Source organism: Watersipora subatra, chromosome 1, assembly GCF_963576615.1.
Source record: "Watersipora subatra chromosome 1, tzWatSuba1.1, whole genome shotgun sequence".
Classification (NCBI taxonomy): domain Eukaryota; kingdom Metazoa; phylum Bryozoa; class Gymnolaemata; order Cheilostomatida; family Watersiporidae; genus Watersipora; species Watersipora subatra.
In genome coordinates, this window is record NC_088708.1 from 54,163,999 (window position 1) to 54,452,356 (window position 288,358).

Genomic DNA, 288,358 nt, shown 5'->3' on the forward strand with positions numbered 1-288,358 from the left:
AGATAACTGGCTACGTGTACATCTTCACACATCTAAGTTCAATTGTGATTTGCTAGCTATTTTACTTGTACATTGTAACAACTTGTACATAGTCAGTAAGTGAACAACCAGATCAGGCGCACATACATGCACATATGGGTTTTTCATCACATAAGATACATGTATGTAAGCACCAAAAAATTGTGACAGGTTTAAAAAACTATAAATAAACAATAATTTATTGAAATCATAAGAAACTGAGATATACTTATATTGCCGGGCGACAACAACGACAGTGTAGATTTGACTGTTTTAATGTATGATTTATTGGCTAATTCTACTGTTATACGGTCATGTTGCTAAGTTTTTGTCGTTAGTATTGTGAAATAAAATTTCTTCAAACAGACAAAAGCCTTTTTTTTTCGTAAGTGAAATTTTTATAGACTGAGTACACAGCCCTGACCTGATAGTACATTTGTAATAAACAGGTTCAGAACTTCTTAACCTAGGCAAAGCAGGCTAAATATTAACAATAACGCTTCATACATCCATTAAATTATAAATTGTTTTCATTCAACATTTTATGTAGCAAGTGCAGAAGCCAAAAAAATATTATAGGTTATTTTTTCAATCACATCACATTTGTCAATAAACTTGTTATTCATCAAAAAGTTGAAAAATATGCTCTGTATGTTGCAAAACATCTCAAGTGAACATTTAACTATTGTCTTGAATATGGCTAATGATAGCTGAATAGCTGACGATACTTTTTTCTACAACAAAATATAGTGCTTCATATTGCTTACCATTATTCCAACTACAGTATTAGCATTTACTTCTATTTCATATAATGTGGTGTATCTATTATATATTACAATGGGTTGTACTGTAATTTTTATTGCGATATTAGGCTCCTTATTTGCTGCATCGAGTATATTTTGGTCAATGTAACAGAGGTTCTGAAGTTGTAGTATGGCATAAGTAAAGACAATTTCAGTTTACTTGAATTCTTTTGAAGTCGCTGCATGGTTATGTCTATTTTAGCATTTCCCTTTATGTTCTTTTATCTAATGTCATAAGCGAGGCCTGCAATGTACCGCCAACATCTTCTAGCAGCAGTAAAAGAGAAACCAGCAATAATAGAGTTGTAGAATGTCTGCGAAATCAGAAATAATTTATTTGCATAAAGTTTGGAGGCACTGTGCTTATCGAGTGCGTTATAAAGCAAGTTGATATAGTTCCTGGTTTTTAGGTTAGTAGGTCAGTTCGAACATACTTAACTTTCTTGTTGCACGTTTACAAGATATCAATACTTGCTCTTATATGATGTACGCTATTCTTGACCTGTACAATTAAGGACACTCTGCTACAATTTATTGACGTAGGCATACATGCAGCTTTTAAACAGCAAACAATGCGTTTTTGCTACAAAAGGGTATATTTTTTCTTCCTTTCTCTTTTATGTGTCAGCTAAAAGTAATTGAACTGTGAACAGTAAGTTCAACTTTTAGGTTCTCTCTCACTCTCACTCTCTCACTCACTCACTCTCTCTCTCACTCTCTCTCTCTCTCTCTCTCTCACTCTCACTCTCTCACTCACTCACTCTCTCTCTCACTCTCTCTCTCTCTCACTCTCACTCTCTCTCTCACTCTCTCTCACTTAAGTCAACAGTGTGAGTCAGCTTGCACTCTTGCACGCTTGACTAGTGAGAAAACAGTAATATCATTAGTAATATTATTGATATAACTGCTAAATAATCCTTGAGAAATTATTGTTGCTTTGAAGTTATTCTCAATATTATAGGTCTACTTACAAAATAGAAAAAATGCAAATTCGGTTTTTACCTAAGTATTCTGAACTTTTTGCTTGCAATAACTTACATACTTTAAAAGACATATATATATATATATATATATACATATATATATATATATGTCTTATATGATATATATATATATATATATATATATATATATATATATATATATATATATATATACATATATATATACATGTATATGAAAAGTTTATGCAAAAAAAGTACTGTGGAGATATACCAATAAAAGTTCATATTTAGAAGGTTCTGGATCAAAGATAAAATTTAGCGTAAGGTACAATATACGGTCTTATTAACTCTGACAGTAAGATTTCCTTCATCAACTTTTATTCAGAGAATGAATATTTAGATAGTGCTAGGTGAAAGATAAAATCTTATGTGCCGTACAAACTCTGACACTAGCCGGTTCACTGTTAATTTTATCCAACAAAGTTTGATAAGAACATTTATATTTAGACAGTGCTGAGTTGAAGATGGATTTTAGTATGAGAGACAGTACACGAACATACTAATTTTGGCTTTAGTAGATTCATTGTTTAGTTCATTCATTAGTTTGATAAGAACAATATATAAATACATGTCTATATTTAGAACTGTGACAGGTAAGTACCAAATTATGATCCTTGTCATTATTGTGATTGTGCGCTGCGTGTCAGCTATAGTTCATATCAACTACGGAGGTCAAACATTGGCTATCAGCAGATAGCGTAGGCATAAGGCATTTGAATAGAGCCATATACATAGGCTTAAATTGTATTGTTTAGTCGTATCCAACGCTTACAGTAAATGTTTTTACTTTAGCAATCTTGTTTGATTACCTTTGTGAAATGAATTACGTAGGCTATTAGGGTTAAGAGCAGTGCTTTACACGCACGTATGTGGACTATAGAGTGCAGCTAAGACTGAACTAGTTTGGCTGGAAGTCACTGGGTGACACTGAGCAATGGCTACTCTATATTATGCTCCATTTCAGGTATGGATTATGATCCGTAGTATTTAGATGATTAAAATAATAACCATGATATCTAAATAAGAAAGTAGGAAATATCTCAAGGGTATATGTACTAAAGAATAACTCAAGGGTATATGTACTAGAGAATATCTCAAAGGGTATATGTACTAGAAAATATCTCAAGGGTATACATACTAGAGAATATCTCAAGGGTATATATACTAGAGAACATCTCAAGGGTATATGTACTACTAGAGAATGCCTCAAGGGTACCTATATGTAATAGAACATATCTCAAAGGGTATATGTACTAGAGAATATCTCAAGGTTATATGTACTAGAGAATATCTCAAGGGTATATGTACTAGAGAATGTCTCAAGGGTATATGTACTAGAGAATATCTCAAGGGTATATGTACTAGAGAATATCTCAAGGTTATATGTACTAGATAATGTCTCAAGAGTATATGCACTAGAGAATGTCTCAAGGGTATATGTACTAGAGAATATCTCAAGGGTATATGTACTAGAGAATGTCTCAAGGTTATATGTACTAGGGAATGTCTCAAGGTTATATGTACTAGAGAACGTCTCAAGGGTATATGTACTAGAGAATATCTCAAAGGGTATATGTACTAGAAAATATCTCAAGGGTATACATACTAGAGAATATCTCAAGGGTACATGTACTAGAGAATGTCTCAAAGGTATATGTACTAGAGAATGTCTCAAGAAACGAAAGCCTGATACGTTTTTTCCAAGAGTTTTCTACAAATGTGATCAGTTGAGTTCGCGAACTTTGTTCTCTTGGATATTGTGCAATTGCTAGTAGTCAATCAGTCCTAAGATTTACGGCTTGGTGGTAGTTTGGTTTAGAGGTTAGCGGTAGATAGTTTTACGATTGTCAGATAATATTTTCTGAGATCAATCAAAGGGTTAGTAAAACTGGAACAATGACTGAATACTGAAAAGGCTGTGTGGTTCTACTCACTATAGAAAAAAATAAATATGTGAAAGGTGAAGTGTAGAAGTAACTAGAGTAAGTAATAGATAAATAGGATGAGAAGTAGAAGTTTTAAACACGTTTTGTCTTGCATGCCAAACTGTTAGCCAATAAGTGAGACTTATTGTAAAAGCTATTGACAATGTCAGAACCAATGCAACAGAATAGGAACGATGCTTTGGCACCAACAAATCAGTAAAACAAATTTACCCTGATTATGAAAGCAAAATGCTGATAATGTGTCATACTCCTAAATATGTTTGAAGACCAACTGCCATATTTAACATTCAAGTTCAGTTATCAATTACTGCAAAACCTCTATTTGAATGCCATACCACTGCATTTTTTCATGCCTTCCCTTATAGTGGCATTGTATTAAAGGTGACATTCAAATAAAGGGTGAGGCCATATTTTTTAACTAACTAATCAGAACTTTGGGAAAATAAATGTAACCCTTTACGAGCAAAGCGATATCAATGTTGCCTATATGTTGCCCTCTCTTTTGAGTGGAGCAGCATTAATGCTGTCGGCTTCAACATGTTTGCTAAACTGTTTTTCATATATGACAAAGTATCAGACCGAGTTAAACAAGAAACTACATTACTTTGAGTAAAACATATTATTAGACAGATACAGTTATTAATTATTTTCATTGTACTGATTTCAATGTTTTAAAAAAAAACTGTAAAGCATTGGAGTTAAAAAACTGACTTTAATACACCATAACAATGGCTTATGTAATAATGGCAATAATTAATTAATTACATCGATCGTATGGTACTCTTGAAGAGTATTTGTTCTCTTTGCTCATCAAAACGCTTTATCTCTTAGGCTCACTTTGTAAACCGCATTATGGCTAAAGCTAAAAACAATAGATAGGATTTAGATCTCAGTTACTTTGAATCAGAGTGTAGTTCTGATGATTGTGAAGATTGGTTTTCTCAGGTACACCGTCACTAAAACCACGACACGGTAACCACAACAGCTACAACGAAAGAATTAAATGTTACTGCTGTAAGCGAGTCATTATTAGTATTACTTTGTCGATAGTTTTCTACTGATCACTTTTTATTATGGGTTTGTAAAGATCAAACATACCGAATGTGAAAGGGTGGTCTAAAAGAAGTGGTGTTCAATTAAAGGGTAGCGCTGTATTTTTCAATCCTTATCCTATGGTGGTGTTCTATTAGAAGTGGTGTTCAAAAGAAGGTGGCATTTGATGGAGGTTTTACGGTGTGTAACACTTGCTTAGGTTGTCACAATATAACTTCACTGCAAGATGTATGGGAGCATTTTGAATAAACCTCGCTCTTGTCTATGTTTAGATAATGAGCCTTCCAAGATATTGAGTGCCTTGTGTATTATTATTGTGTTTACATTATTATTATATAAAAGTATTACATGCTTATCTATTAATCCTGTCAAATATATTCTTTCTGAGGTAACATACATGTATACTAAATATGGGCATTTCCCTCTGTAGCAGAAACAAACCATAAAGAGACTGTTGAGTTTATTAATAATGAAAAAGACATACAATACCTATGGTATACTACACCTCAGACTATATCTGCCCCAACATTTCAACAACTGTACTAATATTTTAATCTACACTGATACCTGTATTTAACCATTGCCTATATGACCACCACTATTTATACCTATACATACTTTTTTACTATAATTTTTTAGCAAGGTTGATGATTGAAATATACGTATAAACATTCGAATGACAAAAGTTGAGTGTCCTTTTGTAATTAAATCTTATGCAGCAGTTAAGGTTTATGAAAGAAAATATCCACCATTGATGAAACTTGTTCTAACTACCTTGCTGATGTTATTGTTCACCCTGCTTCAGAGAGATGAATCTGGAGAGTTGCCCGCTCCAGATGCTATTGAAAATGTCCTTCCAGACTACAAGTACATATTTTATGATCCAAATCGAAAAACCAAAGCAAAGGCAAAGGAACAGAAAACACTAGAAGAGGAAGAAAATCAGCAACCAACGAGTGCTACAGCAGTAAAACCAGATGCCCACAAAAAAGCAGCTAATCAAAGTTTAGAGCAGACACAAATGAATCTCTTAGACCATCAAGTAAGGGGTACCTGGTGATCAAAAAATGACTAACCATTGCAAGCTAGTCATTTAACATTGTGAAGCTTACATGATCTGTGATATGAATATCAACTAGTAAACATAGGAACTAATATATGTAGTGACTAGTTGAATGCTTGGCATTGCACGGGTAATAAAAAAACTACTTATAAACAGTAGAAGGTAATGTGGTTACCATTGGCTAAATTGACAAATTAGCCAAAGGCCAAATTAGAAAATTTTCTAATCTGAGTAACTTAAGCTAGTAACTTAAGCTTGCTTATATTGCTAAACTTACTATAATAAGAATAATGAAACTAGCTCATGTGACACTACGTGTCACACAGCATTGTTATGCATATTTTAACAGTTGGAATAATCATGTGTACAACTATTCCATTGCATTGCAAGTTGGCTGTGTGGCTTAGTAGATTAGCTCAACTATTTCCAAAACAGGAGATGCCAAGTTCAAGTCTAGTGCAAAGTGGATTTTTCCTTTTTAAAACTTTATTGGCACACAAATGACAACCGATGGACCAACAAACACTGAAATTTATACATATAGCTTATTATTATTATTATCTATCTCATGACTTAAACAGACTTTAATATGATTATCAATAGATCCGCATAAGAAGAACTAGTAATTATTATATGTAATCTTTAGACAACCACCATAGATAGAGGATATGACATTTAAAGATTAGATTAGATTAAATTGTGTTTATCTTAAAAAATATAGCAATTAGCTGTTGGTTAGTTCGATGGGTTTGCAAATAAGCAAGTTCTGCGTTTATTTCTCATAAATAGCCTACTCTCTGATTTCCATGTTTATGTCAGCCAACCTGTACATGTGTTAGTTTCTTTTATTATTCAGACAGTTTTATTAGTGTAACATTCCTCATTGATGCATTTTTCAATAAGTGATGAAAAAACACAATGTCTGTTATCAACACTGTTAAGTAGTGCATATTTTACAAAAATCTTCTCATCTCTCTCAATGAATTGAAAAAAATGTATACCTTTGCTCTTCGAGTATCTGAAACAAAAACAGTAAGATTATGTTCCCATGTAACGCCTCACTTTTTATATTTTAGATGAAAGAGTTAGACAATTACCGTCAAGCTGTTCATAAAATGGGCAAAGATATTTTAACCCTGCGAGACCACATACACGAGCTAGAAGATGAAAATTCTTCTCTTCGTCGTCAACTTAACAGGTAGAATTATAATGAATTTCACAAAGAAGTGATTCTTTTAGCATGAAGAATCACTTGATAATTGACTTACCGCTTGTTACTGAGAGTGGTTTATTGGTAGATAGCCGGAAGGTCATTAGAGCAATGCTTCCTGTAATTTCAGAGCTGTCTGGTTACTAGCCAATCAGCAAGTCTGTTGTTGCTCCAGCATATGACACTGCATTGATATTTAAAGTAATATCCAAAATTTCCCAAAACTTTAAAATTAAAAGTAAAATTAAACTGTAAAGTCAACCTTAAATAATAGTAAAACTCACGTATTAATGATTATCACTTTATTAATATGTTGTTACACATGTTTAAAGTTTTCACATTTTGGTAGAGTTCTATACAAAAAGCTTCTTTTAATGTTACATGTAATGACTTAAAAGGCTTATTATTTTCTTTTTCACTATGGAATGAATTAAAAAAATTACTATATATTCTGTGGGTAATATTTGCTCCAACATATGGCTGTTTCTATGGCTGACAGATTTTGAAATGAATTAGCTTTCATATGCCTAAACTTACAATGTTTAAACTGTGACTTCAACAATTATGTGACTTTACCAGCCTACTGCTATATAACCGATTATCTCTGTAGGTAAACTACCTGTGACTAACAACTGGTCACAGGTATTACCTGCTAATACTAAATGAACAGGTAGAAAATCAACCACAAAAAATGTCTCTATATTACAAATCAATTCTACCAATACATAGCCTGAGAGGAGATAACTGGATGGGGGCATATGTGTGGTCCGACCTAATAATTACAAATCAATTCCACCAATAACTAGCCTTAGAGAGGATAGCTGGGTTTGGGTACATGTGTGGTCCGACCTAATAATTACAAATCAATTCTACCAATACACAGCCCGAGAGGAGAAAATTGGGTGGTGGCATATGTGTGGTCCGACCTAATAATTACAAATCAATTTTACCAATACATAGTCTGAGAGTAGATAGCTGGGTGGTGGCATATGTGTGGTCCGACCTAATAATTACAAATCAATTCTACCAATACACAGCCCGAGAGGAGAAAATTGGGTGGTGGCATATGTGTGGTCCGACCTAATAATTACAAATCAATTTTACCAATACATAGTCTGAGAGTAGATAGCTGGGTGGTGGCATATGTGTGGTCCGACCTAATAATTACAAATCAATTCTACCAATACACAGCCAGAGAGAAGATAGCTGGGTGGGGTATATGTTTGGTCTGACCTATTAACTACAAATAAATTCTACCAATACATAGTCGGAGAGGAGATAACTGGGTGGGGGCATATGTGTGGCTTGACCTATTAATGACAGCGACTGCTGTTATCACAATTAGTTTTGCCTGCAGGTGCAATTTTGCTAAATGTAGTTAACAGTTTATGTTTTTACACTTTTAACTGACGAAGGAGAATATACTTGCACAGGCTACACAGAGTCTTGCAATGAGGCGCACTATCAGATGAGTTATCACCCATATTAGTCAATTATGGTGAATAAATATAAAGACAAAATGGGAAAGAAAACAACAATGAAGATCCCACCTCACTTATGAGAACCATAGGGTGTTTATTTAAACATTCACTGCGTTCTCATGCTTTTAATAGATTCGGAGTTGCTTTCACTTTGAATCATAAACACGGTAAAATCCAAACGCATTCAACACCATTTCACTTTGCTAAACATGTACGAAGGCATCTGCTGTGAGAAAGTGAGTCTACTTTAACCAACTTTGTTTTAAGGGTCGCATGGGGAACCTTGCAATGATCTATAGAGTGCAACTCCGAATCATTGAAACTTCGAATTTGTTCTGTAGTGCAACTTCCATGCTACAGCATGGAAACACAGTGGTTTATAGTCGGACAACTGATGAGTTGTCATACCTCCACTCAGATGTTAGTTACCACCTGCAATATTTTGGGATCTGCATGTGAGTGACTTGTATTGATAGCATCTGAATGAGACATTATCATACATTGAACAAAGTAACCAAAGGTTACCAGTTGCTCACGTCAATAATCCTTTTGCACTAGTTTTATTTTAAAAGCACTGTAATACACACCATGTTTTTAAATTGCAAATCGTATTACCATACTTGCACCCTGATTGGTTTGAGAAACACAAACGAGTAATTAATTATAAACTGATTGGCTGATTTGATACACGCCTGTATCACCACCCGCATTTGGTGATTAAACATTGAACACATTACATTGGTGTTTTGGCTGAAGTCATGTGGTCTGCTGTATCAATTTTTAAGAAGTTCTCAGCTGCAGTGACCAGCCTCATTGAAGACAGAGAATATACTTTACTAGATAACATTGGTAATTTGATGGTTTGATTACATAGTTAGGTAGATTTATCGAACTCCATTTCGTTAGTTCGTAGTTGTGTTCCCCTGCTTTGATGGCTAGAATTGCAGTGTGCAATAAAGCTCTTAACAGCAAAAATTATTTATCACCTATATTAGTCAATTATGTTGAATAAATATAAAGACAAAATGGAAAGAAAACCACAATAAAGATCTCACAACACTTACGGAAAACATTTATAAATGAAATAAATAAATAAATAAAAATAAAATAATGCTAAATAAAATAATGCTATAGGGTGTTTATTAAAACTCGCAAACATTCACTGGGCTCTTCAGCTTCGAAGGGAGCAGAAAAGAACCTCCACTTAGATTAAGTTAAAAATTACAAGCGGTAATACAACTATAACAGACATACGGAAAACACTCGCTCGCTTCAAAAGTGGCAAGCATCAGTTTTATACAGAGAAGATCATAAATAAATGATATTAAATCACTTACAGGTATGATGAGACAAGGAAGGAACTCACAGCAACGACAGCAGCTGACTTTGATGCGATCGACAAGAATGAGCTGATAGTCAGGTATATGACTTTGAAACAGAGAGTGCAGTCTCAATCTACGGAAAACACTGAACTCAAAGAGCGAATTAAAAAGTTGCAGAATGAGCTAAAAAAGAGAAATGAGAAAGAAAAAGGAATGAATGACATGAAAAAGGCGCACACATCCCAATCCCAAGAACTTCATAAGCTTCAGGTATGTACTGTACATATTATGTGGTATTGCATTGCAATCATAGAGAAGTTAGATGGTAATCTTTGTTTACAAGAGCATCCCACAACACTCTAAATCTACATTTTGTTGCATCGCTTTATGATTTTAACTTTTGGTTCTGTTTACAAACTCTACAATATTATGTTTTACTTATATTACATAATAACTCTAAAGTGTCTTACATTATATTTTATTTTTATATTGCTACCTTTTGTGTTTATGCATTATTCCTTACATCGTTTGAAAGTAGGCTGCAAGCTTGCTATAGACGTTCCACACCTTAAATACATCCAAATTTATAAATATCTTTCTGTTGGCCTTCGTAATCTTTTGCAAGTATCAAAATTGATATATTTATGAGCCAGAATAAGTTTTCTGGTATCAAACTAGGAAACATTTTTTGAGTCGATGTGAAGTAAACATAAACCAAGACTGATTTATTAAGCTACACATGTTGCTATACATTATATATATTAATATATTACACTACATATGTATATACACTATATACACACTATATACACTACATATGTATTGATGACAGGAAAGAGCAAGGAAGGTTACGCAGTTAGAGAAAGCCTGCCTTCAACAAGAGAAGGTGATAGAGAACATGGAGAAAGTTCTGAATAGTAAGAAGTTTAGCGGGGATGATGCTACCAAGGCTATAAATGAAGAAAACCAGAGGCTAAGAAATGAATTAGAGCAGAACAAGGTAATATAGAGCAGAACGAGGTAATGTGTTGGGTCAATCTTGTACTTCCGGCCTAGTAGATGGGTTGGAAAACATCTTTACAAATTTTTCCACTATCATTCACTTCCTCACTCATTTACCCCTCTCAAACATTTCCTTATCTATTTCTTCACTTTCACTCCCCTGCAAATTTGCCTACTCTTACTTGCTTCATCCTTCTCATGCATTGTTCCACATTTTCCTCTTCCACTCACCAACTCACTCCAAGACTCATATTTCACTCATGCTCTGACTTACACACTGGTTCACAAGCTGACTCACCCACTCCTTTCATTTAAATTCACAAGGTCATCTAGATCAGTAGCAAGTATGGCAATGATGGTCATATGGATACAATGGGTAGTTGACATACGCATCTACTACAGACCAGAATAAGGTTTGGGAAATTTCTTGTGTCATGGAATGCGACAAGACCTGTCAGAATGTCGTCTTGTCAGCCATTCAACAGACTTTTCTCAACTTCCATACATTCAAAAACTTTCTAAAACATTCTTAGAACTATCTATATGCTTAAAAAGCAACCATCTTATCAACCATCCACAGGTAGATCACCATCCCTCATACCTAATAGTCATCTTTTACCTAAGATTTGTGCCGACACCTGAACAGTTCATACCTATGTAGGTGAGTGGAACCAGTGAGGCCGAGAGGTTACAACTATATGAACAGTTGGAGAGGGCAGAGAACAGGGTTGGTACCTTAGAAAAAACCCTGGCAGACAATGCACGAAGCTGGGCAAAGGAAAGACAAGATTTACAGACAAGACTAAATGAAGCTGAGCATGGTTTCGCCAGGACCAGCACCATGGTTCTTCATGACTATCCATCTGGTCCTTACCAAAGACCTTATGAGCCCAAACAAGGCAGAACTTTCGGAAATGGTTCACCTATTCTAGAGCCTATTAAAAGGTTTTAAAAACAAGCGTTTGCATTGTTGGCTAAGACTTCATTGATGCATTCAGAATATTTTTTTTCCCGAGAAATTTATGCCAAATAAAAACTTCATTCAATGGTCTATAAACAAGGCTATGGGAAATCCAGTAATGTCCAAGTCCCAGTATCATATCAGCAACATAAAGAACCATTTTATTTTTTTATATCACATTAAAATTATTAGCTTTATTATAGCTTTGTATTCATTTTTTCATGTACAAAATACATTTAGCTTCGCAGAGCAACAACTTTGAAAACTGGGATAGACTATTTACATCTGTGAATACTCACTGTAACACCTTGTAACATACATGTAGTTATAAAAACAAGTGGTAAATTTTGCATAGATTTCACTTTAATGTTTAAAAAAACAGCCTCCACAGATTTCCGGCTTGGATACCGCTACCAAACAAAGAGCAAAGGAAAGTGAATAATGAGACAATGGTCAACAAAAAGATAAAAACAGATAGTAGTTTTATTAATGAGATCTACCAACAAAATAATCTAAGTTGTTGGCACTCAGAATATAGTAAAAACTTAACATTTGGCATCGAGCTAGTCTCGTGAATCAACCTACAGTCAGTAAATACTAACGTAGATTATATTCAAAATGTCCAAAAAAAGTGAAGATTAAGGTGGCTGTGAACTTTCCCCACGCAATGAACGCAACACTTCCATAGAATGGGCAGCACCCTTTACCAAGCAATCACGCCCTAGTGTCATAGGATAAAGCTGTTCACAATGACCTAAAAGATCACATATACTGTTCTTGCTGCCGCACTCTTCCGCTGAGTTGATTGTTAAGAATTTGAGAGGGTCAGACGTGTCTTGTACTGTGCTCTCTCTGGTGCGTATCTCGTGCCATTCATTCAGCTCCTTGCTGTAATGCAAAACCTTGCTCAACTGCGACGTCGCTTCATACAAACTAATGAGACCTCGATAGTCGTACTGCAGCCCGCTGTAACCTTTGCCAAAGAGTTTGATTGCTGAAGAAAAACAGAAGAGTCATAAAGCTAGAATTACAGATGACAAAATTTGGTAGTTGAAAGTTCTCTATTTAGATCATGCAGCAATTGGTTTGCGGCTCTGAGCACGGAGAATATTTGTTATTATGTTATTATGTTATTATTATTATTGTATTAAGGATGAACTTACTCGAACTTTTAGTAGATTTTATCCGAAATTATCAATATTTTTCTATCATTAGTGATTGTTTTTGACGTTTGCGGTGATTTGACTGCCAGGATGTTTAAAGATTAAAGTCTCAGAAAACACTCAAAAAACAATACGTGATGTCACTAGTTGCTACCGTTGCTATAGTTGATATCGGCTATTGCGTTCAAGTTGCAGCGTTACGTGTCTCTATTGTGCCGTCTCTTTGTAATTATAGACATCATAATGACGATTTCACTTGTTCTGAGCGTTTTAAACCGCGATCACGTTTTATCAATTTTATTCTTGAAACATCCTGACTATCAGACCAGCCAGACAAAAAACAATCGTAAATGATCGAAAAATACCATAACTCTTTTAAATAAACTCTTTCACCTATGATTTAGACTCACAGTAATCTTTCACTTATCGTGGTTAATCGAGAAAAAAATGCAAAATCGTGTTATTTCTTTCAATTTTCCCATACATTAGATCAACTATAGCGAATGGGTTGAAAACCAGTTTGTGTGACAAATTACAACCTTGTATTCAAATACTAGCAGAAAGGCCAGCGATGCTCCGGATTTTCTTTATTTTCAATCAGATAGCCGCAGATGGTTGTTTAAGAGGCTGGTTTTCAGGAACCAGATTTAGTTTTGAAACCAAATATTTAAGCGACCTGATGGAAGAGACGAGGCATATGCGCGTGAGGTTTGGATAAAATCGGACCAATAGAATGACAACACATAGCATTTATATAGAGTAGCACGCATGTGCAATGACAGAGTGGGTTTTATTTATATACTAGATGAATTCCCGGTGTTGCCTGGGTAATAAAAGACCTTTTCACAGAAAATTTATTTTTATTTAGCAAATATAGTATTACATACATAACGACAAGAGTGTTTTGTGCAGTTGAAATACATTGAGAGAAAAAATAAAACAACAGTAAAGGTGTTTAAATGTGAAATAATTAGCAACTAATGGCTAGATAGTCTGTTTTGCTACAATGATTACAATGAAAAATGATTTGATACAATTAATACGAACTGAGAAACCAAATAAAAATAATGAACACGTTGAATTAATGATAACAATGAGTACATAAAAGTGTGCATATAAAAAAGGTTACTGTTGCAGCCGAAGCACGCTGTATTCAAAGTCAACTGGTACAAACGTATAGCAGTGAAGCACACAAGGGTACTTTGTTCGACCGAATGGAAAGAGAATGTGGAGGCAATTCTTACTCGAAATAACACAACACAAAACTGTCCACGTGAAAAGTTTTTAGCTATTACAGAACACCATTAGAAAGAACGGGAAATTAAAGGCGCCACGTAACGGCTCATTAAAAGACTACAAAAAATGGGAAATGATTTTAAAATTAGTATTAAAAAACTTTCAAAAGAAAAAACCGCAAAAGGTAATATTAATTAACAATAAAAAGTAGATATTTGGCTTGTACCCTGCAATCACGATAAGGATAAATAACATAATAAAAGAATGATAAGGATAGTTTAGACTAGTGGTTAAAGGTGCCTGTTTATAGACATGTGAGTTGAGCATTGCGAGTTCAAATCCAGTTCGCTGCGGATTTTTCATTGTTACATTTTAATCGCTTTAACTCGACACAGAAGCCAGAGATAAGCAAACACTGAGATTTATATACAGTGTACATAGATATTTAGTTCACCGTACTACTCAAACAAAAATCAGTGGTACCAACTGCCTTACTAGTTCATCTCTTTGGCGGTAAGGAAAATTCTACAGTAATATCATATTCCCAAAATAACTCCAAGTAGCCTCTGAGAGACAAGTTAGCCGAGCAATGTTTGTTTGTGAATCTGTTTTTAATCTAAGACTGTTAGATCATCTTTTAAATTGCTTGAATCATCAAAGTTATGTCGACAAAGCGCCAACTCCATCCTATAAATACATCCTATAAATACGCAGCTAGTAAACAAGTTGCGATTCTCTGATGGAGCAAAAGGCAAGGCATGAAGTAATAAAATAAAAATAATATTGCTATTTTATACTAGCATTAAGCCCGGCATAGCCTGAGATTGTTTGTATTCAACCAGATAGCCTGCAACCCATGCAGATGCCCCGCAGCATGCGTGTAGATATTCAAGACAACTTGCTACACTGTTTTCCCAATAACAATCCATGAACGTGACCATTGGAGGCAATTGGCCTTAATGCATGCAAAGGCACGCATGCTTGAGTTTCTAATCAAATAGGTATTTCAGAGGCTGGTTCAATACTCAATATTCAATACTCTGTCTGGTTCTCATGAACCAGACAGAGTATTGAAATTAAATATTTTTAATTTCAATACGCATACCTTTCTCTTTCAAGATTCATGCTTGAGTTTCTAATCAAATAAGTATTTTAGAGGCTGGTTCAATACTCAATATTCAATTTCAATACTCTGTCTGGTTCTCATGAACCAGACAGAGTATTGAAATTAAATATTTTTAGTGACCTGACGGAAGGCATGAAGCATAAGGATGCACATCGGTTAAAAAGTGTAGAAACGCGTATTATTTATGCAGACAGACAATGACAAAATGGGATTGATTAACAGAGATAACCACTAAATCTATATACACTTCTCCCTCCATAATAATGTTAATAGACTTTTGGTGAAGACATCAATATATGTATGCTTTGCATATAACAATTGATTTCTAGTGAAGACATCAATGCACTTTTACGTACATATGTCAATAGAATTCTAAAGTAAACAGTGAGGAACGCATACTCATGTCAAAAGATGTCTTGCAAAGATATTAAGGCATGCATATTTATGTCAATCGTGAAGACGTATGTCAATAGATTTCTGGTGAAGATATCAAGGCATGTATATATGTCAACAGATTTCTAGTGAGGACATCAAGGCATGTATATATGCCATTAGATTTTTTAGTGAGGACGTCAAGACAGGCATGCTTATGCCATTAGATTTTTAGTGAAGTCATCAAGGCATGCTTGCCTATGCCAATTGATTTTTAGTGAAGACATCAAGGCATGATTGCCTATGCCAATAGATTTTTAGTGAAGTCATCAAGGCATGCTAGCCTATGCCAATTGATTTTTAGTGAAGGCATCAAGGCTCGTATATATATGTAAATAGATTTCTAGTGAAAACATCAAGTAAGCATACTTATGTCAATTGATCTCTTATAGAGCTCTTCAGCCTCAGGCAGTTTCTTCATGTCATAGTTGTAAAGGGAGGCTAAGTGTCCAATACTCAGGGCAACTTCATAATCTTCTGCCCCCAAGATGGCCTCTTTAGTCTCGATTGCTTTTTTGTGCATCTCCTCTGCTTGCTGTAACGCAAAACAACAACAACGGATGATAACAGCTGCTGGCATCTGTTGGCCCGCGCAACCATAAATGTTCTCTATATAGTCTAAAACGAATATATCAAAGAAAATTACAAATTTAACATCGGATCATCACTGGCCAGCAGTTGGAGTGTTTGAGGAAAAATGTAACAATGATTTATATCGTTGATCATGTTTAACATTGTCAGTAATTCATCTGTAGACAGAATATCTTCAACAGCCCAGTAACTTCAAACTGAATTCTAAGGCTTGCCTCCCTCTATCTACAACTCCCCTCTTTCTATCTATCTATTATCTATCTATTGCCTTTCTCTATCTACAGCTCACCTCTCTATCTATGGCTTGCCTTTCTCTATCTACAGCTCACCTCTTTCTATCTACAGCTCACCTCCGTCTATTTATGGCTCACCTTTCTCTATCTACAGCTCACCTCTCTCTATCTATGGCTCACCTTTCTCTATCTACAGCTCACCTCCGTCTATTTATGGCTCACCTTGCTCTATCTACAGCTCACCTCTCTCTATCTATGGCTCACCTTTCTCTATCTACAGCTCACCTCTCTATCTATGGCTTGCCTTTCTCTATCTACAGCTCACCTCTCTATCTATGGCTTGCCTTTCTCTATCTACAGCTCACCTCTTTATCTATGGCTTGCCTTTATTTATCTACAGCTCACCTCCCTCTATTTATGGCTCACCTCCCTCTATCTACGGCTCACCTCTTTTTAGTTACGGCTCACTTCTCTTTATCTACAACTTACCTTTTTCTGTCTACAACTCGCCTCTCTCTATTTACAGCTAGCCATTATCTATGGCTCATCTCCCTCTCTCTATTTACAGCTAGCCATTATCTATGGCTCATCTCCCTCTCTCTATTTACAGCTAGCCATTATCTATGGCTAATCTCCCTCTATCTATGGCTCACATCCTTTTTTCTACATCTCATATTTCCCTATTTATGTGAAGCTACCCTAGCCTCTATTAACTGTTCACCTCTGCCTACAACTCACCTCCCAGTGTCGTAGAGTCTGGTAAAGTCTTCCCAAGTTGCCGTAGTGCTTGGCCGTCTGCACATTGTGGTCCCCAAAGACCAACTTAGCAAGAGCTAATGATTCCTTGTGTAGGTTGAGGGCTTCAGTGAGCAACTTTTTGGCCTCGTTCATGTTAGTTGTGTCTATAGCCATCTCTTCCAGTATCAACGCTACAAATCGCATTACATATGTTAATAGGTGAAAGCTCAAAGTTAAAATTATTTAAGCTCAAGTTCTCCTGACTGACGACAGCAGGTTAGAAACATAATATGAAACTGCCAAACGTGAAGCTATATTTCTAAAGCAGTGCTATATGACTGCCACATTGTAAAATACATCATTACATAAGAGCAGACATTAACATTGTTAGATCCTTTTTAGTTTTTCAACCTAAAATCAGCAAGTCGAGCCTATATAAAGACAGTCTTATGCCACCTGGTGGGTGTGTGTGCGCGTGTGTGTGCATGCGTGTGTTTCATTTCATCAATTAGTAAAAATATAACATAAAGCAAAAAATAAATATAGTTACAATATTGATTGAATAAAAAAAATGAAAGCTTAATTTTTACATAAGTAAGGTGTGACGTATGACGTAGTGCAATATGACGCATACAGATGTAGCTGCAGTAGTACAGCAGCTAGGCGCTGGACACACAGAAGTTGGCACAACTTGGCAATAAAAATAGCATTCACCATCTCATTATAATAAGAGTAGGTTGGCCTTGGTTAATTTATGTTTAACAACTGCTATTGACAACTCTTCTAAAGTTACTAAAAGGGATGTTAAGAGGTAATAACAATATTTAACTAACTGGTTTTTAAAGCAACGAAGAATTTCACAAATAGAACTATTATAACATAACCGTAAACAAATCTTTACATTTTAACACTATCTTTATCACATCAGTGTTTGTAGAATGAACCATTAACCCACCTCGGACTCTTTTAGATGATGCCAGAAGTAGATGATCGGAGGGTAAAATAGATACAAAAATCTTCATAGCTTGGTATGAGTGCCTTCTACAAGACATAATAGAACACAATTGGATGACACTGCAACAAAAGGAATCAATAGGCAATGGGGCGTTACATTGTACTGATATAAACAAAAAAATGCTTTACTTTAAATAAACAGATGTTCAAAAGAAAGCATTACCATTATAAATATACAGACTCATTAAGCAGCAAAGGAACAAAGGGATGATATTCTAAGCCTTTATGTAGCAGATTGATGAAATTATATCAATAAAAAAGAATACCCTGAAAACCCAGAGCAATTACTGGCCATTATGAAGCGACGTCAAACAGACTCTGCCTTGCAAACGAGTTGGTAAAATGAGAAGTCACACTAATAGCTAAAAATTAGTTTCGAATCAGATCCAACTGTAAACAATCTTAGCATACCATCATCTTGAGTCAATGAGAATGCTTTAGCTGCTGTATTAGTCAAGGAGGTAGAAAAGTAGACATCATTTGCTTACAACTGTTTTTCTTACTAAAATGCCCAATTGTTCCACAACTTTAATTCTTTTATGTTAAAAATGTTTTTCTGAAAAGCTTTTATAAAACTTATTTGAGACCAAATTGTATGTAGGTCTAAGAACCAATTGAAATTCAGGAAAGGTTTAGTTTAACTTCAGAAGGTAGTAGTTGTTTTTCAACTCAATAAATAGTTATTGACTGCATAAGTGACTGGAATATTCCTTTGTGCTGAGTACAGTCCTTTGTGCTGAGTACAGTACTGTGTGATGAGTACAGTACTTTGTGACGAGTACAGTACTTTGTGATGAGTACAGTACTTTGTGACGAGTACAGTACTTTGTGCTGAGTACAGTACTTTGTGACGAGTACAGTACTTTGTGACGAGTACAGTACTTTGTGACGAGTACAGTACTTTGTGCTGAGTACAGTACTTTGTGATGAGTACAGTACTTTGTGACGAGTACAGTACTTTGTGACGAGTACAGTACTCTGTGACGAGTACAGTGCTTTGTGATGAGTACAGTACTTTGTGACGAGTACAGTACTTTGTGCTGAGTACAGTACTTTGTGACGAGTACAGTACTCTGTGACGAGTACAGTGCTTTGTGATGAGTACAGTACTTTGTGAGGAGTACAGTCCTTTGTGATGAGTATCAACATATTTTTATAGACTGTGTGGGTCAAAAGTTATGACGATTGTTAGTAGGCTTGTTAGTGGACTTGCGATTTGAATATCGCGAGTTCAAAGCCAGAACGAAGGTGATTTTTCGCTGCTAAAACTTTATCGCTATAACCAGACCGACGAATGACAGACGACAAACAGACAAACATTGAGATTTATAGATGTACTAGCTGTGCTACCCGGCGTTGAATGGGTAATAAAAAGTCTTTGGTCAATAAATTGATTTGTATTTAACGTGTAACAACATTTGCTATTCTTAACTTTCAAACTACATATCATGAGAAAAGTGTTTTGTGTAATTGAAATAAATTTAGAGAGAAAATAAAAACAACTGCAAAGGTTTTCAAACCTTGTCAAACATCTTTTAAACTCATATTTCCTCATATCATGAGAAAAGTTTTTCGTACAGGTCAGATAAATTAAAAAAAATAAAACGACTATAAAAAGATTTAGATGTAAATATAAAATAATTAGCAAGTAATAGCTATATTAAGTCGGTTTTGCTACGATTACAATAAAAGGTGATTCAGTAATGATACAATTAATACGAACTGAAAAAACAAAACAAAAATCCTGAATATGTTGAATTAATAATAACAATTCTTGCATAGAAGTGTGTGTGTATAAGAAAGGTTACTGTTCCACCAGAAGCTATCCATCAAAACTTCGAATACGGGAAACTCCTACTCTATGGAGACTCTTCCCATGGAGACAATGTAATTGTCCGCACGAGATAAATTGGTCTTGACCCAAGATGTAGTGATTGAACCATATGAAAAAAATTTCTTAACAGGGACATCGTAACGCGTGGCCGCATCAGTAAAATAATCAGCGTGCGCTATAGCTTGAATGACAGGCAGACATACTTTGAGAAATATATATATATATATAGATGCAATTTTTTGTCTTTGCAGCATAGGCCTTGCTGTATAGAAAGAAGAGAGAAAAATCAATTTAAATTGATATTGAGGGTGTGTGCTCCCCTAAACTTAATGCAAAGTTCTGTAATTATGGACCGTAAACCCAGTGAAAGTGTTGATACAAACTAATAATACTACAGTTAATGTACAGTCATGAAATTAAAAGGTTAGGTTTAGTTTTTCCCTTTTGAAAAGCCAAAGGAGTGAAATTGGGAAGATCTTGGAACGGACTAAACAATTTACATGTATTTTACAGTATAATGTACAAACCGCGTAACTTACACGATCTCAGAATGATTTATCTACGTTGTAGAAGCGTCTACTGTAACTTTAATGCTTTACAACTTCAGTGAGACAACTCCAAGAATTAACTTGTTAACTGAGCAAAGCATTAAATTTTTAGAGCTGATATACAATCAGCTGATATATAATCAGAGGACAGAGTTAGCCTCAGCGCCCAAATTAAACAAGTTGATGGTAAAAGGAGGGTGACCTATACCATACCTGGCAGTGTCAAAATCACCATTATTATACTCCTCTACATAGTGTGCATAGGCAAGGTCCTCGTGAGAGAGAGCCACATGAAGGTTTGCCCCTCCGAATATATGCTGCCGAATCTGCAATGCTTTCTGCAAACGGGATACTGCATTGTTAAAAATCTTTTAAAATTCTAATAACAACAAAGACCTCTGACATATAAAAGCATCACTAGCTTATAGAGCAAATCACCCAGATTCTAGGCCAAAATTCAAGTAAAAAAGCCCCTGATTTTTTATTAGCAGTCTTTACTATAATAAGAGGCGTGCCCGTCTATTCAAAGCATCAGCTGGCAAAAAAAGATAACAGTGCACCGGATTAGAACTCACAACTTTCAACATAACTACTAGCCACACTACTATCTGCACCACTCCAACCACCTTGCTACACTTCCCAATAATTGTGCCCATACTTAATAAACATGACAATCTCTCATAGCACATCAGACTGCCAGGGTATTAGTAATTATAATTGAAACCAGCAAGCTATGAGTTTGTACATATTAGCTTATTATCAAGCAAAGATAACTCCCTAAAAACAGTCTGTTCTGTCATTGATGTATTATATTTACAGCCTATTAGCATCTTGAAAAAGAACATCCACATGTAAGACATTTGACAAACATGCAAATAAACACAGACAAGCAAGAGCTAATTTTATCTTTTTCTTGAACTGATTCGTATGTCGCCACCACACAACCCTACTATATATGGTATTTCAGATAAGAAGTAATAATAAGGAAAAGCCTGACCTTATAGACGGAAACAGCTGATGAGACATGGTCCAGGTTTAGCAGGTAAAAGCCATAGTCCATCATGGCATCTGCATACTTGGGATGATTACATCTGTAGTGCACGCTACGCAAGGTACAAACGTTAGTGAAAGTGATACAATCTTCAATGGTGGAGATCATTCAGCGTTGATGAACTCTATGCATTTATAACTGTGACATATATTAGCCACTCAGTAGAGTACACCATGACTGTATTGGTCACGGATAATTTAAATACATAATAATATCATAGAGAATATAAATACACATATATACTGTATATATACCAAATCTGCAATTGATTGCTGTTACCATGCTCTGAAAAATTGAGCCAGTCTTGGATAGGCAAACCAAGAAGAAAATATCAGAGAAAAGGTTATGATGACATCAATGCCAGTTTAATTATTTTGTACTACAACTTAAAATTAATTAGTAATAATAATCATTTTGTGTTTATTACTATATCATGTATGTAAATGAAAAACTTATAAACAAAAATGTAAACAAAGAGGTCAATATCGAAGGAGTTGTGTGTAGTGGATTGAACTTGTTCTTAATTTTATCAGAAGTATCGGTATTTTTCTATCATTTGCGATTGTTTTTTATATTTGAGGTGATCAGAACTGCCAAGATGGTTCAAGATTGAAATTGACAAAACTTGATCGAGTTAAAACGCTCGGCAACAACACTAACCTACAACATAAATGAATGATTTACTCAGTAAGTGCTACTTACTGAGCAAGCTTCATTGCTTTTTTAATAATTCTTCCAGCTAGCTTGAGATTTCGTTTAACGACAAAACCTTTGGAGCAAAGTCTGAGCACATCAATGGCCGTGTCAATAGGTACGTTTGGCTGGTCCAACTCCTTCAGAGCAAGCAGACTATATTGGAAGGCCTGCTCAACAAAACGCATCAACGATGTAGCCCTCTGAGTATAATACGCAACTCTATCCAGCTTTAACAATTACTCAACAAAAGTAAACAAAACACCAAGTCTTTTCAAAGATACCGACATGATTGCCAGTTTAACTTACCCGGAAGCACCATTTTATTTTACCGTAAAAGAAAAATCTTTATGCAAACTTATATCAGAATATTTCCCATCCCAGAATATTTGATATAATATTCTGGACGCATATATTTTATAAATATATACCAGGTGAATGAATACCCAGCGATGCTCAGTAATAAAAAAGTTGTTGAATATGTCATGTGAATTTGATAACTAGACTTGCCTGGTTTATTACTGAAACTGAATTGGCTGTAGCCAACAGGAGAGCAATATAACAGTTATGCAACAGTTGAAAGAGAAAAGCTCACAATTATGTAAGGTCGAAAGATACAGCTAAACATACATAGTATAAAAGCACACAGAAACTAGTATGTAACCAACACACAATTGTTATATTTACGAATATTAGAAAGTGGTAGGAATCTACGCTATTTGCAAGCAACAAACTTTTCAATGGTTCAGATGGCCCAGCAACTGCTGGAGTTTCGTCTTTCCACTTGATTGCTTGACAATAGTGACAAATTTTATCTATTTTTCCTAACAAACAAAAATAATCACTCTCATAGCTAACAGAGCAGTCATAAAAATGTTGCAATTAAACTGTTCTTGCCAAGCAGTAGATTTTCTTGCTGTAATCCTCTCTCGATCACACGTTTGTCTTCATGCACGTTGTTCATCAAGCTCTAGGGATCTCTAGGCAATCCTCTCGGCTGTTTGCTTATTTTTGTTGATGTTCCTGATCAGTCTGAGATGCTGAAGTTGTGCTCTCCTTTCATCTGTCATTTGCTAAGTGTCTATTTCTTTGCTGTTCAGTTTCCAAAGCTCTAGCAGCGGCTTTCCTCATCCTGACTTTTCTAAGTCTGTCTTCTCTTTCCTCTGATGAACCATTGCGGGTTCTTTGTTTTTTGAGGCATTAGATCATGTATAACTTTTCAGAATTCATATATTTAACATTTTAATTTGAAATAAAAACTATAACTGAATATGGAACTATAACTGAATATGGAACTATAACTGAATATGGAATATAAAAACTATAACGCATCTGTAATTGAAATTAAGCAAATGAATGTCTGAAAAAAATGATTAAATTATAATTATAAATTAAATGATAAATTAATATTAATAAATCAGTTTGAACTAAAGGACTTTCAAGAAATATAACTATTTACTTAACAGTAACAAATCAAAGACTTTAACAATGTTATCTATTTAACAATAAAGGAAGATTGGAAATTAACTAAGTGATAATAACAATGAAAGAAAAATTAGCAATGTTTAAACTTAAAATACTATATTCAAATTATGTTTTTACAAAAACCCAACTCAAAAATAATAATAATGAAATGAACTTCATAAACTTATAAATTTATATGAACTTTATAAATGTAATAATTACTTCAAAAATATAAGAGAGCGAAGAATAACTGATAATTATAACCTTACACAACAATACAGTAAAATATTACAGTAATTATGTTTGTTATGCAATCTGAGATTGATTCAATCACAAATTAAGAATTCGTGGAAGTCGAAGAAAAAAATTTGTAAGCTAATACCGTTATATTGCCAATACACAAAGCAAGTACTGTAAGGAACTTTAGTGATAAACTGTGTAGCGAACTCAATATTTGTGTTGGGGAAAGGTAATTACACATGTTAGTGTACTATGTCCATATTAAATAAACAATATTCATACAAACAATGATGTTTTAATTGAAATCGATTAAAGACAGTTGGTTATAAAAAAAATTGTTTTAATTAAAATAAAAGAATAACGTAAAAACTGTAAATAAAGAAAAGAGGTAAAGTTTTGATCGTATTTAATGATTGTGGCACGGAAGCTAAAAGCCAAGCGTGCTACTATTTTCGCAAGCGCTGCAAATGTATTTGCTCAAATACTTTGCAGCGTGGCAAGGTCAATGTAGTGTAGGGGTTAACTCTCGTGACCGCAGACCCGGAGAATCCGGTATCGAATCTCCTGCAGAGTGGACTTTTCATGTCTTAAGGTACGGCCACACATGCCGATTTTTTTGTTGGTTTTGACCGAAATCATGAAATGAATGGAAAACACAGAATTTTTCGGCCGTAATTCACAGAATTGTCCGAGCTGTGCATGCTCACCGAAGTCGTCAACGAAACGCTTTTAATTGGTTAAACAAATTATTAGCGAGCACGATTCTAGCAGCTTTCGCAATTTGTATAGTCCAAGACACATAACGCGACACGCAAGAAAAATATTAACGCAATTCGCCATCGTAAATATGATGCAATTAACTTGATTGCGCTAAAGATGGCAACTCTTTCTATAACAGAACTTTCGCTGCTAAAAAAGAAATTCTTATTATTAAAAAGAAACGATTCGTAGCCATAGTGTCCAAACGATAAAAAACCAATGATAGCACAATCTAGGCAGTTGCATCGTATGTACTAGGTTGAATTGCATTGGTACTTTTATTGTGTGTCATAATACATGTCTTGGACTATACCAATTGCGAAAGCTGCTAAAATCGCGCTCGCTAATAACCTGTTTAGCCAATTAAAAGCGTTTCGTCGATGATTTCGGTGTACATGCAAAGCTCTGACGATTCTGTGAATTTCGGCCGAATAATTCTATGTTTTTGTTAATTTCGGTCAGAACTAACGAAAAAAATTGGCACGTGTGGCCATACCTTAAAACTGTATCACTATAACTGGACAGACACTCACATTTATATATATATATATATAGATATATACTGTACATGTATACAAATAAATATATTTTATATATAAATATATATTTTATATATATACAAATGTATATATATTTTATATATCTAAAAATATGTATATTTTTATACATGTATATATACAAATTATATTTTTATATATATACATATATGCAAACGTACATATATTTCATACATGTGAAAATATATATTTCACATATATATACAAACTACCTGTGCTTTCCAGCGTTGCCCGGGTAATAAAAATCAGCTTATAAACAATGATAGGTGATGAGAGTTGCCTACCACTTGCCATTAGCCTGACACAATGCCAATGGAAAATGGTATTAAAAATCAGCTTATAAACAATGAGAAGTAATGAGAGTTACCCGCCACTTGCTATTAGCCTAGCACATTGCCAATGGAAAATTCCAGTAAGCTAATTAATAAGCTCTAGGTTTCTAATGACGGTATGCCACGACCTTGCGTCAGCGTTGTCCAGCTACAGCTATTCTAATAATAGCTATAGCTGGAGGGACACACATACATACTTTGAGAAATATATATATAGAAGTATAGAAGTACAGTCAAACATGGATAACTCGCGTTCGGATAGCTCGAACACATGGTTAACTCGAACGGTTTCTTTGGTCCGTTCCCACGTAATGATAAATTGCTTTAGATAACTCGACCTCAACTCTGTTAACTCAAACAGTTTTTTGCCAACGGCTACCGAGACGGTTGTTATCGCTTTAGACAATCACTTTATTCCAAGCCATAGAGGTAAACCTCAACTTTTCGTAATTCATAGGTCTCGTTATTACCACCGTCGGAAAAATATTTTTGTCAACGACTTTTCTAAAGGTTTGGTGAATTTTGATTTTTACCAAACATCCGCTTAGCGATCGCCTTTCGGAAGCATGGAAAAGTGAGGTGACCTTCGCATAAACTTCAAGAAAAATCGGCAAAATTGATCTTGGTTAAAACGCTCAAAAGAATAAGATGTATTTTCTTTTGAACATTTCAACAACGATCAAGTTTTGCCAATTTTAATCTAAAAAACGTCCTGGCAATAACATCACCTCAAACAACAAACCAATCTCAAGTGATAGAAAAATCTCCTATACTTTTTGATAAAAAAACTTTACATTAGAAGCATTTAATTTGAAACAAGCCATTTACGCTTTTGATTTATATATAGTTTGTATATGTACATGTATCTACTGATAAATACATGCACTTGTGACAGTGCTCTGATAACTTGAACGCTCTGATAACTCAGAACACTTTCACTCGGTCTCGTGAAGTTCGAGTTATCCATGTTTGACTATATATATATATATATCGCTTTTGTGATTTGAGCACTCAAGTGCCACACATTGACTTTCTTAAAGTCTGTGAGATAACTTAGTGCTGTTTCATGGCAGGAAGTCAACTCTCGTTGGCAATGGGAGTTACCTCCCTTGCCAAATCTGAGCTGCACTGATGAGGTTACAATACATGAAACAGTACTGTCTGTAGTGTGACAATACAAAAGTATATAGCCTATATTTTATATATGTACAAATATGTATGTTTCATATATATATACAATGTACAGTCAAACATGGATAACTCGCCCACGGATAGCTCGAACACATGGTTAATTCGAACGGTTTGTTTGGTTCATTCCCACGTTATGATAAATTTCTATAGATAACTCGAACTCAACACTGTTAAATCGAACTGTTTTTAGCCCAACGGCTACCGAAATGGTTGTTATCGCTTTAGAAAATCACTTTATTCCAAGCCATAGAGGTAAACCTCAACTTTTCGTAATTCATAAGTGTCGTTATTACCACCATCGGCAAAATATTTTTGTCAACGACTTTTCTAAAGGTTTGGTGAAATTTGATTTATACCAAACATCCGCTTAACGATCGCCCTTCGGAAGCGAGGTAAAGTGAGGTAATCTTAGCATAGACTTCAAGAAAAATCGGCAAAATTGATCGTGGGTAAAACGCTCAAAAGAAAAAGATGTCTTTTCTTTTGAGCATTTCAACAACGATCAAGTTTTGCCAATGTCAATCTAAAAATTGTCCTGGCAATAACATCACCTCAAACAACGAACCAATCTCAAGTGATAGAAAAATCTATACTTTTTGATAAAAACGTTTTAAACTTTACATTAGAAGCATTTAATTTGAAACAAGCCATTTGTGCTTTTGATTTATATTTTAGTTTGTATATGTACTGATGTCTTTTTTTTTAGCATTTCAACAACGATCAAGTTTTGCCAATGTCAATCTAAAAATCGTCCTGGCAATAACATTACCTCAAACAACGAACCAATCTCAAGTGATAGAAAAATCTCTATACTTTTTGATAAAAACGTTTTAAACTTCACATTAGAAGCATTTAATTTGAAACAAGCCAGTTGTGCTTTTGATTTATATTATAGTTTGTATATGTACATGCATCTACTAAAAAATAAGTAAATACATGAACTTGTGACAGTGCTCTGATAACTTGAATGCTCTGATAATTCGATCACTTTTGCTCGGTCCCGTGAAGTTCGAGTTATCCATGTTTGACTGTATGTATATTTTATATATTTACGAACATGTATATTTTTACATGAATATACATGTGTATACAAAATATACATGTATATTATATATACAAATATATATTTCATATATATACATATGTAGGCCTACATATATTTTATATTTGTACAAATTTATATATTTGATAGATAAACAAAAGTATATATATTTTATATACTTGTATGTATCAATATATATATTTTATATATATATATATATATATAAAATATACATATATGAACATATGAACATATATATTTCATATATACATATGTTTTATATGTGTACAAATATATAATACAAAAAACCAAATTGTAAAATATGGTGCTAAACTGCTAATAGACTATAACATTGTACTCTGATAACATACTAAATTGTATAAGTTACTAAATATTAATGTGAAAGTGAGTGCAAGACAGTCTGTTACTGAAAAAGTAAGAGTTTGAAAACATACTCCATAACCCTTAACTTTGTTAACTCATAAAGTCATAACACATACATGTTATAGAGCATCTGATATAAGCAGGTCAACTTTATTAGCACATGTTACGAACCCATGTGTAGTGACTTTTAGCAAAATGAAGCATGGCCATTTCTACATATATGGACGCCATATTGTACTCATCTCTCGCCTTCTCACTCAACTCAGTCACCATATCCATCGTACATTCGACCATGGCAGTAGCTTCAGAGTAACAACAATAGCCATTTTGTACGTGCAAAATTCTACAAAGCAAAACAAGATTTAATGATATGCGATTGAAACGGGGAGCACAGTCTGTGCTAAAGATCAACGGCCCAAAAACTTTAAATCTTTCAAATAATAGTGAAACAATTATGAAATCTCTATTTAGAGAAAAAATAATAATAAGTTGTTAGTAAATTTCTTTATGCATCTACTTTGTGTATTTGCTTCATTATGAAAATACAGTGGAACCTTAGTGCTTGATCATAATTCGTTCAAATTTGGCGGTCAATCACGAGTTTGTTCGAAAACTGAAACTCATTTTCCCATAAGAAATAATGAAAAGTATTCTAATTTGTTTTCATCCCTAAAAAGCATGCATAAACATTAAAATAGTAATAAGAACAAAGGCAACACAAAAAAGTAGAAAACTGGCGAACAATGCTCGATTGAACTTACTCCGCTAATCGTCTGTTTCGAACAGACGCTCACCAAATGGGGAGAAGTGCTGAGGGGTGCGTTTTGTTCAGCATTTTTTGTTTTCCCTCGGCATTCTCCAGCTCGACTCAGCTAATTCAAGGACCAAAAATTGGTTCGAATTCAAATGCATTTTCTACTCGAATTTTTTGGTTGAGCACCAAATTGTTGGAGAAAAGAGGGCGAGCACCAAGGTTCTACTGTACTACATATTATTTAAACTATCATTAGAATGAATATCATTTCTACATCGACATATTAAATTGATGAACATACCATACCATAACTATAGAATCATATAGCAACTACAAATGCTTATTTCCTTTTAGCATTATCACACAGGACTATTAGCTTTGACAAAAAGTAATTATAGGTTTATAGCAGTGTTTGACTGCTATCACTATACTAACAGGCTCATGGCTAGTTTACTGGATGTCACAAAAGTAATTTTGGTGAACAAAATCACCTATAAGTAGGACAGAATGTTTTAAAAATGATGAATAACTATAATGCTCATAGTAGAGCAAAACTGCATGAATTGCATGAGATTTATATTGCTGACAGACTTGACTTAAATGGGACCAACAACATGATAGACTAAGGCTACCTCCATAAATTCGGCCAATTTTAATCTTACCGTGGACAGCTTAAAAAACAATCAAAAGTTTGTACCATCAGGATTCAATGATAAAATGAAACAAACGCTAAAATTGACAGCAGATATGAAGGAAACCGGCAGCTCGCTGCACTTGCAAAACAAAATAATATACCTGAAAAAAACCCATGGACTCATTGATAATCAGTTATACAGGCCAAATCTTGAGTAGCAGATTCAGAGCCAACATTGTTTTATAACGCGCGTTGCTACATGAATGGCAAACCACATTTTACTCTATAGATATCTCTTCATACACATGTAGATGCTGGCTTCACATGTTTGTGAAATGCCATTTACACGCATTTCACATGTTTGTGAAATGAATACTAAATTAGACATTACAACTGCTAGGTTGAACTTTCTGATAATATCTTTCTATACTATAATTTTTGATATCATTCTGGTAATTTGGGGGTTTTAATAAGAATTGTCTTCCTTTGGTAGACTACTGTAACTTTTATTGTGAAACCAAGTACCTTATGACACAAGCAATACCTCTGTATGCTGGATACTTCCCATGAAAATGTTTTGAGTAGACTTTACTTTGTTTAAAGAATCACCTGTTGCTATAGTTACTAGTATACATGTGCAACTGGTAATCATGTAGTTTGATAGACATACGATGGATAACTTAACCAGTAGAGAGCTAATCAGCTGATAATGGTGGTCAATAAAGGAGCAATCAAAGCCAATAAAATCACAAAATATGACCTCGCAACGTAGCACTATATGTACATTAATGAACGCTGTAAAACTTTCCATAAGCTCCAGGTCAGCGCTGCCTAGCAAGTGTTCGATTGAGTCTCAGATGTTCGGCGAGGCCTTTTCAGAGGTTCCACACAAGTCGTACATTTACAAGTACCAAAAGGTTGATGAATGTACATACGATGCTTATAGGGTTCAGTAACCCAAAACGGTTAGGAGTCCTTTACAACCAAGCAGTGAAGATTTTCTTGATACAAAGAACCTAGCTCCTTGACAAGCAAGGAAAAAACCATAACAGCTTCTCTTCTTGCATGATGAAAACTGTACAAACATAATTTAAGCGGCATTGTGAACGGAGAGCCAAAGCTGGATGACAAAAAGGAATGAAGACAGGGCCACTTCTTAAACACTCACTTAGTGCAGCAATTCAGGGCAGCAATTATTGACTCTTCATCAGAATTACGCTGAATTATTCTCAGAGCTAAAGTGTAGACTCTCTCGGCATCCATATACCATCCCGCCTCCGCTAGGAAGTCACCTGAATAACAAAAAATCAACCATAACAAGCTAGCTGTTAAGCAACTTTCTATCTTAACTATAAGTGTCCATGTTTCTACAACCATTTTTATTTCTCACCTTATCCAGTTCACACGAGGAAAACGATGTTTGCGTCTGTACAAACAATCAAACAAATGCGTAAATATAATAATGATTTGAGTAGGTAAGTTTATAACAAGCGCTTGTTTCTAATTGGTCAATTGCATCAATAGGAAATATGTTACAAAAGATTCATCAATAAAAAATAAGATTCGATGTGAGCCAGTCATGCTATAAAAGACACAGAAGACAATTTCACGCTAGCAATTTGTATGCAAGTTTGATATCTCAAATTAATTACTACAAACATGACATATATATACATTAAATTGAAAGGCATACCGATTGTACTGGTGAAAATCATCCACCATCAAACTGTGCTAGGTTAAGAGTATTTTTAGCAGTAAAAATTGGACATAAGAAATGTGTAATCGTCTGCTATTGACCATCAAATGACCAATAGCAAGCAATTACACATTCCTCATTAATTTGAACGAAGCATAACCATGTCCACTAACAAGTATTTAAACCTCTTTAAACAGAAACTAACATTTAGGCATTAATGCAATGTTATAATTGGCAGCTGGCATCAATTCACTGTTATGATTGGTTGGTGACATCGTTTTACTGCTATGATTGGCTGCTTCACATTGAATGTGGTTGGCAACCACCTGAAGCAAGCCTATAGCTTTTCTATGCAAATTAGTCAAATATAATAATATATATATTTCGGACAATATTGACCTACAAGAGTTGCATCTTAGTTTAAACCTCTTCAACACACATAAGATGAGAATACATGTACATGTACATGTATACATGTACATGTATTCATTAGATGAGAATACAACACTAAAATTACATGTAAATACATGTACTGCAAGTGACTCTACTTGAATAATTTTTACTTATATTATTTCATCAAAAAATTAAATTTCGTTTAAAACTGGCCAATGGAGAAGTTTCTGGGTATTTTATAACTTTTTAACTCTGCATCAGTCAAAAGGGTAATTATTATGATAATGTAATGCAGCTGTTCAAGTGGTTTACACAACAGCCAAAACAATAGGCCCAACAGTAATTTATAGGGTAATAAAAAACAACAGTTTTAATTTAGAAAATAGTATAACAGATTCTGGAAAATAAATACTCAAATTTGCTTCAAAATTTCAGGCACTGTAAGCATTCTTCATAAAAAACTGGTTAAACCCTGACACTAGCCAAATTCCAGATCTATTTGCAGTCATTTCCCTGAACCATTAAAAAGTGAGATAGAACAGATGCGAATATCAGTCATTTTAAAACTGTTATAACTAAAGAGTAGTGTACTTTGACTGGCCCTAGATCCTAACTAGATGTAATATAAGCTAGGAGAGTGACTCTCTGGTCACCAACTTACCATGGATCTCAAGCAGTTGTTTGTTAATCTATATGGGCATAAGTCTCTTATGATAACTTCGAATCATATGAAGTCATACAAGAGTTTCTTTAGCGATAGTAATACAAAAGATCAGATGATGAGCTAGTCACAATGTGATTGCTGAGACTTGATACGGTAGAACTTCCTTTAGCAAAAGAGTCCGAATACAAAATTTCCAAGTTATGAAATGTCTTTTTTGAGAAATATTGCTTCGAACAACAAAAGATGTTTCTAAATACAAGAGACTGAATACCGAACCTTTAAAACCACGCTGCTGACAATTTAAGCAGATGGGCAGCTCAGTTCGAAAGTGACCTGACTGAGCTGCTCTGCAATAGGCTGCCGCCCAGTAAACTCCTTCCTAGTCAGCCAATGCAAAAAGCAAACAAACACACCGCTCATATTCGTTTTCACTTGCTATTTCGCTATTACTTTTTTACTATTTATTAGGCGATAATCTAATTCTAATACGCATTTGTTACAGATTTTAACCGTTACTTAACACAAGTATTATGCCTGAGTTTTGTGGGAGCTTGCAACAGATTAAGGCAGTTATAGGGTAACATGAGTTCCTACTTACAAATTTTCTGCTTACGAAACATTTTCCGGCACAAATTAACTTCTTAAGTAGAGTTTCCACTGTCAGTAGAAAGGCACACCAGTGTAGTTTCAGCAAACTACATTAGAAATGACTAAGTATGCTTACCAAACTCTATGGCAAATTGTAGAGTTCCTTTTACAGCATTGCAGGACTTGCCCAGCACCTGAGCTGTCATTGTCGCTATTCCTTGCGTATAGAAAACCGCTATACTACAGTCGGCTTGGTCCATTAGACATTGAAATATGCCGTGAAGTTTTAACCTATAACAAAATTATAAATCAAGAAGAGCTACAGTAACCAAACCTTAGCTGCCTATTTTTGCCTTATTAACTAAAGATTTGTGCCAAAGTGAACATCATGAAACAAACTGGAGCTAGTAGAGCACTATCAGTGGAACATCACTGGTTGCACAATACCAAATACACAAAGCATCTTTGGCACAATGTCAATTGCTTAATCCCGGCTGCACGTCAGCTGATATATGCAAACTGCTAGCTCCGAACTGCTGGCTTCTCATTGTCAGTTGCACATTGCCAGTTGCGTATTGCCAGTTGCGTATCGTCAGTTGCGTATCGTCAGTTGCTTATCGTCAGTTGCTTATCATCAGTTGCTTATCGTCAGTTGCGTATCGTCAGTTACGTATCGTCAGTTGCGTATCGTCAGTTGCGTATCGTCAGTTGCGTATCGTCAGTTGCGTATCATCAGTTGCGTATCGTCAGTTGCTTTTCGTCAGTTGCGTATTGTCAGTTGCGTATTGTCAGTTGCTTTTTGTCAGTTACATATTGTCTGTTACGTATTGTCAGTTGCATATTGTCAGTTGCGTATCGTCAGTTGCGCATTTTCAGTTGCGTATTGTCAGTTGCTTATTGCCAGTTGTGTATTGTCAGTTGCGTATTGTCAGTTGCTTATTGCCAGTCTCTTATTGCCAGTTGTGCATTGCCCATTGCCAGTTGCTCTCGTACATTGTCAGTTTTTTGTTACCAGTTGCACATTGTCAGCTGTAAAGAATTATTTGTGCAGTGTTAGTATCCCATTATTGGTTGTACAATGCCAGTGTATTGCCAGTTGCAAAAAGTTAGTTGTGCATTATCAGTTGCCCATTATCGATCGTTATAGCTGAATGAATATAGATTCAAATGAAAGAAGTGTTTTATATGCTTACCTGCTATTTTTGAGAAACAGTTCCATTACTCTAATTTTTTGAAATTCTACAGATAATGATGTGATGTAGCCAATTTCCTTAACCTGTTCAAGCAAAAAGAAAGGCAATAAATTTACAAAAGATTTTGTTCGATACTGATCACAATATTATACAAGGATACAACCTACCTTCATCAGCACATCAACCTGCTGGTGAGCAGGAAGAATTTTATAATCTTGGCAAACTGATTGAAGATGCCTGGCAGCAATATCAACAGCTAAATCATACAAAGACTGCATGATGTCGCAATTGTGTCTGTTTCCTGTAACTGCACTCGTATTCTTCTCTTAGGTTTGCTTGATTGATAGCTGTCAAAACATGACAGTGAAAGGAACTACAGAAACATTTAGGGAGATTAAGGAAAATATGTACTGGTGGAGATATGTGGATGCTAAGTAGTACACACAACCAACAACAAACTTAAGAGTTCAACAAGAAAACAATGTGGAAAATAGACTACCTCACTTAAAGGTTGTCTTGCAACAAAATTCACATTACAGTTATTTAATATCAAAAGGTTCACCATGTCTTACTCTGCTGTGTTGTAGGAGCAAAATATGTGGAAATGTGATTAGAAGATCTTAAAAGCTCAAAAATGAACAGTTAATCGCAGCCATCACGAAAACGCCGTAGGTTGGAATCCCTTTATTTTGATGACATATTCAACTCGACGTGGTTATTGTTTTGACACGATCAGAATTGAATATACAATTATTTTCACACAATCGTAGAAATCACCCTGTGGAATGATTACTGTTCATGGAAGAATGACCCAGATCCAAAATGTCACCAAAAGTAATCATATTATCACAAAGCAACAGCAATGGCAATTATAAATTTGAGGTAAGAGTATACTTCTTTTAATGATAGAACGACAAAAAACTAGGAAAGGTAAATAAAAGCACGCATTCAGACATTCTGTAATGCATGCTAGTGACCTTAATACATTCTTACATTCTAACAAGATTGATCTTTGAGATAATCAAACCTTTGTGTCAATATAATGAGTCAATTTAGTGCGATAAAACCCCTTGTCCTTCACACAAAAAACTTACACATTCCCAAAACGTCAAGGAATCTTGCTATGTTTACTTCTACAAAATGGACATCTTAGACCTTAAATCTATCTTCTCTTGTAACATTGTGCTGGTTTTACCACTAGATTTAAAATTATGTCGGATTTCCAAAAAAATTATCAAATAGTTTTCAAAACGAAATGAATTTAGTCTTCAACTTTTCAAATACCTAACATCATATGCTTACCAGATTGAAAGATTGTTTACTTAAAACCACAAATCCAAGGATTAGTCAAGAGTCCATAGACTAATTCTACTATTATCCTACTTTTTTAAGCTCCCAGCAATCACGAACCTTTCCCCTTCACTTCTGCCAAATATACAAATGCGTTACAAAATTCACCTTTCTTAACCTCTGTGAGAACACATATTGTGAGAAATGACTGTCAAACAGGTACCCAAGCGCTCGATTCAACCTACTTGTGTCTGTGGTAACTTTATCTCACATATTAGAAGTTTTGTGTTTTGTTTGTGGTGTGTTTTATTTGCACTGCCAGAATAGTTATGAATCAGTGTGAATTATTTGTGACTAGGATCTGGAAATGATTGCATTCTCCACACTCAAAACATGTGTTTGACTTGGACTCACCTTGCCAGGAGGCGTATTAGTTTACTTTTCCCAGCACATTGTGATCCCAAATTATTGGCAGTTACTTCTGCATCTCAGCATACTTTAGAACTTTATTTAAGCTGACAAAATCTGTGTATGAATCCAGCGTTCTGATTTCTATGCCTAACAACAACAGCATCCTCCAAAACATTATTTATTATAAATCTCATCTACCTTGTGTATAGGTGGGTTAAGTTTAATAACAGAAAATTGTGACTATTGTGATTACCACTTTTCAAAAGATATAATTTTAATTCCAATTTTGAGAATGGGATTTAAGTAAGAGTCCAATTTGCTACAAACCATTACTTTTTACAACTGTGCCAAAAGAGTGTGTAGTAAAATTAATGCTGTATCTAAAATGATGGTACACAATTGCTGAAGATGAGATGTGACATGAACCCACATGGTCAAAAGAGTTTCATCAATATTGTGGAGCAAAAATACATTTTCATACTAGCTTATTATTATCTCTCGGTAGAAACGCAAAGAGCTTAGATATCACACATGCTGCCATAGCGGTATAATTAAAACTGCTGTTTTATTTAATTAAACAAAAAATGGTCATTGCAAATAAATCAATAAAATTAGCAAATTAGTAGTCCTTCTAGAGCAGGAATGACTAGCCTACGACTACTTTTGCTCTGGTCAGTAAGTTAGATAACAAAAAGTTGTCCCTCAGTTTATTTACTACTATTGTTTGTGTCGCTAACCAAATTACACATTAATACATCCAGATGTTTTCAATCACAAACGTTTACAACAAAAGACTTCACATGAAAATACCAGAAGACTAGTATTTCTACATGCTTTAAAAAATACCTTTTTAATACAGAAAATAGTACTATCATTAGAAATTAGCTGCAGTTATGAACCAAAATGAGAATTATACAAATGCGTTTTATAATACCTTCGTTTTCAAATTTACAAGATTATTATATAATACATAGGCTACCTGAGCGCATCTAAAATGTTGTTAGTTTAAGCGCTCAGCGGCCAAGCTGCCTAAAAACAGTTCGTCCAATTCAATAACTTTCTCTAAAAGACTTATATGACAAGAATAACAAAAAAGATGCTAAAGTAAAATAAAACCTCATTAGATTTGGTGTCGCTTTTAAAATCTACAGATGGCTAACGCAGTTAGAACTAAATTTTACGCTATAGTTTTCAACTACCTTTTCTTTTGCCCGAGTTTATCATACGACGATCTTTCGATGATGCTACTAAGTCAACTTAAACGGCCGTGACATAATTTAACTCCTTCGATGAGATAGTGTCCACGTTCGTCTAGCCATAACGTACACACTTTATATGTGTGTTATGCGCACCTGGAACCTGGGCTATAATTATCTAGATAAAGGTTTCACAAATCTCACATTGTCACTAGGAAGGACTTTCCAGCTATCTGCACAGTTGATCTCGTAGATGCATCTGCAGCATTTGTTTTCTTAAAACAGAATAATGACGACCTCACGAGAAGTTCTTGTATTTGTTCCTAATCTTATAGGTAAAGCACTGTGTGGCATTCATGACAACCACTACGCAATTACACCGACAAAATGTTTTACGTTCATATGGTTATACCTAGGATTTAAACAGTGTTTCTTGGTGGTTCTAGTGCTTAACTATATATTTTTTTATATAGTTACCAAAAGAATTGCAGCACTTGTGGATTTTCTCCATAAAATCAACAAATTACTTCCGTTATTCCTTCATTCCAACATTCGTTATTTCTATAAGCCTGAATTTACTTATTTTATTCTCATTCTGTTTTTCATGGTCTGCCTGCAGAGGCCCTTTTGTGGTTTTGTTGATTTTTTGCAAATAAATTCGAGTATCGCCTTATATATGCATTGGCTATGAATGTTTAGCGGTAGCTTCTGTGCATAGTGCAGATTAAAAATGAGCATTTTACATTTGTGTGATTTTATTAAGAGGAGGAGGAGGCTGAAAAACAATTTTTATTAAATATGGCCAGTTTCTGTGATGTTAAATCTATATATAAATCTCAAAATTTGTGTGCGATTTTGTGTGTCCAGCTATAGCTATTAAAATTTAGGTACGAAATATCAGTTTCACGCTGGATTTGAGCTAGGAACCTCCCGCTCACCAGGACAATATCTTACCAAATAAGCTACGCATGATTAATGGATTAAGTGAGCGATATATGTCACTATCTGGGTAAAAATACGCATACCGTGCTGCGTTAACGCAAGTCATTAAAGCTTGCTCTCACGGCTCTATTAGTGAGTTCAATAATAAGTTTTCTAACTAGCTTACTCAAATTAGCCATTGGTAATGTGTCAGGCTAATAGCAAGTGGCAGGCAACTGCATTAGCTGTCACTGTTTATAAGCTGGTTTTTATTACCCGTGCAATGCCGGGCATTCCGCTAGTCTTACTATAAAATTACCTTGGGAGCTAATTTGCCTCACATTTGTTGGACATCGCCAAAAAAAAGAAAACTACCTTTTGCTGATATCTCATGGCCATCATTTGTTATACATATTTCAATAGTTATCATCCTCGTTATTTTCTTTCATTTTTATACAGCTTTTGTTTCTATACGACAAAATTTACAAAACATTGCGCATATTTATAACTCATCACTTTCATATTACTGTATTCAACATTATTATGTAAAAGGTACAACTAAGCACTTAGACGTATTATGCGTCATCTGATTTATCTTTTGCACCAGTATAACATTTTTATAATATACTGCTACAAGTTAATTAATTGTTTATTCATCAATGATGCTCAGTTAATACACGGGTATGCTTACTGTCATATAAGGGTCATTGAAAAATAAAAGCTTCTATAGAGCGTACAGCTCAAGAATGAAGTATAAAAAGCAGTGATTTGCTAGAAAAGTGATGCCTTACATATATAATTTGCTTAGCCTGAGCACTCATTAAATTTTAATCATTGTCATACTCTTTTAAATGTGGCTGGTCTTGTGGTCCTGCTGCTATCGGATGATACCGGTAGTATTTTCAAGATGATAATTATGCATTGTGTCAGGATGTATGAATAGGCATGAGAATGCTGATTAGCTATCCTATATCCCTTTCATCTTAGCCACTGGTAGTCTCTATTACCTTTCCTGATATTTCCGAATTTTATCGAGTATCATAATAGCAAATTAATTCTTATAATTCGGGCTTCTTCTAGGTAATAATTTTGAAATACTCTCATTTCTATTATATTACTAATATTGTTGCAAGTTTCTATATATCATATACAAAAATATTCATAGAGATATTTGGTTGTAGGATATGCAAGAATAATTCTAGCTATTCTCTCCTGCTACTACATGCCGATCGACTATGTGACAGCAGGGACATGCTATGTAATCAGTGGTCTGCTGGATGCATTAGATGGTCATGCTGCAAGATACCTCAATCAAAGTATGTCAGGAAGATAATCATTTGTGCCATTACAAAATGGAGCATTTGTGTAAGCATTCAAGGGAAGGTTCTTCATGTCAAGCTAGTGTATCTATAGCAACCTTTGATATGCAATTTTGAACAATACACTCTTGTTTGCGGTGCTTTCAGTTTTACCTTTTAAATATCAATTTTATGTACATCAATTTGTTAGGAATAATTTATAAGATAAAAACTTCTTTTATTCGCATGAACTACACATTAGCAACTTAAATAAAATTTGTTATTCTTCTAGTGACCATTCTTACAGCTTGCAATGCATGTAAGCACGGCAAATTTTTTATATTATGACTCTTTTTGTAAAAAAAGAGCATTTAATACACACGGACTGCAGTGATTGCGAACAGACGCTTCACCTGACACAATCTTGCCTGATGTTTTTCTCTTGGAGCTTTGTGTGAAAAATTGATTCATTAAGTAATTTGCCTGGACATAGACAAAAATTGCTGCAAAGTCGTTTCTTCCAATGTGCTCTGAGCTGATAGAACTAAAGGTTTTTTTAATTGACCTGCTTGCCTAATTTTGCATATCAATACTTTGCATTCATCAACTCTCCAGCAATGCTGAACTTAGTCGCTAGCAACTAGGGATTTAAATAGGCATCCATGTCTTGTTGCAAACATGATCTGCTAGCCGCTGGTGTAAATTTTATTTTTTCGAATGTTTATAATCTAGGTCATTCACGTAGAGCATGGCGTGACAGTCACGAATTAATTAAAATTACAACATTAATGATAGGTTGTTGTCGCAGCTCGTCTCACTGCTTCAGGTACGGCTGTAATTCATACTGAAGCAATGATACCACTTCATCTAATTGACGTTGACAAAATAGTAGAGTTTGGAATTACACAGTTTGGTAATTTCATTCTTAACTAGTGTGATTTACTGGCAGCGCTTGGACAGATAATCATCAACATTTTCGCATCAATATTTTAAAGCTTTTTGTATCCTCTTCCCTTCTAAGATGTCTATTCACTGTGACCAGGAAATCTCAAACTTAAGTAACCTTAATTTGGGCATAAACCTTTGCTACTTTAATATTGTTTGCTGCATCAAAATGATTTGAGGCAGCAAACAATGCATCAAAAATGATGCATTTTTGATGCATCAAATATATTTGATATATATATATACTGTATGCTTCTACAACTGAAGAGTAAATATCTGCTTTTGCCATGTAGCTCATCATTGTAATACAGGTACAAAATCATTAGACATATTTTAATGTTAGCTTAAAATTTCAATACCTGAATAAAATGTTTTTGTTTTAAATGCACTTTTATTCTTGCACAAACATATTCAATTCAAAATACATAGTAGTACCCAGTTACAATCTATCAAGTTGACCTTAACCTTTAGTCCTGCTATGTGTCGCTGCAGCATCACTGTTTGGAGCCATGTTAGATCAACTGACTGATCGGTGTGCTACGGCTTGTCTTCTCATCACCCTTGCCATGTTTTACCCTGATTACGCGATGCTTTTTCAAATGAGCACAGCTCTTGATATAGCGAGTCACTGGCTTCATTTGCATAGGTGAGTCATTCATCCTCTCTCTTGGAATCATTAATGACTCTGCAATCTCTGCATTGCTCAGCAAATAAATTAAACAACTCGAACAAGCAGAATTGGCAGCTCTATTAGAGTCTACTACAGTAGAACCTCTACTTATAATATTGGTGAAGGTTCTACTGTATTCGTGTTTAACTGCTCACACCTTTGTGTAGCGGTTCTCGTGCACAAGCATCAAAATATTTTACCGTGGAGTCGGATGAGCCATCTTTCAGCGTCAGTGGGTGTGACAATGACCTGAGCCTGTGATCTGCTGCTTGGACCATAATATATCCATACGTGTTTCTTGATAATCGGCATTACTCACTATCGCTTTTTCACAAATCATCCACCATGTTATACGGACTATGATTGTTAGCTGATGCTTTTGATGTTTGTTCTTAAAGGTTTAAATGAGCCAATAATCATGAAAGAAGGCCGTGTAATATAAAAAAAATGTATATTCATATGTTATGCATTTAATAGAACTGTATAGAATTCATTTTATTCTGGTAGTAATGTTCTTGAAGCTAAAAGACAACACGATGTTGGATAGAGTCTAGCTACTAGCTGCTAGTAAAACATTACCTGAAATCAATAAATGGCTGGTCTTTCACCTTCATATATGCACCTCCTAACACATTCAAAACATCTTGTATTATATTCTTACATATACCGTATTACCATACATTAGTGTTTTCTTATGCTGCACTATCACATAGCCTACTACCAGGCATTGGAAACTTTACATATACTACATTACACGACATCTGAACTTAATTTTTCATTTCAATTTATGTAATTCCACGGCTTTCTTGCAAATGCTTGACTCATTGCAATATAGGTATATTGGTTAGGCATAAACTCGTGTAAAATATATTAGCATGCGAAGGACTTGTAAGAATTTATCAGCATGAAAGATGTTAGGACACGTTACCTTTAAACATATAATAAACAGCATAGGAATGTTACTACTGACTACTTTCTGTGATGACACGTTATTTTCTTACTAAATAAGTTATTTAGGCTCATTGTTACTTATATCAACGTGTATAACTATCCGGTTGTCACTCACTATATTAGAAATTCCCCCGTCATACAGCCCACGACCAAGGTGATATTGGAAAAGAGAACGGGTACTGATGGTTGAGAAATGCAATATTAGCAGTCAAATGGCACTGCAGTGCAATAGGATAACTGCAATGGTAGCTGTAATGTACTGGGTGTTATTATGTACAACAAACGGCAATAATGAAAGGAAAAGATTATATGTTTATATCTTTCCCCGCAATAGGAGAAATGCAATATTAGAAGTAAAATGCACTGATATTATTAGAATAACCAATATTATTAATATAGTAATACAGTAATAATAGAAAACCAATGCACAATTTTGTTTACATTTCAAAATGTCATAGTTAACAATATCAAGAAGTTGTGATATTTATATAGATTTTTAGAAAATCTATTTTGACAAAACTATTTAGAAAAAATAATAACAGTAACATATTGCCCAACATCGGTCACTATATACTTCGATCTTGTAAATTCGAATGCTTATTTTTATAATTAAATCTTATAAAATCGAATAATTATTCTTATAATTAAATCCTATAAAATTGAATAATTATTCTTATAATTAAATATTGTAATAATCTCATAAGAATCGTTAAAAAAATATCGTCATTTCCTTTACTTTCACTGCTTTGGACATCAGTTGGAATACCAAAGTATTCATAAGTGTCCAAAATGTCAGTTACTTTGAAATCGGCAAAAAAAGACGATTGCTTTTCAGTACTTCTACGTTAATTACAGAAACCTTCGGCAATTGGCCAACGCTATAGACTGGTGAAATGTGCACGTGTTTTTTTTTCGTGAAATGCGCACGACCTAATGGTTCTATTCTCTGTCGCTCGGCATTTCGTTTGCCAGTCTTAATTTTGATAAAAATAAGGCTTGTCAAGTTTTAATAACGATTCCAGGCCGAATTAATCTGTCTATTTATGTATAATCCGATCAGATGGGTAAGGTTTAGGAAATTTTCTACAAATAATAAAGACTTGGTAACATATTTAAACAGGTTTATATGTGTTTTGCATCGTTATTATACTTAAACGACTCCATTGAAAAATGGTTAAATTCGTTGATGAGATTTCGGTACAAGAGTTTGCGACGGCCGTTGATGAATAATTTTCGTGAGTTGTGTGCACATAAGTATTTATCATAAATCTCCCAAACAATCGCTTCGCTCGTGTTTGGTCGTGGGATTATCATAAATCTCCCAAACAATCGCTTCGCTCGTGTTTGGTCGTGGGATTATCATAAATCTCCCAAACAATCGCTTCGCTCGTGTTTGGTCGTGGGACTATATTATCAATGTGTATAGTTTATCCAGTTGTCACTTACTATGCTATATTATCGAAAAAAACTTAGACTTATCTATACAAATCCCACTTTGTCATTGTGTCTGTCTGTCGATTTTATCGAAACCTCACACGCATGTGCTCCGTGGCTTCTGCCAGGTTGGTAAAAGTTTGTGAGTTTAGAAACCAAATAACTCAGTCCAGTTTCTGAGAACCAGCCTTTTAAACCTGCGGGTTATCTGATGAAAAATAAAAGATATCCTTGGCATCACTTGTCTTACTACTAGCTATTAATATTGTCTACTGCAGACAAGTAGGAAACCTTTGTTTCTAAGCACAAGTCAGGTTTTGTAGTATTTGAAATTGCTCTCAGTTTCTAATGTTTGTAAATCTTTGGTTGTATTTGAGACACTTTTCATGTTTAGTCCTTCATGTGCACTTATTGCTACACATACTGGCTTGCTTACAAGCTAGCCACACTAGTATCAGCCTATGTACATCTACACACACCACACGGACACACACACGTAGTTGTATATGAGCTTCTGTGTAGAAATGTATAAGAAGTACATATAATTCTCTGTAGAGTTCGTAATTGATTTCATCTGCATGAGTTCATACAACTGCATACACATAAAGGTTGCCTTATGGCGCTTCCGCAAATTAAAGCTTAGATGAAGATAACATGGCTGGCTTATCACATTATCGTATCACTTGCTAGTGTTAAAACAGGGTCATCTGACTCTATACATAGAATTTAAAGTTTTTTGCCTGCTAGTTGTGATTATAAACCTCTCACAGTATCAGTGTCATACACATCTACTTTCCCAAGCTGAAGATATATTCTAGGGTCCTTTTTCAAACCAGCCAATAGTTTCACAAGTCTGTCTACTTGCCAGATATGTCATAAATTTGGGGATCTACATGGGAAACATAAAATATGTTTTAGATCAAGTAGTCCATGACAATAAATCTCATCGTATGCAGAAATTACAAGGTTCACAAATATTTTTAACAATCTGTTTTATGTTCTGTTGTTTAGTTACCTACAATAGTGATATGCTGTGAGACACAATGTCCAACCAAATAAAGGATAGAAGTGGCTCTAGTTACTTGGTATTGCACTTACAAATGTGAGACAACAGTGTTCCTAGCACTGGTTATTATCATTACTATTATTATTAGCACATGTATTATCATGTGTTATTTAGCACAATCCTCTCAGGCCGGACTAGTCACAAAGCTATTGATTTGGATGAGAATCCAATTCTCCATTTCTACTACACAAACAGGGTAAGTTTCATCAGCTAGTATCAATCTATAGCTTTTAAGATTTTATCTTAGAAATGTTGTTCCTATCTCTGGTCTTAGCGCGTTTGTAAGTTAATCTTTGTACTTGCACTTGTTTAAGGATGGCCAAGAAGCCAAACTGCGTTTTTGGTGCTTTCATATAACCTTCAGTTATGAATTTAGAGGTCATGTGCGTGTTAGAGTGCTTTTCTCAATTGGTATAAACTAGCCAAAGAAACAAGGTCTGACAAATCATGTGATGGATTCATGTGGTTATGAATTTTTAACTGGTCAGTTGGAAGCAATTTAAAGTAACTGTTCATGGAATTATGACATTTAGAAGGAAGCTCGGAAGAGAATGGGTGGACTGTTCGGCCTTGCAGGTTGGGTGGTAATCCAAACCTGCCAGTCTTTGCTCTCAAGAGTTGTGGTGACTCAAACTATACCCTCATGATGTTCAAAGAAATTTCAAGGCTTTAGTTACCACATAGTGACTTTAAGCCAATGTGTCCTTGATCTAGCTTTACCTATCGGTCTCATCATCGTTAGTTGGGAGGTTTTGGCACAGCCCATCCATCCTAAAACTGCTAGCCTCATTTCTTGTGCACTTCATTGTGACTGCTTCCAAGTGCATTAACCCTCATAAAATTACCAATAGATAGGAAATATGTAACATGAGGATTCGTCTTACCATTTGAGGAGGTAAATCTAGAACAATCCAGCAGAGTCGTTTATATAGGATGTGCTGTGTCTGCCACCTGGCCTGAAAGTTTGGAAACAAAAAAATTATGAATGATGAAATTAGACAAATATAATTAAAACTGCTGATGGAGAAAGTGAGTGCACATAAAAGGAGGCGCAAGCAGGAGATCACTAGCGTGCAGGAATAGAAGTTCAGGAGTTGTTGGTTGAACAAATGAGAGCTCAAAACATTATATATATATATATATATATATATATATATATATATATATATATAGCACTATATAAAAATAATCCGGGATTGAAAATGAAAATAATATTCATGTTACTATTTGAAAGAGTGATACTTCACAGTATAATTAAATTTGGTATTGAGTAGAATTTAGTGTTATATTTAGTTGGAACTAGTTAACCAGCTAATGATGGAAATGGTATGGTTTCTGTTAACGACTCACTAAGGTGCTGCTCTGCAATGTTTGTAATAGAGTACATCTGATTGTTCGTGGCTTGCCAACCAATGAGTCAAACATGCTTGATAATTTGGGATAGTCAGTATATCAGTGTTTAGTTCATTTTTGTTTTGGCTCTCCTATAATATGGGGCAGTCTTCTGAAATTTGCAGATACATCAAGTCGTTTCAAACAATTAAAAGTATGCAAATATACTCTAAGAATGACTTTCTTTTTGTGCCACAATGTAATGCTGCTGAAACTGGCAATTTTTTTCATTTTGTATAGTTGAAATATGTTTACTTATGTTTACATGCGTATTGCTTTCTCTCCTCAATGTTATTTTTGTGTAGATTTATTATTTAGTGTTGCTTTTTTTGTAATCTTATGAAATAATAATCAGGGATTTGCTTAATTAAATGCCTCAGTTAATTTATTTCAAGTGAATGTAGATAGAAATTTTAAAGATTTTAAAAAGGTTAAGACAACTCCAATAAGCTTCTAGCTTATACTGACAGGCACCAACAATATCTTCCTTACAAAATCTACTTCTTGGTTATGTCATATAAACTGCTAAAGTATCTTCTGTTTGTTGCCAAATGTGCGACTAGCCCCTAATTTTGTAGCCAAAGTTTCTTCCTTCTTGCGTAAAAAGGCAATTAATCCCTAGTTTTGTAGCCAAAGTTCATGTCTTATTGTGTAAAAGCGCAGCTAGTTTCCGATTCTGTAGCCAAGGTTTTATTTATTTGCGTAAGACCGGAATGGGTTTCTTAAAGATTTGGTTTGGCATAGTGAAATATTTTAGGCATTGGGTTTGTGATCTTATTACTGAATTTTAAATGTTGGGCAGCTGTAGTAATTCGGCCTAGTAGTATCCCATAGTATTCCCCATAGTAATTCGGCCTACCCTATAGTATCAGAGTGAGAGCGGAACCTGTCAGACAAAACCCGAGTTCAACTGAGGAGGATTTAAGACCTGCTATTAGTGTTATGATTTGGTTGTCTAAATTATTGCTTAATAACTGCTCAGCTAGCTCATTATTTAGTTGAGTTTCTTTGCAAATGTATAGATTGCTTATTTTGTACTCAATGTATATGTATAAAAATACTAGCCAAATACCTGGCATTGCACAGGTATTAAAAACAGCTTATAAACAGAGACGGGTGATGTAGTTGCCTGCCATTAGCCTGGCCCATGTTCAATGACTAATTTGAGTAAGCTACTATCCGTATTGCTAAACTCACTAACAAGAGCCGTGAGAGCAAGCTTTAGTGATGTTGCATATTGCAGAGTGCTATGCATATTTTAACTGACATGGCGACTCGATTGGTTAGGTTATCTCTTGGTGAATGAGAGGTTCCGAGATCAAATCCAGCACAAAGTGCATCTTTCATTTCCATATTGTAATTGCTATAACTGGACCAACCGAACAATGGACTTTGAGATTTATATATATAAAAATATTCCTTATCATTACATTATGTGTTTGTTAAAATGTTGTTTTGAATTATGGTTGGCTTCTCTTATGTTTCAATATACCACAAGTAGAATTCTATTTTGTTGGTAACAAGGAATGTTGTGCCTTGGTTGCAGAAATTTCTCTTCTTCATGTGCGCTGGTAATGAAATGTTCTACACAGGACTCTACCTGCTGTTCTTCACGCCAGGGCCAACAGGTGGGTGGCATGTTGGATAATTCAATTGTTCTTTATGTACTTGCTGGTCGAAGTAGTTGTTCATGCTTCAACTGTTCATGCAAACATCTAGGCATTTTCTGTGCTTCCAGTGAAATTCATCGTCTGCCTGACGTACTGTGGAAGGTGAAGATGAGATATTTTTCCATTTTACTCATAGACAAATGATTAGGAAGTTTTGGAACAGTTCAAACCATATGGTTAGAGCAGAGGATATTATACTGTTTATGTAAGCCATATATGTACTTATGTAGACCATGTAAATTTCTACATAAAACTCTATGTAGGTCATATATTAGTCTTTCATGTAGCTGCGTAAACTATGATTATGTAAAACATATGTATGTCTATTTCGGCTTGTATGCTTGTATGGAAGTATATGTATAAGTAGAACGTGTGTACATTTAGTAAAAGCATATAATAATTTTATATGTATATAGATAATACATGCAGTCGTATTATAGATCTGAGGACAGTCTTCATATGCGAGGTGTCAACATAAACAGTGTGTGCAATTCGTAGACCATATTTAGTACAACAATCACTTCAACATAATAAATGGTAGAAAAACCAAAAACAAATCATGTGGAAGAAGTTGGCATGCGCTCAGGCCATGGTAAAGTAATTCAGCGTAATTGTGGTGCTGGTAATGGCTGTTAGTTGTAATCATTTTAGCTAGTGCAATACATCTACATAGTCAATGGGGTGTACTGGTCTAGCACGCTTATCTTCTCATGGACAACTGGCCTCAAAATATTAACTTGCCATAATTTTATCATGATATCTTGTAATATTAGCAAAGTCTATCATTTATTCGATCAGTTCTTTTTATTTATGTTTTTCTATTTTCAATTAATTGATTGCCTTGGCAACCTACTAGTACAGAATTATGTATTTTATTATCATTTTAACAATACTGTAATTAATGTAGTAATTAATGCATTTGTATTGAACTGCACACACCTTTATGTTACTATTCTCATGTGCGAGTGACAAAATATTTTACCGAGAAGTCAGATGAACTGTCTCTTGCCTTGATAATAATTATCAATAGTTTTATTTACCAGTTGAAGCTGGCATACAGTATATTATCATGCTACGTACCATCTTCTATATGAGAATATCCTTGATAAAGAGGATGTCAAGAATTTCTTTTTGTTGTTAATTAAAACGATGTGTATAGTCTCAACAGGCATTCTCAATAATTGATAATATCTTTTTAATTATATTTATTGGTTTAATTAGCAGAGAAAAACAGCAGTTGTGGCGCTTCAATGACTACTAACATTAACTCTTGGAACTTAAACTAACCAAGTTGTTATATTATAGCTTCGTATTCATTTAGCTCAGCAGAACGGCAACTTTGAAAACTGATAGTGGACTATTTATATCTGTGAATACTCACTGTAACGCCTTGTAACATAGTTATAAACGCAAGTAGTAAGTTTTGCATAGATTTCCCTTTAATGTTTTTAAGGAAAGCTTCAATAGATTTTCAGCTTGGATACCTCTATCAAACAAAAAGCCCAGGAAAATGAATAAGAAACAATGGCCAAAAAGGATAGTAGTACGAACAGCTAGTTAGCAACTACTCACCCCGCTCATTGTTTGGTGTTGCAGTGGCTGGCATCGGCCTTTTCAAACTGCTGACAGTGCTGGCTGCTCCTGTTGCTGTCGTGAAGAGCCTCATTAGCTTCATACACCTCATAGCTGCTGCCTTGAATATTGCTTCTTTGGATGCTGCCCAGCGAGACAAACCTAAGTCCGGATAGTCATCACAATGGTTCAGCAAGAGTCGTCTTCTTTTTATTGGACAGATAATTGCTGTTGTAGCAAACGTTTCTTGGCTGCAATTTCATATTTTTGTATCCATACTCATTCAACATTAATTATACAGGCAGTTTTCTTTCAAAGAATATTACTAGTTTTTAATTTACTTCTGAAAAAAAGCATACAAAATTCTTTAAACGAAACACTTTTGAAAAACTAGATCGTGTCCACTTTCATAAAGGTGCTAAATGACTGCTAAGCGTAGAATAGCCAAGCATGGAAATTCAATCTGCAACACATGGTAAAAAATCAAGCTGAGTATTGAGATTATTACATCACAACGTAGTAACAATGTTAGTAGTTGCTAGGCATTCCTATTTTCCTAGAAATGAAGTTTTAGATTTAGAATGTCTAGTTTTTGACAAACCATTAGCCACAGCATACTGTGGATGAATATTAGTAATTGGTTTCGATGTTGTAATCAAAGAAGTAATTTTTTTCTAGCCAATTTATAATAGCTTCCTAGTGACTTCTTTTGCTGATGTCTTCTTACATTAGTTGGTTGCTGTTAGAATTTCAGTTCTATGGTTGTGGACGCTGCAAGCATTATGACTCATATATTAATATTACCATAACTAAAGTAACATTGTCTATCAATTATTATGTCTAAAAAAATTAATCTCTTTATATATAACTTTTAGCTGACTTATTAAGTTTCATCTTTCTGCGCATACATCGCTCTCTGCCTGTAATTGTTATAGTTTTAATTGTACATGAAATTATAGCTACTTATTAGCATTTATATTGTATGTCATTGTTTGATTATACGACAAATAATAAAATCGTTTCTGTTGTGTGCTAATGTTGCCGGTTGTTTAGGATTGGTGTGGATAGTGTCATAGACCTATTAGCTGTCGTTAACCAGCTAATTGATTGTTTTCTGGATTAGTATTTCTATATTCAGCTTCTACATTTCGCAAATATTCAATTGTGATATTATGATGTCAAATTACATTAATATCATGCTTCATCGCAGGTATGTTAGCAGCATTTTAACTGTGAGTTCCTAAGGGTGGCAGTTAGAAGGTATCTCTATTATAGAGTGGCCTGTTATAAGAATAAAAAAATAGCAGGTATTATGTCTTAAATCATTTGCAATATTCATCAGTTAATGGATGGCTGACATGTTGAGTGCAAGTGCTTTTATCCTTTGTTTTAAGGCTTATAAAATTTTCTTTTTAGTAATACATACCTGTTCACTTGTGCTCATTCCTCTAGGCAATTTTAGCAAAAGCTTTTTGACATTTGTCAGATTGAACTTCCTATGACGTGTTAGCTAAAGTGGCCTTACTATGTTTTGGGTCGTTTTATTTCATTGTCCTTGTAGTATACATACATCGGTCGTATATTGTTTCTATCGCATTGACTATCAACATTCTGTTAAAAGGTTTTTGTTAGCAGTCAATGCATAAAACTCGAATGCCCAAGCTGGCATTTGACATCGACTACATTGCTCATGTGGAAATCGTCAGACACACAATTTACTGCTACAACCTTCAACCAGACCACACAAGGTGAGCCAACCATTCTCATTTTTTGTGTTTTTATTGGCTGTTGTGTACTCTGTGTGTACATTTCTTTCAATTATTCAAATGGAAATTCTACACAGATACGTACATTTGGGTGCAATGCAAATTGATCTATGTAATTTATATGCAAAGACAATTATGCATTCATATTCTCACACGACTGACAGCGTATACCCAATTAAGTGTTACAACTGCATTGAACGCCATTGTCCCAAATCAATATTCACATTCGGCTTTGATTGATTTGCTCTGTAGTTACCTTTTTACCAGGCAATCGGTTTGTTCATAATTTTACTTACATAGTCGGACTTATTGGAGCTACGGTTTCCGATGCGGTGTTGCTAGGTGTATTCTCACGACACCTCGTAATTGTTGTAGAGCCTAGCATTCTGTGTCCTTTCAGCAGTTTTTCCTTTCACAACAGTTTCGTGTATCAGGTAGGCTGTTTATAGTCTGTTTGCTTAACATGACTTTGTGTCATCACTTGATGCTGCCTTGTTGATGTGAAACCATATTAGCCCTTATCGCTGTTATCCACATGTGTCATACCACCTTCGCTGTAGGTATGATATGATATCCAAAGTACGATTTGTATGAAAGATCGATAGCTATCAGCTTGTGCGGTCTCTGGAGGATATGAGTACCAAGCACAAAGCCTCTGACATTTTGAAAGTTCCAGAAAAAGGAACACCGAAACAGCAAAAACCTACAGAAAATGGCGGAACAACTGAAGAATCAAAAAAGCCTGACCTTATAAGAAAATTTTCTCTAGGGGGCGATGCATGGAACAAAAAAGCAGCTGCTAAGCGAAAAGTTAGCTCTGGATTAAAGCAAATTATTGATATTATTGATGATGAGGAAGATGAAGGAAGGTAGGTATTGCTTAATAAAATTAAAAAGCATGGGATATGTGAATGACATCGCTTGTGTAAATGCAATATATTAGAACATTAAAAGTACAGCGATTATCGTTTTGATGAAAGCCTATACTCACCTTGAAAGAGGTCATTTGGCTCATATTGTCATACTCCTAACCCTAGCTATAAGTTGCAATGTTGAACCTACCATCTGATATTTAATGCTACAAATTGCATCACAATCACCCATTACAGCACTAATTAGTGCTGTAGGTAGAGTCAACTAAAATACTGCACATGCACTTTCTGTTTTGCAATATTTTCCCTGCTATGCTGCACTGCTCATCAATGTTGGTTATTTATGTTCAAAAACCTTGGAATATGACCTCACTCTGGAAAGTAATTTTAGAGTTGAACCTAAAGATTTCTTCATTAAGGAAAATTTTAGATAAATATTTTATATTTATCCACCTTGGCATAAAGACATTCAAGATTTTAACATTTTGTGTCTATCTAATTCAACAAAATGCATACTTATTCGTATATGAGTGTCATAAGTAAAGATATTATTTTTCACTTATGTTATTTTTCAAATAAGTTATTCGCATAAAGCATTGAGCAGACGATAAAATGGATTTTGTAAATCAACAGTCTCTAAAACATCGGCCTTTGAATTCTACTATTTCTTTTCGCGTAAAGATGTAAAGGGAGGCGATTTGCATCGAACAGAAGTCATCGGATATCTTTAAAGGAACATATTTTTAAAGACATTATTTTTGAAGTTGCATCATAATACCATGTGAAACAATTAACTCGCATGAACGCACCCACTACTTGTTAAGCTATGCTCGACACAATACAGCACCTTTCATTAAAATTATTCACTTGTTTATATTACTAAAACATCAAAAGTGGGCTCATTGTGCTGTTAAACAAAGTCACCTCCTTCGCCAAGATCTTGACGTAAGCTAAAGTCGCTGGCCTATTCACATGGCTCACACATTAGCATAGCTAAAGACATTAACATCGTCAAACAGAGCTTATGTTAATACAGGTGAATCTAGTGTTGCCAATGTGAGCCATCCGTCTACAGCATATCATGCTCTCTTATTTACCTCCAATCGTAACGTACCCCATGAAAAGTGTCCAATTGCGTCTAACAATATCAACAGTGTTTATACATTAGCATAGTCTCGTTAATCAATCATTCAATGTCCCACGTTCATGCTAGCAATACAAACTGCGACGTCTCGTTACATAACCTTTTATCACGCGACAGCGTCATTTCTAAAATAATCTTTGGGCTCTCAAAGAGGATGCTTGCACCTGTGTAGTTCTCATGTCGAAAAAGCCTTCCTTTTCTGGACGATCAACTATCCGTTCCGTTGGGTATGTAGTTTAAATATTGCAGCTGACTGTCTCTTAATAAATGTGATATGTTACCAACTGCCAATTCATATCTACATGTAAATCATGTTTATACTATAAAATAACTTTAATACCTAAAGATAAACTTATGGGTCTGAATGACCCTTTGTATTTAACAATGGATTAATCTGTTTTGTTCAGCGATATCAAATAGACTTTGTGTATCTTTAGACTATGTTGTGTCTATTATTAGATGTCTATTACTCTAGTTACCAAAATGTATTTTTTCTGTTCAAGAATAATTTTTGTGTATACCTGATCTAGTTTACCTTGATCTTGATAATACTCCTCTGCATGTAATCTATCTATTATGCTGGTTCATTATAGTAAGAGTCATGCTATCAATTTATTTGTCAAAAGTTTATTTTCATAAAATCTAGATAAAACGATGTAACAGCAGACTCTTTTTTTCGCTATAAAATATTATATTTTAACATTAAGTTTGTTAGAGCTCTCGCCTAGGTTGTCAAAAATATTACCTATGTAAAATATTTAATAATAAGTCTCTCTCTCTCTTAACTGTATGTTATAACGGTTTTAATTCTAAAATTATTGCCTTGTTTGAAGAAGCTGACATCGCTGAATCATTTATCACCACCTATTACTAAATCCTCTCGGATGTGTGCATAAGTTGGGGCTTACTCATTTATAATAGACACATTCATCTTATTTTTGGAAGCTTCACTTGATGTTCTATGTCCACGCGAGTGTACATAGAACAAAGAAACATGTATAATTAATAGAGCAGCGTGACTGCGCCAATCAATTTCTTTCACTAAATTCTCATATGTTAAACATATCAGTCATGACAAGCAATCAAAACCTTATTTGATTAAACGAAATCCTATTTGATGTCTTACACGTCATCTCCATTGTATAGATGGTTGCGTTGTTATGTGCATTCGCATTGCCATGTGAACACTCACTAATATAAATGGAACAGTATACTATGAGAATATAACGGCTGAGATTTTTCTAGAATGCATGAATCCTGGGTGACAATGAGATGGGCTACAAACACATACACAGGCATATACAACCTTTGTATTTAAATCTAGTATAAATGTCAATAGAAAGGGAATCCTGATTTGCTTTTTGCAATACACAAAAGACAATAAAGTCTGCTTTTTCTTGCTAGTAAATAGTTTCTCATATAAATTTACCAAAAAATAGTTTTACCTGGTGTATTTTAGGAATATGTACTATTTTAAAATTAGTTTAAAAGTTTGGAAAAGTTTTATTGTGTTGTTTAGGGGGAGTTCGACAGAAAGCCCAACCGATAAGGATGTTGAAGGATCTCAAGCTGACCCGACAGAGGTTGCAGGAGATGATAGCATCAATGTGGTTGTCAGGTGAGCTCAGTGTTCTTTTCATACATTTCAAGCTGTTGACATCCTCGAGCAGAAATACAACTTAATGTGCACTCGCGGTCTTGTTTGTCATATTATATTACCAAAGGCTACGCGTATTACCATATGCTGCACTTATTACCACAGGCTACACTTATTACCACAGTCTACACTTATTACCACAGGCTACACTTATTACCACAGGCTAAACTTATTACCACAGGCTACAGTTATTACCCCAGTCTAGAATCATGTGGAATTACTACCGCATATAGCAATTAACAATTAGCTTGATTTAAATTTTTCCTGCATGACACGTTTTCATGCTACGTATCGCACTTTATAAGCATCAGCAAAAACTTAGGAAGAGTAATGGGCCAATCAGAGAGCATTTTGCAGTTACAATATTAGTTTAGGCCGCTAGCATATACATTGCTGCCACATTGACACATATCTGTAAAACATGATTCATTCTTTCCGCTATTTATTGTTCAATGCTAATCTTGAGCTTGTCGAAGTACCTGCTTCAGTTGTCAAATGTATGTTGTATAGATTCCTCGTTTAAGAGATTTTTAGGAATTTTTAATACTCCATTGTCTGATGCTTTACCAATTAGCACCTGCTGAGCAGCTTCTACAAGGATACCAAATCCTGTCAAATATTTTAATAATTATCTGAGTTATTTGTGTTGAATAAAACAGTTCATTGCTGTTCTATATAAACTGCAGGGTGAGGCCTCTGAACAGTAGCGAAACAGAAAAGAGAGACCCATCCACAGTGCAGTTTCCTGGAGATGGTGTCCTCTTGGTGAGTCTAGTCATATGGTTTCTATATATCTGGGGTCAGTCAGCTTTTGATTTCTATGCATGTTGCACGTAAACACTGAATAGCGGGAGTTCTATTGCGCTGTGGAAAACAATAAACTTGGTGACGCATCTCTCAGTCTGAACTTGGTGACGCATCCCTCAGTCTGATGTCAAGGAATTCTTGTGGTATCAAATTCTGTTGAAAGTCATAAAATGCTTTTCCTGCTTGAACTGTCAACTTCCCTCCTTTTCTGAAAACTGATTGTTTATATCACCATCTAAACCTTAACACATTCACACTACAAGGAACTTCACCGTTATTTGACCTCTAAAAAGGAATTGACTAGATTTCATAGGCTGCAACTGTTTACACCTAGAGTATATGTACACACTTTTCCTCTTGTTGAAAGTAACTATTAGCTCTCACATAGACTGTGAGGTGTGGGTGGCATCTTATCAGGGCTGACTGCAGCATGCAGGTGAACTACCTCTTTATTAGCCTGTTTATCCATTACACTGATTTATAGTTCATTTTTATGTTCAACCTACAATGCAACATTTATGATCGTTTTCACCCTCAACTTTACACTGAGAAAGAAAAATGTTTGAGATCTAACTCTTCGTTATTCCATCATATGACGGGCCGCATATTTCGTGTAACGCTATTAAGTCCTGAATGGACATCATAATAGGCTTTGTCATTTGACGTTGACATGTTTGAGGGACGTGACAAGATCGCTTGTCAACGCGGCGTGGGCCTGTAAGGCACGCTCAGGATTGTATGACCATGTATTGTTTTGTTGCATGATTTAGCGAAATTCATTTAACGTCACAAGGACAGTAGAATGGATGATATTAAAAGAAATCTGGTCGTACGAATATATTCTGCTGTATTTTATACCACATTTATACTGTTAGAGTATACGAAGCAACAGACATTCCACTGCTTATGAAGGTAACACTGGTCAATTCTATGGTCAAGTCAATGGTCAATTCAATTTAATGGTCAAGTCAACTCAATTCATTAGTCAATTCAATGGTCGATTCAACAATGGCATTATTGAATTGACCGAGAAAGAGAAAAATGCCTTTCAATTTCTGTGCAGAGGCTGCACTTTGTGGCAGCTGACCAAGAACAGCGATGTTGTAACATCCTGGTTTAACCTCAAAGAGAACAAAGCTAACTCAGATTTAATAAGAAAATAGTGCCACGGGAGCGTCTGTGATTGCTCTCTAGAGAAATCCTAAATAATGGTAATCACCTCGAACAGGAAATGAGTTACAGAGAACATGTCAAACACAATTTATTAAAAAACAATAGAAGTCTGCTATGAAATCTACTCTTCCTCAATTAAGCTCTCTTGATGATGAGGTGGTTATGCGCCTTGCAGACAGGTGTTGGCATGTTTGATGTGCTTATCAAATGGTATTCTATATTTACCTTGCTTTCCAAAGCTGTCAGATTATCATGAATGTCACTTACATGTTTATTCTACGAGCTTATACCGGCTGGCTATGATAAAATTATCTCAAACAAAGATTTTTAGTTTTGTTACGTGTCATGTTGATGTCGAGTTCTGTTCATTTTATGATTTTAAACAAAAAAGAATGGCATCAGCTGCAACTGTACTATTTATAGCTATTATGGCCTTGGAATGCTGATTACTGAAGTAATATTACAAGTACCCACAGGATAGCACTATTAATTATCTGTTATGATAACCATTTGATACAGGTTCTCATGGTGTTGGTTCATGTCTTAATAACCATTCGCTCATAAACTGCTCTAGTTGTTGAGTAACTCGATGCTGTTTCTTCTCTCTTATGAATTTGATATGAATCATTCGGTCGTTAAAAAACTATAGTACGGTAATTCTGTTCTATCGACATTAGACAGTGAGTCTATTGGTTCAATTCACCTCTTATTGGTCTATTTTGTCAGTTGAATTCATGTGAGCCTTTGACAAACTTGCCACATTCAGTGAAGAAATACAAACGAGATCTGGAATAAATCAGACTTATTTTATACTGTTGTTTAATTTGTCTTTTGCTCTACATTTGATGACTATGATAGCATCTCTGGCCTGCGTCTTTTGCACTACATTTGATGGCTATGATAGCATCTCTGGCCTGTGTCTTTTGCATTACATTTGATGACTATGATAGCATCTCTGGCCTGCGTCTTTTGCACTACATTTGATGGCTATGATAGCATCTCTGGCCTGTGTCTTTTGCACTACATTTGATGACTATGATAGCATCTCTGGCCTGTGTCTTTTGCACTACATTTGATTATTATGATAGCATCTCTGGCCTGTGTCTTTTGCATTACATTTGATGGCTATGATAGCATCTCTGGCCTGCGTTTTTTGCACTTCATTTGATGACTATGATAGCATCTCTGGCCTGCGTCTTTTGCATTACATTTGATGGCTATGATAGCATCTCTGGCCTGCGTCTTTTGCATTACATTTGATGGCTATGATAGCATCTCTGGCCTGCGTTTTTTGCACTTCATTTGATGACTATGATAGCATCTCTGGCCTGTGTCTTTTGCACTACATTTGATGACTATGATAGCATCTCTGGCCTGTGTCTTTTGCACTTCATTTGATGACTATGATAGCATCTCTGGCCTGTGTCTTTTGCACTACATTTGATTACTATGATAGCATCTCTGGCCTGCGTCTTTTGCACTACATTTGATGGCTATGATAGCATCTTTGGCCTGCGTCTTTTGCACTACATTTGATGACTATGATAGCATCTCTGGCCTGTGTCTTTTGCACTACATTTGATTATTATGATAGCATCTCTGGCCTGCGTCTTTTGCACTACATTTGATGACTATGATAGCATCTCTGGCCTATGTCTTTTGCACTACATTTGATGGCTATGATAGCATCTCTGGCCTGCGTTTTTTGCACTTCATTTGATGACTATGATAGCATCTCTGGCCTGTGTCTTTTGCACTACATTTGATGACTATGATAGCATCTCTGGCCTGTGTCTTTTGCACTTCATTTGATGACTATGATAGCATCTCTGGCCTGTGTCTTTTGCACTACATTTGATGACTATGATAGCATCTCTGGCCTGTGTCTTTTGCACTACATTTGATGACTATGATAGCATCTCTGGCCTGTGTCTTTTGCACTACATTTGATTACTATGATAACATCTCTGGCCCGCATCTTTTGCACCACATTTGATTACTATGATAGCATCTCTGGCCCGCATCTTTTGCACTACATTTGGTTACTATGATAGCAGTTTTGCCCTGTAGTCAAGATTTTCTTTGTCAAAGGTATATATCTCAGTTATGTTGGCTTTTTAAACAACCTCAGAAGCAGTGGTATATAATAGCATCGTGCCTAATTCTTTCTGGTTCTTATCTAATTGCTGGTAAATTGATATTTTAGATTTAGACAGTGTCATCTAGTCTTAAAGTTTACTAAATTGACTGTTGTGCTCTAATGTCTATAATCCGCATTTCATGATAAGCTGTTGATAACAAATTTAAATAAATGTCATTGTTAAGCTGTCTGTCCGTGACTCCTGTTTGTTCTCATGTCCAACATTTTTGGAAAATTGTGGCCCTATAGTAGCAGTGATAGCACACAGCCACATTCTTAGATAATTTGGTTTGATGGCTGCAATGTAATTCACATCTAAAGTTTTCCAGTTCTGTATAAGAGGCCGTTTTTATAGGGTTATAATGTCAACCTATTCGTCGTCTTTCCGATAAACTTTTTGTTCTGTCAAAAGCTACATTAAATAGTAATTCATGGTACATGTATTTATGCCTGTTTTAAATAAATACTGTATTTTTCTATATACAGTTACTAGTTAAATTTTTAAAAGGGGTCATGTTGTTTCTTTAGACAGTTGGTGTGCCGCATTCAACTTCGTATCGCATGCTCTAGCGGAGCAGGTGAAATGTGTCATCCGTCAGCCTACTCTTGTCATTCTTCAGTGTTGTATTTAAACTGTATGAAAAATAAGTATGTATTCTCATTCCATGCCGGCTGTTTATTTGTACTCCTTATTATTCAATACATCACGACAGCACTCGGACAGCAGATAGGGTCTGATAGCGGAGAACATGAAATCAATCATAGGTTTGTACAAGCAATAGGCTTATGATGATTAGCTAGATTACTGCTGTTAAGCCGGAGAGTTTTCCTATATCAACAAAAGGATGTTTGATAGTTAGGTGAATGCGCTTAGCTATGTCCGTGAGGAACAGTGGCACCAGGGAGGCATTACAATAGCTGTCATGCTGTTAATTCTAGAAACAAAGGCCAACTGAATTGCGAGCAATTTGGCATTACATTTAGCCATTTTGATGCAATTGCAAATTGCATCAAAATATGATGCAATTGCATCATATTTTGTGTATATAATGTGAAAAATATATAATGTGAAAAATGGGTATGGATGTAGAAAGTTCTGATGGAATCTTATTCCCTAGTTACAATTATGTCTTCAGGTGGTTAGCTGCTCTTCATTAGCTTAATATATACATGTAAGAGAACACACGGAGATATTGTAAATTAGTGTCAGTTTTTGAGTTGGTCACATGATATCTTTTTTATCACGGTAGTAGGTAAGCTGATAAAACAACACTTCACATTTTCTGCAAACTTTTCTTGTACACTGATACAAATATATGTATCAGCTTGTGACAAATGTGTCTTATGCTATTAATTCTAGAAGCAAAATACAACTGACTTTTCAGCAATGGCTCTAAATTTAGCTAGTCTAATGATGCCTCTTGCATTACATGTTGTAAGAAGAACTTTGGGGTTGTTGATTTGGGCATCAATTTAAAGGTTTTGCCATGAAACGCCATATAGATTCTATAATGTCTGATATCATGTTCAGAGTTGATAGAGGTCATGGCAAGTTTATTTTTGAAAGAAATCACTTTACAAGTTCCGGTATTATTTATCGGTTCTTTTAGCCAGTCTGCCAACATTTACCATCGTAGTGTAATCAGTCTTGAATTTGAAGAATGAACAAATGTGTCTAGCCAACTTATAGATAAAACACATGATACCATATTTGTATGGATAAAACTACACCAATAATTGTATGCGTAGAGTCATTGCAAAATAACTATTTTCCGGTTCCATTTGTACAGTAACGATATTACTCTTACAAGGTTTCTTGGTTTCAGGTGAACAGCAATGGGTCTCTCAAACCGTTCACATTCAATGTTCTGTTTGAGCCAGAAGCTTCACAGAAAGATGTATTTGAACACTCTGGAGTTAAAAAGCTTGTGGCCATGGCTGTTGATGGGTATGTTAGTACTAGCTAAATTATCGCCTGACAAATCTGACTTTTTAGTAATTTGTTAGATTTTGAGTCTGTGAGCAAGGTTATGGTTTACTTCTCACAAGTGTAGCTGCTCAAGAAGTAAGCAGAGTTGCTAAAGAAAGTGTAGACCTTGATCAATACAACAAGAGACTTACATTAGACCTATCCTTTTCTGTATGTTGAACTACTCACAACCATCATTTGTTTGGACTGATACAACCTTGTTTGTGTAGGGACATTAAAAAGCCTAGACATTGAACATTGAATAGCGTACAGTAACACACAGTAATGTAGAGTGGCATACAGTAATGTACAGAAACGTACAGTAACATACAGTAATGTACATTAACGTACAGTAATGTACAGTAACGTACAATAATGTACAGTAATGTACAGTAACGTACAGTAATGTACAGTAATGTACAGAAATGTACAGTAATGTACAGTAACATGCGGTAATGTACAGTAATGTACAGTAATGTACAGTAATGTACAGCAACATACAGTAATGTACAGTAACATACAGAAACGTACAGTAATGTACAGTAACGTACAGTAGCGTACAGTAATGTACATTAACGTACAGTAATGGACATAAATGTACAGTAACATACAGTAATGTACATTAACGTACAGTAATGTACAGTAATGTACAGTAACATACAGTAATGTACAGTAACGTACAGTAATGTACAGAAATGTACAGTAATGTACAGTAACATGCGGTAATGTACAGTAATGTACAGTAACGTACAGTAATGTACAGCAACATACAGTAATGTACAGTAACATACAGAAACGTACAGTAATGTACAGTAACGTACAGTAGCGTACAGTAATGTACATAAATGTACAGTAATGTAGAGTAACATGCAGTGATGTACAGTAATGTACAGTAATGTACAGTAACATACAGTAATGTACAGTAACGTACAGAAACGTATAGTAATGTACAGTAACGTACAGTAACTTGCAGTAATGTAAAGTAACGTACAGTAATGTACATTAAACAGCCTATATTGTCTCACACCTATTTCCAGGATGCAGTACTGTACAATATGCATATACAGTATACACGAAAGAGTCAAATATAGTTGTACCTTCAACAGGATGCAGTATAATATTAATAACAGTAATAATAACAAACAAAAATTACAGTACAACACTCTGGTGAGACACTCGCTCGCACACCTTCGTTTGCGCCATCTGTCGCCAGAATCACCGATCAGTCACCGTTGTCATTCTTTGTAACAGACACAGTCACATCGGACAATCGTCCGAAACTCAGATGTTGTCTGGGCAATTAAAAGTCCGGGGAAATAGAGTTCGAAGTGCAGCGTGTGTCGACTGTATCAAGTAATGACACGGGGTCGACTGTATATGTAAAGCCTTCAAATTGTAAAAACCAGTTTACCGACTACAGCCTCAGATTCTATGATTGCGTGTTTGTTTCTATGCTTATAATTTTCTGAATGATGTGCATGTGGTAAGCGCTTGCATTCAAACATTAACTATTGATCTAATATAAAAACACACTTTAAATCTTGAATATTTTTCATTAATACAATTTTTATTGCTGGTTGTTGCTGTGACTTGCGGGTTGTTGCCATGCAAGCCAGGCAATTGCAATTAGAATAATACATAACAAGCTACTGTATATTGAGAGATGGAGCGAGGATTGGCTATCTGCCAAGGGCGACGACTCAACAGCAAATTTAATCAAGTAATACCTGCAATTGTCCGACTCCAATTGAATAATGGAAAATAACTGCTGAACATGGCTGCTGATTGAAGACGGACTGACTTCTAATTAAAATCTACTCTAGTAGTTGTACTGCTGACCCCTATAGTTATTGGCAGCACACATGATTTTTGTGCATTGGCTACCTTTAGGTAGCCAATGCACAAAAACCATTAGGCAGTCATTGCAACAAATATCTTGAGGATATTTGTTGCAATGTAGTTGCATGTTTCTCTTACCTTGGATAGTCAAATAGATGATAGCTTACAATCCTTGTAAGCCCTCCGCTGTTGGGCTCTAATGCTAAGGGGCTTGTGTATAGATTACCAAAGACAGTAAACGCTCCTATAGCGTAAACCTTCTTACACGTAAACCTTCTACCTAACGTGAACAATTTATGGTAAAGTTTTGCTTCGTATTATGAAAGAAATTTCATATATTATGCAAGAAAATCCATATAAATGTCAGTAACGTACAGTAAGGTACTATAAGTGTCAAATCGACGCAAGTTCTCAAATGCAATTTGAATATCGAGAGTCTCATAGTTGGCCTTGAAAACATCTTTTTTTCTTGCTGTACATGGGAGAGAAAAGTTATATATTACATGTATATGTATTTATATCATGCATTCTATATTATGCCTATATATACATGTATTATATATACTAGTACTCTTGCTGGGTAACGGTGCTTCTTAAGTCGGTAAAACGCACATACAAGGCACTAGCAGCGCACATACATTGTGGATACAACGCCGACTCAAGTAATTAACAACGATTTAACAACAAAATCTTTATATTTATAGTCTATTAATAAAACAGGTCTAAGACATTACACAAATTATTCTATTTATTATCTGTTTTAAAACAGGTCTAAAACATGTTTGTTATCTGTTTTAAAACAGGTCTAAAACATTACAACTCCTTTGTTTAAGGCAACCCTGAGCTCTTAAGTGCATTTTTTTTCCGTTGTGATGCTAGTGTATGCGCGTTGTATCCGCATTGTTTGTGCGTTGCTAGTGCCTTGTATGCGCGTTGCGCATGCGTTGTATGCGCGTTTTACCGACCTAAGATGCACCGTTATCCCCCTGCTGTCTAGCATACCATGCCCATCGTCAAGGGTGCCGATAAAGTGCACAGATTAAGTAGCTGCACTATTATGTAAAAGTACCTAAAGGTGGTTTATTGGTGCAGGTGTTACAGTGTTACATTGGTGTCAATGAAGTACCTAAAGGCGGTTTATTGGTGCAGGTGTTACAGTGTTACATTGATGTCAGTGAAGTATTTAACGACGGTTTATTGGTGCTGGTGTTAGAGTGTTACATTGGTGTCAGTGAAGAACCTAAAGGTGGTTTATTGGTGCAGGTGTTACAGCATTACATTGGTGTCAGTGAAGTACATAAAGACGGTTTATTGGTGCTGGTGTTAGAGTGTTACATTGGTGTCAGTGAAGTACCTAAAGGCGGTTTATTGGTGCTGGTGTTACAGTGTTACATTGGTGTCAGTGAAGTACCAAGTACCAAGCTGAATGTCACGAGTTGGAGTCTCGTTAAAAGCAATCTTGTATCCTAACCTCTAAAACCTTGACTTTGAACAAACGAACACAGAGACAGACAACGCTTTTAATATAGTAAACATGTATTTTTGTTTTGCTTTATTTTAAATATATATGCCACATTTTTTGCAGCGTAGACCTTGCTGTCTAGAGAAAGGTTAAAAAAAATCAATTCAAATTGACATTGAAGGTGTGCGCATCCCTTATCATAAAATTACTGTAATCATCAACTCTAAACCAAATGAAAGTGATAAGAAAAAGTGAAAAGTTGTCTATACAAATCCATAATACCCCAGTTACTGTACAAAAATTAAATTGAAAAGTTAAGTTTTTTATTTTGTTTGAAAAGCTAAATGAATGAGTTTGAGGAAATCTTAGAACGGATTGGGCCATGTACATGTATTCAACAGCTCATATAACATAGTCAATCGGTTCCTAGGTCTCCTTCATTACTTAAAATGATTATGTGCTGGAGCAATTAGTCTCAGTAGGCTACTCCTTAATTCATTTCACAGTTGACCTACTTATGGTAGCTCCAATATAAATACCGTAGGTAGTATTTTACACATAGCATTAAAACACATACATGGTTTAAAATTTGCTTAAAAATAAATGTATAAACTAAATGCATAAAACTAAAATATATATGTAAAAAGAACTCAATGCGATGATAACCAAGAAAAGAAGTTTTGACTATTACTTTATCTTTGGGACACGCAAATAAACATAAAGGCTTGGAGATGTGTAGGTTTAGAGGTGGAGATGGTGAGAGATATATGCAGAGCTCTTAATTATACCTTAGACTAGCTCAAGTTTTAATTAACTCAGTCTATAAGTCTAATAATATTTCTACACTTTTTATTTTAATTCCTTCATTTTCAGTTACAAAACTGGAATGCTTTGAGAAATTTCAATTGTTGCATTTGCTGAAATTTTACATGGTATTGTAAATAACTCATATGTATAAGTGGTTGTAAGTACAGTTTTGACTGTGTTGTCAAGTTCAGTAGCACAATATATCACTTTAAGCTCATCAGATCAAATGCCGCATTTAGCATACTTTATAATATGTTGATAGCAGGAACTTTAGATAGTTGGATAAAAAAAATCTTTACCTACCTTCTATGATTAAAAGAATGAATCTAAAACCGCTGTTCTACTTCAAATATATGGCACATTGAAGATATATTTCTTTAAGTAATGTGATTAAAAAAATTTATTTTTTGAAACAATAATTTGTTATTTGCAACTACATGTATAAAAAAAATGTGTCGGTGCATTTTCAAAACATAAAATGTCAATTAGAAATTTTTTTGCTGCGAGACCGCTGTAACCGGCTCTGAGGGTAATCAGCACGATATTTCTAATGATCACACGCTGATGTACTATATTATTTGTCTGGCTTTATTAATATTTAGTTATTAATATCTATTTATATATATATATATTTATATATATATATATATATCTATTTAATATGTTTTATATCAAGTTGGTTCAAGGTTATCTCAACATTTTAACTGAATATCCTGGACATGTTTGGACATGTTTAAATGTCACATGAGGAGATCTAGTGGTGTATTTTTACTTAGTTATGGTAAGTCGATTCACGATTCATTAGAGCGAATGCAGCATTTTATATGTTCAATTTTTAAAATGAATGCGTGCAAGTAAAAGTTTTTATAAAAAAAACTAGCACTCCGTCAGTCCAGTTTGTCATGAGAGATCGTCAGGCGCGTCAATAAAGCACAGAGAATCGCTATATTCACAATAACTCTAAAACAATTGAGAGTGAAAAACTAGCGCAGTTGGTAGTGTCAGGCAGCCAACCGGACAAAGCACCCTGGACTGACAAACGGCAGGTCAGTGGTTCAAACTACAGGATGTCAAAAATGGCATCCAGCCTTTAGGTACATGTACAATGCCTTTAATGATGCCTTGATAAGGCGAAAGGTGAGGGAAGCCCTTGGTCAGTGCTGAGAGCTTCCGAGCCAGCTCAATCAGTCCTGATGGCATGTTTCAAAGACGTGAAATGATCCAATCATTGCCAATTATGACAAAAGCATGCCATCCTACTACTGCACATATCATGTTGAGGAGGTTTATGCCTCTTATTATAATATGTTTTTTACATTTGTAGATATGCGTGTACATGCTTTGCATTTGGACAAACTGGATCTGGCAAAACCCACTCTATCACTGGTCCACCTCAGAAGGTAGCATATACACATATATAATTGTCATGTCTGTCTGCCTGTTTAGCCTAGCATTTTGTAACAGCCCTTTCAACTTCTTGTAGATACCTACAGCCACAGGGGGTTTTATGGTAAATAACTAAGTCAGCGCTTTTAGCATAGTCTAATGGGGTGACCCATGTGCTGCCAATGAGATTTGAGCAACTTTAGGCATTGGACACCGTAACACCCAGATGTACACTAGTGTACATCTGATGTACAGTAAATGTACACTAGTGTACCTTTGATGTAGATGTACACTAGTACACTAGTGTAACACACGTAACATTAGTAATAACATTAGTAATGAAATTAATATTGAAAATAATACTAATATTGGCTGCCAGATTTTAAAAGCTACATGCAAGTCTTGAAATAATCAGGAAATTCAACTTGTACCTGGTTGATTATATAACATAGACTGGGTACTAGTTGTGTAACATTTTGCTGCGGCTAGCAATCAATGGCCCTACATGGGAAAGGCTACACTCATGTTATGACTACCCTAGTTCACCATGTAGCCCTGTGCGAAAAATAAGCCCAACAAAGCTAACATTATTTAACAGAAATTGAGGCTCTTTGATTATTGGATTGGTTGAGGGAGGGCAGCCAAGCTAGACTATTTATGTAATCTGATTTTGATATATTTTTAAAAATTATTTCTGTCTGTGAACCAGTCATGTCCTGTTCTGCTTACATGTATATATAACTGAAGTAATATCACTCAGTAGTACATGTTACATGTATATATAACTGAAGTAATATCACTCAGTAGTAGTTGTTACATGTATATATAACTGAAGTAATATCACTCAGTAGTAGATGTTACATGTATATATAACTGAAGTAATATCACTCAGTAGTAGATGTTACATGTATACATAACTGAAGTAATATCACTCAATAGTAGATGTTACATGTATATATAACTGAAGTAATATCACTCAGTAGTAGATGTTACATGTATATATAACTGAAGTAATATTACTCAGTAGTAGATGTTACATGTATATATAACTGAAGTAATATCACTCAGTAGTAGATGTTACATGTATATATAACTGAAGTAATATCACTCAGTAGTATGAAGTCAGCACACTGATATAACTGTATTCATGCTTTTTGTTGCTTATTTAGATTGCTGAACTAGGAAAGTATGAGGTGAAAACTTTCATTAATTTGACACTTTCTCCACGTTGTCCATTTTCTCCTTCATCAAGATGTTATTTACTTCTTCAGATATATCCTAGCAACTAATCGTAGCCATTCCATTGAACTCTATTTTTATTTAGACCTAGTTTCATTCTTTCTATGTCTTCTGCTTTCAGTAGATCATTGACAGGCTATGTTTTTTAACATTTACGCATAGTTGTTGAACAGTAATGGCATCTGTCGCAGTTCTAGATGCTACTAGTTTTTGGTTATGAGCTAAAATTGTGTGCCACCTAATACTTCCAAGTTTACAAAATGTATATGAGCAAACACACAAGTGTGATTATCAAAGATAACTAATCTAATTTGGGAAGAGTGTCTCACTAATTGGTTTGAGAATATGTATTAACATATTATATGTAGAGTTATCCTCTCTCTTCGTAAATCTGTTTCAGCCAGTTGACTCATCTTTTTGCCATAGAATATATTTAGCCGTTGTTCTATTTCGCTATTCAATATTTTCTTATTTACTGATGTCTTGTGTCACTATGATCATTTCTACTGTTTCTGTGCAGACTGGCATGAAACTGGAAGAGTCAGACTATGGACTGATTCCTCGCTCCTTTCATAATCTACTATCTTTGATATCAGAGGGAGAAAGCAAAGGACACTCCTACACACTGAAAGCATCTTATTTTGAACTTTACAATGAACAGGTACATTGACTTTGCTCTGTTCTTTGGACCAGCATGACAACTTAGAAGATGATGGTCAATGTTTTGCCGATTAATCTTCACCAATAGCAAATGCTTACGCAAAATCTTCCACGCTTAAAATGGTATTAAATAATAGCGAAAACTTAAAAATTCATTTTTTCATGCCAATGCTTTTCATGTATGTGTACATATATATATAATATTTGTATTTGTTACAGCGTTAGTCCAACTGTAGCCAGCTGTCCTTCAAGTTACCATATAGCTACCTCCTGTAAATAGCTATAATTATGCTGAACACAACTATTTGCTGTACTTACATGTACTTACATGCTGTATATGCTACATGATGTTTATTGCAACGTTTATGCATGTTCAATTATAATTTCAATGAAGCCATTGCACCATTTTCACATTTTTGTATCGGAATTTTAAAAGCCTGACCTATTCTGACTGACAAAACTATTTTTGATTTTTTTCATTTTTAAAACAGGTTTCACCCAGTCTCTACATGCTTAAAAACTTATCCCTTAAAATTTTTTTAAATAATTGGCATATATAGAAAACATTTATTCTTAATATTTTTCAGAAAGTATATTTCTTTGATTATATCAGTGAACAGCAGATAATAGAAATATCAACTATAGCTATGTTAACTATTAACTTTTTGACTGCAACTTTTGGTTTTTATCTAAGAATCTTTTGGTGAATAATATATACAATAGTGACGCATTTATGACAAGTTACTACCATTTATTTGGCATTACTTAACTCTGTTCTATTTGCAGATTCTAGATTTACTAAACCCACAGGGTGGGAGGAAGCTGAACATGAGATGGTCAGCTAACAAAGGCTTCTATATAGAGAATCTATTTACTATTCAATGTGAAACATTTGACGATTTAATGGCTGTCTTGGAAGAGGGTAAGCTTGACTTCATCAGTGTTAAGTGGGAGTTGTCTATACCAGAAGGAACAACTTCTAATGCACACAGTTATTACATGTGAATAGTTAACTAAAGCGAATTGATTGCAACACCAAGAAATCCTTACTATAATAACAGCCATGTCCATTTGTATGAATCCACATTTGACAGTTGAGAAAATAGATTGCGCCCAAACGTTTGACAGTTGAGAAAATAGATTGCGTCCAAAGCATTTGGCAGTTGAGAAAATGGATTCTGTGCAAAGCATTTAACAGTTGAGAAAATGGATTGCGTGCAAAGGGATTCGAACTCACGACTTTCAGCACAGTAACCCAGTACTCCAACAACTGCATCATTCACATCATTCAACTTCTCAATGCATCTTTGAATAATTGCACGTAGAGTTATTTTACCTGGTGAGCTCTCAAGGCACACTAGACTACCAGGGTAGTTGTTAAAAATAATAATAATATAGTATACTTTATTACAATTAAAGCTGTGTCCATCCATCTATCTGTTCAAAGCCACAGTAATAGTGAGAAAGAGATTGTTTTCCACAAGAATCAAACTTGGTGTGTCAGATGGAAAGGCAAGCTCACTACCACTACACCACTAAGTCACCTTGCTATGCCTCAAAATAATTATGGATATAGTGATTATGCATGATGATCTCTCACGGCACACGGGACTGCCAGCCTGCCAGTAATATTAATTGGCTGCCAGATTTTTTAGCGCTGTACAAAGTTTGTATTTCTGTCCTAGCTAAATGTACCATTGTTTTTGAGTAATACTAACAACAAGCTCTAGTAACCACATTGAATATTATGATCAAAGGAAAAATATGCCACATCGACATTTCTAAAATAGTGAACAGTATTTACTCCATGCTGCACAACGATTCGGTATTTTATAATTTCTTTTCTGTAATTGTTGCAGGTCTTAACAACAAGTCAACAAGTGCTCACAATATGAATGACTTCTCCAGTCGCAGTCACAGTATGCTTACCATAAACATAGAGAGTGAACAGAAGGATGCAGTCGATGAGAACCTTTACATCACCAAACATGGAAAACTCACGTTCGTCGATTTGGCTGGTTTGTATCTTAGTTGAATACTTGCAATGGTTAGATCAAATGTTTCTAGTTCGTCGTATCGTTTGTGTTGACTACGGTTGTCAGTTTTTTTAACCACAAGTAAAATCGGTGTCACAGATACAAAATGTTAAAAAAATGCATAAATATTTAACTAGAAGTCACAAATTGCTATTTTATGTTATTTGTACTTCAGTTTACAATTCATTCTTTGTCACAATTGTTAGTAACAGATCCTAGTTCACATAGCAGATGAACTATATTGACTTAGTTTACAGAATGAATAAGCAGTTGGTTAATATGGTGTTAATCAACTTAAATACAATTTCTTATATTCTGTAGGAAGTGAAAAGGTAAAGGACACAAACACTTCTGGTGACCAGCTGTTGGAGACCAACAACATTAACAAAAGTCTTCTTGTTTTGGGTAATAAAAGTTAAATCTTCTCTCAACTCTAGTATCATACTTGATTGCTGAAGAGTACATCAGGGTCAGTCACGACTGTGGTCATAAATAAGAGAATGGCACTTATTTATAAAATGAATTTTTTTCGTAAAATTAATAATTATAAAATTTTATATCGAAATTGATTTATATTTTGCTAAATTATTGTTATTCCATTATGATAATTATTGTAATGAAAAACTTATTCTTGTTAATGATTAGCAATGCTAACAAAATGTTATACATACATACATGATGATGTAATAGACTTATAAGTCAATTTACATTGCTAGCTGCACATAAGCAGATCCTTCAGTTTGATTTATTAAGCTTCAATAATGCCAAAGTACCCACTTTAACATATGTAACATATGTAACATATGTTACATAGGTGACACGGGTATGTTAGATATGTGACATACCGTACTTTTCGGACTAATAGCCGCTACTATTTTTTGACGGTTTGAGCCATGCGGCTTATATAAGGGTGCGGCTATTCTGTAGCTTTTTCTTTCATCGCTAGGGCGCATTAACCAGAATCTCCGGTTAGTGCGCCTCTAGTGGTGAAAGAAAATATGAAACAATGCCTAACAGTACTGTTCCGTTAGGTACTAGGTTAAAAAGTGTCGGTTAATACGAAACAGTGCCGTTAGACACTGTTTCGTTTTAAACAGCAATGTTGCTGCCGCGTTAAAAAGCACCGTCCTGAGTTCTGCGGCCTATACAAAGGTGTGGCCTATGTATTGTTTTATTATGGTTTTTTGAAAAATAAAGCAAATGCGGCTTATATAGGGATGCAGTTTATAGTCCGAAAAGTACGGTATGTGATATATGTTACATATGTAACGTATGTGACACGGGTATGTTAGATGTGTGATATACCTTACATATGTAACATATATCACATAGTGGAAAAACTTTCACTTATTCTAGAAAGAGTAATCTTTTCGCTACACAATGATTCTAAAGTTGATTGGTTTACAAAGTGCCATTTAGAGGTCATATTTATTTAGTTTTCTCTGAATTTGAACTAACTTGTTAAGTACACCAGAACTATCAAGCTGGAAACATCGTAATCTGTCAATATTTGTCACATAATAAAGATGCTAGTGTAATATAAAACTTCAACTTTTGTTTCTGTTATGAAATATAGGTACAAATTGATGTACAGTGTAAAGTGAAGTAACACTGAATATCCTACAGCAATCTGGGTACTTCGGGGTTAATGATGGAAGGCAATGTAACAATTTTTTTATCTTGTTCATTGCATCAAAAAAAGGTATTTTCTGTACACTTAAAAAAAATAAATGAAATAACAAATATTGCCTTGATATGATTCAAAGAACAAAAGAGACCAGTTGAACTCTGTCTTTAAAATATATAACGATCAATCTCTTACATATACATAATGTTTGTTGTCATTGAAATCTCTTCCGTATTCTTTCTATGTTTGTATGCTCTCATTGTTAGGTAAATGCATATCTGCATTGGGAGATGCAAAAAAACGTAATGGGCACATTCCGTACCGCGACAGCAAACTAACTAAACTGCTTTCTGACAGCATTGGAGGCAGCAGCGTGACCCTTATGGTGAGTAGTGGGAGTTGTCTGCTTAGTAAAAAATTTCAGTTTAGTTATGGTAGTTGAAAGTGATGTCACACTGTATACAAATACTTCAGTTAATGTGAAATATTTTTGCAAATTGATTTCAAGAGCCTGCACAAGGTGCATTGGTTTTGTCCGTCATCACTATTTAACGAGTAGATGGTCATCAATCTGTTAATATTGCTGAGAAGTCAGCAAAATAGGCTTTTGCCTGGCAGGGTAAACTTTATTGCTTGAAATTGCTGACATCAGGAATGAACTCTTGTAAGGGTCAAACTGTCGTTTGCCGGCTAAACAATCTGAGCTCTAAGTCATGATGCAAAACAAAGCCTGTTAATCTCAACTTTAGTTTATCTCATTCAGTAGTTAATAACTGAATTGTGTAGCAGTTCTTTATTTACCTAAGTTGTCTTTTATAGCGGTGACAATATTAAAAGGACAAAATAAACACAAGCTTTCCATTTTTATTTAGTTGTCACACTTTATACGATGTTTATGAGTCAGTCATGACTTGTCAGTTATGAGTGTTTGTACTGACTAGTAGTTTGCGAGTCACAGTATTGGCTAGTAAGTTGTGAGTCACAGTATCAACTATTAATTTGTGTGTCACAGTATCAACTAGTAGTTTGTGAGTCACTGTATCAACTAGTTTGTGAGTCACTGTATCAACTATTAATTTGTGAGTCAGGGAATTGCCTGATAACTTAGTGAGCAGCTACAGCCTAGTAGTGTAGAGCACCTAATTGTGGACAGCAGGCTAGATAAGGCTTCTGCTAATGACAGGAAAGGCATTCGACTTCAAATCACTCTTAAGAATTTACTGCCAATTGCCAAATCAACTATGCATAGCCACCAGGTATCAGGACTAAGGTCTTCCAAATGAAAATGTGGAAAAGTATGACTAGTCGTTTACGAATCTTAATATCGACTTGTAGTAACTTAATTAATTGTCGATTTAGTTGTCTTAACATATGCTGGAAGTTGATGCTTACAAGTAGCTATGTTTATGGAAGGGATTATAGAGTTGACTGGCCTCATAAACATTGATTAGAGTGAGTGGTGTCCAATTGGTTACCGTGTCAAGTAGAATGCATGGATTGTCAGTTCTGTCAATAACTCTCGCTTTAAAAACAGATTATATATGTTTACAATATTGATCGCTGGTGAAAGCGCACTGGCAGTGAGGAAACAGCAAGTAATGGTTGTTAGACAGCGTGACTGAAAGGAGGCAAAATGTATTATTGCAGATTGCGTGCGTCAGCCCGTCAAAGTCTAATCAGGGGGAAACTATGAATACCCTACGTTACGCCACGAGAACAAAGAAAATTAAAAACAAGCCTGTCGTCAAAATGGTAAGAATCACGTTAGAATAATTTAGCAAAACTTGCGTAGTATAATATATAAACTACATAGCATATATTTTGTAATATATTAGTCACATTAAGAAAATTTAAAATATATTTGTAATAACTTGTGATGTAATAGATTTGAGGAAATACATTTTTATCAAGCAGTGCTAGTTAAGTAAAAATGGTTTAAAATATGTGTGTCATGTTTAACGTTGCTATTGCCTGTGCACATTATTCTTATGGTCTGTGACTACATCAGCTCATCAAATGCGGACATGTTAGCATTGCAGTACTAAAAAGTGATAGTTATGTACAATTAATAGAGCTAAACAACATGTATCTTATGCTTTGACTTCTGATAACATTTTGTCTTCTAAATTTATTAAAATCTTTAATTTATTGTGTGTACTCAACCATCCATTTTTGATTATTGAATTGTTATTACTTTAAGTCAAATTCCTTTATCCAAAAGCTATATGATTAGTATCCTAGTCAACTTGCCCAAACTGTAATGATGAAGAGGAGACTTTATAATCGTCTATGGATAGCATGATTTCCTCACATAAGGTTTAGCTCGAGAGTTGATTTTGATGTTTTTGTTGGTGAGAAATAGCTTCATGTTTTTGTTATGATGTAGACTATAGGTCACAGACAGTAAGTAAAAATGTTACTTTATTTTTATCAACAAAAACTCAAAAATAGGAAAAAGAGGTTTTTATAATTGCAAAAACTGCAGCTGCAAAACTTCTGCCCCTTTACTGTCTGCAAAGGGTATTTTATAAAAACATTTGCTTTGCTGAGGCTCATTGGGGGATAATTGCTACAGTTTTACATTTCAACCAATAAAAATGTTCAATAATATGACTGCATGTATGTACTATGATTAGCCAAATTTTTTTCTCAACTGTGAGCGTTCTAGTTATTGATCAATTGTTTGTAGGCAAATCACTCAATATTTGCTAGCTTAAGTTCTTAAAAACTTAATAAGACCAAATATGTCGAGATCTTTGATTTAACGTAAGAACATGACGCTATCAATAGAGTCTTCAAGTTTGGTAGATAAGCCAGTTCTCAGCTCAAAGCTGCAGATACTCAAATATTTGCTCAGCCTTGTCAACATGAATAGGCTTCATAAATATACAGACCCTATGTTAATATCATACGAAATAGTCACAAATCTTGATGTTTTTTAGGACCCGAGAGAGAGTTTCATTATGACACTAAAAAAGGAGATTAAAGTGCTTAAAGCAGAGAACCAGCTGCTGAGAGACCACTCCCACACCGGTGATGGCAAGTCTCCAACTGGTGCCAAAAAACAAGGACAAGGTATTTAGCTCCTCACACTTTTCTGGGGCTCAAGCTAAACACCAGAACGCTTTCATGTTACTGTTTTACTCATCTATGAAAATGATTGAGTCATGTATTTTTAATGGTCAAAATTATTTAACTAAAAAAGTTACACAGTCGCCAGATGGCAGCAGCACTGTTGCATCATGAACTATCCCAGTTAGTTAGTATACATACCTTCAAGGATTTGTTATTTACTATGAGCTTTTGATATTTGTCTCAATCAAACGCTCGCTGCGAGCCGCCTGCACATCAGCGACCACTATTTCACTCTTACAAGTGATTCACATCTACTCTCTTTTTGTATTTCCTAAACTTTAGCTCACGATTGTTCCTTACATAACAGAATACAATCATGTACTTATTCTTATAATTTAATTATTTAATACTGTCATGTCTGCTACTATTTTTAAATTGATGCCACACCTGCAGCATTTTGTTAGCCAGTAGTAATCAGAATATTTACATCATCATTGTTTTTAATTTAATTTAAATTTTATTTCGCCAGTCAATGCCAACAAAAGCAAATCAGGTCGTGTAAAAAATAAGCATGGGAATTCAATAGAATTTAAAAAAGACATTCTTATTTCATAAGGCTGTTCTAGATACAGGACTGGCAAGATGTTGATGTCTGGTGTGTTCAGTAGTTTTTGTTTGTGAGGTGTAGCTATGAAGTGCTTGGTTGGGTGTACAGGGTGTAGCTATGAAGTGGGTGGTTGGATATACAGGGTGTAGCTATGAAGTTGGTGGTTGGGTATACAGGGTGTAGCTATGAAGTGGGTGGTTGGGTATACAGGGTGTAGCTATGAAGTGGGTGGTTGGGTATACAGGGTGTAGCTATGAAGTGGGTGGTTGGGTATACAGGGTGTAGCTATGAAGTGGGTGGTTGGGTATACAGGGTGTAGCTATGAAGTGGGTGGTTGGGTATACAGGGTGTAGCTATGAAGTGGGTGGTTGGTATACAGGGTGTAGCTATGAAGTTGGTGGTTGGGTATACAGGGTGTAGCTATGAAGTGGATGGTTGGGTATACAGGTGTGTAGCTATGAAGTGGGTGGTTGGGTATACAGGGTGTAGCTATGAAGTGGGTGGTTGGGTATACAGGGTGTAGCTATGAAGTGGGTGGTTGGTATACAGGGTGTAGCTATGAAGTTGGTGGTTGGGTATACAGGGTGTAGCTATGAAGTGGATGGTTGGGTATACAGGTGTGTAGCTATGAAGTGGGTGGTTGGGTATACAGGGTGTAGCTATGAAGTGGATGGTTGGGTATACAGGGTGTAGCTATGAAGTGGATGGTTGGGTATACAGGTGTGTAGCTATGAAGTGGGTGGTTGGGTATACAGGGTGTAGCTATGAAGTGGATGGTTGGGTATACAGGTGTGTAGCTATGAAGTGGGTGGTTGGGTATACAGGGTGTAGCTATGAAGTGGGTGGTTGGGTATACAAGATAGCCTGTAAAAGTACTTTAGACAGAAGAGATTCAAAAAGACATAAAGTTCCTGAAGCCAAAAGACCTCCGATAGTTGGTCATAATTCTCCTATGAGGCATCATCACTCTAGCACAAATTCTTTTTAGTCTCTCTTGTTTCTCTATATCTTGCTTTTCTATATCTCCATCTGATCAACATGGTCACCAGCAAGGGTTTTCATGTCTTATAAATGCCGCACAATGCTAGCCACGCTTCTCAATAGCTGGGTTTAATATTTTTATACAGCCTTTGGATGCGAATGCAAATATGTGAGTGTTATTGTTTTCTACCAGGGGCGAAACCTGATGGTGCAAGCAATGCAAAGGCAGTTGACACTAAAACGTCTATAAATTCCTTTGCACATGAGAACACAGATCTGTATGAGATGTTACAGGTAGGTAACACTTATAGGGCAGTATTCAGCTACTCTATGCTATCATATCTCATTGACAAATTACGTTAGTCAATTTTATTAAAGAATAAACAAATATTTATCATTAGTGTATGGCAGTGGTATGCAAGCATAATGAGCTGTCAGAACAGCACACAGCAGCAGATGGGGTTAAAAAAGGATTCTTTTAGATCAAAAAAGTATTGTGATAAGTTCCACCTCTTAATTACAACTGTTAACTAATCTGTCAGCACTATGAACGTCTGCAATGCTTCCTACATCTCACTGTTGCCACTATTAACACTATTTTTATAAGATGTATGTCACCTCTTTACTAATTCTTTATATTTGTCGGAAAATTTTTATGACAAAGATGGCCGACAGATATAATGACATTTGCATCTGAATTAATGAAACAAAGAAAACTGCTGCATTGATGACAATCAATATTTAAAAGTTCAACACTGGCTAAAGTTGATTTAAGAAAAATCCTGAGTTTTTGGTGCTTTATTTTAGCCAATAATGACCAAGTCACATCCTTTCATTAATATTTTTTTTGTAGAAACTTTAGCTAGTGAGGAGGGCTGCTGACATTATATTTTATTAATATATTAAAATATATCGGTATATATTACTTATATTATACTACATGTATATTGCTATATTGCTGCATTACTATATTACTACCTACACTGTGTATATATATATATTTCTTAAAGTATGTCGAATGTCTGCATTCCGGCTATAGATATAGCTATAACGCATGCTGATTATTTTACCGATGCGGCCACGCATTACGACGCCCCTGCTAAGAAATATTTTTTGTTAGGTTCAATTACTATGTCTGGCGTTAAAGCCAATCTTTCCCACGCGGACAGCTACGTTGTCCCTGTGGGAAGAGTCTCCATAGAGTAGGAGTGTCTTCATATTCAAAGTTTTGATAGATAGCTTCTGGTGGCACAGTAACCTTTATTATACACGCGCACTTCTACGCAAAAATTGTTAATATTAAATCTACATATTCAGGTTTTTATTTCGTTTTCTCGGTTCGTATTAATTGTATCATTACCGTAGCGAAACCGACTTAATTTAGCTATTACTTGCTAATTATTTCACATTTACATCTAAACCTTTTTATAGTCTTTTTTTTAATTTGTTTGACCTTCACGAAACATTTTCCTCATGATATGAGGAAATATGAGTTTAAAGTTGTTTGACAAAGTTTGAAAACCTTTACAGTTGTTTTTATTTTCTATTAAATTATTTCAACTAACACTTTTCTCATGATATGTAGTTTGAAAGTTGTAATGGCAAATTTTATTATATGTTTAATACAAATCAATTTTCTGACCAAAGACTTTTATTACCCGGGCAACGCCGGGTAGCACATCTAGTTGTATAATAAATTTCAATGTTTGTCTGTCTGTCATTCAGTCTGTCCAGCTATAGCTAAATATGAAAAATCCGTAACGCAGTAAATTTGATCTCGGAACCTCCCATTTACTAGGCTATAAGCTAACTACCCGTTGAGCTTCACGAGATGCAATGGATTCATTTGGCGATATGAGTCGCTACCTAGGTTAAAATATGCACAGCGACTCTGCGTTACGGCGCAATGTCACTAAAACTTGCTCTCATGGCCCTTATTAGTAAGTTTAGCAGTATGGATAGTAACTTACTCAAATTGGCCATTAGCATTGTGCCAAGCTAACGGCAAGTGGCAGGCAACACTATCTGTCACTGTTTATAAGTTGTTTTTTAATACTCGGGCAAAGCCAAGCATCCGACTAGTATTGTATAATACACACTGTCAAGTTATGACTGTCAGATAAACTGCCCTTTAAAATTAATCATCAGGCTAACTGCAAAGAGAATAATACGTAAAATAGCATTGATTTTCAATCATAAAGTGCTTTTATACTGAATAACTGTAGATACAATCCAGATGAAGCTTTGCTAAGATGGCATCCGTAGATAGAGCTTTAAATGTATACAGCTATTAGCTAACCACTTGTTTACTGTCACTGATCAATTTTTAAAATAGTGGGTCAAAGGATGGACTAACATATCACGCACTTTTATTCTCTGACTGGCACTAAACACACAATACACTTATCTTTATTGAAAGGCGACCAACATGCCATACGTTTCATTTGTTAGGCAAACAATTGAAGCACACTACAGTTACTGGTAAAAAATAACAATTACATAATGCATCATATATTTTTCTTTATTGACAGTTAACCAACATGTCATGTGTTCAACTTTCTGGATAAGTAGTCATAACAATCCATATTTCATACTATAGACAATTTCTTGAGCACCGAATTTCATGGTTATAAGCAAGCATCCAAAGTACCGTTTCTGGACAAACAATCTACACAATGCATCTATTTCTGAAAACAATTAAGTAACATGCTTAGAAATCAGAAGGTTATATAGGCTTTTCGTTTTAGAAATTTCGTACACTTATAAAGATGTAGTACAACATCAGTAAAAACAAGTGAATAAACAGACATTCAAAACTCTGTGCATAATTTCGTTTTGGAGACCGGTTAAGAGTAAATTATACTGGAGAGATGGATATGTTACACATGTATTTATAAAGCTGATAAGTCTCTTCAATTCTGAAATTACTAGCTGTAAAAAAGAGTTTTTTGAATAAAATATCCAACGCCTTAGATGGTGCAAAGATTAAAGCTAACTTGTCAATTACAAAACAACTTTATATGTAGAAATTAATTCATTACTACATTATTATATAATATTTTAAATTCAACTATATTTACCATTCATACACTGTTTGTATCATTCTCAAAGAAATATGCACAAAATATTGAACTAGTATTACCAGTCAAAATTTGGAGCATATAGGTATTGCATCTAAGTTGATTAACAGATAACTTCTTTACTTGTTCCTTCTGCTATATTATTGTAGATATTGAGTATTACACTCAATTTAAAGTTTGTTATTTTATCATTAGGATTGTAATGTACTTTCACAACTTTAAATGGATTAAAGCACAGAGCATTTTTACCAAATAATTGATTTGAAGGCAGTTAATGTTTTTTGTACTCACACAGTCTGTCATATGTGTTGAGATGTACCATAAGTTCATATTAGCAATAAACAAGCATTTTGATCATTTACAATGTGATTCAAAGGAGTACATGGTAGAGAATGAAACGTTGAGAAGTGAGAATGAAGAGCACCTCCTCGGTAGAGACAGATTAAAAAAGGATCAGCAGTACATCGTCAGAGAAAATGATCGACTGCAAAAGAAAGTGGAAGAATTACAAAGGTTAGAATAAGTTGTATTATCATGTCATTGTTTTATGGAAGTTTGAATCACTATTTGTATTTGTCACTGGAAATACTTTTAAAAAATGTGTGAATTTAATTTTTGTGCTAAAACATATTAGGCTAGCCTGTGGTGTTTCTATCAACTCATATTAAGACTAACAGAATTTACATTAAACCATAACTGTCACGTACAACTTTTATTGTATTTATTAGGTAAATCAGACACACTGATTCCAATTTTGCATTTAAAATAAAGATTATCCTACTAACTCTCAGAGTAATTAAGGCTTTTTTACAGCATTTCAATATCGGTCTTGAAAACAACACGATCGGCACAACAAGCTCCGCTCATAAATATGGGACGTAGCCTAGCATTTTAGGAACGGAAGTTAGGGATGTTTAGTCCGATTTAGAATGATAGAGATGGGTGTCTTAAAACCCATCATCTAAACTCAGCTTTCAAAATAAATTCTGTTATTTTTGAAAGGTAGATAGGTATTTAACAATGCATATTTAAAAATGAGCTCAAAAAAGGGCGATAACAATGCTAGCTTGTGATGAAATTGCGCTTTTTTGAGCTCCTCTTTCTCAGAGTTCAGTCTATTAAGCATCATTTAACAAGCTACAAGCAATGTTAAATAGCTTATCTACCTTTTAGAAAAGACTGACATTATTTTGAAGGCTGAGTTTAGAGAATAATGGGTTTTAAGACACCCATCTCTATTATTTTTAATCGGACTAAACATCCCTAACTTCGGTTCCTAAAAAGCTAGGCTACGACACATATTTATGGAGCTTGTTATGTCAATTGTGTTTTTTTCGAGACCAATATTGAAGTGCTATAAAAAAGCCTTAATTACTCTGAAAGTTAGTGGACTAATCTTTATTTTGAGTGCGAAATTGAAATCGGTGTGTCTGATTTACCTAGACAATATGATAAAAGTTGTACGTGACAGTTGTGGTTTAAGATAGCATCATGCTCATCAGGCATTAGGTACATAAATATGGAGATCATATGATATAGAGCAAGGAGCGTGTCAACCTGCTCGTCTTAGCTGCATGATTAGCTACTTTTGTGATGGGCTTCCTTAATCTGTTCCTATTCTATATTTTCATTCAGTAATCAGTCCCATTAAAGCTTGTAACTGCCAGGAAGTGATAACTCTGAGCTTTGTTGTAGTTAAATACCTGATGTAGACCTGATTGATCATCTTCAGTGCATTATTGATTTCTATTTCTCTTGACGACCAGTTCTGTCTCCGCTCACTGTAAAGTTTTGATTTATGCTAGTAACATATGGTCAACCTCAAAGTGTGAAACATCTGGCTGGTTTTCTGACTGGTGTCAGGTTTTAAAAAGCAAGTTGAGACATTCTTTGCCCATTTGATTTTTTTAAATCAACCTTTATCAGTCACAAACCTTACTAGGATTAAAATCCACATTGACAGAGCTTTTCTAAAACAAGTCTTTTCTACTTATGGCACCATATTTACAGAGTTTATTTAGCAGAGTACGTTAATTTTTAATATTCTCCTTCTATAGTAGCGGTCTGTGCTTTACAACAAGAAGCCTGCTTATTACCAATAGGCCCAATTATTAAACTAGACAAAGTGATACTAAAAACATGGAGATATCACTCAGATATATACACAACATTAAGTACTGTATGATGTCATTGGAAACCTTCTCTATTATATGATATAAGCGGATAGCTGCTTGGACACAGGCTAGCCTATGATAGACCAGGTTACGGTATGCTGCTATAATACTGTCTGGGTTGTAGGCGACTTCTGCAAGGGGTATAGGTTGGAGTTGTGGGTAACTGCTACAAAGGCTTTAAGTTGGAGTTGTGCGTAATCGCTGTAAGGGCTATAAGATGGAGTTACTGAGTAACTGCTGTATAGGCTGTAGGTCTGAGTTGTGGGTAATGGCTGTAAGGGCTATAGGTTGGAGTTGTGGGTAACTGCTGCAAGGGCTATAGATTGGAGTTGTGGGTAACTGCTGCAAGAGCTATAAGTTGGAGTTGTGGTTAACTGCTCTAAAACTGTTCTATAAGCAACTGTAACCTCTTTAAAAAACCTGAACTGAATTATCTCAGCTTTTCTGCTTTGCAAAACATAGTTTGAGAAAAGGAAAGGCTTTAAAATGATTATTCTCATCCTTCATGGTAGATACATTTTGTCCGGGGAGCACGTGCCTGTACAGAGTATTCAGAGAGAGCACGTGCCTGTACAGAGTATTCAGAGTACAAGACAGAACTCGTGGCATGATACCCACAGTGGCATCAACAGTGCTTCTAGCCAAAACACACTGCGTAGTTACCATTCTGTACCAGATGTGAACCAGTTCTCTTATAACAATCCTTCACAGCTGCTCTACTCCCCCCAGCCTCCGGTTCCCTATCACCAGGTACCTCTTTTTATGGACTATTTATACTATGCAGCATCAAAATTGTTTTAACCTTCCATGGAATAGATACAAACAATGATTCTAGTCACCAATGGCAGAGATACTAACAGTTGCTCTAGACACTATGTTTGTTCTATCTGTGATTATCCTGTTAGTCCAAAATTTGTACTACTAGAAACGTCTTGCACTGCACTTTTGTTAGGAACAAGCACTGAATCTCAATTTTTTGTATTTCTAAGTTGGTTCTGTTACATGTAGCTTTAATAGCAAGAAAAAGGTTCAGTAGGAAAATTCAGCATACATTATGCTATAATGATCAACAGCTAATTTTAATATTCTTAATATATTTTACTCAAGTGGAAATTGTTTTCTTTGCGGTTATAAGACTAAATACTAACAGAATGCTTCCTTTTTCTAGAGATGTGCTGTTGTTTTGCTTATGCCAATAGATTTATGGAGTTGTGCTAAATTTGGTACGCTTTTACCGGTAATTGATGATATGAGAAATAGAGCGAACTAGTTTATACATTAACATATATACTCATTGGATATGTTGGTTTATTGTAGAATCTGATGCCCCGTCTTCCTCCCGTAAAACAGAAAACTGCTCCGCCTGTCATTGGACAATATTCACTCTCACCCTCACAAGTAGCCTATCAGAATGCTTATAACAAAGCCTACACCAATCCCTCGCCAATGATGAAAATGAATCCCACTCCACCACCCAAGATCCCCCAGAATGCCTCATTTGCTCCGTATGTTATAATTACATTTACTAGTACCCTGATAGTCTAGTGGGCTGTGAGAGATAGTCAGGTACAATAACTATATGTACTGTACAATTATAACTGGTACCCTGGTAGTTTAATGTGCTGTGCGAGATAGTCAGGTATAATAACTATATGTACTGTACAATTATAACTAGTACCCTGGTAGTTTAGTGTACTGTGAGAGATAGTCAGGTATAATAACTACATGTACTGTACAATTATAACTAGTACCCTGGTAGTTTAGTGTACCGTGAGAGATAGTCAGGTATAATAACTATATGTACTGTACAATTATAACTAGTACCCTGGCAATCTCATGCACTGTGAGAGATCATCATGTGTGTTGATAAAGCACAGATAATAACTATGTGCACAATTATTCATCAATCTACGCAGGTGTTAGAGTGCCTGTCTACCAAACTGAATGTCGTGAGTTTGATTTCCAGTTATAGCAATTTTTTATCTCAAAGTATAACCGTGGCTTCAGACAGATGGACAGAAGGATAGGACAGACAAACATGGCTCTTATAATAGTAAAGAACACATGCAGCAGATAGACATTTCCTTTTGATTAATAGCGCAATGAAATATGCAACAATCGAAAGAACACAACTCCGACTTTTTGTAGCTGTAACAGAGTTCTGCGACACACGTGTTTATAGCTCAGTAAAATTAATCTAAAAATATTTGCTGTAGACGTGTAAAAACGAGCTGTGTAGAGATTAAATTGTTTTAGAAATAGCTACTCCCAGAAGTTTGAGGTTTCCAAATCGCTCGGTGCTCGAAATGCCTTCCAAAACCCTCCCCACATTCCCGGAAAGTTACCTGGCGGCCAGCTTGTCTATAGCTCATCTCCTCAGTTACCACTAAAGGCTCTACCTGCTCCTTACAGTACTTTGCCACCACACGGTTCCTATGGCAACCCTTCCTTGCAACCTAAACCACCTTATCAAGCTCCAAGCAAGCATGGTGAGTTGGTCAATTTTATTTCAACCCTGAATTTTGTGTCTTGTAGGATATATATTAGATAATTGTGTATTTATATCCAGTAAACTGAATTATCACCGGTAATATATTGTGCCAGCACTACATGAAGTACTTATTGTTAAAATAATTAAATGATTGCACGCAAGAGTTAAGCGCAAGGACCCCTAGGGCAGCTGGGGATGCTTCTACTGGTAGCTTGGAAACTGAACAGGCTGACTAGATGTTTATCAACCATAGACACAGTGTCTAGTTTATTTTACTATAGCCTGATTATATATTAGTTTCCATGCATAATGAACCATGGTTTGCTGATAGTATTTTAACCTACATTGTATGTCTCTTAGAAATATTGAGCTTCAGCTTCATGCTTTGAGTTGTCTTCTCTTGTCTTCTCCTGTCTTTGGTTTGACTTTTGTGTCCTCTGTTACTACGCTGTTAGCTGTGTTCACAAGCAATGCTAGCTACAATTAGTAAGTTTATGTACATGTATATATAGTTTGTACATACATATACATGTATATAAACTTTATATATAATATGATTGCTTGGACTTGTGCTTGCTTGTCAAGAGGAACTCGGGTGTCATCTAATATTTAACGATATTGTGTTGTACTTTTATAGATGGATATTCACAGCCAGGTAAAAATACTCAATATAACGTGAATGATCAACTGAAGCAAGAACTAATGATGTTGGAGGGTGAGATACGACACACGCAAGAGGCTTTAACTACAACTCGATGACAACGATGAACAGGTGCTTCTTTTTCGTAAACCTGTCAAGCCATGATCACTTCACGCATAATTCTTCCGGTCATTTAGATATTTGCATGGTGATGCCATGCATGTACCTGCTCAAGAAAGAAAAAAGAACTCCGTTAATTTGTATTCTATTTTATATAATGTATTGTATTTAGTTTTTGATTCACGTGTATGTATTTGCTGTTTTGGTTAAGTCATCCATATAAATGCTTATATATATTTTTTTAACTTTTCTTTGAGGTATATTAATAGTTATGTTATAGTTATAATCTATACTTCCGGTTGGTAATTTTTGATAATCGTCTCTTTTTGACATACGTGATAGACCAGGGCTACTAGCGCAAGAACTTCAGATGTGATGATTGGAGCCTTTTGAAGTTGGCTGAATAAAACCAAGTGATGAAATTTGATTAGTTACTATACTCTTAGTTGAGTCATGAGAATAATATTTATATTCTAGTCCAATTCTATTTAGTCCAATCTGTATAACTTCTAATTTATGTAGGGTTTAGCCGTCTTCAGGTGAAATATTATAAATACTTGAATAATACATGAGTAAAGATTTGAGCTGACTATCAGAGCGGTATAGAGAGACGCCTAGATAAACAATCACAATACACTAGTAATCTGACCGTCTCGAGTGCCATAAGAAATTGTCAGGTGTACCAAAGAAGCACAGAGAATAAGTATGCGCACAGTAATTCTAAAACTCCGAAAGCTGAATTATTGGTGCAGCTGATAGCTTGCTGGCTAAGTCAAGTGTAGTAAGTTTGAATCTCATACGATGCAGTCTTTTTTCTCCAATCTCCTTCGGACAAACGAATGAACAAACACAACTGTTATTATAGTAGACTAGGTGAATGGCGCTGCTCGAGCTATAAAAGCCTTGGCAGAGAAAATTTATTTTTATTTAACAAAACAACAATAACATAACAACACATAATAACATGTGTGCGTGTGTGTAAAAAAGGTTACTGTTCCGGTAAATGCTATCCATCAAAACTTTGAATACGACAATGCTTGTACCTTTTGATACTGGTACAGATGTAAGAATGAAATATCGGTCTGTCTTTGTCGAACCAAATAGAACAAATGTAGAGGCTATTCCTACTCTAGATAATCGGCCGCCTGAAAACTCATAGAACTAGAATTATAGTGTGTATTTTTAAAAGCTACCTTATTCAAAGTTATTTCCTACACCAGAGCCTTGACCAAAAGCAAGCAGAGTTATCCTCTCATTGAGTTACGGTGTTCAATGGTGCTGTGAGTAGGCATCTCAGGTTTGATCTATAGATTTGTATTCATCGAAAGGTAACATTCGCAATTGACTGTCAGTTATTAGAGACTATCGTGAGTAGCCCATAGCTAAAAAACACAAGTATCTCTCAGGAATAAGACTTATGACCTAAGGTTAGGATCTAGCAATCAAGTGTGCCTAGGTTTAGAGCATTGCATAGGCAAAGTGCTGACTGGACTGGAAAAAACTCTGAAACCTTTGTGAAGCAAAATGAGCTAGTTCAACATCTTTGCTAATGGATTGTCAGTTAATGTTAATTGAGGTGATTAAGCTCATGGTAGAAAAGACCAACTTAAGTTTTTAAATACAATAGTTTACATACGCTGAAGATAGCAATCATCACAGGTTGGCCAACTACCAAAGAAAGTTGACAAAAATTGTTCAAGCTCGGAAGAATAGTTGATGGCTTACAACGGGATTGTGTATTAGTAAAAGGAATGCCCTCTCAAAGATGTGTCTGCCTGTGTGTGTGCGTGCGTGCGTGCGTGCGTGTGTGTGTGTGTGTGTGTGCTTGTGTGTGTGTGTTTGTTTGTGTGCTTGCGTGTGCGTGTGTGTACATGCGTGTGTGTGTTAGTCTGCGTAAAAACTATTTCATATTTTGTGAAAAAAGACAAACTGAAAACAGGTGAAACTTACTTATAGAGGCCAAAGGATACAATGATCTAAATACTCTAAAAATAACAATCATCACAAGCTGGCCAACTACCAAAGAAAAGTTCTCTAAGTACTTACAATATTTGCCAAAGCTTTGAAGATGAGTTGATGACATACAATGGGATTGTGTACAGGTAAAAGGATTGCTCTCTCAAAGGCTATGAGTGCCCAAGGTTGATTATGTTGAACTCTGGACATTATGTTACTAAGAAGCGATGAAACAGGCCACAGATACAATATATAAAGGGAAAGAGTAAAGCTTTTGGTACCTGCCAAGCAACTTCTTCCAGAAGGTTCACAATAGCAGTAGACACATTTTGAATTGATGCTTAAGATCACTATCTGATTATTATATATTCCTACTCTGATTATTTTGAGCTAAGCAGAAAGTAGATATAATTGGAATCATAGAAAGAGCAGCCGGCTGACAATGACATTCTGGAAGTGGTTCAAGTAAATGGTCAATCACATTTCAAAGGTAAAACATTTTTTTTAAAGTTAGTAAATAACCCATTATCCTATCCTTTTCATTTAGCATTTGATCAGATGAGAGTAATATCTGTAAACCTGTATATATATCCGTATATAATATATACATGTATATAATTTTTACGTGTATATATATATACACGTATAAATATACAAGTAAATAAATATGCATGTACATAAAAAGTTCCTCTCTCAGTTAACCCTTAGCTGGTGGTGATGTCTACTCAAATTCGGGTCTTCTACCAGAGACCTGGAAGTTTAAGCACTCACCTCAAGAGATTAGCTATTCTCAATAGCGAACTTTTTTGCAACTCACTTTTGTTGATTGTTGCCGGCATTTGGCCAAACCGCATTTGATGTTCATATGTTATTGCACTCAATGCTCCAATGACTACCCGAAGAACAGTTGTTCTTACACACCAACACTTTTCAATCTCTTTTTTGAGTAGGAGATATTTTACCACTTTTTTGGGTGCTGCTATATCTATTTTAGTAGCCCTTTTCCTCTCCTTGTCCACCAATACAATATTTGGCTGGTTTGCTGAAAAATTTTTGTCAGTCTGGATGTAGAAGCCCAAGAGGAGCCCAAGAGGAGCCCAAAGCAGCTTAACATGGTTGTTCTCACTGATCTTCTATGGTGCCTCCCGCTAGTGTTATGGTTTCTTGAGGCCATACTCTTTGCATAGACTTCTGTACACTACATCGGCAACATGGTTAAGCTACTCAGTGTATGCATGTTCGGCTGGCTGCTTGCACCACTGATGATGTGTCGGTTGGTTTCTGGTACATATTTGCGCAGTCTGCACATGAGATCATTTTTGGTGTGATAGATCTGTCTTTGGAATTGCTTAGTTGGCAGCACCTTCTCCAGTGCTGTCATAGTTAGTAACTCTGTATTAGATTACCTTTGCTCAGCCATATATATGTCTGGTGAAGTAAGTCGCCAACCTCAGGTATTTGTCAGTGGCTTGCACCATAAAGAGGTTTGGTGTGCTAGTCAGGTTCCTCGTCAGTGTGTGGTTCCATTGTCACAATAATCAAGTGAAATTCATCTAGTAATTTACTTATGGTGCCCATTGAGGCTGCATAGACTTTCTTACCCTGCTTTTCCTTCACTGTCCACTTTACGCTTTTGTTTCAAGCTAGAAGTTTGTGGGTTATTTTTAGAGGTAGAAATAAACGTCCGTGTGTAGAAGTGTCAAGCTTAGCACTACCAAAAACTCCAGCGTGTGTGATTTAATTTGTAAGTAGTAATTTACAGGTAAACAATAAAAAACAATAGTATGAGTGACATTATTGTTGAGCAGTTACACAGACAATATAGTGAGTATTGCATATGAGTAATATACTAGCGAGTATGATTAAGTATGGTTGTAACTAGATGCACTCAACATCCCCTCCGCAATTAAGAGCTCATGTTAGTTCGTTACATAGTCTTGCAACCCCTGCAGGGGCTTTCTGATACGCTGAGAATGTCTGGTCGCTGTGTGGTTATAATCGGTATGCGAGTCCGGCGTGTCATCGGTATTGTTAGCAACTGTCTCGCTGTTGAGGAGTGTCTGGTTCTCTGCGGGGGCTGATGGTGCCGACACTAGCGGGCGAATATCTTTCCTATTCTTACATATGATGTCATAATTTGAACATGGAGAGTATGATTGGTCACTGAGTTGTCTTTCAATGACACTTTCCCTCTATTGGCGACGGTGCTCCGCCAGTCCCTAACTAGTACTGGCTGTCCTTGGTAAAGTAGCGGTAGACCATGAGCTGATCTGTCATACTGCTGCTGATCTTTCTGCTTCTTTAATCGTTTCTCTTCCCATGCTAAATTTTGGGATGGCTCTTTAGTTGGTTCTGGCAGCACTGATCTCGTCGATCGTTCCATGAGTTGCTGTATCGGACTCATATGTGCTGCCTCTTTAGGGGTGTTCCTGTATTCGAGCAGTGCAAACTCCGGTTCAGAGCATCTGTGTAGGATTCACTTTGCTATCTTCACCGCAGACTCAGCCTTGCCACTACACTGTACGTAGTGCGGCAAGCTGGTGATGTGGTTGAAATCCCAATTCTGGCTGAACGTCGCAAACTGGTGCGATGTAAACTGCAGTCCATTGTCAGTCATGACTAGCTTGAGTATTCCCAGACAGCCAAAGCATTCTTTAGTGTGTTTTTGACCAGTAGTGTTGACTGATTGACAAATCGCTTGTACTCAAGGTAGTCGGTGCTTGAGTCAACGATGACTAGATAGTGGTTTTCCTGAGCTCCAAACAAATCCACTCCTACTTTCGTTCAGGGCTCTTTGGGTACATCATGACTCTGAAGTGTTTCTTTTTGTTGGGCAGGTTTGTCTCGCTGACATTCAGGCTGGCTGGTAATATGTTCAGAGATGTCAGTTGTCATTTTGTTCCAAAACACTGTGCAACAAGCTCAATGGAGAGTTGAGTTAATACCGTTATGAGCCATGTGCAATAGCCTCAGAAGTTTTCTTTGCATACACTTGGAAATAATGACTCTCAAGCCTTGTAAATCACGCTTTTCTCAATAGTAAGCTTGCCTCTAAAGTGTTTGGACTCTCTGTAACCTTGAGAAGGTGCTCCACTCCAACGAGTGCGGGCGAGGCAAGCCAAATTTTGCAGTTCGGGATCTTTGACTGTGGCAGTTCGAATCTCTTCCATCTTCGCTTTGCTCCGCTTTGTCCTGCATGTCTTCGCTGCATGAAAACAGGTGCTCTGGCGCCTGTTCGTACCTAGGCAAGCCAGAGTAGGAGTCACGGGAAAGTAAATCCGGAGTGTGCTGTTCTGAGCCCTTCTACAAGATAACGTTTATGTTTGGGTACCTCTGTAGGTGCAATAGCATTGCTTGTAGCCTTCGAGCGACCTTATAGATTGACTTCTTGAAGAGAGCTACAAGCGGTTCGTGGTCGGTGTAAATCGTCACATGTCGGTGTTTGAATATGAACTGGTCAAAGCGCTAGGCTGCGAACACAATAGCTAAACACTCTAGTTCCAAAGGCACATAGTTCTTTTCACAGGATGTGAGGCTCCTAAACGGGTAGGCTACTGGCTTGCCTTCTTGCATCAAGGCTGCAAAGAGGCAAGCCTGTAGCCTACGCGTTCAGGAGGCTGCACCAATGCCTGCCATCAAGGCATCGGTTTGGACCACCACATGCTGTGTTAGGTCAAAGTACTGTAAGGTGTCCGGCTGAGTGAGTAGAGTTTTAAATTTGTCAAATCTTTTGGCTTGGTCTGGCCCCCACTCAAATGTCTGTTCCCATTTGAGTATTTGCCTCAAGGGCTCTGACTCAGCGGATAGGTTGTTAATGAACTTCGACGTGTATGTGACATGTTCAAGAAACCGTTTGACTCCTTGCTGGCACCAAAGAGGCTCGATATGTAGGATAGATCGTATTTTGCCAAGGTCAGGTTTTATGCCTTCTGAGGTCAATTATAGTTGTCCAATGTATAGTAGTCGGTCTTGCAGAAATTTGCATTTATCCTTGTTGAGTCTCAGTCCAATTTCCTTTGCTCGTTTGAACAGTGTGGTGAAATTTGCATCATGATGTTGGCGTGTCGCATTATAGACTAGTAAGTTGTCAGTGACTACCGTCACTCCAATTAGGCCTGTGAGCCCTTTGGTCAGTCTTCTCTGAAACTCTTCGGACGCTGACGCAATGCCAGAGGGCATGTGGAGATACTTGTATTTGCCTATCGGTGTCCAGAATGTGATTAGTTCAGTTGAGGCTGGGGACAGTGTTACTTGGTATAACCATTTTTTGGCGTCACATAGCAAGAAGTATTTAGCTTTGTGCAGTTCAGGCAGCACGTCATCCAGTGTAGGCAACACTGGGTGGTTGCGTCGAATTGCCTTGTTGAGGTTCTGTTGGTCAATACAGACCCTGATTCTTTCAATTGGTTTTCAGACAGGCTGTAAATGGCTGAGCCAGTCTGTTGGTCCATTCACCCTCGCGACGATACCTCGGTCTTCAAGTGTTTTGATTTCCTTGATCAAATCTAAAATCTTTCATAGAAAGGGGGACTTTACACAGCCGCATTTGTATGGGACGGCTGCTCTCTTCCAGGTCAATTCTATATTCTCCTGGAAGTTCTCCCAGTTCAGTAAAGATGTCACTAAAGTCAGTTAGTAGCTTATCGATGCTCTTGTCAGCTGCTGATATTGCGTGTATCTGTTCACCCAGCTGCAAAAAGTTCATTTCTTGGCAGGTACTCCACGAGAGCAGACTGTGTTGTGGGGTGTCTACGACCAGAAACCTACGAACAGTGTAGGTTTTGTCGTTTCCCAGTACCGCTAACTGTGTCCAGCCTCGGGGAGTGCATCTGCTTTGGTTATACAAGGTGAGGGTCGTCTCAGTAGATGTCAGTTCTGGGCGTACTTTCCTGTCATAGTCTAGTGTGTTGAAAGTGTTGCAAGTTGCAGGCGTGTCTAGCTGAAACTCTATCTCTCACTCCTGGTCACCTTTAGCTAGCACTGTTGTGGTAGCAAGCAATTTTTGGTCTCTTACTTCCGTGTTTATGTAGTTGACATGCTCAGTGTTTGCCTCGTCATCATTTGATGAGTAGTTCCAAGAGACTTGATTTGCGGTTTCCATGGCTTTTGGTCTGCGTTTGACCTTGCACACAAAAGCAAAGGGGTTGAACTTGTTGCAATTGTTACATTGGCGCCCATATGCTGGGTATGATCGAGAGGGTGGTGTTTTCCACAGTTCCTGCAAGTCAGGACTGAGTTAGTTTCGATTTTAGGACCAGTTGATTTCACATACTTTTTGTAAGGAGCTTTGTGGTTGATGGCACTGGCTTCCTCATCTCTGGTCTGTCCAGTCATAGTTTGGTAGTCTTTGGTGGTAGTCTCTTCTTGTCTACATAATTTGATTGCTCTGGCTAGGTCGACGTCAGATTGCTCAAACAGTTTCTTGCGAGTTCTATCTTCATCTTTTCCAAGAGTTAGGACCTGTAGTACCATTCTGTCATACATGGTGTTAAATTCACACAAACTAGCAATGCTGTCTAGGTCTGTGATGAATTCATTGATGGTTCTGTTCCTCTGTTTACACGTAAGTAGTGCGTGTGTTTTGGCTATCACATTGTCACGGGGTTTGCAGTATCTGCTAAACTGTTCAATTATTTTGTCATAGTCAACCTTTTCCGTGTCAGCAGTCCAGGTAAAGTTGTCATATATTTGTATTCCCTGTCTGCCTATTGTTCTCAGTAGTTCTCAGTAGAAGGGCAGCTTTACCTTTAGCCTCTGTGTCATCTCTGGATGTGGCTACTGAAAATAATTTAAAGTCTCTTTTAAATGTTTTCCATTGATCGGGTAAATCAAGGCCATCGGCGATTAGTTTGAGTGCTAAGAACTGTTCCATATTTGTTTGATTTATTTCTATTAGTTCTTCACTCGAGGCACCATGTTTTTTACTAAAAGTGTGTGGATTATTTTGAGAGATGGAAATAAACGTCTTTGTATAGAAGCGTCAAGCTTAGCACTACCAGAAAATCCAGCGTTCATGATTTAATTCGTAATTAGTAGTTTACAGGTAAATGATAAAAAACAATAGTATGAGTGACATTATTGTCGAGCAGTTACACAGACAATATAGTGAGTATTGCTTATGAGTAATATATTAGCGAGTAAGCTTGTAACCAGATGCACTCAAGAGCTTTTAAGCCCTCACTTGCATCTTTCCTACTAAGTTATAACCTAGCAGTATCTGACTTTGGGTGAAGTCCTCCATGTCTGGTCAGTAGCTTGAGAGCTGCTGTGCTTGCTTCTTTGATGACTTCCGCAGTCTACCACATCATGCAAACAAAATCAAAAACTGTTTTCTTTCAAAGGTACTTCTTTGCTAAACCTAAGAAATTACTAAAATTAAAAACATTTCAGTCCAAAGTAAATATATGCCCAAAAATGCTCTTTAAATCAACAAGTGGCCTTTCTAAGAAGACCGTATGCACTTAGCGATAAATTATGCAAATATTCATGTTGTACTTGATTTTTTACAAATTCTCTTCACTTCACCAACTTTATTTGGTAGATACATAAGGCTAATATTATTAATTGCTACTATTTTATATTTTAAAAAGGAGAATGGCCGAGAGTTTTACCGAAGTATTAATTAAGTTAATGTAATGGTCACTATTAGCTAACACAGACTTGTAAGTGCAAACTATATCCTTCTTAAACCTGTCGTGTTTTGTCCATTTATGCTTAAATATAACACGAGTCATAAATACACACACTAATCTCATTTACCAAAACACATGCTGACAGCAAAAAAATTTAAAGAAGTGTCATTTCAGTATAGGCTTGAATGGTTTTTCAAAAAGCAGATAAAATTTTGTCCACTTGTTTGTGTGTGTCTAAACCAGTGGTTCCCAACTACTTTGGAGTCATGGGCCCTCTGAGCGCCTTATCTAAAAGCCACGGACCCCTTTATAAACATCATAATATATGGTGTTTATAACAATGCATTGTAAATTGAATTGTTTTATTTCCCAAGGATCTTAGTATATCGATGAAATTGAAGAGGGAGAGGGAATTATGTGTTTGCTGGTTAGAGGTTTTGTTTTTTATACTACTAACGGGAAATCAGGTACTATCCAGCGGATTGATACATATAGGTGATAAAAGTCTAGACCCAAAAACCTAACAAGACAACGCGACCACCCCGCGGGAATCGCATAGCCCCAAAACTCAGGCTAGCACAATCTCAACAAAGCTCGATCATTAAACCTTGCCCATATAATAGCCGTCACCTATCCTTTTAGGGTTTTATATCATTGATGCAATCACTACAAGATAGAAATAGCTGTAAATAACTAGCTAAAAAAACCAATACTGGCACCAGCCTGTGGACCCTTTCAAAACCTCCTATGGACCCCTAGGGGTCCATGGACTACCAGTTGGGAACCACTGGTCTAAACTAAAACTGAGTTGTTTTGAATTTGAGCATAAAAGCTCACTGTACGTGTTCTTACTCATAATTAGTTGACCTGTTTTGGTAATGTAAATTGTTAGCACTCGTCAATGAAAGTCGAAATTAAATGCTAGGTAATCATTGTATTTTTACTACTCTGTCAATTTGGTTAATTCAAGCAATGATATACAGCTTGGGGCTGTATATGATATATACAGCTGGGGGCTGTATATCATTGATTCAAGTGAATAGGATTTATAGTTGTCTTACAAAGAAAAGACAACCGCTAATATAGTCCGCGTTTTTCCTAGAACCTTAGCCTTCGAGTGTTAGAAAAATTGAATCAAACTACTAGCCCCAATAAAAACCGCTCTGCGCATGATTCAAAGTTGAAAACGCGTGCTATCATATTTACTGCGTTTTACGGGCTTGTATTGGTGGACAGCGAGATACTATAGTTTGTTTTCGTGGTCATCTACTATGGCCAATCAGAGCTCCAAGCAAACACAACCTCCCGTTCTCTAAATGCTAGTACGGAACTTCCGACTCAGATAAGTTAAGAGATAACCGCCGCTCATTAAGGATTTGGTCGAAAACACTGCAAAGAGGGATATAGTGTTTGTAACAGAGCAAATTACTGCCAAGACCGTGTTGGGGCTAAATAAAAAGTCACAAATCTTTTCAAAGCTAGTAGTGTAAAACGGACGACAGGTAATGCAGAACGGTAGTGTTGTTAGTTATGCCAACATCTTAGTATAGGAAATGATTATCGAGGTGTTTGAAAGCTATCAAAAGCTTAAACACAATATATTGTACGGGAGTAATGTGACAAAACACTTTACAATGTAACATATAGCTCTACAATAACTTATTGTTGTTGTGGATAACTTGGGATAGCCATTATGGATTACTTCACTTTCAAACCTTAGAACAGTTTTATATATACCAAATGTTAATCGAACTTCCTATTAATGTTTTGGATATTTACCGAAATTGGCTCCATCAAACCCCTGATTTGGTTTATCGTAAACAGGTACGTTTTCGCTGAAATGTTTTGTTTTGCACTTTTAACACCACATTCGGGTATATAGCTTTTTATTCCAAGCAGAATGAAAAAATGTTTTACGATGATACCCTACTTTGACATGTAACTACGCATATGCGATTGTATAATTTTTACTCGGCTAAACTGGTCCGATCAAAAGTAATGTATTTCACCAAAGATAACCACAGACCAAATGAATTTGAATCTTCTGTAAGGATCTTTATCCAAAAGTGTTTCGGTCTATCAATATTAACAGACTAGAATTTTTTTAACTTAATTAACTGCATAAAACTTTCTTGTATGGGTAGCTCAACTTCCACTCCCACTTGAAAGCGTCTAGGAGGAAACCCATCCAGGAAGTAACCTTGCTACTTTGTAGGCCATAAATGTTATCAGGTTTCACGTCAACTAGTCTCAAACCTGTGTGAGTAAAGTAAGCAGCCTACTGCCAATCAAACGAATCAAGTAGAAAAAAGCATAACTTGTGCTTATGCATTTAGAGAATAGTTACTTTTATAATGGACACTAAACAGATACACATAATAGACAAATTAATATGGCTGGTCTTTTAATCTACTGACATGTGTCACTTTTAAAAACTTAGACGGTGAAGTTTTTATTTTTCATAGGGTTTAAAGAACACTAATATAACTTTAAATCTTTATTTCAGGTCTCTTGTTTATAGCACTGTTGACCTTCCTTATTAATATTTTGAATGATATGACAGAATACAACCATAGACATGCTAACATAGAGTTCTCATGATGTATAAAGCTCCCAACTATTTCGTGATGACTACTGCTGTTTTACTCTTGTTATTACAGAGATTGATGGATTAGATAATTGTCATCCTTGTTCAGCCAATGCAAGAGGAAGTTTTCCACCATTGTAAGTGGATTGTACTAACCACAGGATTAAAACGGAACCAACATTTTAATTAGATTTGCTTCTTTCAGTCTTTGTATAACTTGTCATGCAGGTTTTTTACATGTTCTCTAAGTTATTCAAATCCATGCTATGCCGTAACACTGTATTACCTTTTTGTTTATATGGCCATTATTTATTATCTGAATGAAAGTGTGAACGTTAGCAATATGCAAATTATGCATATAAGCAATTACTGGTTAAAGACAAAGGTTTTGGACCTTGCAACTCTGTTGAAATATAACTAAAGTTAGACTACCAAAAGAGTTAGTTGTTGAAGTCTGACACTTTGGTAATTTAGATATTAATGAGAGTGTAAAATTATACAGACTTAACTCACCGCTTGAATTATTAAATTATTAGATATGACAGGCATCTATCTATTGTAATAAATTGTTAAGGTGTATGTTAAGCCTACTGTACCATGCTCATGAGCTTCATATTGCGGTTAGCTTTCTCGCTGACTGCTCTATTGTCGCGCTCAAGCTTTTCTGTTTCTTTAGTTGTCTTATTTTCCATCTTGGGGTGGTCGGAGTTACCTGCAGCCGAGCAATTACTTATAGACCGCTAGTCTGCAATCATGCTGCAACAGATAATTAGGGACATGTACATAGAGCCTGACCTCCTTGCTGAGCTCTCCGAGGAACAGAAGCAGCTTATCTTTATAAAGATAAGAGAGGTTAGTGCACTTCCTTACTTATAGCTGGCTGAGCAGCGTATTCTTTGTGGTGCTAATAACTAGCTATGGCTTGGAAACTGATGTTAACATTGTTAGTTAGCAGTGTGTGTGTGGGTCAATAGAGGTGATAGAGGTGACTGATTCAATGTTGCTGTGAAAATCTGCCTCTCTCTCTTTTATGGTTTCATAAAAATTAAGCTTGGTTACAAATAGTTCTGAAATATTAATGTATTTGCTCTTATCTACAATTTTGACGCCTCATTTCATGCTTTTCATATCAAGTTAGTCTGACAGTGTATATATAATATCATAGTCATATAGAACTATTGTATTCTAGAGCTCTGACAGTGTATATATAATATCATAGCCATATAGAACTATTGTATTCTAAAGCTATGACAGTGTATCATAGTCATATAGAACTATTGTATTCTAAAGCTATGACAGTGTATCATAGTCATATAGAACTATTGTATTCTAAAGCTATGACAGTGTATCATAGTCATATAGAACTATTGTATTCTAAAGCTATGACAGTGTATCATAGTCATATAGAACTATTGTATTCTAAAGCTATGACAGTGTATCATAGTCATATAGAACTATTGTATTCTAAAGCTATGACAGTGTATCATAGTCATATAGAACTATTGTATTCTAAAGCTATGACAGTGTATCATAGTCATATAGAACTATTGTATTCTAAAGCTATGACAGTGTATCATAGTCATATAGAACTATTGTATTCTAAAGCTATGACAGTGTATCATAGTCATATAGAACTATTGTATTCTAAAGCTATGACAGTGTATCATAGTCATATAGAACTATTGTATTCTAAAGCTATGACAGTGTATCATAGTCATATAGAACTATTGTATTCTAAAGCTATGACAGTGTATCATAGTCATATAGAACTATTGTATTCTAAAGCTATGACAGTGTATCATAGTCATATAGAACTATTGTATTCTAAAGCTATGACAGTGTATCATAGTCATATAGAACTATTGTATTCTAAAGCTATGACAGTGTATCATAGTCATATAGAACTATTGTATTCTAAAGCTATGACAGTGTATCATAGTCATATAGAACTATTGTATTCTAAAGCTATGACAGTGTTTCATAGTCATATAGAACTATTGTATTCTAAAGCTATGACAGTGTATCATAGTCATATAGAACTATTGTATTCTAAAGCTATGACAGTGTATCATAGTCATATAGAACTATTGTATTCTAAAGCTATGACAGTGTATCATAGTCATATAGAACTATTGTATTCTAAAGCTCTGACAGTGTTTCATAGTCATATAGAACTATTGTATTCTAAAGCTATGACAGTGTTTCATAGTCATATAGAACTATTGTATTCTAAAGCTCTGACAGTGTTTCATAGTCATATAGAACTATTGTATTCTAAAGCTATGACAGTGTTTCATAGTCATATAGAACTATTGTATTCTAAAGCTATGACAGTGTTTCATAGTCATATAGAACTATTGTATTCTAAAGCTATGACAGTGTTTCATAGTCATATAGAACTATTGTATTCTAAAGCTCTGACAGTGTTTCATAGTCATATAGAACTATTGTATTCTAAAGCTATGACAGTGTTTCATAGTCATATAGAACTATTGTATTCTAAAGCTATGACAGTGTTTCATAGTCATATAGAACTATTGTATTCTAAAGCTATGACAGTGTTTCATAGTCATATAGAACTATCGCATGTTTTGGAGGATAAGTTGAAAGAATTGTTACAAAACCTATCAGTACATTGCTATCAGTACATAGATTTTGCACACATCTATTATAGTGTATGCGAATTGTGGTGCTACAAGGAATATTATGGTTAATCATCTCACAGGTATTCACTCAGCCAGTTCATTCTCACCCTGAGCAGGATTAGTGAGAGGGAGTTATTGCACTTCACTTGTTCTCTGTTTCACAGGAACAGGTCAGACGATGGAAAGAGTTTGAGGCAAATGAGGGCAAGGAAACATCAAATGTTGCCCTGACTAAGAAAAATGGTACAGTAATAGTTTTGTTGTATATACACATTTTAATTGGAGTCTTGTTTGGTTTTGTGTAGTATTTAGTTTAAGTTCTCTGTGATGACTTTTGTGTACCCGGTCTCCCAAATAACCTCTGCTTTTTGACATCCATCATATGTTGTTGTGGCACATCCGCTCAACTAATTGACAAACAACCAATTAGTTACTGCGAATGACTGGTTCCAGGAAATGTGAATTATGGAAAATGACTGAGTGCTGACATTCAAAATGCATGTCTTCACTATCTATTCTAGCACATTTCTCAACATACGTAGATTCTGGGGAAAATATCATGAGGCTTAAGTCAATTGGCCTTCATTTTTAGCTGGAGTATTCTTCTCTCGCTATTACTGTTGTTATACAGACCGCTCCTGAACGATCCAGATTAGTGGTGCCATATGAATACCAAACTTTTCCATGAGCAATTTGAAAAATGGGTCATACATGGGTCACTCTTTGTGAGAAATGGGTCACAAAAAGGTCACTTCATGTGAGAAATGGGTCACCCATGGTCACTCCTTGTAAAAAAATAGGACACTTTATGTGAGAAATGGGTCACACACTGTCACTCGATATGCACTACTACTCTTTAGTTTATAGGATAGGTTCTTTGCTGCTAACATTCAACTAAATATCTCGTTACAAAAGACTATTTCGTTTAGCTACAAATGCAACATGTTTTAAGGTATTGGTAATGCCATACACCTGGCTGCTTTGAATACACACTACGAGTAGCTATAGCATTAGCAATAGTTCTATGGAAGAAATTTAGTAACTCGTACAACCTAAAAAAATGTATTCCTTATTAAGGTACTAACACAGCAGACAAAATAATTTATTATAAGGCTTGTTTTAAGCATTAGAATTTTGTATCAGCTTGGCGGTCAAGTAAGAAATTGGCATGTAACACCACAAATAAGGTAAATCTTTTACTCATATTCATCTATATATGTAAATCTAAGTGTTTGTTTGTCGTTTGTTGGTCTGTCATCTATATGTCCAGTCATAGCGATAAAGTTATAGGAAGGAAAAATACCACTTCGCACTGGAGTTAAACTCGGAAACGATTGTTCTGCAGACAGGCGTGCTATCCACTACACCACATGACCTGCTTGCCATACTCTGGAATAATTAGCAAACTTGAATAATTCTAGCATGCTTGAAGATCATGATTGGGTGAGAGATCATCATGCATAACGGTTAAAAATACAATTATTTCAAGATGTGGCAAGCTGGATATTTGGCTCAGTGGTAGTGCATTTTGAAACACATTCGTGCATCCGTAGAATATACGAATGGATTCCTGTGAGGTATAATGTTCTTTTTCTTAACACCCAGACAGAAGGTTCTACACAGCTCTTATTTATTTTACTCAAATTCATTAGGTAATGAAACTTAGCCAATGGCAACTGCGTTACCTGCCATTGTTTATAAGTTATTTTAAATCTTGAGCGAATGTCTAGCATAAGCAGTAAGAAACGTTTTTTAACAATCTGTTTTAGCAATGTCTCGCGTTTTCGAATATTTAAATTATGCATTGGCTGGACACATAAAGAAGTAAATGAGCACCTTCATTTCTAAGTTTTTTATTACCTGTGAAATGCCGGGCATTTCACCTAGTTTACCTATAAATGCAACATTCCATCTTTAGAATACTTGATTGCTACTCTGCATAATTTTCATTATCAAATTTAGGAATAAATGTTGAAAATCCTACTACAGTGGAGTACTACTACATTGGAGTACTACTACAGTGGAGTACTACTACAGTGGAGTACTACTACAGTGGAGTACTACTACAGTGGAGTACTACTACAGTGGAGTACTACTACAGTGGAGTACTACTACAGTGGAGTACTACTACAGTGGAGTACTACTACAGTGGAGTACTACTACAGTGGAGTACTACTACAGTGGAGTACTACTACAGTGGAGTACTACTACAGTGGAGTACTACTACAGTGGAGTACTACTACAGTGGAGTACTACTACAGTGGAGTACTACTACAGTGGAGTACTACTACAGTGGAGTACTACTACAGTGAAGTACCGATGGATGGGTACTGAGTAAAGTAGTGCGAACCTAATTTTGCAATTAAAAACTTGTTTTTTATCTTTGAATACTTAAGAAGCACTTGGACATACATTTTTCCTTCATAAGCAGCACAAGACGTCAACCATTGCAATCAATTTCAAAGCGTTTATAATTGTTTCGTGTGCAACAAACTGTGAAAAGGGAAGTGCTACTTGACCTTTTATTTACATACAAAATCAATCTAAAAGCGTATCTATATGTAACTTACAGCGTTTGTGCTAGGAATAGATGAATCAGTCGTATGAACAGCTCTTGCTATTCATGTAGAGCGACCCATACAAAATTTTACTTTTTTGTGGATTGCTCAACATTTTGGGCACCCTTGAGCGGTCCATGTGACAATGGTACATCGCTGCCAGAAGAGACTGAAAAAGTCTTGAAATACATTAATTCTTTAGCATCAGCGAATTGACCAACTTGTCTTTTGTTGTCAAAACAAACTTGGCATTTGCTTTGTTCGCTAGGTTATCATATATGATTAGTTACTGTGTCTACTAGCTGTAAAACCAGTGCTTACATGGCTTGTAGCCACCTCGCAGCATGTCAACTTCCTGTTGGGTGTCGACAAAAATCCTTGGGTGTGGGTAATGGGAGAGCACCCTGACGATAAGTCGATTGAACAGATAGTGGAGGAAGAGGCTAAAAAGGAGGCAAATGAGAAAGCAGAGAAGGAAGCAGCTATTATTCGGTTAGTTCTTAAGAAATGAAAATCCTCAATGTTGAAATGCAGAGACACTAGGTAGAAAAGCCCCTGCTGGGCAGATGGAAACTGAAAAGCTTCAATTGTGTTCAATTTGATTCGGTCAAATATGATATTATTTAAAGAGGTGTGTCTTGAAAATTAAAAAATATTTATACAAATACTTTTTTCATATTTTGATTTATTGCAGTATCAAATTTATATTTGTTTCCTTCAGTTTGTTGTTCATGTGATGATGGGTTCAAATGCATGCTTTTTCCTGCCCTGATGTATAACTTCATATAATCGCATGTAGTGAAAGTTAAAAATTATATCATTTCTCACATTTCTAGTAGAGCTAAAAGTTGTAATCTCTGCATGCATCGTACTTTCAATATTTAAAAATCTAATCAAAACTAAATCAAACATTTCGTAAGTATTAAGTTGACTTCTGTGGATTGCAATAGCTGATTAACCTAAAATATTCAACATTGCGTAAATAATTCAAGTGTGATAGCCCATGTTTATAAATAATTCAAGTGTGATAGCCCATGTTTATAAATAATTCAAGTGTGATAGCCCATGTTTATAAATAATTCAAGTGTGATAGCCCATGTTTATAAATAATTCAAGTGTGATAGCCCATGATTATAAATAATTCAAGTGTGATAGCCCATGTTTATAAATAATTCAAGTGTGATAGCCCATGTTTATAAATAATTCAAGTGTGATAGCCCATGTTTATAAATAATTCAAGTGTGATAGCCCATGTTTATAAATAATTCAAGTGTGATAGCCCATGTTTATAAATAATTCAAGTGTGATAGCCCATGTTTATAAATAATTCAAGTGTGATAGCCCATGTTTATAAATAATTCAAGTGTGATAGCCCATGATTATAATGTTAGTAGGATTTGGTTTTGTTACAAATATTAGCTTATTCGTTACAAAAGTTTTACAGAATCCCTGAAAGTTCTTTGGTTAGCTGAGTGGATAGTCTACTACATGTACATAACTATTTTGACAGTAACCTATGAATTTCATTAAACATTTGAAATAGTTGTATCTTATTTCATGAGAAAATGACTCCTGATAGAAACAAAGTTTTCCGTTCGGAATCATTTAAAAAAAATGTATAGACTTTGCTCCTGTCACACCTCCTTTAGTCACTAAATGTTTTACATATTTTTGCTGCTCTTCTACTCACACTGTTTATTTACTAAAATTGAATCGTATAAAAATATAGTAGGGAATAGCAAGAGCAACATTTTTTTATCTACAATGCATTTGTGACAAGTCTGATTGGGAAATTTATTGTTAATAAAGGTGAGTTTCACTCCATTCCTTCATTATTAATTTTGGTCATTGTTTGTATTTGGATTTGCTGTACGATGTGTTTTAAGTATCAGTTTGTCAAACTAGGGACCTTTCCATAAGACTGTTGAGTACATGTGTGGTCAGCCCCTAAGCTATCTCTTATTTAAGGATATGGATTTGGTTATTAATAAAGCAGCAAACTTTTTGGCTCTTACAATTGCATAATAAAATAGAGTAAATTATTTGGTTGCGTGGTGATAGTGAGAAGGGAGAGCGGGAGGCTGAACAGAAGCTAAGGGAAGAGGAGAAGCGTCTTGAGTTGGAGAGGCAGGAGCAGGAAAAGAGGCTAGCAGCTTTAGCCGCTGCCGCCAAACAGTATGTTAAGCAATTTATTTTTCTAAGCGTATGCAGTCAAACCTCTGCCTAGGAAAGACTGTACATACAACATTTTTAAGATATGAATTATCTTTTGGTAGATATTTCGCTTCGACTTGCGAAGGGTATTTTTAGATACAAAAGACTTTGTATGGATGGTTTCGTATTTTAGGCCATTGGATGGTTTGGTATTTTGGCCCATTTGTTTGCTTCCTATCTTAAAGGTTGACTTGCAACAAAATTCACATTACAGTTATTTGGAATCAAAAGATTCACCATGTCTTACTCTGTTGTGTTGTAGGTGCAAAATATGTGGAAATGTGATTACAAGCTCTTAGAAGCTAAAAACAAACAGTTAATCGCCACCATCACGAAACCACCGTAGATTGGAATCAATCTATTTCTCTGGCGTAGTCAATCCATTTGGTTATTGTTTTGACATGTGATGTTCTCATGTGAATTGAGAGGCCTATAGAAAGCTCAATATGAAACTTCTTGTAGCACTAGTTTATGACAAACACTTCGGGTTTTACCGAAGAGCCCGTATCAATTATAGATGCTCGCTACTTTACAGTTTTGTTTTGGCTTGGTCTAATCGTCTAGTCGTAATCTGATCATGTGACCCATACTTCCTGCCAAACAGCGCGAATAATTTCTGCAGCATTTTTTGATTATCACAGGTGACCAACAGGCTTGTCTTGTTTATCAGAGAATGATATGCACTCCTTCGAGCTAAGGTTAAAAAATTAAACGAATTTTCACGGTAGGTCATAAGATATCAGTGCTGAAAGTGACAGCATTACAATGGTGATGAAATAGATGCATAAAGACAATAGACATGGTTTTATGGAATGCGTGAAGTATATTTGTGAAAATATTTTTACGAATGAGGTTGCATGAAAGTGTAGACAGAAGCCATCTCGATCATCTACGTCCCAATTGAGCCGTTTCGAAAAGAGATTCTAATCTACGACAGTTTCGTGATGGCGGTGATTATCTGTTCGTTTTTTAGCTTTTAAGAGCTTGTAATCACATTTCCACATATTTTGCACCTACAACACAGCAGAATAAAACATGGTGAATCTTTTGATACCAAATAACTGTAATGTGAATATTGTTGCAAGTCAACCTTTAACTTATTTGCTTTCCATAGAGAGGACCTACAACTCAGTTTCATTTGCTAGTCAAGTCAGTAAATGACAAGTGTTTCATTTTTGTTTGTTGTATAATTTGGAGTTAACGTATATCATATATACATGTAGAGTAGTACAACTTGTGTTTCTAGCAATTCAAGTTCTGTGTTTTCTGTATGATGCTCGTCCCGATCCCTTTAAATCTTTTTACTTATACTCTTAAAAAACATTTATTGCGAACAAAACCAAAACAACAATACGACACCTACCTTTTTTTGACTGCCATCCTCCCACTCCCTGTGGTCTCCGCTTTGCCTCGTTAAATCCTGCGGATTTCGCATCGTCAAGGCAGTGGATGCTAAGGGTGACTGAACAAACATGCCATTCATAGTTTTTATTCGTTATTTTTCTGTTCTTTTTTCTATGGCTACTTTTAATTTATTATTTAGTCATATGATTCAAACATGTATTTGTTACAAGTTTAAACCTTAACATGTGTTTATAATTTACACAAGCGTTATGTTCGAGTTTTTAGGTGCTTGCAATAGATTTGGGCATTTATGGAAAATCAGTCTTTACTTACTAAATATTTGACTTACGAAACATACTTTCTTTTTCAGACATTGTGCAACCGTATATGACAAGTTTAGCGACTAAAATAATGTTTTTAGGAAGGAAGCAGAAAATGCGCGACAAAAAGAGACACTCAAGACTAAACAGGAAGTGGCGAAATTAAAGGTACTTATAGTTATCGGTATTTCGTCCTGGGTGTGTCCTAGGGCACTGCTGTGTCTCTAGAGTGCTTCTGTGTTCGTTATAGGGCTGATGTTTTCATTGAGTGTGGGTGCTCTTTATGGGAGACAAGTGTCTCTAGAAAACACCAGGGCTTCTGATGCATAAGCACCTCTATGGAACACAAGTACTTTCATGGGCACAGGTATCATCTCTACAGACTGCAGGTGTCTGTGTAGAGTGCAGGTGTCTGTGTGGGGTGCAGGTGTGTGTATGGAGTGCAGATGTCTGTGGGGAGTGCAGGTATCTGTGTGGAGTGCAGGTGTCTGAGTTGAGTGCAGGTGTCTGTGTGGAGTGCAGGTGTGTGTATGGAGTGCAGATGTCTGTGTCGAGTGCAGGTGTCTGTGTGGAGTACAGGTTTCTGTGTGGATTGCAGATGTCTGTGTGGAGTGCACGTGTCCATGTAGAGTACAGTTGTTTGTGTAGAGTGCAGGTGTCCCTTTAGAACACATGTGCTTTTATGGAGCAAGATTGTCTCTATGCAGTACAGGTGTCTCTATGGGGTACACATGTCTTTATGGAGTACAAGTTGCTCTTTGAACTACAGATGCCTCCCTGTAGTCCTTTTGTTGTCTGCCATTGTTTTACGCAAGTCTTTCTTAGGGCCTATAAATATTCGTTTGTGTGTTTGGAATGCATGTTTTTAGTTGAAGAGATGTCACCTTTTTATATAACTATTATATTATTGATTTATTGTGACAATTATATCCTTACAGCAGTCCAATTCATGCATGTAGGGAATCTCTTCACAAGACAATTCAATCCCCGTGTGGACAGCCCCCGAGTCAGCTTCACGCATTTAGGTTTATTTACAATCTGGTTCTAGTCCATGTTTAGTCTCATACAGGTTACTACTGTTTAGGCCCATACAGGTAACTACTGTTTAGTCCCATGCAGGTAACTACTGTTTAGTCCCATACAGGTAACTACTGTTTAGGCCCATGCAGGTAACTACTGTTTAGCTACATAGTACATACCGGTATACTGCTGTTTAGTCTCATACCGGTATACTACTGTTTAGGCCCATGCAGGTAACTACTGTCTAGGCCCATGCAGATTACCACTACTTATGTTTTTAATACACACATTAATAATTAAACGTATCACCCTGTCTGTGTGCTATTAGCCTTTGTGAATGATGAAATCAGTTGTCCACATTTGGCGACATGTCAACTAATGCTATGTTTTGCCATTGTACAGTTGGTTGAACAGGAAGCTCCAGTTCAGGTATGGGTCTTGTAGACTATCCCTGTCTTGCCTCCTTCTTTTGTTAGGCTCCTATCACTAACTCACCATGTTGTCCAGCTAGCATTAGAGGTCTGAGGTTATCTTCGGCGTATACAGTTACCACGAACATTTTTTAAGCCCTATTATCTCTTCCAAAATATAAGCAAAATATGCAATTTGTGTTGTTGAATTTTATTTGACATCTACATGAGTAGAAAATCAGTTTTGTACAGAAAATAACTTAAATGAGTCTTTGTTCACTTCCTTATGTCGAGAAATTTTGAGTTTTTCTTCACATCCCTTTGCTTGGATTTGTCTTCTTCTGTCTCATCCTTGCCATTGGAGGTCGCAAACACTTAGCTTTGCATGTACGGGATCTTCAGTGAAAAAACTTTGTGTCGCACGGCGTCGCTATACAATCTTATGCTGTCTCACTCTTATCATCTCTTAACACATTCTTCTTTTTCACAAGTATCTTTGTTGAATGGTTCTGTGTCCTGTTCATTTGTTTTTTTAAGTCATGATAACTGCTATTGGTTGCACGCACGTAAATTAGTTCTAGTGTTTAAAAATACAAGACAAAATTTTTAAACTGGTTCACTGAGTTTTTAAGTTTATTATATCGTTTAACGATCATTTCATACATCGAAATTATGTTTTCTCATATGTTGCAGTCCTCACTGTCCATGACTTGTGTTTTTATATACCATTATTTCTTTATTTATAGGAACGATTAGCGCTTGAATTAAATCTCTACATGTTTTTCTAGTTTCGTCGGCCTCCATTGTGCCCTCGTCACTCTTCAGATAGTCTCCACGCTGGTAACAGTACGAGGCCGGCTCCTCCGGCACACTTGGGGTTGGTGGCAGACACTGCTGATAATCAAACCGTTGAATTTGATGGTGAAATATTTGAGCTCACGTCTCCTAAGGAGCGCTGCGATCCTAAAAGCTGCAAGTTTTGTTTCGAGGTTTGCTCATCGTTTGTCTGCTTGGCCACGGAAGCGCTTTTGCTGGTTGTTCGTTGTTGTAGGTTTAGCTCCTTTTGTTGCTGCATGTTTCCTGAGCTTTGGGGTGTTTGTCAGATCTAACATCGCTAGAAACTTACACCCTCCACTGGCGCCAATTGCGAATATCTCCTCTCACACCATATCGCTGCAACATTCCTGATCCTCATAATTCCAGCGTCCTGTTTAGTTTAGTGTTTTGTGTTTTCATCCTTTTGGTTTTTGGTAGAATTTCCAAATTTCTTGGCTGTTTGTACATCTGTTTGTTCTCTGTGTTTATGAGTGTTGGTAGGGGGTTAACTCGGTGACACTTAATGAAAAAGTTAACACCATTTTCTGCTCATCAGCACAGGTCAAAGGTCACATGTTACTTAAACAAATAAGGGTAGCTAATGCATGACATGGGCTATAGAGTGTGGTCAAGGTGATAAAATAGTTCAAAGCTGCCATATATGTTAAGGTCAAGGTGATGGGCAGGCTAAGGCTTAAGATTAATGTTGCAAGAGGCTGCCTTTGCATGAGCTCCATCCCGCTTACCACATACTGATTAATAGATTGCATGGTTATTATATTGTAGTAGTTTTAGAAATAGGCTTGGTTATGTCGTTGGTGTTTCATTTGGTAACTGCAACTGTGTTTATTGTACTTTTACTTATCAAAATGTCAATAATACATCTAAACAATTCAAAGCTGGCTATATTACAGTTTTTCTTTATTTTTAATACACCGCCTTTGTTTTCAAGATCACAGTTGTTTTATTTCTAATATTCGATTTTAAAGTACAGTATAGTTATTGAGGAGATAACTCCTGGTTTGTTATTCAAGGCTGTATATATTAATTTTGCTACAAATCTTTGTTTTCTTTATTTCTTATTCACCGCCTTTGTTTTCAAAATCACGATTATGTTGTATTATTTTTAATATTCAATATTAAACTATAGCTATTGAGGAGATAATTCCTCATTTGTTTTTAGCTGAACAAACTTGCTAAGGATATACCATTTCTAGTTCACATAGAAACATTACAATCACTTTTATTGAAAATGATATTGTTGTGCCAACAATTTTCTTTGCTGCAGTTATAAAAAGTTTGTCTACATTTTTAGATGTAAACGATTTTCTAGCATACAATAATTCATTCACAAATCAGTTATTGAATATACCTGGTAAATTTTTGTTTCATAGCTTATCATCAACAATGTGTATGTCAACACACTCATCTGTAATAAAAAATCTCTAATCATTGGAATAGTTGCGTAATTTATTAAACTGTTTTCTAAATGTATTATCAAGTTTATCATGCATCGTTGTAATATCCTTGGCCACAGGAGAAAAGTGAGAAAGCTAGACTTATACGTGAAGAATCCTATCGAGTTCTCAAAGAGAAAAGAACTTCAGAAATACTTACAGCTTTCCAAAAGACTAAATTATTGTGGGAAAAGAAGGCCACAGAAGACAGCCAGAAATTGGACAAAGTGTGGCAACAGCGAGGTGCGGTTCAATTGCTTTATTTTTGCTTTTCGGGTGCTGTGCTTGAAAGCCAAATTATTTTCAATCGGATAGCTTTTCTTGTCTGATTTTTTTAGTAGAACATCTTCAGCAATGCTAGCGTAACGTTAGGCATTCTATTTTAATACTCACACTTTTGTAATATTTCGTTTTAAGATTTTGCCGTTTCAGTGGAAAAGAATCGGCTCAGACATATTTGTTGTGTTGACACTTGCAGAAAATATTACTTTTTACTCGTGTAACCAGCATGAGTGCCAATACTAACCTACAACTGATAAGAGTACCAGTTTGCGGAATTATTTAATTTTTATAATATCGTTCAACAATCATTTCATTGATTGAAATTACGTTTCTTCAAGTAAAAATGTATTTTTGATAAAAATTGGAATGTTGAGGTGGTCTAGCAGTTCAAAGTGACCTCGTGACCTGTGGACAGCAGGTTGGAGTTTTACTCCCATAAAAAGTGACCAGTGGTGGTAGGATATTAGTGGTTATTAGACGGTATAGAAATTTACATTACTGTCCGACGATTATCGCCGTGCAGAGAGTTGGTCAATGTCAAAATACGACAATATGGAATGATGGTTGGAACAATCTAATATCTGTGCCTTTTGTACATCCAGAAAAGCAGGCAAAGGAAGCAGATACTCAACGTCGTCAATTGGCCAGATATGCTCGAGAAGATTACCGACGCAACAGCAAGCTAAAGCCAGGTGAAGAGGTCAATCATAGAGCTTCACGACAGCCAAAAACAGCGTTTAGGGAAAGTGCGATACTAATTAAGAATGCAAGTGTAGCTGTTCGACAAAGGTAGGCTGTATTGTAGGTATCCCTAGTTTGGCTAATAATAAATCTGCATTTCTTTCACTGATAGTATTAATTTCAGCAGGTTTTTGTCATTTAGACGTAAATCTATGAGTAAAGATTGACATTTGCTTTTACATATTTTTATTTATACCCTGACTGACTTCATAAATGAGCACATTATTCTCTAAAAAAAAGCAATGCGAGGGTGCATTTCTTCAAAGCTAAAATCTTTCTAGATAAGGGAAATTAGAGTTTTAATCCTTGTTTTGTGTAAACTCTGATCCTACAGTGATTGACACCAAAATTAGTATAATTTGCTCGGTTATTTTCATTGTTTATATAAACAGTTTTCTGTCGTTCAGTGGTTTGGTTTACACGGCAGAGAAGACAACTTCCTGATATAGCAGCAACTATAAAGATAATCGTAATACAGTTGAGGTTTTAGTAACTGATGTCGGTGTTAAATCACAGGCTGTTGGTAGTTACTTGGGAAATTTTTAGAACAGCGCATGGCTAATTAATTGTAATGCTGTTGATCAAAAGGTACATGAAGATGAGTGTGGATGTCAGGTGATTATTTTCTCAATCATTGCACATATCTGATAGTAATATGACAAAAAAGAATTGCAAGAAAATGAAGAGGAATCTTTGTTGTATTAATATTACAGATTGGGCGGAACTCCTAGCTACTAACTAATACCCATCATATAGAAAACCTATTGCTGTCTACAAAATGTTTGCCGCTGCTCTGAGCAAATACATTATTATCAACATTGCTCAGAGATATAGCGCTAGATGCGTAGTGTAATTATGGTTTAGCTATGCTAGCCTAACAAAAATGGTTTAGTTGAAAGTTTTTATGCTTACTACAAACTTGACACAATAAAGATTCTTCAAGTTTGTATATTTTGCATTTTTATAGCTCCTTTCTGATGTATTGAAGTGTACAGACGATTACTTCACATGCTTAGAGATCTATTGGTGAATCCTTTGTTTGCGCAGAGCTTTATATGCGATATAAAATTCAGTAAATAATTGACTGACTGAGTCGTAGTAAGGCCTACAAGCTTGTCAAGAGTTATCATATCTTGTATTTTATCATGCGTAGGCCACCAACTCCTCTGTTTTAATCCGTCAATTAGCATCAACAAATTCTTACGCAGTGAGCAGTTTCATGTTGTAATTATGGCTTACAATATTGTTCCTTATTTAGTGATGGATAGCTATCGTTGTTGCTTATTTGTGAGGAATCGGCCAACGCTGTTGTATTTCTTTTCTAGCATGTCACAAACGAAACCGCGACCATCTGGTAAAGGTGACATAGTAAAGTGGTTTCTTGAAGAGGAAAAGCCCAAAAATACAGGTTTAACTGAATCTGGTGAAGTTGAGCCCTGGTTCCACGGTGAGTTCAAACTGTTTGTTAGATTTTCTTCAACGTAGTTGCTAGGAACTAAGTCTTCGGTACCAAATAGACTTAGTAATAAATACATATATTTATATATACATGTACATATATACATATAAAAACGACAGTTTTTATGACTAAAATTTCTTGTTGCAGCTACTATATACATGTATTTCACGTTTGGCTAGCGGTTTCATGCTTGGCCAAGCGTGAAACAGGGTTGTAACTTCCTCAGAAAGATGTTAGTCATAACAACCTCCGAGTTTTAATATAATCAACTCTTTTTTTAGCTTATCTGTTTCGAAACACTATACATTTATGAATATTGTTGTCGCGCTTTTTACAAGGTATGATCTCACGAGAAGAGGCGGAAGGGTTGCTGTCCGATGCCAGGGAGTGCTCATTTCTTGTTCGTGTAAGTGAAAAGATATGGGGCTTTGCAATATCATACAAGGCTGAAGACAGATGCAAGCACTACTTGATTGATACTAGTGAGACTGAAGGCTACCAGTTTTTTGGAACTAATCAATTGGAGCACGCAACACTCACCGCTTTACTTCTTTACCACAAAGTAAGATTTGCCAATATTGTATATCCTTGCTAGGGGGTGCATGTTAACATAGAATCGCAGTTTGAAATCATGCAAATCTTGTTCTTCACATTTATAGCTTTTATTTTATATTTGAAACTTTTACATGGCGCAATGTTACTTATGACAAAGTTTCAACTTTTACCTGTAGGCAAAGATGTTTGTATTTGGTATGGCGTGTATCACTACCAGGATTGAGCTGTGGCAAATTTTGTTTTTATCCGTTTTTATTCTAGGAGTGATATTTCTTGCACTAAATCTTGAAATATGGATGTATTCAGATATGAAAAATTTTCACTCCCAATTTGAACAGCTGCAGTTTTGTGCCATAGACAAAGCTATTTGTGACAGTAAAATGGAGCAGAATTATAGAATATTAATTCTAGCCATATAACGGATGAAATGCTTCTGTTAAGCCTGAACACTTAGAAGGCTCAACAAACTAGGCAATCAAGCTCTAATGTCAGCTATCTACTAGCAGACCAAGATTAGTTATATACTGCTAGTTTTTTATTTACAGAATCACGCTATTTCCACAGCAGGCCAAGAGCTACTCCAGTTTCCCATTGGACAGACCAAAACTCCACCAGACTATGCCATCTTCTTTCCAGAGCTTATAGAAAGCACAAGTTTATAATTACTAAAACCTCTACTACAATCGAACAGATATGCTTGCAATATTATTTCATCGAGATTAGCCTAGGTCTCCATATATTTAGAGTTCAATTTTTTGTTTGAAAGCCGACTTTTAAAATTTTTTACGTTATTAATCCAGCTAAGTTTTGCTGTATATTTTTGTATTCACCGAAGATTTATTGGTCCTGCTGAAAACTAGGAATATGTACTCTTGCATGCATTAGAATATCTATAATAGAAATTTTATTATGTTTCCAAAATGCAGAGCATGATAATGATACGGAAATCAATAATCATATATTCAAGACACATAAATTAAGCATAAAGACATGAGGCAAAGAGATATTCTAAAATATCAAACCTTATTAAAACTGTACGACTATTATAGAACTATGACCTAGACAACGAATTGCTTCTGAAAATGCAGTCAGCAATGATACGAGAGATTCGAAGATACACTACAGGTGACTATGAGGGTATAGGACTAGAGTTCAGGCAATCTACAATAGAAAACAAAATGACATGTGAGATGGACAAAAGGGTAGAAGGATGCAATAAATGTTATTATTACAAAGATATATTAGCTTGTATGAAGCGGGGTTTGGGGAATACCTTCAGCTTAACCAAATGAACAAGAAGAAGCTGTGGCGTGAATGTCTAGATGACAAAAATATGAATATGCACAGGCTACCATTTGTCTATCAGCCTTAATAAAGCATAGTATAAATTATAAGAAACCTGAAACGAACCATAATACATACCATTAACCATCGCTAGATAATCAAACATCCCTTCTGGTCCTTGAATGGGTTGTCAGCTTGAGAAATTCCAGCAATGAATGGATCCAATGCTTCATTTTTTTTAATATAGTCAATCAAGCTAAAATGGAGAGCGAAATCCCTGCTACACAACACAAAACAACCATCTGCACTACATACGATACATAGCTTAAGCACTATCTGCAGTCAAATGACCAATAGCAGATCGCAACAACTGTAGCAATTGCAGTTCTCCTAAGCTAGTATTATGGAATCAACTGACTGCTTGTCTGATGCTGCCAGTGAGGCTCTGCTATTTCAATTTCATGTTAGTCTGGCATTTTTATTGACTTTTTATTCCCAGGCTAGTTCTATGAAGTAGGCTACAGACAGTAAGTTTATTCACATCTATATTTATTTCACTAATAGTTATAGAAAGTGTATTCAACTTCTGTGCAACACTAGTTCTAAATTCATCACACATACCACAGGTTATGTGTTAAAATCCAAGCCGCCTTGCGCGAGCACGTTTAAAAGAAATATTCCTCTGTCCCGCTATAAGGTATCCTGTGTGGAATAGCTTTAGAAACTTATTCTAGGTCAGCCTTAGCTAATACAGAGTACATCATAATAAACTTAAGAGCAGCTCTTTACTGCCGTTACACTTGCATAGTTTCGTGGGTACCACAACCTGAGACAAAATCCCATCGGGCTTGTCAGAATTATTTTCACAAAAAACAGTTTTACTTGGATAAGAACGTAGTAGAACAAAGAAATAAATATTCATAAATGGTTTACTGGCATGGTAGATGTTGACAACAAAGAGCCCCGACACAAAAGCTAAAAAACTTATGTAATACTTAACGGAAATTCAATTAATTTAGCCTTAGACCACTTTATGCAACTAAAAGTTGTCATAAAATTTAAAACAGAAATAAAAATCAGATCTATAATGCAAGTAGAACATAATCGATATGACGAAAGAATAGTTTCTGTCTACACACGATCAACATGGCAGTGGATGGGTACTAACAGACCTGCCAACCCAAGAGTGGGGCAATGCGTGAGATTTGGATTTGGGGCAATTGATGTATCAATGATGGTCTATATAAAATTGTGGAAATTTGGGCAAAAATCTCGCGCATTTTCATTTTTTCTTTTGGGGTGATTGCGTGAGTCTCACGCCCAATGCGTGAGAGTTGGCAGGTATGGGTACTAAATATTGCGAGCAGAATCAATAGCGTTATGGTATAACAAGTCTTATGCTTGCCAAGTAGTTTAGCAAAGGAGCTTGCTTATACCTGGCTGAGCATAAGATTAATATTGATTTTATAGTTTGAGTTGAAAACGGACAACTCAAGTTTAACAGCAGAAGTGATCCAGTAAATGAGTTAGTAGATAGTAGGCCCATGACTAAAAAGGCAATTGTGTAAAAAGATGCCTTGACTAAAAAGAACTAAATAAGAACTATTACTGTAATTTATACACCCATCTTTGGCTGTAGAGTTTGAGTATTGTACTACAAAAATTTTTCTCAACTCTGACACGAAACATGTACTAGTACTACATCTTACTAGGTAAATGCTCCACTGCTTAAGAAGTTTATTTGTGATGCCCATTTAAAATTAACTTTGCGACTTGGACATCAATTTTACTGACCTAATAATACACACACATGATAACGATAAAAATAGCTTGGTCACAATAAAATAGTTACATGAATATGTGTTGTATTATGGGATTTGCTAGGCTCAGGTCATATTGGCGCCTGGGCTCAAAGCAGTACAGGTGGTCTTGGCAATTACGGTGAGTGAATAAAGCTAGTAAATAAAGCTAGTAGGTAAAGCTAGCAAACAAAGCTAGTGGGTAAAGCTCGTAGATTGAGGCAGCATAAGACAGTATTGGGAGTATATAAGGAAGTGCAACAAATGACAAATTCTCGTCTACTCCTTCTTTGCTTCAGTCCAAGAACAAGTTCACTAAAGAAAAGATACAGCAACACAGACGAGATATAATATCTGTGCTAAAATGTGTTTGCTAATACTCTTCTCTAAAAAGATACAAACGTCAGTAACGTCAAACGGATAGTACTTTTATTCATTTTTGATCATTTCAATTTTAACCGATGACAGTACCTTAGAGCTCTTGCACGTGTAGATAGGATTGAGGCAATAAAATAATTTTGCGAGTTTAATATAAGACACATTTATAAACAATCGACATAAACAGTATTTTATGGCCCAAAAACTACCTTGTAAAGAAATGCGCCCAAATATCGTTAGTTTTGCTAATGCGACACATTAACATCACAATTTACGTCTTTTGAGCATTCATCGAGACAGAAAAGCATTGACCAAAACTTGCATATGATTACAGTGAATGGTCGAGTTCTTATATACATGTACTTAACAACAAACCACGATTACTCGGTCTAAAAGAACTACACGAGGTAGAAAAACCAATTTTGGACTAACGACTTCAGCCAACAAATCTGTAATAAAATAAAAACAAGTTTTCTAATTCGTTAGAACTTAGTACTGCTGCCACGTCCAATTCTACTTTCAACAATCTGGTTGCTACAGTATCTAGGTCGCAGCAAATGTGTGTACTTATCACAATTGTACAAAGGACAAGCACTAACTCTTTCAGTGATTCCGATAACTTGATTCGGTTTAGCGAAGCCTCTTGGCGCAGTTGCTCAACTTGAGTCTGTAGTTGCGCTGCAGCAGACATTGTAAGTATAGGTGAGAGAAACACAAATAAAACAACTCGAAACCAACAAAACAAAAATCAATAGCTTACGAGATCTTAAGGTGCTGTTTCCGGTAGCTCAAAGTGGTCGATCCATGATCTCGCCGTGTTATCCATAACAGTTTACTTTGGTTCGGTCTAGGAAAAAGCTCTCGTTCGTCGCTCAATAACCTCAGCTAAAGTTGTCTGCTCTAGTCAACGACCTGCTTGTTGTGAGTAAGCAACTCCTTTGTGAAAGTACACGGGTCATATACTTATGCCGCCCAATCAACAACAACACATTGTCCCAGAGAGCTCACCATTTAAATGCTTGCTTAGTGTGCTCTATACTCCTTTGACCGTAATTAAACAGGTAAAGTTTTTATTAAATCGTCATTTTTATTAAGCAGCTTATTTGGAAACGATGATAGTCTTTTGATCTAAAGTGCCTCATCGTAACACTATCTAATCTATACATATTGTCTGACGATGGGTATCACTGTGAACCTGAAAAATTACTGCAGCTAGCATAAATGGTTTTTGATAATCTCAGTATTAAATTTTACAAATTGTTTCACTTTGTCGCTATAAAGAGTAGTCATTGTTGATGCTACTGTTAATTTGCGTTCTCACTGCGTTTAGGACTTTCTACTGGGAATGGTTGCTCGCTAAGTTCAGTCTGGTGCTCTTGCAGAATTAATATAGCATGCTGTTCAGTGTAATTTGTATTAGCATTGTGCAATGAATTAACTGAACATAATTATGATAGTCTACATTTACCATCAATTTTTCATTTATTCAATTTTTTTGTGTAACAATAAACAGTATAGATCTAGTAAACAGTTGGGGATGTAGCTCAGTGGTAGAGCGCACGCTTTGCATGTGTGAGGCCCCGGGTTCAATCCCCGGCATCTCCAATTACCTTTTTAATTGAAACCGAGGCTGAAAAATTAGTTTTTTGTGAAAATATTAACTAACTTGCCAGAATTGGTTAAAACTTTGACAAATTTTTACAAAATTGGTTGAATCATAAATTGTCTGAAACTAGTTAAAAAAATTGACCAATTTGACAAAAATACTAAGGATTATGATAAGTTCACCTTGAAACTGTTTGCTGAAAACTGAGAGACCAAACTGTTTAGCTAAACTGGCTAGGCGAGTGGATGATAGAAAACCACATATCAAAACAGTTATATTGTAGAATGTTCGATTATGTAAATGTAATTACTTGTAACGCTATATGTTTCGAAGAATCTCGGTAGTTACGTGATTTCAGTTTTGTCATGGCAGGTGCTTTGAAGAATAAAAAAATATTCGATATAGACTGCTTCTTATTGATGCAAATAAACAACAACAACAACAACAACAAAGATGAATCTGCTGATGAAAATGACGATGTTCCTGTTCCGTGCGGTGTCTTAAAGCTTATTGAGCGTGAGGGAACTGTTGGCAATAAGAAGCACATGATTATCAAAACAAAGGTGATATCATGTGCCAGTTGTAACTGCTGGTATCATGGCTTCTGTGAATGTCTAGAAAATGCTGACATCAAAAATTAGAATAATGAGGAGGGAGATAGTATTGTGGCAAATATGTTTAATAGGTGTCCAGTGACTCTACTACTGCAGGTTCCAAAGACAGTAGTACATGCAATAGCAAAGCTGAACAATTCAAACAGAAGATTGGTTAACTAAACCTATGCTGAGACAGCAAAAGCACCCTCAGAAAGAATTAAAAAACTGGAAAAATAAGGCTTATGTAAAACAGCGCTTGAAGAAACAACACAAAACCTTAAAAACGCAACTGTAAGTCAGTAAGTCAACAAAACCCATGACTGTGAATAAAAAAATGAGGCTGAAGCAAAAGAAATCAGTGCTATCTTATATGGAATAAAAAAAACAGAAAACGAAACCGCGATGCAGCAAATAAAAAGCCAACTGAGAAGTGAATTATTTATGCACTGTCACAAACCATCCAAAGCTTTAAGGCTAAGTCGGAGGCCCGTAAACAAACCCAGACCAGCCAAACTCACGATTTCTGATGAAGCAGCAAAATGGACATTCATCAAACGAGCTAATTGCAAAATAACCCAAAAACCTGGCTTATTCTGCCAAAATAGATATGTGTAAGGCGATGAGAGATACGAGTAAAGGGATGAGAGATACGAGTAAGGCGATGAGAGATACGAGTAAGGCGATGAGAGATACGAGTAAGGCGATGAGAGATACGAGTAAGGCGATGAGAGATACGAGTAAGGTGATAAGAGATACCAGTATGGCGATAAGAGATACGAGTAAGGCGATGAGAGATACGAGTAAGGTGATGAGAGATATGAGTAAGGCGATGAGAGATACGAGTAAGGTGATGAGAGATATGAGTAAGGTGATGAGAGATACGAGTAAGGCGATGAATGATACGAGTAAGGTGATGAGAGATATGAGTAAGGTGATGAGAGATACGAGTAAGGCGATGAGAGATATGAGTAAGGTGATGAGAGATATGAGTAAGGTGATGAGAGATACGAGTAAGGCGATGAGAGATACGAGTAAGGTGATGAGAGATATGAGTAAGGTGATGAGAGATACGAGTAAGGCGATGAGAGATACGAGTAAGGCGATGAGAGATACGAGTAAGGCGGTGAGAGATACGAGTAAGGCGGTGAGAGATATGAGTAAGGTGATGAGAGATATGAGTAAGGTGATGAGAGATACGAGTAAGGCAATAAGAGATCAGGAATTCAAGCGTCGTTCAAAATTCAAAAACCTGAAAGAAGAAAACAGTGGCACTCGGTACACAATCTGACATCTAAAAATTGAACAAAAAAAACAGTTGAGGGGAAATGGTTCATAGTGAACGCAGGCAAAGTTTTAATTCTAATTTGTACCAATGCGTCCGAGCCAGCTTTCAGTCCAGAATCGACCGTGTAGAAATCACAAGAAGGCTTGGTTATGCCTTTTAGTTTCATCCTCTTTACTTTATCTACTGAAACTTGCATTGACTAAAAGCTTACGTTTGTTGGTTGATTCACGCAGTGGGTATTTGATCTAACTTTGAAACATTGTTGGTCAAGTTTAGGGTTTGACTGCTTGTCATTGTCCAGCCATCTGGTCTTAGAGACACATTGCAGAGAACTGCTACCAAGTGAGTATTTGGAAAGGACCAGGAAATTCTCCTGAAGGCTATCACTTCCCTTTTATTTAATTAATTAATGTCGAAGGACGTGTTTATCTACTTAACCATTCGTGTAAGGCATCAATGTTTTGCTGGAATTTTCTTCCATTTTTCTATTGGCTAACTTCGGCGTCCTGAAGAGCGTCATCAGCATACAGACTGACCTGGTAATATAATTAATTTTAATTAACATAATTAAATATAATTATGTTAGAGCTCGGGGATGATCATTGATATATATCAGGAATAATACAGTGGGCTTTGAAACGAACCTTGTGGAACTACTGAAGGCAAACCAAAGTCTGATGAGAAGAGCTTTCTTTACAACACACTGGTGTCTGCTAATAAACCTTGAATCAGGTTAACAATGCCAAGACTCTACTCATCAACAAGAATTGTTGTATCAATAAGCAATGAAGCACTTTGTAAAAGTCTAATGCAACCAATCATTGGAGATCCACTGTCTATAGCTTTGGCAAGAGCTTATCGAATCTTTGTTGATAAGCTTAAAACACCTTGTCGAGCATTTTATTTATATAGTTTAAAGCTGCGCGTACGGCACATAAAAATAATATTTGTAGTATTAACACCATTCCACAGGCTTTAATCGATGCAATTTAGCAAAGTGTAAATTAGTGCAAACAAATAGTAAAAATATATCTCTTGGGTAGGTCAAGTTACGACTTTCAAACGATTTTCGACTAACGATGCTCATTCTGTTTCATGGTCTGCTTTGCTGTTCGGAGACTTAAAAATTGAGACCCTCTGAGAACAAATATGCAAATTTAAAGCTCCATATTGATTGAAAAGTCAATAGTTGCCACTTTTGGTAGAATTTCATTCATCAATGGGTGCCAAATCTTATCGACGTACTAATCAATTGTCACTTTTACATCATTTCATTGAACTACACAATATTCTACACAAACACGACTACACAAAATAAAACAGCCATCAGGTGACATGGAATCGACGGAAATCGTCTACTGTGAAACCTCTTCTGTGACTATAGCCGGTCCTAAATAATTTGGCTGGAAAGCACAAATAAGTCGCTTAATCAAGTTTATTTTATTTGTTAACAAAAGGTAGCCAACTGTAGTAACTTCTACTGACCCAATAAATGTACATCAGTTGATGAAACATGTTCTTCTTCAAGACATTAGTTTTGTTGGCTCGTAGATCGCAGTTGGTTCATTTAATGTTGGAATCTAACTCTAACCAGAACTCTTTGGGTTTACTTTAAATATTAATGAAAAGCTGAATACCTGCTAAAAAGCCTACAGAAAAGCCTTAAAAGTCAATTGCCGTCTTATGAAGAAAAAATGTACATAGCTTCAGACTAGGATGAAATAACGCGGGTTAAATAGTATTCTTTTTGCAAAGTTTCATGACTTGCAAAGAATCCATTTTGTGCAAAAGCTTCAAAAGAATATGCAACAACAGAACTCGGCTGTGGAAGAGAAAAAAAAGAATGAATTGATGTCATACTCGCAATATTTGACAAAAATTACGAGTAATATGACAAATAAACCAGCATGTAAAAACTTGTGCCTTCACAAAGGTGGTTTTGTTTGTTATTGAACAAAGAGTGAAACACAGACAGCAGGAACGATACTATACACTTTTACATACAAATTATCTGCACGAGAATGTGATTAAAATTTACAACAGCAAAATTGCCGGAGTTAACCATTGATTCCATTGTAAACACAAAAGTGCTCTGATGGTGCTTCTGTTTCCAATAATGCGACCTCTTTGAATCAGTGTAATAATAAACATCTAAAAATATAGAAGGTGAAGACAAAGGAGCTAAAAAAGCTGATACAGCGAGTGACAATGGAGGCTGGCAGTGGCATTCATTAACCTGAAAGCCCGAAAAATCAGCAAGAGGTGAAATATCGGTACTATTTCAAGGTGAAATGTTCCAGAATCTTTCGAGCCTTCTCTAAGTCATTGTTAACGATACTCAGGGCTTTCTTAACAGCGTCTAACATGAAACCATCTGCCAGAAGAATATCCACCTCACTCGAGTGCAACACATCTGCTGCCTGGCGCATTCCATGTCCTGCATGAGCGCTTGTGTTTCTGTCAAATGTGTTGTTCCTGAAACGTGTAAGCATATTAGCTATGCATCTATATTTAAACATATCAATGCAAATGTTGTGGCAATGCCGCTTATATGGGTTTGTCAATATTATGTTATGTAACTGGTGCCACAAAACTAATGGCAGTGATTCAATAGCTAAATGGAACTAGAATGAGCTGTCTTTATCATGTTTACACAATGCTTAATAACTAATGTAACTGAACAGTGTTTCAAGTGGTGGCCACGCAGTCTCGCATAAAAATGCCCAAATGTATGGGAAAAGGCCCCGCTGACAAGTTAGCGCCAGACTACTTTTGGCAAGTTTAGTAATACCAGCTCTGTATTTGTATTGGCCAGTGCATTTTGATTCTCCCCGCATATCAATTGCATACAAGCGCTCTATTAGCCTCCGCCTATTGTCTTCAGCGGGTGACAATGCTTACCGAACCTATGCCGATGACATCTCTATGTACATGTATCTCCAAAGAGAGAAAGTCAACATTTGCGCTACAATACCTCACACTCTATGCCACTCCACAAAACGTTTATTAAAGCACGCTAGAGCAAAATACATTTTAGCAGTCAACCAAAGTTTACCTGGAGTCATGAGCTTTGTGTCGGGATGTGGGAAGAGGAGGAGGAATGTCATCCGACATGTCGCTGGATTGGGAAAGTGCTGGTGTCAACCCTAAAACCGACATTTTCGTTAGCTATAGCAATCCAGACCAATACGGATTTAGATTTGTGATGCCTAAGGCCTGGTTCCCATATCGAATGCGAGACCCCGGCGATAATCTTGCGCAGCAAAACGCTTGCGACGCTAGCCGGCTTCTGTTCACATAAAGCTGCATACTAATAACCGCATAAAAAATGTTCGCTCGCCATGCCATTTTGATAGTGGTGACCGTCACCTGTACAGTGCATTTCGGTAAGGTGATGCCTGTGGCTCTTTGCAACATTTGAACAGCGTTGAACTCTTGCATTGCCACTGGCACCTACGAGCAGTCCTCGGCGTGTAGGTTCACATTTCACCGCTAATAGCCAGCGGTACTGTCGCCGGTGCTTTGCGGCGTATATGGGAACCAGGCTTAAGACCTGACAGCAAAATTTTTTGTCATTATTACATACTCAGAACAACACTTTGGCATGTTGAAGTGTGTGTAACTTCTGATAAATAAAAATGTTTAGCGCGATACACTCAATTAAATGTCAGAATTAGAGTAGATAAGCTCAGGTCAAGGAGAGTAGCAAGTGCCATAACATGCAGCCTACCGTCGCCAGAATGTGGAGACAAGAAGTTATGGTCACCCATATTACTGCTGCCATGTAACCCGTGTACTGCATGCGACCTGCTGCCATTTGTACCACTATTATGACAGTCGGGATTAGACAAGGATGTTGTTGTGGCAAATTGTTTTCTAAAAAGAAAGCAAGCAAAATAATATAGGTAAGCTAATGAGGCCAGGGTAGGACGCGATAGATAACAGGGACAGCCATTAATTAACTGGTTTAAGAGTTACAAAATAAAAATAAAAAACAACATGTAGCTTTTTCTAGAAACAAATATACAAGTCGGCTTAGCAACTAATATGACAACATCTTTAAGGAAAACAACAGACAGGAGAGCAGCAACGCAAGTAGCGAGTAAACACCAGGGCTGCGTGAGTGCTACATAAATGACTCACTAGGTAAACTGTTACGATGCGGCAGCACAGGCCGCTGCTCATCTTCGCTATCGCTGCTAAAATAGCCAACTCTGAGGTGAAAAAGTTACCAGGTGACGCTGTGAATAGTGAAAGCACGAAGATGTGATATGCATCTAAACTTAACTGATTATTTTGTACAGAGCATATTCGTAGTTTTAATACTGCTGAGTCAAACAAAACTGGACAGCAGCAAAACCTAAATGTGTTTATTATAGCTTCAAAAAATAAACTAGCCAAAGCCAGTAAGTTATCTGCGATCTCAAAACGTAACAACGCGTGTTACGACGGAAAGACCACATGATTACTATAAAAAAAAATTTTCTGATCAATTTGCATGTTTAGCTGAGCCAATTTTCTATTACCCTGTTCTTTGCATCTAAGAGAAATACACGTAAATAGTAATTGCTACAAAAACAATGCTCCATTTAACCCTCATTCCAACCTTTAGAGCCTTAAAAATACGCTAGCACATATCATGCAAATGTCCACCTTAGACCGCTTCCCCTCCATATTTGCGTGTCCCTCCACATTACCATCCTGCCATATTAGCATTATGCCATCATCTCATTGTTACTGGAATTCTAGGCGGCAGTCTGAGTTTTTTTCTCCACCATATAAACTGCTATTTGTGACAATGTGAAATCTGAGGCTGAACCGGATACAAACATTGCAGACGCGAATATGGCAGCCTTAGCAAATTACTCTGTTTTTATATCAGTTTGCAGCTAATATCACAACTTGCAGCTACATCCTGCACCTAACAAGACTTAGTTGCCATTAGAGTGCCGAGTAGAGAAGTTTAAAAAACAGTTCCTAGCCTGGCATGCTAGCCCTAATAACCTGATAAAGAATGGCAACAGTTATTCAAGAAGATTAAAATATACTGGATGGTTTCCTTCTTCACCCAACCATAATATCTAACTCTTAGAATAAGCTTAACACCAAAGAGGCCATACTGTATAACTTACGCAACACATGGACATTCTTGTCGATAATCACCTTAATCCAGGTCTATAACTACATAAATGATCATGAATGACACTCCTAGTGAGTCACAAATAATTAATTTTCCAACCAATGCTAGAGTATGCCACTATTTAGTAACAAGTCATGCTAGCAACATGGAGCAATTCATCCTATATTCCTATTCCCTTAAACTGTCAAAGTGTGAAATAAAAAAAATTACACACAAAGCCTATCGACAATAGCTGAGCGAGCAAATCCATCACAGCTTTACGAGTGTGTAGCAAATATTTATGACTAAACTGATGAAAAGTGAATGTCCTTTTTCCCAAACGCAATACCAGCTTTTTATGAATGAAAAACATGTAAGCTTTGGGTTTACCTGCCGAGTTTAGGTGAGCACATAGGGGAACGAGGAGGTATAGGAGGAGCTGCCCGAGGTATTCTGGGAGAGCCTCTAGGAGATAGCCCCGCCGCTCCACCTGGAATACTCTAAAATAGCAACAGATCTGTTGAACCTTTCTCGAGAAGACCCTTTGAACGCAGTCGAGAAAAGCTGACAATTTTGGTCAGCAGCGTTCTACATCATGAACATCAATACTATTGTAATTAATTTTAAAATCATGCACTAGCTCCAATTATCTATCAACTGCGTTGTGAACAGAATTCCCTCAAATAATCTTAACAAAGACAGAAGATTGAACAGCATGTAGCTTATCTCTATAATGAATGATGATAATTAGAGATAGTTGTTCTGAAATGAGCTTTTGACATATGGGCTAAACGCTGTACACAATGAAAACGGGTTGACCACAAAAACACGATAGCAGCTACAAGTGGGTGAAGGCAGGCTCTGAGACCGGTATTCTTGGTTACATATTAACAGCAGTAACTGTACAGTAACCTAGTTCACTGGCAACTAGAAAAAATGAGAACTAAATAGTCTTGACAATCGTCTACTGGAACAAGACCCAATGACTTGTATGACATCAAATTGTCGCAGGACTGCCTCACAATGACTAGTGCATAGCACGTTGATTAGTCTAACAGACGAACTGATTTTTATAATCGCTGTGTTTTAGTTTATCTCCATCATTTGTAAGGAATGACTGGATAAGTTGATTAGAACTTGCACCGTAAGATAGCAGCGGATGGTGAAATGAGGTAACGATAACCAAGATGTACTTGTGTGCTCTAGTTATTTACTTAGCAATTGTGTTAACTTTAGGCACATCTAAAGCTCAGATTAATGTACGGTTGTTAACTTGTTAACGAGTGAGTTTTAGCTAAGTACTAATGGAAAAGTTACTATTACCAAGAAAGTCTGTGAAAGCTAAAGGAATGGTAAAATATGGTTAAAAGAAAACCTCGTCTGATGTTCACGCGGTGTCCCTGCCTTTCTCTCATTTCAACCAAAACACTCCAAAACACATAACAATTAGCATGAGCATGCTGTATATCTGTAGTAATTTAGTAGACCAGCGTTTGATCAGTGGCACTAATTATCTCCTCAAGATTGAAAAGTAAAAAATACTATCACAAGCAGCTTAACCAACTGCATTATAAAAGGGTCCATAGAATCTCTTCTTCAAACATTTACACCCAATAGAATCATGACGAAGAGTTAGTAAAAGCGGGTGAACAGCATACGTGTGTATACAGGTCATGCTGGTCAAACTACCTCAATTACACCCTCCTCAGAGAGCACTATGGCTGGAATGTCCTAAAAGTAAATATTGAAGTGGTAAGGAAACTGAGGCTTGACCACGGCACCCGAGATACCCTAATGTGATCTATAGAACGAATAAAGCTGCATTAAATCAACAAGTTTTAAATGGCTACTAATAAAAGTATTCTTTATTAGCGAAATTTGCAGAAAAACTCTCCTATAAACGTATAAAACTTTATACAATGATTATGCAAAAGGATGCTTGCAATGACACTAATCAAGTAATAACGAAAAAGCAGTGAAACTTCTCTCTTCGATAGCGATTTTACAAGATAAGTTACCAACACGAGGTTAGCTTTTTATTACTCGCTATTAAAGTGAATATCATAGAAAAACGTGAAACAAATCATTTGTAGCGTTTCTTATTGTTCTTATTTTACTCAAATGGGTAAATTTCAACTTGTGTCCCTCGAACAGCCATATTTTAAAGGTACATTAAAGAGATATTCGTTCTAAACTAGAACATGTATATCGATCTAGTAGAATTTACAAATTTTTCAATTGTTAGGCATAAAAACATTTATTTTTTGCATTCTAAAATAGTAGAAATGTGTCAGCGCAATGAATTTAAATATTTTTGCAGTGCGCTCCACTCGCAGTGCGCTCCACTCGCAGTGCGCTCCACTTGGAGTGCGCTCCACTCGCAGTGCGCTCCACTCGCAGTGCGCTCCACTCGCAGTGCGCTCCACTTGGAGTGCGCTCCACTCGCAGTGCGCTCCACTCGCAGTGCGCTCCACTCGCAGTGCGCTCCACTCGCAGTGCGCTCCACTCGCAGTGCGCTCCACTCGCAGTGCGCTCCACTCGCAGTGCGCTCCACTCGCAGTGCGCTCCACTTGCAACCGAGTACAAGCATAGAGCACAGCGCAGTAGCCACAAGCAAAAGTACATGATGATATATGATATGCATGGTGGTGCAACTTTTTATGCGCGTGTACACCAAATGGTTACAACTTATGCTTCTTTTCTGCACTTGATTAGTGTCATTGCAAGCCTCCTTTTGCATAATCATTGTATAAAGTTTTATTATATTTATAAAGTTTGTATATTATGAATAAATTACTGGTAATAGAGGCAAAGTTTTCTAAACCGTAATTGGTTTGCCATATGTGAGACTTTAGAAGAATTACGCATCCTTCAAGAAATAATGTTAAAAACTCTATATCCAGTAATGACTTATGTGAAACCAATTATAGATTAGCCTTTTGTGTGATAATAACACGCTGAATACTACGTATTTTAATTGCTGAATACAACGACATACTCAATATATGCATATCAAGTATAAAAATTAGGCCGTTTTCCTCTTTTCCATGCAGCTAAAATGGGAGATTTTTCGAGCGCCGTTTTTGTAATATTTAAATAAGTTTAATAAAGTTGAAACTAATATTAAATTTAACTAATACTAAATATGGCTGGTTTTCGAGCTGTTGCCAAAAACAACATAAATCCCATAACGATCTTCTATCTAGAGAGCTAAAAGAAATGACAACGCATCCATAATTACATCAGTGACAAAACTTGTTATCATGACAAATATCCTGAACGAGAGTTCTTGGAACACTTTGGACAACTGAACATGATGTACCAATGATCATGTTCATCAATGACCCACAACATTAAATCGTATAGTTAGCCGAGTAGATGGCTGGCCAGATAACTACGATGACAAGACTTCACAGTTGTCACTGCTTACGCACAAATGAACTTAATAATTATATATTGTTTCACGGGGCAAATCCTTATTGATTAAAGTAAAGCAAAGTTGTCTGCCCATGACCATTTTTATACATGCATAAACTTTGCTGCCGTCACATAGATAGAGCTTCGTCTATTGGCAAAATGTTTTTGTGACAAATCTCAGTTCTAAACGCAATGATTTTATATTGACTAGATTAACTCTTTCACTGCTGTAGATGCTCTATGGTCGACTGCCGTAGATGCTCTATGGTCGACTGCCGTAGATGCTCTATGGTCGACTGCCGTAGACGCTCTATGGTCGACTGCTGTAGATGCTCTATGGTCGACTACCGTAGACGCTCTATGGTCGACTGCTGTAGATGCTCTATGGTCGACTGCCGTAGACGCATTTTTGCAAAGGATTAACAACAACTTAAACCTTAGAAGAAGACTGAGACAGAAACGCGAGACTCACTTCGGAGGAGGAATGCTCTGAGCTAGAATTCTGCTCCAGATCATAAGGGGCTAAGTCTCCCATATCGCCGATACCCTCAAAAATTTCACTCGAGGCTGATATGCTGCCAAAATGTTTTCTGGCTTCCTCATGAGGTTTTGGGTCAGCAGCGGGGTCAAAGGGATAGATCTTTACACCCGAAGTACCTTTGATTTCTGTTCGGCAAAATGGACAATTTAGGCCATCCATTTCCTATAAAAGTTAGTAAACAGCCAAGAAATAACAAGACAAACTGATGCAATGTAACCTAACATCATAACAGAGATAATAGATGTGCAACCAGTAATACCAAAAAATATTATATAATATTCAATCCTGGTTCCATTGAACGCCAATTCATTTTTTTACCACACAAAACAGATTCATGCTATTAAAAGCAGGTGCCTATAAAATTACGTGAAATTTGTCATTAATTAAATTCGAACTACATGTATAAGTTTGCAACACTGCATTAACTACGTAAACAGATTATTTCAGGCATCCGCTCAACAAGGATGTAGTGATTCATGGTCCACAATCCATCCAACAAAAGGTCATGTATTACGTTTAAATAAGGCGTTAGCTAGAACTATAATCATTCCTATACAGATGGAACAAGGAAGTGAAAGCTTTTCGCGTCACCACATAAAAACACTGTGATTTGCAACATTGGCAGGCAACTGGAAAGTTTGCTACTAGCCTAATAATATGCACGTATGAAGATTTATCACTATCCAACAGGCTTTACATCTAACTTGGTTAAGTGAAATACTTTTAACCGGTAAGAATCACATATAACTTCATCATTAATAATTCTAATCTTGTTAAATGTTTTATTTCTGTCTATGATAAATATAGACACGCCTGTAGCAACGGGAACAGCTAGTTGGAAATTTGTTGTTTGAATTTCAAGTATTTGACTAAAATTATCATCTTGCATAAATTTTTTTACTTTTAAATAATATTTAACGAACCATATATCCAGATTAGCAAGACTATTATTAAATGGAAAGAAATATAGTTTTATCTGCACCAAGGTCCACATGAGATATGAAGCTCAGATATTCGTTAAAAACATACCATATGCCACACATTCCACTCGATGCCACTACAATCGAGTAATTAATGTGGGTAGAACCAATAAGTTACTCACAGGCTGTATGTTGATCGATAGTTAGCAAACAAGACTGGTATAAATCTTACATTCCAAGAATTGAGACAGGGAGAGCAGAGAAGATGGCCGCATGGCTCCAACTTTATATCCTTGTTGTTTTCTGCACAAATCTTGCACAACTCAAATGTTGTGTTCATCTCGCAATAAAGGTCATACTGCTCTTCTGTAACCTGAATCAGACCCTCCGACGTATCCTCGAGCAAGGATGTAAGGTCTGGGTTCTCTCCACCACCATTAGGAAACAAGTAACTGTAATGAAGTTGTCTTATTTCACCTATGTAAATGGCAGCGAACACAGCGAGTCTTTACCATAATAAAATCTGTGTCCAATCAAAGCTACGGTTGGAAGTCGAGGAAAAAAAGAATGCATCATACGGGATTTGAACCCACAGCATTGGCATCAATGACCACAATGCTACCACCTATGCCCATCATTCATCTTTGGAGATTTTAGAATTATTGTGCATGTAGATGGAGTTATGCTCTATTCTTTATTAGCACACCTGACAATCTGTCAAGATGCTCGAGACCGCCAGGGTACTAGTATATATAAATCTACAACCCAATTTTATACCATTATAAAGACCTGAGTGACACCACTACAGCTCTAATCCAACAGTGGCCAACCCAATAGAGTCGAATGCCAACCAACACGAGAGATAGATGAAACAACCAACCGATAGTACTATTAAACTGTGTGAATGGATGTGGACACGCAGTGTCCTAGCCATATCTTCCATCAAATAAAAGCCTTCCAAAAAAAACATTTGAGCAAGGGGTATATATATATATATACCTTCTGCTACAAAACCTTGTTTCGACGAACCAATATAGATATTCAGCAAAACGTTGGCGTCAGTAATAATGAATAAAGGCGCAACAAATGATTATGAGACACACTCATCACAAAGCACATGTATGTTTAAAATAGCTTTGCATTACTTTAAACATTAAGGAATGTTAAGAAATTGTCGTTTTATAAAATGTTGTTTTAAGAAATGAGTAATCAGGCTACAAAGCTCTTTCTTTAAATTCGCGCAAGAAGCTACGCAGTTGGTATGACTGCACGCAGTTCTAAGTTTACATAAGAAGCTACGCAGTTGGTATGACTGCACACTATTCTAAGCTTACATAAGAAGCTACGCAGTTGGTATGACTGCACGCTATTCTAAGTTTCCATAAGAAACTATGCAGTTGGTATGACTGCATGCTTTTCTAAGTTTCCATAAGAAGCTACGCAGTTGGTATGACTGCACGCTATTCTAAGCTTCCATAAGAAGCTATGCAGTTGGCATGACTGCACGCTATTCTAAGTTTCCATAAGAAGCTATGCAGTTGGTATGACTGCACACTATTCTAAGTTTCCATAAGAAGCTACGCAGTTGGTATGACTGCACGCTATTCTAAGTTTCCATAAGAAGCTATGCAGTTGGTATGACTGCACACTATTCTAAGCTTTCATAAGAAGCTACGCAGTTGGTATGACTGCACGCTATTCTAAGTTTCCATAAGAAGCTATGCAGTTGGTATGACTGCACGCTATTCTAAGTTTCCATAAGAAGCTACGCAGTTAGTATGACTGCACGCTATTCTAAGCTTACATAAGAAGCTACGCAGTTGGTATGACTGCACGCTATTCTAAGTTTCCATAAGAAGCTATGCAGTTGGTATGACTGCGCGCTATTCTAAGTTTCCATAAGAAGCTACGCAGTTGGTATGACTGCACGCTATTCTAAGTTTCCATAAGAAGCTATGCAGTTGGCATGACTGCACGCTATTCTAAGTTTCCATAAGAAGCTACGCAGTTAGTATGACTGCACGCTATTCTAAGCTTACATAAGAAGCTACGCAGTTGGTATGACTGCACGCTATTCTAAGTTTTCATAAGAAGCTATGCAGTTGGTATGACTGCGCGCTATTCTAAGTTTCCATAAGAAGCTACGCAGTTGGTATGACTGCACGCTATTCTAAGTTCCCATAAGAAGCTATGCAGTTGGTATGACTGCACACTATTCTAAGCTTTCATAAGAAGCTACGCAGTTGGTATGACTGCACGCTATTCTAAGTTTCCATAAGAAGCTATGCAGTTGGTATGACTGCACGCTATTTTAAGCTTCCATAAGAAACTACGCAGTTGGTATGACTGCACGCTATTCTAAGTTTCCATAAGAAGCTATGCAGTTGGTATGACTGCACACTATTCTAAGCTTACATAAGAAGCTACGCTGTTGGTATGACTGCACACTATTCTAAGTTTCCATAAAAAATGATTAGCGATAAAAACGCGTCAACAGAGTTATTCTCTGTTGACAACTGTTATTCTTATAGTCACCATACACTCACCAGCGCTCACAACCGATGAGATGAGGCTATCCTGATACATTCTGAGCTAGTTAGTATTAGGCATACTTACAATCCTTCCCTCTGCCCGTCAAGTAAAGCCTGGGCAAGAGACTTGTTCTGAGGTATAGTCTGTAAGATTTGCTTGTCATGTGTCACATAGCCTATAGCCCATTGTCCTAGCTTTGTGCAACTCAGACGAAACACGTAACTACAATCACATTCGTAGACTAACGCAAACAATTTTACAAAAAATCGTTATAATACCCTCAGACTTGAAAGCGTAGTAAATAGAAAAGCATAAAAATTGAAAAACTGGCGAGCAAATGTTTAATAGATCTGGGCAAATATTGAAATACTAAAAATTAAAAGCAACATAGTGATATTATTTTGAAAGAAAATTGTGCATGCTTATCATTACCAACTACTGCCCAGATTTGAAAAAACAAACCTAGCCGCCAGATATCAGACAGACATGTTGGCTCAGTGACCTTCAATAGACTAAGGTTATTGAATCAATAGATGACTGTTAGAAAGATTCAGTCTGATAAACTCATACAGTATTTGAAGAAGATCCATGTATAAACTTACTGTCAAATTAGGAGCCTCTTCAATTTACAGTTACTAGTAAAAACATGGTCAGTAAACTGATCGGAGACATTTGTGAGTCTTGTAACGGTCAGTATTATTATACACTGATCAATATAATAATATTTATACAATATATAATAAAATTAAATAGTAAATACTAATCATTACATTCCAATACAAAATAATTGCCATGATACATAAATTTATTGTAAAACAAGCAGTAAACCAGAAATTTCTTTCATTATAAATCAGATAGCAAACAGGTAGATGCTTAACATGCTGGTTCTCAGGAAGCAGGCAGATTTTTGAAACCAACTATTTAAGCGACCTGGTGAAAGGCACAGAGCATATGTTAGCATAAAGTTTGAATGAAATCAGCCAAAAATGTGGAAACGTATTTCGTTTACGGTGTACACAGATGAGCGGACACACACGCAATGACAAAGTGTGATTTATTAATACATGTAGATAAGCCTCAGAAATAACTTGCAGATGACACTGTAAAATGAGACCAACCCATAGAGCTCGATGAAACTCATACTGTTGATGATTCAACGTAGATGCAAGTGCAATAACAAATCGTCTGTCGAAGAACCTTACAAGTTATAATTCACTAAGGAGATTCAATATTCACATAATGTCATCACACACCCAAAACAACCACTGTGTGGAACATAATAGCGAAAATCTGCCAAAATAGCAGTGAGCCACACAAGCATACGTGTAGACTCAATGCTCACCTGCCAGGGGTGTCAATGTACTGAGTCAATTTGGCCCTGACCTCGTCATATGTAAGGAATGCGGCGTATCCCGGGTGCGCTACAGACAAGGCACTCCAGTTCACCAGTAGGTTATTCCAAGGTTGGAACAACCTACAACGGCCAAACAGATCAATCTAAGGAAGAGGAACTTAGTACCCATCACAATATACAAAAAGTGGTGAAGTAATAAACTCGAAATGATGATTAAGCAGTAAGTCACTGATATACATAACATAACAGAGAAGATACACTAAGATATATACACAACATAACAGAGAAGATACACTAAGATATACACAACATAACAGAGAAGATACACTAAGATATACACAACATAACAGAGAAGATACACTAAGATATACACAACATAACAGAGAAGATACACTAAGATATACACAACATAACAGAAAAGATACACTAAAATATACTAACAACAAGCAATAAGCATGATGCATATCAGTGACACAAAGTACAACTCACCTAGTGAAAACATCGAACTCAAAGCAGGAAATGTAATCGTTGCAAGTCAAGTCTATTGTCGTTTTCAATGCCATCGCCTCCACTTGAGTTGAAATCTTGTGTACCTCTGCAATACTCATCCTGAACTCTCTCCAAGAGGCAATTTGTCTGAATCAAATGATTCATGTATATCAATAGCTATATACAATATATTTCACTATAATAGCTATGTAATAACTATTTAATATGTATATCACTATAATAAATGATAACTATATATAATATATATGACTATAACATTTAATAGCTACCTATATATAATGTATAAATAACTATAACATATAATAACTATATATAATAATTATATATAGTATAATATAACCAAGTAACACGTAATTCAAATAATATCAATAACAATTAGCAGTAATAATTAAATATGTGCATAACTAACCTGCAAGGGAATGTCTTCTTCCACCAATCGCTTGCATCTGACTTTGTAATGCGAAATGTTTCACCACAATAAGTCCCAGAGGGAAATAACGCTTTCAGTTCTGACAACATGTGAGAGAAAACAAGCGATAGTTTCGTGAGGTTACGCCGGCAACTTGAGTTCTCTTCAAAAATCCTTTCTTTGCCCTCCTTAAATAGTTTAATCGCATTCTTGCACTTGGCTATTAAATTTTCAATAAATATTCGAAAGTATTCACAGTCATTGAGGAAAACAACATTGTCTTCATACTTGCTGTAGACGAGTTTTAGATGCTGGTAGGTATCAGGTAAGATATCCAAAATAAATGGTGGACTGTTTTTCAAATTCATCTTTTGGTGTTGACACAGCTTTACGACCTTGTCCATTAGTCTCCACGATTTCTCCATTAGTTTTTTATCCACTATTATTTTTTGTGGTGCCATGCCACCTTGTCCAATTGATTTAATCAAACCACCAAAATTAAATCCTTTGGCAGCCATTTCAATGAAATTATTCAGCAAATGTCAAAATGTCAACATCTACAACACAAGACGCATTCGCGGTGACATACAGAAGGTTCATGAATCAGCCAACAAATAATTGCAGCGGTTCATATAGCAAATGTATAATAAACCAATTATAGAAAAATGAAAAATCCTTCAAAAAGAAAAAAAACTAGATTATTTAGAAACTACTGAAAATCTTAACATTGTTCAATATTATTACACTACAATCAATCAGAATGATGGTTATTTTTCAGGGCTGGCAGCAGAAAAGCGGCAGACACGACAGAAGAAATAGTTTTGGCACGTCACACATTTTCTCACAGAGACTTCACTACGATTACCTTAAATTTAGTGCGTTTACAACATGAACATATTTTTAAAACGATAATTGCTCAAAACGTACACATATTTACCTGCATACACCAGGCTCTCAAAGAATATTGTGAAGGCGGCAGTACTCAACTTTTTGCTAACGTAGGATAAGCGAAGTAAAGCTGTTCTGGAGTATATTGCTAAAAAAAATCTAGAAATCAAATACTAACTGGGTATTATTACGGTAATCAATAACGAAACTTCAAACACAAAACATTAATGAATAATTATAGTTAAATAAACCTTGAACTCATGTAGGAACCGGAACTACCTTTTGGTATAGCAGATACTTCCGGTTAGCCTTCGCTCTTCAGGTTGATTGAAATTTAATCCACTAATAAACAACAGAATCACGTCTGTGCTCTGCTCGCAAGGACAATTTGACACCCGAAATTACTGTACTAATAAAAAACTTGATAAACCGTATTATATGTGGATGTAACATATTTGTATTGCACTTGTGACAATTTTAAACGCTAATGTAAGTATAATATCTAAGATAAAAGTAACATCTTACAAATTGACCTTACTAAACTTGAGCTTTTGGCCAAAACAGCAACTATCTTTTAATGCTAAAAAGTGCTCAGTACTCTCAGTCGGGGAAATTGACTCACAAAAAAGGTCTTTTCTTAGTAGAGAGCAGCTCCAGAATGTTAATTCCCATTATTACTTAAGGTATTGAGTTGATTAATGATCTAAAATGGGAATAACATAAAAATAATGTTGCTTCCACAGCTTCCAGACTTCTTGGAATGCTTAAAAAATTTCTAAAAGATGCAGATACTAAAACTATAAAAGTGGCTCACGAGACCCTTGCTGGACCAATTCTTGAATACGGGTGTCAGGTTTGGGCTCCATACCTGACAAATAACATAAGAAAATTAGGAAAAATTCAAAATAGATCTCTTCGTTTTATTTTTTGTTTGACAAATACAAATAGTTTTACTAAGCTGTGAGCTGACACCAACTTTCCTTTATTGTCGAAAAGAAGACAAGATAAAAGGTTAAATGTTTTTGTAAAGGTGAGTGTGCTATACTTGGGTAGTGAGTAGTAGTATAGTAGTGGAGCAATAGCGTTGGTCAACGCCCGTCCTTCTTGGTCGCTGGCAGATCAGAGAGCGCAAGCTTGAGCGTCTTGACTTTTCGTGTTGTCTCCTGCGTCACACTTCCAGGACTTCCACACCTCCCCCTTAAGGTCTCCTCCCATCCAATGTTAGCAAAGGTGCAACCACACATAAAACAGACAATCCAAACATGGGTGAAGTATCACGGGTTGAGTAATGCATGAACTTACACTGTTAGTATTAATATTAGTAGCATAATTTATTACCTATGTCACTCTCAGGGACTTACAATACAAGCGGTCTCTTCTGGGACACTTAACTAATTACACTGTTGTATCAGCAATATAATTAAAATCTACTAGAGATCACTCCATTTGGCATTATTCAGTTCTACGGCTTCCCTAAGCTCCCTCACTCACTTCCTCACCACATCTTGGGTTGTGTGAAGGCCATCTTTCCAAAACGCAAGTCGAAAGCAATAATAGCCTCCATTTCTCTTAAAAATGGTACGGTGCAGGAATGGTGTGCACAATCCATTGGAATCATTAAATGCCGTGATATGTTTATTTTCCTCCACCGCCATGCCCCTTATCAAACGATAATTTTCGGTGTATTCAGCTGTTAAAATCTGACGAAAAGAAGACAAGATAAAAGGTTAAATCTTTTTGTAAAGGTGAGTGTGCTATACTTGGGTAGTGAGTAGTAGTATAGCAGAGTGGAGCCATAGCGTTGGTCAACGCCCGTCTTTCTTGGTCGCTGGCAGATCAGAGAGCGCAAGCTTGAGCGTCTTGACTTATCGTGTTATCTCTTGCGTCACACTTCCGGGACTCCCACAGTGAAAGTAAGCAATGTCATAGAAGACTTATTTGATATTTTAAAAAAACACCTACACAATACAAAACAAAAAAGACTTGTTTGTGCCAGCTATGAAAACCACTGCATTATTCAACTCTTTCTGGCCAAGAACAACCAGAGACATGCGCTACAAACCATGTAGAGTTGTAGATGAGTGAAGTACTTGCAGGTGTATTTTATTTATTTTCTGCACCGTCTTACTTTTAATCTAAACTGCAAAGTATTACTAGTACAAATACTAATTAAAACTAAATTACCACGATGGACAGAAAATCTATTCATGTATAGTTATGTAGTACGTGTTAAAACGATATTCCAAAATTTTTTTATAACCACCAACACAAGTAAAATTAAAACATTGTGCTTAATCTTTTGCAAAGGGTTCCCACGCTGTTGCCTCATTTTGAGGATTTTAGTGGGAAAGTTTCTGATCTGATCTGAGGTAGTTTAAATAAAAAATGTTTAATATGGATTCAGATGTTTACTTCATATTTGGCTTCTATTATCCTCTTGACTGGTAACCACACTCCTTACACCTCTTTCTATTAATATTTTCTGCTCTTTTGTTTCCATCACTCAATATTTTTACTCACAATTTTCAATCTCATCATAGCTGCCTGATGAGATAAGAGATATTGCTTTCCTATCTTCTGTTTCAGTGAGTTCAGCCCCAGTAATATATTAAACATTTAAGTAGCTGTAAGATAAAGTGCCATCGGTGTATTTTCAAGGTTCAGCTTGCTAGTCTGCTGCATCAGATCACTGTCTTTTTCTCCATTAGGCCAACATAAGGCTAAACCTGGCTCTAATCTTTATTATAAGATATATTTTTAACTCAATGGTTTATTTTTGTTGCAAAAAGAGCATTCCGACTAATTGCAATTCTATACCATATTCTAGCATATCTTATTCCAACGGATACTGTTCACAAATATTTGCATCTTCATACTCGGCTACATATACTATATATATATATATATATATATATATATATATATATATATATATATATATATATATATAGTATATACTATGTATATATATACATGTACTATATATATATATATATACATATACTACCGCTATATGTTTATTTTATGTTGATTATAGGTTTAAAGATCTTTCATGGTTTGTGTTTTTATTCTTTACATGACAGTTACAGGTATGCAACTCATTTTAGCTTCCGAGATAAAACAAATTGCATGCAACTAACAATTCTTTTGAAAAAGGTATTTTAAATGCTGTATGTCAAACCATTTATTCAATTTGATTGCGTAACTTTTTCACTGTTCATAATTTCTGTATGACATAATTTGGAAAACATTTCTGTTCTAAATGAAATTATTGCCGATAAATTAATAGAAAGAACCACATGACATCTCTGTTTTCAATTAACTATCGACTCATTTCGGTGTTGAGAGTTTGATTTAGTTTGGTTGAGATTAAGATTCAGTACTCTTCTGCAATGTAATGTAAACCATATTTTTCAGGTCATTCACAAAAAGCAGCTAAATATAAGTTGTACAAAATATCTTATAACAGTACCCACATACCATCACTAGTAGTCAAAGCAATCAATTCATATAAAACCACAAAGATACAGTCATTTGTAGCTCACCAATTCTGGTGTAAATCCATTTCATGCAGCATTGCTGAACTGATCAGTTAAGTATATACATTATATAATCCGTTAGACTGTATTTAGGAGCTAACTATTAACTTTAATTTTCATTTAGTGTATGTGAGATTAAATAATTTTGTAAGACGTTGTAGGTACAAAGTTAGCAGTTGTTTTTCTCTGACTCAATCTCAACACTCAGCATTCAGACTATTTGGAAATAAATTATTTCTAAATTTCTTGGTTTTATATTTTAAGTACACGCACACTTATTCCAGCAAATGCAGATTAGCATTTGCTGGAATAAGTGTGCGTATTATCTGTATTATTTGTATTATCCAGAAAGTTTTTAAATTAATGCTGAACAACTTTGAATCGTAACAGTGGTCGCTAGTAAGCTTATATTGTAATACTACTGACTTGTCTAGTTATTTAGAAGGCAGCGGTCATGCATATGTTTATGACGATGCTAGTTTTTCAAGAAATCTGCATAAAGCTTGGATTATATAGCAACACCACATATAATGGCTGATGCAAAGTGCTTGTGACAGAAACTTATTTGCTATATAAGAAATTTTCTACTGCTCAACTAATTTAAAAAAGGCATCAATGCTGAACTTCACTCGCTATATTTTCTAATCTTGGAGAAAGAAATTACGGTATAGTATTGATGAGTTCCGTGATATTTATTTTTCGTACCTTTATTGGAACGTTGTATCATTGTATCAGACTAGGCCATGAATTAATTGGTGATGTTTGCTAAAGGTATTTGTCACTACAAATGCGCAAGTTGGTTTACTGGAGTGGCCTTGCAATATTGACTGGTGATGTGTAGGAGTTTGTACATTTTATGACAACATGTAATTTTGTGTTTGCCTGGCAGCTATCGGTTATGTCTTTCAACTAATGCATGATCCTGCATCTACATGTATATATATATTTCTCAAAGTATGTCCCTGTGTTGTATGTCTGTCTGCGTTCCGGCTATAGCTATTATTAGAATAGCCTAGCTGCGCAACAATGCTGACGCAATGTCATTGCCTACCGGCATTTAAAGCTTACTAACTAGGTTAGTGGAATTTCCCATTGGCAGTGTGCCAGGCCACTTGGCAATGGCCTGCCACTTGTTGGAGAGTTGCCTGCCAGCAAGTGGTAACCAAATCTCATGACTTCTCATTGTTTATAAGCTGATTTTTAATACCCGAGCATCGCCGGGAGGCACAGCTAGTACTTCAGTATAATTGAGCCATTTTTTAAAACTTGCATTATTTGTCAACTTGAGCCATTGTTAAAAAGGGGTTCGTAATTCGTTACTGTAGACTAATAATTCAATTGTCTGTCAATACGTACATTCAAACAATGAAATTTATAAATCACAGGCTTGTGATTATTACGAAAAAATCATAACTGCACATTTGCTAAGTACTCACTGAACCCAAAATGTAAAATAAATCGCAGCCAAGGTAAATTTTTGCCTGAATATCTAAATAGATGCATTAGCAGTGCAGTAGAAATAGTTAATATGTCATAGCCATGCAGCATACATGTAATTGTATTGCATGCTTTTACTACTGCGCATCATGCTGTATACACGCAGGACAAATATTTTTAATGCATAAGAAGGGTATTGGCAAAGTGGCAGCATTGCCTATTGCACAATGTGCAGTGCTAGATGCAGTAGGAACTTTCACATGACATTGTACATTTACGGCACATTTTTGAGAAAATTCACAGAATCAAATATTATGTTGACTTTGATGCAACCACAACACAAATACAAGATATGAATACTGCTCAAGCCTGAGTATAAGAGGGCAAACAAATTGATAACTGTTAGCATTTTGCATATGGTTGAAATGTAAACTTATTATGGTTTTGATACGTATTGCTAATCAGAGTGCAGTATAAAGATCCGGATGTCATTGGAATGATGATGATACCTGGCTCTCAATTCCGTGTTGATATGGGAGTTAGAACACAAGCTCATCAGCTTGCGAAACGGCATTTAACAATTTTGTTTTATAAGAAACCTTATAAAACATTATTGTGCCATCTTGGCTATAAAGGCGCAGTACAGGAACTGATGATGCAAGGACTGGCAGGCAGGGATTGACCAGAATAGATAAATGGGGAATGCTACACTTCTACTACTTCAATAAAGTGCGCATCTATAATTGTCGTTCAAACAGATACAATGACTTATTTAATTGTTGGCAAGTTCACTAGCTATTCTCCTAAGAACCTGAGTAAGTTGCCTTGCAACCATGATAGAATAGAACATACTGCCAGACCTCTTGGCCGTTGGAGTGGTGGTTTGTTGCTGGGTTCTTTGGCTTCCAGACTTGATTAAGCAACTGTTTCTACTAGTTTTTCCTTAACTGCTCGGTGCACTTCATCACAACGTAAAAACATATTCACTACCGCCAGTCCTCACCTAAAACTAGAGGATAAGCTTGAAAATTATCTGAAACTCAATGTTGGAATCATAGACCTATTAACTATACATATAGTTGATAGGTCTATGGTTGCAATGCACCGCTAGTCGTATTATAGGTTTCAGTATAACTCTACAAGTAATCAGCATACAATGTATTAAATAAATTAAAAATAATGTTATAAACAAGTGTAACTTGAGGTTGAAAGTTGTGGCTCTCACAGTGGTAGATACATGTCTCTGGCAGAGAAATCGCTTGCATTTAAATTTTTGCGCATTTGCGTCAGCAGTGATTTTAAGGTATTTTGAAGAAATTTCGGAAGAGGTAGTAGACTGGTCCTTTTTCCAAGGTATCGCAGTAGAACCTTATTAGATACTGGAAGCCGAATCCATGGTTAAATGCAGATCGCAAATGGAGACCGATTTCCGATTCCGATTATATGTATGCATGGAATTATCTCTCACATGAGCCCATCATACTTAAGTCTATGCACATGTATTATAAAAATGAGTGATTAGATTAGTCGATGGTAATTACCAGAGAGAATCAAAGCGGAAGCTGTGTAAGTAATCCAGTTTCGTCGTCAACTTTCAAACACCATCGACTATGGTGAAGACTTTGAAAAATAAACTGGTCAGTTGATCTACTGTATCAACTTCATAATAATGCGCAGTTGCAGTACACATGCAGATTTTAGTTTTGAAGAATGTGCAATTGCAGTATGCGTGCATAACTGGGCTTCAGGTAATGACTCGTGGAAGCCAATGTGCGGAAGATCATAGTGGGAAATTTTCAGTAGGAGCACGGTTGCAGTGGCAACAAATACCTACTGCGCTTTAAAGTCTTAACGCACTCCAAAAAGTTTCTATGCATAGCAACTCTGATAAATCAACCAGTCAATTTTTTTTGGCTTAAACTTCAGTAGCACGGCTGTAACTCTGCTCGTGTTTTCTGTTATGCATCCAAGCACTTCCATGAAAGAAGCTAATACGGTAGGTATATTAATCCCAGTCGTCACATCTCTAGGTTTTGCTATAATTAATTTATGAAAATCATTTGCTAGTCGGTAGTCCACGTGATAAGTGATACAAATTTATAGTACATGTACAACAAATCTATTTGAAGTTCCTTACAAAACCAATACGACCTTGATGGGACTCGAACCCACAATCTCCGGCTCCGGAGGCCGGCGCCTTATCCATTAGGCCACAAGGTCGAATGCCTTCGGCGACTTTATTGTTGAGTTATTATTTGCCAGTTACCATAAATTGTCTAGCTGGGTAACTTTGTTGCACTCAATAATATTTGAAGATCTGCTCTACGCCGCTCCTCGACAGCTACAAGCACAACTATGCTCTTTGGCGATTATTGCTAAAACATTTGTAAGACTATGTCGCGCTCTGAAAAGTCTGCAGCAGAATGACAGGCATTGCAGCATAGGATTAATTAAAACAACACTTTTATTACTACTGCAATTTCCATCACTAATATGAGATTCAAGGCTACGTTTCTTGATATTAATGCGATAACGGCCCTTTCTAGTGAGTGTTCTAACGACAGATGATGCTCATCAGCTAACGTTTGAGTATGTGATGTAAAGCGATTTAAAATATTGTTTTGATATATGATACAATTGGCGTTTTTCATTAAGAAGACAATAGTTAATGTAGAGATAAAGAAGTCCATGTTTTTTACATCACTATTCCAGGGATAACTGTAAAGAAAGTCTTCAACGGATGATTTGTGTATTTATATCGCGCGCTTACATTTACCAACGATGGTAACGTGCATAAAATTCCTTACAGATGTTAGCATCGTATGTATAGGTATCGTATTCAAGATTACCCTAGGCCAGCAGTGCTGGGCTAATAACTTCACTGCTGGGATTTTTGTAAGCTCATCATCTGATTGTCAGTATTAATATATAGTACTAATATGGTGCACTACATGGCTATTACTTCTTGTCTAAATGTATCTCATTGCATGATTCATGTTGATTTCAATACAAACCATTTAGCTGTGACAGCTATTAGTGAAGTTGTCTAACTTTGTCTTAATGTTTTACAGAGTTTGTACAAGGGGTATCTAGGCTATCAAAATCATGTGTAATAAGACTGACAACATCAAAGTTGTATTTTATTCTTACGGAAAATCAACTCAATGGTGGAACAAACCTCTGGTGTGAACTACCTCAGGTAAGCTAGACCATTAAGGATGTGTAGCATTAATTAGCAATGTTCATTTTTATGTGATATTGTCTTTGCGATAATCTTGCATGAAAATGCTATGGTATGAATTAGAGTTTCTAGATGATGTAAACTGCTAGTTTGAGGTCACAAAAGCTTTAGTTTTTAGTATTTCGAAGCATGTCATTACTATCAGCATATCAAGCAGGTGTACAAAACATATCGAGATGTGAAACATATATTCAAATCATGCTTAAGTCGTAATGATTTTATTACAGGGTAACTTCTGTTCAAGTTATGAATTCGTTGGTCATGGGGAGCGCAATGAAACTTATATGGAGGTTGCCATGGATACATTTGCGCACTCATTGAAATCTGCTCTGCAGGCAAAAGTGCTGCGTATCAAGCTAACACAAAAGGCAACTGCCTGTTTGACCCTTGAAGTTGTACAGGTTGGTTGTTAAGCCAGTCCTGAATATTTCAGTTTAATCTGGTTGTTGAATTTGTATTTTACTCTTAATAAAAATTTATGTCGTCCTAGCGGTTATATGATTAGAACACTCATTGTAGGAAAAAGCAACTTTATGTTAACTCAGTTCATATTTTACAAGCTATCAAGTTTTTGTGAGTATTTCATATGCTAAAGTATAATTGCTATTACATCTAGACGAGCTGAAAGGCACAAATATATCTATTAAACTAGTGTGTTTGGGTTCAGCTTGGCAGCCACATGTTAAAGGTCATTGATTTTTTTGTTAGATATATTTTTAAATTCTGAAGTACTTGCATAAATTGTTATGGAAGGCGCTTAAATATTTTTGTTGTCAACCAGGCGAATATATAGCTAATTGAGCGTTTTTGAGGTTGTATAAAGTTGAATTCATCAGAATCAGTATTTATAAAAATATGCTTTATACTATGACCTTTTTTGACAATCATTACATTTTATATTAACTAAAAATATGCCCATATCCAAAATTACTTATTTGAAATTATTTGTGCTACAAAGTACCGTTCTTTGAAAGTAGGCTACTGTTCTTTGAAAATTTTAAAAGTAGATGACAAAATAAAAAATGTGGTTTTGTTATGGGCCAGAGGTTTTATGCAAATAAACTTCTCACATTAACAACAATAACTTGATTGTACCATTGTGTAGATAAATGTGTGTCACTTATGTACAAATGTTATCAAAATGGAAATTATATAGTGATATATTGTGAAATGAGTTGGAGTAATAAAGTTGATGCTTGTGATTTTTACACAAATATTTCTTGTTTAAAATGTACTTAAGTAGCACTTTGAATGCTATTTAACATTATGTAGGCTTGCTAACCTTTGGTCACATGAGATATCGAAATGCTATGCACTGACATATCTGTGATGTCTAGCAACCACCTTACAAATCATCTGCAGGTTCATAGTTTATGTTAATTTATTGGTATTATCTACCAACAATTTATCTGTTACCCATTTTTATTCAAGTACCTGTATATATTAATTCATGTTAGCTTTATTATTTATTGCTTACAGCCTTCTCTAAACAGTAATGGACGTATGATAGTACACGATATACCAATTCGCATTATTCCAAGCAGACTATGGGATGAGTATAAAGAACCAGATATTCCAGAGTTTGAAGTTAGCCTCTATCTTCCACCTCTCAAAACTATGAAAACTGTGATTGAGAGGCTTAAAAACATCAGCAATGTTTTGGTGAGCAATGTCTTGATAGGGAGGACAACTCTAAGAATTATATATGGGAAGGAGACAAGTGAAAGTAGAATTAGAAATTTTTTTAGTACTTTTCAGGTTAGAAAGATAAAAAATGCAAGGAGCTGAGCGTAGTTGTTGTCCGTATTTATAAAGTAAAACTTGAGCAGTTTTTTAGGGTTAATGAGTTCATCAATCTACACTGGCCTATGGCAGTGCCTTTTTTGACCATTTTACAAATAGTTGAAAAAATTCTATTTTACCAGTTTTAATAGCTGTGTCATCTCTATAAGAAACTATTTTGTGAAGTCTTAGTCATTACTATTGCAAAGAAAACCACACTTGAGCAGCACTGCTCAAGCTAACAACTGTCTTTATAGCAGAAGCAAGCGAGCACTAAGGTACTGCATATAACATGGCATAACAGGTATACATATACATAACATATGCATAACATAACATACTACATAACATATGCTACTTCGGTAGCATATGTTATGAAAAAAAGTGGGACAACTTTCAATTTGCCATTTCACTTCACATCTGTTTTTTCTTATACCCTCAAGCATTAGTTTGTAAAATAAATAAATTTGGTATACGGGGTTCAGCAGTTCGGGTGCCGACATGTGGTCAGTAGGTCGAAGGTTCAAGTCATACAAGAACCATTGTGAGATTAGGACGAGCATCCAACCACAATTCAACCACAATTCCTCCTGTGCTACATAAATACAATGTCTGTAGACCTCGGCCGAAAAAAGCTCACAGAGGTATCAGTCTATAAACAATCTGTGAGGTGTTTTTGATGTATATGTATAAGCCTGCTTGTGTGTTAAACGTTGTTTATTAAATGATATGAAATTAGTCAGTATAACTGCAGAGTAAAAGAGTATTTAAAGCTGACAGTTGTAGAGCAACTGTCAAATTCAAATACCTAAACTCAAATACTCAAACTCTAAAAACTGAAGAGCAACATGCAAAAGCGTATTCCTTCTGATATTGTGATGTTGAAGAGCCAGCTGTCTTACAGTTAAAAACTTGAAGCATTCCGTAAGTTAAATGGTCTACATTGAGTGCAGGTATACTTTTGTATCAACTAGGATATACTGATGCAAATAAAGCCAATTAATAATTAGATGATTCGATATTTGCAGTGTGTGAGCGCCAATCAGAATGGCGACCTTATTCTGAAGATCAAATCAGAAATGGCTTTGGTGAGTGTGTCCTTCAAAGACTTGCTACAGGCCAATTGGAGTAAGTATTTTCATACTTGCTACGGGATTCTAGAACTAAAAAGGGTCTGCAGAATACAAGACGTAGTTAGCATCATGGAGGACAAATTGAAACGAGAGGATATGAAAGAATACCTACCCTATTTTATTATTGTTCAAGTTTTGCAATTTTCTCATTTCCTCTGATGGCACCTTGAAAATTTAAATTCCTGGCTCTTCTTATCTATCTTCTTCTATATTTCTTAAAGTATGTCTGTATGTGGATATGTTGGTATACATTCCGGCTATAGATCTTATAATCTTGGAATAAATATTCTGAACCGAAGAAGATTCAACCTCAGACTCAGCCATTCACCAGTCGGACGCCCTACCCACTAGACTACAGAAATTGAATTGCTAGCTTGCCAATATAAGTCATTATATGAGAGCAAATATGTAACGGCTTTGCGAACGGCTTTGCTGGTCATTGCATAATGTCATGAGAAGCTGTTCGCTCACATTATTAAACGTACTGGCTAATAGCACGCAGGCTAATAGTGAGCAACTCTCACTACTTCTCATTGTTTATAAGACAAAACACTTCTCATGATATGTTCAGTAGTTTGAAAGTTAGAATGGCAAATGTGGTTATAAATTGAATACAAATCAATTTTCTGTACAAAACTTTTCTATTACCTGGGCAACGCAGAGTAGCACAGCTAGTATATGTATAAATCTCAGTGTCTGTCCATCTGTTAGTCAGTCCATGATTCGATCTGACCAGCTATAGCTATTAAAATCTTTGAATGAAGAATCCGTATTGCAGAATATTTGATCTCAGAACCTCTGTTTCACTAGGAAAAAAGTTGACCAACTGAGCTACGTGAGATGTATTGGGCGATATGACTGGTTATCTAGGTTGAAATAGCATAGCGACTCTGCATTAATATCACTAGAGCTTACTCTCACGGCTCTTACTGGTAAGTTAAGCAATACAGATACTAGCGTGCTCAAATTAGCCATTGGCGGTGTACCAGGCTAATGGCAAGTGACAGGCAACTACATTACCTGCCACTGTTTATAAGCTGTTTTTTAATACCCGTGCAATGCCAAGTCATATACGAACTTGTTTTTCCTTTGAAAGTACAGTACTTGACCACGCATAGCAAGTACACATTTTCTATTTTAAACAATGCAATGGAATTACCTGAACAAGTTGAGAGTGATTCTGACTGATGCTTTAACATAGCTGTTTTTATATCTTCATGATTGCTATATTATCATTATCATAATAACATTATATTAAAGTTATTAATAGTAGTTGTAAGATATGAAAAAGCTTGTTTTCCGAGATTACAGATTATGTACAACGATAACATGATATGGAAGAAATGGGTTTTTAGGGTTAAAGATGCAATAGATGAATGCCCGGTATTACACGGATAATAAAGAAAACGGCTTATAAACAATGACAGGTAAGGTAGTTGCCATTAGCTGTGTTGACTAATAATTAGCCAATAGCAAATTAGTCAATTTTAGTAACTAAAGCTAGTAACTTAACTTGCATATATTGCTAAACCTGCGATAATTATAAAAGCTGTGAAGCCCGCTATTTTAACTGAATTAGTAAGTATGTGTACAATTATTCCATTGTATTGCAAGTCGGCTGTGTGGCTTAGCGGGTTAGCTCACCTGTCTCCAGAACTAGAGGTGCTGAATTTAAAACCAGTGCAAAATGGATTTTTTATTCCTAAAACTATATCGCTATAAGTGGACACACAAACAACAGATGTCAGACAAACACTGAGACTTATATACATGTACATAGATATAAGTACAGGTACTTATAGTATAGTCTTCTATATACATGTACATGTATATATAAGAAAATATGAGTAGCATATGCATATATAACTGCAAAACCACTATGCTAAGCTTTTTTGAAAATAGACAAGCGTATGTAAACATCCATACATTCATGTTTATGCATTTTTTTATAGATCGTTAACCTAAACCTTACTACATCCTCTCAGACTATTGTTAAAGGCTTGGTAACAAGATACCACACAACTACTTCATTCAAAGTCGTAGCTTGTAGTCTCAACAAGTTCACTTTGGCTTATTGTAGAAGAAATGAGCTCATCTCAATCTCAGGGCACCGCTGTACAAACCAAAAGAAATAAAACCCGATTCCATGATGTGACTATTGACAATAAGCGTCTGCATAACTTTCTTACAGCTATTGCATTACCAGTTGACAAGATTGTCTGTAGTGAGTATTTATATACTGTATATACCAGATATTACTTATAGTCTACTATATATACTAGGTATTACTTATAGTCTACTATATATACTAGGTATTACTTAGTCTACTGTATATGCTAGGAATTACTTATAGTCTACTGTATATACTAGGTATTACTTATAGCCTAATGTATATACTAGGTATTACTTAGTCTACTGTATATACTAGGTATTATTTATAGCCTAATGTATATACTAGGTATTACTTAGTCTACTGTATATACTAGGTATTACTTATAGTCTACTATATATACTAGGTATTACTTATAGTCTACTATATATACTAGGTATTACTTATAGCCTAATGTATATACTAGGTATTACTTATAGTCTACTATATATACTAGGTATTACTTAGTCTACTGTATATGCTAGGAATTACTTATAGTCTACTGTATATACTAGGTATTACTTATAGTCTACTGTATATACTAGGTATTACTTATAGTCTACTGTATATACTAGGTATTACTTATAGTCTACTGTATATACCAGGTATTACTTATAGTCTACTGTATATACTAGGTATTACTTATAGTCTACTGTATATACTAGGTATTACTTATAGTCTACTGTATATACTAGGTATTACTTATAGTCTACTATATATACTAGGTATTACTTATAGTCTACTGTATATACTAGGTATTACTTATAGTCTACTGTATATACTAGGTATTACTTATAGTCTACTGTATATACTAGGTATTACTTATAGTCTACTGTATATACTAGGTATTACTTATAGTCTACTGTATATACTAGGTATTACTTATAGTCTACTGCAGCGGTGCTCAACCTTTTTAGACATGTGATCTACTTTTATATTTGCCTGCCTTCAAAGATCGACTAGTCTAGCGAAGCCCCGAAACAAAAAATTAAAAACAAACTTGAGCCTGTAGTGGTGAGCCTATCACCTTTATTAAGTTCCACATATATGCTTATATAATGCAGTGATCCAGTAAGTAACATAATTTTAAAGGAAAAACATTCATTCTCTACCTTCTCTAGGAAGCGAGATGATGGCTTGGCAGATGAGGCACATGCATTTAGAGTTGGAAATGACAAAGAAATAATCCTCTTCCCATTCCTTGTGGAAGTGATAGGTTTTTTGTCGTTTCAGATTTGTCTTAACACTCATTTATGGGTTTATGTTTTTATTCAAAAAGAAAAAACGAGATCGACTGCTAGCAGAAAGCTGCATAACATTTTAACAAAAGTTATTTTGGGTGCATGAAGAACTATACACGGTTTTGTATCGAGTGCGGACCTATCGGCCTTTTCTGCGGTCCTGTGCTGGGAACTTATGAATGGCGTTCACGTGTATTTTTGTTGGTCTTGAAATACACAATCAAACACGACTATACATAAACAACGATAATAGGTAAATAATGTTATTATTAAAACTACTTTTTTAGTGCAGTAGTTTAGTAAAGTGCTGTGCAGCAATAGTAGTTGCTGCTAGTTAGTGAATAATTATTATTTTATGTTGTAATTATATGTTATCCTAAAATCATCCCGCGATCGACTGCCAAGCACTTGAAGATCGACTGGTAGATCGCGATCGACTGGTTGGGCACCCCTGGTCTACTGTATATACTAGGTATTACTTATAGTCTACTATATATACTAGGTATTACTTATAGTCTACTATATACACTAGGTATTACTTAGTCTATTGTATGCATTAGGTATTTTCAGTCAGTTTACAATCTATCGATATTTAGGTAAGTTCTGATCTGCATTGACTTGCTAATTGTAGCAGCAGAGTGCTTCTTTTGAGATACCATTCTTTAGTTGTATATTTTCCAGGTATTTACTTGACTAATATTTCATTGTCATGTGGTAGGTTGTAAACATAGATATATAAACCTAGATTGGCCAATAATAGCCATTCCCATTGGTTGCCTTGTCAGACTTAAATAGCATGACGTTACGTCATTGTATTGTACCTAATGCTTGGCTGCACTGTTGTTTACAATGGAGCTAATGAGGAGAAGGTGACAAAAACACATTTATTTTCACATAAAAACCTTCTTGGATACATCATCCAGTAAGCCAAAGCGATTGTGATAATATCTGATAACCACCATAGATTAAAACTATAAAAGTTATGAAATGTTGCACACAAATCATGAGCCATCAGGGCTTTATTTGCCACCCCCTCTCCTATCCCTCTTCTCTCTTTTCGCCTTCCCTCTTCTCCCAAGAAGAATTGGGAAGGGAGAATGGGAAAAGAGAGAAGAGGGAAAGGAGAGGGGGGCAAATAGCGCACCCACCCGAAGAGCCAAACCCTGGCTAGGTAAATAGACTAATATCATGCTGAACTAAACATGACTAAATATGAATATGCAAGTATGTCTTAAGTCAAAAATGAGACAGAATGATTATTTTACAACTGGCTATGTATCTCGGTCACTAAAGCTGAAGTGTAATGATTGTATCATTAGCATCGTGGATGTTACCAACTATGATGTCAACCAAGCAACGAATTCCCTAATCACAGTTAAGAATCGTGGTGGGTTGACTTTGTCATCACCTGTGGTGATTGAGGTTTGCAACCACAGTGAGAAAGCAGATGAGAGTGTTGCTTAGTAGTGCTGGGTTGGTGACAAACTTTCCCAGGCTAGCACTAATTGCCACCATGGAGAGGTTGCTGAGGTTCAACATCATGCTACTGTTTAAGTGTAATCTTCATGCTAGTAGCCTAGCTCGTGAGATAGCAAAGAGATATATTTCGATTAGGGCACATTATGAAGCTAAGAACAGAGCTGGCACGGGTAGCTCGTCTGGTCTTGACCCACCGGGTCAGAGGTGTCCTGGTCGGGCCACCCGACCCTCGGGTCTTCTTATACAAAGACACGGGTAGGTTATGGCTAAATGAAAGCGATTGTATATCGATTTTTAAGTGCGATTGAAATGAAGTCGCGTATAGTCCTAGCGCGAAAGGACCAGGCGAAATAAAACAAGGTGAGTTCAGACTATATTTTTACGTCTGCGACAATAGTCTTTGGACTATAGGTTTCACAACGTTTTTCGGCAAGAAATAATCAATATGTTGGTGGTCTGGGAGTTCATGAGGAAGCCGGTCAAGAAAGGGAAATACCAAGTTATTTGTACAATATGCGAAAGCAAGTTAAGTTACAAAGAAGGGTCCACCTCAATACTATTGAGGCATTTACAACGAAGGCATCCTGAGGAACTTAAAAGCGTGTCTAAGAACCTTCAATCCAGCAAATTTATTTTATTTTTAGTTTCTTTCACTAATACCAAAAATTTTAGGGAAGTGATGGATTTTTGCTTTTCACTATGCTAGGTTATCCATTTCTATATTTGCAAAGTATTTCTTAATTAATCTCTTGTTGATTATAATAGCAGTTGAAAATAAAATCTAATAAAAACACTAGCCAAATCATGCCATTAATCTATCACCCATTGAATAGCATTGATCCACCAATGTCTAGCCATAAATTGTAAATTGCATCTATAAACCAAGCCACAAAATATAATGATTGGTGTGATAATGGGTTCTTTTATCTTAGGTTATTGATGTCACAACATTAGGCTGTAATAGAACTATCTCTTAACCTTAAATGAATAAAAAAACGCGCATGCTGACCCGGTCCGACCCGATCTTGGCCCTCATTGCTGACCCTGAGTCTGGCTCGACCCTGCATTCCTTGGTCTCATTCCAGCTCTAGCTAAGAAAGCCACTGATTCCACTTCCCTGATCAGATCAAAATTTCACAGGCTCATCATATTTAGTCATGCTTAGTTCGACATGATATTAATCTTTTACCTAGCAAGGGTCTGGCTCTTCGGGTGGGTGGGCTATTTGCCCCCCTCTCCTTTTCCCCTTCTCTCTTTTCCCCTTCTCTCTTTTCCCCTTTCCCTTCTTCTTAGGAGAAGGGGAAAAGAGAGAAGGGGGATAGGAGAGGGGTGGCAAATAAAGCCCTGATGGCTCATGATTTGTGTGCAACATGCAATTCATGCTATTTAAGTCTGATAGGCTTTTCCCTATTGGCCAATCTAGGTTTATATAGCTATGGTTGTAAACTATCAATGATCTGATTTAACGCTTGAAGGTTAGGCCTGAGATAATTGGGGGAAAATTTTTCCGACCTGATCCTAAGCCTGAGTTTTGTTTTTCTGCACTTCTGGTTCACGTAGCATTATGAACTTTCAGTCTCTTGTTCTTGTACATATTTTTAGTGTAATTTCTAATTTGCAAGTCGACGGTGCATGTAGGATAATAATTTTTTCATCATTTTCTGTGATATATGTTTCTATTAGGATTCCGACGTTTCAGGGTGATTGATCCGTTAGTTCTCAAAATATTGTTAAAATACCGAGGGGATTTCTTACTAACAAAGAAATAAAAAATGGCTGTTGACAGAACATTAGTGTCTAACGATATTCTGATTAAAAGTTTCAGTAATGAAGATCTGAATAGTAAATAGACAAACCTAGAAAATTTCTCCTCAGCAACAAGGATTTCTCACGAAAACTATTTGATTTTCTATTCATAAAAAGTATGCACACTCTATCAGGCTCGGTCCATATCAACGGTTATATTTCTTCAATCACCTCTAAAACATCTCTTCTTTGAAAGATCGTGAAAAAAGCTACTATATTTGCTTCGTTTTTTCATTGTGTTCTGCAAGCTTAGAGCTTCAAAATGATACTCAGTTCAAAAGGCATTATACTATTCTAAGTGATTTCACAATTATTGAAAGGTGTCAATGGGGATCAGGGGACTTTCTTGTGTATACAAGGTTAGGCTTCCAAGTGTTAACTGTATTTTGCCTACCATGGGTGAACCACTAGTTGTTACTTTTTTATCTAGCACCAAATATTTCAAATTCTGTAAGCAAGTTTATGCTGAAATGCTTTGTTTTAGACATCATCGCAAATGAAGCAGTACAGCTATTTCTCATACATGATCAGTTCTCCATGCAATACACCATACCGGCACAGAATATTATCTGATGTTAACAAACATCCAATTTATTATCTTGTACTTTTTATTTCTCAAATATTCTGATTACTGTATATAATCTGTAAATAATTTATTATATTCTGTGGCAATAAAATTACATTTTCTTACATCCATTAAAAGCTAATTTGAAGGTTAGGCCTGAGATAATTGGGGGAAAATTTTTCCGACCTGATCCTAAGCCTGAGTTTTGTTTTTCTGCACTTCTGGTTCGCGTAGCATTATGAACTTTCAGTCTCTTGTTCTTGTACATATTTTTAGTGTAATTTCTAATTTGCAAGTCGACGGTGCATGTAGGATAATAATCTTTTCATCGTTTTTTGTGATATATGTTTCTATTAGGATTCCGACGTTTCAGGGTGATTGATCCGTTAGTTCTCAAAATATTGTTAAAATACCGAGGGGATTTCTTACTAACAAAGAAATAAAAAATGGCTGTTGACAGAACATTAGTGTCTAACGATATTCTGATTAAAAGTTCCAGTAATGAAAATCTGAATAGTAAATAGACAAACCTAGAAAATATCTCCTCAGCAACAAGGATTTCTCACGAAAACTATTTGATTTTCTATTCATAAAAAGTATGCACACTCTATCAGGCTCGGTCCATACCAACGGTTATATTTCTTCAATCACCTCTGAAACATCTCTTCTTTGAAAGATCGTGAAAAAAGCTACTATATTGGCTTCGTTTTTTCATTGTGTTCTGCAAGCTTAGAGCTTCAAAATGATACTCAGTTCAAAAGGCATTATACTATTCTAAGTGATTTCACAATTATTGAAAGGTGTCAATGGGGATCAGGGGACTTTCTTGTGTATACAAGGTTAGGCTTCCAAGTGTTAACTGTATTTTGCCTACCATGGGTGAACCACTAGTTGTTACTTTTTTATCTAGCACCAAATATTTCAAATTCTGTATGCAAGTTTATGCTGAAATGCTTTGTTTTAGACATCATCGCAAATGAAGCAGTACAGCTATTTCTCATACATGATCAGTTCTCCATGCAATACACCATACCGGCACAGAATATTATCTGATGTTGACAAACATCCAATTTATTATCTTGTACTTTTTATTTCTCAAATATTCTGATTACTGTATATAATCTGTAAATAATTTATTATATTCTGTGGCAATAAAATTACATTTTCTTACATCCATTAAAAGCTAATTTGAATGCCATATAATATCGGATACAATTCTCGCGTGTATGAAGCAGAAGATAGATGAGACAGTAATGATACTCAGGCAATAACATAGGGCAATATAATGTAAAAGCTTTGAGCATGTGCGGCAAGTTAACTGAGACAAAGGTGCCATGCGCAGGGTAATTCTTTTACGAACTCCAGTCGTGCTCGTCATTGGAACAAAAAGCTGTAAAACGAATGTAGCCAACTGATTCCTAAAAGTGAGCTAAGGTTACCCAAAAGGAAATATAAGTGAGTCAAAAAGTGGAAATATTGTTTGTTTTGTCAGAAGGGCATCACATAGGTGTAACAGTTACTGCTATAGAGAGCTCTATTAATAATAAAGCAGCTGACAGTGGCATCACATAGGTGTAACAGTTACTGCTATAGAGAGCTCTATTAATAATAAAGCAGCTGACAGTGGCATCACATAGGTGTAACAGTTACTGCTATAGAGAGCTCTATTAATAATAAAGCAGCTGACAGTGGCTTTATGATTGCTACTGCGCGTATTTATAAGCCAATCGTAGAATTGAACTCTCATTCGTGCTCATTATCAAAAGTCACAAAAGTTATTGATGCAGCTGTAAGACTACAGAAAATATATGACCCACTGGAATTCATATTTAGCGATACTCTGAGATAAGTAGGGGTGGCCAAAGCTGAACAGCATAACTTGTGCAACCATATTTTACTTGACCAATAGAGAAGATTGTCAGAGTGTCTCTAGCCTTGCTTTGCAGGCTTGAACTACCGAGTTCAGCCCATCCCCATCCAGCTCTTTTACTAGCAGCAAGACTGACTGCAATATGTTATCACTCTGAAAAAGAGGTGGCCATCTTTAATAACACCCTATATGGAATCTTTAGCTAACTTACTCTAAAGATACAACTGTTATATATACAGGGCGACAGTTTTACAAGTTATTAATAAGTAAGTACAAGGGTACTAATTAATTTTCACATCATTTTTCAATACTGTTCCTCAGCAGCTGGTGAAATTCTAAGCTGTACCCAACCTTGTAAGAAAAAAAGCGAGATTTATTTCGCAAAACTAGATAGCAAAATTGCATGTTTATTACTGAGAGTAATAACTGGTGTCTAGTTGGTTTAGTCACTAAGCACCCTACCTTATCACTGGATTCAGTTCCTCGGCGTGCTGGACTGCCCATGGCACCTTCTGCAAGAGGCTTCAGTCCAAGCTCTTCTCTCACCTTACTAAAGAACCACAATAACCAGAGTAACGACAATTACTGTTGTTCCATAGAGCAAACCATGTAAGAAAAGGTTTTTGGAGTACTCCATGAATGAGTAATCAGCTGGCTGACCATTGAGAAAAAAACAGTTGAGAATGCCCTCTGCGTTTCAGATGATGAGGCAGCTCTTGCTATTAAGGTATAGCTAAAACACTCTTTTTAATGTGCAATTTAATTCAGCAGCTATTGGTAACCCCACACCTAACTTTCGTAAAAACTCGCTATGACCCCAATTGCAATTCCGATGTTTACCAATATTATGTAGTAATGAAACATCAAATAACTCAGCACAAACTTCCTCATACAACTTACAATATTTCTGGTTAGGATGTTCAGGCAGCACTCGGCATAAAGTTTAGCTGTTAAACTCAGATAAAAGGTTTAACATTGTAATCAGTCTGATGGTCAAGTAAAAAAATTCGCATGTAGCAATGAAAATTAATTCACTCATCTAACTATATATTTATTATTCCCTGTTAAGAATACCTCATCAACACTTCACATAAATTGCACTGTCCAACTAGGCATGAAAAGCTAACAATTTTAATCAATTTACACAAGTTTATGGTTGCGCAGTGTGGGGAAATAGCAATGTATGTGGCCTTTTACTTACATTTTATGTTCAGAAATCAGTTCAAAGTGTGTTGTGAATAGCTTAATTACTAATTGTATGAACAATAGATAAATATATCACTGAATCTAGCAGACGAATATATCACTGAATCCAGCAGACGAATACATCACTGAATCCAGCAGATAAATACATCACTGAATCCAGCAGACGAATACATCACTGAATATAACGGATAAATATATTACTGAATCCAGCCGATAAATATATCACTGAATCTACCAGATAAATACATCACTGAATCCAGCCGACAAATACATCACTGAATCCAGCAGACGAATACATCACTGAATCCAGCAGATGAATACATCACTGAATATAACGGATAAATATATTACTGAATCCAGCCAATAAATATATCACTGAATCTACCAGATAAATACATCACTGAATCTAGCAGACGAATACATCACTGAATATAACGGATAAATATATCACTGAATCCAACAGATAAATACATCACTGTATCCAGCAGACAAATACATCACTGTATCCAGCAGACAAATACATCACTGAATCTAGCAGGCGAATACATCAATGAATCCAGCAGATGAATGCATACTGAATCCAACAGATGAATACATCATGGAATCCAACAGACAAACCCATCACTGAATGTATTTGATCGTTCAGTAGCACGCAATATAGCTGCGAAAGTAATCACTCATTTAATGAGTTTAGTGTACTGAGTGATATGGCGTTTAGTGGAGTTTAGTGGCCGGAATTTATCTGTCTGAGTGATATGGCGTACATAGTGATGAAACTGTACGCCATATCACTCAGAGTGCTCATCTATAAAACCAGATTAATAAATTCTACATAAACTGACATTTGTGTATATTTACCACTCATAAAGAAACATTCTTTTTCAATAATTACAAATAAAAACAGGAAGCATCCTAATTACGCGGCTAGTAAGGCTGAGCATCTAATGATTTAATTTATGAAGTGCTGAACCTTTTAATCGTAGTGCAAACAATGGCTAGTTTTTAAAGCAAGTTCCTTTAAAGTTTGTGAGTTGCGCCAAGACAGCTGACTGGACGAGGTTACTGTGCATCCACAAACACCTGCCTTTGATAGGCTTAAAAAAATTGGATGATGTTTAAAAAACTTTTTTAGCCCAACTACTAAAATAAGAATGCTCTACATTTGAATGGAACATTGCGAACAAAGGATCTAGTAAATACTTGAAAGAATGCCTATCTGGTTTTCTCTTTCTCAGCAACCAACGGGTTTCTGAGATCTATCTACACCAGAGTGTAGATAGATTCTCATGCAGATGAGAAAAATGAACAGTTAAGTATTCTTTAAAACTTTTCTACATCTATTATTGTGAATATGCTATTGGACACATGGCACTCTAAATGAGTTAAATTTGTACTTTATGTAGTAATATGTATTACGATTCTCAAAATGGAAGTCTCCTTCTCTAAAGCTGTTAGCTAAAGATGAACTTGCAGACAAAATTTTAGTAGATTTTATCAGAAAGTATCAATATTTTTCTACCATTTGATGTTTTTGATGTTTGAGGTGCCAGGATGTTTCAAGATTGAAATCGACAAAATTTGATTGCAGTTAAAATGCTTCAAAGAAAAATACATACATAATGATGTCACAAGTTGTTATCGTTGCGATATTTCATATCAGCTAGTGTGTTCGAGTTGCTGCGTTACGCATCTCGATTCTGTCGGTCTCATTGCAACTAGAGACATCATAATCGCACTTTTGCTTGATCCAAGCATTTCAACCGTGATCAAGTTTTGTCAATTTTAATCTTGAAACATCCTGGCAGTCAGACCATTTCAAACATCAAAAACAATCGCAAATTATAGAAAAATACCAGATACTTTCTGATACAATTTAATATAATTTTGTGTAAGTTAATTTTTAAAACTGACGCAGCTTGCGACCTACAAAGCATCACTAACTTTGTTTGAGCCAATGAGAGAGCTTTGCCAGATTCACCGCCGCCATTTTCCAAAGACTTGCTTTCACTCGTTTGAGACTCTATCCCTTCAGAGAGCTCTGGAAGGCGGTCAGGTAAACAGAGGTCAAGACCTTGTTCAAGGGCATCGTTCAGTTCTTCACTTTCAACCACTGCACATACCCAAAGGCAAAAATTCCAATTAGCAAATGTATAATAGCGCCCAAAAGAACACCAAAATGCTAAGAGAGTACTTATGTAAAAGTTAGAGGATGGACAGAGCTCCAAGAGTAACCTACTGTCTGCTGAGTTCATGGTATGGTCAATAGTAGCAATTTGACTAGCAGAAGAATACCGATTACCCAATGAATGTGTTCAGTTCACCTGCTATGCTTGTGATCATATATCATACAGCACTCTTGCAGCCGTATACTATACAATCCTGTTAAAGAAACATAACATATAGTGCTGCTACAACTGGATACTCCATAGCGCTATTACAGCCACCTACCATATAGTACTGTTACAACCATATGCTGTACATCACTATTATAGTCGCATGTCACACAATACTATTGCAACAACATACATGTACCACATAACACTGATATAGCCGTATAGCAGCGTTACAGCCATATAGAGTACAGCGCACCGATAATACATGGTGAGTTAGCGCCATCTGCGTGTATGTGATGAACTCACCAATGTTATCAAGTTTGGTCAGGTTTGGAAGGTTCTTCAACACTGTCATTCTATACAAACTTCCTGTCGCACATGGATTGTCCGCCAGCCATAATGCTCGAAGCTTTGGTAATTTTTTTAAATAGCATATTTCATTCAGATCAGCTATTTTATTCTTTCTGATATAAAGTTCCTGTAGATTCTTGCAGTTTTGAAACGGTTCCAAAGTTGTAATGTCATTAACACTAGAAACAATAGGAAACGTGAAAGTTTATCTAACGGCATAAACAACAACAATGTGTCATTTGGTAGGTATTTTGCGTTGTTTTTTTAAATTAAATTAAAAATTTTGTAACAGAGTTGGATAGATACAAGATGACTTCAATGACCAGCAATACAGGAACTATCATTATAAGCTATCTCAACACACATGCATATTAATCAACTGTTGTTTGATCAATGATGCGCGAAAATGGCTATCAAAAGATACAAAGGTGAAGGTCGTAAGCATTTTATACAGGCATACTACATTATATAATGAGAGAATGATTTGGCTTAGGTAAGTTCTCACCTTAAGCCAACGATCTCGACGTTGACCAGACTTTTCATAAGAGAAATGTCATCAAGGTCACTGCTCCTAAAAGTGTGAAAATTCTTATTTTGGATTACCTAAATCAAATGACAAATGATTTGATTCTTCATTATTATATATATCCCAACTTCTCCACCTAATGTTTCCTATAACAAATTTATGACACTAGTACTGTAGCGTCAGGTGGCCAGTTGAATGGAGCATAGAGTTGATAGTTTTACCATAAATTTGAAGATGGAAGTAGTATGTCTAGAGATACAAACACATTTTCGGCCAGTAAAGAGTCTTTAGTGTGCATTAGCTTCAAAAAGTTAGGTTTAGGAGAACTAAACGTACTGTATGAAAGCTTTAATTAAAATAAATAAAGCAGTATGTTGTAGTGCGCTATAGAGATAAATATATGGTGTAAGTACTAAAGTAATAAGTTGTAGTACATAATCAAAAGATAAACGTAGTGTGTAAGTAGTATGCTGTGGTATGTTATAGAGATATAAATATCTTGTGTAAGTAGTATGCTGTGTTATGTTATAGAGATATAAATATCTTGTATTAGTAGTATGCTGTGTTATGTTATAGAGATATAAAAATCTTGTATTAGTAGTATGTTGTGGTATGTTATAGAAATATAAATATCTTGTGTAAGTAGTATGCTGTGTTATGTTATAGAGATATAAATATCTTGTGTTAGTAGTATGTTGTGGTATGTTATAGAAATATAAATATCTTGTGTAAGTAGTATGCTGCGGTATGTTATAGAGATATAAATATATTGTGTAAGTAGTATGCTGTGTTATGTTATAGAGATATAAATATCTTGTGTTAGTAGTATGTTGTGGTATGTTATAGAAATATAAATATCTTGTGTAAGTAGTATGCTGCGGTATGTTATAGAGATATAAAAATCTTGTGTTAGTAGTATGCTGTGGTATGTTATAGGGATATAAATATCTTGTGTAAGTAGTATGCTGTGGTATGTTATAGAGATATAAATATCTTGTGTTAGTAGTATGTTGTGGTATGTTATAGAGATATAAAAATCTTGTGTTAGTAGTATGCTGTGGTATGTTATAGGGATATAAATATCTTGTGTTAGTAGTATGTTGCGGTATGTTATAGAAATATGAATATCTTGTGTTAGTAGTATGCTGTGGTATGTTATAGAGATATAAATGTATAATGTATGTAGTATGTTGTGGTATGCTATAAAGAGTTAAATGTTATCTATAACTAATTTGTTGTAGCATGTTATAGAGAGATAAATGTATAGGTATATTAGCCTAGTAATTTGTAGTGTAGGGGAGGGTGGGCACGTTGCAACAAAAAATGCATTTTTGGTTATAATGTTTTCCTAAAATATTGGAATATAATGTAGATAATCACAAAGAATGCAGAAATATGTTTTGTATGTGTATGCCAAATGCCAATTCTGCTGGTTGTATACTTTGGAAAATATCACAAAAGTACTAATTGCATAATTGGTGTGTCAACGTGCCCCAGTAGGGGGTACGTTAAAACGCCTTATGAGGCACGTTGAAACATCCTTGGTTTTCATAGTAAATTTTCGTTTTAGAATTATGTTTTCTTGAAATTATTTTCAGTCAAACAGTTTAAATTTCCACTAATTATCGGTGCAAAAAAATTGAGAAGAGTTTGCCATGAACTTCAAAACACTGTGTACAACAATCACTACAAACAAACTTCCACAGCAAAACAAAACATATATATACATGTTGATATGAAAACCAAACTTTTTTTCCTATGTTATCATTTGCAGTCATGATATCAATATTGTCCAAAAATTTAGGGGTTCTTCTTGAGGATTAACCTTTAGCTACATCAAAGAGGTTTGTATCAAACAGCAGCTTCAATGCTACTGGAGCTGTTTCCTCTATCAAAATAGAGGGGCAATCTGCGACATGTTGCAACTTCCCCTCTATTCTTATCATTTAAACGTAATGCAACTTATCCCAACTCAAGATGATGTAACATCATAAAGTTGGAGGGTGCATGTGAAGAGAACGTGTCTCTAGCTGCCTCCACTGACTATTGTTAACATGGGATGATGTACAAAAAATATGCAATTCTTTAAATTTATATATAAAAATAAAAGGGCAAAAAGTTACCAATAAATTTTACAAAGTCATGGCTCACCTAAATTGCTGTTCTTTTCATTTCATGCAATCAAGATATCTCATAAGATGACCTAAAAGTCTTTAATTAGTGAAATAAAAATTTGAAATGATGTAAACAGGCAAGAAATTTGGAGAGTGTTTCAACGTGCCCCGCGTTGCAATGTGCCCCACTCTCCCCCATTATGGATTATGTATAATGTATAAATGGTCGATTTTTTTATCACATATCACATTTTCTTACCAACAATTGAGCTTTTTTACATTAGCAAGATTTGATGATCGACAGCGAGACAAAGCAATTTCGGGAGTGAGCTTCACCATTTATGTTGCTAATGTTACCGAACTAGCATAAACATTGGCAAAAGTTGTTTCAAGAATTGTTGTGCGGCTTGGTAGCGATAGAATAAATTGAATAGCTACGACGACAACAACATTGATCTCTCGTTCAAAAATATTGACAAAGAATTTCTATCCGCGAAACGTATCAATTCGCTTTTACAACATGTCGGAGAACGACAAATCTCGAGTTTCGGTTGTAACACCTGGAGAAAGAATGGTAGAAGCCAGTGAAAAATTAGAAGAGAGCGTGCGTGAAAACGAGGCGCCTGTTAATTCCTTTATTGGTGGAAAGTATCACGTCCTTCGAATTGATGACCTGTGGTACCCGGCCGAGGTAGATATCATTAATCAGTTTAGTTTTCGTGTACGCTCACGAGTTATTTAATGAACAAGCACTGCGAGTTTTTCAACTGATGCGTATCAATACAGTGAGCTCAGACCTGCCAACCCAAGAGTGGGGCAATGCGTGAGATTTGGTTTTGGGGCAATTGATGTATCAATGATAGTATATATAAAATTGTGGAAATTGGGGCAAAAATCTCACGCATTTCTCACGCATTTTCATTTTTTCTTTGGGGTGATTGCGTGAGTCTCACGCTCAATGCGTGAGAGTTGGCAGGTATGAGTGAGCTAGCAAAATAATACACAATGCAGTCAGTGGAAATTATTAGTAAAAGCTTCCATCTTGAATTTTTCAACATAATTTCTGAAGTGGTTTTTAGTTAGTAGGCTAAAAGGGGTTGTCTGATTTCTGACCTGTTTTAAAGGGATCGCCACTCCTAACTTGCTGCTTTGGTAAGGGAAAAATACCACTTCTTCTGGGTCCTGACAAATGGAAATGCCCAAGGAGATGCAACTGTTCTGCTGGTGCACTGTGATACTTGTACAATCTGAGATGCTGGTGCAATCTGAGAGATTGTCTTCCTAGTTGCTTATTGGAGATGATGCTTGCTGGTGCACTGCGTTGCTGGTGCACTGCGTTGCTGGTGCACTGCGTTGCTGGTGCACTGCGTTGCTGGTGCACTGCGTTGCTGGTGCACTGCGTTGCTGGTGCACTGCGTTGCTGGTGCACTGCGTTGCTGGTGCACTGCGTTGCTGGTGCACTGCGTTGCTGGTGCACTGCGTTGCTGGTGCACTGCGTTGCTGGTGCACTGCGTTGCTGGTGCACTGCGTTGCTGGTGCACTGCGTTGCTGGTGCACTGCGTTGCTGGTGCACTGCGTTGCTGGTGCACTGCGTTGCTGGTGCACTGCGTTGCTGGTGCACTGCGTTGCTGGGGCAATCTGTGTGCTGGTGCAATATGTGTGCTGGTGCAATATGTGTGCTGGTGCAATATGTGTGCTAGTAAAATGTGTTTGCTGGTGCAATGCAGGTGAAGTGGAGCTAGTTGATGTTCATAGAAAGATCCAGTGAAGGTTACAGTATGTCTTGTATTGTGCACAAGAATGAACATATCCATACAGGCAGCAGGTATTTATATCTTAGAGGGCGGGTCTTGGCAAGTTCAACCAGGTTAAAGAGAATAGCTAGGTACATAAGAGTTTGTAATGAAAAACAGGCCCCGCCCAAACATATGATTAGATAATGGCTACACATATAATGACTACGCATACAGAAACAAGGAATAATTATGGGTATGTATAATTGGTTATTTGTATCAGTCCACATCATCTCCATGCATTGACCCACACTTTTGCCATAGAGATGCCAGCTTTTGAATGCCTTATGTATGGTTAGGAAATAATTATGTTATACGCAATTAATCTACATCTACACATACATCAGTGTTGGATTTGCTTTGTCATTTTATTCTATTCCGACTGTGTTTAGATTGTGCGCTTTTACTTTGGTTGTATGAACTAAGTTGATTATTATTGGTTTGAGATTAGTGAAGTGAAGGTATTAAGCTATTATAAGCATTGTGTTAGCTAGATATCAAATGAAGAAAGTGAAGAATTCTTGGAAGAAGTTTTGTAGAGATACGATTAAACTTTTATTGCACGCTTAGCCCAAGTGTACCACAACAACAATAATGTCCCTAAGTAAAAGCAATCCTATCAAACCAGATGTTAACATAAAAAATACAATAATACAACAACCCCCCCCTTTTTATCTTTCATGAACAATACCAAGGCGCCTGAGCTACAGACAAAAATGAAAACTAGCAGCTCTACCCAAGAGTTGCATTAAGGGAACAACAACAATTATGCAAGAACAAAGTAAGCAGTAATAGGGGAGAGCGGGGTAGGTTGGACCCCTTTTTAGGTTTCTTGCTATTGCTGCTGTGTTTTTTATCACATTTTCATGGAATTTTGTGTGACACTACATTCACTTGTTGACACCACTGTGGTCCTTTGTTAAATTTCTGGGAATTTTTTTGAAAGAGTTATTCTTGCTCTTGCACAACAAGTTCAAAAGTCCAACCTGCCCCGCATGCGGGGTAGGTTGGACCCCACAGTGGGGCAGGTTGGACTATCCATTATTAAGCTCATTATGCGCAAAATAAGATGTGATATGAAAGTTTTATTTAACACAGCCAAGGTGAATAAGATAAAGTTGAATTATGGTAGAAGACAGAATTATTAAAACAGTGAAATAAAATGTTCTATACCATAAAGTTGGTACCAGAACCAGAAAAAGTCCCAGCAAAGAAGTGCTTTTAAAACAGAAATACATAAAATCTTGCTCAATCTTTGTATCCAATACAGAGAAATAAAATTTTACTCAAAATTGGTATCTAATAATCAAGTCATCTCAGATCGTCATAGAACTTGCTCAAATCTACGTTGAACATGATGCGTCTTATTGCTCTTAAAGTTCCCCCTGTAGATACTGGGTCGCCCAAATTTAACACAATATCATCTTTAGGTATGCAGTCACGGTCCTCCTTATCTGGATACTGAAAGGCACATTGTCTACTGCTGCTGACCTTGTGTAGAAAGTTAACTTCAAATCTGTCATCCTCTTTAACATCTAATACAGACCCGGCATAAAATATTGTCTTCCTGCCAGCAGGATATTTTACTAGCACATAGCAGCCTTTGGTAATTTCCCCCAGATCTTCCTGTTGCTGTTCAGGATCGAACGGATCTTCTCCAGACTCCGAGTCCGTTAATGCTATTGGCAAGATATCATCGTCATCTGAGGATTCAGGAATGGGTGCCGTTTTTCTCCTCTTTGCAGGTTGTTTGGATACTTTTGCTGCAGCATGCTCTGCAATTCTGTTTTTTTCCGGTGTATCAGTTAGAATAGCAGATGCTACTTTCCTTCTTTTGGTGTTCTTTTTTTGGCGAATGCCAGCTTTAGGCAATGGCATAAGCTGCTCTGGAGTTATATGCGAGGTTGATACTCGCCTCTGCTCTATTGGTGTTTGTGCAGATGTTGATGGTATTGGTTCACCTACATGTGTATTACTGGAAGAAGGTGAGGGATGAGTAGATGTAGAAGCCTGTGGCTCTACATGTGGCTCTGGATCAGACTGTGGCTCATTATCTGGTTGATGTCTAGCATCCGGTTGTGGCTCTGCATCCGGTTGTGGTTGATGTCTTTCAGGATCTGGTTGGTCGGTCACATCAGCAGGGAGAAACTCACTGTCATCGAATATGTCTGCATTGTAGGGATATATGCCTGTTGCGCGAAACCCAGCTATAATGTTAGCATTTGTGACACTCTTTGTAAAAGCTACACCTGATAGCTGTGCCATTTCATATATGGTTATAGCACGCCCAGGATTACTTCGCTGCCATTCATCCATAGTTGAGTTAAGGTAACGCTTCAGAGGACCATATACACTACGATCTAGGGGCTGAAGTCTGTGGGAAGTGTGAGGAGGGAGAGTTAATAAGATGATATGCTTCTCTTTGCATAATTCGATTGACTGAAGAGATATGTGTGAACTGTGATTGTCAAGAATTAGCAGAGTTGGTTCGCTGCTGCATGGCTTTGCATGACTAATGAAGAATGGTAAGTATTCATTTGTAAATATATCGCTGTTCATATACCCAGTTTTACAAGCCACTCCCTTTGCACTTGCAGGAGCCCCATTTAGAAAGTGTTGTTTCATATTCACCCTTGGGAAAATGTAGAACGGTGGTAGAGAATTACCGATAGCGTTTACAGCACAACACATTGTAACCAGTTCACCACGCTCCTGAGATGCAGTAGCTCCTACTTGCTTTTTTCCCATCACACTTATCACTTTTCCAGGGTTCTGAACCGTGGTCACACCAGTCTCGTCTAGGTTGTAGATATTCTGTGGTAATATTTGGAATCTGAAACAAATAGTTCTTATTTGAAAACCAGAAACATCATAATTTAATTCACTAAATGTTAGGCTACTTATAATTTGTAGTAGAAGTCTACAAGATCTATAGCTGGCCTGCAGTATTATAATGTGAGTATTTAGTATTGATGAACTTGCCGCGGCTAAAAACTAATTATATGCTGTAGGCTCATAATAATTTGTTACATTTTGCTTACCTAGCAGTTACTTCTTTGAGCTTGTCGAAGAACAGGTTAACTGCTGGCCTATTAAATGCTGACTGTCTGGCTAACGAAGTGGCCTCTGGTGTTCTTATTGATAACTTGTGTCTCTTCATAAAAGCAGCAAGCCAATCTTTGCCAGCTGACTTATTTGTGTGCCAGCTCTCAGGTACTTTTACTTCGGTTCTGTTGTTGATAGCATATTCATATGCTAACTCACGACACTTAACAGGTGTTAAGCCATGGAATCGCGAGTCTAGGTCTTTAAGATGTGTAGCTAATGTTTGTTCCATGGCTTCGCTAAACACCATCTTCACTGTTTTACAACGGACATAGCCCTCACCAGCATTCTTTCGATGTCTTTTAAGCGTGGTAGCTGAAATTTTATAAGTATCTACTGTTTGGTCTAAAGTAGCCCCTTCACTCCAAAACTTGAGCGCAGCATCAATGTTCTCTTTGCTGGCCCCTCTCTCTGTCTTGCGTTTATAATTCCTAACCATGGTTGCCTACAATGGTATTAGTATGCATATATTAATTGTACTAATTGTCACTAAACTGAAGTAGGAGTCAAACAGGCAAAGATTATTATCATTTTCCATTATAACATTGTTGAAGGGGCAGGTTGGCCTACAGGCCAACTTGCCCCTTTCTCAAAAGGCCAACCTGCCCCTTCTGACCTTTGCTAGCAAGATTGTATTTTTTTTTAATTCAATATTGTTTAGCTGTAAAATTTTATCTGAATTTTGCTGAATACATGGTAAACATCCCTCAAACAGAGTTTGGGGGCAAAATAACAATTCAATCTAGAATAAATTGCTAAAAGTTTTTATTTCTTATAGTTACTTTTTAGGCAGAAAATATAGATTTGAAACTTATTTACTTACAATTGCACATGTCTTGTTCAGTCATTGACAGGAAGTGATGAATTGACCTTGACCTACATATAATGTGGAAAGATAACTCTGAAAATGCACATATTGCTCAAAATTTACAAAGTCCAACCTGCCCCAGGGGTCCAACCTACCCCGCTCTCCCCTACAATTATCCAAAGCACATGAGACAAGCTTATGGCGTTACGATATGAGGTAAAATCTCAACTTGCTAATATCTGGGAAAATTGACAAATCAATCTACTCACAGTATGGATCGCAAAACCCACAGGATACTGCGAGCAGTCAAGATAGAGCTATACCAATTAAATGTCAAGTTTCTGCGGCGGCTTCACGACTCATCTGGATCTGATCATCGTTATTTTAGAGTCCTAGCAGGTTTTTCAGTGTTGACACTAAAGGGAGCAGCTGGAGATTGAAGAGTTTTTTTGGGGCTACTAACAATGTTCAAGCGATTGGGTCTCAACTCATTGCCACGATTGTCGTGGAGAATATACGATCTCCGTGTCTCTGGTATTGAACGTAGTACTTTTCTATTTCTTTTCAAGTCTATAATAAAAACGTCATCACCAGACGACAGTGGAGGCATCTCAGTAGCACGGTGGTGATTGTTATAGCTAGATCTACTAGCTTGAAGCTGTCTTTGTTCCTTCTTTTTAAGCTCAACTGTATTAGGTTTTCTGGTAACTTATGACTCATCGACAGCTCTGACGGAGCATAGCCATTCTTCAGTGGCGACGAGCTGTAAGCTAGCAGAGCTAAGTAGGGGGTCTGGTTCCTTCTGCAGCAGTCTTTTTACTGTTCGTACTGCACCTTCTGCAGCACCATTTGCAGGAGCATGTTTGGGTGAACTGGTGATGTGCGTGATGCATTAACTCTGAGCAAACCTCCTGAACTCCTCTGAAGCACATTGTGGCCTGTTACCTGATACGATCACTTCAGGAATCCCCTGACGTGCAAATATTCTTTTCATGCTTCCTTTCAATTACCTTTGCGCTATTGCTTTCAGCAAGTAAAGCAACTTCGACCAATCTGAAATGGTAGTCACCCAAGAGTAAATACCATTGGCTCTTGAAATAGAATAAATCAGTTCCAACACACTCCTCACGGTCTACTTTGAAATTCCGATCAAAGGACGAGCTCTTTAATGACGTTGCTGTGTATGCGGCATGTGCCACAATTACGTACCATCTCAGCTATCTGCGACTCATACCAGCCCATCATACACATTACCATGCTCAGTCCCTACATTTAGTGATACCTAAGTGGCCTTTGTGAATTTGCGTAAGCACTTCAATACGCGCAAACATGGGTATAACTATGCGGTCCTCAAAAACAAGCAGTCCTTGTACGAGTGAAAGTTGAGAACGACTCTCAAAGTATGGACGTAGGATAGATTTATCTGAATTCAGATACGTAGGCCACGATTCTTTCATATAAGGGATAACTCGGGAGATGACTTCATCTACCAGTTGTAACTCTCTCAGTTGACCTAGTCTGATATTAGAAGCAAAAGAGTTAAGAGCTTCAACTGTATAAAGCTCTACTTCAGCTACAACGTCTGATTCTGACTTACAGTGGTGTGCATAAACTTGGAATCACCAGTTAAATCTTCAAATATGTATGTTTATATGCTGTTGTCTAAGAAATTCTTTGGAGTTAAGTGCCTCAACCCCATCGATATATCTATCATTTGAAAGGGAAAATTCTGAAGAACAAGATGATGCCAAATATTCAAAAATATTCTCAGATTTTTATCGCTGGGGGTGGATCTACCGAAAGGCAGACTTGTTGCAGGCTATGAATGTTGTTAGTGAAAATTGATAAAATAGGATACAAACAAACTCTTTTATACAAATTGGTGGCCCTGAAAAGGGCCGTTGGGTTATTGTTGGTTTTCAGAAGGACTGGTAAGGTGTCTTGAGCTGAACATTAGTATTTTATTGGCCAGCCCTTGTTCTTGATCACCATCTGACACCGTCGAGGCATGCTGTTTACCAACTTTCTGAGCAAATAAAATTGCTAATCTGTTTAATAGGATTAATATAAATCACTCAGAAATGATTGTGTTAAATCAATCAATGGATTGTTTGAAAGCACATCTTCTGCTGATCAGATTAATATATAATATCTGGCATGGCATCATAATTGGCGGGAAAATAGAAAGCAAATGGAAAATCCATTCGATATAGAGTGAACAAAACAATGTGATTCCAAGTTTATGCACACCACTGTACTTGATGACAAACTTGATCTAGATAAGGCATCTGCTACTGTGTTGAAATTTCCAGAAAGGAGTTCAACATGATATGAAAAACACATCAAATGCATTCTAAATCGTTGGGCTCAGACTGGAAATTTATCGAGCTCGATGTCTTTAGCAGAGGCACGAGAGTTTTATGATCTGTTTGAATGGTCACTGTGAGGCCTACTGTGTAATTCCTAAACTTCTCACATGTCCAGACGACTCCAAATGCTTCGAGTTCACTAACCCCATATCTTTTCTCTGTTTCTGGTAGAGAACGAGAACCAGCACTAACCAATTTAAGGTGTTCATCTGGCTGTACCTGAAGCAGTGCCACACCCACAAATTTCTGTTAGCATCTTGTAAATATTCTGTTAGCATCTCTGCAATATTGTCTTATAAGCAGGGTTGTATGCAGCCAGCTCTACTGATTTTGACAGCTCATTATTTATGTCTTGAAATGCCTTTTCCTGTAAATAGCCCCAATACCACTCAGCGCCTTTACACAGAAATGAACGTAGACGCTCATCAAGTTCTTTCAACAATGTAGTATACTTGCATAGTTATTTAGCCATTCCTAGGTGAAGTGAAGGTGTTGAGCTATTAAAAGTGTTGTGTTAGCTAGATATCAAAGGAAGAAAGTGGACAATTCTTGGAAGACATTTTGTGGAGATACGATTAAACTTTTATTGTGCACTTTGCCCAAGTGTATCGCAACAACAATAATGTTCCTAAGTAAAACAATGCTATCAAACCCGGATGTTAACATAAAAATACAATAATACAACAGTAAGCAATACCACTATTTATCAGTAAAATATTTTTTTATTTCTATAAGTCCTATGTTTAAAGTACACAACTTACAAAATTTTAAAATAATATTACTAATAACAAAAAGTTAAAAATAGCCAATGAACACCCTTATTCAACGGTTATCCATGTTTTTTCGCTCAGTCCCGTACATCTGAGTGTACTTGCTCATAGGGAGTTTAGGATGGAGTCCAACTGATCGTATGGTTAATAACAGTTTATTGAATCATTAACCATTGAACAGTGAAAACTCCTTGGCCTATTTCCAATTGAGTCCGTAATCTTGATATAATTGCAGAAGGTTATATTTGAAGCAGACTTACGCATCTTCTTCTGCAGATTATTACTTGCAGAAGAAAATGATTGAAGTCACAATGTACGCAAATAGTCAATAGTGCAGTCAAAACTGACTACATGATTTGGTAAGTTGTCTGACAGAGTTACTGGACAATAAATGAATTTGCTGGTTTTCACGCTTGGTTTTATACAGAATTAACAAAAAGACAAGAGGTATGAATCTCTGGTTTCCACCTGAGATCTATATATAGTACTATTTAAAGTTAAATACACAGAATGAATCAATGCTGCTAAGTTTCACAAGGGATTTTTCCTTGTTTACCGGTTAATTGCACTACACTATATTAGAAATATGCTGCTAAACTACTGTGGTCAATGCAACAGCAAATGATTTCATTTATACAAGGTGAATCATGATGGCCCACGATAGAGGCAATGAATTGGGTTTATTACACTCCCACCTAAAATTTAATAATTTCACTCTATTTTTCACTAATTTGTATGCTCAACCAGAACCACAATCTTTGCTATTGGTCAATCTGGGTGTTGTGGTTTGTTCACGTCGTTACGGTAGTCAGGATTAGCAATCAGCAACCTAGCAGATCTAGCTAAATCATCTTTAGACTTGTGACATCGAACTGCTTTGGTTAGTTTCCACTCGTTTCTAACAACATCACTGTCATTTACTATTACAATGTCTCCTACATTAAGATTTTTTGTATTTCCATTTTTGCATCTGTTGCAGTGTGCCTAAATAGTCAGTACGCCACTGCTGCTAAAACTCATTAGCAATACGAGGTCTGATCCAAAAGTTCCCGGAATGGAGTTGTATACTCGTGCATATTCACACGATGGAAAAACCCATTGCAGGGTTGGCTGAGAAACACCTCTGGAGTGTTGTCACAAAATTTCAGGTTGCTATGACAATGCGTTCTCATGTGAGCTAACGATATGTCAAGGTCTGTCCGGTGCTTCTGTCTTTTTTTTAACAAATTTATCGTCATGCCTAATCAATCGGAACAGCGTATTTGCTTTAAGTTTTGTCCAAAATTAGGGAAAACAAGTACTCAGACAGTTGAAATGTTAACTATTGCTTTTGAAGATGCTGGTCTAAAGGAAACACAAATTTTTGAGTGGTACAAACGTTTTTGTGAAGGTAGAGACAGCACTGAAGATGACGCGAGGTCTGGCAGACCAGCGTCGGCAAGAACCTGCTCGTAACATGACAGTGTGAGGTCACTAATCATGCCAGATTGACTTTTAACCATTAGAGATATCTTGAGAGACTGGACTTAGTTTTGGAACTGTTCAAAAAGTTTTAACTGACAATTTAAACAATTTTTTAACAAATTAAACGAGTCGCAGCAAAGTTCGTGCCAAGCTTGCTAACTGATGACCAAAACGAGCTCAGGATGCACGCTTGCAACGATTTTAAGGAAGCTTTCAGGAATGATCAAAACTTTATTTTAAAGGTCATAATATCCTTGTTTTTCCTAATTTCACACAAACTTTAATGCAAAATGCGCTGTTCTGGTTTATTAGACATGACGGTAAATTTTTTTTAAACAAAGACGGAAGCACCAAACAGACCTTGACATGTCGTTAGCTCACATGAGAACGCATTGTCATAGCAACCTGAAATTTTGTGACAACACTCCAGAGGTGTTTCCCAGCTAACCCTGCAATGGGTTTTTCCATCGTGTGAATATGCACGAGTATACAACTCCATTCCGGGAACTTTTGGATCAGACCTCGTATACTGAACTTGCTTCCACGTTTTTGGGAGTAGACATCAGGTTCAGAAAATTGACCAAGTGGGAGTAAAACAACATCAGATTTCATGGTTAAAAGTAAACTTGGGCTCAAAGGGACCTGTTCGTCTATGACGGGACCATGAGGTTGAGAATTCACTATTACCATTACCTCATAAAGAATAATACGCACTGTTACACTATCAAACCTCCCACCATGCTTAAAGAGCAAACCCTTCAAAACACTTGGGAATTTGTCTCCCAAACTCCACCCATGTGAGATGTATGTGGATAGTGGAATACGAACTCGATATTCATGAACTGGTTAGGTAGTTGCTTTTACTATTCCTTTGTTAATTCTGACATAGCGCCTACAAAATTTGTACCTAGGTAGCCCCTGATTTGTCCTACTGGTCCTCTTATGGCTATAAAGGACTGTAGAGCGTTAATAAAAGAATCAGTGGACATGTCATTTAACAGCTCTAGATGAATGGCTCTTGAACTCATGCATGTGAATATAAGTCCATATCTTTTGACTTCCTTTCGAATTTTCTTGGCTAAAAAGGGCCCGAAGCAGTCACAACCACAGAAGGAAAATGGAGCTGACTCATCAGTTCTAGCTGTTGGCAGAGGTGCCATTTGTTGTACATGAGATTTTCCTCTTGTTCTGCGACAACTCACACAGTAGTATATGTATGAAGCTACAAGCCGGCTAGCGCCAAAAATCCAGTAGCCTGCAGCCTTAAGTTTAGCAAGTGTCGTGTTTTTGCCTTGATGGGCAGTTAGCTCATGGTGATGCCCTATGAGAAGTTGTGTTACATGACTTGTTTTTAGAAAAAGTAGCGGGTGCTTTTCTTCTAAGCTCTGCATGTTGCATTGTTCCAGTCTACCTCCTACTCTAAGTAAGCCCTCTTTGTCTATGAAAGGATTTAGCCTGAACAGTGCACTGACCTTTGTTACTGCAGACTGATTGTTCAGGCTTTTGATTTTTTCAACAAAATGCTCATGCTGACAGATAGAAATAATGGCACTCCGCAATTTTAAATGCTGACATAGAATTAAGCTTGCGCCTTCTGATGCTAAGCGCAATCAATTGCACCTTAGCTATCACTTTGACAGCTTTTCTTCATGTGGAGAATTTTGCAACCTATTATGACATATCACTTTTATTTTGGATAGTGTTATGTCTAACATTAGTTTTAATTTCAGGATCATCATCATTGACAGAAAATGTGTCAGTTTGTTTTGTGTAAATGTCAGCTAAGTCTGCCACAAAAAGTGTTGCCAACTGAACCATGTTGGCTCGCATAACTTGTTTGAAGTTAAACCTCTAGATGCATTGTCTGCTGAATTTTTAGCAGGGAAACATAATTCCACTGGCTTGGAGACAAGGCATCATGGATTTTTGAACTCGATTCGAGACAAAGACATGAAAGTGTCATTCACTGTTCGTTATGTACCCCAAAACTACTTTGGAATCTGTCCAGTAGTAATGTTGCACATCATCGAATAGCAATTGTTTCTGGATGAACTGACTTATTTCTGCTGAGAGACAAGCAGCTTGCAGTTCAAGACGAGGTATGCTGGTTGCTGACGCAGGGGCTACTCTAGCTTTTGCTATTACTAGTGAAACATGGATGTTACCCTTGTCGTTTACAAAGCGTAGGTAGGAGCATTGACCTTAAGCGTATGAGCTGGCATCAGAGAAATGATGCAATTTCGCTTTTGTGACCGAATCAAATCCTTCAGGTTTGTCACACCATTTTATTTTAACCGTGTGGAGCATACCTATATTGTCTTTTCACATCTTCCGACTTTTCTGGAGTTGGGCCATATGGGATCATCCTAGTCTTTCTTTGTTTTACAAATGATTTGAGAACGAGTTTTCCTTGTAAAGTAAAAGCAGCAATGAGCGATGATCGTAAAGCGAAGCTACAGTGGATAGGATACCTCTTCTGGTATTTACACTAGCTACCCCACCAACCTTAAATTGGAAACAATCATTTTTAACATCCCATTGAAATCCAAGGGCTCGCTCTGTAGAAAGAGCTTCCTTCCCTAAGTCAATGTCCACAACGCTAGATGCTCGTTTCTGTTGAGGAATAGATTTCATGAAGTCTTCTTTGTCATTGAACATAAATTTGTGCAAGAGGATGTTGCCACTTTCACACAGTTTTGTTGTGTGATTGATGAGAATTTTGGCTTCTTTTGTGGTACTGGCACTAGTCAGTCCATCATCAATATGAAAATTATCTTTGACAAAAGAGACAGTTTCTCTAGCGGCCGATTCTCCATTACAATATTGATAAGCAAGATATCGAAGACCATATGTAGCACAAGCAGGTGAAGATCGGGCCTCAAAATAGATGGACCTTCATACGATTTAGAACTATATTTTCTAGATCATCAAACCACAAGAACCTCAGATAATTTTGAAAGGGTGGTGATACCCGAAACTGATGGAAAATGCCCTCGATGTCGCACATGATCGCAGCATAATCCTAGCGAAATCGCATCAGGTTGCCTATCAGACTATGGATATGATCAAGGCCTTGTAGGAGATAGTCATTGAAACTACAGTTGTCTACCTTGGAGCTGCCATCAAAAAATACCCAAATTTTATCGGGTTTCTTTGGATGGTACCCTCCAAAATGTGGAATGTACCAGCTTTGTGGGTTGTTGAGTTCCTTTAGAGCAGGGGTTCCCAACCTGGGGTACAAGTACCCCTAGGGGTACATTTTAGAAGTCTAGGGGGTACAATACAAGTTATAAGCTTAATAAATTTTTGGTTTGTTTGGCTCTAATTATTAATAACTTTGCTGAGACCACTGCTATAGAGCTATTGTTGGTATCATTTTAAAGCCAACTAGTTTTGCCATTCAGACAAACTTAGGCAAGCATCAGCCCTAAACACAAGGTTGTTCCATCAATAATGTCAAGATTGCGATGCAGATCATGAAAACCTCCTTAACTACACAGAAGTGAGATGGCTTTCTAAAGGCAATGTCTTGAATCGATTTGTGGGACTGATTGATGAGATTGCAGCTTTCTTTGCTACACGACTTCTGAGAAAGCTTCAAGATTCAGTGAGAAGTTAAGGACCTCAGAATGGAAATGGAAAGCTGCATATCTGAGAGATATCTTCTTAAGATTAAACACGGTCAACGCGTCTCTTCAAGGGAACTCTACCACTACAATTGATTTTACCGACGAGCTTAGAGCATTTATCATGAAACTAGAGATGTGGAGAAAGTCAATGCTGGATCATTTGATATGTTTGATAGCTTGTCAGAAGTATTGCCTTCACATGATTCAATTTTATTCATGAAAGATCTGGTTGCAGACCACCTCTCTTGGCTGGTTTGCTAGTTTCAACAATATTTTCCTGACTTGAATGACACAGATTTGAAGTTGGCTAGAAACCCATTTAAGTTAAATCTAGCTGATATTGATAGTGACATGCAAGAAGAGTTGATTGACCTTCTCAATGGTTTCGGTGCACATGATAGATTTGAAGATGTTGATGTTGATGACGACCTCAGAGTTTCATTATCTGTTACTGAACTGAACATCAAACAGATCACTGATGCAAAGCAGGCACATCCTTCCCATTAGACTGGCCTAAATAAAGTGGGAAAGTAACAAAACACTGCCATGTATAAAAATTGTGCTGCATAGTTATCATTATTTTAATAAATAGCAATTTCATACCAAACCACATTTCTTTACCCGTTTCAGTGACACATTTCAATAATGCACACATGTCATATTCATGAAGTTGGACCAATAATACCCTTGATTGAACTGTGTTTTCCAAAGGGGTACATTTTTTGCAATATGTATCCCAAGGGGGTACCTAGGCCAAAAAAGGTCGGGAACCTCTGCTTTAGAGGAACTTGTTCAGCTTCCTCATTTTTTATGACCTTGTTCATGAATGTTTCATAATGCTTTTTGTATTCTTCATCTTTGGAAAAAAATTTTGAGCAGCATGTTCAGGCGATGCTTTGCTGATGGTAAAGTCTTTCGAAAGCTTGGTGTGCTCTTTAGTGGTTGAGGCATTGCTACAGTAACCTTGTGAATCCCTATGTGTACATTCTTTCATGATTTGAAAAAATTGTTCATCTTTGACTGACAACCCAGTTTTTGTGACTTTGGTGTCAGTTAAGTCTGTGCTCATGACCTGAAGAATTTCTGTTTTTGTATCTGTTTCTATGTTGCTATAAGTGTCCTTCTTGACCAAGAAGTTTACCATGTTTCTGGTTTCATTGGGAGGAAATGTTATCTCTTTGGTTACTACTTTATGACATATGCTTATGTCATTCATCTGGTTGCTAGAGTTAGGTTTCCCATAACTACCCAGCCTAGTTCTGTTTTCATTGCAAATGGTTCTGTGTCATCACCTATGACATTTTTACCTGACTTAAATGCTTAAATAGCATTGACAGATTTTCTGGTTGGAATATGCTCTCTAATAGCAGGTATTTCATCTTTTTCATAAGCTGGAGGAAGATTAAATAAGACATAAAACAACATTTCTTTGTTTGGTTCATTTGCGCTAGATACCCACACAGGTATTGTCATTGGTGCAGCTTTGACTGCAGATGGAGTTTCTAAATTGTGAGTGACATGCTTCTCTTCATTTACTTCAAGCTTTGGGTGTTTCTGAGACACTTGGCTATCATTGTGCTTTTTATCTTTAAAAGCCTGATTGGACTTTGAACTGGAAGTCATGTTGGGACTATAGCTAGTCGGATATTCTATCTGCAATGATGTTGGGTGTGCTTTGGTACATTTTAAGCATGTTGCTTTATTTCTAAAATATTTTGATCTATGAGTTGCGCTGGTTTTTTCTAGGCACGAAAAGCACAGTGAGTTCGTTTTGACAAATTCTTGTTTCTTTTCATGTGACTGTTTAGCTAGATTACGACACTCAGTGGTGAGATGTTGTCTTGGTTCATTGCAAAACTCACAGAGGGAAGTTATTTGCTGTACTGTACTAATAACTACAGGCTTATTGCTATCTGGCAGTGTAGTTTCTTTTGTGTTGGTCTTGAGAGTGACCTTTCTATCTAGTTTTGCAAATGTTTTGTCATTTGTATCTGCTGGGTTTTTTGCCAGCATAGCATTGCAAGCTATTTCTGCTTCTTCAGCAATGAATGAACAACAATCAGCTAATGATGGATATTTGCCTTTGTCCTTTTGTTTGGTCTTAGTGGCTGTACATACCAGTTGTACAGCCAGTCAGGTAACTTTGCTGCCATGTTTCTGTTTTCTCTACTATCATTCAGTATTGAAAGTTCAGGCACACTAGCTAGAGCTGCTGGACATTGGATTAGAAAGTCGGAAAACTAAGTCCAACACCATCTTTAGAAGCTATTATAGGCCATTGATCTATTTTGTCTCTAAAATATCTGCTATAAGCGAAGAATCTCCAATTCTGTCCTTAAGTGTTTGTTTTGCCTTATTGTAGGCTTCTAGTGGTTGCAGTAGGAAGTAGCCATCAACAGCTTCCTTTGCTGCCCCGTTGAAATACCTTTTCAAGTAGTGCAGTTTTTTAACTGTTGTACCATTTCTTTGATCTATCAGTGTATCAAAAGCTATTTTCCAATCAGCATACTCTTGAGGATTTCCGTAAAACAAAAGGTTCTGGAGGTGGCAAGCGAGACAAGATCATAGCAGATTTGATAGAATTTACCATGGCATTGTCAATTTTGAGGATATTATTTCATGACTGTTTTCATTTTGGCTTGGTACTAAGCTTTGAAAACCAGGATTGGAATTGACTTGTGATTTTACACTAAGTGGAGGTTTTGTAGGAGGTCTGAGAAAGACTGGGCTCAAATTTGTCTCCTCTTACTCTTCATTAATGGGTCGAAGGATTATATTCTTTTCACTGCAGTAATTTTTGCTTGAATTTTTGCCTGTTCTATTTTTGTTCTTTTTTGTTGCAACTCATGTTCCAATTTTTCACTTTCAAGTTCAGCTTGGAGTTCTACTTCTTGTTCAGCTATTTCAGCCATTTTTAATATGAATACGCTACTACGTGATTTGCTAGAACTTGATCGAGATTTTACTGAGCCTGATCGGTAGCTACTTGATCGGAAGCTTTGAGCTGTGACCCCCTTTTTGAGATCTAGAACTGCGAGCAGTAAAATGTGAGTTGCACTGTGAAGTGTTTAAAGCACTATTTTTTGGTGGCTTGGCACTATGTGAATTCTCTGTCAAAATACGTTGCTTCAACTCGTGATTGTCTAACACTACCGTTGCTCGTTAGTGCATGTGATTCTTCAGTGCTTTCTATATGTGTTTGAGCTGATGGCTCTTTTGCCTTTACAGCTTGTCTAGATAGCAATTGATCAACACTTTGTAAGATTAGACTTCTATCTCTAACAAGTCTGTCTATGTTTTTTACGAATTGAGAATCATGCATTTCAGAGATCTCCCATGTGTGCAAAATCTGCAAAGTCAATTAGGCCCTATGCGCTATTTGTCTAGTAAAATCTGTGGAAGCATGAAATTCTAATTGATCCAAAGAGCATTCCGTAATCATAAAAATGAAGTCAGTTTGCTGTTGTTTTAACCACTTACAAATGTGATAAACCTACATTATATATCTATGTAACCTCTCCCTTACATAAAAGACGCAAAATTTTAAAATACTTTTTCACTATTCCTCTAATGTGTACTCTATATACAACGCAATGCTGTTAACTATTTATCCTATCTAGGCTTTCACTTATCTTGACATGAATTCCTGCGCGACTCTCCTGGTCTTTACAGCTTTTCAAGTGTCTGAGTCTCCTTTGATTTGGGATCTTTGGTTAGGGTTAAATTGTCTCTTTTAGTATTTTCTTTCTTTTGTCTGGTAAATTAGGTTGGAGATCGCTTCATAGGTAGGTAGATTGCACTTCTTACACTTTTAGTTCGCTTCTTAGTCCAGAGTTTTCACTGTACTGGCTCATAGGGAGTTTGGGATGGAGTTCAATTGATTGTTTGGTTAATACTAGTTTATTGAATCATAAACTATTGAGCCGTGAAAACTTTTTGGTCTATTCCCAATTGAATCTGTAATCTTGATATAATTGCAGAAAATTATGTATTGTAATAAGATGACGTATTGCGTCCGAGTGCAGTCAATAGTGCAGTCAAAATTGATTACATGATTCGATGAATTGTCTGACAGAGTTATTGGACAATAAATGAATTTGCTGGTTCTTATGCTTGATTTTATACAAAATTAATAAAAGCATGTTTTTATGTTGAAATGTTGATACAAGAGGTGTGAATCTCTGGTTTCCACCTGAGATATATAAAAAAAATTTTATTTAAAGATAAATACGCAGAATGAATCAATGCTGCTAAGTTTCACAAGGTATTTTTCCTTGTTTACCAGTTAATTGCACTACACTATATTAGAAATATGCTGCTAAACTACTGCTCAATGTAACAGCAACTGATTTCATTTATACAAGGTGAATCATGATGACCCACGATAAAGGCAATGAATTGGGTTTACTACAATGAGTCTCGATAATCAAACAAGAACTATGACAGCCCATAGATAAAGAGGCTCAACAGTTGAAATAGAAAAAGTCTTAGCAGTTGAAAGACCCTTAGCAGACAGATGAGAAAAGCCCATAGTCATTGGAGCTGTTCTCATTTATTAGTGTCTCTGTTAGCCTGTGAGAAGATGTATAGGTTCTCAGGTTCTTTTTTTATGTTGTAGAGGGTTTGTATTTGAGTAGACTTGTTTTGAATGCATCATGGAAATATACTGATTGGAAATGGTGACTAACTGCTGTGATTTTGGTCTTGTCTGGTAGAAGTTGGGAGAGCTGTGTAAGTGTCATTGCCTCTACTTTCCTTTGGCAGGTTTCTGGCGTTTCTGGTTGACATATCTTTTCTGATGGATCACTTCCACTTGGAAGTTTCTAATCTGTGTTTTGATGCTTTTCTAATAATTGTTTTTTTCTGGGGATTTTTTGATGTATTAGGTGTTTCGTTGACTGAATTTATATTTCTTGTGGTTTAGGCGTTACTCCCTTTTGGTATTTGGTTTTGCTCATATCTCCATACAACAGCCTTCAGCATATAAATCTTTAGATTGCTCTTGTTTTTTTCTATTTGTTGATTGTTTTGATTGTTTTGGCTGCTGTATAGAACCCTGCATTGTCTTAGTGAAAGATGACCTCAACTGACTGTAAACCTTGACGTTTATTTTTTTCATTTATTTGAGCCTGCTTTACGAGCTCAAAGTAAGTGTTACTGTTTACAGTAGCGCCTTTTTTACAATAGAAAATAGTGATAGGCCCTTGCATGTCCCAAAAACGGTGAACAGGACTTTATGGTAGACCATTGTGACTTGAACTGTTTTTTATGCTCGGATGCCGGTTCATTGTGCCAAGTCTAGGCTCATCACAAGTAATAATCCTAAGGAACTCATCCATCACCTTCTCTTTCATACCGATAAAGGTTCTGCTGACCCAATCCTTTTTTGTCTATTCTCTTGGGGCAGTTGTTTGGGAATCCAGCTATAACTGACTTCAGTGTAAACCAGGTTTTTTTGAAAAAATTTGTGGCTGTACCAATGGACACACCAAATTTTTGTTTGACCATATTTCACTGTTATCTTTCCCTCAGACTAAACAAGCTCAACTGCTTCAATCATGTTAGAGATTCTCACATCAATAAGTCTACCTGATCTCTTTTGCCATCAATACGTGTCCTGCCTTTTCTAAAAGTTTTTTTTGCCCATTTGGAGACATTTATATGGTTTACACCGTTCTAGTTTACCAAAAATTTGATATTTGATCTCTGTTCAATTCTGGAGCATGTGTTTTGGTCAGCCATTTGGGGAACCTCTAAAACGGATCACGTGACCACATAATCTCGAAAACACTTACATAACAATGTATCTTAGTTATAATCACTGCGGTCAAAGCATGCTCATCGCAGTCCTTAAATGATCAATATTGGCATTTTAAAGACATTGTTTTATTCACAGGACGTATTGTCTCATCCTCATAATTATCATAGAAAGGCATCAGATAAGGCACCAGAGACAAACTGAATATTTAGTCTCTTGACTGGCTTTGGCTATTATTACTAACACATATACTCCTGATTTTACCACTCGTCTTATTCTGTCTAGAAAATTACTTGGACAGTGCAATGAGTGTGCTTTCTTGTAAAAAGTCTGTTTCCTGATAATCATCAATTGTATTTACACTGAATTAAAAAATCAAGAAAGAAGAGTTGTTTGTCTATAACAAACAGCATCTACACACTGATTTTTTCATAAGATTATTGCACTGCAGCATTGAAGGCGACTTTGCTGCCCTTTAGAGTGCCCACGTTCAAATGTTTAGAATGTTAGATATTACTTGTGGTCACCATGAAAAACAACAATGTTAGTATAAGCCAATTTACGTACTGACAATTGTAATGAGCCGAAATCGATGGTAGATACAGTCAAACATGGATAACTCGTCCACGGATAGCTCGAACACATGGTTAATTCGAATGGTTTCTTTGGTCCGTTCCCACGTAATGATAAATTGATATAGATAATTCGAACTCAACACTGTTAATTCGAACTGTTTTTTTGCCCAACGGCTACCGAAACGGTTGTTATCGCTTTAGAAAATCACTTTATTCAAAGCCATAGAGGTAAACCTCATCTTTTCGTTATTCATAAGCGTTGTTATTACCACCATCGGCAAAATAATTTTGTCAACGACTTTTCCAAAGGTTTGGTCAAATTTGATTTATACTGCTATACGATTAATAGCACGGGCTTGCCGGGTCACGCGCGCAAGGATTTTCGCCCCGCACATACAAAACAAAAACAGCATGTTGTTTTGTATGTGCCTGGCGAAAATCCTTGAGTGCGTGACCCGGCTAGCCCGTGACGAATAGTTTTCCGACGTTGATTCCGTGTTGAATCAACGTCGGAATGTTGAATGTTTAAAACGTTTTAAAAATTGTTTTTATTAAACGTATACGTTGTCTTAGCTAAAAAAACTATTCATCGTTTGACCTAAACACAGGATACGTGTGTACATTCAATAAGTATCTATTCAAAAAGCGTGAGTGATATACAATGTACCGTTAAACCTCGTAAAACTTTTAATTGAACTGCCTCGGAGTGTTGCTCTTAACGAATCCCAGGTAAAGTAAGGGATTTTTCTTTGGTAACTTTTTCTTGAAGTTGCATAAACTTCAAGAAAAATTGGCAAAATTGATCGTGGGTAAAACGCTCAAAAGAAAAAGATGTCTTTTCTTTTGAGCATTTCAACAACGATCAAGTTTTTCCAATGTCAATCTAAAAAAACGTCCTGGCAATAACATCACCTCAAACAACAAACCAATCTCAAGTGATAGAAAAATCTCTATACTTTTTGATAAAAACGTTTTAAACTTTACATTAGAAGCATTTAATTTGAAACAAGCCATTTGTGCTTTTGATTTATATTATAGTTTGCATATGTACATGTATCTACTAATAAATAAGTAAATACATGGACTTGTGACAGTGCTCTGATAACTTGAACGCTCTGATAATTCGAACACTTGCTCGGTCCCGTGAAGTTCGAGTTATTCATGTTTGACTGTATATATAAATAACTGACTATAACAAACCACCAGTGTTTGATAGGAATGTTTTTCACTGTAGTTGCGAACTAAAAACACTTTGTTGTGTAACTTACAACATCTGTGGACAACGCTGAATTACTTTTTACTTTCAAAATTGGAAGTCACGGTGGGCATGCTGAGATATATTCATTCTTTGCATAGGAGTTTAGGTCAATATTGTATATGATATGGCGCTTATTTCAATTGAAAATTAAAGATCCACAATACATGTCATCTGATCAGGGTGTCTGTTTAAAAAAACGCTTCAACTGTTTGGCTGTTTGAGGAATTGGTAAAAATCTGTCTAGTGCTTGGTCATGTTTGGAAATTTACATGTCCCTATAAACTATGCTTCTTTTTGATTAAAACCATTTAGGCAATCACAGAATTTAATGCGTGATCACAGGTGTTACAGACAAGGACATTGGAGTTAGGCGAAGAGGAGTTTTATGTTCATTATGAGGGTTTCGACCGCCGGCTTGATGAATGGGTGTCAGCTGATCGAGTCGATTTTGACAGTAAAGCTTCCAGAATAAGTCGCAAGGAAAGTATTTCTACCTATGATGACCTTATTGACAAAACAGACCGGAAAATCACGAGGTAAAAATATATTGATGATCTTCATGAAATCAGCTTGTTTTAATCAAAACGATTTGCACTAATTAAACAGAAAATCAATTTTCATCTTATCTTGAGCAACATTATTTAAATTAGGAATTGAAGGTATGCTAGGTAAAGTTAGGCAATACACTCAAATCTCAACGTACAAAGTTTTATCTAATCCCGAATTTTTTTTGCTTACAACGTCATATGATGGGGTTTGTCTTTTTATAAGATTGCGCTGTATATCACCTTATTCATTCCACAGCTTGAAAACTGTTAGGTAATACCTAATATATGGCATTAGACCAAATGATTAGATGTAAGAAACTAACTTACTACAGTAATTATCAAACAAAGAAGTACCCTAGGTGCTTCTTTTTTGATAAGAAAATATTAAGCTTGGCGCTACAGGAGACAGGCAGTGATTAGGTAGAGTTAATGATAGAGCTATGGAGCTAGTCTACCTTAAACTGTGTACATTTCGAATAAATACGAGTGAGTGATATTCTTTTATTTTAATGTTTAACATTTATTACATTGTTTTTCATTATCCAGCCTCTCCATTTCTATTCACTATAGGCTTTCTTTCTTCATCACCTTCACTTTCGTCACTTACTACTAGATGTACATGTAGATTGTTTAAAATTCATCCTGATGTTTTTTTTTACAACATTAGTTTTAATTGTAAGGTAAATATTTTCTTCCTTTTTTCACTACTACAACTCACACCAGTCTCTTCAGAATGAACATTCTAAAACTACAAAAAGAATGGAATGAGGAGCTGTCTGATAATGTTTGAATTTCTTTGAGTCGAATCAAATAGTGTGCTTCAAATAGATTTACAAACCTGCAGTGTTTTAAGAAACTTAAAACATCACATACCCTAGGACACTTATATTTCGCTAGTATTTAGTTTCGTGAGTAGCTCGCAGAGTAAAATTTCGGAGCAACTTAATTTCGCAGCTCTGATGAGTGCGAAAATATAGTGATGTGAAAATAAATGCAGTAGAACAAACATAATTAGATTCCTCAGGTTCAGTTCACCGATAAAAAAAATTTCAATTTGCGACTAGTTTGTAATTGTGAACCGCAGGTAGAATGGTGTGGGCAAGGTCGATAATGCAATTTGATCGCTTGCTGCCATTTGTTTCTTGGACTATCAACAGGCCCGCTTTCACTGGGGCAGCTAGCTGGCCGGCTGAGCCGCCCCAACTTTTTGGGAATTTTTTACGGTAAGTTCAGTATAACTCGGATAACTCGCCCTCAGATAAAATGTAACATTTCATCTCAAACACAAGGTCAACTCAAACGGATTTGTTTGGTCAGTTCCAACGCAATGATAAATTCCTTCAGATAACTCGACCTCAACATCATTTATTCGAAAAGTTATTTGCCCAACGGCCATGGACGCGGTTTTTATCGCTGTGGAATATCACTTCATTCCAAGCCATAGAGACAAACATCAACTTCTAGTAGTTCTTAGGCATCATTATTATCATCATCAGAGGCAAAATATTTTTGTTAACGACTTTTATAAAGGTTTGCAGAAGATTAAGTTTTATCAAACACCCGCTTGGCCATGTCCCATCGAAAACGTAAAAGCCTCCGAATGAACTTAAAATAAAATCCGCAAAATTGATCTTTGTTAAAACGCTCAAAAGAAAAAGATGTCTTTTTCTGAGCGTTTTAACTGCGGTCATGTTTTGCTTATTTTAATTTTAAAACGTCTCGTCAGTCACATCACTTAAAACAAAACAAATCTCAAAAAATTACAAGTTATTGAAGAGGTGTCAGTGGTGAATCCAAACCTTTCCAGAGCCATGCTGCTTGTGTAGTACTGCGAGTGTCAGTGCGTGTGTCTTATTTTCTTTCAACACACGGTGCTCACTGCATTGATTGATGTCCCCAGCAAATGATAATCTACTAATTCGTGTGCATTGACATCAAATTCCTATCATTATAAATCATTCTTAATGGGAAAATAATCATAATTAACTGCAAAATAATAACGTAATAAATTTTGACAGTCAAATTATTTTGTTGGTTTATATTTTAACGATGCTATATTGGTCGTTAAAAACGTTAAAATAAATGTCGTTATAAAATTCCATTCTACAGTATCAATGAACAAAGCTATTTAGTTTCGCTTTTTCGCTCGTTTGTTATGGTAGTTTAGTTTCGCACATGAAACTTTCGCGAGAGGATGACACCGCGAAAACGCGAAAGTTAGATGCCGCGAATACATAAGTGTCCTAGGGTATTGAATTTTACTTCAGAGGTCGAGTCAAAATTTTGTCAACTTGTGTCATAAGCTGAAACATCCTTATATTAAAGGCGACTGAAAGACAAGGTCCAACTGCATCAGCTACTGTAGATCTGGCTAAAATCTAGCAATCTGCTTTAATCCGATTAAACAAGACTTAAGTGCGGGATGATAAATAAAATTTTTCCAAGTGTATAAACTACTGTTAGCTTGTACACACTTGAGGTACTGTTTGTATAGTTTACCCGAGTGATCTGAACATTACAGAAACCAAAAGAGAAAGCATGATGAGATCAACCACATTCAGAAGAGCTATGCCGAGATGGATCCAACAACAGCCGAATTGGAAAAAGAGCATGAGGCTATCACCAAGGTGAAATACATCGATCGAATTCAAATAGGCAAGTATGAGATAGACACGTGGTACTTCTCCCCCTATCCGGAGGAGTATGGTAAGGTTGCTAAATTATGGATATGCGAGTATTGCCTCAAGTATATGCAACTGGAGAAGACTTTTCGATATCACCAGGGACAGTGCAAACACAGACAGCCAGTTGGTAATGAAATTTATCGAAAGGAGGCTTTGTCTATATATGAGATTGATAGCAGTGAGCATAAACTCTATTGCCAAAATCTATGCTTGCTAGCAAAGCTTTTCCTCGATCACAAAACTTTGTACTTTGATGTTGAGCCATTTATGTTCTATGTGTTGACTGAAGTCGACAGACAGGGCGCACATATTGTCGGGTATTTCTCCAAAGAGAAAGAATCTCCAGAAGGGAACAATCTCGCATGCATTATGATGCTGCCTCCATACCAGCGTAAAGGATATGGCAAGCTTCTCATCGCATTCTCATATGAGCTATCGAAGCGGGAGGGAGTGCTCGGCTCACCTGAGAAACCCTTGTCAGACCTTGGCAAGCTTAGTTATCGAAGTTACTGGTCATATGTACTCTTAAAACTGCTGGGAGGCAGCCGAGGTATGGTGTCCATCAAAGAGCTTGCACAGGAGACGAGCATCTCTAATTCTGATATTATAACCACTTTACAGTCGATGAATATGGTAAAATATTGGAAAGGCCAGCACGTTATTTGCGTCACCTCAAAGACAGTCGATGAGTTGATTAGAGATGGACAATTTAAAGAACCTAAGCACCCCATCGACCCGGAATATCTTCGGTGGACACCAAAGCGCAAAACAACGATGTCTCACAAGAAATAATATCTTGTCAAGACTGACCTGTACATTTGGGTGTCTTAGTTTCTATGGATCAAGATTCTATACTTGTGTTGTAAATACATGTGCTACACATCACAGACGGGGACCTTTGTAGATAAATTAATGTGGTCAATGTCCATACATATTGTTGCGAGTTATATTTGAAACGTAATGAAGCCTTGTGGACAAAATGTATAATAAATAACTAACTCTTGAATATTCACTCTATAAATTTGTGTTGTGGTGAGTCAATCCGCAATAATTCCACATTCAATGTGCATATTTCTAATAGAGATTAGCTCACTAGCCAACCATCCTTAGAGAAAATAATTGATAGCTAAATATAAATGTTATATCAACATATATAATGCAACTAGGCCTTTTAGTAATAAAAATAGCCTTAACATATAGATGAAAATGTGCATATAAAATATAATAGACTAATGTTAACCTCTAGTAAACTAATTAACCGAGAAGAAAAATATCAAAAATTTGTTTAACAAGCAATAATAGGTAATATATCATTCATACATATATGAAAGTAAGTCTCTGGTATATTAGTATCTCTCGTTATAAGTCTAAAAGTCATCATCCCAGCCAGAGAGCTCATCGGGAGGCATTGTGACATCACCATTGTATCGGTCAAAGTTTGAGGTGTCAAAATTGTCTATTACTTTGCGTTTAAGAGGTGTAGTCGCCATATTCCTCTTCTCCAGGCCTTCCCAGTCAAAACCTTGAAACCACCTGCAAGCAATAAGTGGTTGAAAGTGTAGTTCAACAATTTAACAACTGTTCTTGTTTGACAAGTTATCAGCGGCAACAATTTCTCTGAAACGAAAAGATTGAATAAGGAGAGAAGTTCAGCAGCTACATGCCATGTAGGTATAAATATAATAATTAGCTAAGCATTGGTGTGAAACCAAAATTATCACCATCAACAAAATCATATGATCATTGAAGTTGTCTTCTCGTATATTAGTAAATAACCCGGCTTCACACTCTTCAGATTACTGTATAATAACTCTACAACATTCTTATGCAATGGTATTGATTGAAGAACCCAGTGTTGAAAGAGCCAAATTCGCATTCTCGACAAAGTCAACAACCATTTTAGACCTGGCCAAGCTAATTAATCATAATTATCATGTCAAAAGGCCCAGTAAGCTTCCTTGACATAAAAATTGTATGGAAAATCAGCTGGGTCAAATCTAAAATGTTGTCTACATTTTGCAACCTATTAACTTGAAAAGTGTGATTTGTGCGCATTATTGGGTTCTTCATTTAGAATATGTCACAAGGGTGGCACTCAATAACATATTCGCTAAACTCATTATTTGCTAAAAATCAGAGATGGTAGTATTACGCCAATAGAATCATGCGCAGTTCATGGTGTGTGTGTGCAAACCCTTCAGGATGAAGTATGATAACTGTTTTGCTTACTGCAAGCAGAGACTGTGCATTTGCAAAAGTGTTGCTGTACAAACAGTAGCTCTGCGATCTGGGCTAGACAAGTCTAAGTTCAGTGGCAGGGAGCCACGACCACCAGAGAGATGTCTAGCTTCAGAGAGCAATTTAGGGTTGTATGCCATTCCGGTGGCTTTTTCAAAGAATTGAACCAGAACTTGTTGTTCACAGACCACGCGTTCAAGACCACTAGGCTATGGCTTTTGCTGGTGAACAGGCAATCCTCAAATTCCTTAAGTCTTAGCTTTGGGAATGCACAAAATGTTGTAGACACTTGTAAGTAAATATTAGACAAACTGTGTATTGGCAAAGTTAGCACAAAATATAGAAAATATTTGAAGGTAAAAGTTCAAACCATTTTCACTTAATGTGAAAAAAAAACTTGGCTTTCAAATATAGAAATACCAGGTACAGTACAAATTATGATCGTATTGATTAATCAAAAAAATGAAAAATGAACAAAACAATCATCTTATGGCTGCTAGAATAGTATTAGTCTGTTGAACAATTTGCTGTTAAAGCTCTCCACAACCACCTCAGCATACAAAATTTTCAACTTACATAAATTTAAGCACATATTTGACTTTACGTCTGCTAATTTCCAACATACGACTTTGGAAGTGTTTCGAAAATGCAGTATGTAAGTGAAAGTGATAAGGTTGCTGAAAACGAAAAATGAAATACAAAAAATAGAAACATAATAAACAAGTTTGTAAGCCAAGTTGGCTAAGACTTGACCTTGACCTAGCATATGCTAAAGTTGCTCCGTGTATCTTTATCACCAAATCTGCATTCGGACCTACGCAACACCAAGCTATACTTCCACTTTTTGCGTTTCCATGGTGAAACATCAATAAAAATCTCTGTTTAATGATTACTGATACGCTGGCAGTCTCGTCCAACCTGAGAGATCATCGTGTAATAACAATGAGCACGATTATTCCATGACGCTGCAAGATGGTTCTGTGATGCAGTTGGTAGCATGCCTGTTTGCCAAACCAGATATCTGAGTTTGATTCCACTTGGTGAATCTTTTTATCTACCTAATAAAAGCTTTCAGCGTAGCTACGGACACACAGACAGACATGACTCTTATTATAGTAAAGATTAACACCTTCAGTCACTTATACATAATTCAGTTTTCTACGCAGTTCTATATAATAATACATTTTTATCAATGCTATGTGCAATTATCTCACATATTTATCGCGAATATTTTCCTACAAATCTTGCAATTATTTGGTTAGTAAAAGTATGACTGTACGTGTCATATGAGCAGTAGTTTAGTATAACCCTTAAACTCTGTTAGTTGCAGGTACTAAATGTAACCAGCAGCTCACCCGGTTACTCTGCTCACCAAGCTTAACGATATGAGGCTGTCATTGGGAAAAATAACACAAATTGTCAAAACATAAAGGTTAACTGACATAATTTTGAAGTTATATCTATTTATAACAATATCCTAATAACAATTAGTTTTTCTGCATATATTGTGATGTTAGAAGAAAAAACAACCAGTTTTGGAACAAAAAACACGATGCGAGCCTCAAGCCAAGACATTAAGAGATTTGGTTGGTAAAACATAGATGTACGAATTTATGATGTCAATGTCAACGATTAGCCATTCATATACGCTTTCTCCCATCTAGTCGCATTGCTAAATCGTTATGATTACCCAACATGGCAGATAATTGTAACACAAGGTCGAAGCAAATTTCAAAAATAAAGTGCTCCCTCGGGTTACAATGACCCTGTTATACGATTTTTTCACCCTACAAATTAGAACACGATGATTTCTCACCCTCTCTATACGAAATATTTTTCACCGTACCATGTCAACAAAGATTTTATTTGAAATTTGAATTTGACTGTCGGTGTGTTGAATGCGTCGGAATAACAAATATGTTGATATGCTATTCGCTCGCTAAAATCCCTCACACAACATATAAGAGATACGACGCCCGATCTCTCTCAGTTCAGCATTAATAATTATTGTGAAAACGAAACTGGAAACAGATAAGTGATACAGTTTTAGCTGATGAAAAAGTTTGAAATTCAGCAAATAATTAAAAATACAAAAACTTAGCTTTAAGTATGTGTTTAGTACGATAAATTAATGTAAATTAAATTCAATGTTTATGTTATGCATCTGCCTCAAAGGCAAGAACTTCCTACAATATGCACTGCACATAGTAAAGTTACATTTTATTGCAGAACATAACCACTAAACACACTAAAGTTACTGTAGGTAACTATAGTTATTACGGTTAACATATTATTTTGTTACTAAATTTTAATGTACAGTACGTATATAGAATTTTGATGATTGTTACCAGGGGAAGTTTGCATTACATATTTACTAATGGTTTCTATATCACTCTACGAAATTTGTCATGTTGTGTAAAGCTAGCAAGAGATTCTTCCTTACACAATTTGAATATTTAAATAACTGACCTTAATGATTAGATAATCCTAAAAGTCATATGTTTAAAATCTACCATCGCAAGCTCTGCTTCCATGAATAAGGAACTTGAAAGGACAGTTATTTAAAGAATGTCGTTCAAAACAAGAGCTATTTTAATATAATCATATAGCATCGCAGCCGTTTTTAGTCAATATTTTACAACGATTGTGAATATCTCTGTCAATTTTTACAACTTGAAAATGTTAATAAAACCTGGTAATTGGTTGAAATTACACAAAAATATTATTTAAACCGCAATCTGTAATGTTATCGCTAATGCAATAATATTTTTTGCTGTCATTGACTTATAAATCTCAAGGCAAACCAATCCTATAACAATGCGCTGCAATTAGAATATAAATCGATGATAATAAACAAATCTAGAAAGTGCCAGACTTACTTGTGTTTCATGATGTCTGAGAGACCATTCTTCTGGTAGCCGAGCCTGTCAGATGGAATAGTCCTGCAGAGCCTTTTGATAATATTTTGCGCATTTTTACTGACTTTCTTGGGAAAGTCCAATGCATCGATGCCTTTAAGTATGATGTTATATGTTTTCATTGGGTCAGAGGCAGCGAAGGGTGGCCTGAAGAGACGAGGCAGAAAAAATACATAACAAATCATGAGGTCAGTGATTGAGAATAAATAGAAATTGGAAAGTAAAAAAGTCCAACTTCATACCTGCCGGCAAACTTGTGCGCTGGTGATCATTACAAATAAAATACATAAACTGCTTAACGATCTAGTTAAATAAACATTCAGATTATTTGCTGTCATACAATATCATAAATCAGACAGAAACTTAATTGTAGAACCAAACATTTTTAAATCACGCCGACGATATACAAAGGATTTGAAAGGAAATTGAAAATAATAATGTAGATCTGGCGGATCTGTTAGAGTGTGAGTAGCTATAAGCAACTACAAGTGAAATACAAAGCTTTTTAAAAATAGTTCCAGGTGCACCGTATTATTCCTTTTTAGATTACTCTGTATTACTTTAAACAACTAAGTCTTAGAGCTTCATTAAATAAAAAAGAATCCTGCACTTGAATGATTTTCAACACACAAATTCATCGTTTGGGAAATATTAGGGGTTTGTACATTCATGTAACATATATCGGTTAAACAATGTGCTATAAGAAAAGTCCAGGTACAAATAAAATACATGTTAGCATAGTTATTTAGGTTTATTCCTTTATAGTGCACAATAATTGGCAAGTTGTAACAGAACATCATAAGCTAGGAAGACACGTTTTAATTCCTATAGTATATAGCAATGAGAAGGGTTACAAAGAATAATCTCTTGGCAACCTTTGAAGACCACAAAATATAAAAGTTTTGTTTATCCTGGTAATTGGTAGAAACTTTACGTAAATATCCGAACTTAAATTAGTAGCTTAAACTGCCTAAACCTCTCTCATGATATTTCAGAAGAGAAGAAAACACATAAAACATTGGAGTTGTGCGCTTTTTACAAATACAAATTATATGTATTTTGTTTTTCAGCATCAAGCTTGCTAATATTACTCATATAGAGCTTTCATTGTTGAATGAAAGAATTGTACATAAATAATTTAAAAAAAATTAAAACAGTGTGGTATCAGCATTATCTAAAATAGAATTGACACAATCTTTTTAAAAGGCTTTATGACGTAAAATTAACACTTTTATTTTATGATGATCCTGATTAGATGGTGCTGATTGAATGGAACAGCTGCAGGCAAACATTTTCTTTTCTACTTGAGTTGGAAAATAATGGCCATAGTGTTTGCTGTCAGTTCAAGCTACCCAGAGTAGGCAGCATAATAAGGATGAACGAAGTTAATAGACACATTTTTACGAAAATGATTCAGCAGTGAAACCGGTTGAAACTGGTTGATTTGAAAATGATTCGTCGGTAAAACCGGTTGATTTGTTGGCAAGAAAAGGTTCGCCGGGTCCTTAGACAATCGTTTGACTTTCATAGGAGTATAAGTACAAGTACAAGGTACTTATGTATTCCTTTGCTTACAGGCCAGTAGTGAGCTCAAATATGAGAATGCCAATAGCCCACACATCAACAGCGTGATCATGACCTTTGTTGAGTATGATCTCAGGTGCCACATATTCCGGTGTTCCACAGAATGTCCATGTTTTCTTCCCAGCTGGCACATACTTAGCAAAGCCAAAGTCAACCTGCACAAGCATAATATAACAATGCAATTACTAATATGTGAATGCATTTATTGTTAAATTTTGTTACAAAGTAAACGGAAATATGCACAGATACCCTTGTATTGGTTAGAGGCGTCCATGACAGCTTCTAGGCATGGTGGAAGAAATTAATTAACTTTCTGTTTTAACAGCTAAGTAAGAGTTGAAATTTGAGAAATTCATAATCTTAAGATTTCAAGAGAGTGAGTCTAGCGCAGCTCAAGTATTTTATAAGTTTATCACTTTACTAATTTGTAAAGGAGTGGGAGAATTCCACATATCATACCAAGACTACATTTCTTCCCTAGTTTTAAGATTTCAAGAGAGTGAGTCTAACACAGCTGATAGTAATATATGAGTTCATTTTGCTAACTTGAGAGAGAGAGAGTGGGAGAGAGAGGGGGGGAGAGAGAGAGGGGGAGAGAGAGAGGGGGAGGGAGGGGGGAGGGAGGGGGAGGGAGAGAGGGAGGGGGGAGAGGGAGAGAGGGGGAGAGAGGGGAGGGAATGGGAAAGAGAGGGAGAGAGGGGGAGAGGGAGAGAGAGAGACTCTAATACAGCTGATAGTAATTTATAAGTTTATCGCTTTACTAACTTGTAAACATATCATAACAAAACTACGTTTCTTCTCAATCTAACAGGTATGTGTACGTATTTAGATCTGAGCTCTATAAAACTATGTGTTCATGTCTTCTTATAAACTCACAAAACACAATGTCTGTGGTTTATTGTTCATGGATTCTAATCAAAATGATGTGAGCATTGGGAGGGCTAGACTATGATACTAAATAAAACTAGCATGAGATCCACTCAGTGTTTGAGAAATTATCAAAACAGCCTCAGAATCGTCTACACTTGTAAGTCATATGCGAGTGTGTCCGCATAACACTTCTATTAATATGCTACCGGTATATTCAACGAGCTTTGCATAAGAGCCATGGTCTGCTGATTATCCCTGCTGATGGGCAGTAAAACCAAGTACCGTAAAACCTCTAACTGAACGCCATAGAGGGTGGCGCTCTATTTTTTAACCCTTCTTTCGTAGTGGCGGTCAAATAGAGATGACGTTCAATTAGAGGTTTCACGGTAATTTGAGCAAATAGATGCTACGAACTTAGAAACCGAACTCAAAAAGAATAATGACATATGCAAGAGACAACGAATAAAATTCCTACTAAAACCAATAAACAAAGTCTGAAACACCAACCAGCTTCACGTAGCCATCTCTGGTGACTAGAAGATTTTCTGGCTTGAGATCTCTGTAGATGATGCCGAGGGAATGAAGGTACTGCAGGGCCTTGATAACACAGGCTACAGCAAACCTGGCTGTGTTGTCATCAAAATAACTCCTAAAGTTACAACCAATAAGTGAACCAGAGGACAACAGTTTGATCTATCAGGGAGGTAACATCTTGCTCTTTCCTCAAAAACTATTTTTTACATTTAGAATCAAAGTGATACTCAAATGTGGCGTTACCAACGATACAAAAAATGCCTGGTCTAATCTAGCAAGAGGTATATATCGCATACATAGGCCTACAAAATAGTTTGTGTATGCACCCATGTGCAGGCCCATCTGTGTGTGCTCATCCATGTGTGCCTGCCCGTGTGAGCCTACCCGTGTGAGCCTACCCGTGTGTGCCTGCCCATGCGTACCCACTCATGTGTGCCAGCCCGTGTGAGCCTGCCCGTGTGTGCCTGCCCATGCGTGCCCACTCATGTGTGCACATGTAAATGAAAAAGCATAAACTAATGTTCGTCTTGAGATATACGTGCTCAAGTATTGAAATGTTCCACTTGTGGGTATTGCTAGTAGCGACAATGAGCGACAAGCACGTGCAGAGGAGGGGAAGAAAATTCACTAATTAAAGATATAAAGCAACTGTGTTTCTATATTCAATTAATCTAATATTTTACTATCTAACAAAAACTATTTGATGTGAAATTAATGATAATCACAATGTTAGTTAAAACCTGCCATACGAGACATTTCATACTTGCATGTATAATTAGAGAAGAATCACAGGTTCCCAGTCTAATTTTATGGTTTCCGAAAGGTTTATATAACTTAAAGTTCCATGGTCAGCAGGCTATGCGCTAGATTTCTCTGAACTTACATATCTCTGAGGATCGTCCAGAGCTCTCCACCAAGGCAGACCTCCATCAACATATAGACAAACTTTTTATCTTTGAATGTTTTGTACACCCTTCAAATTGAAGCAGAGGAACCAATAATACAGCACGCTTGCGCTGAAGTAATAAACAGATCATTGTCAAGGATATTTTTATGGATAATCTATTAACACAAAAGCAATGATGCAACATAAATTGTCAATCAACACTAACACAATCTTGTCTCTACTAAAGAAATTTCAGCTAACAGGCATAATCTATTGTTTTAATAATTTGCTGTAGCTCCATGTATATACAATTATACACACAGTTAAAGATCACTAGACGCGCGCCGAGACATACCCGAGTCGAGGCATACCCATGCACCGTAACTCTTTTTTTACCAATATAAATTTTTTTACTTGGGACATAATTAAATATTCGGTAAAACTTGATATTTGACGCTGGCGCATACAAGTTGGCACGGCTTTTGAACCACAGTCTATAAAAATATTCTGATATCAAATTAATCAGCACACAATTTCACATCAGCTGATGCCATAACAAAGCTAAAAATGAATGAAGAATGACCTCGGACACGTTCTCGACCCCTCGTTTGCTACTACCATGTGTAACAAATTAAGCATGTTCAAAATTAGATGAGTCTTCAATACTACTATAGCTCGCAGCATTATTATTATTATTATTACTGCAAAAGATTTAGTAATCACTGCCACTAGTACTATTACTCAACAGATAATCATCAGAAATCAATTGATCTACAATAACGCAGGCAGACATTTGTTTCATTTCACGTAAATACAGACCCGATAAGCTGATTAATTAACTATTCACTAGTCAAAAGCGTTTTGTACGAAGCCTACTAAATCCACACCATGCAACGATTGGCCATACGCAAACGCTGTGCCAACTCGCACTACGCAATGAGTTAAACTAGATACAAAAACAGGTGACCACAACTCTTACTGTCCATCAGTAAAAGCATGCCAAACTACATCAGCTTTTTCTTGTGTTATTGACATGGCCACATCATTTTCATGTCCTTTCTGACAAAAATTGTGTACAACATTGAAGTACCTGAGAAGTCCAAACCGCGGAAAAAATAAAAGGAGTTCTCCAGCAACAGCAAAGTGCTAATAACAATGCACAGAATGCTGGCAGCAATCAATGGGCACTGCTGACAATAATGCAAGAATCTGTTAGAATCTGTCAGTAATGTATGTTTTTTCTCTCTTCACTAACATAACTAATTATAATTTTATAAAACTCAAAATTTATTAAAATTATAATTTTTCCTCTGTCTAGATTTGGTGGCTCTAAGGCTACCATACCTAGCTTACCTAACTAGAAAGTACCTAGCTTACAATCTAGACTCTAGAGGATGACAACTAGTGTACGGATGATACCTGACTATGTAGGGAGAGCGACATGTCATCATCACTCTCTTCTCACTGAAGATGTGATCCTGCTGTCGTGTCTCCACCACATGCTGCTTTTTGAGACTCTTTAGGGCAAACGTTTTAGTTTTGTCCTTTTTGTGCTGAACCTGTTAGTATGCAGTTATATCATGGAATCAAGAGAAATCTCACAAACAGCAACAATGTTAATCGTTATTTAAAACTGTTTTTTTCCAATTTAAAATGGAAAGCAGATTTTTCTAGAATTCATTACTATCACTAATTTAGCCCCTGGCACCATGGGTAATATTTACACATACAGGTTATGATGTTTAGCAGTGATTATTATTATAATAGCACCATCCTCTATCGATTAAAACATCACCTGTCAATGTTATTCTTACAGATTGTTGGTGTATTAGAGTTTTAAAATGTGATATCTGAAAAGTCCTGTAACTATGAAATTTCTGTTTTAAACTTTTAATGTTGTTCATAAAATAAAACTAATCAAATGACATCTGTACTTAATATTTGGAATTATTAATTAATTCTTTCAGTTAGTAAGCTGAGATTTCTGCCCCAAGGCAAGCGCCATTTTCACACAAAGACTATTTATTTATCTTTAATGTGTTTCTGCGTAAGCAATCACACGACCTCAACTATCAGAGAGCGCACAACTGACCAATCACCCGCCCTCAACTATCAGATAGCGCACAACTGACCAATCACCCGCCCTCAACTATCAGAGAGCGCACAACTGACCAATCACCCGCCCTCAACTATCAGAGAGTGCACAACTGACCAATCACCCGCCCTCAACTATGAGAGAGTGCACAACTGACCAATCACAAACAGCCTCTAACGCCATCACAAGCACAACTTTGGGCATTAGCAATATTGGGTATTAGCAATATCGTTGTTGCTGTTGAGAAAATACAAGATGGGCTACCAAGTAGAACCATCAGATGTGAGCAAACCTTAAATGATGACCTTGTTGTGGCCATTATCTTAACCAAACAAATTTCCACTAGATTAAAACATAGAATTACGCAGGCTTTTTGTTACCTAAGGCAAGACTACTCCTAATTAAACACGCGCACCTATATTAATAAATCCCACTTTGCCATTGTGTGTGTCTGTCTGTTAGTCTGTCTACATTGCATTTCTACATTTTTTGGTCATTTCTACAAGTTTTGATCGATCTCATCGAAACTTCACACGCATGTGTTCCATGCCTTCATCCAGGTCAGTAAAAATATTTGGTTTTAAAACTCCGCCTGGTTCCCGAGAACCAGCCTCTTATACACCCACCTGCAGGATATCTGATTAGATAATGAAAGAAACTTCGGGCATCGCTGTGCTTACAGCTAATTCAAAATATATACAACATAGGCCTATACAATATATATAAAATATACAATATATATAACATATACAATATATATAACATATACAATATATATAACATATACAATATATATAACATATAAAATATATATAACATATACAATATATACAACATATACAATATATATAACATATACAATATATATAACATATACAATATATATAACATATACAATATATATAACATATACAATATATATACCATATACAATATATATAACATATACAATATATATAACATATACAATATATACAACATATACAATATATATACCATATACAATATATATAGGCTAACATATACAATATATATAACATATACAATATATATAACATATACAATATATATAACATATACAATATATATAACATATACAGTATATATAACATATACAATATATACAACATATACAATATATATAACATATACAATATATACAAGTTCATCCTTTGACTGCAGATGAAATCACAATGGATGATGAAACTTGCCTGTACACACGGTAATCATATAACACTGAGCCTGTGGCAGGTTAAGCACATGAAACTATTTGAACCCAGTTTATGCCAACAACGCAAGTGGAAGTGACCTGAAATAAACCTCACCAGCTCGACTCTTCCGAAACCTCCGATACCAAGGGTAGAAATAATATCAAGATCGCTCATTTGTATCGACCTGAACTCTGCATCGATGACAGGAATAGGCAATCCCTTATCTAACCCGTTACTCGACACATCAGCTTTCCTGTAAAATTATATGTGTGACAAATCCTAGCAGCAGCCGTATTGCTGTACAACTACTAAGTTGCTTCAAGGTCCCTTCATTCTTTTAGATAACTCTATTAAATAACTCTATTGAAGAACTAAAAGTAACAAAGTCTTGATAGTAGTAATCACTTTTCTATATGAGCCTCAAGGTAGTGAGGCAGTAAATTTAATATAATAAGAACCGTCGAAACTGGAGTTATCTTTCCTCGCAGATCTAGCCATAAATTTTTTTGCAGTCAAAGGAGTAGTAACAGTCAAAGCTGTTAACTACTTACCATTTCGCTAGTCTCTCCCCATCACGGTAGTCTATGTCTGTCAAGCCCCCTATCAAACTTGTGAAGGCCCTAAAATACACAGAAGCAGTTATGGCAGATTCATGAATGGAAAGAATATTAATGGATGCCTTTCATCATGACACGAACACCACAAGACAGACTAAAATTACAGCGGCTTTCATCATAATTTCAATAAGATCGCCTTTAACCTCTATTTGAACAAAAGCATTGCTAAGATGTAAGCTAATTAGGTTACAATTGCAAAATTCATATTTCAAATAGTCTAAGATAAATGTACCTTTATACACAACTTTCACAAAAGCTACGTTATTCCCAAAGCTTGTAACAAGCTGTGCAGCCCATATAATGATAAGCCGAATGCTAGTACGAAAGTTCCCTCTGCATGCAACCATGCATGGTTGGTTTAAAAGATTTTGATTGAACAATCTGGCTTGACTCACTCTCTATTTAAGGTGAGCAGCTCAACTCCGGGATGGCATGCAATCACATTCGCTGTCCGCCGGTCCTCATTCAGCAGAGCCTTCTCTCCGAAATACTCTCCTCGACCGAGTTCTCGAATCTCCTTCGGATTTTCGAAGCCCAAAACCTTCTGAGTGACCTTGACCTTTCCATCTGATATTATATAGAAAGTGTCTCCAACTTCGCCTTCTCGCACAATATACTGCTCAGATTCCAACAGGTCCTAAAATAGGAAAAAAGGATAAGATACTAGTCTTGCTCATCCAGGCCTTCATTGTCACAAAGTTATCAAGAAATTCTGTTATAAAGTTCTTTTTCATGGAACAATTTTAAAATAGTGCCTTTAAAATACTAAACTGATTGTGTGACAGCCAAGGTCTACAAATATCCGTCAATGATATGTAAAATACTCTTCTACAAGCTCCTCAAAATCTTTGTGATACAATACGTGACTACAGTATTTCCTCGTCACTTCACGGCTCGTCTTTTAGTACTTCCCAGTAAAACAATGTTCATTAAAAAATAAAAAACAAAAATAATATTAATCAAAAAAATTGAAATACACAACTAAAATATATACACATACATGAATCTCGTTTATGTTTATAAACATGAATCTCTTTCATGTTTATAAACATGAATCTCTTTCATGTTTATAAGCGTGAATCTCTTTCATGTTTATAAACATGTAACATCCTTCTCGCAACGAACCCGGTTAATCACAAGTACAAATATTCAGACCAGAACTTCAATTTATTTACTTATTAATTTGTTATATAGGAAATAATGCAATATGTTTAGAAATCAGTTTAAGTGTTCTGGTGTTAAAATTTTGGCTCATACATATACTGTACTTTCAAAAATTAGTCTCTATTTTGCGGATTTTTACTTATCGCGAGGAACGCCGATCCGTATTAACCCACGAAAAGTGAGATATGACTGTAACAGATAACTACAAAAATATCTAAATCTCTATCTATCATCTCACCGCTTCAAGAAGATCTGCTATTTTAGCCAACTTCTCCCCACTCAGGTTCTTTAGGTGAGTGACACTACAAAACAAGTGCTTGACATACAAATCAGCTGTTTGTAAGGTTAAAATAGCTTCTTCAACAATCGATCTACAGACAGTACACAAAATGACCTTGTATGTAAAAGTTTATAGCCTGGACATGAAGCCTGAGCAGCTTGCATCTCTGGAGTTGACAAGAACACAAATCTGGACAAGCTTGCAACTGGCCAGGGTTGTGTGACTAGGATAAGCTTGCATTGGCAAGCATACAAGCTATATAAGGTTGCATAAATTCTTTATTTATAAACGAAATCAGGATTTCTATGAAAGCTAGAAAAGTCAATTTCACGCACAGATTTTAGAAATAGTGGATAAACCAGATCCAACAGAGAGATGCGTGTAAATACTATGAAGATAGTCTTGCATCGAATTATATACAGTTTCTGATTGGACAGCTACATATGACTTTTTGCAACAACGAACAATAGTTAGTATTAAAAAATTTCCTTTCACATTTGCCAAACCCAAATGGCTTCTATATCAATAATCGAAAAAGATGGGGTACCCGCTTGTCCCCTCACCTCTTAAGGAACTCCATCCGCTCCTTCTGTCTCTTAATGCCTGTATGCATCATTATAGCTTGAAACACTTTCCGCTCGAGAGCCCAAATCTTTGCATCTTTTACAGCTACCAACAATAAAAGTACAGAGAAATGCATACATGAACAAAAATGGATTAAGACTTCCTACGACAGCAATCAACACTAGTAACTTGATAAAAAGTTTTCAATTTTTTGTTGAAAAAAACTAGATTTTAAAGAAGGACCCGGCAAGGTGAATAATAAAAAAAGATACTTTTTATGGAGATAATAGAATGATCTTTGATGTGAATAATAAGGAGAGACCTTTGATGTGGATAATAATGAGACCTTTGATATGGATAATAGAGAGACTCTTGATGTGAATAAATAAAAAATATATAAACTATTGATGTGGATAACAGAGACTCTTGATGCGGATAATATAGAGACATTTGATGTGGATAACAGAGACTCTTGATGTGCATAATAAGGAGACTTGATGTTGATCATAAGGAGAAATTTTTTATGCGGATAATAAAAAACCTTTGATATGGATAATAAAACGACCTTTGATGTGGATAATAAGACTTGATGTGGATAATAAAGAGAGACTTTTGATCCGGATAATAGAAAAACCTTCATTATCAATAATAGAAAAACCATTGATATGGATAATAGAGAGACCTTTCATGTGGATAACAAAGAGACCTTTAAGTGCAGATAATAAAAAGATACCTTTGATTGAGGCTGTTCGTGTGCAGCCATAGAGAATAGCCAACTCCCCGAATGCCTGACCTGGCTGCATCTCACCAAGAACGCTATCATTCTTCAAAACTTGCAATGTTCCTTCTACAATGTTTCCATGAAATAAATGCAAAGCATACATGAACATCAACTTTTTTCCAACTGTATTGACTTATGCCACCAGGGCTAATTCAGGGGCAACAACTCATATAGAGAAACTCAACAAAACAAGATAAAATGCTAGCTGATTGCAGTATTGCCGAAAGTAGGCCATAAAATGATCTAATTGGTAAAAACTTCTTCAGTTGGTATTGTTAATCACTTTATGAGTCTATACATACTGTTTACCCAAGGATTACCCTGAATTCCACAAGCAAACGCAGCAGACAGGTTAGTGTGGATATTACATCAAAGCGCAAAAGATATTAGCCTTCATCTATAGCTGTACAACTGTTGCTAGGGATAAGTATAGACTACACCTGTTAGGGGTAAGTATAGACTACAACTGCTAGAGGTAAGTATAGACTACAACTGCTAGAGGTATATATAGACTACAACTGCTAGAGGTATGTATAAACTAGAACTGCTAGGGGTATGTATAGACTACACCTGTCAGGGGTAAGTATAGACTACAACTGCTAGAGGTATGTATAGACTAGAACTGCTAGGGGTAAGTATAGACTACAACTGCTAGGGGTAAGTATAGACTACAACTGCTAGAGGTATATATAGACTACAACTGTTAGGGGTATATATAGACTACAACTGCTAGGGGTAAGTATAGACTACAATTGCTAGAGGTATATATATAGACTACAACTGTTAGGGGTATATATAGACTACAACTGCTAGGGGTAAGTATAGACTACAACTGCTAGAGGTATGCATAGACTACAACTGCTAGGGGTAAGTATAGACTACAACTGCTAGGGGTAAGTATAGACTACAACTGCTAGAGGTATATATAGACTACAACTGTTAGGGGTATATATAGACTACAACTGCTAGGGGTAAGTATAGACTACAACTGCTAGGGGTATGTATAGACTACAACTGCTAGGGGTATGTATAGACTACAACTGCTAGAGGTATGTATAGACTACAACTGCTAGAGGTATGTATAAACTAGAACTGCTAGGGGTATGTATAGACTACACCTGTCAGGGGTAAGTATAGACTACAACTGCTAGAGGTATGTATAGACTAGAACTGCTAGGGGTAAGTATAGACTACAACTGCTAGGGGTAAGTATAGACTACAACTGCTAGAGGTATATATAGACTACAACTGTTAGGGGTATATATAGACTACAACTGCTAGGGGTAAGTATAGACTACAATTGCTAGAGGTATATATATAGACTACAACTGTTAGGGGTATATATAGACTACAACTGCTAGGGGTAAGTATAGACTACAACTGCTAGAGGTATGCATAGACTACAACTGCTAGGGGTAAGTATAGACTACAACTGCTAGGGGTAAGTATAGACTACAACTGCTAGAGGTATATATAGACTACAACTGTTAGGGGTATATATAGACTACAACTGCTAGGGGTAAGTATAGACTACAACTGCTAGGGGTATGTATAGACTACAACTGCTAGGGGTATGTATAGACTACAACTGCTAGAGGTATGTATAGACTACAACTGCTAGGGGTATGTATAGACTACAACTGTTAGGGGTATGTATAGACTAGAACTGCTAGGGGTATGTATAGACTACAACTGCTAGGGGTATATATAGACTACAACTGCTAGGGGTAAGTATAGACTACAACTGCTAGGAGTATGTATAGACTACAACTGCTAGGGGTATGTATAGACTACAACTGCTAGAGGTATGTATAGACTACAACTGCTAGGGGTATGTATAGACTACAACTGTTAGGGATGTATAGACTAGAACTGCTAGGGGTATGTATAGACTACAACTGTTAGGGGTATGTATAGACTAGAACTGCTAGGGGTATGTATAGACTAGAACTGCTAGGGGTATGTATAGACTACACCTGTTAGGGGTAAGTATAGACTACAACTGCTAGAGGTATGTATAGACTACAACTGTTAGGGGTATGTATAGACTACAACTGATAGAGGTATATATAGACTACAACTGTGCATGCGCTTGATTTGCGCATGGTGAAAAACCGTACCTGCAGAAACATAGAAGTGATCACCAGCCTCATTCTCTTTAATTATATAGTTGCCTTCTTGGACACGCTCCTCATACATACAGTTGACTATTTCATGTACCTGACTCTTGTCCAGATTCTTAAGAAAATCATTATTCCTGAGGGCTGTCTTAATAAGATGTTTGGAGCTGCAAGAGAAGACAATAACTAATTGTGAAACAATTTGACTCCATCAACCATCAGCTGTTTAAAAAGGAAGAAAGTTGTCTAAGATATAGCGAGAGTCAGCGCATAGGTATAATAATTCAGAACAACAGTTAGATATATAATATGATTGTGACGTTTTCAATATCTAATTTATTACTAATTTCTCAACTGTCTAAAACAATGTAATAATAACTTTAATATAACATTGTTTTAGACAGATTATATATTTCTACAGCTTCAACATACATTAGAAGGATCGACCATACACAGCTTCAGCAACAATCATAGTGAGCTGAGCAGTGTAAATAAATAGAAAAAAACGAATTAAAGAGAAAAAATTATTTCTATTCGTGGATTGCAAATAATGAATTGAAACGTATAGCAGTTATGGCTAAATACTCAGACAGTTATGACTAAATACTCAGACAGTTATGACTAAATACTCCGACAGTTATGACTAAATACTCAGAGAGTTACGACTAAATACTCAGACAGCTATGACTAAATACTCAGACAGTTATGACTAAATACTCAGACAGTTATGACTAAATACTCAGACAGTTATGACTAAGTACTCAGAGAGTTACGACTAAATACTCAGGCAGTTAGGAATAAATACTCAGACAGTTATGACTAAATACTCAGACAGTTATGACTAAATACTCAGACAGTTATGACTAAATACTCAGACAGTTACGACTAAGTACTCAGAGAGTTACGACTAAATCCTCAGGCAGTTAGGAATAAATACTCAGACAGTTATGACTAAATACTCACACAGTTATGACTAATCACTCAGAGAGTTATGACTGAATACTCAGACAATAACAAAGCTTGTGTTTATACCCAACCCTTGGCAAAGGTTTGGGTCAAATAAAATGACACCCTGTAAATCTAAAGCAATCCATTTTTTAAAGCTTTTCAAATTTGTCATTTCAAAGATTTAGCAAGAACTATTGAGTCAAAAAAAAGGAAACAACGCAAAAAAAACGCCCAGTTTCAGTTTTGCAACACAACACAGAATCGTATAACTCAAAACTGTCTATTGAGGGAATTGAAGGTGGCGCCTAACACCTCCCGCAGCTGACTGTTTAAACAAATTACCAAAGTTTGACGATTAAAAAGGCATAAAATTGACAGTCCCTAAAAAGTACCCCATTTACTCTTTTCATCGTGATCAGTAAAGCAAATCTAGTGAAGATGATGCGTAGCAAGGCTGTGCCATTTGAGCATGCTCATTCCTATTGCTGGAAGTCATTGATGAGTCGTGTTGAATGTGTATATTCATTAAGCAAAAGTTCTGGTTGGCATTATTATTTTTAAATAGGCTTATGATAGTTATTTTTTTCTAATTACCAACACAACAAAAGTTATTTCACCTAGTTGAAGTCTACCTACAAAGACTCAACTTTCTAACAGTGATGTCGACGACTGATGGACAAGCAATGCAAATGTCACGAGACTTATATGTGGAGATGCTCTTTAAAAACTGGTCACCCTTTCCGGGTGCTCAAATAGACTTCCTGGCGGCGGCCATTGGCAGCTTGAATGTCAATTAAAGTGCAACTGAACTGAGTACACTATGGACTAAGCTAATTTTGTGTCCAATTAAATGTTGCTTAAAAACGGTCACAGAAAAAGTGATCAGGAAAACTTTCGAGGTCAAACAACCCCTGTGGCTAGGTCGGAATTACCTTTCTCCTCACAATGTAAGACGCTCTATAGCTCGTGATAACCATTCATATCTTTAATTATGTATTAGCAACAAAAAGCAAATAGAAAACCATCAATAATGAACAGAAGACCAGTTGACTATTGACATTACAACTCTCGATCAGAGGGCAAACACTCCCAGCTCTGTCTCTCAGCAAATATATACGAGACTCATTAGCTTACATACGTCAATCAATGTTGGTTCTTGTCGACAGCTTCCATGACATGCCTGACAAGTGTTTGTCGCCTTGGGAACAAATTATCCATTCATTCCTTAGACTGCAAATCTACACATTTTTTTAAATGTAAATTTTTCCACTTTTTCAACCTATACAATAAATGAGTAAAATGGTGAAAGCATTCTCTATAGCAGGATCAATCTGCGCTTGAAAATATTTACATATCTATGCGTAAGGCGCTAAAACTTATTGTTTAGGTAAGTAGTCAAACTAATTATGAATAGTAATTTAGCGACAGTTTGGTTCTAGAAGGCTAGCAAAGTAACTCCTGTGGAGCCCACATGTCAAACAAGCACACTTTGGAACATTCTGGAATACTTTATGTACAGGTTGAGACAGTGGGGTGTAGAATTATGGCAGCTCTCTAACATTTGCTAGCAAAATCTACACATACAACCTTCATTAATAAGTATTGTTTATCATTCCATAACAAAATATGTCAGAATTGATAATATATATGCTAAAACCTGAATGGTTGGTTTATCAAACCAAAATGAAAAAGTTTGTTTTCTCGCTTATCAAAATACAAGCCTCAGCTTTTGCATAAACAATGGAGACGACTCCAGAATGGCAGACTTGAGACAAATGATGGTGAAGCTGAACAGAGTTAAACCAAACAGAGAAAAGCTGATCGACATTGAAGCCCTTTCTTTATATTGTCAAAAAATAATGGCTCATGGAAACATAGTGATAAGGGCCAACCAACCCAGGGAAACATAGTGATAGGGGCCAACCAACCCATAGAAACATAGTGATAGGGGCCAACCAACCCATAGAAACATAGTGATAGGGGTCAACCAACCTATAGAAACATAGTGATAGGGGCCAACCAACCCATAGAAACATAGTGATAGGGGCCAACCAACCCATAGAAACACAGTGATAGGGGTCAACCAACCCATAGAAACATAGTGATAGGGGTCAACCAACCCATAGAAACACAGTGATAGGGGCCAACCAACCCATAGAAACATAGTGATAGGGGCCAACCAACCCATAGAAACATAGTGATAGGGGTCAACCAACCCATAGAAACATAGTGATAGGGGTCAACCAACCCATAGAAACACAGTGATAGGGGCCAACCAACTCATAGAAACATAGTGATAGGGGCCAACCAACCCATAGAAACATAGTGATAGGGGCCAACCAACCCATAGAAACATAGTGATAGGGGCCAACCAACCCATAGAAACATGGTGATAGGGGTCAACCAACCCATAGAAACATAGTGATAGGGGCCAACCAACCCATAGAAACATAGTGATAGGGGTCAACCAACCTATAGAAACACAGTGATAGGGGCCAACCAACTCATAGAAACATAGTGATAGGGGTCAACCAACCCATAGAAACATGGTGATAGGGGTCAACCAACCCATAGAAACATAGTGATAGGGGCCAACCAACCCATAGAAACACAGTGATAGGGGCCAACCAACCCATAGAAACATAGTGATAAGGGCCAACCAACCCATAGAAACACAGTGATAGGGGCCAACCAACCCATAGAAACATAGTGATAGGGGTCAACCAACCTATAGAAACACAGTGATAGGGGCCAACCAACTCATAGAAACATAGTGATAGGGGCCAACCAACCCATAGAAACATAGTGATAGGGGTCAACCAACCCATAGAAACATAGTGATAGGGGTCAACTAACCCATAGAAACATAGTGATAGGGGCCAACCAACCCATAGAAACATAGTGATAAGGGCCAACCAACCCATAGAAACATAGTGATAGGGGTCAACCAACCTATAGAAACATAGTGATAGGGGCCAACCAACCCATAGAAACATAGTGATAGGGGTCAACCAACCTATAGAAACATAGTGATAGGGGCCAACCAACCCATAGAAACATAGTGATAGGGGTCAACCAACCTATAGAAACATAGTGATAGGGGCCAACCAACCCATAGAAACATAGTGATAGGGGTCAACCAACCCATAGAAACACAGTGATAGGGGCCAACCAACCCATAGAAACATAGTGATAGGGGCCAACCAACCCATAGAAACATAGTGATAGGGGCCAACCAACCCATAGAAACATAGTGATAGGGGTCAACCAACCCATAGAAACATAGTGATAGGGGTCAACCAACCCATAGAAACACAGTGATAGGGGCCAACCAACCCATAGAAACATAGTGATAGGGGCCAACCAACCCATAGAAACAGTGATAGGGGCCAACCAGCCCATAGAAACATGGTGATAGGGGTCAACCAACCCATAGAAACATAGTGATAGAGGCCAACCAACCTATAGAAACATAGTGATAGGGGCCAACCAACCCATAGAAACATAGTGATAGGGGCCAACCAACCCATAGAAACATGGTGATAGGGGCCAACCAACCCATAGAAACATAGTGATAGGGGTCAACCAACCCATAGAAACATAGTGATATACTAACTTTCTACATAGTGAAAGTGTAGTGACACCTAGGTGCACCAGTGCCGAAGTGCTACGCTGAGCTGACAAGCCGATCGATGCCAGAGCGATGGTTGTGCGACGCATCAAGGCTGTATCCTTGAAAGGTTTCAAGTCAAAACAGATAGATTACAGCATTTAAATGACAAGAATATCTGCATAGGAAGCCACCGGTTATCAAGATCTACTTGCAAGTGCAACGCCGTTGGTCGTTAAGGCTGCTTCCATCGGAAAAGGATTTCACATCGCACGGTTGTTTCACTTCTCAACAGCGACACTGAATCATGACAGAATGAGAGTGAAAATGGCTGTTTCCACGATGGTATTGCAGCACCATATGTGAGTGTGTTGTTACGCTATCATTTTATGGAAACTCAGTAATAGCAGCCAACAAGTAAATGGAAACCAAGTTATAGGGGCAACCCAGTTCACAGAAACATAGTTATAGGAGCAACCCAGTTCACAGAAACATAGTTATAGGGGCAACCCAGTTCACAGACATATAGTTATAGGGACCATGGTTAAAAATTTTTCCTATTCACAGAAATTATTTCAATACTTGAGGGATCTAGTCTTTATACAACTGACATAGTAATAACTGTACCTAGCATTATTTGGCGACAATCCTTCATTTTTTTCTTGACGCCATTTTATCGTTGTCAGCCATCTTTATAGACAATTTGATCGTTAAAAACACAAAGCTTTTGCAATTAACTTTTGAAAACGATGCTTTTGTTTGCGACTTTTTTATTAAAGTATCAGAACAACACAAAAAAGTAAAGTACTATTAAATAAAAGGATAACGATCGTTTTCTACAAATATGGTGGCTTTTTCGTGAACGAGCGCATGTGCAAAGGGCTTGATGACGTCAAAAAAACCATGGTATTCGATGGTCACCATATAATGCTAGGCAAATCTGGTAGCTGTTATTGCTGAGTGATCCTAAACATACCACAATTTTCTTGTCTTAATGATTCAAATACATGTATTGTAGTTCCTATCACGAGGCTATTGAGCCCTTTCCCTACACTTGATTGAAACCATCATCTCACTCAAATACAAACTCAGTTTTTTGTTTAAGGCCCACATTGGGGGCCTAGAATTGTAGGTTGCTTGTTTAAACAATGCTTTTTCAACCTACCATGACAGCACCGGGACGAACCATGACACACCTCCTAATGTCATATAACATCCCTAATCAAGATATCAAGTCTTGTGTTACAGACAAGCATCCTGCAAGTTATATACAAATATGCCAGTTGGTGCTAAGTACTCTTCACTGCCATACTCATTGCCTCTCATCTGCTCTCTTCTTCCTTAGATAACTAGGCCAACTGACAACTTGTCCAATATATGTTTTCATATACTGTTTTGTGAACATTACACCATACCGGCTAGTAGCGTCCAACAAAAGAACATAAACTAAAGACTGGTATCGTCGTGTGTCAGGTCCTCTAGGTGAGTATTCGTCGAGTATGCGTGCAACATGGCTGAGGAGGTGCAAATATGTCGGAAATATTGCAGCTGTCAAACTTGACCGATATTTAGCCAAACATCAACGACCGTCTGCACGATATGCACCATTTCGGCAATGGTGATTGACTGTCGTGAATTGCTTGATTTATATTTCCCTTCATGATAGTTGCTGCAGGACTACAGTACTTTTCGGACTATTAGCCGCTACATTTTTTCTGACGTTTTGGGCCATGCGGCTTATATAAGGGTGCGGCTATTCTGCGGCTTTTTCTTTCACCGCTAGAGCGCATTAACCAGATTCTCTGGTTAGTGCGCCTTTAGCGGTGAAAGAAAATACGAAACAATGCGTAACGGTACTGTTCCGTTAGACACTAGGTTAAAAAGCGTCAGTCACTACGAAACAGTGTCGTTAGGCACTGTTCGGTTTTAAACAGCAGAGTTGCTGCCGCGTTAAAAAGCACCGTCCTGAGTTCTGCGGCCTATACAAAGGTGCGGCCTATGTATTGTTTTATTATCGTTTTTTGGAAAATGAAGCAGATGCGGCTTCTATACGGGTGCGGTTTATAGTCCGAAAATTACAGTAGTATTTCATCGTTTCCATGACCATATTGGGCCATGAGAACACTGCGTCGTAGACTATGTGCCAATTAAGAGTGGATGGGTTTGTGATAGTGTGATCATAGGTGTTAATCCCCAATGAACAACCAATGTATTGTAGGATTAATGGCGGCATGCTGCGATATAGCGTGAACTGGCCTTTAGTCTGGTGTCGATACACCGCAGACAATTATAATTAGACAAACTTAGACCGGCTATAACATTTTGGATGCTATTGCTATCACTTTTAAATAGCAGTTTTCTGTCACCTCATACAACTCAGTGTGAGCAGGAATAAAGTAATGATAATTTAGAGAGGTCGTATTTTTAGATTGCCTCCTCAAAAACAAGACGTGAGAGCACATTTTTAATGGCAAAAGCTACACACAAGAGTCCCCAAATAGACAACACAAGAGTTATTTCCTAACCTAAGGCTACCAGTGCCCTTCCGTTGTGAGCCATCGGAAAGTACAATACAATATATTGTTATTGACTTTGAGCTACTCGCTGTCATGACGCGCCATCTTCTGCATTGAAAAATGGTTTCTCAGAACACGTGTATTAGCAAGAGAGCTTCAAAGCTACCTATATTTTGCTTTGCCTTTAAATTTCAAGTCTTTCCTTAGGGGTAACCACTACCTGTGCCAAAATGAAACGAAATTTCACATGTAGCCTGATACAACCTGTCTCAGGTTGAGATGCCGGCAACTAAACTGGCAACACACTTGAATTTATCTAAGTGAAGGGGGTGAGTGAGCCATCCGAGGTAAAATATTATCTGTCTCAAAGCCTGTGGTGGGCCACTTCAGAAAAGAATATGTCGCACCCTTAGCGCAGAATACAGTATATAGATCTTCTACTTGACCACTAGAGGGCTGGCTATCATGGCAGCCGATGGACTAATAGCATGATGGAGGACAGAGAATTCATAATTTCACTGCCATGCTTGCTCTATCACGTCAAAACAACCAAGTCAATGAATATAGATCCCCATAAATGATGACCTCGAAAATAAACCAACAAATCAATGGGCATCTCCATACCAACATTACCCATTACCAGTCTGGTTTCTGACAAAGAAATATGGTGACAGATATAACACTAGTTTAAAAAAATGTATGTGAGAAGATTCCAGTCAATAAAACATACTAACTTATATTTTTTAACACAGGCCTCTTCTTCTCAGGGCTACAGCTAAAGTTTTGACAAACATTGCAAACGCAAAATTATCTGTCTACTTAATTGAACCATTAAAGAATGGCTCTATCAAGCTCTATAAGGTTGTCACAGAACTTTAGGGAGCCATGGCTCACAATTTCATGTAAACTAGCATAATGGACCGATCTAAGGACTTGAAGGAACCATGCCTCACTATTTCATGTAAACCAGCATAATGGGTCGACCTGTAAGAAGGACTTTGTAAAAATGATATATCCGTGTGTTCCCGATTGCATGTCAGCTAAAACAACAAATTCTGTACCTTTTATCAATGCAGCTGGCTTTGCCCAAATGTAAAAGAAATCTCTTTGAGATCTTATGATCATTAACAACTATTTCTCATTACTATTATTATTAACAATTATTTGTTATTACTATTATTATTAACAGTTATTTGTTATCACTAAACCAATCAAAGCTTGGTCCTTTTTGTAACGCATAAAACTATCTTTGCTGAATCATCTGTATTGTGATACATTAATCCCCTATTTTGTGTTCACAAACTAATTAATTTGGAGTAAGCAATGAAAGGATGTCCCTTCTACGGAAACAATTGTAGGTAACTATTGTTATGAATGATATTGAAAGATCACTCAGAAACACAAGTGTAAAACATCAGGTAAGCCAATGCTATTGCCCAGACTTTCAAGATGGGGGACAATGTAACCCACCCCTAGTGTGTGATATAAGTATATTGTACACACTCAGCTCATGCCCACGAATCTCCTAAAATTGATTGACAGAGTGCTGACTGCCCACGGTGAGAAGTTCTTTTACAGAGTTAGCGTAAGCATATTACTTGGGCTACTCGAAACAGGAGAGAAGTTCAACCACACAAAAGATCATTTGCACTTGTACTAAGTAACTAATCTGCCTCAATTTAAGTTATTGTATGCTCTACATGGCAGTTAGGTGAAATATTACCTAATTGTAGAGAAATGCATCAGGTCTACCTCTCTGAGAACCAAAATATCACTACGCCTTTTTCAGCTATTTGCATTGACGCACAGTACTGCTGTCTTAATAAAGATGCTGCCACACATTCCAGTTTTTTAGAATGTAATCTTAGTGCTAACATTTAACAAGTCTGAACAGACCTACAAACAAAAGAAGCCATCAGATATAAACAAAATTAATGAAAAAAATAATGCTTGTAAATTTAAAATAGATTTAAAATGAAGGTTTCATTAAAAATAGATTGGTTGTTAATTTTCATACATCTACCGTCAAGCTTTCCGAATACATAAAGCCTGGTTCACATATATGCCACAAGCACCGGCGACAGCACCGCAGGCTATCAGCGGTGAAATGTGAACCTACACGCCGAGTACCGCCGGTAGTTGCCAGCGGTCAACGCAAGAGTTTAGCACTGTTCAAATTTCGCGAAGAGCCACAGGCAAAACCTTCCCGAAATGCACTGTGCAGGTGAAGGTCAGCATTATCGAAACGGCATGGCAAGCGAACATTTTCATGCAAATATTAGCGATGCAACTTTATGGGTACAGAAGCCGCCGAGCCTAGCATCGCATCGCAAGTGTTTTGCTGCGCAAGATTACCGCCGGGGTCTCACAATCGATATGGGAACCAAGCTTTAATTTCACAGGTTTGGAAGCAGAAGACAATGACATGTCATTTTGAATGGAAGTCGGCAGAATGGGCTGAGCTGACCATGAGATTGTGAGAGACTAAGGGAAAGAAAGATGAGCGAGTTGATGGCGAGGAGGGAGAACTAGGCGATGACAAAATGCTTAAGACGAGGCGATCGTCTGCCTGAGTGCCTTGTTCTCTGTAATGTGTTAAGGTTGGAACGCATCCCTTGTGCAAAATTCTCTGCTATACTCGTAACAGCATGATGTTTTTGCAACTTTTTTATTCATAGAAACTCCGGGTGACAGCGCTGCCACTGATACACAGTGAAGTTTCCAAATGAGCTTGTGAACTGTCACCCGTGTTTAAGATCGATTTCTTGAGAATCTGACCTTACGCTGCGCCTCCATAATTCCTACACATTACCATTACACCCCATCACCCTCACCCTTTTAAAAATTAATGTTTTAGAGGTAGCTGAAGAAACATACTGATTGCAGTAAACTGAATCTGAATGAGTGTGTATGTTTCCAATGAGTAGAAAAACAACTAGTTTTGGTGTCAAGTTCTTGTTTTTGATGAGATGAAGCTTTCTAGCTTCATCTATTTCTGAGCCATTGTTACCGCGATGAACTTATATCAGAGTATCATTAGCAACTAACATCCTGTCACCAGTCATTTTTAATTTCTTGGCTAGCCTGAAACTTCTTCAGGATTTCTGCAATAGCTCAAGATTTGCTAGTCCAATTCATCCGAAACTTCGGAATTCTACTGAAAAAGCACCACTTGCCAAAGAGTCAAACTTTTGTAACTCTAGCTAAACCGAAAGTAGGAGAAAACAAAGTGAAACTACACAGCTGATTTTCTCGGCGGCAGGATCTAATGAGAAGACAACACCCTGAATTATCTCAGGCCCAGACGTGAAGTGTTAATGATTTAAGTCATTACAGTTTTTACCATATACAAGTACGCTGGTAGTCCTGTGCGCTGCGAGGAATTTCAGGTGTAATAACTATGTGCACAGTTATTCCTAAATGTGGAAAGGTGGGCGAGTGGCGCAGATGGTAGTGTGCTTGGCTGCAAACCTGGGTTCGATTCCTGTACAGTGCAATATTTTTTCCAAAAGCTTTTTACATGGCTTCGAACAGACATACACGGCTCTTATTATAGTAAAGCTTCTACGGCGAACTTTGTCTATGAGAACACTGAACGGATGCAAAAACCGCAGAAGAATCTTTTACCAAAGATTTTTAAAAATTTACTACTCAACCAATCAAATCTAAAGACATTCATCGCTTATCCAATCAAGTATTGCTAACAGGCCATGTCAGGATAATTGAATTGTCAATGTAAACCAATCGTCGCTAATTTGTCTCTGACTGTTACAATCATTATCACCGCACAGACTGTGTAAAACAAGTCAATGTAATGACCAGCGGGTGTTAGGTAACTAATCAATACTACAGTTCAAGAAACAAGATCATCGCTTGCGTGAAATAGGATTAAGCTATTTACCTCAAATCTTTTTCAAAGTGTTTCAACGTGATGTCAGCTGCTTCCAGTGTTGAGCTCTCGCCTGAAACTCCCTGCTTTTTTCTAGTAATCTGATTAGCTAACACGACCTCTTCCTACAAATTGCATAAAATAAATCTGATAAAGTCAGGATATTAATGTAACCTGCAACTTTGCAGAGGAACAAATTTGTATAAACAAGTATGCCTTTTCTCTACTAGAACACATCTGTGAATCTTTCTTCCAGAGCTGCTAATGCTCACAGACAATAAATACAGTCTAGAACATTCTTCTACTACGTTCCCATAAGGTGGATTGGGAATTGTGCGCACGTTGAGTGACAGTGGGATAAGTGTTCAATGGAAATTCACATGATGCGGATTAACGTCGGCACCTTATTAAAAAAGGTAAGGAATTCTACCCCACAGGCCAATAGTTAGCGACGCAGTCTTGTCACGTTTAGCAGCATTCAAAACATTAGAGCATTCAAAACTGCTCAAATCGAAATAAAAACGACTGAAGTATGAAAATATTTAAAATGGAATAGCTTGCACGGCATTATCTTGCACATCTTTCGGAAGTGCCGTTGCCAGCGTTCGCAAGCATATAACATTCGATAAAGATTTGCAACAAAACTCGCTTGACCAGCGGATTATTGCTGTGTCCATCTTGCGGATAACAATAAACTTGCGAATCCTCTGCATCATGGAAACATAGTGATTAACGGTGATGCCAATTCGTTTACAGTTGAGCATTTAGTTAGAGGGTAGACAAGAGACTGAAAATGGTCTCCCCTGACAAAGCCTCGTATGTACCTGCATCTTATCAATCATATACTTGAGAAACTACTTGAGCAACAAAAACTTAGTCGAAATATATCAGATAAAGCGTACAAGCCCCGCAAACCAGCTAAAACTCAGCCTAAATACATGATGGGTTAGATAGAAATTCGTCACTTCAGCGAAATATTTAAGCATTATTTCCTAGACTTTCTAAATAACGCACTCACATAGGAGATAAAGCAGTACCTGCACGGTTGCCAAGATATCCGGTTTACCCCGCATTACCTTCTGCTGCAAGACGCTTTTTACTTTATCTAGTTCCTCTTTTAATTTGGATACCTCTGTACTCCGCGAGGCTAGCTGCTCCTTCAGCTCCAGTATCTGTTTCTCATACAGCTGACTCTGTACCTGGTAATAGTAGACAAGAACTAAACTCTATGAGAATACAGAGTTGAAAAATGAGAGTTGTGACAACGATACAGTGGGGCAAAAATATCACAAGTCTAATAGTTAATGCGTTTGCAGGTTCCACACGTGTTTTTTATAGATTCTGTAGCTAGGAGTACAAGTAGACTAAAGGCCTTTCCAATTATACAGGAATATCAAATCTACAAGTTTTACTATAGAATCATGAACTGATTGCCTCGACAAGACGAGTGACCTATAAATGCAACACCAAACTATGTCAGTGACCCAGTCTATTCTTTCACCAGGAATCTAAAATCTTCACCTACACTGAAACATGCACAGACCGAAGAATCGCTTAGACTAGCAAAAAGCATTCTATTTATTAAAAAAAAGAGATCATTAGAGTTGGTGAAAACGCTCCCTTCGTGTGCTGTAGTCTTGATATTAGACAATCCAGTCTACAATACAAAATCTAGCATTGGCAGATATCTTAACATTTATGGCTGACATTGATGAACAGGACACAAATAAGCAGCAGAAGAGTTGCTGCAAGCGTCTCGTTAGAAATTACTAATCCAAGATAATTCTAATAATTATTTCAAAATTAGTAGTTATATTCCCTTTTATCAATGTAATACGCTACACTGGCGTCACGGTTCATATTTGAAGCAGTGAAATGTTCAGCATGAACACACAGATCAAAAACATTTTAAAATAGAAACATTTAGAAAGACAGGCCACATGTAACATGCAAAGTGTATGTTACGTGTTCAGATTGGCCAGTCAACAAAGGGCTGCCTATCGTCCCGCTATCAAGAACAAACAATCGACTCTCCATACAAATAACTGCTTCAATTGAGCTATCGAAGAATGAAACTACATATTCTCCAACATAGCCAAATCTGCCAAAAGTTCAACTAGACTCTCAGTGGCTATAAGATAACTTAGTTGACATGTTCCACTCATTCTTTTGACTTTTCCTTGTGTTTTGACGTTTTACATGACCAATCAACTAACTTGGTGTGTGTGAAGCTCTTATAAATGTCAAGGAAAACATCAGACGCTGTCCTAACATATTGCCTCAGCAGTTTGTTTTCCATCGGGTGGTTGTTTCACTTTCAAGCTCACTAGCGAACTGAAGTTTGCGTGTTTATTGTTCAAGGTGGAATTGTCTCTGTCAAATTCAGGGCTGTCCTATCAGGGCTGGACTCAAAACAAGTGTATTAATATAAATTGCTCGTTGTGCAAATATAAGCATACCTAGAAATAGTATTTTCCAAGTACATATTGAATCTGCAAACCCTAAAATCCTACATCGAATAACAATATCTCTAAACAATACTATTACTATTCCATGATCGAAACAAACCAAAAAGCAAATGGCTTTTTAAACCATCATATTTGGCAATGAAAAAATTATCCAATACCCTAGTGTAGCATGCACAAACAAACCTGAGACATGTCCAAGTCATTCTTCATCTGCGTGAACATCTGATGGGCTCTCTGGGCCTCGTACTGCTCACCGTCGATGACAACCTTGCCATGCTGGTTACCCATCTTGTGGTAGGTAGCCTGATGGAGCGGGTTGTACAAGCCGTGCGGGTGCGCGTATGGATGAAAGCGGTTAAATAAGTGTCCAGTGAGTGAATTCTCTAGAGGAGATGGTTGAGTGCCGAGGCGATTAACTGGAGGTAAGGTAGAGAGGGCGTCTTCTGACAAAAGCGGAAACGAGCCGCAAAATAAGCCCGATTGAGCTGAAGTGATGGAGCTATTGCAAGCATGCTTGGCTGTCATTGGTTGATCCATAATGATTGCTTTGTACTACGCGTGTGAGTGGTGGATATACTTCATTACTATCTCTAAAACATGATAAACCTTTAATAATGAAATTCTCGTCAATGTAAATATCATAAAGTTGGTTGATTGGGTTTCATGTAAACCATGTGAGAAGCAGACGAGGCAACATAAGCCAAACGTTTACAGTTGTATCAACATAGCAAAGGCTTAGAGTTCGCCGTATAGACTCACAACCTGAGCTCACTACTCTATCAATAATTACTGTTCCCTTTGATCTACCCCTACGTTTTTTCTTATACAACTCTCGTGTCCCCGGATAGATCGCAATGATCTTGCGCAACATTTATTCTTGACTATTCTTCTAAATCCCGCGGGTATGATCTTCTGCCTTTAAGACCACAAACAACTGTTTTCCATATTCTACTCGTTTACTTCCCCTCCGGTTTGCATAGCCAAAAATGGAATTCTTAGTCGATCAGCATTTAATCGGAGAAGATGAAAATCATCATGCACGTATGTATTAAATTTCATGAATTCTAGTGATTGCACAGTGTGAATCGATTGAACAGGACATACTGAGTTAGGCGATGGTTTGTGCTCATTCTTACTCATCATACAGTTGTATGACATCACATGCTGCATGCAATGTCTCAAAGTGTAGCAGACTTGATAGTTCAATAAGAAAAGTATTTGTGGTCAAGTGGCTATAACTCCTAAAATCTTAGTCATTCGTATAGGAACAAATATGCATCGATACCGCCTCAATGAAATGTGTTTTGTAAGCCTATTTATGCAAGAAATAAAATCATAAGAACCAAAAAAATATTTGAAAGAACTCATCATCTTGATTGACTTAGAGATGACCATGTATTTATTAACATTAACTGCTGAGATTAGCAATAGACGATCATTGCATAATGTAGCCATTCCATCCTGTCGATGACAACCTTACAAAAGCGTTCATCGTTGGCACGCTTAATTCATTCCTTGCAAATTAGCCGAGCACTTGATATTCAGCCCGGTTCTGTTTCTGATGCATTTCCCACATTAGTAAAGCCCGACCATACATACATGTGAGCAACATTTTTATGTCAACCATTGGCTGGTGCTATGGAATACTACCGCAAAACCTCTATTCGGATGCCATGGCGCTCTAATTTTCAACCCTTCTCCTATAACAACAGGCAAATAGAAATGGCATTCAATTAAAGGTTATACAGTATATTTTGTCAGAAAAAAATGCTTACATTTATGGTTGCAAACTTGTTAATTTTTAAACACTCTAGAGAAATGGTGTTACGAATTTCTTCATTCAGCTCTATGTAATAATTATGTGAACAAAATATATGTGCGTGTAGAGCTACTGGTGTGTAAAAGGTAAGAAAAAACGCCCATTCATTTTACTGGAGTTGCAATTAACACTTTGGCAATGCTAGACCTAATTGGTCACCAATCTGTGTTTAGACGCTCGAAATGAGACGCTGTTTCATTTCACACATTTAAATACCAAGGCATCACTTATGTCGCTAAGTAAAGGTATTGAGAGAGTTTAAAAGGCTCACGTCTCAAATTTTTAGTGTTTTAAACACTAGTGTGAAGGCACCTTTAGACATCCGTCTAGATTCGCTATCTAATGTCTACCTACCCAAAGCTTACGAGCTCTAAAATCTAGTCACAAAGCTAAAATTAGATTTAATCAGACTGAAAGGTGAATAGAGCTGCAGATACTAAATAATATAAACATTACTTTTATACTTCGGAGTTGTTCAACCCTGTTCCATATACACTTGCAGCCATATATTGAAGTAATACAATATTGGAAGACAATAAAATAATACAAAAAATATCATAAAAAAATTATGAATTTTATTTCAGATTTATGCTCTTCCAAAACTTTTACTGTTGACAAATTAATTTTTAATGTTAAGAGAGCCATCACCTTAGGAGTTTATAGCTAAAATAGGCAGTGCTTTTCAGTAAGATGCATTTGAAAAGTGTGTTGTAATAGCACTGAATCAATCAATAAACACTTGGTGCAATAACTTACCTGACGCTATAGTAAACTAAAATGCTTAAACTATTTAGAAATATTGCTGTCACCATGGTAGCTGGCAGTCTAGTAATTATACAAAACTTTCACATGACGATTTAAAAATCTAAAGACAACTGCGCCAGATGCTACAAAAAAGAAATCTTTGGACAAACTCAATTCCAACAAGAAAATAAAATTTTTTTATAAACTAATATAATCTTCTATCTTGATGGCACAACTGTTGCAAAACTGTGTCAATAAGAAGACAACTCTAATGTTTCAACTTGTAGACCAAACACCTTCATTATACTTTACTAGTGAACTTAACTGTATCAACCTAAACACATTCACCGAACTACACTGAACAAAGGAATATGTGAGCTAATTGATGAGAGCTCTAATGGAATCGCTTATACGTGATATACTGACTTAAAAGATAATATTTAGCTTTTAAATTTTATGTCTTAGATTTTGCAGCACCCAGTTAATTCTCCAGATTGTACAACAATAAGATATGGTTACGGATTTGAGTTGACAAAATCACATCAAAACTTCTTAGGGAAGTGCTCTGAGGGAGACCAAGAAACTAGTCAACTGATCTTTTCATGGACTACTTTTTGTCAGCCAAAGTTTTTTAATCTATCTATATAAACTTCAGAGTTTGTCTTTTTGTTAAACCCTGTGTCCAGTTATAGTAAGTAAAATTTAGCAATAAAAAATCTGCATGGCACTGGATATGATCTCGGGATCTCCAAATATAGGGGTGACAAACTTAACCATTAAGCTACATGGAATGCAATGGATTCATTGGGCAAATAGTCATTACATTGGTTAAGATACTCACACTTGAAGCGCTTGCTTGAGGTAAATAACTAGCACTGTTGACTATTACGTGCAACGATTGTTAAAGGTTTACTTGCAACAAAATTCACATTACAGTTATTTGGTATCAAAAGATTCCCCATGTCTTACTCTGCTGTGTTGTAGGTGTAAAATATGTGGAAATGTGATTACAAGCTCATAAAAGCTAAAAAACGAACAGTTAACCGTAGCCATCACAAAAACGCCGTAGTTTAGAATCTCTTTATTTTGATGACGTTCTCAAACATTTTGATTATTGTTTTGACACGTGATGTTATCACGTGAATTGAAAGGCCAATAAAAGGCTCAATATAAAATGTCTTGTAGCACTAGCTTACGACAAACACTTTGGGTTTTACCGAAAAGCCCGTATCAAATATAGATGCTCACTACTTTACAGTTTTGTTTCGGCTTGGTCTAATCGTCTAGTCGTAATCTGATCATGTGACCCATACTTTCTGCCAAACAGCGCGGATAACTTCTGCAGAATTTTTCGACTATCGCAGGTGATCAACAGGCTTGTCATGTTTATCAAAGGATGATATGCAATCCTTCAAGCTAAGGTTAAAAAATTAAACAATTTCTTGCGGTAGGTTTTGAGATATCAGTGCTCAAAGTGACAGCATTACAATGATGATGAAACAGATGCGTAAGGACAATAGACATAATAGCTAATTTGTGAAAAATTTTCAACAAATGAGGTTGCATGAAACTGTAAACAGAAGCCATCGTGTTCAACTCTACGTCCCATTTGAGTCGTTTTGGAAAGGGATTCCGATCTACGACAGTTTCGTGATGGCTGCGATGAACCGTTCGTTTTTGAGCTTTTAATAGCTTGCAATCACATTTCCACATATTTCGCACCTACAACACAGGAGAGTAAGATATGGTGAATCTTTTGGTGCCAAATAACTGCGATGTGAATTTTGTTGCAAGTCAACCTTTGAGCTGGCCCAATACGTGGGTATTGTTTTGGTAAATATTTTAGCTTTTCAGGTGAGTTACTCATATTCATTAAGTAGTTATTCTATTACCCGGGCGCCGGGCATTCGGCTAGATATTATATATAGTTAAGATTGAAAGTGTAACTTCACTCTGTATTTGAAATAATATAAGAACTTTAATAACAATAGCAAATAGTCTGTGACAGAAATTTTGTTGAACGGTTTCATTAATATCTACCAAAATAGGAATTATTTTCAAAATGCAGCAAGAATTTCCGCCTCCTTGGGATGCTGCCAGCAGTAAATTCCTCCGATAAAACTGGTAGCTGCACCAGTGGGGCCAAGTTAGATCTTAAACTGTGATAATATTTATATTCTTAAGTTTTAAGACTGACAGTAAGGATGTTCCAAGATTAAAATCTACAAAACTTGATCACAGTGAAACTGCTATCGTTGCTATATATCATCGATACCAGCTATTCTGTTCAAGTTGCAGCATTACGAGTCTCTATTCTGTCAGTCTCTTTGCAACTATAGACGTCATAATCGTAAAAATTCATTAAACTTTTTAACCTTAGCTCGAAGGAGTACATATCATTGTCTGATAATCATGATGAGCCTGTTGGCCACCTGTGATAATCGAAAAGTGCTGCAAAAATTATTTGCGAAGTATTGGGTCACATGATCAGATTACGACTTGACGATTAGATCAAGCCGAAACAAAACTGTAAAGTAGCGAGCATCTATATTTGATTCTGGGTCTTTGGTAAAATCCTAAGTGTTTGTCATAAACTAGTGCTACGATAGGTTTTATATTGAGCCTCTTATTGGCATTTCAAGTCACGTGAGAACATCATGTGACAAGACAATAACCAAACTGTCACCACGTCAGAGAAATAAAGAGATTCCAATCTGCGGCGGCTTTTCGTTTTTGAGCTTTTAAGAGCTTGTAATCATATTCCCACATATTTGGCAACTTCAACACAACAGAGTAAAACATGGTGAATCTTTTGATACCAAATAACTGTAATGTGAATTTTGTTGCAAGTCAACCTTTAATGTAGTGGATATCAGCTATTGCGTTTAAGTTGCTATTGCGTCTCTATTCTGTCAGTCTCTTTGCAACTAGAGACGTCATGATTGCACTTTCATTGATCTGTACGTTTTAACCGCAATGATGTTTTGTTGATTTTAATCTAGAAACATTCTGGTAGTGAGATCGCCTGAAACATCAAAAACAATCGCAAATTATAGAAAAATACAGATACTTACTGATAAAATCTACTCAGATTTAGTGCAAGCTCATCTTTAATTAGACTTGAAACTTTCAAGTTCAAACTTGAAAGTTTCATGTTCAAACTATATTATTATGACGTTTCTTATTATTATGACAGTTTGTATATTGAATTTCTACCAGCTTTTTATTTTCACTTATGAAACTGAACCGGTTCAAACCACTTTCGTTTTATCAAAATGACCTGATTTCTTCTGTCAGCGCGAGCTGGTGATGTCAGTGTCTATGGTTATTCTATAGTAATTACCAAGTACCTGACTTGACCTCTGGGTGAAATATTCATCCAAATTTGCAAATGTTGAAAAATTTGTTTGTTCAGGTGATTGTAGGCGGAGACTTTACTGTATAAACAAACGCATAGAAATAATATTTCCACTGAGTCATAGCCCATTATTAGCAAAGAAAGGTCTTCCAAATATGATTTTATTATACCCTCATGAAATCTTGGTAATTTTGGATCTAAAGAACAACCTGAAAAGTGCTTTACCATTATTAAAATCAAGTCATAAAAAATATAGTAAACTTTACGTAATCCTATTTCAATTTGATTTGACTTGGTTTAGTAATAATTAAATTAGCAGCTCAAATATTTGTAGGTGTATTACTAGCCTCGCTAGCAATACAGCCAAATAACCCGATGGTCAGTTGACCAAGATAAACTAGACCTTCAAAATGCCTCAGAGCTTACCAACATAATCAAAAGTATTCTGAAGGACCTAAAAATGGTTATGGAATGAAAGTAGACTTCACGATAACTTGAATGTTGATTAATCACAATGCTTTAAAAAGTGCAGTTATTATAAGTTTTAGCAAAAATCGTTGTATGAATGACATCATCTTAAGTGAGCTTGAAAGCCAATGAAAAATTGTGACAACTCGCGAAATGCAGCGCAAATTTTATTTACTGTTGTCTAGGGTACATCCTCAGATTGGATTACCAGACTGGCAGTGACTCAAAGTGATACCATTATTGCTAGAATTCCCAGACCGGCCAAACAAAGGCGCGACAGAGCATTCTACACACTAACCAAAAGACAAAGTTGCATGTACCCTTTTTTCATACCTGCTAGGGATGAGCAGATTAATCTCTCGTATCAGACTCAATCCATTCAGCCTTACTTCCTCCTTCAGTCAACTCATGCACCTGCATAAGATAGTCCAGTCATTCACCTGGCTGACACTTGGGCTTCCCATAAGTGTGCAAACCTTTCTTTTCTCCCATTGAATTAGTCAAATTACAACAGACAGTCGAGAAGCATTTTAGTTGCAAACTAAAAAGCAGCAAAGCTAATCAAAACTTCTATTCCTTCACAGATAGACTGACTATAAAAAATTATAAGCTATAAAATTTAAGATTCAAACAGAGTCTGAGAACAAAAAAACTAATTAATACTTCAAAAATTCAGAGCAGTGACCTCAAAAATCCATGTGTTAGAAGACGCAACCCAGGCAACAGCAAAATAACGAATGTGCCAGTATTCTCGAAATAAGACACAAAGAATCATAATGCTCCGTAGATAAATAGAATCAATGTCATATTAGAGTCATATTACACGATATTCAACTTAATGACAATAGGGTATTTTGAGATGTCATCTTATACATCAAGCATTCAGGCAATAAATATCTCACATTTGGGAATGTTACTAGATTTCCCCAAGCACAGGTTATTGACAAGTGCCCAAAAGACAATATAACAAGGGACTGCAAATAAAGCCATCGTAAAGTTTGCACAAAAACCACTCTACTCCTTTATTGTCATAATGCTCAGCGTAGGTGCTAGACTATCTAGGGCAATATAGAGACAACTCCCTTCTACCGCTTGTAAACAGGTCATGTATGATGTAATCAGAATGTGATCTGGTTAAAAACTTGAAATGAAACGTCAGCAAATGGTTAACAACTTAAAGGTGCAAACACACTAGGCTATTTTATCGCATGCGTCATTATGAGCGCGGAGATATCGCTGGCATGTGCCTAAACACACTTGGCGAGCGATAACACGGACGCGTTCACAAACAGCCAATAAAATTCCGTATGACGAGTTTCTTCAGAGTTGTTAATAAATTAAGTAACTGGGGTGTTCTAGACATAAACATCTTCTGCTTTTGTTAAGCCTATCTCACTTTCACAAAGACAAAACAACACTACAAGACAAAAAAAACCAATTCTTATACATTTTAACGACTTTTATATATACTTTACTTTATAGTAGTTTTTAATTTTTAATATAATAAATATTTAACATTCTCAAGATGGCAAAGCTGCGCAACGATACTCCCAAATGTTGGTTTTCATCTAGGTATCTTTGTAATTCCTGTGTGTTGTGTCGTACGGGACTCGGTGTGCTATTATTAGATCTATGAACAGCTCAGTGTTCATTTCGATGATGTTTTTGTCATACAAAATGGCAAAATGTTGCTGTTTGTTGGTTAAATATTGACATGAAAAAATTAGCACCCAGAGCATTGCGTTCTGGAGGAAAAACAACCAATCAAAATGCACCGCACAAGCAATAAAGTTCTGATTGAGCAAGTCTAGTGTTATCGTTCAGCATCAACTCACTGGGCAAGTTCCGACGCAGATTGGCGTTACCCTGCGCGATATCGCCCTACATATCGCCTTGGTGTTTGCGTCTTGCAGCACATAAATTACATCATTTTTTTATTATATATTTCAATACATCAGAGTCTTGACTTTCGAATGAGCCTATACTCAATACACAAAGAATAATAGAACTATGAAAAACAGGATATCAAAAGTATGTCCTGCAAAAAAAACACTTGGTTCAGGTTCTCAAAATGTGATGTCACAATTATTATTTAGCCTTAGGTAGTCGATCCCTTTCGCTGCTATTGAGGCTGCGCTTTTCTGTGACAATCGGTGCTGTTAAACCCAGAGAGCGTTAATAATAAACTAGGATTCTAGATAATCAACAATACCGGGATCGTGCTAACGCCCGACCAATACAAACAAATGTTCTGAGTTAATTAATTATGCTTCAATAAATGTACTGTCGTTGATAAAGGTAATGAAATCACATCGATTAAATTGTGACCTGCGGTGGCGTGGCCCTAGGACTACATGTCAATTGCACTTTTGGGAGATCGCGCAATGCTTGAAACTAATTAGTCTCAGTCGCGACCCTCAACATCACAATAAAATGAGATGGCTAGTGCATAATATCATCGAGAAAACACAGTATGGTGCTTGGAATCTGAGTTATTTATCATAGGAATAATCTGTACATGGAGAACTAATGACACTGATTCCTTTGTCATCTTCATTGGTTCTCTGTAGTTGTCCTATCTTCGCCTGACACTAGCGTCATTATCGTAGTTGATAAATATAAGTGGTGAGCAATAAAATAGGCGGTAAGAACACACAGCACCGCATAAGAAAATTGTGATGTCACAATTTCCGAGCCTATGCCAGTAAACATTTTTGCGGTAGAGCTCTCGGGAAATCCTATAAACACCAACCAATGTCTGTCTCACCATGGTAAACAGTAGCTCATTCGAAAGCCAAGACTGATGTATTGAAATATACAATAAAAAAATTATGTAATTTATGTGCTTTAATAAACACAACTGACAATAATGAAAGAGAGAGAACAGTTTTGAGGTAAGGCAAACTTATCGATCGATGCGGAAGGAACTGAATATTTCAACTTTTTTTCATTACTTTATTGGCAATAATTTAATTTCAAACAAATTAACATATAAATCAGATGACGACTTTAGCAAGAAATATGGGAAAACATTATGGAAATAATGAATGAAAAACTCAATAAAACTTCTAATAGGTCTAGATGGAGTTGGCAATTATTTTGAAATATGCATTAGAACAAACTGCCAACAAAAAATATGGAAATGCTTATAAGTAGTAAAAGTTTAATAATATATAAAAAGCTGGTAAGTGGATTAATATACATGTAGCTTATCGATTGTAAGAATTATACATAGGAATCTTTGGTAAATTCTGATAAATAGGTTCAATCAAACTCTCAATAAGCTTATGTCATGTTTTATTAAGCAATCTACATTAACTCTGGTCATCTTTTAAAGGCTGACTTGCAACAAAATTTATATTACAGTTATTTGGTATCAAAAAATTCAACATGTCTTACTCTGTTGTGTTGTAGGTGCAAAATATGTGGAAATGTGATTACAAGCTCTTAAAAGCTCAAAAACGACAAGGCGCCGTAGATTGGAATCAGTTTATTTCTCTGACGCAGTCATTACATTTGGTTATTGTTTTGTCACGTGATGTTCTCATGTGAATTGAAAGGCCAATGAAGGGCTCAATATAAGACTTCTCGTAGCACTAGTTTATGACCAACACTTCGAGTTTTACCGGAGACCCCGTATCAAATATAGATGCTCGCTACTTTACAGTTTGGTTTCGGCTTGGTCTAATTGTCGAGTCGTAATCTGATCATGTGACCCATACCTCACGAATAATTTCTACAGCACTTTTCGATTATCACAAGTGACCAACAGGCTCGTCATGTTTAACAGAGAATGAATGCACTCCTTCGAGCTAAGGTTGAAAATTTAAACGAATTTTTACGGTAGGTTATAGGATATCAGTCCAGAAAGTGACAGCATTACAACGACGATAAATCAGACGCGTAAAAACAATAGACATGGTTTTATTGAATGCGTGAAGTATATTTGTGAAAATATTTCGACAAATAAGGTTGCATGAAAGTGTAAACAGAAACCATCTTGTACAACTACGTCCCATTTGAGCCGTTCTGAAAAGATATTCCAAACTACGGCGGTCTCGTTATGGCTGCGATTAACTGTTCGTTTTTTAGCTTTTAAAAGCTTGTCATCACATTTCCACATATTTTGCACCTACAACACAGCAAAGTAAGACATAGTGAATCTTTTGATACCAAGTAACTGTAATGTGAATTTTGTTGCAAGTCAACCTTTAAGGTATTCAAGGCATGTGTCACAATCTTTCAGTTCATGATCTATACTCAAACCGCACAAGCTAGAACTTGAAATGATTAATTGTAAACCCAAATATATAATATCGATAGTTTTTTATAGCACCTCTTCTCTTGTCAGACCACTAGAGATGAGCAACAGGTCAGCCAACATATAGATTTTTTTCTATTAATAAAATTAAACTTGAAAGACTGGAGGATAGTGATATTGGAACAGATCAATGTCTTGATGGTTTTAGTTGGTTTTTAACTGCTAACTAGTACTTTTTGTTATAATCCCAATTCTTATATTAGTTTTAATACAAAACAGAATTGCGTTCTAATTCTTACTATACCCAATAATTAAAAAGCAGCCTGTGAATAGATAATGTTCGAAGGCGTTTATTAGTTTTTTGGCCTCCCTCAAAGAATTATCCTAAGGAAATTCACTGTAGCTGTGATGTAACTTTGTCAACTTGAATCTATAAACATAGCCTATTGCTGTAATAAAATGCTGTCACTTGGAGAACAAAGCTCAAGAATAAAATATTAGTGGTCACTGTTTTGTCATCTGAACTTGGGCTGGCTTTGCAATGATTGGCACACAGCAATTATCTGCGCTATGTTGTAGAACAGGAGAAATACAAATGACTGGTTAAGCTGGGTATCGATGATGAGAGAACATGAAAATGTTTAGTCATTTTTTATTGGTCAAACACCTATAGCCTTGAAAGTTAAGAATTAAAGGAAAACATCCTGGTAGAAGAGAACTTGGCAGCTTGAGGGTAGCCGTGTGACTTCCGGAATGACTACAAACTTTATTTAAGCAGATTAACTAAATGAGCAATCAAGGAAGCATATACATGTAACATTAAAGAGATCTGGAATTCCAAGCAAGCCTTTTTTGGCATCTTTGATATATCTACATTCCTTGCAAAGATATGGTTTCAGAACAGATGGAAAAAATTTTCAAGGGCTAAAGACCGTCACACCCTAGTCTAAAAAGTAATTAAATTGTTGGGCAACGAAGCATCAAAGAGATGTAATCAGAAAGTTTTAGAAAGACATGGTAAGCTCTGATCTGATGCAATGAGAGAGGCAACTATATGAGACCTTGGCTATGGGATACATAGATGCTTTGAAAAGTTAGCTGAATTTATTATTACCGAGTTTTTAGTGGATTGTGAATAATTGTTTCAATCGCTTGACAGATACCAGAGTCAAGGGTAAGAGCATGATGTAAGACATTGCTTCTATGTTGTTAGGATCAAAAGTTCTTGAAACACTTAAAAAAATTTCCTGATATGAAACCATTGCTACACTCAACAAATACTATGTCGCCAGCTCAAATGGTAATTTCTAATATTCACTGTTCTACTAAGGTGTTCAAACATCTGATGAAATGATTCTACAAAACATGTCTTGGTTACCTAGATTAGCAGACTGATGATGTCGAAACAAAAGAACAGATAGTTTGCAACTGTAAAACAGATGATCTTAGACAAATTATTTATGAATGACCATACTTTACCCAGGCTTTCACATCTAGCTGCAAGTCTTGTGAGAATGGAACTTCATACATATGAAATGATATATAAGGCTTTGGTGTAATTCAAGGGTATATGCAAACCCAGCTCACTGTAATTTTAACAACTGCAAAGCTGAATTTCCTCAATATGGTTATGGTGACCATGTAGTCTTAGATCCAACATGTATGTACAAGCCCAAAGTCAACAGTTTACAGGTTGAGCCAGGTTTTGTCAAGTGAATATTTGACCATTAATGCCTAGATGCAGGTAAACAAAGTTTTCCACCTGTTTTCACATAACATTAGATATATTTACCATAAGAGTGGGGGAGTGACATAAAAATAATTATCAACTCTAAAAATTCTATCATTGGCAGTAAATAGGCACATTTAAAGCATAGTGGAAACGGATATGAGTAAAGAACATGCCTTTATATGTCTAAAGATCCACCGAAAGACTTGCAGTTTGTTATAGCTACGGTGCAACTAGATGTGGCACAAAATTTTTGGGGGTAAACTATGATTTTGATGCAATGCTAAACAGAACTGGTGAAAGTTTAGCTATTTTACAAACAGTCAACACTAAAGACTGCACTATGCTGTAAGAAGTATCTTGACTCCGTCAATCGTGTGAGGTCTGTCCTTCAAAGGACTGTAAAATCTAACCATCAATTGATCTGAATACTCAGCCTATCATACAAACGGACCAAAACATATATTTTGGTCTGGGGAAAAAGTAGACGTGTATGTCTAAGAGCTGACCGATATAGACATTATTGAGCCTTCGAATAAACTTTGTAAATGGACTAGTCCTGTTTGACAAGCATCATGCAAGTAAAACTGAAACAAAACAGACATTCAACTCCAATAGTGAACAAAACATTGCTTGGCACGGAGAAACTTATTTGTCATCAAACAAACTAACTTCCTAGACCTCAAATAGGACCTCCACCAGTCATTATTAAGTGAAAGTTCCAAGGACATTATCGCTTTCAGCACAAATTCTGGACACTTCAGACCAAAAAGACCAACATTAGATATAAACTCAGCACCAGAAAATACCTGATTATGCATATAGGACTGATGGCCTGATCATATATAGCCCAAATGAAACAGAGCTTGCCAAATAACTAGAAAATGTTCCAGTAGCCTTTTTGAGGGCAGATTTTACACTAAATAAAATATGTGTGTTTTTGTTATGACAGAAATGAGTTTTCTAGGCTATCAAAAAATTCCATAGGCCTGATAAACTACTACCAAAAGGCAGGTATACAGCCTTTTTGGCATGACCAACAATCAATGTCGTTCCATACAGGATCTTTTAAACATCAGTGATCCATTGAGTTGGTTAAACCATAACTGTCACGTACAACATTTATTGTATCTACTAGGTAAATCAGACACACTGATTCCGATTTTGTACTCAAAATAATGAATGGTCTACTAATTTTCAGAGTAATGAAGGCTTTTTACAGAGTTTTATTATCGGTCTCAAAAACAACACGATCGGCACAACAAGCTTCGCCCATAAATACGTGACGTAACCTAGCTTTTTAGGAACGGAAGTTAAGTAGGGATGTTTAGACCGATTTAGAATAATAGAAATGGGTGTTTTAAAATCCATTATTATCTAAATTCAGCCTTTTAAATAATGTCTTTTCTGAAAGGTAGATAAGCTATTTGACATTGCATATTTAAAAATGAGCTCAAATGAGCTCAAAAAAGCGCAATAATGCTAGCTTGAGATGAAACCGCGCTTTTTGAGCTATTTTTTCTTGGTGTTCAGCCTATTTAAACATCATGTAACGAGCTACGAGCAATTTTAAATAGTTTATCTATCTTTCAGAAAAGACTGAGATTATTTTGAAGGCTGAATTTAGATAATAATGGGTTTTAAAACACCCACCTCTATCATTCTAAATCGGACTAAACATCCCTAACTTCCGTTTCTAAAAAGCTAGCGAACGTCACATATTTATGGGCAGAGCTTGTTACACCGATTGCATTGTTTTCGAGACGGATATTGAAACACTTCAAAAAAGCCTTCATAATTTTGAAAGTTAGTGGAATAATCTTCATTTTGAGTACAAAATCGGAATCAGGGTGTCTGATTTACCTAGAAAATACGATAAAAGTTGTATGTAGCAGTTATGGTTTAAGGCTAGAGACTTTATTACCTATGGCAACTAGGCTAATTTACTAAGCCCGTTATTTTAAAAGTTATTCTGAATCAATTGTATGTATTTGGTGAAGATTTTAATGACAAAATGATAGTCAAGCCTAAACTGCTGAAGTCACAAATCTAGTTCATGAGAGGCACTTTAGCATGATCGGAACAAAAGGGAGGACAAAGAAGCAGAGGAGTTCTGTATGACACGCCATGGACGCCAATCTACAAGTAAGACTGTCATTGTTGAGCCGATGTGTTCCACTAAATTATCCTCTGGGTCATGGCAGCTATTGACTGCACACTATCCCAGTCATCTACCAAAAAGTGAACACATTTTGGTAATTACTAATTACTATAATAGTACATCCCATGAAGTAAGTCACAACTAATAAGACCGTCGAACGACCATAAGACCATGAGCTAATAAGACTCGCGGCTTCTAATTGTCCATCAACACAGACAACGGAAAAAGGACTCGGCATAAAAAACTTTTAATGCATAGCGAACTATGACCTGTTATCCGCAGACCAATGATAACGAACGACAAAAATCAAAACATGCTAAATTTGCTTTCGCTAAAGAACAAAATTAAAAGACAGAGCTGCCTAAACATGCCAATGCTCGACTAATTATCCATGTACCTACTTAATTTCCACATGAAAGGGTCCTCAGAGCAAATGTGTCAGATTTCGTAGAAAATAGAGAAAATAGTTTGGCAATGTGTTTGGATTCAGCCTGAAATCAAGAGACTGTCAAATCAGTACACAGAAAAGTATAAAAAACCAAGTTGTCAGACATTAAAACTAAGAATTTGGGTTTGATGAAAAGATGAACAAAGAAGACAAAACTCTGTATCTACCGGAGCCAATTATCATTATTGATGAATGCCATGTCAAAGTAGAGTACAGGAATAGCAAACAATATTAAAGAAACATATTATTCTTTCAAGCACATTTGCGACCTGTATAGGTTGTAAGTACTGATACAGCACCTAATGATATTCAAATTGCAGTTGCAAGGATTTGTGGAGATTAGAAGGCCCAGATTGTGATACACCCTAATGCATCCAAAGGACCAAAATTTTGTCCAAACAGAATGACTACATGCAGATACAAAAGCTGAGAATAAAAGCTAAAAAAGAATGCATTACCACATGCCGCACTACCAGGAAGCTATGGTGCTCAGAAATTCGATTCATTCAAATTCAGGAGATGCAGTAATATCTGCATTTATAATTCTTGCAACTTTTGTGTAATTGCTAATACATGTATTCAATTATTGTTGCACAATATAAAAAATATTTGTACATACAGCTTTATTACTCTAACCAAACTGGCAATCGTTGTTTGAATAATTCACAAAAGAGAGATGTTGTGTGCATGTTCTACAACAAAATTGAGTATTCCCGATTGAGTATTGGGACTGCTTTTAGAGCATATCACGTTGTAAAAGAATTGTCTATGTGTTTTTATTTGCTTCTGCTTACTCTGTCGTATTATCATCACATAGTTAATTGTTAGTAATGATCGTCCATATCAGGGTTTGAGAAAAATCATAATTATTGTGAAAAAATCTGGATTTTATTAATTTCAATCGATTTGCATAAATATTTGAATAAATTTGATTTTTTCACTTATTTTTTACTCATGCAAATTGTTCGGGAATTGCATCGCTCATTAGAATGCTGGGGAAACCAATTTTCAGTATTAGTGGCTTACACGCATCAGCTTGACAATTTCTTATATTTCTTGCATTCAACAGTCGTATCAAATTATAATGCACAAACGACATGTAAGTTCATGGAGTAGAGCTACTAGCAGTGTCACACAAAAAGGCAATACTAAATATTTAAGTACATTCTTCCTTAGTGTGATCGATGTGGTTGATCTTGCAAAATATAAATACTAGTTTTTGATTATTTTTAATCGCTTGTACTTGAAAAAAATCTTGATTTAAATTGATGATTTAAATCATTTGGATTTTCCGTGGTAACTCTGGTCCATATATACACAGAAAGTGCAATTGATGTTTGATAGAGTGCATACATTAAAATCAAACTAGTATTCTCAAAATGAGCCTTTTTTGAAAAAGCAATTATTTTTATTGCCAGTTTACCTTTATGTTGTATAATCGTAATACTCTTTTGGAGATCAATACTTATGTAGTATTGTTTCCTTATTCTCGTAATGCTATTATATAAACGTATCGAGATTCAGTCGGTTTCCGGTTAAATAAATGTTCACCGAAATATTCATTTCCAAGTTACATCCTTCGCATCAGTATGCTAAAACACAACATGGTGCCCAGTACGTGCTAATTCTAGATGCACAAACACTGATTGCATATATTTAGATACGTTCTCTAACGTATAATGCCAAAATTTAATCCTCCGAAGGAGTTTGACTTTGACCCGGCAAACTGGACGGAATGGTTTGCTCGTTGGAACCGCTATCATGCAGTAGCGAAGCTCAGTGAAGATGAAGAGCAGTTGCAGATAGACAGTTTCTTATACTGCCTAGGAAGTAAAAGTGAAGGCATATTTAATGACCTAAGTCTGTCCGCTGATGATGCAAAAAGCTACAAAAAAGTCACTGAAGCTTTTCAGCAATATTTTACCCCACGTAAATACATTATTTATGAAAGAGCTAGGTTCTTCAGACGCGATCAACAGCCAGGAGAGACAGTTGAGCAATATATCCGAGCCCTTAATGACATTGCAGACAGGTGTGAGTTTTCAAACAGGTCTGAGCAAATGCGAGACCGTATAGTAGTTGGCATCGTCGACACTGACTGCAGCCGTGAAATGCAAAAGATGAATGTGGACCAGCTAACAGAAGGAGTTGCCATTAACATGGCTCGACAATCAGAAGAGGTGGACAAACACATGAAAGACTTGGCTGGGCATGGTGGAGCTGCGGCAAACAAATCTGACACCGTCGACACCGTCTCAAGAGTTCAAAGCAGCAGCAGACCCAAATCTAGGAGCAACCACCTAGCGAGTAGTAACGTCAGCAAGCTGAGTAATAACACTCCATGCGGCAGATGTGGATATTTGACGCATACAAGAGGAACATGCCCTGCCAAAGACGTTAGCTGTAAATCTTGTGGAAAGGTCGGTCACTATGCTAAAGTGTGTAGATCTAAGTCTGAACCCAACATCAGCCAAGTAGAAGAAGAAGAACGCATATTCCTTGGTGAAATAACCGACACCAGTGTGGGTGTGTGGACAAAAACCATCTCTGTTGACAAGCTCGATGCGCCCGTTCAGTTCAAGTTGGACACCGGCGCAGACGTTTCCATACTACCTAGTACACTCTGTGTACATGTAGCCCTTGAATAAACAAAGAAACAGTTTGTAGGCCCGGGTAACATTAAGATACCAGTACTAGGTTCATTTAGGGCTGTACTTACTGTCAATAACGTTAGTCATAGTGAAACAATGTATGTTGTAAATCAAACCAAAGCGTTACTTAGTCGCAGTGCATGTGTTAAACTAGGTTTGATATCTTGTGAATGTGATGTAGACTCTGTTTACGATACTACTGAACCTTGTGTATTTCGTAGTGAGTTTCCTAAACTTTTTCAAGGCTTAGGTAAGATGAAACAGGAAGTAGGCATAGAATTACGCCCTGACTGCAGACCCTTCGCTATCAACACCCCACGGTCCGTGCCCTATCCGTTGTTGCCTAATGTTAAACAAGAGCTAGCCGATATGGTTACCAAAGGTGTCGTGTCCCCCGTCAGTGAGCCTACCGATTGGTGCGCCCCTATGGTTGTTGTTCCTAAAGCCAACAAAAAAGTCCGAATTTGTGTTGACTACACAGAATTAAACAAAGTTGTCCATCGAGAGGTTCACCCAATGGCTCACGTTGAGTCAAGTCTTGCCAAACTCAGAAATGGTACCGTTTTTACTGTCCTTGATGCCAATTCGGGTTTTTACCAAATTCCTCTCTCCCCTACAGCAAAAATGTTAACCACGTTCTTGTCTCCATTTGGTAGGTTTGCTTTTAATCGGTTGCCTTTCGGTCTGTCATCTAGCCCAGAGTTGTATTCCAAAATTGTGTCTCAAGTTCTGGATGGCCTCGAAGGCGTAATAGTCCATATGGATGACGTGTGCATATGGGGAAAATCCACTGCTGAGCATGATGCCAGAGTTCGTGCTGTGTTGAGTAGGATGATTGAGGCTGGTATGACTCTAAATGTTGATAAGTGCAAGTTCTCCTGCAGCAGCATAAAATTTCTCGGTCATGTCATATCTGCTTCCGGTATTCGCGCTAACCCTGAGGCTATTCAAGGCATTGAAAGTTTTGCCAAGCCAACCTGTGTTAAGGATGTCCGTAGTTTCTTAGGTATGGCAAACCAGCTCAGCAAGTTCACCACCAAGCTTGGTGAACTCAGTGCTCCATTGCGAGAGTTACTTCACAAAAATTCTGTGTGGATTTGGGATAGAGCTCAGGAACAAGCGTTCAATGGTGTCAAGGAAGAGTTGAAGCGTTCAGTAGAACTTGCACCATATAGCCCACAACGTGAAACAGTTATACACACAGACGCCTCTCGAGGTGGCATCGGTGCTGCCCTGTTTCAAGTGCAAGATGATGGGGAGTTGCGATTAGTCAGTGCAGCTTCTCGAGCGCTGAGTGAAACCGAGAAACGGTATGCCACTATTGAGCAGGAAGCTTTAGGTGTTGTCTGGGCATGCGAAAAGTTTCGAGATTATATCATAGGCTTGAAAGTAGTGATAAAAACCGATCACAAGCCCTTGGTCCCACTACTGAACGACATAGAATTAGACAAAAACCCAGCCCGTATCCAGAGGTTTCGAATGCGTCTCATGAGGTTTCACTACCGTGTTGAACACATCTCAGGAAAGAATAACGTTATTGCTGACGCGTTGTCACGTTCTCTTGGTCCTATCAGTGAAGATGATGTTATGTTAATGGAGGATGTTGAGTTGTTTGCTGTGTCAGCACTTTATTGCACTGCCTCATCACCTCGTTTAGAGGAGTTGAAAGTTCAACAAGAGCATGATGAGGTCACCTCCCGCGTTCTCAGTTATGTGAGGTCTGGCTGGCCTACGTACCTCCCTTCTCATGAGATTTTACTACGTCCCTATTTTGAGTGCCGCTCTAGGCTTTCTATAGTTGATGGTGTCCTGGTTTTTGATGACCGTATCGTAATCCTCCAAATTGAGCGTCTTTCGGTCCTTGAAAAAATTCACAGTGGCCATTTTGGTATTGTAAAGTGCCGAGCTAGAGCTGCCCAATCAGTATGGTGGCCTAGCATGTCCCAACAGATAGCTGAAATGGTGCGTAGGTGTGAAGCGTGCAGGAAGGAGTCTAATGTTCAGCAAGCTCCTCTTCTCTGTTCGGAATTCCCCAACCGTCCTTGGGAAAAACTAGGCAGTGATTTGTTTTTTTTGACAGCAAGTGGTATTTGCTAATAGTAGATTATCATTCTCGATTTATCGAAGTTGCATTGTTAAAAGAGACCACTAGTTCCAAAGTGATCTTACACATGAAGAGTATTTTTGCCCGCCATGGAGTCCCTGAGGTTTTAATTTCGGACAATGGCCCTCAGTACGCCTCAGATGAGTTCAGGTCTTTTGCTAAGGCGTACGGGTTCACACATATCACCAGTTCTCCCAAACACCCACAAGGAAATGGTGCTGCTGAACGGGCAGTCCAGACCATGAAGAAAATCCTCAAGAAAGAGCCAGATCCTTATTTAGGTCTGATGGCATACAGGTCTTCTCCACTAGAAAATGGTCTCTCCCCGAGTGAACTGCTAATGAGTCGCAAAATTCGCACAACACTACCCTCTCTGCCTTCAGTTCTAACTCCCAAACAGCCAGATCTGGAAGCTGTCCGTACCAAAGAGTCCCTCAGTCGAATTCAGTGTAAAGCTAACTTAACTTTGATGAAAGACGTCGTGTTGTAGTCCCGCCTTGCCTTAGTCCAGGTAGTAATGTTCATGTTCGGGACTTGAAACGAGACGCTGAAGTTGTTGGTTGTTCCCCCACAACGCCCCGTTCAGTGGTGGTGCAGGATAGCAGGGGGAGTGTAGTCAGGCGGAATATCACTAACATAGTTCCGTTAGAACCAACCGATTCTCCCAAAGTAAATGATAGTGCAAAACAGTCTAGTTTTGGCCGAACTATTAGGCCACGTAAAATTTTAGATCTATAGTGAATTGCATATAGTACACCATGCTTTCGACAATCCTGTCAACATTACTATATTGAATAATGGTTTTATTCATATATTGCTTTACGTAGTTTGTAGTAGTAGTTTTATCCATTCATGTTCTGTGGCCTGCTATTTGGCTATTTTATTTTATCAACCCGGGAAGGGGAGATGTTGTATAATCGTAATACTCTTTTGGAGATCAATACTTATGTAGTATTGTTTCCTTATTCTCGTAATGCTATTATATAAACGTATCGAGATTCAGTCGGTTTCCGGTTAAATAAATGTTCACCGAAATATTCATTTCCAAGTTACATCCTTCGCATCAGTATGCTAAAACACAACACTTTAGGCTAAAGATGCTCAAAGTTTTTCATAGCGGTTGTTGGGCTGCTCATTTCTTTAAAACCGAATAATTCGTCAACACAAATAATACTAAAAAAATTTATAAAAAAAATAAAGAGGTCAAAATATAAAAATGATATAAAAAGGTTTCTCATTTTTAAACTATTAGGCTAGTGTTGCTACGGAAAGATTATCAATGAGAAAACCATGGGCAGACGGCATGAATGGTTTAGGAATCCTAGACTAAAACATTTTAGGCATTTACTTTAAAAGAAAAGTTGTAAGTGTTTAAAGTAAACGCTGTAAAGGGTTAAAAGCTGATAAAATAGACTAGGTTCTTCTCGGCCAACTAGAAGCTTTCTTTGGAACAAACATATAACGAGATGCACACAGTTACAGTAATTATTCAAAGAAGTAAGATTTAAAGTGTAGTGCCAATAAAACAGCCTTCAGATATCAAAACAACTAATCGAACTATTAATGCTCACTTTCTCGATTTTGAGTCGTAGCATAAACATAAAGAAAATCATACGACGTTTGATCATTTAATAATTTTTACAATATATTATGATATTAATAAGGAAATTAACTTCATGAATAGTAATTATTGACCATTTCACAGTTATGGTCAAGTGAATAGAAAAAATTAACTGACAGACCAAGCGTAAAATAAGCCTGATCGAAGGCAATTTATTTTGGCAATCGAGCGCCTCGCACCTCATTAGTAGTTTTACCTTTGAGCCATGTGCTAGTCTGCGCGCAAATGACGTCATAGCTCGTAGCGAATCAACGTCAACGTTTTCGTTGTTCCCTTTTAGTATAATAGTTACGGACGTAGATCATGTATCGAAAACCAATTGAAGAGGTCAATGATTTGCTATAGAAAATGGTAGCCTACATGGTTAAGCGGAAACACTCGTTTTAGTTGTCGACTAATAAGATTGCGTTTGCAACAATGAAGGGTATATTGATTTTATTGACTGGCTTACCTTGGCTGTTTGAAAAGTTTGTAATCATCTTGAGCTTGGTAAGTGTTTAGGTTGGAATCTATATTGTCTCTCAATTTTGTCGACATAAATTGCAAACTTCAGCAATTATTATTAACTAGGCCTATACGTTTTTAGACCGTGTCTGATTACTGTGTTTGGCATTAACTGCTGTTTAATGAAAACATCAGCTGCTAATGTTTTTTTATGATGTAGTTTATTGATATAGGTACACTCGTTTTGAAATTTTAGTTTTTTTATTAACATGCTTAGACACCGAAAACTGTTACAACAAGGATTGTGTCATTTATGGTAAGGCCTTTTGTGTTTTTAATAATGCTTAGGCAACGAATATTGTGAATAATAAAGTTTTTGCTTTATTTTAAAGAATTCTTAAACTACAGACATTGAATTGCTACGAAAAGTGGCTGTTTCCAGATCAAAGCTTCAACGATTTCATTGTTGTGACTTGCAATTTTCTCCTTGTCGACTCGCTGTGCGCAAAATATATCAAGAAAGTAATTTTGTTTTCAGCTAATAAAAGTGAATCATTGTAAAGTATTTATATAAATCAGTCCTCTTTTGCGGGAACAGAGCTCTACGGTTAGGCATACATTGTGTAGTACACCCTGTGAAAACGGGAAACAGTCCCAACATCGACAAGTCTGAACCTAGACAAGTCCCAATCTCGACAGAGGTTGGTCCGAATCTAGACAAAGGTTGGTCCGAACATCGACAAAGGCTGATGCAGTTTTACAATAATTTAATCTTCAACAAATAATAAATGACTTTTTGCAGTTCTATCCTCACTTCAAAAAATAAAAATCAAAGCTACTCACTGAAGTTTAGATTTCAAATAAAACATTTTGCTAGCATAACAGTCAACCATATTTATGATTGTTACTTGTTTTAGCATTCGTTCTATATTTAGGTTGCGCAAAATATTGTTAGGCCTACATAAGCTGGGGAGTGCTGCATCAAATGGATCACAAGATATTTTTGCGCAAATAAATCTTTCACATATAATTCGCTCATTTACTATAAAAATAGTAGATGGTAAAATAGTAAAACCGCTGTCGAATTGGACCAACCGTTGTCGGTATACAAACTCGTCGAGCTTCAAACCAGTCGAGGTTCAGACTATAAACCGTGAAAACAATATGTATATATTTAGCCTAAATGTGTGGCTGTCGCATGTTACTTGAACGTCCACCTCAACAATACCAGTAACGGAATCTTTGTTTGCAATAACTTGTTTAAAACAAAAAATAGCAAGTATATGAGCAATGTAGCAAATACTGAGAGGGGCGCTGCACCATCTCAGTAGAGGGGGGTCCGGGGGTACTCTCCCGGAAAGTCTTTTAGCATTAATGCCCCTAAATTATGCTGTTTTCCATAACTTTAAACCCTGTGTTGTGTTCAGTAAGAAATTAAAAGCGGGGTTAACTGCACAACCTGTGTGCTCTATGACTATGGAGACTCCAGGTTGTGATGTGAGTGAGTCAAAAAATCCTATGGACAGTCCACACAGACCCCAGACACAATACAGTCCCATCTCCAAGCCACCATGAATGTTATTATATAATAAGCTCAGTCACTCACTATTTCTTTAAATACAGACTCTAGATTCATGACAGTCACTAATTCTTACTCACCTTTAAAGAAGTTGTCTATTGGCCCATGCTGTTTCATTATGAATTGAAAGAAACGAAGAAACTAGTATAATAAGCAAGGATTTATTCAAAACTACCATCCAAAACACAAGAGAAGAATCCAAGCAATGATTAATTTTAAGCTATTCGAGGATTCCACAGGGCGGCCGACACAGGGTCCCGTCGATTGTGTCGGTTGATAAAAAACTGATCGGTTCTCAGGGTTTTAACAAAACAATCTAGTTGATCCGCTATAATAGCAAAAAACTGACTAAAGAAATTAAAGATAAGTAGCGTGATTCTCTCGTCCCGAAAATGCGCACTGTTTTCGGTGTAATAAACTCGAGCTAATATAAGTTCGGGAAGAAAAGGAAAAAAACGTTGTGTGAATATTTCACTTCATTCCGGTTTTACCGCATTTAATAAGATATGAGCAACTTTATATGAGGGGGTACGCGTCCTAGGGAGTACCCCCACTAATTCTTCTTAGGGGTACGCTGTACCCCTGCGTACCCCCATTTCGAACACTGGTTGCAAGTAAACACTCTTTGCATCTAACACCTGTTATGAATTATAAAAATAATTATGATATTTCAAACATGGTTCAAAAACCACATTCGCACTAGAAATAAACATGGGTATGAAAAAGGTTTTCACTTCATATTTAGGCTACTACAGATCACTGTTGAATTCTGACATTTAGAAAAATTATGCAATCATTGGTTTATTTTTGGCCTTATTGAAGTTCAGATTGACATACTTAAATTATAGAAAACTATAAGGTAATAATTGTCTAAGCTAATAGCAATTTGTTGTCTTCAAGCAAAACAACAATGTCTATAGTGTACAATCCTGTAAAATGCAAATAAAAATGTTATAGAAATGTTGTTTGTGAGCTAATATTGTTCTTAGCGATATTTTATTCGAAATCTTTGTTTATACGGACTGTCAGCAGGCCAAATAAAACTATTCATATCTTCAATTGACTAACGTATGTGAATTAATAGGCTTACTATTGAATACTTGTCATTTTACATGATATGATTGTCTATAAAACTAGTTAGTTTACATGTATAGTTGCTAAACTCTTTATTATTGTTACGACCCAAGTTATTATTATTATTTTATTTATTAGCCTTTTATTATTGTTATCTCAAGATAAACATGCAAATACTCAACCAATTTGAGAAACCCGGTGTGTTATATTAATCTAGATAAACAACTATCCTGTGGTTTAAAGTAGAAAGCTTATTTGCACTGTATTTCAATATCAACACAAAGGCTATATATAATTAATTGGGTGTTTAACATATATGTAAAATTGTAACTGTACTTGCTTTCTATAAAAGTTAATAAGGTAGACTTACAGGTATGATGCTATAGCATATAGCTTCAGCACCAGTAATATGCATGTTATACACTTGAACTGTTTAAAAAAACCAGCATCAACTTTACTGCGTTAGTGAGAATAAACATTCGTATTACATTTGGCAGCGAGAAAGTTCTGTTGTGAAGCTGAAAAAATATAACTTGTGCATTTACATGTTTAACAAACGTTGACTGACGTTACAATAATTTTACTTTTGTCTAGCGCTCACCTTAAAAAGAGTTTGGTAAATTATTATGTATGTGATTTAGTCTTTTAATTCACCCATCTCATCTGATTTTGCATTTGACATCTCCATATCCTGTCCTTCTTAAGTGGAGATAACTCTGAAAATGTATTACATCGCTTTTCGAAGAACCAATTTGGTGTAGAAAATTTGCTCATATTATCTATTTCGGTGTAAACCAAAGTTTGCAAGTTTTTCACGCCCGTCAAGACATGACTGCTTTTTGATTGGTCAACTGGTAAACACAGGTTTCACTGCAAGTCAAAACATCTCGCAATACTATCCCGCGCCAGAAGGTTAAATACGATAGTTTCGCTAACTTTGACCAACTCAAATGTTATAGGATTTTGTAGTTAACTGTAATGTGAACTTTGTTCACCAGTGTACAAATACCTTAGAATATTTTATAAAACAACTTTCAGTCAACGGAAGGATTCTTGATGGAATTGCAAGACATTTTATTTTACATATTTCTGCTGATTGTGTGGTAATACGACTCCAAATTGATTGCCGTTGATTATTTCTAGGAAAAGTAGTCTTTCATATTCAGCTGGGTTCACGAGAATCAAAATCACTCAAATAAATCATATTGGCATTTTGCTTTTTAGAAAGTCAAATGGGTACCTGGAGTTGGGTGATAGGAGGCCTTTTGGTCGCAGTAGGTGGTATTCTCTACACGCTAGAGTTGCCGACAAGAGTTGATGATGGCATAGTGGATCTCAGCAGCACAGAGGTCATCATGATAACCAAGTGCTCCCATGTTTTCTATTACATCAGCGACCTTTCCAACTATGCCAAAGTAAGTGTTTGAGTACACTGCACTCTGTGAATTATTGGTCTATATGCTTGCGCGCTGTCCTCGGGAGGTTTGGGGACTGGTCAGTTTATAATAGATTTGAAGCCCTCAACGGAAGAATGATCAAAGTCGCATTTTCTCAAAATACTAGGTTCAACTTCCATTAGATAGTTCTGGCCACAAAGTTTAGTCTCTGTGATAAGCTTTCAACAAAAATGATTCAGGTTTAGGAATATCTCTACTTAAAATAAACTAGCTTTTTGCAAAACTGATCAATATCAAGTTTTTAAACTTTGAAATGACTATATCTCCTGTTTGAGCAAATGTGACGTTGATCGTTCTTCCGTTGAGGTCTTCATTTTCTATTTTGGTTTTCACCATTTCTTCAAGCTGATATCAGAGTGAAAGGCCAAAGTGTGCATGTTCCCTGTTGTTTGCTGTATGAAATATCGCGTGACACTAGTAGCTAGTAGAATGATTTCAGGCAAAATGTATTGTGTCATTATTTATATCAACGCTTTCCTGTTTGTTTTCATCGCTGAACCCTCTAAGACTGACTAGGGTAATCGTGCAACCCCTTCTTTTGAATAAAGCAAAATAAGCTCCAAATATATAGAAAACAGACGTATTCGGAATATATGAAAACATTAACAGCAACAGATGACAAAAACAACCTACTTTATGATCTTTGGAACTTTTCCTGCTTTTTCTCTGCTTAACCTTATCAAAACTTAGTTCCTTACGGCTGAGTGAAATGCGCAGATCATTTTCAGGATTTATAGTGTTATGATATTTATTTTTATGTATAGAAGAAGTAACAATTGATTCCTGCACCTCCGTAAACAACAGCTCGCACCACTTATAGGTTCGAGCACCTTCAATCGGGAAGGTAAAATGTGAAAATGCTATGGTAAAATGTATGACATTAACTATAGAGCAGATTGAGCAAGCTAGCGATGCCGAAAACATTAGCAAAGAGAAGACAGCAACAGCCAATCTGGCATTTTTGCTGGGCACATGTATTTCTGAGTTTCAGATGATGGTCAAAAAGAGATTTTGTTTCTAAATCTTCTGCTACTGCTAGCTCTGGTTGGGTAGTAAATCTTCTGCTACTGCTAGCCCTGGTTGGGTAGTAAGTCTTCTGCTACTGCTAGCCCTGGTTGGGTAGTAAGTCTTCTGCTACTGCTACCTCTGGTTGGTTAGTAAGTCTTCTGCCACTGCTAGCCCTGGTTGGGTAGTAAGTCTTCTGTTACTGCTAGCCCTGGTTGGGTAGTAAGTCTTCTGCTACTGCTAGCCCTGGTTGGGTAGTAAGTTTTCTGCTACTGCTAACCCTGGTTGGGTAGTAAGTCTTCTGCTACTGCTAGCCCTGGTTGGGTAGTAAGTCTTCTGCTACTGCTAGCTCTGTTTGGGTAGTACATGTAAGTCTTCTGCTACTGCTAGCCCTGGTTGGGTATTAAGTGTTAGCTTCAAATGTTCTGAGTTGAGGAAGTTGTGTGTCTCTGTCATCATAATTACATCCAGTTAAGTCATCAGTTACTGAATTTGGTGACTAGGGAAGGGTGCTCACTAAAGATGCTAATGCTTTGGCAAATTTTTAGGTGACTGCTGCAGCAATATTCAATCATCAAGTATTTCATAAAGTAAATAGGAAATCACGTAACAATTATTTAACTGTATTATTACCACATTATTTAAATAGAATTTCATTATCAACATTTATTCTCTCTCTGCTGCGTGTATGGCACTTTATTCCCAATTAAATCTATCCTGTAACTAAATATATCTTGACCATCTGCACATGTGATTTGGCGCAGGAGCAATTGTGACTGAATGCTCCTCCTAACACCATCAATGGTCTTTCTGTGATTTGAACCACTGACTTATTGATTATATGCCAGCGAACTAACCACTGAATCATGGCTGCGCTCGTTTCCACAGCTTTTTACCTTTGTAAATCATTTTATAGTGGGTGTGTAAAAAAATGTCAAAAATGAGGTTTTTCTTCACAAAAACAACTCATAAATGTGAGTTTGTCTTTACCAAAAAAGTTACACGTCAGTAACAAAAAAAACAGGATTACTGGCCAACCTTTTGCGAAAAATGCTTAACAGAGATGTGTAACTTACCTGAGAAGAAAAACATCGAACCAGGCACCATTAGCCATTTACATAACTTGTTTTAATACAAGCATTGTCAATTAGTTTACACAGCTATACGAGAGTGTGACTTGCAAATTTCTTTGATTCAATTTCAAAATGACTTATTCAACCCAATAGTTGATTGGTAGATGAGCGTGGCTTATTATTATAAAATGGCAGGCTGTAGCCATGAAATAGTAAAGGTCTGTTTACATGTAACCTGTAATACAAGTCTAACATCAATGACATGATTGTTAGCGCCAGGCTAGTTGGTTAGTATGACTGCCATAACTAACTAACTCGGCTTTCTTTTAAAAACACCTCAAGATGATTTATGCGATTGCTCCTCAGCAATCGTTGAACAATCGTTTGTTTTTGTATAGGTTAAATGTAAAATTAAGCAGTATCTACTCGTGTTATAGACCTTGGATCACCTTGGATCATGGCGTAGTGAACATACACAGAAAATACTCCCGCAGTGGCTTTTATGCACGCATGTCTTTTGCTTTTGCCAAAATTAGTAAAAATATCTTTGGGGCAACAGAATGTAGTGGGAATTTATCAACAAGTGTGACACAGATATTTATAAAGGAATAAGATGAATTTTATGATAAGACAACGGAATCCTGCACAACAATATGTACCCAGCTATAATGATAGAGTGTAGAATGGAGTATACAGTAGAACTTCTACTTACAAACGACTGACTCTACGTACAAAATTTCTAAGGTATGAAACGTTTTTTCGTAAAAATATCATTGTGACTTGCGAAAGACACGAAAGTTCTTTTGAATTTGGTCTCGTTTGTTTGAAATCAAAAACGGAAAAGCAAAGAAAGAATTTTCCATTTTACTGTGTGTTCATTTTGAGTTTACTGTGTGTTCATTTTGAGTTTACTGTGTGTGTTTTAAATTTACTGTATTGTTCACCCTCATACAATATGTTTTTTCTCAGTGTGTCTGTCAGCTCTCAGCTGTCCGCGTTCCCAGTCGATGTATAATTTAGAGCAGCTATGGCCAAATGGCGGATCTGGATCTTTTTAGTTTTTTTGTGAATCTTTCAAGTTGGCTGTTAAAAAGATTTTTGAAGTATTTTTTTAAAATTTGGATTTAAAAAGATTTTTATAAACTTTTCTTAGAATTTTTTTGTAAATTCATTGTATTCAGCAATAAATTTTGTGAACAATATCATGAAACATGACTCATAAATACCCATCTTCATGAACATAAAGAGTCACTGCAAATAGCAGTAAACCGCGTTTTGATAGTGTGTATTGTGAATTCAAAGTCCTCTCATCATTTTCTTTCTGATATCAGACATATTTATTACATCACATTCATTCACCGATCTTTAGTAAAATTAAATATATAAAAAGTTTTCTTAAATCGTATTTTACGCCTTGTTTTAAGATGTACACAAATAATTGCATGTTTATGTATAGTAAAAAAGAAAAATGCACATCTACAGCTTGTTGTGGATCTTTAATGTGTGTTGTGGATCTTTAATGTGTCAGATTTGGCTGTAACGGATCATGGCCAAAATCATTTGGCCATCCCTGATTTAGAGTTATCATATATCACATAGAGAGTAGGACAATTGTAGCCTCTAGGAATGCAAGTTCTGTTTATCCGCGTGTTGACATGCAGTGTTTATGTTTGTCCTGTTGAAAATGAACCTTTCTATTTACTTTTTAATACCATTATTCTTACTGAATAAAACAAAACCAAGAACATAACACCCACCTCCACTGATCATCGTTTTCCCACTCCCCGTTATCTTTATTTAGCCGCATCTAAGCTACCGTAAATGAAGATCACAAATCTAGACGGCTAACGCCGAACGTAAACAAAGATACCGTGTGCAGTTCTTATTCATTATTTTTCTGTTCATTCTACTTTCTATGTGTACTATTTCTATTTATTATGTAGTATAATAATGCTAACATATAGTCGTTAAGTTTTAACCATTATTTATAGTATTGTATATATGCAAATATTCTGTCCTTTCAGTCTTTTAGGGCCTAGATATATTTGGGGCATTTATAAGGTAAAATGTGTTCCTACTTATGAATTTTTTTACTTTCAAAATGGCTTCCGTAACAAATTAATTTCATAAGTAAAGGTTTTACTGGATATGTTTGGTGAGTTAAGAGGAAATATATGCTATTGTGGCTGATTTGTGTTATGATATATATGCAACAATTACGACATAATTTGGCGCCGATGTAGCCATCATAACGTCTGTGCATTTTTCCATTTTCAGACGGCTGGATGTGTCACAACTTTGATTTTGTGGCTCGAGTAAAAATTATTAAAAATCATCATGAATCCTTTTTTGTATAGCGCTGGTCACTGTGCTGAATTGAATAGACAAATTCTATGTTATCTATTTTCCATTTATCACCATCATTGTTAGTTTGCACCATCATTGTTGATTTGTGCTGAACCTTTCTAGTAATTATGACAATTTTATCAAGTTTTTACATTTTCTGGTTTTTAATTATTTCTTTAAAACAAATGTTGTTAAAATTTTCTCAACATTTTAATGTTTCTAAAAAATTTTAATGTTTTTTTTTAATTTAAAACATTTATCAATGTTTAATCGTATCTCTACAAATATTTATCGAACTAAGTAAAAAAAACAATTTAAAAGGTTTTAAATAATCGAGTTTGACAGACTTGGATGTTTTTATTTTGTTTAGGGTTTGGAGAAAGTGTGTAATCGAAGTACAATATACTGTTAATTCTGCAGTTTGCAAAATTTATCATTATTTCATCACTCAGATTTTATAACTATAATATGTAGTTGTAAAAATATTCTTTCCCATTTGAAGGTTAGCAGTAGAGGCAATGTAGGCATCTCAAACAGATAGCATACAATGAGTACCAGGCTTTATCTCTGCAACCAGTTACGCTGCACTATTTCTTTCTTATGACATCAAAAGTTTTATGAAATTGTCGCAGCTCAACACTTTGTTGTTTTACGTAATTCAGCTTTTCTATAGGAGCTCTGACACACTAATCAAGCGATAAATATGTCATGTTGAGTGGACAAAACTTAATTACATTTCTTTAAATTTGATCTCCACAAATGAGTTTTTAAAGAGATTTATAATTCTAATAATATATGAAGGTATACAACAAATTTTTTTTTAAAGGTGTGTCATTGTGCGTGTTGATGCGCAGTAACCTGCATTGCCACATTGAGACAAGCACTGGTACATTTTTAGAGTTATCTTCACTTAGGAAGAACAGCATATGAAGCTGGCAACTGCGAAATCAGACGAGATAGTTGAATTAAAAAACTAGGTAAATCTCATACATAATAATTTACCAAATTCTTTTTAAGTTGATCGCTTGACAAAAGTAAAACTGTTACATATTTTATTGTAATGTCAGTCAAATTTTGTTAAACATATATGTAGGCCTAAATGCATAATCTATATTTTTTTAGCTTAACAAATAGAACCTTCTCATCGGCAAATGTAATACGTATTCATGTTTACATCTGCTAAAGTTGTTTCTGGTTTTTATATAGTCCAAGTAAATAGCATGCATATTACTGGTGCTAAGGCTATACGCTGTAGCATTGTATCAGTAGATCTACCTTGTTAGCCTTTATAGAAAGCAAGTACAGTTACAATTTTACATACATGTATATGATAAATACCCAAGTAGTTACACATAGCCTTTGTGCTCGTCTTGAAATGCGGTGTAAATAGGCTTTTTATTTTAAACTAGAGGACAGTTGTTTGACTACCACGCATTACCACATAGATAAGCTGACCACAAGCCGAGTGTTTCCATCAAAAGAAACTCACCCTTTCAGCTGACAAACCCTTGGAATAATACGTCTGTAGTCTCTATAGATTTGAAAGCGTATGATATGTGCTGTATCACCTCCACTAGATTTGACTTGGCAAATGTCAAACAGCTGCTACATCATTCGGCACTATCATAATAGTCACAGTAAATATGACCGTCTACTAGCCTTGCTTGATGTTGGCAGCGCTGACCTTTAGACTGCATGCCTTCACATATAAATGCGAGTGAAGATAACCTCCAGGCTGAGTTGGACTTTGCCTCACCATGAAGACTCCTTTGTGTTTTTTGCGCGACACTTTTAACCTAAGTAAATAGGAGAAAAGTTTCTTACGGCATCTTGGTCTTTATTGTTATATCGATATTGTTTGTGTCATTACTGTGTTCCGTTGCTGACTACGGAGTGATCAAGAGCTTTCTTACAACCAAAGTCTTTACGGTGTAGAAAGGTAAGGATTGTTGTTGCGATGATAGTTGCTTGTAGGGTTGTAGGTTCAAGTCACACTGAAAGCCAGTTGTTTTCAGTTCCAAGAGTTTTTTTACATTGATGTGGCTGTTCTGCTGCCAAATAGTTATTGGTTTATCGGATCACCATATTAGGAGTTTGTTTATTCATTTTTCTAAGACATGCTTTTTGCATGATTGGCCGTCACTTAGTGTTTCAAAGTTTCATTATATTAAACATTTTTTCGAGAGATTGGAAATGTATTGATGATACCAATGATATACAGCCCAAAAGGATAGCCGACGGCTATCATATGGGCGGGGTTTAATGATGGAGCTCTATTAGGATTGTGCTAGCCTGGGTTTCAAAGCAAACACAACTCTCGCGGGGCGGTCGCGTTGCCTTGTTAGGTTTTAGAAAACACGAATCGCTGTTATCGTTTCATTAGCTTATTCAGCCAGTAGACCCCGCGGGTCACAATAGCAAACATTGAATTTCTGCAATGTAGGGGTAATACCTAACCAAAATAATGTATCTATTCAAAATAAAACATTTCAAATTACCTACTTTTAGTAATTTTAAAATTAGTAAAGGTCGTAGTATATGCCTAAAGTTGAATGTAATTACCCGAACAACGGCATTTTTTTTCTAGTTTTTGATTAATATTTTGCCACCCCTAATATAAAATGACAAAGTCTTTAATCGGTTTCACATTGTTTTACCTTGCCAATAAGATGGGACAGCAGGCAAAGCTGTGCAGGGTAGTTTTCATACTCAAAATCTAAATGCAAAACCGAATTTGAGCTATTTTACGATTGTGGCTATTAATATCACGAATGCTTGTGAATGGCAACTGACTGATCATAACGGTGACAATATTGGGTTACTATATTTATTTGACAACAAAATGAATTCAACAGATAAGTAAAATAACCACTATAGTTCATAATATTCGTAAATTTACAAGGTGCTTTATTCAGCATATTTGTTTGTTCGGGTGCCGTGTTTGGGTTAATCCCAACAGAGCTTCATCATTAAACCCCGCCCATATGAGCGCCGTCGGCTATCCTTTGGGGCTGTATATCATTGATGATACGAACTGAATTGCTTTCATAACTTATTTGAAAAGTTTGTATATCGTTTGTTATTTACTCTATGACAACGAATAAAGTTTCATTTTTCATTTTATTCTTTAATGTTAATACAAGGTTAAAGGTGCAAAATTGAACTATGAATCTGATTCAATTACTTTAAACTCAAGGAGTTTTCTGCTCTCTACATGTTTTTGCATATAAGCAAGCGGCTAGATTATGTCAGGATTGACCAATGAACTATGTTAACATAGTTTGCTTGGAATTATTACCCGTGCAGCTTCCTCTATGTTCTTACTGCTATCATTTACCAGTTCAATGGTTTGGTACTGTGTTAGAGCCTACCGCTCTTTAGTCATGTTTATATACATAACTCTGTGGTTATTAGTTGTAAAACATGGCAGCCAAGCAAGAAGAGACTTTGTTTTAAAATCCTCTGATAGCCTCAGCTGGGTAGTTGGTCTTCTCTTCAAATGTTTTGAGCTGTGGAAGTTGTGCGTCTCTGTCAGAATCTTTTTCTATCATCCTAATTACATCTAGTTGAGCCATCAGTTACTGCATATGGTGACTAGGGAGGAGCGCTCGCATATCAAAGATGGTAACTGTGACATGTTTGCAGGGCTGGAAAAAAATCATGATTTTTTTAAAGAAATTAAAAAAATTGTATTTTTCTTTACTTAGATCAGATTTTTTATTTAAATCGGATTTTTTTTAAAAACATCTATTACCAGCTTTTTTTTATAACCACTAACATAATATTATTTTGTTGAAGTCTGCCACATGAAAACATTAGCAACATAGCAAAACAACTTTGCATCACTTTAATTTATTAAAAGTTGTTTTAATTTTGACCAAGTTGTGCAGTTCATATTCACAGTAGCCCCTCTATAAGTCCCATTTTTTGACATGGAAAAAATCAAAAAAATCATCAAACATAATTTTTTTAGAATGATTTAAATCATTTGATTTTAATCGCCCAACCCTGCATGTTTTACTAAACTTTAGTTTTAGTAAATTTTTTGAGAACTACCACAGAAAGATTCAATCATCAAAAGTTATATAGAGCAAGTGACTGCTTTAATTAACAACAAATATCTACCTGTATCAGCTACTACTACATTATTCCCATGTTATTCGTTTCTTTAGGTAAACATTGAGGGGTTTTTCCCTGAGGATACATTCTATTTATGTTTATCGTCAAAGTGTTACCCGCTATTTTTATCTTTACCTTGTTTATAAAGTTCATTTTGTAATACTTTTGTTTATAAGAAAGATTTTGTTTATAAGGATAATGCGTGTAACTGAGCCTAGTAAATGGGTAAATTAAGTACACAGAGTTGTAGTCAGTGAGTATCTAAAGGAATTGTTCTGTTGTCAATGTATTTGAGAAGTTTCTAATCAGTGCATGTACATTTGAAATTGTTGTTGACAGTGGTTTCCTGGGATAGAAAATGTGACTGCGTTAGTTCCAGGTCCTGTAGAGAATGGCAAGCAGTATGAAGAAACTGTCTCCTTCCCAGTTTACGGTAGGCCTATGCACTATTCTTGGACCCTAAAGCTATAATGCTCTGCATTCTTAGTTGCAATTTTTTCAATCAAAGGTTTTTGTAATAAATGTGGTCTGTCTGAACCTTTGGTCAGAAGACATGTGGCAGGCGTACATTTGGCCAACGGATATTCGGCCTAACAAAAATTTAACTAAGTGAACGTTTAGCTAAGGGACGTTTGCCCGAAGAAGTGTAATAACAGCCAATACCGTAAACTACATTGTATGAAATCATTTGCTAAGATGTTTATTACAGAGTAGCCTGTCTTGACAAAATGTTGTTTTTGCGGAGTTGTTCCCCCGTCGAGCAGGCTAGCAACACAACAGCTTGTCACAAGACGTACTGCACCTGATGCATCAGCTGCACTGAAAGGGAATTGTTCTCTTCCGTTTATGTGGCTCAGTTGCGATGTTATGTCGGTCGCTCCATTGATAATCAAAACGAATTTCGCACAAAAATTTATGTTGAAAAAATAAGATAACAACGTTTAACCAGCGACCAGTCTCTGCGGTAAACTTTAGTAGAACTTGAGAACTTAGGCAACAACAGCGACTAAACATGGCGTTATTTGTGCGCCCAGTCAGGATTATTTCTATCTTTGTATCAGTCAGTTTTATTTGTTCGTATGGATTTTATTTTCAATTTATTTTATTCTTAAATTCTACTAACGTTTACAACAAGACTGGTATTTGGTTAAACGTTTTAATCTTACTTTTTTTACATAAATTTTCGCGCGAAATCCGTTATGATAACCAATGGAGCGACCGCCATAACATCGCAGCCAAGCCGCATAGACGGAAGAGAACAACTCCCTTTCAGTGCAGCTGATGCATCAGGTGCAGTACGTCTTGTGACAAGCTGTTGTGTTGCTCGCCTGCTCAACGGGGGAGCAACTCCGCAAAAACAACAGTTTGTCAAGACAGGCTAATTACAGAGAGAAACATTAATAAAATGGAGTAAATTAAATATACATGTAATTAAGTTTATTAGGAGAAAAAGATCAATGAAAGGGAAGGTTTAAATATTATGAGCAATTGCTCCCAGAAAACCTTCTTTTTCAAGTCTCGTATTTCTTGCTTATAGACCTGAACCTCATTAAAAATCTCATATCTCTATTTGATCATCAAGCAATAAGTTTTTTCCTTCTCGTATCATTGGTATACTTTCCATGATCTGTAAATATAAATGTCCACGTAGCGAAATGTCCATGAGGCCAAATGTACATCTTCCAAAAGTTTGGGTACCTAAATGGTGATGACTGACGGACACAGCCCAACAAGGTTGGCTCTTTGTTGCTGTCATAAGATTAAGGTCATAGAATCTTTGCCAGCAGCTGCTGCCTCTAAACCAGCAAAAAGTGAGACTTTTCAAGATGAAAGGTTGAGTATTTTACAAGCGTTGGAGGCGTAACATGAGGAGAATGGTTGAACTTTGCTCAGTTTTTCATTTTTACAGGATTTGACTGTTTGTTTAACTTAATTTAGCAACTTAGGAAAATTACCCATGTTTTGGCATGTGCTATGATGTCACAAATTGCAATGCTATTGCCAGCTGATGTGTGAACACGTATGTTGTATATGCTGTCGTCGTGATGACACTTTCAATTGCCACTATCTGCAGGTGATTTTGTGAGACTGACATACGTTACATCTTACGCACCACCCAAGGAATTCCAATTCATGTACGAGGATACAAGCATGGTGGCTGTGACCATGAAGCTCTCTCAAGAGTCTCCTGATAGGTGTCTTTTGCGCTATAATGCGGGCACTAGGCGAACCAGCCTCCTTTTTCATGTGAGCTTCATCATCGTTCTCAGTCTCATCAGTGTGTGGGCCAATAAATAATTGCATTTAAGAAGTCATGCTCACCTGCCATCTCAAGCCGCTTTAGGCAGCCATTTGTTTTGAAATTCAAGCAAAAGAGAACTTGATTGACTTTCACACAACTGTAGTTGCGAAATGTTATTGCTAGTATTGATAGACCACAGCGTGCAATGGACTTAAGCGCTTGAACAATGCACACCGTGTCAGCTTGAACAATGTTCTACAAAAATTCGTTGGTTTAGAGAATGTAATATCGTGTTGTTTACAGCTGTAAGTTTGTGTAGATAGCTTTTTGATAAAAGTCATCAACATAACTGTAATAACAATAATTGGTTTGTCTTTGACTCTCGCTATTCCTCATGTGTAAGCATGCCAAATGATTAAATATGGCAAAACAGGGAAATTAGTCAATATTAAAATAATACTTGTGTATCCCATAATGCTTTTCATAAAATGCATAGTTTTTACTGCTGTCACATGAATTTATTAAGTTTCCATACAGCGATAGCGTAGCAGCACACTCCCATGTGGTGCTGCAATACTATCATGGAAGCAGACGTGTCGCTCTCATCCTGCTATGATTTAGTGTCGCTGTTTGGAAGTGAAACACTCGTGCCATGCGCCATCTTTATGCCATGGAAACAGCCTTAGTAACCCATAGCTTTTAAATTCAACCTTGACATAAGGTCTCGCACAACCATCACTTTTCTATAGCGTCATATGGAAACATGATCTGCTTGTCAGCCTGGTTTAGTGCTTTGTCACTAGAGCACCCAGGTGTCACTACACTATCTCTGTATGGGAACTTAGGAATTCTATCTAATTTAAAATTTACAGAACAAATCGTTTTAGTTATCTTATCAAATGTACCGGATGTCAACTATGTCTAGATTCATTGATTGGCTGTTATTTTTAGGTGTCTATGGGTCTTCCCTTGAGACTGATGTATTCATTACGAGGGAGGCACGGCATGTTCGCTATTCGTTCCATGTTCAACCACGCATCATGATATGACTCCACAACTACCTCTGACAGCACTCAGCTACTGGCACAGTTGTGCTGATCTTTCAGTGTGACCCTTAGCGTGCTTATTTCTCATTATCTTTGTATTATTTTGTAGCATTTTTAATACTATAATTGTTTTGCAAAGGTTTGACATTTTCAGATTCATGGATGTTTTACTATTCTATTTGGATGATTCGAATCTCATTCTCTTACTAGATTATATTATTGTCACTACTCTAATGCATATGCTCTGTCCAATTGGAGGCACTTCTATTCTTTCTGTCAGTTTTGCGTGAAATAAAGCATCAGTTGCAGATATAATGCAGCTGACTCCAGCATGCTAGACAGAAATACCTACCTGTTTTCATGTGTACATTTATATTTGCATGCCTCGGAACAAGCTAACCGTTATTCAATGCCTGACTCATTGGAGATACTAAATGCATGGAGCATATTAGCTAGTTTCTTCACAAAGTAGATCATTCTGATTTAAAGTGCATAAGAGGATTCAACTCATGATGACTCATACAAAACTTTAGTGTAGCTATAGACAGACAAGAAGTTACAGGTTGGTTGCAGGCTCTCTTTTGCTCATACCGTCAGGTTTTTGGTCACATGGTCTAATTTACTTTAAACCTCATTGACCGATGTAAATGAAGTTAATATTTATCTAGGCTTATCTCAAGCCTGCTAAACATTGCACTATTTTCTTTGTATGTATTGTTTAAACCATAAAATGCAATTACTGTCGACTAACTGAATAGAAAGGGCTAATTTCTAGTGTCATACAATAAGCATATCATGAGAACTAAACATTCGGTGTACTTACCTATTCTATATGTATGTATAACTTTATTTCCTAAAGGTTTAATTTTTTTTTAAATGGATTTGTCATCAACCGTATTCTACAATTAATCAAGATTGTATGTATAAGTTTTTATTGCTATTAGTAATCATAAACAAAATAATGTTTTTCATTACATGTCAAAACAAGAATGAGAAGACAGAAATTATTGAGTGAGTTGAACAAAAGTATTTTAAAAGTAGGTAATCTAATAGCGTTGTGGAGGAGTCAAGATAGTGAAATGTAGGTTGTAGCAACAAAAAGTCCATAAACTGAAACATACAATGGTGAATTGTAATATGTGGGTCTCAAGTGGGTTTTTACATGCCAGAAGAAAAAAAAATGAGAAGACAGAAATCAGGAATCATTGAGTGAGTTGAACAGACGTGTATTAAAAGTTGGTAATCTGATAGTATTGTGGAGGAGTTGAGATAGTGATTTGAAGATTGCAATAACAGCGAGTTGTTAGAAAGTTGTAGCAACAGAAAGTTCATAAACTGAAACATGATGGTGGATGTAGTATGTTGGTGCTGCGGAACCAAAACTGATGTTTGTCATATGTGTGGAAGAATAAATACAAATATTTAAGGCGTAGTTTATACCTGATTTTAAAACTTGCAACATAAAATTCTAAAGGTTTAAATTGTGTTTTCTGAGCATGTACCTGTTAACAGCCATATTCTACAGCTCATCAATATTTGTGTGCATATCTATGACAGCATTACTAAACCAAGGTTAATTTCTATCTGCCTTAACAGTTCCACTTGTGCCTCTCGTCCTCTGTATTATACATTATAATCAACTGTCTCCCTGGTGAATTCATATGATAAAACAGCACATCATTCATATTAGAATTAAGTCTTGCTTATGGAGTCCACCCATAGCAATTTAGTCAAGTATCATGCTTTGAAATTCAACTCATAGAATTAGCATGCTGCCTGCTGCCGACAAGGGATCTGCATATCGTCTGTAATAAGGTTAATTGGAGACGTAAAGACCCACTCCTTGGTTGTACTGAACATTCTCCGTTAACAAGCATCAGCTAAGGAACATGTGTTATAAGAAGCATTCCGTTCTCTGCAAATTCCTGTTTTGCTGTTTAGCCTTTGGTAAGCAAACTTAAGCTAATATCTTTACTTTGACACGGGGACATATGGCTAGTATTTAGCCTAAGTTTAAAAGCTGTCATATGACTCATGGTGTCATACTTACCATCAGTAAGAAACGAAATTTTCATTGTTTAAAAGTTTGTCAGATGATTGTTATAACTGTAACTAAACAATATGTTAAAACATAGTATTTAATGGAAATTATAGCTTTGTGAATTTCATGAAATATAATTTTTATAGCATTAGTTTATACTAATTGTTCATTTAGTTGTTTGTGATAAATTAATCATCAACTGTGTGAGTGACATTAGTTTGGTAGATGTAGACATATACATGTATATACATGTGTATACATGTATATATATGTACATACATGTATATATATATATATATATATATATATATATATATATATATATATATGTATATGTAGACATATACATGTATATGTATTTTATATATATATATAAAAAACTATATATATATAGTGTTTTATATATATATATAAAAAACTATATATATATATATAGTGTTTTATATATATATATATATAATTATATTTCTCACCCGGTTAACCATTTGGGTGGTAATTTCTGCTCTAACTCGGGTCTCCTACCAGAGACCTGGGAGTTTGAGCACTCGCCTCAAGATCTTAGCTGTTCCCAATAGCGCACTTTTCTGCAACTCACCTGAGTTGATTGCTGTTGGTATTTGGGCAAGCCACATTTTATGCGCCAGTGTTATTGGTACAATGTATATGTGCATATACCTATATATATAGGTGTATGTATATATATATAAGTGTGCGTATAGAACTCTCAGTATAACCTGAAAGCTCGAGGCTGCCGGCAATTCAATGGCGCTGCAGATATTAATATTATTATTGACTAGACGGGGTCAAATCTTTCTAGCGGCTAAAAACACGTCAAGGAGTAACTAACAATACTACAAAAGCCATTTTTTGTAGTAAGTGCTTGAGCTTTCCTGTCATATTTAATAAAAATGCCAAATTAGTTATACACTCACCTTTGATTTTACAATTAGTATTGTTTATTGTTCAGCAGACATGATATCCTAGTTAAAACAATATGTCTAATACAGCTCGATTTTTCTGAGCTCAGCCCTCTCTTGGCGCAACCAATATATAAAACAAGCAGACATACTTGACGTCGCTTCGGAAAAACACAACTTGAATTATAAATTTTTTATGCGAGTAATTTTCAAACAAATACAACAAGCAAAAAAACAAACTGCAAAAATGTCAAAAATTCAGAGTAACAAAATCAAAATAGTTCTCCAGAAGTCTCTTTTTGCTAGTTTTCTGTCTGAATATGAATTTTTCGACTCAAATGCATGTTAGGAGTGATGACCTGAAACTATTTTGCACCTAAAATTTAGGAGAGTATCAAAAAAGCCACATGTAACATTTCAGACTCTCAGGAAGGTTTTTATAGGGAACATACAGATACTCGCAAACACGTACACAGAATTTCCTTCATATGTAGATACTTTTCCCTTCTCAGCATAAGGTGATGTTAACCTGCAAATCTAGTATTTATAACCAATATAACAGCATATTTTACCTGGCCATTTTAAAACATCATATAATTTTTCTGAGTAATGTGAACCTAAAATACCAAACGGCAGTAGAACTAAGGTTTTGTCTATGAAACGTGACTTTAAAAAGTTTTTTGTTGCAAAAAAACTAGCATATCGATGTCACAAGAAACTTGTTGTAGCTGCCGGAACAACAGCTCTGTCACCACATATTAAACACTCATTAAGACACAAACGAGCGAAGAATGCTATGGTACCCTGTGGAGGAAGCTTTTGGTGCTACAACGGAGCAAGCTGTATTGATGCTGGAAAAGGACGATATCATTGTATGTGTCGCGCTGGCTATGGCGGTCTCAGGTGCCAAAAAGGTAAGAAATCTTTTTTATCTGGCACATATCAGCACCTCGAGATGACATTACTCTCTACTAACAAAATAGGAACGGTTGATTTTTAGTATCGTACAGTGATAATGAGAATTAAACATTTGATATCCTTCCCTATTCTGTAAGTATAACTCTTTATTTTTAAAATTTTTTTTTAACATGAACATATTAACAACCATATTCTACACCTCATCCATATTTATATATATATTTCTCAAAGTCTGTGTGTCGTGTGTTCGTCCGAAATTCGGCTATAGCTATTATTAGAACAGCTGAGCTGGACAACGATACCGACTCAAAGTCATGGCTTACCGTCATTGGAAGCCTAACCTTATTAACTAGCTTAGTGGAGTTTTCCATGGACAATATGCCAGGCTACTAGTTTGAAAGGTACAGTTGTTTGACAAAGTTTTAAAACCTTTACAGTTGTTTTTATTTTTCTCTTAATTTATTTCAACTACACGACACACTTCTCTCATGGTATGTACTTTGAAAGTTATAATGGCAAATGTTGTTATATGTTAAATACAAATCAAATTTCTGTCCAAAGACTCTTCTATTACACGGGCAATGCCCGGTAGCACAGCTTGTATGTGCATATATCTATGACAGCATTACTAAACCATTACTATCTTTTTTTTTCTATTTTAGCCTTTGAAAGCTTCTGTCACAGTGGTAGCAGTTATGGTAGTACTAGTGTATTAGTAGCAATAGCAGTAGTAGTTGAAATAGCAGTATGAGTAGCTATAGTATTACTAGTAATAGTAGCAGTTTTCACTATATACTTACTATTCTAAGAGATGTGTTCATCCGTGGAAAAAAGATCTGCCTTAACAGTGACACTTGTGCCTCCCATCCTCTGTATTATCATACATAATCAACTACAGTATCTGCTCAGCATGTCAGTGTTGATATCATGTTAGCCTTTTTCAATATTTTCTTGTTTGCATCCCTACCAACTCATAGGTCGAGTTTTTTAACAATGAAATCATGTTTTTTATTTTTTTAAATGATAATCCTGTCTCTGCAATAGTTCTGTTTACGAGAAATAATAGAAATGATAGCTAAAATAGCCCTATACAAAAACTATACTAATTGAGCAAAAGTATATATGTTGTTCTCAAAATATACATGTAGGTTGTATGTGATTTGATTTGTACATGTTCAATAAAAACAATAGAAGCAAACCATGATAAAGGTAAGATTTGCATCCATCCCAGCAAGAAATGAGGAGTGCACACATTCTGATTTGTGATCTGGATGTCTGCAGTGCATTTGCAGATAGACCAATTAACTACTACATAAAATATTGTAAAAAATCTATAATGTTATGTTAAACAGTTTTAGCAGACTGGTATGTTACATAATGATTAAGTAAATATAGATTTTATTTTTATTAAACTTTTCTCTGTAATGAGACCAACCCTCTTGTTGTTGCTGGTAACAAGCACATCATTTACCTGCCCTCGCTGTTTACATTCTATAGGTCAGCAGCTCACTTACAAACATATGTAAAAACCATCTCGAGCATGACATATGTAACTAAAATCATTGTCTGCTAGTAAAACGGGGATTAAACGATTGGCGGTGGGTCAATTGCTTGTTTCTTTTACTTGCCATTGCTAACAGTCATTAAATATGTAACATCTTTGATGTATTTTGCAGAAATGAAAGTTATTATTCCAAGATTTACAGAGGAAAGTTATCTTCTGGTTAGAACAAAAAAGGATTCTGTGGCAGCAAACTTCACTATTCAGATGCAGTTTTATGCACAGCAGCCAACTGGATTATTAATTTACGGGGGATCTAGAGGCAGAGATTTCTTCTCCGTGACTCTCTTCAATGGATTTGTTATATATAGGTATATTTTATTGTTCTATTTTAGCCTTTGAAAGCCTCTGTCACAGTGGTAGCAGTTATGGTAGTACTAGGGTTGTTGTAGCAATAGCAGTAGTAGTTGAAATAGTAGTATGTGTAGCTATAATATTACTAGTAATAGTAGCAGTCTTCACTATATCCTTACTATTATAAGAGCTGTGTTCATCCGTGGAAAGAAGATTCCATTTTATAGGATCCGAACTCACAACATTTGGTTTAGGCTTGAGGTATGCTACCACCTGTGCCAGGTGTTCACATCCCTATAATGTAGAATAGTTGTGCACATACTTATTCTCTGTACTTTATCAGCACACACTGCCAGAGTATACTAGTAGTAGTAGTAGCAGTAGTAGTAGCAATAGTAGTAGTAGCAGTAGTAGTAGTAGTAGTAGTAGTAGTAGTAGTAGTAGTAATAGTAGCAGTGATAGTAGTAGTAATAGTAGTAATAATAGTAGTAGTAGTAGTAGCAGTAGTAGCAATAGTAGTAGTAGTAGTTTTAGTAATAGTAGCAGTGATAGTAGTAGTAATAGTAGTAGTAATAATAGTAGTAGTAGTAATAGTAGCAGTGATAGTAGTAGTAATAGTAGTAATAGTAGTAGTAATAGTAGTAGTAATAGTAGTAGTAGTAGTAAGTTTCGGTAGTCAAAGCAGTTTTACTAACGGTAATAGCAGCAGTAGTAGTTGTATATTACCAATGGGAGGAGCAGCGTGCTAGTTGAAGAGGTAGTAGTGGAGTAGTAGTAGCAATGCTAATAGCAGTAATAGTTACAGTAGTAATAATAATAGTAGGACTAGTAGTAGCAGAGGTTGCAGTAGTCAAAGTAGTTGTACTAATAATTTTAGTAGCATACATGTAGTTAATAACAGTAGACATACTAATAGTATATCTAACACACTGTCTTTGTCATGCTTTGTGATTGCTGTGATTATGAACAAACAAATATTTGGGTTATTTTTAGTAAACTAGATCAATTATACGAAATCATAATTAAAAAATTTTTAATTTGTGTACTTTTAGGTTTGATTGTGGCTCAGGAATGCTGGAACTAATTTGGTCAACTGCTATACAATTGGAGCATAAAGTCACAATGCTCTTTGGCAGAGATGGAGGTTTTGGATTCTTGTCTGTAGCAGATCAGGACGTGATTACAAAAGAATATGTGGTTAGATCGAACTTAGTGCTTTGAATTCAGTTAACGCAATACCAACAACTGCCATCTCTATTAATTTTATCAGCGTACAAACGTGTGACAAAACAATGTCCAATAATTTCACACTGACATTACTATGGTCATTCATTCATAAAATTCCTTTATGTTATATAGACACAATGAGGTCACAGATGGCTCATGAATATTACATGTAAATGTTAAAGCATCTATAGGCGCTGTAGTCTTTGTATTGACCAACTATGGTGATAAATCTCCCATGAATACCTTTGTGGTCTGCCGCAATAGCTTAATCGAGACGTTATGTCTGTAGGGAAATACAACCAGACTGGACCTTAGACCCCATTTGTACCTGGGAGGGCATCCAGTAGCTGAATCTCATCTACGTCAGACTAGAGTGTCCAAAGGGTTTACAGGCTGCATTTTGTCTATGGTATTAAATGATAATCAAATTTCTCTTCAATTCAAACCAACAGCCATGGATCTGATGGCAGGGCTCAACATTGGTAAGTCTATATAAACAGAGGCAGATGTTTTTGTAATGACTAGACTTGCGTAAGTTTTCTTCTGATATAAAGATATATATATTTATATATATATTTATATATATATTTATATATATATATATATTAAAGATATACATGTATATACCTTTAATATATACACTATATATATACTATCTTAAATATATGTATATTAAATATATATATTACAGATATAATGTATACCTTTAATATATACTTGTACATTAAAAATGTATTGTATATCTTTAATACATATATATTAAAAATATAATGTACGTTTAATATATATTAAAGATATAATGTATATTTTTAACATATATATTAAAAATATACATTATATCTTTACTATATATATTACAACTATACATGTATATATATATATATCTAAAATATATATTAAAGTTACACTATATATAATGTATTAAAGATATACATCATATCTTTAGTATATATTAGATATATAATGCATATCTTCAATATATATATATATTAAAGATATGGTGTATAATTTTAATATATGTATGTATATTTTAAATAAATGTATATATAGTAAAGATATAATGTATATCTTTAATATATATCATATAAGGTAAAGATATATAATCTTTAATATACACTATATATGTTAAAGATCCTTATAATATATATTATATAAATATTAAAGATTGTCTCTGTCTTTATCTTCTATTTATAATTTGATCTATTCCATAATTTTCTATTCTTCATTACCTACATGGTTTTTTCATCTTTATCTCTAGCTATGTTGTTAAATTCATTTACTGTATATGTTCCCTATTTCTATAACTGCCAGAATTTTATTTTTAAAATATTATCCTGCTAAATTGGTTTACTAAAAGTATTGATTCGCAAGTTAAAAATTCTCAAGGTCTTTATTGTAAATAATAGTCTATTTGGACAAAATACGTTTCTTTAACCCGAACATAATTTTTAAAGACTGTTAATTATCTATTTTTACTAGCGGAATGCCCGGCGTTGCACGAGTATTAAAAATCAGCTTTTAAACAATGAGAGGTAATGTAGTTGCCTGCTACTTGCCATTAGCTTGACACATTGCCGCTAGCTAATTTAAGTAAGCTAGTTATCTACGGCTCTTACTTATACATAGAATGATGTTGTGCCGTAACGAAGAGCGGTAGCGTATTTTCACTCACATAGCGACATATATCACCCGAGGGATCCATCAAACTTGCACAGCTAAATTGATAAGGCATTTGCCTGGCGAAGGGGAGGTTCCGAGATCAAATCTTCTGCGATACGGATTCGTCAATCCAATATTTAAATAGCTGTAGCCTGACAAACTGAACTACACAGAAGTTAAGATTTATATATATAGATTAATCCTCACTCTATGTAAACTATGATTATATATATAGATTAATCCTCACTCTATGTAAACTATGATTATATATATAGATTAATCCTCACTCTATGTAAACTATGATTATATATATAGATTAATCCTCACTCTATGTAAACAATGATTGAGAGAGTAACTAATTTCTGTGTCTATTGTTTCTGCAACTTTGCTTGGTCTGGAAAACCTTTCCTAGAATAATATATAGAGGTTTGTTATTCATTAGCTTGAAGCCTCAGTTAACTTATTATTTAGCTTGAATGACTATTGAGAGAGTTAGCTTGAGAGAGTGTGGGCGTATATTACAGAGGACTGTACAGCAAATGTTTGCCATAACTCTCATTGTGGTTCTGGCACATGCTTACCAACATCTATTTCTGGCTACAGATGTTTATGCCCTATCAGCACTTCAGGAGCCCGCTGTACTGAAAGTAGGTCGTAAGATTCATAGATCTATTTTGGTTTTACAATATTATTATATTTGTGACATCGACTAGTAGAGAATCTAGCTGCAAATCTTGGTATAATGCATTCTAATAAATATTAGGACCATCCAATATGCTTGATTTGATTTTGTTTGATTTGGTTTGATTTTATGTTTTATGTGGCTCTCCATTTACGCAACCGAACAAGGTGCTGCTACAATTTCTAGTGTTGCATATCCTAGTTATTCCTATCTCTCTCTTTAAGTATCATGTCTTGCTAGGATGTAGGCGATCATGGATTTCCCCACTTCTTATAACCATGACTGTTTTTGGCAGGCTGCAACAGTGGTTTGCCATAGCCTTCTGTTGGGTGTGTTTATTGAGACACCATCTTCAGCTAGCTGGCTGTTTGCTTGCAGAGGAGCTTCTCTGGCCTTTGTCAGGCTTTGTTTTTAGTCCTGCAGGGTTGCTAGCCACCCTCCTCATGCACGCTAGAGTGCCGATAGGAGAGCTGTTTATCCCGTTAGCCCTTATGAGTCATCCCGCTACCAATTTAAAAAAACAATTTACATTACTAGTTACTTACAGAGTTACTTACAACTCTGCTGTATACAGAGATTTGACATAGTAGAGATAACTTCTTAAAAGATTAGGTTCAGTCGGCTGTATAATAGAAAAGTTGCTACATCAATTATGTATTAAAACTAGCTGTGCTACCCGGCGTTGCCCAAGAAATAAAAAAGTCTTTGGACAGAAAATTCATTTGTATTTAACATATAAAAACATTTGCCATTCTAGCATTCAAGCTACATATCATGAGAGAAGTGTTTTGTTTAGTTGAAATAAATTAAGAGAGAAAATAAAAACAACTGTAAAAGTTTTCAAACTTTGTTAAACAACTGTAACTTTCAAACTCCATATCATGAGGAAAATGTTTTGTACAGGTCAAATAAATTAAAAATAAATAAAACAACTATAAAAAGGTTTAGATGTAAATGTGAAATAATTAGCAAGTAATAGCTAAATTAAGTCTGTTTTGCTACGATTACAATAATAGATGATTTGGTAATAATACAATGAATATGAACTGAAAAAAACAAAATAAAAATCTTGAATATGTTGAATTAATAATAACAATTCTTGCATACAAATGTGTGTGTATAAAAAAGATTACTGTTCCACTAGAAGCTATCCATCAAAACTTTGAATTCGACGATACTTGTGAAGTAAAATCAGGGCAACCCCCGAACCAGGCCTAGCAGGAGCTGAGGCTTGAATGTGGTAGCTTAGCCCCCGTCAATTTAACTATATTACTGGCACTACCAGCGTAAAAGCCGTCGATACCGACTCGCTATCACACAGCCGATAGCAGACTGTGGATATTACAACGCGACCCCTAACAAGAGCCGCTAAATCTGACTCTATATATTACAGTTGATAGCAGACTGTAGATATATCAGCGCAACTCCAACAAGAGCCGATAATACAGACTCTATATACTATAGCCGATAACAGACTATGTATATACCAGCGCACATCCAGAAAAGAGCCGATAATACAAACTTAATATAGTACAGCCGATAGCAGACTGTATATATACCAGCGCAACTCCAACAAGAGCCGATAATACAGACTCTATATACTATAGCCGAAAGCAGACTATGTATATACCAGCGCAAATCCAGTAAAAGAGCCGATAATACAGACTCTATATAGTACAGTCGATAGCAGACTGTATATATACCAGCGCAACTCCAACGAGAGCCGATAATACAGACTCTATATACTATAGCCGATAACAGACTATGTATATACCAGCGCCACTATTAAGCCAAGCTGTCTAAGATATAAAAGAAGATGTGCTGTACTTGAATAATTTGATTATATTGTTGTAGTACGTCACACCAAGCTAGCCAAATCTACACTGCTCTTCAAATGCACAAGCAACTGTTTATATAGGTAGCAGATCCAAACACAGCATATCATTGGTGGATACAAACAGTTGAAATTTCTAGGTCAAAAAGGCAGCAAATTTTTACAAGAACAAATGCTATTTACAAGGAAATATAAGACATAAAAGTTTGGCAACATTTTTTGTAATGCCTTAGTTAATATAGATAGAGAGTTAGTAATACAACAAACGATCAACAAATTTTCTTTCTCTACTTTTAGGCAATTTTCTGCTTGGGAGTCAAGAAAGCGGTTGCCTTATAATTCATCTAGCGGGCGTAGTCTAGCCTGTTCTCATCCTAGCGAGCGCCTTGGGTGCTTGGTAACCGTTGGCTTAAGTCACAATCTAAATTATTCGATTATATATATAAGCCCAGGTTAATCACTGTTAGGCACCATCCAACATGGCACTCAATTGCAAGCATTGCGACTTCTCTACCGACAAGCCACGCGCATTTCGCCGGCATGAACGCATGCATGTACACAGGTGTGCTTTGTGTGACTGTTATTTTGACCAACGGGAGAAGTTAGCTGCACATAAAGACTCCTTCCATCGGAGGTCTGTCGGCACCCAAACCGAAGGGAGGGAGAGCTGGGCTCCGCGCTCCCACAAACGGCGACCCAAGCCTCGCCCAGTGCAAGCCTACCAACCTCACTCCAGGGAGTCCAAGAGACCCAAATGGCGACCGTCACGGGACCAGGCTCCTACACCTCGCCGATCTGTGGAGTCCGTTGTGACTCGCCCCAAAATGCCACCTCCGGAGGCTTCCCCGTGCTTCAGTGACACGGATCCTCTAGGGCTGCTAGACTCGCTAGTGCACATAGCGCTATAACCTTGCGCTCACACCCCTCCGGCCCTTTTCAGGGCCACCACTATCTGATAACGAGTTGTTCTTTTGCTTTAGTGGCGAAAAATCTTGTTTGTAATTTTCTTGCCAATTTACTACATCACCCCCTTCTATTTTTGTATTCTGTCCCAGAATGAACTGGTTCGGTGTCTCTGCCTGTAATTGGTTGAGCCAGTAGCTTCCAAGGTGCGAAGGTTTTTGAGTTTGCCTCTTAGGCCGTCTGGTATGACCTTGAGAGCAAACTCCGTCAACCAAGATTGGAGCTGGGTTTCCCTCATGTGCCGTTGGAGAATGGCAGCTGGGGTAATCCTTTTTTATTGAGTTCACATCTAAATCTAACTTTCCAGATTCTTCCAAATACAGTTTGATCCGCCTTTCGTGTTGTACTGTTAACTTCCCATTTCGCAGCATTTCATAAGTTTGATAAGGGAGCGATTTGGTGATACGGTACGGACCGACATATTTCGGCTTGAGCTTTGTTCCTTTGCCTCCTGAGTAAAATGATTTGAGCCAAACTCGATCCCCCTTCTTAAAGGTTGAAGGTTCATCGCTGTTGGTTGTTCGCATCATCTACTGCTGTTGCCGTAGTCGCTGGCCTGTCTCTTGTAGGTTAGTTTGCAGCTGAGTGGCATATTCCGCTTCAGTAAGCGTTTCTGATATTATACCTCCGCGTACCAGTGTTTCAGGCAATGTAGTTTCCTTTCCGAACATCATGTAATTTGCCGTTTCTTTAGTGATGCGATGTGGGGATGCCCGGACTGCCCTCATGATTTGTGGCAGTAACTCGTTCCATTCTCGGTGTTCTGTACCACAGAGGAGTGCTCGTAGCAAATTCCCCAACGTACGATTCAGCCTTTCGACCACAGAATTTCCTTGTGGATGATATGGGGTGGTTCGGGTTTTCTTGTTTCCCCACAGCTTGCAACATTCGGCAAACACATGCAACTCGAATTGACTTCCCTGATCGCTATGTATGACTTCCGGTACGCCGAAGTAGGAAAACACTCTCTCGTCCAATGTCTTGGCAACTGTTTCTGCCTTGCCATCTGGAATGGGAATGGCATCATACCACCTTGTAAAATGATCTGCTAAAACCAATATTTGAGTGTTTCCTCGGGTTGTTTCTGGGAATGGTCTGCACAGGTCGACAGCCACCACCTGCCAAGGTCTTCCTGCGTAAAGATGATTTCTCTTTGAGCTGTTTTTATGTGTAATTTGCTTTGGTTGTTGACATTTTTGGCAATGGGCAACAGATCGCCGCACATCCCCTGTCATTCCTGGTCAGTACCAAAGTAGTTTCAACTGTTCCAAAGTTTTATTAAAGCCGAAGTGAGCCTGTCGGTAAACAGCTTGAATGGCACTCTTACGCGGCTCATATGGACAAATAGCTAGACGTCTGCGCTGTCCTTTTGTTGGAAGCATGATGCACAGTACCCCATTTGAATTCAACTGCAATAGCTTTTGCATATTAGCCAGACGCTTGGTGACCCAGCTGGCTTGTTGTGTTTCTGGTTCGATTCCCTTAACAATCGCATGGTAAACAGGCCCAATGTCTGCATCGGCCTGCTGTTGACTGGCTAAATCAGCTAGTTGGAGCGAGTGGATGTGTTGCTCAACTACATGGGAACTCATGCAGCTGCACTGCTGACAATCTGTGCAGGACTGCCGGCTGAGCCCATCTGCATTATTATGTTTCAAACCTTTACGGTGACTCAGCTCAAAATCATATTCTGATAAGGCCTCAATCCAACGTGCGAGCTGTCCGACAGGTGTAGGGTTGCGCAGCAGCCAAGTCAAGGAGGCATGATCGGTACGTATCAAGAACTTTCGCCCATACAACTGGGGACGGAAATGTTTGACAGCCTTCACAATGGCTAGCAACTCCTTTTGGGTGACACAGTAGTTCGCCTCCTCAGGCTGGAACATCTTTGAGTAGTACGCAATTACTTGTTCCTTGCCATCTTTTATTTGCGACAAAACCGCACCAGTACCCACTTGACTGGCATCGGTATCCAAGATGAAGGTTTTAGAATAGTCGGAATATGCCAGTATGGGTGACTGTGTCAAGCGTTCTTTCAATGCATCAAAAAAAGTCTGACACTTGTACCTCCTGATACTGGTACAAATGTAAAAATGAGATATCGTACTGTCTCTGTCTGACTGAACCACGAGAAAATGTGGAGGCTCTTCCTACGAAAATACTACAATTGTATGCTTGAAAATAACAGGCCTTGGCCGCGGATATAGCAATTGAACCTTACAAAAAACCAAAAATAGAAGTTCAAGAAAATGGGAGAAAGCATCGCGTTTCACAGAATTAATATAATTCCTAGAGTTTCAAATAATATGTCATTTAGTGTGTGCATTCGCTATACACACGCTAAATCCACAGATTCAAAACTTGCGGTTGCAATCTCCATGAGATCAAATCCATCACACTGCAGAATTTTAAACTCGAAGATTTTTATAGCTTTTGCTGGACATACACAGACACAAACTTTGAGAAATATGTATATATAGATATAGCCACACAGAACTTATGAATTAGATTCTGCCATCTGCTCAGTTTTATATTTTAATGTCACCTATTCTTCTGCTGTATCTACTTACCTACCAATTTTTCACCACCCTCCCTTTACTCCTCACCTGCTAAATTCTTCTCTATCTCCAAGCAAAACCAGATTTATCAGGTCATAATTCTTAGATTCTGTTACTAGACGGTGTTCAGTGAGATCACAAAACAAACAAATTCTGTCAGTATATGATAAGTTAGAAGTCAGAATTATCAAAATGACGCCTCTTCCAATGCAAGCAAAATTGGTTGAAGAATCTTTAGCTAATTTTGAAGTGAAATTAAATTGAGAGTAAAGCAATTCATGGTAAAAAACTTTCATTCTCAACCTAATTCTTAAAAAACTGTTCTTAAAAACCAGACTAGACTTGTTATGTGTTGTTAGCAGGCTCATTCTGTGAGCTACTACTAACATAGCTGTGTGTTGGCTTAATATTTCTTAATTAATAAAGACTCTTTTGTGAGTTTTCTTGTAGCTTTTTTCGACTTTTATTATTTAAACTTGTCAACCATCAATTCCAGATAATATGTGCAGTAATTTAGCCAAGTGAGTAAGACAAACAAAAGAGACATTATTTCTTGAATATTATATCATTTCATGCTCTTCCTGTAACCAGGAAAGGATTATATATGGAAAAGGTTTGTCTCCTTTGATGGTAATAATAGCGAACAAGCATACAGCAGCGCCTGTAGTCTTGTCTAACTAGACATTGGTTGGCTTACTGAGCAGATGAACTAAATAGGCTAGCCCACGATATACAGAGTACAGAGCAGGTAAAATAAACTAGACCCTCATTGTTGGAAACTAAAATTCCCATTTACAACATTGTTACTTATTGTGAATTTAGTCAATAGCCATAAATTATATATTAAACTAAAAAGTAATCTTTTATTGATGGTACGGTGTTGTTCAAAATAAACTGGACACCTTTGTTGTAAAACTAAAATTCTCATATACAACATTGTTACTCATTGTGAATTCAGTCACTGGCCATAAATTATATAGGAAATTAATCCTCATTTTATCCTGATTTCAAATATGTAAAAATACAACGTAAAATGTAAAATTACGTTTATGAATGACTCAATGCATGCCCGACGTTGCACAGGTAGGAAATAATAATAAAATAACCTGAAAAAAAGGTTTTTGAACAAAAAATTACTTTTACTCAACATATAAAACATTTAATACTCTACCCTTTAAATGAGGTTGTTGGTTTATTTCTGTGTAATGCGTATATTTTTGTGTACTGTGTTTATTTCTGTGTAAATCATACCGTACCGACTGCACTGCCTACTGCAGCTTTATTTTGATTGCAATACTTTTGTTGACCATGTGATTTTGAGCATTTTTTAAGTATTTTTCTTCTGGTATGGCTTCACGCATATTTCTAGGTGAAGTGTTAAGCGTGAAGCCATGAAAGATTGGCAGGTGTAATAAGTATGTGCACAACTTTTTTTATGGTATAGCCAGTTGGACAGTGTATTAGAGTAATGCCTGTCTGCAGAACTAGAGGTTTCAAGTTCAAGATTTTTCATTCCCAAAACTTAATCGCTATAGCTGGACATGTGAACAGACAGCCAGAATACAGATAAACACTGAAATATTTCAATCCATTTAAAAAACAATTGAAGATAACAATCTGTACAAACATGATCACGCCATATACATTTTTATTTGCTTTATTTCATGTCAAATACATGTATAGAATTTTAGTTTTGCCTTAAAAGGGTCAGGTTAAGTTCAGTTCATTTTACACACCACTGTATTACCACTGTTGTTAAACATTTTAATGCTGATTGCAGATGAAGCAGTTAGTGATACAAGCTATATTCCTCAGTTCTCAGAAGACTCCTACCTTAGATACAGCAGCCTTCCAAAGCCTATCTCTTCCGTTACCGACATCAGCCTTCGACTAAAACCATTAACTTATGCAAACCAACTCTTGTTCTATTCAGGCTCAACCGGGTCACCCAGAAATGGTGACTTCATAGCTCTTCAGCTAGTATCCGCATATGTGCTTTTAGTCTTAGATTTGGGAGGCGGAGCCATCACAGTCAGGTAACTTTATACAGACCTGCCTATGTAGTACTCTTATTAGCCTAGGTTCTAAAGTCAATTCTGCAGATAGGCTGTACATCTGGCGTAATAACTACAAACACATATCATTCGTGTTAAATTAGTTATAAACTCATTTTGTAATAATTGTATCCTGCCTAAATAGAATTTTATTCTGTTTGTATATGATGGAATAGTTTTAGGATTAGACACTCATAATGTGATTACAGCAGATGCATGAACATTATGAGTATACTAGTTGTGCTACTCGGCGTTGCTCGGGTATTAAAATCAGCTTATGAACAATGAGAGGTAATGAGTGTTGCTTGCCACTTGCTGTTAGCCTGGCACATTGCCGATGGAAAATTTTAGTAAGCTTACTAATAAGAGCTATGGCTTCTACGGAGCTACGCCATGACTTTACGTCATGCCCGAAAGTGTAGCGTATTTGCTCCCAGATAGCGACATATATCGCATAGCGAATCTATCAAGCTTGTGTTACTGCGTTATTAAGATAGTCGGACTGGCTACCAGGAGGTTCCGAGATCAAGTCTTCTGCTTTACGGATTCTTTATTCCAAGATTTTAATAGCTATAGCTGGACATATACAATGATGAATACACAAACTTTGAGAAATATATATAGATAGATTTCTACTACCTGCGGCGTATATGCCAAGGAATTTAATAAAAACAATGATTGCTAAGATGACTGCTATTCTGTGTTAAGACTTCTAGACCTAGCAAACTGCTACCCATCAAGTCACACAGAAGATACCTGTTCATCTTTTTTCTATTGTCATTAATTTAGACACTGGTTTAGTTTCCCCTTTAGAATGGGTTTTTCTGTAAGGTTCAGCTATCATAGCTTAAAAACTTTAAAATATTTATAGAGATCTCGGGCTATGGCTTTTGCTGATGCATGGCCACACGATTGCGTATTATTTGTAAAAACCCTACTCAACTCAGTTAGCCCGGACGTATATATAATACACACAAAATTCAATCACCACATTTATTCAAGTGCAACATGCATGCATATACAAGTCACATCTCACATTTGACATGAAATTTGACAATTTGCTTAACATCGTTTATTCATTGCAATCACATAACCTGGTATATTTATGCTTTGCAGCTGCTCCCATATTCTTCGACAAGCTCTGCAACCTTCAGTTTAAAAACAGCATTATAACATAAACGCTTGCTTTTAAAAGCCACAATGCCAGAAAAACTTTACAAATAAAATGGTTTTGTTGTTATTTGTTGTATATCAGTAACATCACAGTTATGTGCAAAGGCGTATTTTAATTAGGTCTGTATTCCAAAGGCGATAGCTTGTAGAAAACAATAGCGAGGCAATACCTCGGAAAAATTTATTCGCATGCAAGTCACGCCAGACTTTTTGGGTGGTGTTTTGGAACAAAAATGTGAGTTATACTCAAATAAATACAGTAAATATTAAATAATAAGTCAACAATAATCATAAGTCAACAAAAATAATCATAAGTCAATAATTTAAATATAGTAAAATTATAAAGAACTAAAGGGAAAAGAAGCGATTACAAATATTCAAAGTTGACTAAATACAAATTTATGGTAATTAAAGATATTAAAGGTTAGCAAACGTGAGTCAGGATCGAAAACACATTTACCGTAAAACCTCAAATTGAACGCCATGGCACTCTATTCATGGGGTTCAATTAGAGGTTTTACAGTACTTCATCTACAAGGGAAAAATCTGACTTATAAATAAATAAATATGATAAATGATTAGTTACTACTCAGTGTCACAAGATTTATTACCCTCCAAGATGCGGAGAAATGCATTACAAGAACAGTGCATATCACAGCTCATCATTGGTCTCTCTGATGTAACCCTTTTACTGTCACAGGTCTGAGCTACCTCTGATATTGAACGAGTGGAGTGACATAACTGTGAAGAGGAAGCGTACAGACATTGTATTGACTGTTGATGACCAGCTGCCAAAGTCTGCGACAAGCCCTGGTAGCTATGTTGAACTGAACACAGATGGAATGATATATTTAGGTATTCAATCTTAACTGTTAGATTTCGCTCCTCAAAATATAAACCCTAGCATCCTATCACAAAGAGATTAATAAACCTAACTATTGAACCATGGAACAGCAGGCTAAAAGGTACTACAGGCTATATAAGTTGGATGTTAACGCTAAAGTAGGAACAGCTGGTGGAATGTTTTCAGCTCACTAATATGTAGATAACTAAAATTGTCACCGAAATGCTGAAAGCAGACCCTGAGTGCTATAAATACTAAGTCTCCATGAAGTGATGGCGTAATGACACACCTCCATATGCCACTGCAATACCATCATGGAATTTTGCTATCATTCTGTCATGATTCAGTGTCGCTGTTTGAAAGCGAAACACCAATGCAATGCACTATAAGTGCGTCATGGATTTAGCCTTAGCAACCAACGACATCGCACTTGTACATGCGCATAGGACTTTCTTTCCTGTTGCTTCCTATGCAGGCACATGCACAACCATCACTCTACTATTGTAGTGCTCTATGGAAATGTGATCTACTTGTCAGCCCAGTGTAGCGCTACGGCGCTAGCACACCCAGGTGTCACTACATTATCGCTGTATCAAAACTTAGTAAAACACTTGTCATTAGCAAGTCGCAAGGCTTTTTGCCATTTCTCAGGCACCCATTTCAACATTGAGACTCGTCTCCCCTCTCTTATATATATTTTGATAAGTTTATCTACTTATCTACTCAGAATTAAATTTTCAATGAACGTGCAACTGATAAGATACTTTTAGATGAGCTTCCACAAAATTTTAGTTAATTTTATCAGAAAGCATTAGTATTTTTTTATCATTTACGATTGTTTTTGGTGTTTTAAGTGATCTGACTGCCAGGGTGTGTCAACATTAAAATTAGTAAAAGTTGATCACGGTTAAAAGGTTCAGATCAAGCAAAAGTGTGATTATGATGTCTCTAGTTGCAAAGAGTCCGAATAGAGGCGCGTAACATTGTAGCTTGAACGCAATAGCTGGTATCAACTATAGCAACGATAGCAACTAGTGACGTTATTTCACTCGTATTTTTCTTCTGAGCATTTTAATTGCGATCAAGTTTTGTTGATTTTAATCTTTAAACATCCTGGCAGTCAGATCACCTCAAACATCAAAAACAATTGCAAATGAAAGAAAAGTCTTATTATTACGTTTATAATTGCACTTCAACATTGCACTTCGCAAATGATAGAAAAATACTGATTCTTTCTGATAAAATTTACTAACATTTGGTGCAAGTTTAGCTAACTTCATGTTAACTAACTGGTAGATACAGAGCCACATCTACAGTAGACCTTGTGTGTGTGTGTCTCTCTCTCTCTCTCTCAAACATGTGATAGTCCCTTGAGAGTTTTCTAATTAGTGTAATTATTTCTTATCTAAACGCCTAGAATACCTGATCTTAGTTTCTTGCATAGTTCTTTATGAGAGCAACTTTGGCCTAGTGGTTGAGCACACCTGACAACAAACAACAGGTTGGTGTTCAATTGTCCAAAAAAGTCACTGGTGATGACAGAAATGACATCCAACCTGCAATTGCTTTTTGCAACTAGGCATGTCTCCAGTCATTGAAGTTTCCTTGCCTCTGGGCTCAGACATGTCCAGCTAAAATCGCAGAGCCTATGTTAGTGTAATATAGTGTTACACTAACATGTGTTAGGGCTCTTTAAAACATGCATAGCCTCTGCTCGCAGTAAGCTAAGCAGAGATACATGATCTTTAAGGAATTCTAAGCTACTGCTCAAACGCAGTGGCTTCCTATTCACTCCTACAACTAATATGGAGCCTCTGTGTATGCGCTCTTTGATTTATTTTATCATAAAATAAATATAGCACATTCATTTTCTAATAAAATATAAACTATATACTTTTGCGTATTGATTTGTTTGTTTAGTTATTTAATTATTTGTGTTCATTAATACAATATTAATACAATATTATTACAATATTAATACAATACAATATTAATATAATATTAATACAATATTGATACAATATCAATACAGTACCAATACAGTATTAATACAATATTATTACAATATTAATACAATACAATATTAATATAATATTAATACAATATTGATACAATATCAATACAGTACCAATACAATTTTAATACGATATTATTACAATATTAATACAATATTAATACAATATTAATACGATATTATTACAATATTAATACAATACAATATTAATATAATATTAATACAATATTGATACAATATCAATACAGTACCAATACAATATTAATACGATATTATTACAATATTAATACAATATTAATACGATATTGATACGATATTATTTCAATATTAATACGATATTAATACAATATTATTACAATATTAATGCAATATTAATACAGTATTAATACGATATTAATACAATATTAATACAATATGCTGGTTTTTAAATAGCTTTTAGAAAAAATTTAATCCAACCTACTTGTACGGAGGTATCAGTTGATTAGCAACTGATGTGCGACTAGCAGAAAGCTTGGACCATAAATAAACAAGAGAAGGCAAGTCAAATAGGGAATCATCCACTTTTGTTTAAACCTTTTTACGTTACACACAAACATCCTTTGGGCTACAGATAGTCATGTAAATAATTACTGTTGTTGTTCTTACACAGGTGGTCACGCAGATATCGAACAAGTAGCAAGAAAAGTAAATGCCTCAAGCTCTTTTCAAGGATGTATCATGCAAGTAGGTCTTATATGTACACTTCAACATCTGTCAGCAATTATAAAACGCGCGATTATAAAATGTATAATAAAATTATCAAATGTGCAATCATAAAATAAAATTATGTACAATTATAAAATGTATAACTGCAATGTACAATTATCACTGTTATAATAGTAATTATTATATAATTTTATTTAGTATTTATTTATTGTATTGTTTCTGATTATAACAATTGTTATGTACAACTACAATGTACAATTATACAGTTAAATTATAAAATGCATAATAAAACTACAAAGAGTACAATTATAAAATGTTTTATGTACACTTCAACGTCTAAAACAGCTAATTTCCTTAATATCTAATGTAACATAAAAGCTAAAATTGGAATCATCATATTTGTTGTTAGGCAATTGTGAACGGACTGCTGCTGCTAACTAGAGAAGCTACTGATGGTATAAACATATGGTCTTGTCAACATCGCTGCCAACAAAAGGGCATTTGCAGCGAAGGCAGCAGATGCATTCCAGACAGGGAGACATTCAGTTGCGCTTGTCCTCTGCATAGAAGTGGGGAGAGGTGTGACATACAAGGTCTGTATAACAGCTAGTCATAGACAATTAACTTTAGTTGATTATTTGCTTGAACCAGAAACATATGACATTAAATTTTTTATTGAATTTAAAGCAACAGAGACATTAATAATCAGCAAATATCAGCAAATCAGTTTTTATTCCAATAAATTGGCAAGTTATAGGTATGTGCAATTCTTTACAATATTTGATGCAAAATTCAAATGTTGCACAGAATAGGTATTGTAACACTAAATTGTATTGTAAAACTATATTGCATTGTAAAACTATATTGTATTGTAAAACTATGCTGTATTGTAAAATTATATTGTATTATAAAACTATATTGTATTGTAAAATTATATTGTATTGTAAAACCATATTGTATTGTAAAACTATATCGTATTGTAAAACTATATTGTATTGTAAAACTATATTGTATTGTAAAATTATATTGTATTGTAAAACTATATTGTATTGTAAAATTATATTGTATTGTAAAACTATATTGGATTGTAAAATTATATCGTATTGTAAAACCATATTGTATTGTAAAATTATACTGTATTGTAAATTAAAAACTTACTTTAATCTGTCAATTTTTTGTGGAAAAATAAAATTTATTCAAGTAAATGTAAAAGTGATTTTAAACACTATTTGTCACACCATTTATTCAAATTTAGTGGGTAACTGTTGCCCTATTTTGGTTATATTATTGTTGTAGAGCAAGATTTTTAAAAACTTTCCTATTTGAAATTAAATTATTTTCAATGAAGTAATACATATATAGAGCTAATAACCAAGAGCGATGACTCCTTGTTGGCTGGTCGCATTCTGGTGTGTGCTAAAAAATGATACTTAGTTTTTTTGAGTTTGACATATTACAGCAATTTGTGAGTTGTTCTACAGCTTATTTATTAGGTATGTTATTGACTACATGCCCCTGACAATATGCTCCTATGGGATCATTTATTGTAGATCCAATTCTTGGCAGTTCACCACAATTTACAGGAGCAAGTTTTCTTGTTATCAGCAACGATAGCATCACTAACAAGTATGTATTCGTATAATATTTGCTGCCTAAATTACTCAAGTCGCGTCTCTAATCTGCCTGACCATCTGTTACATTATTTTATCACCAGAAAAAGAATAGCCCTCATACCAGACACCAACACCTTGCCAATCTACATTATGGAACAGTGTTATGCAAAAAGAGCTTTCTCTTTTAATACACATAATTTACTTTACTATTTCTTTGTCTCATGGTCTAATTTGTTGAAAACGGTTGGTGATAATAAATTTAATATCTATCTATATAAATCTCAAAGTTTGTGTAGTTTTGTTTGTTCAGCTACAGCTACTAAAATTTAGGAGTGAAATATCTGTTTCACGCTGGATTTGATCTCAGAACCTCCCATTCACCAGGCAAATATCTTACCAATTAAGCTACATAAGATGCATTGAGTCATTAATTACATTCCTACTTCCTCAGAAAAACCACTACAACTTATACCAGACACCAATACCTATCAATACCTATCAATACCTATCAATACCTATCAATACCTATCAATACCTTTCAATACACATAATTTGACTTTACTGTTCTTTATTTTATATCTCATCGTCTAATTTGTTTTGAACAGCATTAACCTGTGATAATAAAGTTCAAACCTATTTATCACCATAAATTTTTGCATTTTGTTACACAGCATTAGAAATGCTGTATATGAATTCTTTCATATAAATGAAAGCATATTCCACCTCTTCATGACATTTTATATGCGTTTAGAATAATTTCAAAATAACTCCTTGGTTATGTTTTAGTATCGCAAATGATTCTTGGGCTATTTGTGTGCACCTGCAAATGACTTGCACAAGCTGTGTCATTCTGTGGATAGGACAAAAGAGTGTTACTAACAAGGGTGACTATTTGCTGGTTGCTATCGATGATGCCGGAAATCTCTATGTAGAGTTTGACCTCGGAGGTGGAGCAGTTAACGAGACTTACCCAAAGGTGATCAATGATGGAGAATATCACATCATCAGAACTAATAGGTTTGTCAGCGATAGGAAGTCAAATCAGTAATGTGAGAATAATTTGATGACCTCAAGTTCTAGCGCATATTTGTAAATTTAGTTTAAAAAACTTAAATGACTTGAAGATTTCTGTTCTGCAGCAGGTTTGCTTCGGCTGCGTAAAGCTTGTAACAATACTAGCTGAATATCCGACGTTGCACAAGTAATAAAAAAGTTTTTGCGCAGAAAGTTCATCTTTATTTAACAAACTACATTTATCATTCTAAATGAAAGCATTTATCTTTTGTTTTTGTCATCTGTGTGTCCAATTATAGCAATTAAAATTTAGCAATGAAAAATCCAATTGGTACTGGGATTGAACTTGAAGCCTCCAGTTCTGCAAATAGATATTTTTCCAATACACTGCGCTGTCCAACTGGCTATACTATGAAATAAATTGTGCACATACTCATTACACATTCCAGTATTTCATGGCTTCACGCTTAACACTTTAGCTAGCATTATGCTAGAATTATTGGCCAGTAGATGAATGCTTAAACTCACATGGGCAGCAAGACTATTGCAGTCAGTATTAATAGAGCTGTAGAAGGCACTGCAGCCGGTACGGTATGACTTACACAGAAATAAACACAGTAGTGTACACGCAGGTAAACTAACACCTTCATATAAAGGCTAGAATGGTAAATGTTGTATATGTTGATTGAAAATAAATATTCTGTGCAAAAACCTTTTTATAATCCATTCAACGACGGGTGCTCACCTAATTTGTTTATATATTTGATTATTTTTATATTTGGCCAGTGTGTTTGAGCTGTTTGAAAAAACATTGCCCTTTTTCAAAATTGAACTGGATGCGTTCAGATGCACAGATGCGTAATCATGAGCACTTTGATTGGGAGCTGCAATAAGTATGAGCGCTATGCTTTGGTGGAGCAAGATAGCCGCACGGAGTTGTGGATTGAGTGTGTGTTAAGTGTTCCCAACAAATTGGGTTTTCAAGTTCAACCCATAACCAAGCATAGTTTTCTTTGCTAAATTCTAATTGGTAAAACTGGACACAGGGTTTAACAAAAGGCAATAAGATAAACACTAAAACTTATATATACACGCATATATATATATGTATATACATGGACATTATGATGGTTCATATGCCTACTGGGGAGCCCGCCACTCTAAAAATGTGTAATACCCACTTGCTATTAGCCTGGCACATAACCAATGGATAATTTGAGTAATCTTACTAATAAGAGCTACCAGCTTCTCGTCACATTACGCCATCACCCTGCGTAGTAACAGAAAGCCGTTGCGTATTTGCTCTCATATAGTGACATATATTGCCTAGGAATCTATCAAGCTTGTGTGGGTGAATTAAAAAGGCGTTCGACTGGTGAACCAGAGGGTCCGAGACAAAATCTTCTGCGATATGGATTCTTTATTCCAAGTTTTAATAGCTATAGCTGGAATGACACACCAACATTGAAAAATACATATATAAATATGGCATAAACTTAATAAACTTATAGCACACACATAAACAAACACCTTCGTTTAAAAGTTAGAATGGTATGTTGATTTAAAATACATGTAATTCTTTTGAGCAAAAACTTTTTTATTACCCGTGCAATGCCGGGCACTCAACTAGTCTTTACTATAATAAGAGTTGCATTTGTCTGTCTAACTGTCAGAAGCCGTAGTTTGAGATTGGGAAAAAATATTGCCTCTCACGAGATTCGAGCTTATGTTCATTGACGTCACTTCTTTAATTCAATTATTAATTCAGAAAAAAACACTAGGTGTCAATATCTCTATCACGTGTTAAATTTTCTTCAATAAAGACAGTGCTTTATCGAGTTTACTGAACTCGGCATAGAAGATTATAGTGTTCCTAAATTTTTTATAAAGTGGTAGTTTATTAACATACTTCTAGAATGGTACACTACTGTTATTGCTACCATATTTTAGGAATAAAGACTTTGCCTCTCTGAAAGTTGGCTATCACGATTATCTGATATTCAGAGATTTACCTAAAGGATACACAACACTCAATGCTGATAGTGACCTATATATTGGTAGGTATTCTCTTCCTGTTTTTATTAATATAACATACTACAGTGTTATACATACATACTATCAATCTACATACTGGTAGAATATTTACTCGATGTGTTTGTCTATATAATGGTACAATATTTTTTTGTTTTCATGCTAGTAGAATATTTTCTGTTGATTTTTGTATATGTAATGATAGATTATTTCCTTGAAGCTTTTGGGCGTCAAATTATCTCTGAGGTCGGTCGGCTACTGCATTTGTTAGTTTTTTCATGTCAGATGTCCATCTACAGAAATGATGTGCTGAATTTGGATGGAAGCTATTTGTTTACTTGTAGGTGGATATCCTCCAGGGAAGGGCGTTGCTACCTACAAACACCTAGTGGGCTGTATTAGTTATCTTGAGATAGGCGACTTTGAAGTTGACCCTGTAGCGGCAGCCATTGGCGGGGAGAACATACAGAAATGTCCTACAGAATTATGACTACGAATTAAAGGTATCCATCTATAAACTCCTGCAAAATCATACGAAAACTCAACATAACTTTGTTCCTAATATTCCTTGAGGAATAATGTTTAAAAACCTTTGGTATAAGTCATTGTCTAACTCTCCGTTTATTGGTCAATAATTCGACCGATAGGGCGTAATTGGTCAATCATTTTACGAATAAGGTATAATTGGTCAATAATTCGACCAATAAAGATTTGTATATCATGCACCAAGGGCGATTTGAGAGAGTAGATCTTAGGACATGTCCATACAGAGGAGAGACTCAGTCATAAAACCAGGAAATATTATTGAGCTAAAGAGAACGCAGTCTGTCTGTTCTTGTACCAATATAATACCATTAGTATGAGTTGGTATTATATAATGAATGTTAGTATTGACTAGTTTACATTGACTAGCATCACAAATCGTAATCAAAAACCATGATGAATGTCTAAACTATTTCAAATGTATTAGAAAACTACATCATATTTGCAAAATATTAAACCAACCAATAATTGATCTTGCTGCTTAAAGTTGATCACCGCTCTTCAAACATATAAAGTCATTCTGTACAATGTAGTCGTATTATTGGTCTTTATCAAAGTTTACGGTGCCACAACGATTGGCTTTTGACCAATTACATATTAGGCTTATAGCTTTGCTTTGAGGGTGGCAGCGATGGCTGACTGCCTTAGATGCTCTTCTGAGATCTTAGGAAACAAGGCTATACTCTCCAAATCAGCTACTACTTGCGTTAGAGCTGGTGTCCTTGCAGCGACAAATCTCTCTCCATTCCTCACCTGTGTCAGTGAAAGGAAATGCATTACTTTTAAATATGCTGCAGTCAACGATATACACATCAGGAGCCTTATATTAAGACATTTGATTTTGATTAAAAATATTAAGATGCTGTCTATCAGTTGATAGAACTTACTGACTTAAGACAAAATGAATTATGTGTTAGAAAAAGTTAACATTTACATGAAATTAATATTATTACATATGCTATTGAAGACTAATTGAATGAATCTTTTTTAGAACTACACTAGACATGATATTTTTGCTATTTGATAACAATTTATAATATTATATAAAAAGGGTAACATATATATATATAAAGAAAGTAACTACTGACTTAATAACAAAATGAATTTCTAACATAAATATTACTAATATTCATTATAGAATCTTAAATTATAAATAACACTTCATTTTCATTATTGTTATTATTTTATAAATTATTATCTGAGTTTCAAATTCTAATCATGTCACTATCAATTATAACTTAAATATGGTTTCAAGATAGAATGTAATTCCTTATTCACAGTTCAAAGTTTAAACTCAATGGCATCTTGGTACTTCAATGTCATCTACAGATAAAAAAAACTGTAGCCACTCGACAACAAAAATAACATCATGCAATTCAAATAGCCAACACTTATTTTCCCTGGTCACCGCATCATATTCTTTCTCTCTTTATAGCTCATCTGAGATACGATTTAAACAGAGAAAAATAATTTTTCAACTCAATTTTTTAAAGCATCTTACTAGGCAATTTTTAAGTTAAACCGACTGAAGAATTGCCAAATAATATGCCCGAATTGTTCAGCGTCCTAACGCTTATAACAACGAGTATATTATTTTTTGGAAAAACTAAAAATGGAGCATTCAGTATCTATCCGACCCCTTACCTCATTATAAATGACTTTGAAAGCCTTGAGGGCCGTCAAAGCATTGTTCAACATGTCAAGGTTAAGAAGCTCAAAATCATTGAGATCCCCGCTGTTGATGAGACTTAGTATAAAGTATTGAGCGGAGAGAACGAGTTGTTTTGGTCTGACTACAGCCTCTTTGCCGATGCCCATATCAATAGAAGAGTGCAAAATGTATTTGCATAGAGCCTGCAATAACGAAAGCAAAGATGTACAGCCAAAACCTCTACCTATGATTACCTCTACATACAAATCTTAAAAATCTGGAATTATAGAGATATATAAATCAGGATACACAGAGTAACATTTGAGCAAATATTTGTCGTGCCCAGGCTTGGGGCCACTAGCAGTGCAATGCGCACTGCACTAGTGCACTGCAATTTAAAAATAGAAATGTCTAGTGCAATGCTAGTGCAAATTTGACATAAGTCTCTGGGTGCACTAGTGCAAGTGCAGCGCTTAGTGTGACATGGTATGTACTAGTGCACTGCCTAGTGCGGATTAGAAAATTCCCATAAAAGCACTAGTGCAAGTGCAGTGCACAGTGCAACATAAAATGCTCTAGTGCAATGCCTAGTGCGGATTGGAAACTTTTTCATAAATGCACTAGTGCAAGTGCAGTGCCTAGTGCGACATAGTATGCACTAGTCTAAACTAGATCTAAACTGACTGACGCCAACTTTGAAAGGCTAATGTTCCTTCGGCCTAATAAACATCTTCTCTGAACAATATTGCTTATCAATTTTGCCATCAATATGACTTACTGTTTACATGATACTGGTTTATCCAAGGGTAGATTTTCTTGTTGTACATAGTACATTTATGTAATAAGAAGTGAATTCTTCCATTCCATGCTTGCTTAGTATATTTAGTTATTGTAATTTTAATATATTGCACTATTTGATATCTGTTGTCATCTGCACTATTTAATATTGAGCATTATTGTAGGTCTATGGTTTGTTTGAAATTTTAGGTGAGGCTAGTTTATTTGACAAATACATGGCTGACATCCTTTGCACGGCTATAATCGTACTATTGCAGTGTATAGCAGTAGATATCTGTTGATTGGCAAACAATTCTTGCAGCTGCTATAGCAAAAAAGCGCATTGGTCTAGTGCCTAGTAAAGTTTAATAGTGAAGTGCCTAGTGCATTTATGATTTTACACTGCACTAGTGCTAGTGCAATGTCTAGTGCACAAGAACTTTTGCTGTTGCAGTGCCTAGTGCATTTTTGACTTCACTTTTCGATGCACTAGTGCTAGTGCAGTGCCTAGTGCACAAAAATTTCTGCTAGTGCAGTGCTTAGTGCATTTTATATTATTACTATGCCATGCACTAGTGCTAGTGCAGTGCCTAGTGCACAAGAATTTCTGCTAGTGCTGTGCCTAGTGCATTTTATATTATTACTATGCCATGCACTAGTGCTAGTGCAGTGCCTAGTGCACAAGAATTTCTGCTCGTGCAGTGCCTAGTGCATTTTATATTATTACTATGCCATGCACTAGCGCTAGTGCAGTGCCTAGTGCACAAGAATTTCTGCTAGTGCTGTGCCTAGTGCATTTTATATTATTACTATGCCATGCACTAGTGCTAGTGCAGTGCCTAGTGCACCTTACTGTCGTCTAGCCAGCAAATAGTGCAGTGCGCTCAATACTCACTAGTGGCCCCAAGCCTGGTCGTGCCCTATAAAATAGTTTCTGACAAACAATGCACCAAGCATGCAGTTCTCCTTTACATAGTTCACTTCCAATTTGCTTAAATAATATTACACAGTGCTTCATATCTTCCTTCTTAGTTTTAAAATTATTAAACCCAAAAAAAGAGTATAAGTGGTGACAAAAGAAGCAATGGTTTTTTTTAAATTAATACAAAAAATAATATAAAAAATTGAAAAATCAACTTATGATCAATTCTTTGAAAAATCTATCAAATTATTTAATAATTATCACGAAGAAGCTAGTGAAAATGAAGAGGGTAGCCATCATAACATAAAAATCTAATATAAAAACAAACAATATATATACATAAATAAGTTGGGTTAAAGTTGATTTAGTCCAACTCAAACTAGCTCTCCCTATTGTAGGTCTATTTACACACCATTCGTATATCCTCTGAGGTTACACCTCTGTTTGCCTGCCTTCAGTATAAAGCTGATTCAACAACAAAAGGTTATTTTTATTGATTCTTAGTTCATTCATTTGGTTTCTTAGATGTAATTTATAGTTTTTCACATTTAGTATTTTTATAATTCAAGTTGCTATTACAATGCATCTGTTTTTATGCTATATGTAATTCCATAAAGGATTTGTCAAGTTTATAAGTACTAAAATGAATTGAAACTCAATGTACTCCTATATGAATGTTTGTTCCATCAAGCAACAGCTTTAATATGCGAAGCCAATTTTAATATATTATTTTATACGCTGAAGTTTGACTTTAATACTGAAATAAAACACTTGTAAATATTGGGAGTCATCTTTCCTACTATAAGAAGACAGTCATATAATCCAAAAGCAAAGCAACATCACTGACATGGAAAGACAAAGTTGTTCACACCTCTGGCCGTAACAAACGAGTTGCTCACAATTAAGAACTGGTAATCCTTACACCATCCTGAGCCTGTGCCCTAACAATATTGTTAATATATTATCTATCATTTGTACTGTAAATATTTGATATTTCCATATGCTTTGGCTAAATATTTGGTAATATCTAAAGTAGGTGACTTAGCAAAGCTTTGTACCTGTACACAGGCTTACAAGACACTTGATATGTTACATTCTCACCGCTATATAAACTCAGGCTCTTCAGGTATTTTCAATACTACTTTGTATTTATTGCCTTTTCATTGTTAATTTATAAAAACAAAAGTGTATGTCTATTATGGTTGTTTTTACAGGACCGTGGCAAAAAAGCAAAGTGTTTATGTCAAAATATGTTAACATCGTATAACAAGCTAAATGTCTAGCTTTTGACAAAGTAATTCCTGTTATGTAGTCTAGTAGTTACCACCATAAACTACTAAACGGCAGGTCAGTGGTTCCATACCTGCTACACCCGCTACTCTTGCACAAAGGGAAAACGACTCTGAAAGAAAACCTGAGGCAGGCAGCAAGAAACCTCCTTTCATACTCTCATGAGAAAACTTCTGAGATGTTTAATCCAAGCGATTGGATCATGACAAGATCATGGCATCAGGGACCTTTAGCAGAACAGTTAGCACTAATATATGAGTAGGCCTACCTGTTAACTGGTGCACGACTTACATTTTTAAATATTTTAAACGTTTGTAAACCAATGCAAGAGCTGCAAGCCACTACTAGTTAGCTGGAGTTTGTTGCGACTTGTGCCATCCGCTGTAGCTATAGATATACACACTTTACTCACCCAGTAGCCAGTTACGAAGGGCAAGATCATGTTGGTGAGGAAATCTGTAAATCTTGTCACACTCTGCTGTACCACGATTGCACCGGTTTCATTTGTGACAATATCGCTTGTGTGCTCGAGCACCTGCATTGCGTTGTCAAATATCTGTAAGCGGTAGAGGAATATAATTGACTGACTGCAACAGAACAACCTTTAGGATAGAGGCACAATCAGAATACAGTAGCCGCTTCTACAACGTAAACTTCCTTTTACGTAAATTCCACAGAACGTTAAGAATTTATGTAAAGTCGTTGCTCGGCATTTACATAAGAAATTCCATAAAATGTAAAGCGTCAAGACGGTGCAAGTTCTCAAATTCAATTTGAATAGCGAGTGTCCCATAGTTACCTTAAAAGTATTGTACCAAGGATTGTACCAGCAATTGAATCAAGGATAACAAGACCGATGCATGAAAGTTCAAACTCAATGGCATATTGGTACTTCAATGTCATCTACAGAGAAAAACTGGCCACTTGACAACAAGAAGTAATATAATGCAATTCAATTGGACAACTCTTATTTTCCCTGGTCACTGCACCACATTCTTCCACTGTTTATAGTTTATCAGAGTTAAGATTTAAACAGAAAAATAAATTTTCGCCTCCATTTATTTAAAGCATTTTATTAGACAATTTTTCAAACAGCAGGAATTTAAAACTTTTAAAAGCTCACCTCAGGAATAGAATGCTGATCCAAAATGAATTCATTGCCAAACATTTTAGCAGCGAAATCGAAGAACTTGAAGGCCTCCCCTACAATAGAAAAGTCATTATTGCAAATATTCAACAGAATACATATCTATTTATTTCCATAGATACGTACAACCAGTCCAGTTGTAATAAAGGCCATATATATGAAGACTCTAAGCTAACCCCTAACACAATACTCAATCGCCAGATCTCCATTATTGATAGCCAAAGGATCTGATATAATAAACAACATCAATGCCAGAGAGCTCTAGCTCTATGCGCTCTTTGAATCAGCAGATATGTGGATCATCAGCTGATCATCATCAGATTTATATCATGATTGATAAAGCCTACACAGATTTGCTGGTACGTGCAAGCTTTATATATCATTTTTGATGTAAATTTGTAACATTGATGTAAATTTGTAACATTGATGTATTGATGTAAATTTGTAACATTGATGTATTGATTTTATTGATGTAAATTTTCAACATATACACAAAGATAAATTAAGATACAGCTATGTGAACAACATATAGTATTACAAAAATCTCTCATTTTTTCATGGTTGATTAAGACCGGCCGCTCCTCACCAAAAGTGAAAATCTGTGAAATAGAAACTCATGTCTATTAAATAAAGATAAATGAAAATAAAGTCACTTCTTCATTAATCGTAAGTATTTTCCTTTTTTTAAAGTTCACTAGACTATTTAGAGTGTGATGAGAGACACGGTGACGAGCAT

General features: G+C 36.2%; 16 protein-coding genes, 1 long non-coding RNA gene and 2 other non-coding genes across 24 annotated transcripts in view; 11 read left to right on the forward strand and 8 right to left on the reverse strand.

The window, feature by feature from the left end:
• Window positions 1-2,685: 2,685 nt before the first annotated feature.
• On the forward strand, window positions 2,686-11,911 carry LOC137393269 (coiled-coil domain-containing protein 33-like). The gene is made up of 6 exons (XM_068079745.1): window positions 2,686-2,789; window positions 5,630-5,866; window positions 6,964-7,085; window positions 9,918-10,170; window positions 10,733-10,900; window positions 11,564-11,911. Exons 1-6 carry the CDS (start codon window positions 2,760-2,762, stop codon window positions 11,852-11,854), a joined length of 1,101 nt encoding a protein of 366 aa, XP_067935846.1. The 5' UTR covers window positions 2,686-2,759; the 3' UTR covers window positions 11,855-11,911.
• An 88-nt stretch (window positions 11,912-11,999) lies between these two features.
• Window positions 12,000-36,232, reverse strand: LOC137393263 (amyloid protein-binding protein 2-like). The gene is made up of 13 exons (XM_068079732.1): window positions 36,118-36,232; window positions 34,581-34,760; window positions 34,414-34,496; window positions 33,357-33,511; window positions 31,048-31,171; window positions 28,663-28,834; window positions 22,532-22,692; window positions 21,776-21,881; window positions 20,992-21,116; window positions 18,338-18,423; window positions 17,383-17,573; window positions 16,190-16,355; window positions 12,000-12,857 (listed from the first exon to the last, which is right to left on the reverse strand). Exons 2-13 carry the CDS (start codon window positions 34,689-34,691, stop codon window positions 12,502-12,504), a joined length of 1,836 nt encoding a protein of 611 aa, XP_067935833.1. The 5' UTR covers window positions 34,692-34,760; window positions 36,118-36,232; the 3' UTR covers window positions 12,000-12,501.
• Window positions 36,233-37,479: 1,247 nt separating this feature from the next.
• Window positions 37,480-50,265, forward strand: LOC137397839 (CDP-diacylglycerol--inositol 3-phosphatidyltransferase-like). Its single transcript, XM_068083976.1, has 6 exons — window positions 37,480-37,645; window positions 39,413-39,547; window positions 40,967-41,120; window positions 44,710-44,791; window positions 47,534-47,615; window positions 49,254-50,265. Exons 1-6 carry the CDS (start codon window positions 37,600-37,602, stop codon window positions 49,403-49,405), a joined length of 651 nt encoding a protein of 216 aa, XP_067940077.1. The 5' UTR covers window positions 37,480-37,599; the 3' UTR covers window positions 49,406-50,265.
• Window positions 50,266-51,628: 1,363 nt separating this feature from the next.
• On the forward strand, window positions 51,629-85,160 carry LOC137388940 (kinesin-like protein KIF12). The gene is made up of 19 exons (XM_068075448.1): window positions 51,629-51,864; window positions 54,531-54,629; window positions 55,355-55,433; window positions 60,615-60,736; window positions 66,190-66,265; window positions 68,011-68,151; window positions 68,937-69,072; window positions 70,010-70,168; window positions 70,508-70,591; window positions 72,080-72,198; window positions 73,461-73,565; window positions 74,756-74,867; window positions 75,034-75,042; window positions 76,670-76,770; window positions 79,933-80,069; window positions 82,243-82,480; window positions 83,048-83,235; window positions 83,987-84,219; window positions 84,859-85,160. The coding sequence occupies exons 1-19, from the start codon at window positions 51,629-51,631 to the stop codon at window positions 84,978-84,980; spliced, it is 2,496 nt and encodes an 831-aa protein (XP_067931549.1). The 3' UTR covers window positions 84,981-85,160.
• A 9,740-nt stretch (window positions 85,161-94,900) lies between these two features.
• Window positions 94,901-112,918, forward strand: LOC137398746 (SH2 domain-containing protein 4A-like). Of its 5 annotated transcripts, none has more exons than XM_068084942.1 (14): window positions 94,901-95,071; window positions 96,230-96,293; window positions 96,816-97,008; window positions 98,966-99,044; window positions 101,692-101,851; window positions 103,421-103,534; window positions 105,339-105,405; window positions 106,660-106,686; window positions 107,456-107,656; window positions 109,021-109,183; window positions 109,825-110,011; window positions 111,289-111,410; window positions 111,761-111,984; window positions 112,523-112,918. In XM_068084942.1, the coding sequence occupies exons 3-14, from the start codon at window positions 96,910-96,912 to the stop codon at window positions 112,637-112,639; spliced, it is 1,560 nt and encodes a 519-aa protein (XP_067941043.1). In that variant the 5' UTR covers window positions 94,901-95,071; window positions 96,230-96,293; window positions 96,816-96,909; the 3' UTR covers window positions 112,640-112,918. The 5 variants fall into 5 exon arrangements, with proteins under 5 accessions (XP_067941043.1, XP_067941037.1, XP_067941051.1 ...); XM_068084936.1 differs by having other exon boundaries at window positions 96,833-97,008; XM_068084950.1 differs by lacking the exon at window positions 107,456-107,656 and having other exon boundaries at window positions 96,833-97,008.
• LOC137398782 (uncharacterized) lies at window positions 112,917-116,237 on the reverse strand. The gene is made up of 3 exons (XR_010979019.1): window positions 116,199-116,237; window positions 113,400-113,517; window positions 112,917-113,138 (listed from the first exon to the last, which is right to left on the reverse strand). It is a non-coding gene; the product is annotated as an uncharacterized lncRNA (long non-coding RNA).
• Window positions 116,238-116,971: 734 nt separating this feature from the next.
• Window positions 116,972-117,043, forward strand: Trnaa-ugc (transfer RNA alanine (anticodon UGC)). The gene has a single exon. It is a non-coding gene; the product is annotated as a tRNA-Ala (tRNA).
• Window positions 117,044-118,247: 1,204 nt separating this feature from the next.
• LOC137388948 (probable DNA repair protein RAD50) lies at window positions 118,248-118,928 on the forward strand. Its single transcript, XM_068075458.1, has one exon. It carries the CDS (start codon window positions 118,248-118,250, stop codon window positions 118,926-118,928), a length of 681 nt encoding a protein of 226 aa, XP_067931559.1.
• Window positions 118,929-120,849: 1,921 nt separating this feature from the next.
• Window positions 120,850-135,099, reverse strand: LOC137386028 (E3 ubiquitin-protein ligase CBL-like). 2 transcript variants are annotated; one of them, XM_068072680.1, is made up of 11 exons: window positions 134,665-135,099; window positions 133,728-134,284; window positions 133,298-133,444; window positions 132,797-132,928; window positions 131,539-131,676; window positions 129,155-129,374; window positions 127,934-128,164; window positions 124,435-124,544; window positions 122,656-122,801; window positions 121,981-122,071; window positions 120,850-121,400 (listed from the first exon to the last, which is right to left on the reverse strand). In XM_068072680.1, the coding sequence occupies exons 2-11, from the start codon at window positions 134,243-134,245 to the stop codon at window positions 121,202-121,204; spliced, it is 1,932 nt and encodes a 643-aa protein (XP_067928781.1). In that variant the 5' UTR covers window positions 134,246-134,284; window positions 134,665-135,099; the 3' UTR covers window positions 120,850-121,201. The 2 variants fall into 2 exon arrangements, with proteins under 2 accessions (XP_067928781.1, XP_067928782.1); XM_068072681.1 differs by lacking the exon at window positions 134,665-135,099 and having other exon boundaries at window positions 133,728-133,915; window positions 134,016-134,123.
• A 6,639-nt stretch (window positions 135,100-141,738) lies between these two features.
• Window positions 141,739-141,811, reverse strand: Trnar-ccg (transfer RNA arginine (anticodon CCG)). The gene has a single exon. It is a non-coding gene; the product is annotated as a tRNA-Arg (tRNA).
• A 178-nt stretch (window positions 141,812-141,989) lies between these two features.
• On the forward strand, window positions 141,990-153,185 carry LOC137386029 (checkpoint protein HUS1-like). Its single transcript, XM_068072682.1, has 7 exons — window positions 141,990-142,136; window positions 142,663-142,790; window positions 143,060-143,233; window positions 144,312-144,494; window positions 145,643-145,742; window positions 147,828-147,971; window positions 152,907-153,185. Exons 1-7 carry the CDS (start codon window positions 142,085-142,087, stop codon window positions 152,993-152,995), a joined length of 870 nt encoding a protein of 289 aa, XP_067928783.1. The 5' UTR covers window positions 141,990-142,084; the 3' UTR covers window positions 152,996-153,185.
• Window positions 153,186-154,487: 1,302 nt separating this feature from the next.
• LOC137406066 (cilia- and flagella-associated protein 410-like) lies at window positions 154,488-161,789 on the reverse strand. The gene is made up of 6 exons (XM_068092592.1): window positions 161,647-161,789; window positions 159,253-159,318; window positions 158,703-158,926; window positions 158,005-158,173; window positions 155,320-155,407; window positions 154,488-155,010 (listed from the first exon to the last, which is right to left on the reverse strand). The coding sequence occupies exons 1-6, from the start codon at window positions 161,724-161,726 to the stop codon at window positions 154,906-154,908; spliced, it is 732 nt and encodes a 243-aa protein (XP_067948693.1). The 5' UTR covers window positions 161,727-161,789; the 3' UTR covers window positions 154,488-154,905.
• Window positions 161,790-161,914: 125 nt separating this feature from the next.
• On the forward strand, window positions 161,915-187,154 carry LOC137385486 (histone acetyltransferase KAT8-like). Its single transcript, XM_068071956.1, has 3 exons — window positions 161,915-162,078; window positions 183,259-183,452; window positions 185,986-187,154. The coding sequence occupies exons 1-3, from the start codon at window positions 161,959-161,961 to the stop codon at window positions 186,938-186,940; spliced, it is 1,269 nt and encodes a 422-aa protein (XP_067928057.1). The 5' UTR covers window positions 161,915-161,958; the 3' UTR covers window positions 186,941-187,154.
• On the reverse strand, window positions 164,492-166,740 carry LOC137385385 (uncharacterized). Its single transcript, XM_068071835.1, has 2 exons — window positions 166,222-166,740; window positions 164,492-166,013 (listed from the first exon to the last, which is right to left on the reverse strand). Exons 1-2 carry the CDS (start codon window positions 166,722-166,724, stop codon window positions 164,492-164,494), a joined length of 2,025 nt encoding a protein of 674 aa, XP_067927936.1. The 5' UTR covers window positions 166,725-166,740.
• Window positions 187,155-187,307: 153 nt separating the features above from the next.
• On the reverse strand, window positions 187,308-217,729 carry LOC137385485 (cGMP-dependent protein kinase 1-like). The gene is made up of 16 exons (XM_068071955.1): window positions 217,625-217,729; window positions 216,011-216,172; window positions 214,986-215,098; window positions 204,011-204,177; window positions 201,843-201,956; window positions 201,109-201,214; window positions 200,504-200,567; window positions 199,497-199,738; window positions 199,036-199,104; window positions 198,599-198,737; window positions 196,598-196,737; window positions 195,176-195,265; window positions 194,266-194,407; window positions 192,880-193,043; window positions 191,266-191,451; window positions 187,308-187,681 (listed from the first exon to the last, which is right to left on the reverse strand). Exons 1-16 carry the CDS (start codon window positions 217,727-217,729, stop codon window positions 187,516-187,518), a joined length of 2,169 nt encoding a protein of 722 aa, XP_067928056.1. The 3' UTR covers window positions 187,308-187,515.
• Window positions 217,730-234,108: 16,379 nt separating this feature from the next.
• On the forward strand, window positions 234,109-235,077 carry LOC137388955 (uncharacterized). The gene has a single exon (XM_068075471.1). It carries the CDS (start codon window positions 234,109-234,111, stop codon window positions 235,075-235,077), a length of 969 nt encoding a protein of 322 aa, XP_067931572.1.
• Window positions 235,078-239,556: 4,479 nt separating this feature from the next.
• LOC137410647 (uncharacterized) lies at window positions 239,557-255,527 on the forward strand. The gene is made up of 5 exons (XM_068096103.1): window positions 239,557-239,565; window positions 243,127-243,317; window positions 252,242-252,335; window positions 253,977-254,149; window positions 255,096-255,527. Exons 2-5 carry the CDS (start codon window positions 243,135-243,137, stop codon window positions 255,186-255,188), a joined length of 543 nt encoding a protein of 180 aa, XP_067952204.1. The 5' UTR covers window positions 239,557-239,565; window positions 243,127-243,134; the 3' UTR covers window positions 255,189-255,527.
• A 13,769-nt stretch (window positions 255,528-269,296) lies between these two features.
• LOC137388984 (pikachurin-like) lies at window positions 269,297-281,782 on the forward strand. The gene is made up of 8 exons (XM_068075472.1): window positions 269,297-269,300; window positions 271,625-271,880; window positions 273,772-273,926; window positions 276,579-276,652; window positions 277,044-277,227; window positions 279,108-279,264; window positions 281,212-281,318; window positions 281,637-281,782. Exons 1-8 carry the CDS (start codon window positions 269,297-269,299, stop codon window positions 281,780-281,782), a joined length of 1,083 nt encoding a protein of 360 aa, XP_067931573.1.
• Window positions 281,783-281,932: 150 nt separating this feature from the next.
• LOC137397787 (dihydroxyacetone phosphate acyltransferase-like) overlaps window positions 281,933-288,358 on the reverse strand; it is a 12,790-nt gene continuing 6,364 nt past the window's right edge. Inside the window, exons 7-10 of the mRNA XM_068083972.1 lie at window positions 287,599-287,678; window positions 286,888-287,031; window positions 283,480-283,689; window positions 281,933-282,588 (exon numbers count right to left, since the gene is read on the reverse strand). Coding sequence (XP_067940073.1) covers window positions 282,439-282,588; window positions 283,480-283,689; window positions 286,888-287,031; window positions 287,599-287,678 — 584 coding nt within the window. The 3' untranslated portion in view covers window positions 281,933-282,438. The remainder of the gene's footprint in view (window positions 282,589-283,479; window positions 283,690-286,887; window positions 287,032-287,598; window positions 287,679-288,358) is intronic.

Coding starts and splice junctions, on each gene's coding strand:
- LOC137393263 (XM_068079732.1), bottom strand. CDS start 34,691: ATGCAGTCTTTGTATGATTTAGCTGTTGATATTGCTGCCAGGCATCTT. Junction 21,882..22,531: donor AAAGCAATGAAGCTTGCTCA/GTAAGTAGCACT, acceptor TACCTTGCGTAG/CGTGCACTACAGATGTAATC. Junction 16,356..17,382: donor AGACTCTACGACACTGGGAG/GTGAGTTGTAGG, acceptor TTTGCGTTACAG/CAAGCAGAGGAGATGCACAA.
- LOC137393269 (XM_068079745.1), top strand. CDS start 2,760: ATGGCTACTCTATATTATGCTCCATTTCAG. Junction 7,086..9,917: donor CTTCGTCGTCAACTTAACAG/GTAGAATTATAA, acceptor AATCACTTACAG/GTATGATGAGACAAGGAAGG. Junction 10,901..11,563: donor ATGAATTAGAGCAGAACAAG/GTAATATAGAGC, acceptor ATACCTATGTAG/GTGAGTGGAACCAGTGAGGC.
- LOC137406066 (XM_068092592.1), bottom strand. CDS start 161,726: ATGGTGAAGCTCACTCCCGAAATTGCTTTGTCTCGCTGTCGATCATCA. Junction 158,174..158,702: donor GACCAAACTTGATAACATTG/GTGAGTTCATCA, acceptor GGGTATGTGCAG/TGGTTGAAAGTGAAGAACTG. Junction 155,011..155,319: donor GAACTGAATCCAGTGATAAG/GTAGGGTGCTTA, acceptor CCTCTTTTTCAG/AGTGATAACATATTGCAGTC.
- LOC137385485 (XM_068071955.1), bottom strand. CDS start 217,729: ATGGGTAACCAGCATGGCAAGGTTGTCATCGACGGTGAGCAGTACGAG. Junction 215,099..216,010: donor ATATCTTGGCAACCGTGCAG/GTACTGCTTTAT, acceptor TGCAATTTGTAG/GAAGAGGTCGTGTTAGCTAA. Junction 193,044..194,265: donor GAGATGGCTACGTGAAGCTG/GTTGGTGTTTCA, acceptor ATGCTTGTGCAG/GTTGACTTTGGCTTTGCTAA.
- LOC137388948 (XM_068075458.1), top strand. CDS start 118,248: ATGTGTAAGGCGATGAGAGATACGAGTAAAGGGATGAGAGATACGAGT.
- LOC137385486 (XM_068071956.1), top strand. CDS start 161,959: ATGGTAGAAGCCAGTGAAAAATTAGAAGAGAGCGTGCGTGAAAACGAG. Junction 162,079..183,258: donor ACCTGTGGTACCCGGCCGAG/GTAGATATCATT, acceptor GCGTGATCACAG/GTGTTACAGACAAGGACATT. Junction 183,453..185,985: donor ACAGACCGGAAAATCACGAG/GTAAAAATATAT, acceptor TGAACATTACAG/AAACCAAAAGAGAAAGCATG.
- LOC137386029 (XM_068072682.1), top strand. CDS start 142,085: ATGAGATTCAAGGCTACGTTTCTTGATATTAATGCGATAACGGCCCTT. Junction 143,234..144,311: donor TGACCCTTGAAGTTGTACAG/GTTGGTTGTTAA, acceptor TATTGCTTACAG/CCTTCTCTAAACAGTAATGG. Junction 145,743..147,827: donor CTTGCTACAGGCCAATTGGA/GTAAGTATTTTC, acceptor GGCTTATTGTAG/AAGAAATGAGCTCATCTCAA.
- LOC137388955 (XM_068075471.1), top strand. CDS start 234,109: ATGCCAAAATTTAATCCTCCGAAGGAGTTTGACTTTGACCCGGCAAAC.
- LOC137410647 (XM_068096103.1), top strand. CDS start 243,135: ATGGGTACCTGGAGTTGGGTGATAGGAGGCCTTTTGGTCGCAGTAGGT. Junction 243,318..252,241: donor ACCTTTCCAACTATGCCAAA/GTAAGTGTTTGA, acceptor TGTTGTTGACAG/TGGTTTCCTGGGATAGAAAA. Junction 252,336..253,976: donor TGTCTCCTTCCCAGTTTACG/GTAGGCCTATGC, acceptor CACTATCTGCAG/GTGATTTTGTGAGACTGACA.
- LOC137388984 (XM_068075472.1), top strand. Junction 276,653..277,043: donor TTCAAGGATGTATCATGCAA/GTAGGTCTTATA, acceptor ATTTGTTGTTAG/GCAATTGTGAACGGACTGCT. Junction 281,319..281,636: donor TGATAGTGACCTATATATTG/GTAGGTATTCTC, acceptor GTTTACTTGTAG/GTGGATATCCTCCAGGGAAG.
- LOC137388940 (XM_068075448.1), top strand. CDS start 51,629: ATGAGTACCAAGCACAAAGCCTCTGACATTTTGAAAGTTCCAGAAAAA. Junction 60,737..66,189: donor GTGGCCATGGCTGTTGATGG/GTATGTTAGTAC, acceptor TTACATTTGTAG/ATATGCGTGTACATGCTTTG. Junction 69,073..70,009: donor AATGGCTGTCTTGGAAGAGG/GTAAGCTTGACT, acceptor TAATTGTTGCAG/GTCTTAACAACAAGTCAACA.
- LOC137398746 (XM_068084942.1), top strand. CDS start 96,910: ATGCTGCAACAGATAATTAGGGACATGTACATAGAGCCTGACCTCCTT. Junction 109,184..109,824: donor CAAAGTGTGGCAACAGCGAG/GTGCGGTTCAAT, acceptor TTGTACATCCAG/AAAAGCAGGCAAAGGAAGCA. Junction 111,985..112,522: donor CTTTACTTCTTTACCACAAA/GTAAGATTTGCC, acceptor TTTTATTTACAG/AATCACGCTATTTCCACAGC.
- LOC137397839 (XM_068083976.1), top strand. CDS start 37,600: ATGACGACCTCACGAGAAGTTCTTGTATTTGTTCCTAATCTTATAG. Junction 37,646..39,412: donor ATTTGTTCCTAATCTTATAG/GTAAAGCACTGT, acceptor ATTTGGTTGTAG/GATATGCAAGAATAATTCTA. Junction 44,792..47,533: donor ATTTCTACTACACAAACAGG/GTAAGTTTCATC, acceptor CCTTGGTTGCAG/AAATTTCTCTTCTTCATGTG.
- LOC137386028 (XM_068072680.1), bottom strand. CDS start 134,245: ATGGCTGCCAAAGGATTTAATTTTGGTGGTTTGATTAAATCAATTGGA. Junction 129,375..131,538: donor GACGGGCAGAGGGAAGGATT/GTAAGTATGCCT, acceptor ACTTCATTACAG/TTACTTGTTTCCTAATGGTG. Junction 124,545..127,933: donor CAGAGCATTCCTCCTCCGAA/GTGAGTCTCGCG, acceptor TTGCTATTTTAG/AGTATTCCAGGTGGAGCGGC.
- LOC137385385 (XM_068071835.1), bottom strand. CDS start 166,724: ATGGTTAGGAATTATAAACGCAAGACAGAGAGAGGGGCCAGCAAAGAG. Junction 166,014..166,221: donor CTCAAAGAAGTAACTGCTAG/GTAAGCAAAATG, acceptor TATTTGTTTCAG/ATTCCAAATATTACCACAGA.